The sequence below is a fragment of the Homo sapiens genome, chromosome 14, assembly GCF_000001405.40.
Source record: "Homo sapiens chromosome 14, GRCh38.p14 Primary Assembly".
In the NCBI taxonomy this organism is placed as follows: domain Eukaryota; kingdom Metazoa; phylum Chordata; class Mammalia; order Primates; family Hominidae; genus Homo; species Homo sapiens.
The window spans coordinates 40150809-40396380 of NC_000014.9; the positions used below are offsets into that span (position 1 = coordinate 40150809).

The 245572-nt window shown below is 35.5% G+C and overlaps 3 long non-coding RNA genes across 6 annotated transcripts, besides 3 other annotated features; 2 read left to right on the top strand and 1 right to left on the bottom strand.

The window, feature by feature from the left end:
• The first annotated feature begins 67020 nt into the window (after positions 1-67020).
• LOC105370464 (uncharacterized) lies at positions 67021-114509 on the top strand. Of its 2 annotated transcripts, none has more exons than XR_001750738.2 (3): positions 67021-67158; positions 68255-68483; positions 114007-114509. It is a non-coding gene; the product is annotated as an uncharacterized LOC105370464 (long non-coding RNA). The 2 variants fall into 2 exon arrangements; XR_943788.2 differs by lacking the exon at positions 114007-114509 and adding an exon at positions 98880-99081 and having other exon boundaries at positions 67118-67158.
• Positions 80199-197769, bottom strand: LOC105370463 (uncharacterized). The gene is made up of 6 exons (XR_943786.3): positions 197072-197769; positions 167538-167652; positions 159207-159291; positions 136008-136142; positions 90696-90862; positions 80199-80278 (listed from the first exon to the last, which is right to left on the bottom strand). It is a non-coding gene; the product is annotated as an uncharacterized LOC105370463 (long non-coding RNA).
• Positions 167554-239706, top strand: LOC105370462 (uncharacterized). Of its 3 annotated transcripts, XR_943784.3 has the most exons (5): positions 167558-167748; positions 220713-220770; positions 235444-235635; positions 235726-236141; positions 239445-239706. It is a non-coding gene; the product is annotated as an uncharacterized LOC105370462 (long non-coding RNA). The 3 variants fall into 3 exon arrangements; XR_007064129.1 differs by lacking the exon at positions 239445-239706 and having other exon boundaries at positions 167554-167748; positions 235444-237123; XR_943785.3 differs by lacking the exons at positions 167558-167748; positions 239445-239706 and adding an exon at positions 204448-205176 and having other exon boundaries at positions 235444-237123.
• Positions 175659-176251: an enhancer, noted in NCBI's record as "NANOG-H3K4me1 hESC enhancer chr14:40795671-40796263 (GRCh37/hg19 assembly coordinates)". NCBI's record gives its function as "activates a minimal SCP1, AML or CMV promoter by ChIP-STARR-seq in primed H9 embryonic stem cells {active_cell/tissue: H9 hESC(primed)}" and the evidence as "EXISTENCE:reporter gene assay evidence [ECO:0000049][PMID:30033119]".
• Positions 196841-197452: an enhancer, noted in NCBI's record as "OCT4-NANOG-H3K27ac-H3K4me1 hESC enhancer chr14:40816853-40817464 (GRCh37/hg19 assembly coordinates)". NCBI's record gives its function as "activates a minimal SCP1, AML or CMV promoter by ChIP-STARR-seq in naive H9 embryonic stem cells {active_cell/tissue: H9 hESC(naive)}" and the evidence as "EXISTENCE:reporter gene assay evidence [ECO:0000049][PMID:30033119]".
• Positions 197453-198063: an enhancer, noted in NCBI's record as "OCT4-NANOG-H3K27ac-H3K4me1 hESC enhancer chr14:40817465-40818075 (GRCh37/hg19 assembly coordinates)". NCBI's record gives its function as "activates a minimal SCP1, AML or CMV promoter by ChIP-STARR-seq in naive H9 embryonic stem cells {active_cell/tissue: H9 hESC(naive)}" and the evidence as "EXISTENCE:reporter gene assay evidence [ECO:0000049][PMID:30033119]".
• Positions 239707-245572: the final 5866 nt, after the last annotated feature.

Sequence of the window (245572 nt, forward strand, 5' to 3'; positions counted from 1 at the left end):
GTATTTTTTCATCCCTCACCCCCTCCCACTCTTTCCCCTTTGGACTCTGCAGCATATATTATATTCATCTTTATGTCCATGTGTACCCATTGTCTAGCTCCCCCTTATGAGTAAGAACATTTGGTATTTGGTTTTCTGTTTCTGAGTTAGTTCACATTGGATGCGTTAGCTCCATCCATCCATGTTGCTGCAAAGGACATGATTTCATTCTTTTTTATAGCTGTATAGTATTTCATGGTGTATATATACCATCTTCTTTGCTTTCCAGGCAACTGTTGATGGACACTTAGGTTGGTTTCATGGATTTGGTGCTGTGAATAGTGCTTCAATGAATATATGAGTATAGCTGTCTAAATTTTACAAATTATTTTTGTGGAAAATGCTTGTCATGTGATCACCATCACTATTTTTTGTTCCCAGTTTTCATTGCAAATGTAGGGGAAAAATAACTGCTTTTGGCAAAAGAATGGTGGCAGAAGTGATGCACACCACTTCTAGTCCTAGATCTCCCAGGAGATCTACCACATTCTTTCTGTCCCTTTGATCTCCCAATTGAATGCTGATTATTCAGCATAAAATTGCATAGCCCTAGAGTGAAGGACCCCTGATTATTGAACTACTGTTAGTAGAAGAGCCAGTCAAACAGCAATATCTACATTGTACTTTGCATGAGTGGCACATATACATTTATTTAGTTTAGTTTATCAAAAAGAAATGAGCATATCCTGACTAATACAGCTTCTTTATATTTTTAAAATGTATATCATACCTAAATTGTCACTTAATCATGTGAATTTTGCCATGTCATGACTTCATTGATTAAAATTTTCTAAACTGTCTTGTCGTAAAACACTGGTATACTGACAGCAAAGTAAAAAAGTAAGTTATATTTTGATAAAATAAAAACTTCAGCCGAATTAAATTTAAAGGAGTTTAATTGAGCAATGAATGATTCGTGAATTGGACAGCCTCCTAAATCAGAATAGGCTCTGAAACCAGTGCAGCCACATGGTGGAAGAAGATTTATGGACAGAAAAAGGAAAGTGACATACAGAAAATGGAAGTGAGTAACCTTTAGGCTGAACTTAAAATATGTAAGGAGGCAGCGTTAGCCTAAACCTGATTTAACAATTCTGATAGTAATGCTTTTTTGGGGAGTAAGGAAAGGCAAGTTGGGGTCAAGATAATGAATTTGACTACCTTCTAGATTTAAGATGATAATTTTAATACAAAATATTATATAATTGTTAAAACAAATGAATCCTATTAAATGGCTATCAAGTTTTTATTATTATTGGCTGAAAATCCAGCCAAAAATCTCCTATTTAGATACATGTTCCTAGACTATTCTTTCTTTTACATCATACCTATGTTTTACTTTAATTTTATAAAACACTATAAAGTCCAGTACAATTTCATTCGACATTTAGTCAACACAAATTTATTGAAGACCTAATATCTTCCAGACAAGATGTTAAGTTCTGAGTTATACAACAGTGAAGAAATCAAACATGAATCGTGTCCTTATACACTTGGGTTCTAATAGGAAAACAGATTTCTAATACTTAATTATACAAATCATTTCATTACAATTATAGTAAACAAATAGATGTAGGGATCTGTGAGAGTATATTGTAAGGAACCTAATCTAATATGGGGAAAAGAGGAATATTTACTGAGAAAAGGACATTTGTATTGGGATATCACAAAAAGAAAGAAAGAAAAAGGGTAAAGGGAAGGAAAGAAAAGAGAAAGGAAAGAAAATAAAAGTCTCAGACCTGGCTAGTTTTGTGAGGAGATATTCCTGTCAGGAATAACATCAGCTGCACAGTTGGAAATAGGAGTATTTTAAAACCAATACAGAAAATTGTGGCAATTCTTTGATATTGCACCAACATTCAACAAATAATATTTTAATAGAGATTAGTTGCAGTGTGGAATCTAAATTCTTAGTGAACATTTCATAATTATGTTAAAACCCATTTGTCTTTCTTGCACTTTGAGTAATTATGTGACATCATGTATTAATCATTGGGAAAATGTTGATTCACCGAGTTATGCAGATCTTAAAAATGTTAGCATGCTTCATTATACAATAATTTAAAGATCAAATTTATTAATATAATGTATAAATATCACCATCAATGTCATCAGGAAAGTCTTTAAGTATGAAAAACTATAAGCTCATGTAGGTAAGATATAGGTTTTTAAAAATTCTAAATTTAACTTGAATGCTCAAATTTTATCATTAGCAACAAATGCTGTCAATTGTTTTCCTTGAAGTGACAGGCTCACTTTGAATATTTTTTGAAAATTTCCATCAAATATCCAAGTTTGAGTTCCTGTGTTTTTTTCCTGTCATTCTTTTAAGTAAATATTGAATTTCTTGGAAAATTGACTAGTTCAGCTTAAAATGCAATCAAGTGCTTTTCCTTGAGACAGTCATTGTGCTTCATTATGTAGCAGAAGTATTTTAAGCCTACTTTCCATTTTCTTATGCAGAAATTAAAAAATTCATGTAACTGAAGAGTTAAAGTTTGATGAAATAGGAGCGTGAGTGAAGCAAGATGACTACCAATCATCCCCTGTAAAGGAACACCAAATTTAACAACTATCTACACAAAAAACACCTACATAAGAGCCAAAAACCAGGTGAGCACTCACAGTACCCAGTTTTAATTTATATCACTGAAAGAGGCACTGAAGAAGGCAGGAAAGAGAGTCTTGAATTGCTGATGCCATGCCTACTGCACACCCAGCAGCAGCTGAGTGGTGTAGAGAGATAATATTTGTGCTTGGGAGAGAGAGAGTACAGTGATAGTGAGACTTTGAATTGAACTCAGTGCTGCCCTGTCACGGGGGAAGACAAAACTGGGCTGAATTTAGCTGATACCCACCCATGGAGGGAGCATAGACTAGCTCTTGATACAGAGTAATCTCCAATCCCAGTGGTCAGAACTTGAGTTCCAGCAAGCCTTCCCACCATGGGCTAAAGTGCACTGAGGTTCTAAATAAAGTTGATAGGCAGTCTAGTCCACAAGAACTGCAACTGCTAGGTAAGTCCTAGTGCTGAGCTGGGCCCAGAGCCAGTGGACATAAAGGGTAGAAGACCTACTGAGATATTAACCAGAGCAGGCAGACTCCAGGCAGCATGGCTTGTGGCTCCAAAAGAGACCCCTTCCCTTTGCTTGAGGAGAGGAGAGGGAACTATAAAGAGGTTGCTGTCTTGCATTTTGGATATCAGCTCAGCCACAGTAAGAAAAGGCAGTGGTCAGAGTCATGAGGCCCCTATTCCAATCACTCAGTCCCATATGACATTTTCAGACACACTGTTGGCCAGCAGGGAAGACACTGACTTTAAGAGAAGGACTGAGTCCTGGCAGGCCCCATAACCTGCTGACTAAAGAGCCCTTGTACCTGAATTACCAGCAGTGATACTCAGGTAGTGTGCTGTGGGCCTTGGGTTAGACTCTGAGATGTACCAGCTTCGGGTGAGATCCAGCACATGCCCAGTTGTGGTGCATAAGGGAGAGACTTCTTTTTCTTGAGAAAAGCAGGGAGAAAAGTAAAAGTGATTTTGTCTTATACCTTGGGTACCACCTCAGCCACAGGGGGATAGAGAATCATACTCTTGGGGTTTGTAATTCCAGGTAATGGCTCTTGGATGGCATTTCTTGACCTTCCCTGGGCCAGAGATAGCGCATTTCCCTGAAAGACAAGTCCCAAGCCTGGCAGCAGTCACCACAAGCTGACTGAAGAGCCCTTGGACCTTAGTGAACATTAGTAGTAGCCTGGCAGTACTCCCCATAGGCCTGTGGTTGTTACCATGGGGTAAGGCTCATTTGCTTGCAGAAAGGGAAGGGAAGAGTGAGAAAGACTGTGTCTCATGGTTTGAATGGCAACTTAGCTGCAATACAATAGAACATGAGGTTGATTTCTAAGATTTTTGATTTCAGTCCCTGGATCCTGGATGTTACCCCTGGCACTGCCCAGGGCCTGGGGGAACTTGCTGCCCTGAAGGGAAGGATGCAAGCTTGGCTGGCATAGCCACCTGTCATTGTAGAGCCCTAGGGCCTTGAGAAAACATAGGTGTTATCTAGGCAGTGGTTACGGTGGGCCTTGGGTGAGACTCAGTGTTGTGCTGGCTTCAGGTCTGTTCCAACACAGTCTCAGAGGTGGCACCTATAGGGTTGCTTATGTCACCCCAGCCCCAGCTACATGTGGCTCAGCACAAAGAGATACTCCATTTGTTTGGGAGAAAGTAAGGGAAGAGAACAAGAGTCTCTTCCTGGCACACCACATAATTCTTTTAAATCTTGTCCAAGACAATAATGGTGGTGCCTCTACAAGTCTTCAAGAACCATAGCATTACTGGGTTTGCGGTGCTACAGAAAGCAGATACAGCTTATATCACAACACACAAGTCCTTTCAAATATCTAGAAAGGCTTCTCCAGAGAGATGGTGTGTTACTCTATTGTCATGCTACTAATAAAGACATACCCGAGACTGGGCAATTTACAAAAGAAAGAACTTTAATGGACTCACTGTTCCATATGGCTGGGGAGGCCGCACAATCATGGTGAAAGGTGAAAAGACTGTCTCACATGGCAGCAGACAAGAGAAGAGAGCTTGTGCAGGGAAACTCCACCTTATAAGACCATCAGATCTCATGAAACTTATTCACTGTCATGAGAACCGCATGGGAAATACCTGCCCTCATGATTCATTTACCTCCCACCAGGTGTCTCCCACAACATGTGAGAATTCAAGATGATATTTGGGTGTGGACACAGCCAAACCATATCATTTCACCCCAGCCCCTCCCAAATTTCATGTCCTCGTATTTCAAAACCAATCATGCTTTCCCAACAGTCCTCCAAAGTCTTAACTTATTTCAGCATTAACCCAAAAAAGTCCACAATCAAATGTCTCATCCAAGGCAAGACAAGTCCTTTATGCCTATGAGCCTGTAAAATCAAAAGCAAGTTAGCTACTTCCTAGATACAATTGGGGTACAGGCGTTGGGTAAGTAGAGCCATTTCAAATGAAAGAAATTGACCAAAACAAAGGGGCTACAGGACCCATGAAAGTCTGAAATCCAGTGGGGTAGTTAAATCTTAAAGCTCCAACATGATCTCTTTTAACTCCATGTCTCACATCCAGGTCACACTGATGCAAGAGGTGGGCTACTTCAGCCTTGGGAAGCTCTCCACCTGTGGCTATGCAGGGTATACACCCCCTCCTAGCTGCGTTTATGGGCTGGCATTGAGTGTCTGTGGCTTTTCAAGGTGCATGGTGAAAGCTGTTGGTGGATCTACCATTCTGGGGTCTGGAGGATGGTGGCCCTCTTTTCACAGCTCCACTATGTCATGCCCCAGTAGGGACTCTGTGTGAGGGCTCTGACCCCACATTTCCCTTCCACACTACCCTAGCAGAGGTTCTCCATGAGGGCTCTGCCCCTGCAGCAAACTTCTGCCGAGACATCAAGATGTTTCCATACATCCTCTGAAATCTAGGCAGAGGTTCCCAAACCTCAATTCTTTTGAGATGGAATCTTACTCGGTCACCCAGTCTAGAGTACAGTGGCACAATCTTGGCTCACTGCAACCTCTGCTGCCCAGGTTCAAGTGATTCCCCTGCCTCAGCCTTCTGAGTAGCTGGGATTACAGGCGCCTGCCACCACACCTGGTGAATTTTTGTAGTTTTAGTAGAGACAGGGTTTCACCATCTTGGCCAGGCTGGTCTTGAACTCCTGACCTTGTGATCCATCCACCTCAGCCTCCCAAAGTGCTGGGATTACAGGTGTGAGCCACTGCGCCCAGCCAAATTTCCATTCTTGACTTCTGTGCACCCACAGGCTCAACACCTTGTGGAAGCTGCCAAGGCTTGGGGCTTGCACCCTCTGAAGCAACAGCCTGAGCTGTGCCTTTTAGTCATGGGTGCAGTGGCTGAGATGCAGGGCACCAATTCTCTAGATTGCACACAGCAGAGGGACCCTGGGCTCAACCCATGGAACCATTTTTTTCTCCTAAACCTCTGGGCCTATGATGGGAGGGGCTGCCACAAATATCTCTGACATGCCCTGGAGACATTTTCCCCATTGTCTTGGTGATGAACATTTGTCTCCTCATTACTCATGCAAATTTCTGCAGCCAGCTTGAATTTCTTCTCAGAAAATGGGATTTTCTTTTCAATCACATTGTCAGGCTGCAACTTTTCCAAACTTTTATGCTCAGCTACCCTTATAAAATTGAATGCCTTTAACAGCAGCCAAGTCACCTCTTGAATGCTTTGCTGTTTAGAAATTTCTTCCACCAGATACCCCAAATCATCTCTCTCAAGTTCAATGTTCCCCAAATCTTCAGGGCAGGGGCAAAATGCATCCAGTCTCTTTGCTAAAACATAACAATAGTCACCTTTGCTCCAGTTCCCAACAAATTCCTCATCTCCATCTGGGACCACCTCAGCCTGGATTTTATTGTCCATATCATTATCAGCATTTTGGTCAAAGCCATTCAACAAGTCTCTAAGAAGTTCCAAACTTTCCCACATTTCCCTGTTCTTCTGAGCCCTCCAAACTGTTCCAACCTCTGCCTGCTACCCAGTTCCCAAGTCACTTCCACATTTTCAGGTATCTTTATAGCAGTGCACCACTACCTTGGTCCCAATGTACTATATTAGTCTATTTTCATGCTGCTGATAAAGACATACTCGAGACTGGGCAATTTACAAAAGAAAAAGGTTTAATGGACTCATAGTTCCACATGGCTGAGGCAGCCTCACAATCATGGTGGAAGGTGAAAGAAATCACTCACATGGAGGCAGACAAGAGAAGAGAGCTTGTGCAGGGAAACTTTCCCTTTTAAAATCATCAGATATCCTGAGACTTATTCACTACCCTGAGAACAGCACAGGAATGACCTGCCCCTGTGATTCAATTACTTCCCACTGGGTCTCTCCCCAACACGTGAGAATTCACAATGAGATTTGGGTGGGGACACAGCCAAACCATATCAGACGGGTACAAACAAGCCCAGACTGTAAATATTATAATAAATACCTAAATTTTCAATGTCCAGACACTGCAAAACATCCAGAAGCATAAAGACCATCCAGGAAATCATTACCTCCCAAACAAACTAGATAAGGCACCACAGACCAATCCTGGAGAAACAGAGGTATGTGACCTCACAGCAAACTCAAATGGAAATTTTGAATTTGAATTCTCTGTCTGTGAATTCAAATTTCTATTTGAATTATCTGTGAGGTTACATACCTCTGTTTTTCCAGAATTGATAGCTCAAATATATTCAAGATAACATAGAGGAAGGAATTTAGATTTCTTTCAGATAAATTTAACAAAGAGATTGAAATAATTAATAATCGAACAGAAATTATGGAGTTGAAAAATGTAATTGACTTACTGAAGAATGCACAGACTGTTTTAATAGCAGAATTTATTAAGAAGAAGAAATAAATAGTGAAATTGAAGATAGATTATTTGAAAATAGAGTCAGAGGAAACAAAAGAAAAAAGAATGAAAAACAAAGAATCACACCTACAAGATCTAAAAAAGAGCCTGAAAAGTTCAAATCTAAGAATGATTGGTCATAGAGGCAAAATAGAGAAAGAGATAGAGGTAGAAGTTTTGTTTAAATTGATGATATAATAACAGAGAACCCCCAAAACATAAAGAGATTAATATCCAAGTCCATGAATATTATAGAACAGCAAGCAGATTTATCCCAAAAAAGACTACCTCTGGGTATTTAATAATCAAATCCCCAAAGATTAAGGATAAGGAAAGGATTCTAAAAGCAGCCAGAGATAAGAAACAAATGACATAAAACGGAGCTCCAATACATCTGGCAGCAGACTTTCAGTGGAAGCCTGACAGGCCAGGAAAGAGTGGCCTAGCATGTCAAAAGTGCTTAAGGAAGACCGGACACAGTGGCTTATGCCTGTAATCCCAGCAGTTTGGGAGGCTGAGGCAGGCAGATTATCTGAGGTCAGGAGTTCAAGACCAGCCTGGCCAACAAGGTGAAACCTGATCTCTACTAAAAATATGAAAATTAGCTGGCTGTGATGGCAGGCATCTGTCATCTCATCTACTTGGAAGGCTGAGGCAGGAGAATTGCTTAAACCCGGGAAGTGGAGGGTGCAGTTAGCCAAGATTGCACCACTGCACTCCAGCCTGGGTAACACAGTGAGACTCTGTCACAAATAAATAAATAAAAGTGTTGAAGGAAAAAAAAAAATACCCTGGAACATTATATCTGGTAAAAATGTCCTTCAAACATGAAGGAGAAATAAAGACTTTTCTAGACAAACAAAAGCTGAGGGATTTCATCAATACCAGACCAGTCCTACAAGAAATGCTGAAGGGAATACTTAAATCAGAAGGAAAAGGACATTAATGAGCAATAAATAATCCTCTGAAGGTACAAAACTTACTGGTAATAGTAAGTACACTAAAAAACACAGATATTATAACACTGTAACTGTGGTATGTAACACACTCTCATCTTAAGTAGACAGACTAAGAGATCTACCAAACAAAGATAGTAACTGAAACTTTTTAAGACATAGACAGTACAATAAGTTATACATGAAAACAATAAAAAGTTAAAAGTTGGGGGGATGAAGTTAAGGTATAGAGTTTATATTGGTTTTCTTTTTGTTTGTTCATGCAAACAGTGTTATCAGCTTAAAATAATTGGTTTTAAGGTAGTATTTACAAGCTTCATAGTAACCTCAAGTCAAAACACAGAATGGAAACACAAAAATGGGAAACAAGAAATTAAATCATACCAACGGATACAATCACCTTTAGTAAAAGAAGACAGGAACAAAGGAAATAAAAAATAGAAGATAATGAAACAACCAGAAAACAAACAGCAAAATGGTAGTAATTAATCCATACTTATGAATGACAACATTGAATGTATATGGACTAAACTCTTCAATCAATAGACATAGAGTGATTGAATAGATAAAAAGCAACCAATGTTCTGTTGCTTATAAGAAACACACTTTTTTTCTATAAAGACACACATAGACTGAAAATAACAAGATGGAAAAAGATATTCTATGCCAATAAAAAACAGAAAATAGCATGAGCAGCTAAAATAATAGATTTCAAGAAAAAACTGTAAGAGACAAAAAGGTCACTATATAATGATAAAGTGGTCAATTCAGCATGAAGATAAAATAATTTTAAATATATATGAACTCAACACTGGAGCACTCAGATAAATAAAACAAATATTATTGGTATTAAAGGGAGAAATGGACCCCAATACAATAATAGCTGGAGAATTTAATACCACAATTTCAGCATTGTACAGATCTTCCAGGCAAAGAATCAACAAAAAACCTCAGACATATGCAGCACTATAAACCAAATTGACCTAGCAGATATTTACAAAACATTCCATGCCAATGCTGCAGAATACACATTGTTATATTAGCACATTGATAATTCTCAAGGAGAGACAATATGTCAGGTCACAAAACAAATTGTAAAACATTCAAAATAATTGAAATAATATCATGCATCTTCTCTGAACACAGTGGAATAAAACTAGAAATCAATAATAAAAGGAGTTATGGAAACTACACAAACACATGGAAATGAAACAATATCCTGAATGAACAGTGGGTCAGTAAAGAAATTTAGAAGAAAATTGTAAACTTCTTAAAACAAGTGAAAATGGAAACACAACATAACAAAGCCTATGGGATATAGCAAAGCAGTACTAATTTGAAAGTTTGTATCTGTAAGTGCCTATATAAAAAAAAGAGAGAGAGAGAAACACTTCAAATAAACTACTTAAAAATACATATGAATGAAATAGAAAAGCAAAAGCAAACCAAACCCAAATTTAGTAGAAGAAAAGGAATAAGGATCAGAGCAGAAATAAATGAATTTGAAATAAAGAAATACCAATGATTAATGAAACAAAAGTTGATTGCTGAAAAGATAAACAAAATGGACAAATCTTTAGCCAGACTAAAAAATGAAAAAAGAAGACCAAAATAAAATCAGAGATGAAAAAGGAGACATTATCACTAATACTGCAGAAATTTAAGGGGACATTAGAGGCTACTACAAGCAACTATTTTCCAATAAATTGGAAAATCTAGAAGTGAATAAATTCTTAGACACATAAAATCTACCAAGATTGAACCATAGAGAAATCCAATAACAAATAACAAGATAACAAGATTCAAGTTGTAATAAAAATCTCCCAGCAAAGAAAAGCCTGGGAACCAATGGGGTCACTTCTGAATTTTACCAGATTTGTAAAGAAGAAATAAAATCAATCCTATTCAAACTCTTCTAAAAAGTAGAAGAGAAGTAATCAGTTCCAACCTCATTATATGAGGCCAGTTACCCTGATACCAACACCAGACAAAGGCACATCAAAAAAGAAAAAAAAACTATAGACCAATATAACTGAAGAATATTGATGCAACAATTGTCAGCAAAATACTAACAAGCTGAATTCTACAACATATTATAAAGATCATTCATCATGACCAAACAGGATTTATCCCAGTGATATGGTCAGGTTGTGTCCCCACTTGAATCTCATCATGAACTGTAGTTCCCATAATCCCATGTGTCATGAAAAAGACTCAGTGGGAGGTAATTAAATCATGGGGGTGGTTACCTGAATGCTGTTCTCATGATAGTGAGTGAGTTCTCATGAGATATGATGGTTTTATAAGGGGCTTTTCCCCTTTTGTTTGGCCCTTCTTCTTGCTGCTGCCAGGTAAAGAAGGACATGTTTGCTTCTCCTACCACCATGATTGTAAGTTTTCTGAGGCCTCCCCAGCCCTGTACAACTGTGAGTCAAACCTTGTTCCTTTATAAATTACCCAGTCTCAGGTATTTCTTCATAGCAGTGTGAGAACGAACTAATACAATAAATTAATACTGCAGAGAGTGGGGTGCTGCTCTAAAGATACCCGAAAATGTGGAAGCAACTTTGGGACAGGGTAACAGGGAGAGGTTGGAACAGTTTGGAGGGCTCATAAGAAGACAGGAAGATCTGGGGAAGTTTGAGCCTTCCTGGAGACTTGCTGAATGGCTTTGACCAAAATGCTGATAGTGATATGGACAATGAAATCTAGGCTGAGATGGTCTCAGATGGAGATGAGGAACTTGGTAGCAATTGGAGTAAAAGTGATTTTTGCTGTGCTTTACCCCTGCCCTAGAGATCTGTGGAACTTTTAACTTAAGAGAGATGATTTAGGGTATCTGGCAGAATAAATTTCTAAGTGGCAAAGGGTTTAAGAGGAACCAGAGCACAAAAGTTTGGGAAAGTGGCAGCCCGACAATGCGATAAAAAAGAAAAACCCATTTTCTGAGGAGAAATTCAAGCCTGCTACAGAAATTTGCATAAGTAACGAGGAGCTTTCCAAGACAATGTGTCTCCAGGGCATGTTGAAGACTTTCACAGCAGCCCCTCACATCACAGGCCCAGAGACCCAAGAGGAAAAAATGGTTTTGTGGGTCAGGCCCAATGGCCCCCCTGCTATGTGCAGCCTAGTGACTTGGTGCCCTGTGTCCCAGCTACTCCAGCCATGGCTAAAGGGGCCAAGTTTCAGCTCGGGTCGTGGCTTCAGAGGGTGCAAGCCCCAAGCCTTGGCAGCTTCCAAGTGTTGTTTAGCCTGCAGTTGCACATAAGTCAAGAATTGAGGTTTTGGAACTTCTGCCTAGATTTCAGAGGTTGTATGGAATTGCCTGGATATCAAGGCAGAAGTTTGCTGCAGGGTTGCAGCCCTCATGGAGAACCTCTGCTGGGGCAGTGTGAAAGGGAACTGTGAGGTTGGAGCCCCCACACAGATTCCCCACTGGGGCACTGCCTAATGGAGGTATGAGAAGAGGGCCACCGTCCTCCAGACCCCAGAATGGTAGAAACACTGATAGCTTGCACTATGTACCTGGAAAAGCCGCAAACACCCAACACCAGCTCATGAAAGAAGCCAGGGGGGTGGGTGTACTCTGCAAACCCACTGGGGCGGAGCTGCCCAAGACCATGGGAACCCATGTCTTGCATCAGCATGACCTGGATGTGAGACATGGAGTCAAAGGAGATTGTTTTTGAACTTTAAGGTTTAATGACTGCTCTGTTGAATTTCGGACTTGCATTGGGCCTATTGCCCTTTTGTTTTGGCCAATTTCTCCCATTTGGAACAGATGTATTGACCCAATGCCTGTACCTCCATTGTTTCTAGGAAGTAACTAATTTGCTTTATATTCTACAGGCTCGTAGGTGGAAGGGACTTATATTGTCTCAGATAAGACTTTGTACTTAGACTTTTGGGTTAATGTTGGAATGAATTAAGACTTTGAGGGACTATTGGGAAGGCATGATTTTGTTTTGAAATGTGAGGACATGAGATTTGGAAGAGGCCAGTGGCAGAATAATATGGTTTGGCTGTGTCTCCACTCAAATCTCATCTTGAATTGTAGTTCCTATAATCCCCATGTGTTGTGGGAGGGACCCAGTGGGAGGTAATTGAGCCATGGGGGTGGTTACTCCCATGCTGCTGTTCCTGAGATAATGAGTGAGTTCTCATGATATCTGATGGTTTTATAAGGAACTTTTCATCTTTTGCTTGGCACGTCTCCTTGTTGCCAATGTTTGGTTCCCCTTCTGCCATGATTGTAAGTTTCCTGAGGCCTCCTCAGCCCTGCAGAACCATGAATCAATAAAACCTCTTTCCTTTATAAATTCCCCAGTCTCAGGTATTTCATCATAGCAGTGTAAGAACAGACTAATATTCCCAGTGTTGCCAGATGGTTTAATATACACAAATCAATCAATGTGGTACATTATATCAACAGAATTAAGGGCAAAAACCATATAATAATTTCAACTGCTGCTGAAAAAGCATTTTATAAGCTTCAACATCCCTTCATAATAAAAACTCAAAATATTGCATATAGAAGAAGCATATCTCAACATGGTAAAAGCCATATATGGCAGACCCATAGCTATTATCATACTGAATGGGGAAAAAATGAAAACTCTTTCCTCTAGGACCTGGAAGAAGATAAGGGTACCCACTTTCACTACTGTTATTCAACATAGTACTGAAAGTCCTAGTTAGAGCAATCAGACAAGAAAATAAAATAAAGGCATCTAAATTGGAAAGAAAGAATGTAGGGGATCAGTCAAAGTGGTGGGAAAAATTATAAAGATAAAGTTATAGGAAATAGACACAAACTTTCTTGGAAGGCTGGGAGGTTTGTGTAGCTTTAGTGAAAGATTTGGCTGAAGGCAGCCTAATCCTCTTACCTTAAGTTAGTAGCTTAGAGTAGGTACAAAGGAATGCAAGGGAGTTATCTAAAGAGCTTGTTTACTCATCTGGTCCCAAGACTGACCTTTGATCATTCGAAGGCAGGACTGATCTCTCGGGGGGGGTGCGGGGGGGTGGCGGGGGGGTGGGTGGGCGACCAGATTGATTAATTACCCTCAGGTGGTTGACTCAAAGCCTTTGGCATTAAATCTGTGCTGAGTAAGTGACCATAGAGCCAACTAGTCAGGGTGTGTGGCTGCCAAAACTCTTTCTGTGAGTGGCCTGGCTCCCTGGCTTGCTCTTTTACTGAATATTGGTGTCTGAGTATGTTATTCATCCATTGTGCATCCTGGGTCTGTAGGTCAGACCCTGGCAGAGGAAGTCAAATTATTCTTGTCTGTAAATGATATGATTTTATATTTGGAAATTCCAAATGCTCCACTAAAAAGCTATTTGATAAATTCAGTAAAGTTGTAAGATACAAAATCAACATACAAAAATTAGTTGAATTTTTATATGCCAACAGCAAACAATCAGAAGAAGAAATCAGGAAAGTAATACCATTTACAATAGCCACAAATGAAATTAAGTACCTAGGAATTAAGTAAACCAAACAAGTGAAAGATCTCTACAATGAAAACTATAAAACATTCATTCAACAATGAAGAGAACTCCAAAAAAGAAAGATATTCTTTTGTCACAGACTAGAAGAATCAATATTGTTAAAATGTCAATACTATTCAAAGAAATATAAAGATTTAATACAATTCCTATCAAAATAAGAATGACATCCTTCACAGAAATAGAAAAAGAAACCCAAAATTTATATGGAACTACAAAAGACCCCACATAGCCAAAGTTATCCTAAGCAAAAAGAACAAAAGTGAAGGAATCACATAATCTTACTTCAAATTATACAACAAAGCTGGAGAAACCACAATGGCATCATACTGGTATAAAAACAGACCCAGACCCATGGAACAGAGTAGAGAGCCCCAATACAAATCCGTATATCTACAGTGAACTAATTTTCAACAAAGATGCCAAGAACATAACATTGGGAAAAGGACAGTCTCTTCAATAAATAGTACTGAAAAAACTGCAACTCTATATGCAGAAGCACAAAACTAGACCTCTATCTATCTCTTGCCATGTACAAAAATCAAATCAAAATAAATTGAAAACTTAAATCTAAGACCTCAAACTATGAAACTACTGAAAGAAAAATTTGGGAAAACTCTCTGGGACATTGGACTGGGCAAAGATTTATTGAGTATACCCCACAAGTTCAGGCAAAAAAAGCAAATATGACTGAATGGGATCACATCTAAAGTTTCTGCACAGCAGAGGAAACAATCAACAAAGTGAAGAGAAAATCCACAGAATAGAATATTTGCACACTACCCATCTAACAAGGGATTAATAAATAGAATATATAAGCAGCTCAAATGACTTGTGAAGATACAATCTAATACTCTGATTTTTAAAATTGGCGAAACATCTGAATAGACATTTCTCAAAAGAAAACATACAAATGGCAAACAAGTATATGCAGAGCTGCTCACTATTACTTATTATCAAAGACATGCAAATTAAAACTACAATGAGATATCATTGCACTGTAGTTATAATGGCTTTTTTCAAATACAAGCAACAATACATGCTGACAAGGATGTGGAGAAAGGGGAATACTGGTACACTGTTAGTGGGAATGTAAATCAGTACAAGCATTATAGAGAACAGTTTGGAAGCTCCTCAAAAAACTAAAAATAGAGCTACTATATAATCTACCAATCTCACTGCTTGGTATATAACCAAAAGAAATCAGTATATCAAAGGCATATCTGCACTCGCATGTTTGTTGCAGCTCTGCTCCCAATAGCCAGGATTTGGAAGCAACCTGTGTCCATCAACAGATGAATGCATAAAGAAAATGTACATATACGCAATGGAGTACTATTCAGCCTTAAAAAAATAACAAGATCTTGTCCTTTGCAAGAACATGGATGGAACTGGAAGTCATTATGTTAAGTGAAATAAGCCAGGTACAGAAAGACAAACTAATCTTACTTATTTGTGGTAGCTAAAATTTAAAACGAGTGAACTAATGGAGAAATAGTTCACTTGTATGCCTGTATCAAAATATCTCCTATAACCCATAAATACATACATACATCTGCTCTGTATCCACAAAATGTAGAAATTAAAAATTAAAAAAATATAGTCTGATAAAATAAATTTCTTCTGCAAATCAAGGACATTCTCAGATAAAATGCATAAAATTGGCTTTTTTTTTTTAAAAAGGCAATTGCATAGCAGTCAATAATACAACAGTATGATAACTGCTAATGCAGTTCAGCACCAATGCCTTGATTTTTGCTAAGGTATTAGCAGTTTTACACACCATTACCTTTGTCCCATCAGTCAACATACTGAAGAAGGCAAATGGTATCTTAGTATCATAATGAAAATAGTTTTGACTTTGTAACACCCCTGAAAGATTATCAGGAGTCATATTGATCCATGTATTATTTCTTTTGGTTTAGGGGTAAGCATGTTACCCAGTTATAACCAATGAGATACAAAGGGTAGTTTACGGAAAGGCCTCTGCAAGAGTTACCTACCTCTTAGGTAGACAGAACAGAAACACATTTCTTTTCTCCCAGAAGATATTTTTTGGACTTTATGCTCAGAATAGCCTCAACCAACCTGAAACTTTGATGTTACTAAGGCCAAAGGAAAAGCTGGCACCAAGGAAATGGCAAAGTTAAAAAAAAAAAAAAAGAATAACAAGAAAAAAAGAAACTGGATTATTAATGATGTTATTGAAATATGTCTGAATGAACTAACCATAAGGCCTGCGAACCACCACCTATTATTATATGAAATAACAAGTAGCCTTATTATTTAAATACATTAGAGTTGGGGTTTCTGTTATATTTAGTAAAAGACATTGTGATGGATAAGCTTCATCTTCAGTTTACCAAAAAATGAGAAAACAATAATTACGTGGCTATGAGAGCAATTCTCCCTGGGTTATTCATTATACAAAGAACTTACTCTCTCAGGAAAATCTCCATGATTAAAAGTGGGAAATTATATCAGATTGCTACTGAAGCAAGGTATACTTGATACTGGAAGACTGCTCAGACTCCTCAACTTACTTAAAACTAGAGCAAGGATTATTTCCATATTACTGGGTGGAACTGAATAGGAACAAGCTAAGACATTTCAACTTGCAAAATTATTAGGTATAAAGGTAGAGAAACACAAAATTTTCACAGAATTACTGGATCAACAAATGTAACCAATGTATTAGATGTTTAGAAACTGGGAGCATTCATTTACCAACTTCTATCTATATCTAAGAGACTGAGATTATGCTAGAACATGCATGTTGTGAACAAAATAAAATGTCTTCTGAACAAATTAGGTAACATCTGTTATGAAATTTCTCTGTGGAACAACATCAATTTTAATTTGAGTAATACACATTTCACTCACTCTAGCCTGGAGGTAAAGTACTTTAATGAAACTTGTCAAATGAATTGATGACCAACATAAGACAAGGAACAAAGCCTAAACCGTGATAAGCCTTTGGTCTGCACAGGGGAAAGTTACTCAAATGCCAGCATTTATAGTAAGTGCTGAAATTATTTTAAAGAAGCACATTATGTACCACTTAAAATGGAAAAAATACGTATGTTTTCTTCCTTAAACCATGTTTTCATTGTAAAAATAACATGCACACATGCACATAATAAAGATAATTATGTAAAAAAAATGTAAAATATCCATAATCAAACTACCAAAACATAATTCTGAAACTTTTCCTATATTCTCATTTGGTATTTTCTTTAGCAGTTTTTTTATATAAAGTCATACCATTGTGTGTAAAATGTATATTTTATCTCTTCCACATTATAGTATTTAACTCAATAAAATAAAGTTCAATTAATGAACTAAAATTCATTCAATGAATGTTGTTTAGGTTATTTAGTCACTCACATCTTGCTAAATATAAAAATTGTTTTCAATTATTTACTGCTGATAATGTCAGGAGGCAGCCAAATGCCTAGGCAGATAGGGGTGGGTCCCTGCTGAAACCCCACCTCCAAGCCTAAGACAGTTTAAAGCCTGAAAGCCAAGCTACAAGTTAAATCCTCAGACTGGATTGAGAACTTTTCTGGTTTGGGCTTTTCTTTGATTGGACCCCACTTATGACCTATTTTACATATGCCTACCGTTTACTAAGTGGTTTTTCAACACTGTCAGGCCCAGCCTTGTGTGGTATATTCGCTTTAAGCTTTTTTGCACACTCACAAACCAATCAGCCTGCATTCCCTACTCTGAGTTCATGAAAGGCCCTGGACCCAGCCACATGGGGGAACTTTCCTGCCTTCTGATAGGGAGACCAATCCAGCATCCCCTATTTGCTGAAAGCTGTTTTCATCACTCAATAAAATTCTTCTCTGCCCTCCTCATCCTTCAATGTTTAGCATATCCTCATTCTTCTTGGTTGTGGTACAAGAGCTCAGGAACTGCTGAACATGGGTACAAGCTATAACAAAGGCGAGCTGGGGCAAGCTGGTGCATGCCAGCACGCCCAAGCGAGGCCCAGGTGGGGCGTTGCTGGCCGAAGGTCCCCAGCTTGCAAAGTGAGAAGAAAAATCCTACATCACGATGACACACAATACTGAGATGAAATTCTTTGTCATAGGTTTTATATTTAATAAACATGTAATGTGGCCATTTTATTACATTTTTTCAAAATATGATTAACAGATAAAATACTATGAAAAATATTATAGTTATTTGTATATAAATTAAATGTATTTCAAATATTCTGTACCTATTTACACAGTAAATTTACAGTATGAGTGACCATGTTATTAGTTCCTCCTCACAGTAGCATGATTTTAATATTTCATAATATAAATTAAATAGTTAATAACATAACTTTACCATCTTCTGTAATTTTCATAATAATCTAGACATCCATGTCTAATACAAGAGAATCCTTGGGCTATTCAAGGACCTAACAAATTACAGGATGTCATCTTATTTTATTTTCATGTTATCTAAATTTTAAATAAAGGGTGCAACCTGGTGAGGTAAATGAATTGAGGTATACAAATGTAAGTTTGGATCATTTTTTTAAAAATCTAAAATTTTGGCTTTTTGTTCATGAGACGTCTTTGTATTAATTTTTGTATTTTTAAAGTATCACATTAAATATTATTTAATATTATTACTGAGTTTTTTGGCACTTCCTTAAGTTTTGTATCTAAAGAGAATGCCATGTTTGCCTCATTCTAATTATTATTGCCTAAATACTGGACTGAAAGTATTTTGTATAAATGTTCTCAATTTAAAGAATTTAAACATTTTCTCTCAAATACATTAAACTTAATTTTTAAGCTACTTTATTCCTAAGTGTAATCTTTATTTCATTGTACTTTTTGGCAGGATTGAATAATGCAATACAGCCTCAGTCATTTAGAGAGGCTATAGTCATGTTGGTATAAAGCACTTTATAATTTATGATGTGTAATGGAACACAAAGAGTAGATGCTATTTATAACAATGTGACAAGGCAGACTATCTTAATTTTGAGAAAATTTTTAAAAATAAGCATCAACTAGATCACAAAACTACAAAGAACGTATGTGTAAACTGTGCAGTCTAATAGATCTTTCTGCAATGGCCAAAATGTTCTATATGTATGCTGTTTGATATGGAAACCACTAGCCAATGTGGCTATTGAACACTTGTAATGGGGAACTCAGTTTTACATTTCTTTGTGTTTTTATTAAATTTAAGCTTAAATAGCTCCATATGTCTAGTGACTACTGTAATAGATAGTAGATATAGATCCTGTGCCATGTCTTAAAGGTCCTACTATAATATAAACTGCTTATATACTTTCATTTGATCTCAAATGTTACTTGATCCTACAGATTATTGTCTAAACACATGTCTGCATCTCAGAAATAGAATCATAGATTTTATGTGATAGAATCATATATTTTACTCTTAAAAAGTAGGAAATTGAGAGCATGATGTGCAGTATTTGACAAACAAGTCCCAACAACCTTCTTTTCAACAAATGCTTTATGGCTTCTGAACATATTGCAAGTTGTTTCCGGTCTTGTGCATTTTGGGGCATATTTGCCTCTGTAGGATCCTCCTTAGAAGTGACAGAAAAAGAATTTTCTCTGTGTCAAAATGATAACCCTGAAACAGGCTAGCTGCAAACAAACAAAACAACGCCAGCTCCACACACCACTCCCCGCCCACCCCCACAAAAAAAACCTAGCAGTGTGTAATTTGCATAGAATAAACAGTTCCCTAAAAGCCTGCCTTTGATATTCTGTCTGATAATTTTGTATTATCAGCTCAGTGTAAACTTCATAAGCACCTGAGCTCTCTGTAATCACGGAGTGAAAACTGCTGTGATCACACTAAACACCTTGTTAGTTTTCATCCCAGAATATAATAGAAGAGCCCACAGGTACAAAAATGGAAGAACAGGCCTTAGGGGGAAATGTGGGGATTCTGTTGTCAGGCATATAATTGTATTTAACAGTGTTAACTAATGATATCAGACACTGACAGTTAATTATGTGAAGTGATTTTAAGTAGCTTGGATTGAATAATTAGTTTCCTTAAATGATAAGCAACAACATTCAAAGCTATCTCTTTTGAATGTAATTCAGAAAATTTAACATTCTAGTAACAAGTGCTATATTTACCTTATATAGATTTTTTTCACCTTAAATTGCTGTCATGCTTTTCTATCTAGATTAAAGTTTATGTGGTAAGAAAAATGACATGCTCTAGCCTCAACCCATTATCAATATTACCAAGTCTTCCAACATTTCTCTGAATCTTAAATCATGTATTTTCCTTCTATATTGTTGTATAGCCCACACAATATGGATAGAGAAAAATATTTCTTTAATTTTCTCTTATAAGCCCACATACAACATTATAAAACTTGATATATTCTCACAGGTCAGTAACAAGTGCAAGGATGAAAGAAGAAAATGGATATTTGATTCTCTAAAAGTGCATTTCTATGACCTGTGAAGTTAGAAGATTAAGTTGACATTAACTACCTTTCTAGGTTAGTGTAAAATTATATATAATTTAGTAACAAGAATATTTCAAAAGCTCAGAACACAGTGTAGGCCATGGAGCCCACCTACCAATAATAGGCATTTACAAACTGCTCAAGTTTTTGTTTTATGCCATTTATTTCAGACAAAAGAAACTACCTTAGCTGGTTTAAGAAAAAAATTGATTAAAGGGTATGAATAGTTCAAAGTCATTGGGATGGCTGAAGACTCTAAACTGATCTTCCAGGAACAACTCCATTAATCAGGCCACAGAACTAAAATGTTTCTGCTACTCAGAAAACTCTGAATCAAATAGGTATCAATTGGTGTTGCAGGCTCCAGTAACATCTACCTCTACTTTAATCCAGAATCTACCATAACAGGAAACCACTATTAGAGTGAAAAACCTAACACTACGTTGCCTTTGACACGATTCATATAGGCAAATGGATATCTTGTGTCCTGTCTCCTTCCTCACTCAGATCAGAATATGAGTGTTAACATGGTATATCTAGATAGTAAAAGCTAAGTTATAAGTCTCTGTGTTAAGAGGGAATTTAGACAATGTGATTACATAAGTTCTATGAGATCTTAGGTTCTTCATTAAAGTGGGACCCTTCGATTGGGGTAATGTGAGTTTTCCAAATTTGTTCTTTTTAAATATTCTGACTATACTTGATCTTTTGCCTTTCTATACAAACTAAAGAACCAGTTTTCAAAATATGCAAAATTAGCTGAGACCTTGATAGAAATTGCCCTGACTCTATAGAAAAATTGGGAAGAATTTACAACAATATTGAATCTTCTAATCCATGAACATGGAATATCTCTTCATTCTTTTAAGTTATATTTAATGTTTTTACCAATGTTTTATAGTTTCTTTGAGATACAGCCCGTGCATATTTAGCTATATTTATACCTAAGTATTTTACTTTTATGCTATTGTTCATTCTTGATATGTAAGAAAACAAGTAACTTTTTTTCCAATCCAAAGAATTTATTCATACTCCACTAGTTTTATAGGCACTCACTGTGTGTATATAAAGTTCCAAGCAATTTTATCACATGTGCAGATTTGTGTAAATACTACTGCAATCAAGGTACAGATAGTTCCATCATAATGAAGCTCTCTCTACCCCTTTATTGAAACATCTACCTTTCTCATTCCTATTCCTCAACCTTTAGCCATTCCTTTTTGGGAATGTGCCTATTTTTTGCTATTCAGAGCTCACACTCTTCCTATGCTGGCTAAAGTGAAATTTAGAGCTATGGGAGTGTGTAAAACCATATTCCTAATGGCCATTAGATGAGCAGCTTTTACTGCTATTTAAGGTAAGGTAAAAACTCTAGTTTTTACAAGATGGATCTTTGTTTATGTAGCACAATAAAGTGGTGGTGATTCCTAAATGTAGGCCATGCATTTCCCTATTTTGCCACTAATAGGGAAAGAGGTAATTTCAGTTTTGAAAGGTCTGGCCAATGCTTTAGCTGTAATTTCTAGAAAGGTTTTACCTTCAACTTTTCTACACTCATCCAAAACTTTCCAGATACTTTAGTGTATTGACCTTTTGTATTGTGACTCTGCTATACACACTTATTTTTTAGATTATTTCCAAAAGGTTTTTTTCTGTTGATCCTTAAGGGTTTGCTACATAGGCAACCATGCCATCTGAAAATAAGTATATTTCATTTATTCCTTTTGACCTTATATCGTCTTCTTGTCTTATTGAACTAGGTAGGACTTCCAATAAGATGTTGAATAGAAGTGAGAAAAGGTGTCCTTGCCTTTTTATTGAACTTAGGAAGAAAGCATCTGATCTCTTGCATTAGATATAACTTAGCTCTGGATGTTTTGTAGCTGTTATCAATAAAGTTAACAATGTTTTTGTCATGAATAGATATTGGATTTTTCTAAATAATTTTTCTGTATTAACTCACATGATCATATGATTTTTCTCTCAGTGTATTTAAGTAGTGGATTACATTGAATAATTTTTTTAAAAATGTTGAACCAGCCTTACATATGTAGAATAAGTTTTAGTTTTTTATGGTGTACATTTTTATGCAATTATATACTCAATTTGCTAATATTTTGTTGAGGGTTTTTGTGTTTATGTTACTGAGAAAAATCAATCTGCAGTTTTGTTTTGCTTTTTTCTTGTAGTGTGTATCTGGTTTTGATCTTAGGTTAATGCTGGCCTCATAGAATGAGCTGAGAAGTGTTCACTCTGCTTCTATTTTCTGGAAGAGATTGCAAAGAAGTGGTAAAACTTCTGTAAAATTTCTTGCAGACTTCTTTAATGCAGAGTTGGAGCCTGGTGTTTTCATTTTTGCAAAATTATTAATTGATTCAATTTCTTTAAACTATAAATGACTATTCAGATTTTCTGTTTCTTTTTTTGTGAGTTTGATAGTTTGTGTGTTTTTTTTATTATACTTTAAGTTTTAGGGTACATGTGCACAAAGTACAGGTTTGTTACATATGTATGCATGTGCCATGTTGGTGGGCTGCACCCATTAACTCATCATTTAACATTAGGTATATCTCCTAATGCTATCCCTCTCCCCTCCCCCCACCCCACAACAGGCCCCGGTGTGTGATATTCCTCTTCCTGTGTCCATGTGTTCTCATTGTTCAATTCCCACCTATGAGTGAGAACATGCGGTGTTCGGTTTTTTGTCCTTGCAATAGTTTGCTGAGAATGATGGTTTCCAGCTTCATCCATGTCCCTACAAAGGACATGAACTCATCATTTTATGGCTGCATAGTATTCCATAGTGTATATGTGCCACATTTTCTTAATCCAGTCTATCATTGGACATTTGGGTTGGTTTCAAGTCTTTGCTATTGTGAATAGTGCCACAAAAAACATACGTGTGCATGTGTCTTTATAGCAGCATGATTTCTAATCCTTTGGGTATATACCCAGTAATGGGATGGCTGGGTCAAATGGTATTTCTAGTTCTAGATCCCTGAGGAATCGCCACACTGACTTCCACAATGGTTGAACTAGTTTACAGTCCCACCAACAGTGTAAAAGTGTTCCTATTTCTCCATATCCTCTCCAGCACCTGTTGTTTCCTGACTTTTTAATGATCGCCATTCTAACTGGTGTGAGATGGTGTCTCACTGTGGTTTTGATTTGCATTTCTCTGATGGCCAGTGATGATGAGCATTTTTTCATGTGTCTTTTGGCTGCATAAGTGTCTTCTTTCAAGAAGTATCTGTTCATATCCTTCACCCACTTTTTGATGGGGTTGTTTGTTTTTTTCTTGTAAATTTGTTTGAGTTCATTGTAGATTCTGGATATTAGCCCTTTGTCAGATGAGTAGATTGCAAAAATTTTCTCCCATTCTGTAGGTTTCCTGTTCACTCTGATGGTAGTTTCTTTTGCTGTGCAGAAGCTCTTTAGTTTAATTAGATCCCATTTGTCAATTTTGGCTTTTGTTGCCATTGCTTTTGGTGTTTTAGACATGAAGTCCTTTCCCATGCCTATGTCCTGAATGGTAATGCCTAGGTTTTCTTCTAGGGTTTTTATGGTTTTAGGTCTAACATTTAAGTCTTTAATCCATCTTGAATTAATTTTTGTATAAGGTGTAAGGAAGGGATCCAGTTTCAGCTTTCTACATATGGCTAGCCAGTTTTCCCAGCACCATTTATTAAATAGGGAATCCTTTCCCCATTGCTTGTTTTTGTCAGCTTTCTCAAAGATCAGATAGTTGTAGATATGCAGCATTATTTCTGAGGGCTCTGTTCTGTTCCATTGGTGTATATCTCTGTTTTGGTACCAGTACCATGCTGTTTTGGTTACTGTAGCCTTGTAGTATAGTTTGAAGTCAGGTAGTGTGATGCCTCCAGCTTTGTTCTTTTGGCTTAGGAGTGACTTGGCAATGAGGGCTCTTTTTTGGTTCCATATGAACTTTAAAGTAGTTTTTTCCAATTCTGTGAAGAAAGTCATTGGTAGCTTGATGGGGATGGAAATTGGCCTATTGCATCTAGGCTGTCAATTTTGTGAGCATTGAGTATAGTGTTCTTTTGTTATCCTTTTAAGGTCTACATGATTAGTAGTGCTAACTTCTTTTTTATTTTATTTCTGATGTTGATTATCTTTCTCTCTGTCTGTCTCTCTTTCTTTCTTTTTGTCTTATTAGCTAGGCTATAATTTCATCAATCTTATTCATGTTTTCAAAAGACTACTTATCATTTCATTTGATTTCATTGGTTTTCTCTGTTATTTACTGGTTTTCAATTTCTTTGAGTTCTGTTTTAATTTTTTTCTTTTTCTACTCCTTACTTCTTCTTGCTTTAGGCTTCAACTGCTTTTCTTTCTCTTGTTTCCTAAGGTGGAAACTTAGGTTGTTGATTTTAGAACTTTTTTTCAAATAAAATAATTAAATGCTATAAATCCCCCTTCTAAACACTGCTTAGCTGCATCACACAAATTTTAATATATATATTTTTAGACAGATCCTCACTCTGTCACCCAGACTGGAGTGCAGTGGCATGATCTTGGCTCAGTGCAACCTCCACCTCCTGGATTCAAGCAATCCTCCCACCTCAGCCTGAGTAGCTGGGACTACAGATTTATATGTATATTTGCATATAAATTAAGATGTCCTTATTTTTAAGTTATGTACATGTAAGATTTCCTTCTTTGAAAGTTATTTTGTTAATATATATCTAATATATATAGTGTAATATATATTAGAGATGAGGTTTTGGGAATATATATTATATAATATATATCATATTTAATATATATAGTATTTTATATATCTATTATATATCTATTTTATATATATGTGTATATATATATGTGTGTGTATGTGTATATATATATATATACACATATATATAAAATAACTTCTTTTGTGGTTGGCCTAAATTTACAGAATAAATTTTAAACTTATGTAAGTCTACCTTCAAGTAACATTACAAAACTTCAATTGTAGTGCAACACAACTTATAACCGAGTATTCTTGCTTTCTCCTCTCATCCCTTGTATTACTTCTGGCATTCATTCCCCTTACCTGTATGCTATAATCACACAACATATTGTACTATTGCTGCATTAAACAATTATCTTTTAGATCAATAATATTAAAGATAATAATAAAAGACATTTTAACGTTAATTTATTCCTTATCTTATACTCTTTTTTTTACATAGGTCTAATTTTCTTATCTCTATTATTTTCTTTCTTCCTAACCAACTTCTTTTAACATTTCTTGTCGAGAATCTGTTGGTCATGAATTTCCTCAATTGTTTTTTGTCTGAGAGAGTCTTTACTTCTACATTTTTGAGGAATAATTTTACTGGATATAAAATTTTTAGTATTTTTTCTTCAACACCTCAAATGTTTTGCTCACCTCTCCCATTGCTTGCATGCTTTCTGGTGAGAATACTTCTGTAATTCTTATTCTTGTTCCGTAATAGATAAGGTATTATTTGCCTCGTGTTTTTTCTTATTATTTAAAGATATTCTCCTTGTATTTGATTTTCTGCAGTTTGAACATGGTATGCCTAGGTGTAGTATTTTGGTACATATTGTGATTATTGTTCTCTAAGTTTCCTAGATCTGTGGTTAATTATATTTGACAGTAATCACTTCAAAATTTTATGATAGTTTTAAAATTTCTTTTCCTTATTGTATTTAAGTTATACATGTGCTATACCTTTGATGTTTTTCTATAGTTCTTTACTATTGTTGTTTTTCCTTCTTTTCTCTGCATTTTAATTTAGGAAGGTTATATTGACTTATTTTGAAGCACAGTGATTTTTCCTTAGCTGTATTGAGTCTACTGATGAGCTCATCAAAGGCTTTCATTATTGCTATTAATGTAGGTGTGCATACTTTAAATTTCCACTGTTTCTTTGTATTCTTTCTTAGAATTTCCACAGACTGGCCAAAGTTTACAGATTTCTGCCGCTGAACAAGCAGCAGGTCTGTGGATCACTTTTGCATAGCAGTGATCTAGGATAGGCAATGATCAGTGTCAACAGGAAGAGATAAAACAAATTTGGAAAGTAAATAAAGATCAACAACCCCCAAAGAAAAAAGAACAGATACTGCACAAGGTTATACAGGGAATCAAAATGAGAAAAGTAAATAGAGATAAGAAGAAATTTACAGCTAGAAAACATATAGACAAGTATGCATGTGTCTTTAATTGAACATAATAATTCCTCCATGTAATATATTTATAGGTGCTAGAGTCATGTGTTCTGATGTTAAAGTATTCATGTTTTAATAATTAATAATTAATGCTTAAATAATTAATGATGTGGTCTCTCAACAAATACCACATGATGACTCTTTTGGGTCACAGTTCTATTTTTTTGTGAGGGGTGTGAGGATATCCATTTATTCATTTTTTACTGTGGTAAGAAGACTTAACATAAGATCTACCCACTTAATTTTTCAGTGTACAATTCAGTATTTTTAAACTATAGGTGCAATGTTGTAAAGCAGATCTCTACAAATCAGTCATCTTGCATAACTGAAATTTTATACATGTTGATAAGCAACTCCCCATTTTTCCCTTCCCCCACCTCCTGGCAAGTACCATTGTACTCTCTGCTTCTATGCATTTATGTGTTTTAAACACCTCATATAAATGGAATCATGCAGGATATATGTAACTGGTGCATTTCATTTAGCATAATGTCCTCAAAGTTTCATGTTGTTGTAGATGGTAAGATTTCCTTCTTTTTAAGTTATTGTTTATATATACCAGATTTTCTTTATCCATTTATCTGTCATTGGACACTTAGGATGTTTCCACACTTGCCTATTTTGAAAAATGCTTCAATGAATATTGAAATGCAAATATCTCTTTGAAATCCTGATTTCAATTCTTTTGGATAAATGCACCAAGGTAGGATTGCTGGATCATATGGGATTTCTATTTTAAATTTTGAGGAATCTCCATACTGTTTTCCATAGCAACTACTTCATTTTACATTTCCACCAACAGGGTTTTGCTTTCTCCACATCCTCACCAGTACTTGTTATCTTTTGTTGTTTTGTTTTATTGATCATAGCCAACTTAACAGGTGTGGGATTATAGCTCAGTATGGTTTGATTTTTAGTTTTCTGATGATTAATGATGTTGGGCATCAAATATATATATGGTATATATATAGATATAGATATATAAATGGTATATATAATATATACCATTTTTATGTGTTCTTTCGAGAAATGTCTACTGAAATCCTTTGCCCATTTAAAAAATTAGGTTAGTTGATTTTTTGCTATTAAGTTGAAGAAATTCCTTATATATTTTGGATATTAACTATCAGATACCTGGTTTGCACATGTTTTATTCTATGTTGTAGGTTGCCTTTTTGCTCTGTTCTTGTAGGTTTTAGTTGTTGTCCTTGTTGTTTGCTGTGCAGACACATGTTAGTACCAGTTATCTATTTTTGCTTTTGTTGTCTATGCTTTTGGTGTCATATCCAATAAATTATTGCCAAGACCAATTCCCAAAAGGTTTTCCACCTATGTTTTATTCTAGGATTTTAACTGTTTCAGGTGTTACATTTAATTATTTAATCTATTTTCGGTTAATTTTTGTGTATAGTGTAAGGTAAGGGTCCAATCTCATTTTTTTTTGCATGCAGGTATCTGGTTTTCCCAGAGCCATTTTTTAAAAGACTACCCTTTCTCTATTGTGTATTTTTGGTACCCTTGCTGAAGAACAATTGCCTATATATGCATGGGTTAATTTCCTGGCTCTTAATTCTGTTCCACTGGTCTATGTGTCTGTATCTCTACAAGTAATATACTGTTTTAATTACTGTAGTTTTATAATACATTTTAAAATCAGGACATGTGATGTCTCCAGCTTTGTTCTTTCTTAGGATTGTTTTGGCTATTTGGGCTCCTTTGTGGTTCAATATCAATTTTAGGGTTATTTCTTCTATTTCTGTAAAAAATACCATTGTGATTTTGACTAGAATTAAATTGGAATCTGTAGATCACTTTGAGTGGTATGGACATTTGCACAATATTGATTCTTTCTATCCAAGCACAGAATGCCTTTCTTCTTACTTGTGTGTGCTTTAACTTTTTTCATCTATTTTGTAGTTTTTATTGTACAAGGCTTTCACCTCCTTAGTTAAGTTTATATGAAAGTATTTTTTTTTTCTGATGCTATTGTGAATGGAATTATTTTCTTAATTTTCTTTTTGAATAATGTGTTGTTAATGTGTAGAAATGCTACTGATTTTTGTATGTTAATTTGTGTCCTACAGATTTACATAATTTGTTTATTAGTTCCAACAGTTTTTTGGTTGAGTCTTTAGGATTTTCTATGTATGACATTATGTCATCTGCAAAGAGATAATTTTACTTCTTCCTTTCTGATTTAGACCTCTTATTTTTCATTTCCTTCCCTAATTACTATGGCTGCTACTTCCAGTACAATATTACGTAGAAGTGGCCTGAGTGAGTACCCTTGCCTTGTTCTAAATCGTAGAAGAAAAGCTTGCACTTTGTAGTCATTCCACATGACAATAGCTGTGGGCCTTTCTTATATGGCCTTCATTATGGTGAGGTAAACTCTATAGCCAATTTGTTGAGAGTTTTTATCATGAAAGGGGATTGACTTTCGTCAAATACTATTTTTGCGTCTATTGAAATGATTGTGTGATTTTTATCCATTATCGTCTCAATGTGGTGTATAATATTGATTTATGCATGTAGAACCATCTTTGCATCCTAAGGATAAATCTCACTTGGTCATAGTGTATGATCCTTATAATGTGTTCTTGAATTTGGTTTGCTAGTATTTTGTTGAACGTTTTTGCATTTATGTTCATCAGGGTTATTGGCCTGTAATTCTCTTCTTATTATAGGGTCTTTACCTCTCTTTGGAATCAGGGTAATGCTAGCCTCACATCAGGAGTTTGGAAATGTGTTCCCTCTTTTTCATTTTCCTTGGAAGGGATTGAGAAGAATTGACACTACTTCTTTAAATGTTTAATAGAACTCGCCTGTGAGGCCATAAGCCTTCTTGGGTCCTGTCTCCTCTCATGTCCTTCATGTTCCTGACACAACCCTTTCCCAGAAACATTTACTGATCCTGATGATGTAATATTCTGTGATGTAAAGTTTTTGTGTAAATTTTATTGACATGGTGAAATGCTCACAATATAATTTATTTTTAAAAGTATACAAAACCATATATCCAAAGTATTAACAAATGTAATAGGGGTTGGAATGTTATTATTTTAACTACTGACAGTGATATTCCTCTTGGGAAGAAACTATCCTTGCTTTAGAAAATAACTTGAAATAAGCACTTTAGTTAGAAAGGAAGGCCTGTAGGTGGGAGAGTTGGTAGGAGCCTGAGCAACAGCAGGAAGTGGCTTAACTGCTCCACATGAAGCCCAGAAGCAGGGAAACAGAGTCAGAATGTATTCCCAGGCTGAGGGCAGAAGGGCATATAGTGGCTGGTGGGAATCCACTGGCAGGAGGAATGGCCAAAGATCTATCCATTTTAAAGGCATGGTTCTCTAGAAAATAATATATAAACCATGCAACTAACTGGGTATAAAAGGGAGATGTTTTATAACCTTAATGCTCCCTGCTGTATGTGATAACCTTGTGCATCTAATTTAGAGACCAAAGACTGTGTCTCATGTGCAGAGGAATTAACTATACTCAATGTTCTAGACCTTCCCCTGAGGTATCTGAGCATCTTCAGTGTGTGTATCCTCAAAATTTTAAGTAAAATGCAAGGTATCTTATTTGTGTGAGTCTGTCTTTATCGTTCAATCTCATGTTTAACATAGTTACATTTTAGAAAGTAAAGATAAAAAGCAAATATTCTGGCAGATGAGCATAGGGTGATTATTTTTCTATTTAAAGTTTCTGAGAAGAGGAGTACGTAGGAACTAACAGGTGATACCTTCAATGTGCAGTAAAGAGTCCTGCCATTATATAGCTATGGAAATGATGCTAGTATACTTGAACTTTCAGTACCTTAGAATGTATATCTGATGTCCAAATAAAATAAAATGTGCTATAAATATTAGACCAAGCTTATTAACAAGAGCTATGGAGTTTTCACCTTTTTGTTTAATTTGCTTGATTTTGTATTATAGTTTTTCATTCCCTTTGATAACTTTCATAATTGAATAAAAATCAATAAGCCAAATTAAAAAAAAATGGAAAATATTATATCCGTTGAAATTCTTTCAAACAATTACAAAAGCATGAATATGTTTATTCTTTTCTATTTCTAACTTTGCTAGAAATTATGTTTCTAAACGTCAGATATTGATTTGTTTAGTTTTTCCCACCCCAAAAATAGTGTGTTTGTTTGTTTTGATTTTAGAGACAAGGTCTCACCCTGTTCCCCAGACTGGGGTACAGTGGTACAATCATGGCCCTCTGTAACCTCAAACTTCTGGGTTCAAGGGACCGTTTCACCTCAGCCTCTCCATTAGGTGGACTACAGCCATGTGCTGCCATAACTAGCTAATTTTTTTATTTTTATTTTTTCAGAGATGGGGTCTTGCTTTGTTGCACAGGCTGGTCTAAAACTGTTGGCTTCAAGTGATCTTTCTGCCTCACCCTCCCAAATTACTGGGACTATGGGTGTGAGCCACTGTGCCCGGCCCCTAAAAATAGTTTTAATTTATCAACCCCTTATTTTAATACATTAATTATATTTTATCTTCTTAATACATTCATTATTATTTCCTCAAGTATGCTTTGCTGTTAATTTTCTGAATTCTTGACTGGCAAGTTCTGTTTCTTTTCTTTTGTGTTTTCTTATTTACTTCTGAGTGAGGATTTTGGTGTAATGTTCTAAAAGTTTTGTGTGTAATGTTCTAAAAGTTATTTTCTCTTTAATTATAGTGTTGATTTTCTACGATATTCAAGAGTCTGAGTGTTTTATTAATTACCAAGTGGTTTTCTGTGTTGTACTTGCCTTATACTTTGTCATTATTTTTTTCTATTCTTTAAAATTTTGGTCATTATTTGTAACAAGACAATTTTGTGTCTTGTAATTACTTTGGTTTTTTTTTTTTGGTCCCCAAAATTACCAATAGATTTTGCTAATGATATCTGGAAACATTAAAAGAAAGCACAGTCTCTGTTAATAGACAATAGATCTCTATATGTGAATCTGTGGACTACTGTTAAATGTGTTTCTGTTAGTTTCCTCTTGTATTTCAAACAGATGTCAAACTCATTATTTGCGTGCTACAACATGAGCACTATGGATTAAATCTTAGATCAAGAAAAAAGGCCCCAATTAAAAAGAAGGAGGAACAGGAGGAGGCAGTGGCAGTTGTATGCAAAATGCAAATGGAACAATTTTAGAAGGAAATATAGAATTTTTAAAAATGAATTCAAGATGGGGAAGGATTTCTTAAATAAGCCATAAAAGTGACAAACTTTAAAGAGAACATGATGGATAAATTCTATTGCATTTTGTTAAAAATATTGCATATCAAAAGACACACCACAAACTGAGTAGAAGAATACTTTTCATATGAACATGTAACCCTCAGAGAATTGTTATTTACAATATAGAGAAAACTACAAGTCAATTGAAAGTAAACAAGTCAATAGAAAAATTGGCAAACACAATAATAAGCATTTTACAGAAATAGGAATGGTCAATAAATGAAAGAAATAGTTTTCAACTTAATTAGTAATCAGGCCAATGCTAATCAAAGTCACAGTGATATAACATTTTACATAAATCTAGGATGGCAAAAATTAAATAATGAGTGCTTCTGAACATGTGGATTAAAGAAAACTCATATACAAATGTTAGCATGTAATTGGTACAGCTACTTTGGAAAATGATTTGGAATTATCTTGTGAAGCTGAGCATGGTAATCTGTATGCTTCAGCAATTTAACTATTAAGATTATAATACAGACATATTATTCCAGTCATACCAGGAGATACATGCAAAAATGTTTACAGTTAGTAGTAACTGCATTAGCAAAAGACATGAAAAAGACTCAAATTATTTCAATAGCAGAATGCACATAATGGAATATTGTTATACAAAGTAAAAATTCAATGAACAATTACTTGTAACAATTTGGATATACTTAAAAAATTATGTGGAGTGAATTTTTTTTCTGAAGATGTCACAACATTCATTTTTTATAAACATCATAAAATTTCTAAACAATTTTTTTTGTAATTAATGTATACTCTTAAAAACCATGTAGGAAAATTGTTTTTAAAACTACAAAAATGGTTGTATTTGAGATGTATGCAAAGGTAGAGCCATTGTTGGTAATCTAATATTTTGGTTGGGATTTCAGGTTGTTTATTTATATTTGAAAAATGTCAATACATATTAGTTATATTTTTATATTTTGCAAGCATCATATTAAAAAATTAATAAATTTTTTAAAATTCCATAATTGGATCTAGGGCTATTCAATCTATTGTTTTATCAATAGACTTGTTAAAGGATTTACAGAATAAATAATGCTGTCTGAAAAAAGATTATCTTCCCTTTGTCTTGATTATTTCTGGAGAGAAACTGAATTTCATTTTTAAATTATTAGTGAAAATATGAAGAATTCAAATATGTAAATATGTCAATTTTAAATATTTGTGGATACGTTCATAGATTCATTTTATTTAACCACTTATATTTTGCCCTTTTCAGTGTGTAATTTCAATATTTCTAGAGAAACAGCGGTTTAAACTTCATTATAACTCTATTCATTTTAAAGAAATGGTAAAAAAAAAATCATCTCTGCTACTTTTCTAAGTAAATGATGCAATCTGTGATAACTAAGTTATAAATGTGTGACCCTAATACAGAAATGCAGACAGATGCATTATTTTGTGATAAAATGAGGTAAGTGTTGCATTTTATTTGTTCCTTTTCTTTCATGATTTTGGATGGTTTACATGCTCGGCCAGGTCTGTATTTTTGCCTGCCATCAAGTTGATATTTGCAGAATAGTGATGAGCAAGTAAAATGAAGGATTATCCATGTAAATGAAATATTTTGGTTTAATTATGGTTTAATATTTAAAAATATTTAAAAATTGTAGCCTATTAGTTTATTATGTAAAGATCATTATGAGGTTTTTTTGTTTTGTTTTGTTTTTTGAGACGGAGTCTCGCTTTGTCACCCAGGCTGGAGTGCAGTGGCACAATCTCGGCTCACTGCAACCTCTGCCTCCCAGGTTCACGTGATCCTCCCACTTCAGCCTCCCAAATAGCTGGGACTACAGGTGTGCCACCACACCCAGCTTTTTTGTATTTTTAGTAGGACGGACTTTCACCATGTTCAGAATTCCTGACCTCGTGATCCACCTACCTCAGCCTTCCAAAGTGCTGGGATTACAGGCATGAGTCACCACACCCAGACATACAACTTGATGTTTTGATATATGTATACATTGTGAAATGATTACCTTAATCAAGTAATGAACATATCAATTACTTCAAATAATTACCTTCTTTGTGTTGCAAACACTCAAGATCTACCCTTTTAGCAAATGTCAAATATTCAATACATTATTATTAACAATAGTCACCAAGTTTTACATTAGGTCTCTAGAACTTTTTCATCCTGTAATGGATGTACCCTGTAATGGATGTACAAACCCTGTAAAGTTTGTACCCTTTAATCAACATTTCCCCATTTCCTTACCCCTCATCCCCTGGTTAACCACCCCTCTACTCTCTGCTTCTATGAGTTTGACTTTTTCAGATTCCACATGTAAGTAAGACCGTGCAGTTTCTGTCTTTCTGTGTCTGGCTTACTTCAGTTAGCCTAATGTCTCCCAGGTTCATCCATGATGTCACAAATGACAGGATTTTCTTCCTTTTCTAAAGCTGTATTGTACTTCATTGTTTATATGCACCACATATTCGTTATTCTTTCATCTGTTGATAGACACTAAGCTTGCTTCCATATGTGGGCTATTGTGAATAATGCTACAGTGAACAGGGGAGTGCAGATATCTCTTCAATGCACTGATTTTAAGTCCTTTGAATATATACTTAGAAGTAGGATTGCTGAATCATATAGTAGCTCCAGTTTTAATTTTTTCAGGAACCTCCATACTATTCTCCATAATGGTTGCACAATTTACATCCTCACCGACTGTGTACAAAGATTATTTCTTCTCCACATGCTTGTTAACATTGGTTATCTATTTTTTTTAAATAACAACCATGCTAAAAGGTGTAAGGTGATATATCATTGTGGTTTTGATTTGTGTTTTCATAATTACTGATTTTGACCACCTTTTTATATGCTATGCTTATTGACTATTGTGTGTATTTTTTTGACATATGAAGGAATTTTATTGTATCTTCCATCACCACCACCATCATCATCCTCCCCATTCCCCCCATCATCATCAACATCATCACCACCATCATGATCTTGTAAGAAGGAGAGCATGTCACAAGTTACCAAGCTATAGACCAACACTTAGAATATCTGGGGAGCTTATTTAAAATGTCACATCCTGGCCATAGCCTCAGAGATCCTGATTCAGAAGGTCTCAGTAGCACCCATAAATACTCCGTTCTAACAAGAACCCAGGGTGATTTTTGTTGCAGGAAGTCTGTGCATCACACATTGAGAAACATTGCCTTATAGTTGTAGAACAAACAAAAGGAGATTATACCACACACAGGGTTTATTGATGCTTGTGAAACCCGTAAGCCCATGACAATATGTGTAAGCAGTCCAAGACCTTTCCATATGAGGTCACTGGCTACCCCTCAGCATTCAGGGGGCAGGAGCAGCCTCCCTGAGTTTTCTGGTCATGTTTTATCTAGTTGAAGCCACCTGGGGTGAGCTGGGGTAAAGCATATCTATCTAATACACTCATGTAAACTTGGGTCTTGGGATTGAAACAGCAGCGTACAGACAAATGAAAGTATTTATACTATCACAGTAAAAAGCAATTAATCCTCGCTATTAGCCATAATTAAATTCCTCAAAATGAAGACTTTCAACTTGTGAGCTGGGGCAAATCTCCCTCTGTGGCTTCCTGGGGAGGGCAGGCATCTTCTCCTGCTCCCCTCTGCCCTGCTATCCTGGGCTGGTGCTACTCTATTCCTATTGATTCCAAAGAGTTCCTCAACCTGAGATTGGTGAATTTTCTGTTCTTTTCTTTTCTTTTCTCTTTTCTTTTCGCTTTTCTTTTCTTTCCAGAGGAAGTCTTGCTCTGTAACCACCCAGGCTGGAATGCAGTGGCATGATATTGGCTCACTACCACCTCTGCCTCCCAGGTTCAAACGATTCTCCTGCCTCAGCCTCCCGAGTAGCTGGGACTACAGATGCCCACCACTATACCCAGCTAATATTTTGTATTTTTAGTAGAGATGGGGTTTCGCCATGTTGGCCAGGCTGGTCTAGAACTCGTGACCTCAGGTAATCCACCTGCCTTGGCCTCCCAAAGGGCTGGAATTACATGGACCACACCGGCCATGTCTTCTTTAGATAAATGTCTATTCAGGCTAACTGTCCATATTCTTATTCTGGTCATCTGTGTTTTTACTACTAAGTTGTGGGAGTAGTAGTATCAAAATATCATATATTTTGATATTAACTCCTTATTGGCTATATGGTTTGCAAATATTTCGTCCTATTCTATAGGTTGCCTTTAACCCATTACTTTAAATCTGCATGACTAAATGGGTAAGTTAACCACTTCTCAGAAATGAGTTTTATGAACTGTGTTATAGTTTAGCATGCTTAATAGGTGTTCACAATTTTACTTTTTGGATGATACTAAAATGGCATCAATTAATTAAAAGCTGACTCATGGCCAGGCACAGTGGCCCACGCCTGTAATCCTAGCACTTTGGGAGGCCAAGGCGGATGGTTTGCCTAAGTTCAGGAGTTCGAAACCAGCCTGGGCAACACAGTGAAACCCCATCTCTACTAAAAATACAAAAAAAAAAAAAAAATAGCCCAGCATGGTGGTGTGCACCTGTAGTCCCAGCTACTTGGGAGGCCGAGGCAGGAGAATTGCTTGAACCCAAGAGGCAGAGGTTGCAGTGAGCCGAGATTGCACCACTGCACTCTAGCCTGAACAACAGAGCGAGACTCCGTCTCCAAAACAAAACAAAACAAAAAACTGACTCGTTCTAGAAAGTATTTGAGGGAACTGAAATGAAACACTAACAATGTAAAATCATGACAGAGAATAAAGTGAACAACAACAAAAAAAAGGTAAAACGAAGTCATCAGTGGAACCAATACACAAAAATGTACCATCAGGTTCTGCACAGCTAGTAAAGGTGACTCAAAGCTCAGAACTCGTTTTTTTTGCTGCAAAGCAGAGAGAATATGGCCAATTATAAGAGGTATGATGTTCGCAAGTTAAAACATGGCAGTTAAAAATGGAATTAATCAGTAATATTAGAAGCCCTTATGTCATATCTTCAAGAGGGTATGAAAATTAATCTTTGTTCAATTAATAAAAGAACAGTTTTCACGAACCTAATCACAAGATAAATCGAATCAATTTTTAACTTACATTTTGCTTTTGTAATTGTAGGATCGAGGAAATGGCCGGCTTGTAAATATCTTTCAAAACTGGAATGTCAATTGCTAAACATCTCTGAAACACCATTCAGGTTAACCCCTTGAGAATCCAATTGATGAGTGAACGTCTAAGATTGACCGACCTACATCTATTTTTACACCTTGGGCAAACATGCTAAAAAAAGAAAAGTTTTTATTTCTAAACATTTAGCAGCCAAAATTCCAAAAAAAGGGCATAGGAAAATACTAGCCAGCCTTTCCCCCAGTGACTTCCAGTACCTAAGCTATGGGCTATAAATCTGTTAACTATCCAAGACCGATTGTGAGACACTGGGAAACTGTTATCATGTAGGTTGTTGTTCTGGAGTCCCAGACATCAGCTCTCTGAGCTGGATGTATGATGTGTATATGCCAGGGAGGCCCTAGAGCTGTGCTGTCCAACATGGCAGTTGCTGTCCACGTGTGACTACTGAGCCCTGGAATGTGGCTAGTGTGAACTGAGAAGTTCTGTAAATAGAAAGTAAAAGACTCACTATGAAAATAAGAGAGAGTGAAAATAACTCTTTAAAACTTAAATTACATTATGAGTTTTCTCCTATACGTTAGTATATGTTGAAAAGCAACATTTATGGCAATATAGTATTCCAACCATGAACCATAATTTATTTAAGTATATTTCTATTGTTTGACATTTAAATCATTTGTGTTGATCACTATTATAAATAATTCTGTAATAAATATCTTCTACACATGCATTTGCATAGCTTATGTTTTTCCCTTTGTGTAAATTCCTAACTACTGGATCAAAGAGTAAAACACTGTCAAGACTCTTGACACTTATTGCCAAATTGTTTACCTATCAGCAATATATAAGCATTAGTTTAATTTTACTTATGCTGGTACTGAATAGGATTATTTTAGAATAGCTTCCATTGGATTAGAAAAATTTTAAAGAAAACAATTTAAACAAGTTCTCCTAACTACATATTTTTTCTAGTTGCATTGCTAAAAACATTATTACGATGGGTTTAAATAATTTGACATTTCCGTCCTATACAAAATAGATTTAAAAATTAGGTCATATCCATGTGATAGGAAATTGCGCATCTTCATAGTCTTTGTCCTTCTGTGTTATTTTAGTTTGAGCTAGTTAAATATTTTTTGAGAAAAATATTTGAGAAAAATATTGCATACAATATAATGATCCTTCTAGGCTAAACCAACCAGATTAGTTACAGCTCAGGGGAGAGTTTGCAAAACAATATTGCTATTGTTGCCTTATAGTTTCCTATTTGTTGTTTTTATTTTTATATCAGTGAAAGTACATTGCATGCTAGAGCTTTATAAAAAATAAAAAACATGCCTCCAGCAAAGGCAAATTTTATATACTTTAGCATTAAGAAAATATTCTACCAATAAAATCTGATTTTTTTCAATTGTTAAAAGGTCTTAAAATTCAGAGTATGCATTTAAAAAAATATGACTTCATCCAAATTAAATTGTTCTTTTTCATCTTCACATATTAATATTTACCAAATTAGTGTTTCAAGCTTAAATTAACTTAGTCTGCAAGGCTGGTATGCTGTTCCAGCATTTCCTGTATTTTAAATGCTTACACATTGCATTATTAGATAATCTTAGTCTTGTCTGTTTTATTAATTAAAAATGCAATTAAACCACTGTTATTTAAAATCTATAGTCATATGGCTTAAAAATAACTCAAACTCAAATAATCATAAAAGACTAGTCCAAATATTTTGTCTTTTGACCCAGTAATTTTACTTGATTACTAGCCCAGGAGAGTTTCTTCTTTAAAGCCCCATTTGCAATTTCCAGTTATTACCTGTATGTTATTAAATACTCTATGTTGTTAATATTGATCTCACACAAACCTCATCAGGTAGGCATAATTATCTGCATTTTAGCCCTGAAAATGTTAGGCCAAAGAGATTGAGGAATTTAGCTATGGATTTAAGGCAAGTAAATGGTGAAAGTAATATTTAAAGTCAAAAAAGTCATCATTGGGAAAGAAGAAAGGAAAGTTCACAGTAAAAGGATTTGCCTATTTACTAGTTTTGTGGCCTATTTAATACAAGATATTTACTTACACATTTCACAAGCATTTTACAATAGAAGAAGAAATTAACTTGTAATGTTTTCTTGAAAGTTTAATGTTTGCTACATTTTTTAGAGTTAAATAACATGCCACTTACCTGGCAAATACAGCAGTGGAGGGTTGCCATCTGTAATAGTTTGCTAGGGCTGCCACAACAAAGTACCCCAAGACTAAGTGGCTTAAACAACGAAAATGTGTTTCCTTACAATTCTGGAGGCCAGAAATTTAAGATGAAGGTGTCAGCAGGGTTGGTTTCTTCTATGGACCTCTGTCCTTAGTTTGTAGATTACCATTTTCTCCCTGTGTCTTCACATAGTCGTTCCTGTGAAAGCATCTGAGTCCTAATTTCCCTTTCTTATAAGAACAATAGTCATATTGGATTAAGGCCCATCCTAATACCTCATTTGACTCTAGTTGCCTTTGAATAGCTCTATTTCTAAATATAGTCACAATCTGAGGCACTAGGGGTGAAAACTTCAGTGTATGAATTTGGGTAGTACATAGTACAATTCATTACATCATTGTAGGCTGAATTTCACTTTCTACATTGTATTTGCTCTAGTGTTTGGATTAAGTATTCCAAAAATACATTATATTGCAATGTGAAAAATATTTTAAAATATTAAGTAAAGATATATTTGCATAGCCATATAATATGTCATTAAGTTTATGTTAATACATGTAAACTATGTTCAAAAGAAACCACCTTAATTCTTCACTCATAAGCAATTTACTAACTTTATAAACATATGTAAACATGTTTGGTTACCAGGGCTTCTAGTTTATAGTAAATTACAATCAGAAAAGTATATAAAGAAAGAGGTCTGCCATTCCCATTGGAGAAAGGGAGATGCAGCTGCCTACCTCTCTCCCCTCAAGGATCAGCCACTACTGAGCTGCTTTAGAAAAGAAGTCATCACATCTCCCAACCCCTCACATGCCTCAATCCCTGAGCCACAGCCATCCTTCAAGTGCCTGTACTCCAAACCTGGGCTCTGTGGCCACTCTGCAAGTACCCACATTTCAATCCTGGGCTCTGTGGTTTCATGGTAGTCACCCACATCTCAAGTACTGGAACCATCTCCCTGGTGAGCTAATTTACACTCTGGATCCTGATACCAAGGTCTCTCTGAGTGTGCCATGCTCCAGGCACCAACTAAGCCTCCATAGAGAGCTAGGCCCTGCCCTGACTTCAGAGCCGCTGTAACTCTGTGCATGCCTGTGATCCCATTTAGGGCTCCTTGACTGCTTCATGAACATCTGCACCAGTGCAGCAGCAGAAATATAAGAAAATATGCAACATTACGTATAAGGAAGTTTCAATAAAGCTAGCCCAGATTTCTCAGCAGAAACCTGATAGACTAAGGTAAACTGGGATGATAGATACAAAGTGTTGAAGGTGAAAAACTACCAAAAAAGCACAGTTTACTTGGCAAAGCTGTCCTTGAAAAATGAAAGAAAGAGAAAGACCTTCCCAGATAAACAAAAGCTAAGAGAGCTTATATCGCCAGCAGAATTGTTATACAAAAAATGCTAAAGGATATTCTTCAAGCTGAAAGAAAAAGATGCTAACAAGTAACATGAAAACATATGAAAATATTAAACTCACTGGTAACATTTAGTACACAATCAAATTTAGAATATTCTAACACTGCAATAGTGGTATGTAAACAACTTATATTTTTAGTATAGGGGCTAAAGGGCAAAACTATAAAAATAGTAGTCACAATAATTTTTAAGGGATATACAATATAAAAAATGTAAATTGTGACATGAAAAACATGAATTGTGGGGCAGGGAGTGGAGTAAATGTGTAGAATTATTTTATGTGATCAAGGTTAAGTTGCCATCTTAGAATAGCCTATTATTACTATAAGATATTTTATTTAAGCCTCATGTAACCACAAAACAAATACCTGTAGTAGATACCCAAAAGATAACATGTAAGAAATCAAAGCATGCCACTAAACAAAAATCATGTAATCAAAAACAAAGACAGCAGTAGAGGAGGAAACGGGAAAAGGAACTACAAAAACCCTGGAAACAGTTAACAAAATGACAATAGTAAGTCCTTACCTATCAATAGTTACCTTGAATTTAAGCAGATAAAATTCTTTAATCAAGAGACATAGTGGCTGAATGGATAAAATAATAAGTTCAAACTATATGCTGCCTGTAAGAGATTCACTTCACCTTTAAGGATGCACATAGATTGAAAGTAAAAGAATGGATAAAGACATTCCATTCAAATGGAAAACCAAAGAGAGCAGAAGAAACTATACTTATGTCAGATAAAATAGATTTTTAAGTCAGAAACTATAAAATGAGACAAAGAAGGTCATCATATAATAATAAAAACATCAACTCATCAAGAATTGATTGTTAATATTTGTACTCAACATAAGAATATCTAAATATATATATAAAACAAATATTAATAGATCTGAAAAGAGAGATACACTATAGTACTATAATAGTAGAGGATTTGATATCCCAGTTTCAACAATGGAAAGATCATCCAGACAGAAAATCAATAAAAGACAGTAGACTTAAACTACAAGTTAGACCAAATAGACCTAACAGATATATACAGAAAATTCTATGCAATAGAAGCAGAATGCACATTCTGCTCAAACACACATGGAACATTCTCCAGGGTATATCATATGTTAGGCCACAAAACAAGCTTAAACAATTTAAAAAGCCAGAAATCATATCAAATATCTTTTCTGACCACAATTATATGAAACTAAAAGTCTATAATGGGGAAATTTTAGGAAATTTACATATATGTAGAAATTAAATAACAGGCTTCTTAAAAACTAATGGGTCAAAGAAGAAATTAAAAGAGAAATAAAGGCCAGGTGCGGTGGCTCACGCCTGTGGTCCCAGCACTTTGGGAGGCTGAGGCGGGTGGATCACAAGGTCAGATGTTTGAGATCAGCCTGGCCAACATGGTGAAACCCAGTCTGTACTAGAAATACAGAAATTGGATAGGCATGGAGGCTGAGGCGGGAGTATCACTTGAACCCGGAGGCAGAGGTTGCAGTGAGCCAAGACCATGCCATTGCACTCCAGCCTGGGCAACAGGGTGAGACTCCATCTCAAAAAAAAAAAAAAAAAAGAAAAAATAGATTGAGATAAATGAAAATGAAAACACAACATACCAAAATTTATGGGATATAGCAAAAGCAATTCTAAGAGGGACGTGTATAGCAATAAACACCCAAATAAAAATCCTAAATAAAAAAAACTAATGTTTCATCACAAGGAACTAGGAAAGGAATAGTAAACTATGTCCACTGTTAGTAGAAAAAAAAGGTAATGATAATGATCAGAGAATTAACAAATGAAATAGAAACTACAAAATCAATAAAAAGATAAACAAGACTAAAAGTTGGTTCTTTGAAAAGACAAACAAAATTGACAAAACTTTAGCTAGACTAAGAGAAAAAGAATCAAATAAATAAAACCAGAAATAAAAAGGATACATTGCAACTGATGCCACAGAAATAGAAGGGTTAATAATGAAACCACTATGAAGAACTATATGTCAACAAATTTGGCAAACTGGAAGAAATAGATAAATTCCTAAACGTATACCACATATCAAGACTGAATCATTAGAAAATAGAAGATCTGAATATGCCAATAACTAGCCAAGAGATTGAACCATAGTAAAAAGTTTGCCATGAAAAAAAAGCCTAGGACCTAATACCTTCATGGATGAGTTCTCCCAAACATTTAAATAACTAATACCAATATTTCTGAAACTCTTCCAAAAATTAAAGCAGAGAGAATATGTCCAAACTTATCCTGTGAGACAAATGTTATGCTGAAACCAAGACTATACAGGGGAACTGCAAGAAAAGAAAATTCTGAGCCAATCTCCCTGATGAACATGGATGCAAAAATCCTTAACAAAATACTAGCAAACTGAATTCAACAGCACATCAAAAGGATCATTCACCATGACCAAGTTGATTTATCCCAGGGATGCAAGGATGATTCAACATACACAAATCTACCAATGCAATATACTACATTAACAGAATGAAGGACAAAAACTTTGTGATGATCTCAAATGCAAACAACAACAACAACAAAAGGCTTTCAACAATTCAACATACTTTACTGATAAAAATCTCAAAAAATAGGTATAGAAGGGATCTATCTCAACACAATAAAGGCCATATATTACAAGCTTATAGCTAACATCTTACTCAATAGTGAAAAGTTTAATGCTTTTTCCTAAGATCAGGAATAAGACAAGGATGCCCATTCTCACCACTTTCTATTCAACAGTACTGGAAATTTAATCCACAGAAATTAGAAAAAGAGAAAAACATAAAAGATACCTAATTAGAAAGGAAAAAGTGAAATTGCTACTATTTGCTGATGACATGATATTATATATGAAAAATTCTAAGGACTCTACCAAAATAATATTAGAACTAATAAACAAATTCAGTAAAGTTGCAAGATGCAAAACCAACATGCAAAGCTCAGTACCATTTATATAAACTAATAACTAAAATATTTTAAAAATCATGTTTGCAATAGCTACAAAAAACTTAGGAATAAATTTCACTAAAGAGGTGACAGATTTGTACACTGAAAACTATAAAGCATTGATCAAAGCAATTAAATGAATAAATGGAAAGATAACCTATGTTCATAAATTGAGAGAATTAGTATTGTTAAAATGTCCATATTACTGAGTGATCCACAGATTCAGTGCAATAGTTCTCAAAATACCATTGACATTTTTCACAGAAATAGAAAAAACAATCCTAAAATTTGTATGTAACTACAAAAGAATAACCAAAGCAATCTTTAGAGAAAAAATCCAGATGTATCACACAAGCTGAATTCCAAATCTACTGTAAAGCCAAGCAAAAGCATGGTATTGGCATAAAAACAGATCAGATATATAGGATGATAAAACAAAATAGAGACTCCAGAAATTTATCTATCTACACATGAACAATTGATTTTCAACAACGATACCAACAACATACAATGGATAAAGGTGCCTCTTCAATAAATTGTGTTCGGAAAACTGATATTTTTATAAAGAATGAAATTAGGCCCTTATGTTATACCACATACAAAAATCAACTTAAAATGGATTGAAGACTTCAACATAAGACCCAAAACTATAAAACTACTGAAACAAAACATAGAGGAAAATCTCCACATTGTTCTGGGCAATGAGGTTTTTGATATGACCCCAAAAGCACAGGAAGCATAATCATAGCTACACAGGTGGGACTACAGCAAACTAAAAAGCTCCTGCACAGGAAAGGAAACAACAGAGTGAAAGACCATCTAGAGACGGGGAGAATATATTTTCAAGCCACACACTGATAAGTGGTTAATATCTAAAATATATAAGGAACTCCTTTACTCAATAGCAAGAAAACAAATAACCCGATTGAAAAATGAGCCAAGAACCTAAATAGACATTTCTCAAAAGAAGACATATAAATGGTCAAGTATATGAAAATAGGCTCAAAATCACTAATCATCAGGAAAATGCAAATTAAAATTATAATGAGATATCACTTCATACCTGTTAAAATGGCTACTACCAAAAAGATGAAAGAAAACAAGTGTTGATGAGGATGTAGAATAAAGAAAACCCTTGTACCTGGTTGGTAAGAAGGTAAATTAGCATAGCCATTATGGAAAACACTATGGAGGTTCCTCAAACAATTAAAAAGAGAATTACCATACGATCCAACAATCCCACTATGGACTATATATTTAACGATATAAAATTTTAAAAAGATATGAAATTAGTATGCTGAAAAGATGTCTGCACTCCTGTGTTTGTTGCAACATTATTTACAATAGCCAAGATATGAGGTCAACCTAAGTTTCAGCAATGGATGAATGGATGAAGAAAATTTGGTATATATACACCATGAAATACTGTTCAGCCTTCAAAAAGAATGAAATCTTGACATTTGTGACAACATTGATGAACCTGACAGACATTATGTTAAAGAAAATAAGCCAGGCACAGAAAGAAAAGCACCACATGATCTAACTTATATATGGCATCTATAAAAGTCATAGAAACAGAGAGTAAAATGGTGGTTATGAGAGGCTGAGAAGGTTGGAGCAATGGTCAAATAATATAAAATTTCAGCTAGGAGGAATAAGTTGAAGAGACCTCTTGTGCATTATGATGACTGTAGTTAATAACAATATTTTGTATACTTGAAAGTTGCTTAAAGTAAATTTGAAGTGTCTCACCACATAAAAATGATAAATACATGAGGTAATGCATACTTAAATAGCTTGATTTAGGAATCCCACAGTGCATAGATGTATCAAATCATCGTGCTGTATCCCATAAATATGTACAATTTTTACTTGATGAAGAGAAGTTGGCTAATGGGTACAAAAATACAATTAGAAGGAATAAGTTCTACTGTTGTATAGATAGTAGGGTGACTATAGTTAACAATAATTTATTGTATGTTTCAATGTCACTAGAAGAAAAGATTTAAAATATTCCCAACACAAATAATAGATGTTTGAGGTGATGGATATCCCAAGTACCCTGATTTGATCATTATACATTGTATGTATGTATCAAAATATCATATGTACCCCAGAAATATATGCAATCATTATATAGCAATAAAAAGCAGGAAGATATTTGCATACTCACATACGCATATATGTACACACAATATAAACTCAAACAAGCATGCATGCACACAAGTTATAGGTCATTTAATATAAAGGTAAACATTGAGACACTTCAAAAGCTTCATCTTATCACTGTATTTTTATAGAGGGTAATATAATTATAATGACAGATAATGACAAATCTGGGACAATAAGTAAAATGTAAAAAAGATTCATTGTTAAATAATGCAATTATTTAATATAAAATAAGACAATTTATTGAGAGAATGTTAATGTGTTTATTAGATCTATAGGTCCTTTTAATGTTAAAACATTTTGTCTTCAAGAGATCTACGTAACTTGATCGTAATACATGCTTTTTTCAAATTGCTATATTCACCTGGTAATATTTTGGGGAATTTTAGCATCTGTGTGCAGAAGTGAACTTGATGTGTATGTTTGCCTTTTGATGCAGTCCTTTTACGACTACATAATCCCATATCTACTCCTCATACAATGATTTGAGGAATGTATCATTTTCTATATGATAGAAAATGATTTGTTCCTTGAATGATTAATAGAACCTGCCTTTAAGATTTCTGAGCTTGAGATTTTCTTTTTCTGAATACTTTAATGTTAATGTTTCTTTCATAAAGGGTAATTTATTCTTCTTGTATCAACTCTTTGTAAGTAATATTATTCCAGACATTTCACCATTCATCTAAACTTTGAAATTTCATGGCATAATTTAAAACATAATTACCTTAGTTAACTGAATTTTTTATCTCTGTAATATAAAAGAAGCACAGAGTACTTTAATGTGCAGGATCCCTTCTTGTCTTTCATGCTATTGCTGCCTAGTATTTTACTTCTGTCATATTTTTAATCAAAATCTACTTTTTTGATATTACTGAGTGACAAACCACACTAAAATGCGCTGGCTTAAAACCAACATTTATTCAGCTTACAATTTGTGGTTATAAAATTAACACTGGACTCATTTGGTAGTTCTGGTCTCAGCCCAAGTTCTCCAGTAGCCTGCCATCAGTTGTGAGTCAGCTAGGTGTGTCTACATCTGGATTTGTCAGGCTATTGGCAGAGGTGCATTGATTCTTCTTTCGGTGGTCTTCCATCTTCCAGCAGGCCAGACTAAGATATGTTCACCTGGAGGTGAGTTCCAACAAAAGAACAAGAGCACACAGGCCTTTTGATGCCTAGGTTTGGAACTGGCACATCACTTATATTTATATATATTTTTACCAATTCTTTTTATTACTATTCTTTCTTTCATCTCATACTATCATCTAGGATAATTGCCTTTAGTTCTCTAAAACATCTGTTACAATTTCATTTAATGAAATTTTTGTTGTTGCTTTTGATGAATTTTGGAAGACTTTTTTAATCTGAAAATTTCTTCATTTTGAAAACATTCTTGAAAGGGAAATTTTCTGGAAATCCCATTCAATATTTTCATCCCATTTCACTTATATCATCTCAGCATTTCTAAGAAAATTTTCAATATTATTTGGATTCCATTATCAAGAAGTCTAATTGTCATTCTTTTGAAAGTCTTTTTTCTAGGGCTGCTTTTAAGTTTCTTCATTGCCTTTGTGTTGGGCACTATCAGTAGAATTATTGTAGAAAAAGTATAAAATTACACAAAATGAATTCAAGAAAACTTAGTAAATACTGAAGTTTTAAAATTTAAAAAGGCACCCTTAGCAAACTGATGCAGGAACAGAAAACCAAATACCACATGTTCTCACTTATACATGAGAAGAAGTGATAAGAACGCATAGACACCTAGAGGGGAACAACACACACTGGGGGCTTTTAGGGAGTAGAGGGTGGGAGGAGGGAGAAGATCAGGAAAAATGGGTTCTAGGCTTAATACCTGGATGACAAAATAATCTGTACAACAAACCCCCATGACACAAGTTTACCTATGTAAGAAATCTGCACATGTACCCCAGATCTTAAAGCAAAAATTATATGTTTTAAAAAGTATGCTACTGATGAGTAGATGACTTATTCTAATATAAATGACATGATGAAAACACCAAAATAAAGCATGAGAATTTCATGTGATAATTGAGAAGGCATTTATAAATATAAAATAAAACCAAAGAGTAATTTATCATTCTCAGTAAACTATCGCAAGAACAAAAAACCAAACACTGCATATTCTCACTCATAGGTGGGAATTGAACAATGAGATCACATGGACACATGAAGGGGAACATCACACTCTGGGGACTGTGGTGGGGTGGGGGGAGGGGGGAGGGATAGCATTGGGAGATATACCTAATGCTCGATGACGAGTTAGTGGGTGCAGCGCACCAGCGTGGCACATGTATACGTATGTAACTAACCTGCACAATGTGCACATGTACCCTAAAACTTAAAGTATAATAATAAAAGAAAAAAAAGTAATTTAGAATAAAAAAATGCACCAAAGATGAGGTATCTTGATAACGTAGAGGAAGGAGAATAAGAAAAGGAAGATTCAAGAAGATCTTCTGTTGGATAAGTAAGAAATAAAGACAGCTTTCAGATTCCAATTAAAATAGGCAACAAGATGTTAGTATTTCCTTTTATTGCCCTAGACCTCCAGCAATGCAGGACATTTCCCAGGGTGGCCTTGGAATGACCCAGTTCTCCCCACTTTCTTGTTTGTAGTTCTTAAGAATAACTGTACAATGTGCTAGGAGTGCAACATCCCTGAGATAAGGAGAGACTGACTGGAACAGCATGGGCTCAGTGCCAGTTCCACCCTAAAAGGAGGATGTTCTTCAATGCTTTAAATCAGCAACTCACATGACCTCAAGATATCAAACATGGGAATGGCGGGCTGCTTTCCATGCTCCCCTCTCTGTGGTTCTGGTGGGAAATACCCAGAGGAGACTTCACCTGCCCTGGGCAGCTTTCCTGAGCCTTGGGCCAGCTCACAGTGAGTCCTAGGCTTCTGTTGTTCCTTGCTGCCTAACTGTAAGTATTAATAATAAAACTCAAATAAGTTGGTAATCAGTGCACAGTGAACCTGCTTCACAGCAATATTTTTTATAATTCCCTCTATATAGAGGAATTGAAAGATTATGAAATCTGATCTAAATAACTTTGTGCTGTTTAAGAAGATAGTTGCTAGTAAAAGGATTATAAACTTGTATTAATCTTAGAAATTTTATAAATTACATTCTGCATGAAAGAGAATAAAAGCAATTATAATTTATCAAATATTCTGTTTCTTCAATATACCTGTAGATGAAATATGTCAGTTTAGTAAATTATAATTGTCATAATAATTTTCTAAATCTGCAATTCCTACAAAGTTGTCTGTTTTAATTTTATTAAAAAATAATATAAGCTAGTAAGCTCTGTCCAACTTTGTTTGTCAAAATTGCTCAGGGCAAAAATTTCCAGTGGAAAGCAAGAAATAAGATGGAAAACATTAATGAGTTAAAACAAAACTTTTTTTTTTTTAAAGAGAACCTATGGAATTTCTTTCATTTCTATTTTAACATGTAAATATATTCCATCAGATGAACTATAGCAGAATTGTAAGGCAGAAAAATGAGATGTTAACTGGAGACTTGGGTGGGAGGCATTAATTTGGGTTTTAACTGGAGTAAAATTTAAATTTTACTGTACTGGAGTAGAATTTAGATTATCATATTGCACGCATTACCCCTGTCTTTCAGTTTGAGGGCATTGCATTCTCTCAGAAGAGGAGTACAACTTGATTTCATGTGCTCTCCCAAGAAGTGAAATTGATTAGTTTCTTACAGCTTTATATTTTTGTCTGTATTTTTTAAGGTTTCCTACAAACCATTTTAAATGTGTCTAATAAATGATGGACATTCTTTCTTGGAGATCATCTGTAAATGCATGCATGCTGGTGGTGGTGGTATGGGTAGTACAGAGGAGTAGAACAAACAAAAATCTTTCAGAAAGAAGGGGATTATCTTATGTTTTATGTAGTTATCATTGTATAATCTCTTATACTTTTTATTTATTTATTTGAAATAGGGTCTTGCTTTGTCACCCAGGCTGGGGTATAGGAGCACAGTCATGGCTCACTGCAGCCTCAACCTCCTGAGCTCAAGTGATCCTCCCACCTTGGTCTCCCAAAATGCTAGCATTACAGGCATGGGCCACTGTGCTCAGCCCCTTTATGTTTTTTAATTGTGATGATATTTCCCTGCGTGGTATTTTTTTTCGTGTACAAATGCCAAAAGTCTAATAAAAGAAGTTGATATTTCTATCTGTACTGAGTCATTTGGTGGGAACAAAGATATGCTAAGAAAAGCAAGGGATCAGGAACAAATGTATAAAGAGGGAGAGAAAGGAATTTTACATCGTATCAAAATAGGGATAACAATATTTTATTTTTAAGAAACATTCTTCGGTTACAACATATATACCAAAAATTCATCTATTTTAAGTGTACAATTTAATATTTATTAGCATTTTTAAGAGTTGTGCAACCACCATCATACTAAAATTTTAAACATTTGTTATCATCCTCAAAGGAATCCTCATATCATTAGCATTCAAGCCTTGTTCCTCTTTCCCCTCAGCTCTAAGTAGCTACTCATCTACTCTCTGTCTCTGAGATTTGTCTATTCTGGAGCTTTTATATAAATTTATTAATGCAATAATATATTATCTTTTGTGACTGGCTTCTTTGACCTAGCATGTTTTTAAGGGCAATCCTTGTTACAGCATTTATCAGCACTTCATTTGTTTCACTGCTGAGTACTATTCCACTGTATGGATATACCACATTTTGATTATTCATTCATCAGTTGATGAATATTTGGAATATTTCCACTTTGTGGCTGTTATTTATAATGCTGCTGTGAACATTAGTGTGCAAGTCTGTATGTGGGCATACGTTTTTATTTCTCTTGGGTAGATACCAAGGAATGGAATTTCTAAGTCTATGCTTAACATTTTCGAGAAATTGTACAACTGTTTTCGAAAATGGTTTTATCAATGTACATTCACACCAGCAAATATTTTAGATTTCCACATTCTTGTCAATATGCATTGTATGTTTCTCTCTTAAGATAACCCTTTAGTGAGTATGAAATGCTACTTCCTTGTGGTTTTGATTTGCATTTTTCTATTGTATATGCTTTTGAGCATAGTTTCATGTGCTTATTGGTCATTTGTATGTCTTTTTTGGAGAAATAGTCATTCAAATCCTTTGACAACAATCCATTTGGAAATTGAATTGTTATCTTTACATCATTGAGTTTATGAATTATTTATATATTCTTTATATATTATGGGTATAAATCCTTTATCAGACTTATGATTAGCAAATATTTTTATCACTCTGTAGATAATATTTTTATTATCTTGATAGTGTTGAAAAGTTAAAAGATTTTAATTTTGATAAAGTTCAATTTATAATTTTATTGCCATGATTTTGATGACTTACCTAATAAATCATTGTCTATCCCAAGGTCATGAATATTTATTGCTATATTTTTTCCAAGGGTTTTATGGTTTTAAACCTTATATTTAGGCCTATAACCCATTTGAGTTAAATTTTGTGTATGGTGTGAGGTAGGGGCCTGATTTTATTCTTTAAGATATGGATATCCAGTTGTTGCAAAAACATGTGTTGCAAAGAGTACTTCATTGCAGCTCAATTACAACTTTCTACCAAAATACCAGTTTACTTTTAGAGGCCCCCATGATTCTTACTGCCATTATAACAAAACAAACACATACATCTTATAAACTTCTATATTTGGGGGGTATATGGAATATCTGGGATATTTACTACTTGAAAATGGGCTTTACTCTTATTCTTTCCACAGAAATATGATACTTTATGTATTCTAGAATAGCTTATGTTATTGTTTGCAAGTAATTGAAATATCTTATAAAATATTAGTAATTGATAGAAGAAGAATGAAACTTGATGCTCAGTTTAGATTTGGGCTACCAGCAGGAGGGAGCATAATGTTTAAAATGTATTTTCCTTCTGCTAACAGAGAACAACAGAGGAGAGAATACTAACATAAATTATTTTAAAAGAAAATTTCAAGGCTTCCACATGTATTTTGTGAAGAATGGAGACTACAAGTAAATTTTTTTTCATTTAAGAACAAAGTTTAATGACTTTTCCTCCTTATAATGTCACAGGGTGTTACTTCACTAGCCAGAAACCTTTGTGGCTGGTGGCATCTTTGCCTGAGTTTTGCTCAGGCCTGCTGGGCTCATTCCATCCACTTAGCCTGGAAAGCTGCACTTGCTGGTGCTACCAGCCTCGCTCTCATGCTTGCCAAGGGCGAGCCAGGTGCAGGGTGCTGAGGGGTGCATGAGTGAGCAAACATGGGGTCCAGCTGTGTTCAGAATTGGTGGGTTCTTGGTCTTGCTGACTTCAAGAATGAAGCCGCAGACCCTCAGGGTGAGTGTTACAGTTCTTAAAGATGGTGTGTCCGCAGTTTGTTCCTTCAGATGTTCGTGGTCTCGCTGACTTCATGAGTGAAGCTGCAGACCTTCGCAGAGTGTTACAGCTCTTAAAGATGGCGCATCTGGAGTTGTTTGTTCCTCCTGGTGGGTTTGTGGTCTTGCTGACTTCAGGAGTGAAGCTGCAGACCTTTGCACTGAGTGTCACAGCTCTTAAAGGTGGTGCGTCTAGAGTTGTTCATTTCTCCTGGTGGGTTCGTGGTCTCGCTGGCTTCAGGAGTGAAGCTGCAGACCTTCATGGTGAGTGTTACAGCTCATAAAGGTAGTGAGCACCAAAAGAGTGAGCAGCAGCAGCAATAATTATTGCAAAGAGCAAAAGAACAAACCTTCCACATCTGGAAGGGGACCCAGTGGGTTGCCACCGCTGGCTCTGGTGACCTGCTTTTATTCCCTTATTTGGCCCCACCCACATCCTGATGATTGGTCCATTTTACAGAGAGCTGATTTGTCCATTTTACAGAGTGCTGATTGGTTCGTTTTGACAGAGTGCTGATTGGTGCGTTTACAAATCTTTAGCTAGACACAGAGCGCTGATCGGTGCTTTTACAATCCTTTAGCTAGACATAAAAGTTCTCCAAGTTCCCTACCCGATTAGCTAGACAGAGAGTGCTGATTGGTGTGTTTACAAACCTTTAGCTACACACAGAGCACTGATTGGTGCGTTTACAATCCTTTAGCTAGACACAGAGTTCTCCAAGTCCCCACCCGACCCAGAAGCCCAGCTGGCTTCACCTCTAACAGCCACTGCAGCCAAGCATGCCAGCTGTAGCAGGGTGGGCAGCTCCAGGTACCGGCACTGGTGCTGGCTCCCTGTGAAGCTGCAGCTGGACCAAGTGTACTGCAAGCAGCTTCCACTGCTGACACCAGGGAATGTGGTGGTGCTTGGAAGCTTGGAGATGCCAGGAAACAGAGAGCCCCAAAGAGGGTGTCACAGTCCTGGCTCGGGGAGCTCCTAGATCTGGGCTCCCCGAAGTGCCACAGCTCTTCTCTCCTTCTCTCTTCGCTTCTTCTTGTTGCCAGCAACATGGTGAGTGAGGGGTATATTTCAGCCCTATTGTGTTACAGCTCTTTTAGTCCTGCCATTTGGTGGGTATCGAGTTCTTGTCCTGCATCCAGGAAGAATGAGTTATGCAGACAACTGGAGGGTAAGGCGATGAGGTGCTTTATTGAGTGAAAGTACAGCTCTCAGGAGACCCAAAGTGAGTAGCTCTTTTCCACAGGCAGGTCATACTGAGTGCAGCTCTCAGCAGAAAGGAGACCCACAGTGGGTAGCTTCTCTCTACAGGCAGGTCATCCTGTGGAGTCTGCAGCCCTCAGCTGACAGGAGACCTGCAGTGGGTAGCACCTATTCACAGGCAGGTCAGCCAGACATCTGCCTGAGTCTAGCTCAGTCCAGGGGGTTTTATGGGCTTCAGAGGGGAGAAAGAACGTGCTGATTTGTCCATAGGCAGTCATGGGTGGGGCTGGAAAAGCACTGTAAGTTCTCACTCTGGTCTGCAGAACTGGCAGCCTAGACCCCAGGCTTCAGGCCATCCCAGGCCCAAACGTGGGGCTCCACTGGGGATCCGCTCCTTCCTACCCAGGAGCCTGTCTGCTTCTCACGGCCATCAGCCTGCTGTCCCCAGCACTCAGTCTGTTTGTGCCGAGCAGTGCCTGCAGGCCCATGCTGAGCCCCACTCAGCCTCCTCGGCCTCCCTCACGTTCTTCTTGATACCCAAAGTCTGGAGGGGGCTGAGGCAGCAGGGGACTGGCTTGTCAGTGCTGCCTTGAGTGCTTGCACACCTGGCTGGGTGGTAACAGGGCCCTGGCTTGGCCTTAACTCTGCTCCAAAATCAGACTGGGTGCTGGGATCAGGGAAAGGCCGGGCAGAGAGAGTAGGCATTTCTGAGCCTGCAGGGGAAGCGGTGCTTCCCAGGCCACGAGAGCATAGGAATGCCTAGATCTGCAGCCATGGCCTAGGAGGGCAGAGGTCCAGCTCCTCCAACTCAGAAGGGGGCGGGGCTTCCACCTGTCCCAGTCTCCTGCAGGCTCTGTGGCATGAAAAGCCCCACTGTGTCTCCCCCACTGCAGCTGGTGTCTTCACAGCAGTGGCTCTAGACAGGTCGCTGCCATCAATAAATAAGTAGGCCCTAAGGCCTAGTTTGGGAACCTAAGCTGCTAAGCAAAAATGTTATAAAATGCTAATTACTCTGTGAGCAGGGGAAATCTTTCGAGATTATGTTGCCTGTAAAAATAAATTTATTTTTTCTTATGAATTTAGACTTTATTCCAGAAACTCTGTGTGTATACGTGTGTGTTTGAATGTGTATGAATGTGTCTTTTTTTCAAGGTTTACACAGTGAAGGCCTGAAAAGGACAGGAGTAGGGAGAAATCTTACTTACTACTCATATTTTTGTGGAGATTTGGAAAGGTACCCAAGGTCCATACTGATCTGATTTGCTGAAGAGCCTTCATAGTGATATTCTAGAGAGAATAATTAGAACTCAAATAAATGTATGGTACATTCAGGGTGGGAGAAAACTGCTTCAAGAAAACTTGTTGATTAGTGGAATTGAAGTTTTACTCAAGAGGGCAGTGGAGGATTGAAAAGGGGGTACAGATTCCAAGGAGGAAAAAAAAGGAACACAGTCCTCAGCATAGAGAAGTTGGACTAGGAAATGGAGAGAACCTTTGAAAACACCTTTGCAAAGGATTTAACATTATTCTGAATTTTTCCCTGGCCTTTGGTAATAGCATATTTACCCTGTAGTTGCAAGAAGACTTTTCTCACTACGTTGTTTTGCTAGCTAGATATCAAACTTCCAGTTTAAAAAAGTGTATGATGTTAAGGAAAATTTAGAAACTATGTAAGTAAGGGGTTAAACTCCTCTCAGACTACTCTGGGCTGTAGGGAATTGGCAATATATTTTCAGTAGGAGCCATACTTTATTCATCTGGAAGCAGTCAACTGTGTGGTCTAAGTATAATTGAAATAATTGAGACTCTTCCCAACCCCAAGTCACCTTCCCTAAACTTTACTTGAAGCAGATCCTCCTGGAAAGGGAGGAATGTACACATTGGTTGCTCATATAATGAAACATTAAGGCTTCTTGACATCAAGTAATTCCCAGCTGATCTGTTTTTAAATATCAGACAATTTATCTGAAATTTCCCTGTTTCCAATGTCACACCCTCTAAATTGTTCTCCTCAGAGATGGGAGAGTATCAACATGATATATTTGAAAATGCATAATTAATAATCTAATGTCCTAGCTTTAAATTTTCTTCATGGCTTATAGTGACCTGCAGGGCAAAATTCAAATTATTTTGTTGAATATCCAAGGCTTTCGAGAATCTTAACTCTTCCCTTTCTCTCATTATTTCTTTATCTTCTCCTTCAGGAAAAATCTCCTTTGGTCCATCACCTCTCCATCTTCTTAGGATACTGTAATTACTAATAGCAGCATCTATATTTTGTTGCCTTTATTTGTTTTTCTCCTCTGCTAGCCTGTGACCTTCAGGAGAGCAAAAATTATATATTCTACCTCTATATTCTCAGTATGTGGCTTGCAAACTAACAGAGTAATTAACAAACAATATTTTATTGAATTAATTGACATGTGATCCTTCCTATGCCCCTCTTTTGTTAGTTATAAAACACCTTCCCCTGTATGATAGCTGTTCAGGTCCAGGTGATTTCATCATTCTCCCTTTTTAGTTAGTTGGGGTGAAGGCACTCTGATCAGTTGGTAGTGAATGGAAGTGTTAGGTTCAATTGTAGTTAGAAATCACATTCCTAAAAGCGGAAACCCTACACTTTCTGTTTCTACTTGCTGCAGATTAGAAAGCAGATAAGGTGCTGGTGACCTGGATTTGACTTTAATGAGGAGTCATCACTCTGGAAAAGGTAAAACAGATAGAAGGAACCTAGGTCCTTGGAAAACTTCATGGACTAATTTCCACTGCTCTTCTTGGATTGCTCACATGCCTCTGGACATAAGGGAGAAATATTTTTTAGTAAAGGTTAGCCTGTCCTCTAACTAGTATATCTGGGAGTGCATTGGATAAAATGCCTGTGTTGCTTCTTTTGTGTGATTGCACAGGAGTTCATTCTATTTGCTGATTTTAATTGTCTACAAGAACCACTCTGCATCTTTCTCATCAAGACAACTTCCCTAGGATTGATCTTCAAAACATACAAGTATTTAATTTTGGAGATAAGGAGAAACATATTTTCTCTGTTTGGAGTTTTTGTCATAGTTGTGTCAGGATTTACAAGTCCAACATAGTGAGTGTGAAAGTGGTGGCCAGAAGGATTTTTCTTTATGTTTGTTACTGAGCCTCTACAGGCTTTATTACCACTACCTGAAATCATCTATTTTCTGGTAATAAAAGTAGGTTTTTTAAATTTACTTTTTTTTTTCAAAATAGTAGTAAGCAAGAGCAATTCTCAGTCTATTGATAATTTTAATACTAAGTAGTTGAATATGGTCTCAGAGATTCTAAACATATAATATACTCAAATATAAAAGTTATTTTTCTGATTCATATAATAAATGTATGATAAATGTCCCATCTGCTTTGTTAACTGAGTTGTATCAAGACAACCTCAATGAGATTATTCATCAGCACTAGTTATTTGTCCATAGAAAATACTTTTGGGTCAATTATAATAATATATAAGAATGTAGTTGTTACTTTGTTTTGGATAATCTTCAAGTAGACACCTTGTCCAAATGAGAATTCTCATAATTGGCCTTGATTCATCCTCCCTCATTAGCTACAACTAAATATTGATTTTACTTCATATTTTTCTGTGCTTAAACTCCATTTTTAAATTTCTGGTGTCTTTACTTCTACCTAATTCAATCCTCTCTCACAATCTTGCAAAGATTATTTTTCCAATAGCTTCCTATTGCTTCCCTTTTCCAGGTATGTCAGCCCATTCCCTGCTTTGTCATCAGGGTAATAAAAATTAATTTATCAGGCTACTGTTACACTAAAAATGTGGGCAGTTCTATAATAATGTTTCAGGCCATGGTTTTAGAGGAAAAAATAATAAACTTAATGGCAATTTTGTAGATATTTAAATTCCCTAAGCTGGTTTTAACACTAATATGTAAAAAGCTTATTACCATGAGAAAAAAAGCTAAACTAACCAAAAATGAACTATTTTTTTTTTTGGGACTCATCAGGGAACTAAGGTCACAAGGCAAACAGTCACCTTGAAATCTGGAAAGACAAGGAAATCCATGGAGTTACAACTGAGGTCTGGTTTTCTGGTTAAAGCAGAAGCCACTGAAGCAATACACAGAAAATGACATTTGAATGTAATTTTGATGAATTGCTGCAGCCTGGGTGTGGACTAGCATGACAAAACTCCTGGGAACCACAGGCTTAGGGAGTCCTAACACTTTTATGGGTTTTAACTCTAGGAACCCCATCAGAGCTTCACTGTGGAGATTTGAGAAAGATCCCCTAGTGGCTCTGGCAAAGGTTGGAGGAAAAGTTACCACGTAAAATATGCCTAGAACATTTCCCATAACAAAGGCTGACTGTCCCTGGGGAAGAAAAAGTAAACCAAAAACCCTTATCAAAGCCTTGTTCCACCTGAGGTAAAGATATTTTCCTGATTTCACCCACCTATCACTTCCCACCTCACCTAAGAGAAGTTAAGAAACATTAGTGAAGGTCACAACCCTGGAACACAGGTCCATTAAAAGACTGATTTTAATTATAAGGCTATAAAGAGCTTCCTCTCTCTCATATCTTACCACTCCACCAACAGGGTTCGAGTATAACATTGGATTGCAGCTGGCAGAGCTGCAGGACATGGACTATATCTAAAAAGGGGCACCCAAAGGCAACGGGGGAGACAAGAAAACTAAATAAATTTAAAGTCTATAACACCTACAACTACAGCAAACATTAAATGTAGCCCAAGTCCCACCCAGATTAAAATAAATCCTCACACTAAAGGCATATTTATGTCAGTTCCTATCGCCAGATAAATCATGTTTATTGTTCAACAGAAAAGTTACAAGCCTTGTTTAAAGAAAAATAAATAAATAAATAAATAAACAAAATCACCTAAAGAGGTGAAGCAAAAATCAGAACCAAAATTAGATATGACACCAGTATTGGAATTATTAGAGAATTTAAGATGACCATAATTAATATGTTTAAGGTTTTGATAAAAAAGTAAACAACATGCAAAAAACAATGGGTAATGTAAGCAGAGAAATAAAATCCTAAGAATGAATAAAAAGAAAATTCTAGAAATAAAAAATATGAAGAGAAATGAATAATGCCTTTGAAGAGCTCATCAGTAAACTGGACATAAATGAAGAAATAATCAATGGGCTTGAAGATAGCCCCATAGAGAGATTCCATGTTAAAAGAGAAATAAGAATTGGAAAAAGTGATCCAGAACATTCAATAGTTGTGGGACAATTTATAAATGTATAACATGTGTATAATTGGATAACCAAAAGTGGAAGAAAAAGAGATCAGAACAGAGTAAATATCTGAAGTAATAATGGCTAAGTTTTCAAAATTAATGACAGACATCTAGCCACAGATCCTAGAGGCTCAGAGAACACCAGGAAGTATAAATACCAAAAATTTACATCTAAACATGTCATATGCAAGCCACAGAAAGCTAACTGTAAAGAGAAAATCTTGAAAAAAAAAAACAGACCTTCTTAGACAAACAAAAACAGGTAATTTATTGCCAATGAACCAGCCCAAAGAAATGTTAAAGAAGTTCTTCAGGGAGAAGAACAATGATACAGGTTAGAAACATTATATGTATAAAGAACAGGGAGAGCATCAGAGAAGAAATAAATGAAGCTAAAACAAAATCTTTTATTTTATTACTCTTAATTGATATAAAAGAGAACTTCATTTACCATAATATTAAAGAAAATATATTTGATGACCATAGCATATAAATAAGTGAAATAAATGAATGAGATCAATGTCACAAATGATAGGAGAGGATTAAGAATACTCTGTTATAAAGTATTACATGTGAAGCAGCATAGTCTTATTTGAGGGTGGACTTAGATTGGTTAAGGTACATTGTAGCCTCTAGGGAAGTCAATAAATTTTTTTTTAAAATATAATTAATATTCTAAAAGAAGATGTAAAATAAAATTATATAAAATACTCATTAAAACCTGAGAAGACGGAAAAAGAGAAAAAAAGAAACAAAGAACAAGTGCAATGAATAACAGTTAAAAACATGGTTGATAATCATGACTTTAAATGCAAATGGTCTAAATACAGAAATTTATAAAAACAGATTGTCAGAATGGATAAATACTACAAGCAAATATTCTGTCTATAGGAAATGACTTCAAATATAAGGCTCAGAAAGGTTAAAAGTAAAGGGATAGGGAAAGATATATCACACTAACAGTAATCATTAGAAAGCTGTAGTAGTTATGTATAAATTTCAGACAAAGCAGGCTAGAGAACAGAACATTCATCAGAAAATTAATCAGATAATGAAGGTCATTATATAATTAGGTCTATTCTCTAAGAAGACATAACAGTACTTAATATGTATGCATCAAAACTTTCTTAGCTTGATTTCTCATGTGTAAAATAGGAAACATAAAACATCCCTCAGAGGATTTTTAATATTAAAAATATGTAAATTGACCATTCATTTAATATATCTTAATTTTTTTGGCATGGTGTACTTGACATTCACAAATGTGTTGTCACTTTCCTTTCTACTCTCAATTAATGCTACTCTTTCCCAAACACGCTTCCTGCAGCCATGTCAAATGCTAATGGTTTTGTGAATAGCCCCACACGTTCATATATGAATTTTTTCACATGTAATTTATTCTGCCACCAGACTCAACCTGTTTATCCTATGAAATCTTTACAATCTTGCAAGAAATTGATATAGAATTAATTCCTAGGCTCTCACTGTTTTCATAGAGATTATAGTTAACTTTAATATAACTTAATTTCATTGCATTGTGTGCCATTCCCTATATCCTTTTTTCCCATTGTAATGAAAGTTCCTGATGTAGAGGTACTGTATGGTATTTTACCTTTTGTCCTTTGCACTTAGCAAAACAACTTGCACAAGACAGTACTTACTAATGAAATAACGCTATATTCTCATGATTTCCTATTGACACAGTGGATTTACATTTGAGGCCTTTAGCATGGATTATTTTTCTTTAAATTTGATCTCTGTTTTCTCTCAAAGGCTTATAAACTCTTACTTACCATTCATGATCTTGCTCACTATAACACTGGTATGCTTTCTTCTAAATGTTTTATAATTTTAGCATCTATATTTAGGTTTATGAGTCATTTCAAATTAACTTTTATGTTGAATGCATCAAGAAGAGATTTATTTTTTCATCTATTCTTTATTCAGTTGTTCCAATACACCAATTGCTGAAAAGATTTTTTTTCTCCATTGAATTACATTGTTGCCTGTCGCATATAATTCAGTTGTATCTATGTAGAGCTATTTATGGGCTCTCCTTTGTTTCATGCATCTATTTGTTTATCTTATGCCCATATCACAGACTTGGTTGGTGTAGCTTTATAATAAGTCTTGAAGTCAGATTTTATAAATCCTCAAATTTTCTTTATTTTTCAATAATGTTTAACTGTTCTATCTAGGTTCGTTATACTTCCATACAAATTTTAGCATTTGTTTTTCAGTAATGGCAGAAAAGCCTCCTCAGATATTGAAATTGCATGCCATCTTTGATTAAGTTGGGGATAATTGATATCTGTACAATATTTATTTAGGTCATCGCTAACTTTTCTCAAGAAAGTCTTCCTGTTTGCAGAGTAGAGGTCTTGCTCAGGTTTTATTATATATGGCTCTAAATGTTATTTTTTTGTGATATAATGAATGATACTGATTTTTAAATTTTATTTTGCAACTGTTTTTGCTAATTTGTAGAAATACAACAGATTTTGTATTGATCCTAAATCCTGAGACCTCACTGAATTCACCTATTACATCTAGAATTTTTAATATATTAATATTTCCTAGATGTAAATAATTTGGTCTGCAGAAAAAAATACTTACTTTTTTCCTCCCTTGTTACTTTTCCCTCTCTTTCTTCTTTGCTCCTTTGCTCACTCCCTTTCTTCCTTATTTTTACTTTAATGCAGTATCTAGGACCTTTGAAAAGTACAATGTTGAATACAAATGGTGAAAAAGTATACTACCTTTCCTTGTCTCCAATCTTAGTGGTGGTGAATGTCTAATATTTCATCCATAAGTGTGATGTCAGTGGAAAGGTATTCACAGATTACTCAAATTTTCAAATAGAGGTAGTTTTATTTCTAGATCCTGAGACTTTTTATCATTAATGAGTGGTAGATTTTGTCTAATGCTTTTTTGCATCTGATAAACAACGTGATTTATCTTTTTTATTCTTGTTAATGTGATACATTACGTTCATTGATTTCTGAATGTTAATATAACCTTGAATTCTCGGCATAAACTTCAGTTAACAATGATATATTTTCTAATTACACATATGCTAAATTGCCTTGTATTTTCCCACTGGTAATTGGCTTTCTGATCAGTTGCTTTTTTTTTCCCCCTCTGTACTTCCTTTAAGATAACACCTATTGACCTGTCTTTAAATTCACAGATTGTTTCTTTTTCAGTTTAATTCTCATGTTAATCCCATTTTGTATTGCAGATGACAGAATTTCTTTATTCTAATAGTTTTATTTTCTCTGTTGAGATTCACCATCTGTTTATCGATACTTTCTGTTTGTCAATTCTTGTACTTATTTAGTTAGTTATTTTAAAGTTCATGTTTGCAAGTTCCAATATGTAGTTTATCGGTGAGTTAGATGCTTTTGATTTTTTTTCCTTCATTGTGAAGTCCAGTTTTTGCTGGTTCACATAGCTTATAATTCTTATACTGCATACCATACATTGTGTGTAGAAGAACTAGGAAGGTCAGAGTACACCGTTGTTTAGTTGTGTTTCCCCAGAGTGTACGAACATTATTTGTGTCTGTTGGTTACAGTGAGAAAGTAATCATTTAATTTTTACCAGTTGTTGAATGACTGAAATCATCTGAGTTAAAAAGCTTTAAGATTAAGCTCATTTCGGCCTGACGCAGTGGCTCATGCCTGTGATCTAGCACTTTGGGAGGCCATGGCGGGTGGATCACCTGAGGTCGGGAGTTTGAGACCAGCCTGACCAACATGGAGAAACCCCGTCTCTACTAAAAATACAAATAAAACTAGCTGGGCATGGTGGTGCATGCCTGTAATCCCAGCTACTCAGGAGGCCGAGGCAGGAGAAGCGCTTGAACCCGGGAGGCAGAGGTTGCAATGAGTCGAGATCGCGCCACTGCATGCCAGCCTGGGCGACAGAGCGAGACTCCGTCTCAAAACAACAACAACAACAACAACAACAACAAAAACCAAAAAAAAAAACAACATCCAAATCACTGAAAAGAAAAAAAAAAGGTTAAGCTCATTTCTGGCTAGGCCAGTCCAAGACATCCGGTTTGGTGGCTGCAGGTTGCTGCTGGGAGCTGCCACTGCTATGGAGCAATTACTCTGTTTTATTGAATGTGGGGTCTAGAGAGGTATTGTCATCACATTTACAGTTCCTGAAACTATTAGAATAAGTGTTAGAGTTTTTCAAATATGTAAGTTATATGTGTTTCAAACTCAACATCATTGCCTTTATTACTTCAGTGAAACTGAAGAGGAGTGAGATCAGGAGAAGTGTTACACCAAAAAAAATTTTGTATTCCTGCCTACTTAACAGTTGTCAATATCTTGTCAGATCTCTTCTGAACTGGGTATAGTTTCTGGATTTTTTGAATGTTTGTCTAGACCTAGACCTAGATCTAGTGTTTGCCCAGAGCTGTTGAAGGAAGCTGATTGCCTGTGAATGCTTCAGTGGAAACCTGTTCATCAAGTCTTTCTTGTATCTGCCACTAATAAATAACCCTATAGACTGATATAATTTTCAAATATTTTCCAGTTTTTTTCTTGGTATTACCATAGAGGTAAAGTTCTTCTTTATTCTTTTACACCAAAACAGGAAGTAGGTCTATGGAATATATACATTTGGTTTGAGTGTTAATTTCTCAAATGTGGCCTCTGAAGAGTCTATAGAGCCTTATTATGCAGGAGTAAATATTCCTTTAGACCCAGTCATATTTTCAAGGTAGATATGTTCAGCATATTTACATTCCATAATTTATGAAGCTTTTCCGCTAAAAGATAATCCAGATAGTCTATTGTGGAAGAGCAAGCTTGGATACACTAACAAATTAAGATGAAGCAAATATAAATTAAAATCGGTTTTCAGCATGGTGTGCAGTTATGTGGAAAGCAGGGGAAGAGAAGAAAAACTAGCTGTGAACTAAGGGAGATAAAAAAAATTGACACTAATATTTCAGTGGCATAACACTACTGTTCAATCCAAGAACCAAGGAAGATTTCTTAAAGATTGGTAGATATATGGAAGTATGCCAGTGTTTTAGTGAGGAAATATATAACTACATGAGTGAGGGCATCTGCACTGTGGTGTAGAGGTCACTGATGTAGATTCCAGATAACCTAAAGGTGTGCAATATTGCTAGGATGTACTTTCAGAATTTAACGTAGAGTAAATATTTTTAAATGTTTTTCAAATTTAAAAAAGTAATACATATTTGTAGTAACAGTTAGTATAAAATAGCACAAAAATAGCACAAGTTTTATTAAGTCAAAAATATTTACCTCTCAGCCTTTGAGCTATTTAGTGTTAACAATTTTGTGGATATCTTTGAACACCTTTCTTCTACCTGCTTACATGTACATAAACAAGTATTTTATATATAAAGAGAGTGTTTAGAGAGAAAAGTTTGAGCTATTTCTTTCAACAAAAGTCTGAACATACTGCATACATTTCCTTGCAACATTAAATCATGGAAGTCTGTAAATTCAGAGATAGCTATAAGTTCTTCATGACTTTTATTATGAACTACTATGCTACTTATTTCCTCATTCTGACCCCCCCACACTGTCTCGAATTCTATTCACATAAACCTCCACTTCAGTACCCTCGTAATTCATATTAACAACTTGGTGGGTATCTGTCTGTACTCTGCCTCATGAAGCTGAACCTTATATGAGCACATACCCTCACAGTATTTTAGATAGTTAGATAGATGTAAGTGTGCCAAGTTTTTTGTTTTTTTATTTTATGTTTCTTTATAGTGTCATAATAACAATTACTCAGACCCTAGAACTTTCTTTGAACTGCACAATGGCCATCTCATTCAACAATACCTCATGGAAAACAACCCAGAACAAATTTTATATTGTAATTTATGTTTTTGATAGTCTCATATTACATAGTGTGACTCTATCATAATTTATTTAGCCATTATCTTACTTAGTATGTGACCATTTTGTTTTTATTTATTTATAACTACAAATAATTCTGTGATAAAAATTTTGGGGTACATGTGTTTAGGTACTAGCACTTTTATTTCTATAGGATAGAAATCTAAAAGTGGGATTGCTAATTATGTATAAATTTATTATAGTGGATGTTGCTAGATTTAGTTTCCAAAGAGCCATAACAATTTATATTTTTCACCCACAATGTGAATTGTCTTAAATCCCAACCAGCAGTAGGTACTATAATTCTTTTTTTAATTTTTGTCATTTTGGTACATATAAAATAAAAGTTCACAGCTAGTTTTTAGTGTGCTTTGCTGACAACTAGGAAGTTTGAGCATTTCTTAACATATGTGTTATTACGTGATGTTTTTTCCTTCTGTAACTTACCATTTCAAAGCATTTTATTCTTTTTCAGCTGTCATATTTTTCTTGTCAATTTTTAGGAGTTCTTTGTATAGCTAGCTAAGAGCTCTTAATTGTAGATAAGATATTGTACATTTTTGTATACCTGAGTTTGTGGCCTATAAAACAACAACAAAAAGAAGCACTACATATATGAATAGGTAGGACATATGAGCATGTCTGGGACTGTCTCAGTTTGCTCCTGTCTACCCAGTTGTATGTCCTGGCTAATGCCCCTTTTTATTCTCAAAAGTTTTCTCGTGTAAGCCATGTGGTTACCTTAGATATAAGTAACATTTTAAGGAGCTAGAGATGTTCAAACAGAAAATAACATTCTTGCTTACATGTATAACATATGTATGTGTTGACATAATAAACATAGACACACATACATATCTTTATATACACACAGGCATATGGACACACACACATATATCTATATACCTATTTTTCTTTTACCATTATAGACACAATTGTGTCCAGAATTGGTGGGTTCTTGGTCTCGCTGACTTCAAGAATGAAGCTGTGGACCCTCACGGTGAGTGTTAGTTCTTAAAGATGGTGCATCCGGAGTTTGTTCCTTCTGATGTTCAGACATGTCTGGAGTTTCTTCCTTCTGGAGGGTTCGTGGTCTCGCTGACTTCAGGAGTGAAGCTGCAGACCTTCGCGGTGAGTGTTATAGCTCATAAAGGCGGCGCGTCCAGAGTTGTTTGTTCTTCCAGGTGAGTTCGTGGTCTCCAGGGCTTCAGGAGCGAAGCTGCAGACCTTCACGGTGAGTGTTACAGCTCATAAAGGCGGTGCGGACCCAAAGAGTGAGCAGCAGCAAGATTTATTGCAAAGAGCGAAAAAAGAAAGCTTCCACAGTGTGGAAGGGGACCCGAGTGGGTTGCGGGTGCTGGCTGGGGCAGCCTGCTTTTATTCGCTTATCTGACCCCACCCACATCCTGCTGATTGGTCCATTTTACAGAGGGCCGATTGGTCCGTTTTGACAGGGTGCTGAGTGGTGCCTTTACAAACCTTTAGCTAGGCACTGAGGGCTGATTGGTGCGTTTACAATCCTTTAGCTAGTCAGAAAAGTTCTCCAAGTCCCCACCCAACCAGAAGCCCAGCCTGCTTCACCTCTCACTAGCACTCTCCAGGGGACTTTGTGGCACCTAGTCTGGGCAGTCCGGCAGCCCAGAGGGAGTCATCCCAGACAACCAAGAGGAAAAGAGGGAAAGGGAGAAAGAGACAAGAGACCCGCCATCGTGGACAATCAGGACCTAGCCACCGATCAAGCCCAGCAGGCTCCACGCGGCACCCACCCGGAAGCCCCACCTGTCCGCCAGGGCCGCTCACAGCCCCGGTTCCCACCCGCGCCTGTCCCTCCACACCTCCTCCGGAGCAGAAGGAGCCGGCTCTGTCCTCGGCCAGCCCCAGAGAGGGCCCCCCACAGCGCAGCGGCGGGCTGAAGGGCTCCTCAAGCGCGGCCAGAGCAGATGCCGAGGCAGAGGAGGCGCCAAGAGTGAGCTAGGGCTGCTGGCAGGTTGTCACCTCTCACAATGAATAGAACTAAGCCACTGTGTAGGAAACAAAGGATGATTCCTTACTCTAAGGAGAAAATACATACAATTCTTTCTTTGGGCCACTTTTTTGGGAGATGACTTCACTGTTTTAGGCCATCAATTTTACATTTATATTTGGCGGGGCTAATGTAATGGAATAAAGTCCCCCAGAAATCTAGGATGACTTTTAAAGTCTACCTTTTATGATTCCACGTGACTGGAATAATAGAAGCAATTTTGAAAATAATTAAAAGACATTTGGATATTCTGTAGAGTAAGTGATGGGCATTACAGGTCTTGGAGTATAACAGGATTCTAATTCTGGCTAGGCTATTTACTTCCTGTGTGGCCTTGAGAACATTACTAGACTTCTCTAAGCCTTGAATTTCTTCTTTTGTAAAATGATAATATAGTGGTTACTCCATATAGTAATTGTAAGCTTTTTGTTGTTGTTGTTGTTTTTGAGACAGGGTCTCACTCTGTTGCCCAGGCTGGAATGCAGTGGCGCAATCTTGGCTGACTGCAGCCTCTGTCTCCCTGGTTCAAGTGATTCTCATGCCTCAGCCTCCCGAGTAGCTGGGACTACAAGCGTGTGCCACCACGCCTGGGTAAGTTTTTTTGTATTTTTAGTAGAGACGGAGTTTTGCCATGTTGGCCAGGCTGGTCTTGAACTCCTATCCTCAGGTTATCCACCTGCCTCGGCCTCCCAAAGTGCTGAGATTACAGGTGTGAGCCACTACACCTGGCTAGTAATTGTAAATTTTAAACAAGATTGTGAACACGAAGTATGTAGTATGCATCTTAATATTTTGTAAACAATATCCATCAGTTTGTTACCAAAACACCAGGGGTTTGGTCTAAGTTCTCCTGCTTTCCACACAGAAAGCCAATTAGGAGACAACGAGAATTCTCGGGGAACAAAGGCTTTATTTAATTGGGTGCCGCGCAGCTGAGGAGATGCAAGATCAGTCTCAAATCCATTTCCCTGATCTACTAAAACTGGGAGTTTATGTAGTGGGGGAGGAATAAAACTATATGTGGGTAAACAGGAATTAGAGAGGGCTAAGGAAGAGGAGTTGGTCAACAGGAAGCAGGTGGTTGGATAGGCAATCACGATGAGTGGGGGGTATGGTGTCTCATTGTCCGGATGCTGTGATCTGGTAAGTTTCACTTCCTTGATACTATGTAGGGGGCATGAGGGTTGGTTTCCTGAGAAAGGAACTCAGACAAGACAAATGTAATATTTTTAATTTTAAGACTGGGAGGGTAAATTTGTATGTTTATTCAAAAGAAACCATAAACTTCAGTTCAATGGGATCATTGAGCCAGTTTCAAATTTACAAGGACTGCTCATATTAATACCCGTAGCTGTGATGTATTAAGAGTACTTAGTAATGTTCTGCACTGGGCAACAGAGCTCTCTGTGGGTCACTGTTGACATTTTGAACTTTGATCTCTTATAGCAGGCTGCTTCTCGTGGGGTCACACAGTAAGGTTAGTTAAAAGAAAGTCAAAAGACTATATTACTTAAAGTTTTCTTAGATATGGAAGCAAATAATTAAATGAAACACCAACAAACTCTCTTGTATAAAAACAACTTGGCTTCAGTGCTTTCATATCCCATGCTAAACTGCGTCTGAGGTCATTCCTGAATAACATGAGCTTAGAGATACCTGTTTTATCAGGTGCTCTTCTCTATTTTAGAAAACAACAACAGTAACAACAACAAAAACTCAAGAAACAGGAATGCAAGCTCTACATTTTGTTAAACTAAGGACATTTCTTACTCGTAACAATCAGATATAAAAAAGTGCTGCCACAGGGGCAAGAATGATGCTCAGAAGGTCTTTAATGGCTACAAATCTTGGATTAAGCTGACTGAGCAGTTCTTACACCGAGAAGCAAAACAACAACCTTTTGTTTCAAGAAACAGGTATGTGTTTCAGGCTGAAAGCTTCATATGATTTTTTTTTCCCATGGGTACCAGGGAAGGAAGAGTAAATGCAGTGGAAATGTGGCGTGGAAGGAGATCCTATATTATATGTAGGACTACAGCTCTAAATCTCTTTTTAATGGGAAGAAATAAAGTTAAGGCATCCTGGACATTCAGACAATCCTATATTATAACCCAGGGAGAATTCTTGCTAGTTTGTAATATTACTTTAGTTCCTGTCTAATAAGAATGTGAAAAATGCTGATACAGAAAGATTTCTTTGCATTCAAAGACAAGTTATTATCAAAAAAGGAGCCAATGCAAATATACTACACGGAGAAAGGAAGGAAAAGGCAAGACTGAAACATATGCAAAAATAAATGGACAAAGAAAACTCATGGAAAAATTTGTCAGTGATCCAGTAAACTGTGATTAAATATACCAGTGTGAATGAGTACAACTCAATGAAACCATCAAAAATTCATGGCAGAGAAACAAAAGCCTAGGGAGATATGGTGCCACCACAGGCATAGAAATAGCATGAGAAACAGGAGCCAGGAAATACTTAGAGGATAAAAATAAAATAATCATAGGAAGTTAACATTGACAGTAACGCAGTGACATATATGAAAAGAAATATTATGGAAATATAATGACAGTCATGAAGGGCAAGATTGAAAAACATGAGTGGAAAGGAATGGAAATGAGCAAATTTTAAAGGGTTTGAAATAAACAAGTATGTATGGAAGACAAATTATCCTATATTAAATATAATTAATGTCCCTGAAGAAATAAACCTAACAATTGGAAGGGAAAATAAACATCTAACAACGTATTTCAAGGAGAAATTTCACAAATAAAAGACTTGAATTCATAGGTTCAAATGATATATTATGTCCTAGGGAAAAAATTCATGCAGAATGATTAACAGACAAGTCTGGTGATGATTTTGTCAAATATTAAGAAAATTATTTTTAGTACCCAGGCAAAGTGAGTGTAACACCAGGGGGGAAATAACAGTGCCAGCTATCGTTTTTAAAATACACATCCCATGTAGGATGTGGAGTAATGTCCCTAAATTTCTCAGCAAAAATGCCTAAAAATGTTATGCACACCTAAATCGCCATTCAAATATGAATGATATATGTATAAAGTTTTTACATGTGCAAGAAATTAAAGGAATGGAATATCCATAGACTCTTTTTGAAGAAAACTGTTCCTTGGCCAAAGAGGAGAAAACTGAATAAACAATGACGAAAGGACTGGTAGCCAGCCTTGAATTCATGTCCTGAAAGGGAGAGATGGAAACAAATATGTGAATTATTCGTATTGTACAGAAGAATTTAAATGTCTTCTATGATGACAATGTAAAAATAATATAACTAATAAAGAAAGTGAGAGAAGGAGGAATTAGAAGAGGTATGATATATGAGTAGATTTTCTCCATTCTTCATAGCCAGGGATTAAAATATATGACTTACAATTGATTCATCAAGTAGCCAAGCTATAAATATGCTTGAAGATACAAAGTAAATACTGGAACAACTAAGAAAGAATAATACAAAATTAAGTAGTGAAAAAGGGAGAAAAGAGGTGGGAAAAAGTGGAAATATGCAAATTTTATTATTGTTCACAATAAAAAGCCAATAAATATGCCAAACCATTCCTGGGCACTCACCCTCATTCTGCCCCTACTTCCTACCTATAATAAAACCCACACCCAGCTTTGCTCCTGCCAGTCAGTCAGACCAGCTTGAACTTGCCTTACTCTTCCCAGAAAGTCCAGTTGTATAAGTAAAAAAATCTTTTCATATTATTTTGGTGTATGCAGCATCATGGGTCCCAATATACTTTGAATATTTTTAAATATTTCTGAACATTGAACATTGCTAACTATAATGATTATACAATTATGCTTTATTTTCCATATTAACTACTTCTTCAAGGGTTCATTCTTCTGTTCTTTTAACTGGATATTTACATTGCATCCATTGGTTTCCTTATATATTGTAGAATCTTCATTGTCTGTCTTTATTAATGAGGACTTAGAATGAATACTATTGACAGCTGAAGTATCATCAGCATAAGTATAATTTCTTCCTACAGTAATGAATTCAGATTATAATCGTAGAAATCTTCATTCTGATTATTGGGAAGGAGAGGGTTGCATGAGATTTTCTAATTGTCAATTTTCTATAGGATGTTGAGGCAGTTTACTTTATTGGTGCAGGCTGTGCATATACCATTGTGTCCAGAATTAATCTGGGCCTCTGCTTGATTTTATCTCCAGCCCAAACAACCTGTTTGGCAAACTTCATGTCCATTTGCCACCTTACTGCCCAAGGGCAAAAGCTATTGGCAGCTATGATGAAATCTGATACAACTGGTTTGCAGTTTTTTCACAGCCACCCTACTGACAAAATCAAATTCTGCTTGTACTTTTGTATCCTGATTACTCTGTTCCTAAAAAGATTATAAGATTTTTGTTTAATAACTCACTATTTAGAAAGTCCTTTTGATCACTGAGTGGATTTAAGTTCCTACGTTTTCATGGGTTTCTTTTAATTCTCTTCTATCTACCTTATATTTCCAGAAATTCTTCTGTGTTATACTTGCTAATGACTTATGTCTCAGCTCTTTTTTAGGGCTATGGATGTGTTTGTACTTTTATTTTCCTTCTGACAGTCCAATGATATTTTTAGGAAAAAGAAGAGATAACTGCCTATCAGATTCCTTGAATTGTAAATTCTGACCTTTGCTCTTGTCTTATTGTTTTATCCCTTAAGTTTGCCTAGGTCTGATCTGTTCCTAGGCTCAACTTTTCTTAACTAGGCTCTATTTTTCCAAGACATATTTCTATTTATTAGCTTTTATGCAACTATGCTTTGGACACTTTTTCCTTTTGCATAATTTTCATAATCTATAAGGATACGATCTATCTGAGTCATGCCATAACATTTGTGTCCAAGTTCTGAATAACTATCTTTCTCCCAGTTGACAAGATGCTTATCATTGAAATAAATTTGATCATAATCTTATGATGTCTAAATATACTCAGTTTTTTGATAATTGACTTGACTTTCAAATTGAAGCAGTGTAGCAGAAGAACAAAGTCATAGCACTGACCATAGTGGATTATGTAACTATAACTTTTCTTCTAAAACTAATTATCAAACACAAAATCTTATTTACTTAACTCTTACACAATAAATATGTCTATTTTAATTCAACATATTTTTCTCCATTTTCACACATCCAAGATCCAGCCTAAAGGATGAAATATGATCTAGGTTCTTATTAGGAAAGGAAGCAGAAGTGAAGGTATAAGTCAAGGTCAATCTCACAAGAAGCTTCTGAGTTAGGGATACTTGAGACAAAACAGGACACAAATTAAGAGAGTAGCTAAAATCAAGAAGCAAAGGGACTGCGGTATCTCAAATATGGACCTCAGAAAGCTCAACACAGATATGAATAGACAGCATGTGGACAGTTGGCAGTGGGATAGCCCTTTTCGTTAGGCATCAAAGACATACTGTTACTTTTATCAGAATAAAGGGACATTATTAAAACAAATAAAAATATATTATCTCTAAATCCCATAGGCTAATTGCATAAATGACACCTGAAAAAATTTCTTAGATCCCTAGAACTTTATTGTGTTTTTATTTTAGGGGACAAGAAAGGAGATGGCAATATAGTGGTCTTGAATCTCCATAGACTAATGGGAGGAAGAAATTAATAGGACTTGTGACTGTTATGATACGCATTTTTTTTCCTGATGCATCTTTGCTCTTTTTAATTCTTCTCACAGATTTGTGCTCTGGAAAATATAAAATGCAAATGTAACATGCTTGTCTCATGGTAAACATGCCCACTAAATGGTGTCCTGACTATGACCTCATTTTGGTGGTGTCGTCACTACTGTTATCCCTCACTTTTTGGCCCTGGTCATTTTGGGAGGATCCTAGGAGATCTTCAAAGGGATGTCCATGGTTTTTAGAAGCACTCATCTAGACACTGACAGTTTTTAAGTTTTTAGGTAACACTTCAGAATAACACGTTTCTTTCTGAATCTGAAAACCTTCACTTCGTTATGAAAGTACAAAATGCAGTATTGCCACTAGAGAAACAGCTTAAAATGACTTTGGTCATAATCATTTCATTTTACTACTAGTTAATGAGATGTAGTGTTGATTGTGTAGAACACTATGCCAGTAGTCAGAAAACCTGCACTCCAAAATATGCCTTACTCATTGCCTTCAAAACATTATCCCCACTTAAATTTCCTCTTCTTTCTCCCTAAAATTATGATTCTGATTTTGCTAAGAGATTATATAGAATTATAATTATTCATTATTTACAAAATAGAAGATGGAGAATGACGGGAAAACAGCAATTATAAAATAAGTAGATATGGGTCCAGTGGAGTTTATCAAGGTTGAAGTAGAAAAATGTAATTTGAAAATGTGATGTTTTAAAAAGGTGTTTTAGTGAAATGTTCATCTCTTAAGCGATTAAATGAAAAAAATCCATTATATTAAACCTTCAAATTATTTTTAATACATTTGGCTTTAGCTACATTTTGGATACAACCGTCACTTTTTATAAGCTGTTTTCCGCTCCTGAAGGCCTCTACTTTGTTGCTTTATTGTAAACTATGATTCTTGGTCAATAAATGAGTGATATGACTGAGTTTATAAATTAACATATTTATTTTGTTGGAAAGCAGGTTTTGATTTTTAAATTTCATAGGTAAAAGTGACAGTGGTGTTTCCACAGAATGATTTCTATTGTCTAAGAACTGTAGTTTCTTTGCTTGGTAATCCTTCATATATAGGTGATTTGAGTATAGAAGAAAATTAAATGAGAAGTTGAGATGAGTAGAAATTAATGACTCTGGTACATATACACCATGGAATACTTTGTAGTCATAAAACAAAAAACAAAACAAAAAAAACATGCTCCTTGCAACAACATGGATGCTTCTGGGGTCCATTATCCTAAGTGAATTAATGCAGAAACAGAAAACCAAATACTGCATGCTCTCACTCATAAATGGGACCTAAATATTGGGTACACATGGACACAAAGGTGGCAACAACCAACACTGGATACTACAAAAAGGGGTGAAGGAGGAAGGAAGATGCGGCCTAAAAAGAACTACCTATTAAGTACTAAAGTCACTTCCTGAGTAACTAGATCAATTGTACCCAAACCTCAGTGTCACACAATATACCAATGTAAAAAACATGCACATGTACTCCCTGAATCTAAAATCAAATTTGAAATTAAAAAAGAAACCACTCTTTGCTTAGATTTAGCTATTTTTGCAAAGATTTTATATAATATTATATATGAGTGATAAAGCTTATTCTTATTTACTTTATTTAATACATACTTATTGCATATTTGAAAAATGTAGATATTATTAAGGAAAAAAAATTATACTTTTATTTAACCAGAAATCACTTTTATTACTATTTTGTGACTCTCCTCCCTTTGTTTTGTTAACTTCGTCTCATTCTGCCTCTGCCTCTTTCTTGTTCTCAGTGTACATTTACATTTATAGCACTGACTTGACACTGAATTAAGATGGCAATTTTAAATAAATATAATTTTAATAATGTGATATCTATTCGTTATATGAATGTACTACAGTTTACCTAGATGCTTTTATTGTTGGACTTTCAGAATGTTTCGTATTTAATCATGAGTTTTTACATCATTGGTACATGTTGCTCTATGTTGAAAGCCTAAGGATCCCACTATGGCGACATGCAAGATTGAACTTTTTTAGGGCTCTTGATGCATGCTGTGAAATTTTACTGTAAACCTTGCACATTAGTTTCTGCTTTCATCAAAAAATTAAGACAGCACACATTTCCCAGAAATTATATCAAGGCAGCATATTTTCTTTTTTTTCTCTCTTTGTAATATGGCTAGGAAAAAAGAACACCCAATGATTTATTTTTTTCAATTTTTTGAATATTAGTGAAAATGACTATTTCCTCATATAGTCAACATTTATTTTTATCATATGTTAAATAATATCAAATATTTCCATTAAAGTAAAAAGTAAAGTTTTGATTATCGTTTTATAGATGCTTGATTTGCATATTGTGACATTTGCCTATTTGTTACTGCACTACTTTAAAAAATCTCTTAAGTTTAACAGTGCAACTGGTAATCCTGTCACTGTATGTGTGCATATATACATATATATATTACATATATGTGTATATGCGTGTATATATACATTATATATTACATATATGTGTATATATACATTATATATACATTATATATACATATATGTAGTATGTAATATATGTATATGTACATTATATGTTATATATTATATATAACATATGTATATACACATATATACATATGTATATATAACATATATGTAATATGCATATGTATATATAACATATGTAATATGCATATATACATATATAACATGCAATATGCATATATACATATATCTATATAATGTATATATTACATATATATGTAATATGTATAGATATACCTATATATGTATATACACATAAACATACATATGTATATATGTGTACATATATTACATATATAATGTATATATACATACATTACATACTACATATGTGTATGTAGTGTATATGTAGTATATATAATTATTAATTATATATGTATATACACTACATACATATGTATATATGTATACATATATTACATATATAATGTATATACATATATATGTAATATGTAATATGCAATATATAACATATGTAATATGTATATTACATATATAATGTATGTATACACACATATGTATATACACATACATATATACACATATGTATGTATGTGTAGATATATAATGTTTGTGTGTTTCTGTTTCCTTCACATTATTGTTTGTACTTAAATTTCTAGATTATTTTAATGGATAGAAATGAGAATTTTTTGGTAGTAAAATTTACATACTTTCTTGAAGATTTTTTGCCTACCTCTAGTTGAGAAAATCTTTCCTCACTGCAAGATTATGTGCATCTACTTTTAATTTGTACATTTGTTTTAATTTTCACATTTCCATTTTTAATCCACCTGAACTTAAATGTTTTAAAAATGCTTTTTCCTATGTGAGTAATGAATTGTCCTTAAATCTTTATATGGATCATTTCTAATGAGTTACAATTTCACTTTTACCAAATACAGTATCTAGAACTTTGTAGATGCTCTAAACCTTAGAACATCTTTTGAATCTAACCCATTTTATTGATATCTCTGTCTAGTACTAAGCCCTATGGAGGAAAGTTCTAGAAAATCACAGCCTTCTAGTGTCTTGGCTTCTCATCTACCTGATGACAACCAAGCTGACCACATCACTGTTCTGCTACAAGAATGCAAAACCGCACTGTGATACTTATTCTGAACATGATCTTCCCTTCTTCCACATTCCCTGGCAGCCTTGGTACCAGTAGCCTTGTATCTATTTTTAACCTCTCTTTCCAGCCAAATAATCACATACATTTTCAGGAGTTCTGGTATTTCCCCATCTACCAAATATTTGAACCCATAACACAGATTTGAACGGATAACCAATAAGTTGTTCTAAGAATACCACTCATTCTAGCATGGGCTTCCAAAATTACTTCATTTGCAACCATTTTGCTCCTGTAGTTATTCTCTTTTTTCTGCTGTTATCTTTCTCTCTTTCCTACTTCATTCTCATAATAGTAGTAACATAACCAGTTGTTTCATAGTTATAAAAGTAACAAGCAAACAACAAAATAACCTATTCAACTCATATTTTATTGAAGCTATTGCTACATATTGGTACTCCATTTTTCTCAAAAAACCAACAAAAAGTCTAAAAGTATGGATTATATTCACTGTTCTTTATAAGTCATCACTTAAAGTCTCTCCTCAGCTAACTCCATCTGGGACTCTGTCCAGCAACTCTCCTGAACTGCTAATCAAGACATATCAGATTGTCATGGTTCTCTTACTATCTTACTTGACTTCCGAGCAACGTTAATTATCATTGACAATTCCTCTTTAAGACACTTTATTTTATTTTTTACTTTTTAAACTTTTTTAATGTTTATGGATACACAGTAGGTGAATATATTTGGGGTAAATGAGATATTTTGATACAGGCATAACGTGTAGTAATCAGATTAGGGTAAATGCGGTATCCATCGTCTCAAGCATTCATCATTTCTTGGTGTTATGAAGATTCCAATTGTACTCCTTCAGTTATTCTAAAAATGTACAACAAATTATTGCTGACTATAGTCAACCTGTTGTACTATCAAATACTGAAACTTATTCATTGTACCTAACTATATTTTTGTACCCATTAATCTTTCTCATTTCCTCCCCGTTCCCACTGCCCCACTGAGGCTCTGGTAACCATCATTCTACTATCTCCATGAGTTTAGTCGTTTGAATGTTTAGCTCCTACAAATGAGTGAGAACATGCAAAGTTTGTCGTTTTGTGCATGGCTTATTTCACTTAACAAAATGTCCTCCAGTTCCACCCATGTTGCAAATGACATGATCTCATTTTTTTTTCTTTTGGCTGAATAGTACTCCATTGTGTTTATATAGATTTAGGGCTACAAGTACAGTTTTGTTACATGGAAATACTGTGTAGTAGTGAAGTCTGAGCTTTTGGTGTAGCCATCACCTGAATAGTGTACATTGTATCCACTAAATAACTTCTTATCCCTCAACCACCTCCCACCCTGCCACTCTCCAGTTTTTTATCCCACATTTTATACACCAGTGTGAATTTCTTCTTGATTTCCTCCTACTCAATGTTCTCTCTCAGTTTCTTCTAATGTCTCCTTTCTATTACTTGATCTCTAAATATGGAAATTCTCCAGCCTCTCTCCTTGGCCTCTTTTCTTCTACTACTCTGGTTATGATTATTTAGTTATATGGTTTTAAGCATGCTCCCAGCTATCCTTCTCTGTATCATGGTTCTGAAATATTTATATCCTGCCATAAATTCCTTGCAGAAATCTGAACACATTTATTCAATAATTGCCTTCCTTGGTTCTCCCTGGAGCTGATTAATAGTTACCTTAAATTTTGCATATTCTAAACAATATTCTGGTCTCTTCCTAACCAAGTTCTCTCTCTCTCTCTTTTTATTTTATTTATTTACTTATTTATTTATTTTTTTGGAGACGGATTCTTACTCTGTCACCCATGCTGGAGTGCAATGGCGCGATCTTGGCTCACTGCAACCTCTGCCTCCCGGGTTCAAGCAATTCTCCTGCCTCAGCCTCCTGAGTAGCTGGGATTACAGGTGCACACCACCACACCTGGCTAAGTTTTGTATTTTTAGTAGAGACGGATTTCACCATGTTGGTCAGTCTGGTCTCAAGCTCCTGACCTTGTGATCAACCCACTTCAGCCTCCCAAAGTGCTGGGATTACAGGCATGAGCCACCACACCTGACCAAGTTCTCTCATTTCTTAATCTGCACTATCTCAGTAAGTGACACTACCCTCCACTTAGTTGCACCAACTGATTCCTTTCTTCTTCTTACAACTTATGAAGAGCCAACCCAGTAGAATTCTTGTTGACCTTACTGAACCATTTTCTACACACGTTCTCTTTTTAAATGTAAATTAGATCTTTTTATTACCCTGGTACAACATTGCAGCTAATACTGAAAAAACTAACTAGGCAAATCTCAATTGTGGAACATTTTACAAATAAAAACAAATTTCTCTTGGAGTAAAGAAGAAAATGAATGGGATAGAATGATTCACTGAACTTGCAAAAACTGTTCACATAGTAATATAGCTTCATTTTACTTTTTGTATCTACCTTTTACTTTTCTATCATCTTGCTTTAGACTTATTTTTATTGCTTTTTTCAGGATATTGATATCAATCTTTCAGTACATTGTGACTAAGAATATTTTTTGAAACAATTGCTAATCATACATTAAGGTTATTTCCTCTTAGTAATCAGGAAACAAACTTTTGATTTATTACAATGTCTGTTTCTGAATTTATTAGTTATAAGTAATATAGAGTCACATAAACCTGCTTAATAATTTATAAGCCAGCTTAATAATTTTCTTATTAGAGAATTATTATAAGAACATGGGAGTAGCTCAGAAAACAGGGTATTTTTGCAGCTTTGCATCAAAGGTAGTTAAGCCTAGACATTAGATTGTACCAAAACCAAATAATTTTTCTTGCTTTCTTGCTATGCTAGGTCTAGGTCTCTCTCTTTCTCTCTCTCTCTCTCTCTCTCTCTCTCTCTCTCTCTCTCTCTCTCCCTCCCTCTCTCCCTCCCTCCCTCTCTCCTCCCTCCCTCTCACACCTCTTGTTTTTGTTCTGAAGATATGTGGATTTGCACCTCTGCTTTGTAATGCACAGTTGCTTTATTTTCCCTCCATCTCTACAGACTGACTTTTCTTGCCTCCTGATGCAAAAGGCAGAAATCAGTGTATAGACAATCTTGACAGCAGTTTCAAGCTATAAAGACCAAACAGACAGTAGCTAGCGTCTTTCAGTTCTGATTTCAATCTGAAGCAGAGGAGAATCTGTTTGGTCCAGTGTGAATCAGCTGTCCAACTCTTGAGTAATCAACCATGTCAAACAAAGTGGGATAACTGGCCTGTTGCCCACTTAGTAAGATCAGGATCTCTGAGATAGAGTTTGGGGCTGGCTAAGAGATAGTAGGCACCTCTAATTTCTCCTAAACAAAATGCAACTGAAATAAAAGTACCTTGCATTTATCTAATAATAAATGGTAATCAAACACACAAATACATTCAACAACATGAGACAATAAACCAATTCAAATAAAAATAATAACAAAAGCAACAATTCCTAATTTCCATTGAGGAAAATTTAGCAATATCTATCAAAATGTAAAACTGCCATCCTTTGATAAATATTTAATTTGTAGGAAATTATCCTACAGATATATTTTTATTTGGACAAGTGCCCATTTTGTACATATTAATTAAAATATTGATGCAAGATAATTGGTGGGAAACAACCTAAATGTCATCAGTAAGCATCTGGTTAAATAACTTACAGTACAACCATAAAATTGTTTATTAAACAATCAGGAAAAATGATGAGGTAGAAGTACATGAATTGATGTGAAAATTTCTCCAAAGTATATATTATTAAGAGAAAAATGGGAAGAAAGCTGTATAAATATTATGGCTCCATTTCTGTAGAAAAAAATTCACTCATGAGAAATGAGTTCCTTGAAAGAGCTAAACAGTAGTGACATAATGACAAAATAGCACCCACCACATTAATGCCTTCAAAAAAGGTATATCAGATCTTTACTTTCCGTCACCTGGGTGAAAATATTTCATGGATGTAAGAGCTTCTGTCATTTTCTGATTGTTGTAAGTACAGTACAAAATAATATTAATACTTCAAACTTAATTTTGATACAAAAACATAAAACTCATGCCCACAGTGCACAAGTGGTCATGGCCAGTGTTTCTCTGTTCATTTTCCCTCCAGGAAGACAACTACAAACATGTTCTTGATTTTCAACCCAAATTGCTTTTCCTTCCGAACCCCAACTTCACAATGTTCATGTTAGCCAAGTTCTTTAAGAACTTTTCTTGGACTCTCTTGACTTGTCCAGGTAAATAAAGGGTAAAGTGATGATGGTGGTACTGTGGCTTTTTTACTCCTGTAGTTCTGTGAGCAGGAGTGTCGCAGCTCTGTTACTCCAGCCACCCACAGCTTGGAGAGCAGGAGCATTATAACTCCTTCACTCTTGCAGTCCAGTGAGTTCCAGTTCTTGTCCTGCAACCAAGAGGAATAACGTACATGAACATCAGAGAGGGGTAAGGCAGAGTAGGATTCATTGAGTGAAAGAGAAGCTCTCAACAGCAAGAAGGGACCTGAAAGTGGGTAGGAGTAGCCATGTGTGAGGCTGAGTCCAGGGTTTTTATGGGCTTAGAATGGAGGAGTGTGTGCTGACTGGTTTATGGGTGAGCTTGGAAAAGGCACTATTCAGTTGGTTGAAAGGTATCATTCAGAAAGAACCAATTGAGAGAGAGTGGATAAGACGGGAATGGAAATTCTCACTGCAGTCTGTGGATTCTATCTGGAACTGGTGGAAAACTGATAGCTTGGTTTTCAGGCTTTAGACTGTAGTTGGATTGAAGGTCGAGTTTTACCAGGGACCCATCCCTGTCTGCCTAGGAATTTGTCGTCTCTTGTTGCTATCAGTGGGGTGGTATGGAGAGATATTCTAATGCCTCTATTTAAATTAATTCTTTCTATTATACTGCCTTTTGACTTCTCCCTAGAACTCATGATATGGCTACTGATTTTTTTTAAATCACAAAATATTTCTTAGCCTCTTAGCATGATCAGCATATAGGGCCTGCTCTATTTTTCTCAGTCTTTAATGCCTGTCTTATATAATAGTTTTAAAAATTACAACAGTAAACATACACCACACAAGCACAAACATTTATATGCTTATATATAGATGAGATATTTCTGGGGGGATGATAAGGAAATTAGAATTCGTGTTTATCATAGAAAGGTGTGTGAAACTGGAGTATTCTTTATGTATTATTTTGATCTTTAAAAGCTTTCCCAAGCATGATGGTGCACACCTATAATTTCAGCCCCTCGGAAGCCTGAGGTAAATCACTTTACTCCAGTTGTTCAAGACCAGCCTGGGCAACGTAGCAAGATACCATTTCAAGAAAAAAAGAAAATAAAGCTAATATTAACATACCCTTCTCAATTACAAATTAAATTAAATTGTACTAAATTATAGTTCAGTGTCCCAAACACTACAGTTGAATTAGTTTTCATACTCATCAATATAACCAGTTTGTGATTAAAAAAATACCTTTAAAAGTACAATGTAAATCTATAATTGCCAAAACATAAGCTATATGGTCCTTTACACACACACACACAAACACACGCACACACACACATGCACGGAATTCTGTTTGAGTTCTTTTACTTAACAAAAGTTAAATAGGGGTCTTTTACTTAAATAAGGGTCTGATTGTTCTAGCTAGCTAGGACTTCCAGTACTATGATGAATAACAGTGCTGAAAGTGGGCATCCTTGTCACGTTCCAGATCTTAAGACAAAAGGCTTTCCATTTTTCCCCATTCAGTGTGATGAGATCAGTCATATATAGTTAGCTATGGGTCAGTCACATATAGTTTTTTTATTATGCTGACGTATGTTCCTTCTGTACCCAGTTTTCTGAGGGTTTTTATCATGAAGTGATATTGAAGGTAATCAAATGCTGTTTCAGCATCCATTAATATGGTCATATGGTTTTGTCCTTTGTTATGTAGATATGACATATCACATTGATTGATTTGCAAAGGCTGAACCATGGTTGCATCCAAGGGATAAATTCCACTTGGTAATAATGAGTGATCTTTTTAACGTATTGTCAAATTTGGTTTGCTGGTATTTTGTTGGGAATTTTTACATCAATATTCATCAGAAATATTTGCCTGTAGTTTTCTTTTTTAAATGTGTCTCTATCTTGTTTTGGTATCAGGGTAATACTGGCATCATAGAATGAGTTTGGAAGTATTTCCTCCTGTATTTCTCTGAACAGGCTGAGTAGGATTGTTATTAGTTCTTAATGTTTAGTAAAATTTAGCAGTGAAGCCATATGGTTGGGGCTTTTCTTTGCTGGTAGACTGTTTACTATGGCTTGGATCTTATTACTTGTTACTGGTCTGTGCAGGTTTTGGATTTCAACATGGTTCAAACTTGGTAGGTTGTATGTGTCTAGGAACTAATCCATTTATGCTAGATTTTCCAATATATTGGCAGATGATTGTTCATAGTACCCACTAATGATCCTTTTAATTTCTGTCATATCAGTTGTAATGTCTCCTTTTTCATTTCTCAGTTTGTTTTTTGGGTCTTCTTTCTCTTCTTATTTTAGCTAATCTGGCTAAAGTTTTGCTCATTTTGTTTCTATTCAAAAACTCAACCTTTTGTTTCATAGTTGTTTTCTACTGTTTTCTTCATTTCAAATTCATTTGTTTCTGCTCTGATCCTTTTCATTTCTTTTCTTCTAACTTTGGGTTTGGTTTGCTCTTGCTTTTTCTCATTCTTTAAGATACCTCATTCGTTTATGTGTTTCAAATTTTGCTTCTTTTTTTCTTTATTATTATTATTATTATTATACTTTAAGTTTTAGGGTACATGTGCACAACGTGCATGTTTGTTACATATGTATACTTTTTTGATGTAGGCCCTGATAGCTATAACTTTCTGTCTTAGTACTTCTTTCCCTGTATCCCATAGATTTTGATATGTTGTGTTTCCATTATCATTTGTTTCAAGAAGTTTTTAAATTTCCTTCTGACTTTCTTCATTGACCCACTGATCATTCAGGAGCATATTGTTTAGTATCCATGTGTTTGTATAGTTTCCAAAATTCCTCTTGTTATGAATTTCTAGTTTTATTTATGATCAAAGAAGATGTTTGATATTATTTCAATTGTTTTGAATGTTGTAAGACTTGTTTTTTGACCTAACATATGTTCTATCCTTGAGAATAATTTATGTGTTGAGGGGAAGAATGTGTATTCTGCAGCCATTGGATAAAATGTTCTGAATGTATCTATTAGGTCCATTTGTTACATAGTGCAGATTAAGTTGTATGTTTCTTTGCTGATTTTCTGTTGGGGAGATGTGTCCAGTGCTGCAAGTGGGATGTTGAACTGTGTAACTTTTATTGTATTTGAGTCTATCTCTCTCTTAGCTTTGATAATATTTGCTTTATATATCTAAGTGTTCTAGTGTTAGGTGCATATACATTTGCAGTCAATATATCCTCCTGCTGAATTGACCCCTTTATCATTATATAATGATATTCTTTGTCCTCTTTTACAATTTTTTCTCTTGAAATCTATTTTGTCTGTTAAAAATATAGCTACTCTGGCTCTTTTTTTGGTTTCCATTGGCATGGAATATCTGTTTCCATGCCTTTATTTTCACTTTATTTTCAGTCAATGTGTTTCTTTACAGGTAAAATGTGTGTCTTGTAGGCAACAGATTATTGTATCTTGTCTTTTCATCCATTCAGCTACTCTATGTCTTTTGATGGAAAAGTCTAGTCCATTTACATTCAATGTTATTATTGCTTGGTTGGGACTTACTCCCTCCATTTTGTTATTTATTTTCTGGCTGTTTTGTGGTCTTATCTTTCTTTTTTCTTTCCTTTGTGTCTTCCTTTTAGTAAAGGTGATTTTCTATGGTGGCATGCTTTAATTTCTTGCTTTCTATTTTATGTGTATACTTTGTATGTTTTTTTGATTTGAGCTTACCATAAGACTTATGAATACTATCTTATAGCCCATTATTTTAAACTGATGACAACTTAACATTGATGGAATAAACAAGCAAACAAACACACAAAAATAAAACTAATAAAAACTCTAACTTCATTCTCCCACGGTTTCACATTTTGTTGTTTCGCTTTATATCTTGTTGTACTGTCTATGTCTTGAAAAGTTGCTGTAGCTATTATTTTTGATTCCTTCATCATTTATTCTTTCTACTTAAGACAAGAGTAGTTTACGCACCACCATTATATGTGCTAGTATCCTGTATTTTCTGTATGCTTCCTCTTCCCAGTGTGTTTTGTACCTTCAGATGATTTCTTATTGCGCACTTACATTCTTTACTTTCATTTGCAATAATTCCCTAGCGTTTCTTGTAGGACAGGGCTGGTTTTGATGAAATTTCTCAGCTTTTGTTTTTCTGGGAAGATCATTATTTCTTTTTCATAATTTAAGGATATTTTTACCAGATATACTACTATAGGGTAAAAGGTTTTTTCTTTCTTCACTTTAAATATGTCATGACATATGTCATGAAATATGTCATGACACTATCTCCTGGCCTTTTCCACTGAAAAGTCTGTGGTCAATTTTATGGAGCTCCATTGTATGTTATTTGTTTCTTTTCAGTTGCTGCTTTTAGGATCCTTACTAGATCTGTGACCTTTGAGAATTTGATTATTAAATGACATGAGGTAGTCTTTGAGTTTAATCTGCTTGGTGTTCTACAACCTTGTACTTGAATTCTGATATCTTTCTCTAGGTTTGGGGAGTTCTCAGATATTATCCATTTGTTAAACTTTCTACCCTTATCTCTTTCTCTGCCTCCTCTTTAAGGCTAATAACTCTTAGATTTGCCCTTTTGAGGCTATTTTCTATATCTTGTAGTTGTGCCTCATTGTTTTTTATTCATTTTCTTTTGGTCTTCTCTGACCATGTATTGTCATATAGCCTGTCTTCAAGCTGACTAATTTTTTCTTTTGCTTGATCAATTCTGCTATTAAGGGACTCGTATTCTTAAGCATCTCAGTTGCATTTTTCAACTCTAGATTTTATGCTTGATTCTATTTAATTATTTAAATCTCTTCGTTAAATTTATCTGATAGAATTCTGTGTTATCTTGAATTTCTTTGAATTTTCTCAATACAGCTATTTTGAATTCTCACATATCTCTGTTTCTCCAGGACTGGTCCCTGGTGCTTTATTTAGCTTATTTGCTGAGGGCATGTTTTCCTAGATGGGGTTGATGCTTGTAGATGTTTGTTGGTGCTAGGGCATTGAACAGTTAGGTATTTATTGTAGTATTTACAGTCTGGGCTTCTTTGTGCCTATCCTTGTTGAGAAGGCTTTCCATGTATTTGAATGGACTTGTGCCCCAAGCTCAACAACACTGGATTTGCAGACTCTTAGAGGTACTGACTTGGTGGGAAGAAATCTATGGGTTATCTGGAATAAACTCTTGCTTTCATCTTACTGTCTCTCAAACAAATGGAGTGTTTCTTTCTATGCTGAGCCACCTGGAACTAGGAGGGTGCCCTATTTTACTGTGGCTGGGCTGATATCCAATATGTAAGACAAAGTCCTCTTCACTCTTCACTCTAGTCTCCTTAAGCAGAAGGAAGTGGATGCATTTGTTGTGGAGGGAATCACTGCCTGGGGTTGGGGGAAAGATGGTGCAAGCACTCTGTTAGCCATGCCCGCTGGTGTCTCCCTAGGTCACATGCCACCCTAGTCTACTGGCTCTAAGTGCACCCTAGCACTGAGAGTTGCAGTTCTTGTGTCCAAGGCATGCCTTTACAGTTTATCTAGGACCCTGAAGCACTTTGGACCATGGTGGCAAGGCCTACTGAGAAACTCAAATTCTGACTGCTGGGTAGCTGATTCTCTTCTGGCTATGACTGGTCCAACTGCTCCCTCCATGCACAGGCACTGGCTGAGCCTAGCATGGCTTTATTCTCCTCTATGACAGGGCAGCACTAAGTCCAATGTAAAGCCCCCCAGTCACTACATGATATGGTTCCCTTATATGGTTTGGCTGTGTCATCTTGAATTCCTGCATGTTGTGGGAGGAACCCACTGGGAAGTAATTTAATCATGGGGTCAAGTCTTTCCTGTGCTGTTTTCATGATAGTGAATAAGTCTCATGAGCTCTGATGGTTTTAAAAAGAGGAATTCCCCTGCATAAGCTCTCTCTTTGTCTGCTGCCATCCATGTAAGACATGACTTGCTCTTCCTTACCTTCCGCGATGATTGTGAGGCTTCCCCAGCCACATGGAACTGTTAAGTCCAATTAAACCTCTTTGTTTTTTAAATTGCCCAGTCTCAGGTATGTGTTCATCAGCAGCGTGAAGACAGGCTAATACACTTTCCCTTCCCAAAGTGCACAGACTCAGACTCTCTGTGCTGTCCTGCTGCTTCTGGGGAATGGTGAAGAGGTGGTGTCAGTGATTCAAGACAATCTCTCCTACCCTCTTCAATACCTCTTTCAATGATATGAAGTTAAAACCATGTACTGTGATGCTTACCTGATTTTTGGTTATTGTGACAGTGTTTTTCTGTGTGCATATAGTTGTTAAAATGTGGTGTCCCAGCAAGGGAAATGAAGGTGTAGGCTTCTATTCTGCCATCTTGCTCCACCCCCTCAGCATTCCTGTTTCTTGCTCTTTCTATTTTATTTTTAATTGGACTAATTACAAAAGCTTGTTTTCATGTGTTACTCATGTACTTTAAAAAAAATGTTCCAGAGTTTTCCTGTCCATAATCCTACTGTGAGTCAACCTTGGGCACAGCTACCAAAATTGAAAAGTCTTTGAGTTGGAATGCATAGAAATAGATTTTAGGGTTCTGAGGAGTTTGCCTAAGGGCTGCCTAGGAGAGGTGGAGACTGAGGGAGAGGCTAAGAAAATGAGATTCTTGGCCCCCGCTCCATTTCAGCCAGAACGCCCAGTTTTTATGTTTATTAAAGTGCCACATGAGATGTTACTTAAAAATAAACCATGGAGGTGGAGCTGCTGTTGGAAACAATGCTTTGAAATTCACTAACCCAGAATAAGGACGGTGTTGGTCTCCACTTTGCTTTTCTCTGACCACTCCTGGGGGCCAGGTTTATTTCTTGGCTTTCACCTGAAGGTGGAAATCAATGCAGTGAATGCACTCCAAGGAAAGCACCTAGGATGGTGAAGGTACTGAAAACTAGAGAGATTGGTTAGTAAAGCCAGGCTTGGAGAGCCTTAATTATTTGAAGGGCTCTCAGGTGAGTAGATTAGTTCTTCATAGCACTGGGGTCAGGACTAAAACCTGGGGTAAATGGAGATTTCAGAGTTGTCCAAAGATAAAATGGGTTGCCTCAGGAAGTAATAGGATCCCCATAACTGGAGATATGTAGGCAGAAACTCTTTGTCTATGATGTTTGTGGCAGATATTTCAACAACAGATGAGGGTTTGACTAGAGAACCTCCAAGGATCTCTAAACACAAATATTGTTTAGTTCCTATGATTCAGAATATATGTTGGACACTGGAAATATATAAATGATTGAGAGAGACATTTTTTCCACTCTCAATGAAAAAGCAAATAAGATACACAAACAAGTAAACTTTTAAATTTTAAATATTGCTCTGAGGACAAGAGAATATGGTGATGTGATAAAGAGTAACTGGAAGTGGGGACACTTTTAGATAGGAATTTAAAGAAGCACCCTCTGAAGAGATATCTGAGGCCTGAGGGTGAGAAGGAGCCATTTATGCAAAAATATTCTGGGCAGAGGGAACAGAACATAGTAATAGCACTAGAAAGCTGTTGCAGAATTTAAAACAGGATAATTCTGTGATCTGATTTAGGATTTACAATGATTTTTTTTAAAAAAGAATTGCACACCAAAACCAAATGATATTTATTCCAGGTATGCAAGATTGGTTCAACATTTGAAAGTCAGTTCGTGTAATAAACCACATCAAGAGGCTATAAAGGGGAAATTATATGATTATATCAATTGATGCAGAAAAGGGAATTACAAAATTCAACAACCATTCTCAATAAAACTCTAAGCACACTAGGAATAGAGGGAGCGTCTTCATCTTTATAAAGAATATCTACAAAAAAATCCTACAGTGAACATCATACTTACTGCTGAGAAACTGAATATTTGGCCATATCTTAATACGAGCCAAGTTAAGTCCTGTTTTACTACTGGTATTTAATAGCATACTGGAAGTCCTAGCAAGTTCAATAAGACAAGAAAGGGAAATAAATACAAAGAATACAGATTTCAAAGAAGGACTAAATCTGTCTTTGCTTACAAATGACATGATTGTCTATGTGGAAAATTCCAAAGAATGAAACAAAAAAGCAAAACAAACCCCTCCTGAAACAAATCTGTGAGTATAGCGAGGTCACAGGATACAAAGTTATTATATGAAAGGCGATTGTTTTACTTTATAGCAATAAACAGTGGTAATTTGAGATACAAAATTTATAATAGCCATTCATAATTGCACATAAAAATGAAATAATTAGGTACAAATCCAACAAAGTATGTGTAGAACCTATATGTGGAAAACTATAAAACTCTAAAGAAATTGAAGGAAATATAAATAAATGGAGATATTTTGTGTTCATGGATTGGAAAACTCAATATTTTAATATAATTTTTTTCAACTTGATTTATAGATGCAAGACACCCTCAATCAAAATTCTGTAAGCTATTTCATCATATTGAAAAAAGGAATCTAAGTTTATATGGAAAGATAAAAGATCTAAAATAGCTGTACTATAATGTATGAAAGCAATAAAGTTTGAAAACCCAATTTCAAGATTTGCTATACAGCTAAAATAATCAAGGCTGTATGGGATTGGAAAAATAATAGGCACATAGACATGGAACAGAATAAAGAGCCTAGAAATAGACTACAAATATAGTCAATAAATCTTCAACAAGGAAGCAAAGGCAATTACATTTAGAAAGAATAGTTTTTTCAACAAATGATACTAAAACTATTGGATATCCATATGAAAATGTATCTAGGCACAAATTTAATATATTGCACATAAATTAACTCAAAATGGATCATTGATTAGTGTACAACTCAAAGTTCTAATACTTCTAGAAGAAAACATAGGAGACAATATAGGTGACAGGGTTTGGCAATGAGTTTTTATTTTTATTTTCGGTTAATTAATTAATTATTTGTTTTAGAGACAAGGTCTCTCTCTGTCACCCTGGCTGGAGTGCAGTTCTCACAATTACAACTCATTGTACCTCAAATTCCTGGGTTCAAGTGATCCTCTTGTCTCAACCTCCCTGGCATTTAGGACTACAGTTGCACCACCATGCCTGGATTGGCAATGAGTTTTCAAATACAAAACCAAAAGCATGATCCATAAAAGAAAAAATTGAAAAGTACAAATTATGAAAATGTTGACCATTTTGACATACCTTGCTAAAATATCTTTATATTGTATATAATGTGTTAAGTTATTTTCCAATATCTTTCTTTGGATACACATCTAAAAATTTCCTTCAATTTTCAATCTGGAAAGCGGCAGTGGCACTTGTATACATTTCTGTATTAGCTCAGGCTGGCATAACAAAACCCAATAGTCTGGGTGGTTTAAAAACAGAAAATAATTTTCTCACAGTCTGGAGGCTGGGAAGTGCATAATCAAGGTACTAGCTTTTTGGGCTCTGGTGAAGGCTCTCTTCTTGGCTTATAGAGGGCTGCCTTCTCTATGTGTTCTCATAGGGTAGAGAGCTCTGGTATCTCTCTCCTTATAAGGGCACTAATGCTATCAAATTAGGGCTCCTCCCTGATGACTTCATTTAAACATAATTACTTCCTGAAAACACTATCTCCAAATACAGTACAGTCACATTGAAGGTTAAAGCTTTAACATATGAATTTTGGTGGTCACGATTCAGCCCATAGCAATTTCCATTTGATCTTTTATAATAATACTTATTTGCATTTTTTAGACAACAAGCTTTGAGCTTTGCAAAAAAGCACACTAAAACCACACACTTAGAATTTTTGGCTGTGGCTCAAAGGACATTAGTATTCTGACTCAGCATAGGAGCGCGGGTGTCTTTGGGAACATATTTGTTGTGAGCCATATTTTTTTGTACATCATGTTACATATTCTTGGGGATAATTCTCCTTCATGAAACCCAAACCAGTTTGTAATAGGAACTTACTAGATTGATAGTCAATGCAGTTTGAACCAACAGAAGGAACAAAGAAAAATTACACTCTAAATTCAGAAAAAAAATTATAACACATAATAAAAAAATTTATAACACAAAAAAATTATAACAACTATTCTTCTTTCCTGAGAATTTTATACCATGGTGTTAAATTTATTTAGATTCTCACAGTTAAATAAGAGTCATGTGCTTTTTTTTTATCAGCACAAAATATTGGCTGTTGTAACACAAAAAATACGGGATATTTAGGAAACTATTTATATGATTCAGGGTCACACATATTTTTTTCTAATGACTTTGGTTAATACTTCCTGTTACTTTAGAAATATATAAGTAATAGACTTCTAGCTAAATGGCCATTTTAATGCAAGGACATGGCTATCTAATTTTCAAAATTTAAATAATTAAATAGGCATAAATATATCTGAATTAATTCTGGGACCCCTTGTATTTCAATCCTACTGCAACATTGAATTCAGAGAAATACTATATATAACCTAGAAGTAAAATATATACTTTCATCTCCCCAAGTCCATGTAAGGAAAACTTATAGCCTATAGCGTGCATTTATTGAATCCTCTTGCATTCTCTCTGCAAGTGTCCTGCAGCCTTAAATTCTTTCAAATTATCTCACTCTCTAATTCTTACTCTGACCTCCCTACCAAACACTCACCTGTATTTAGCTCCCTTGTCTGTTCAGTCGGTCTTTTCCAATTCTCATTCTCTCTTAGGTATCTGTTATCCACACTCCTTCTGTTATATGCATTCATCTCTCTCATATCTTTGATGAGCATTGGAGAGGAGCTGGAATCTCTCTGACAGCAGTGATGCATGGAGGACCTGAGGAGGTGGGATGAATGGCTCTCAGTCCCTGCATTTGGATAAGAGACGCTGCATGCTATTGGGAGACTTGGCATAGGTAGTCTTTTTTTTTCACTCCTAGCAGTGTCTGAGTTCATTGGTTTATTTACTACCCCCCACAGTATTAAACATGCTCTCCACCACTGTACGATTTTTCAGTACTCAGGAAACACTACAACATGTGTGACAGCTAAGAATTCACCAAATATTAGCACTTTTTGAATAGTCTATTAAATCACCAGGTAAAATGCACATACATTTTAATTAAGAATATTTTCACCATAATAGTCTACATTAAATAAAAATTCTTTGTTCCATTCCAACATGACAACTTGTTGAAATCTTCAGGTTCTGACTGACCTCACACTTAAAAGTATAAATAGTTCTTGAAAATATCTGGGTCACCTGATGACAACAACACAAACATAAAGAAAATACAAAATAATAAAGAAGCTCTGTGAGACTACTATATAGAGATTCTGCTGCTTTTTGTTCCCTAATTGAAATGAGACTCTTGCATTGGCTCTTGCTTGATCCAGACTGTGTTCAGCAACTACTCTCCTGTGATTAATGTTCTTAATCACATTTTTGAAATCGATGCAGCAAATGCTTCTTATTGTTTTAAAACCATATATTTTAAATTGAAATTTATTTTAATCAATCAAGTATGAATAACACTAAATATTTTTGTCCTAGCATTATGTATAATAAATTAAAAAACAAATGGCTTATACGGTATTGATTGACACCTGTATAATTAATTGAAACAGGTTGATAAGAAGGAGCTGTTTCCTTTCTGAAAACCTCCTACTACAAAGTCATGAATTGGCAAAATATTACTTAGCAATGTTTCAAATGCCTCATACAACATAATCTTTATGTTTTCCCAGATGATGTACTGTGAAAGGAAAATAAACCTCAAGACCCCCAAATCACTGAACCAAAAGGAAAAGTCAACCTGGGAACTGTGTCAGACAAACCTGCTTCCCATTTTATTCCTAAGTAAAATAGCTTAGCTATAAAGAAAAAAAAGCTACATACCTCTCTCACAATTTGCCCACAAAGAAATTCCTTGTGGGCATCAAAGTTTTTACCTAAAACACTTCTGTTGAATTTCAGTCTGGCAATGTAAATTGATAGCTTATCATCACGAGTTCAGGACAAAGGGCAGAACTCATAGTCATCCCTCTGCTGACCTGAGAGGAATGGATATCTGATCGTTTCCACTGCCGTATTGTTTATGTAAAACTGCAGATTCACTGAGCCAGACTAAGGCATAAATGATGTTTCCTCTACCCTGCTCTCACATGTAAATTGTGTATTTAGTAAAAGGCTAATCAGAGACTCAAAAGAATGCAACCATTTGTCTCTTATCTACCTATGACCAAGATGACACCTCCCCACCCTCCCCCCAAACCTTCGAGTTGTCCCGGCTCTCCACACCAAACCAATGTGTATATCTTACATATATGGATTGGTGTATTATGTCTCCCTACAATGTATAACGCCATGCTGTGCCTCAACCACCTTAGGCACCCCCTGAGGCTGTGTCACAGGCACGTCCTTAACTTTTGCAAAATAAACTTTCTAAATTGATTGAGACTTATCTGATGTATTTCACTCACAATGCTTAATAGCACTTCCAGTTTCTCTGGCATGAGGAGGTAATCTTTGTAAAGAAGATATAGGTAATTTTTCTGGATACTCCTTGATTCTTAGTAAATAATTAAGAAGACTAATAGCAATCAGATAGCTGTAGTAGAAGTCAATGAAATGGTAGTAGAAGAATGAAACCAGCCAACTCTAAAATCAATCCTTTTAGACCCTATGATTCTTGGTATTATTGATAGAAATTAATCATCATGTAGAAGACAAAATGACAATAACTTTTGCCATTATTTTAAATCTTTCACTGAATATTTATCTGATATAGATAAGTGATAGATTTCAGTCAGATAGTCCAAAGCCTAAATTCTATGTCCCAGAATTTTCCATGTCATTAACTTTAGAAGGTTAACTGTCCTTTAACTCTCCCTGAGGAGTACAGATTTCTCATCCTCACTTCTTGTATATTTATGTCTAAGTAGCTGTGGATTTTATATGCATTTAAAAATCTTTGCCTCTTTTAGGCTTTTCTTAGGGTCCAATTTCTCTTAAGAGCAAAAGTATCTCTTCACTATAAAATCATAGTTGTATATTGACTCACACACATATGCACACACATGCACACACATACACACATGAATTTATTGAGAAAAGAGTATTTTAAAAGGTATTCTAAAAGATTAGAAGCACAAAATTATATGTCTAAAGTATCAGTGCTATATAGGACCTGTACCCATTTTTGTAACTCATTGTTTCTGTAGAAGGAATTCTGCAATTTCCTTGTTTTATGTTTTTATAACAATGTCAATCTTTCTAATTCTTATAACTTAAAAACTCTGGATTGTGCTATGATCACATTCAATTTAAAATAATTTAAGTGCATTATTTTTATTGAAACATGGTTTCTGAACCTTGGCACTATTAACATTTTGGGCTGGAAGATTCTTATTGTAGGAAGATGTCCTGTGCTTTGTAGGATGTTTTGCAGCATCCCTGGCTTTTACCCCGTAGATCCCAGTAGAATCCCTCAGTGGTGACAACCAAAAATGTTGGCTTGGCAATTGTCCCTGGGGGGCAAAGTCACTCCTAGTTGGAAATCACTGCCTTATTTAAAAGAAAGGTGTTAAAAATATTTGATTGTCATAATTAATATGTGACATTATTAATAATAATAATGTCCACATTTGGGTGGCCCACTCTGGATGTGTTCCAATAGAAATCAATACAACTTGTTTCCATTTAATAGATATTTCTCAATTTTAGTGAATTTTGTAGAAATAAATGCAAAATCTAAAGCTCAATCAAATAATCTTCACTTTTGGATTAATATTTTGAGGGCATTTAAACCTCCTTCTGTTTATGTATGCCGTTTCCCCTCTTTGTTTTATATATTAAGGTAAGAGGACATGATTTCATTGTCTCTGCATAGCTTATTGATGACATCTGCTGCTTTGCCCTCAGCACCTCACAGAAAATTCAAGGCAAATTAATGTCCAGATGGTTTTATCTGTACAAAAAACTTTTCTAGATATACAGCCTATTTTAGCATAGTATCTTATGTCCTAGAGGGAAAGCCAAGAGTAATTTAATGCCATTAGGCAGAGTAAAACTTAGAAAATATGATCTATTTATTCTTTAAAATTCTCTTCAAGTTTTGCATCTTCTTTCACTTCTATATAATGCATCATCTCTTTGCAATGCTCTTCTCTAGTTAATATTGACTGCTATGAATATTATATTCTTTCTCATTATATTTTTGTGAAACATTATTCAAGCAACTTTCCAAGCCAATTTGGTTTTATATAAAGAAGAAAGATATATCCATATGTAAGAAGCAGATACATACAAATATATATTTACTAAATCTAAATTTAAAACTCTAAAATTATTGTTGTGCAAATAAATATTTTTATTAAAAATATTAAGTTATGATAAAATAAACATAAAATTGCCATCCTAGCCATTTTAAGTGTGTACTTCAGTAGTGGTTATGTTCACACTGTTGTGCAACCAATCTCCAGAACTTTTTCATTTTGCAAAACTGAAAGTCTGTACCTATAAAACAACAACTCTCCATTTCCTCCTCCTCTCAGCTCCTAGCCAGGACCATTCTATCTTCTGTCTCTATGATTTTGATTACTCTAAGTACCTCATATATGTGGAAACATACTGTATTTGTCTTTTTGTGACTTGTTTATCTTATTTAGCATAGCGTCCTCAATGTTCGTCTACGCTGTAGCATGTGTCAGAATTTCCTCCTTTTTAAAGGCTGAATAATATCCCATTTTAATGGTATACCACTTTTTTTGTTCCTTCATCTGTGAATGGATATTTGGGGTGCTTTCACCTTTGGATTTATTGTAAATGAAGTTATGATCATGGTGTACAAATACTTCTTCAAGACCCTGCTTTTGATTCTTTTGGCTGTATACCCAGATGTTAAATTGCTGGATCATACTATATTAATTCATTTTAATATGAATTTTTCACGTGTACATACTAAAATTCATTTTAATATGCATTTTTCTCTAGCCGGCTTTCTAAAATAGTATTACCTGGATGCTTTCCATGTAAGCACTTACATATCCACATTATTCTTTAAATTGCTGCATAATATTCCACTACATCTATTTACTGTGATTTATTTCCCTGATAACTCTTTGAGAGACATTTAGCTGTTTTTAATGTAAAATCGACAATGCTTCACTGAACGTTCTTATACATGTCTCTTTGCACACTTGTGAGAATACACAGATTTCTAAAAGTAGAATAGCTTTTGACCCAGCTATTCTATTTTTCCTTGTAATAGACATTGACAAAAGACCCCTTAAAGAGGCACACTGATTTTACATTTTCACCCAGAGGATATGAGTGGGAAATTTTAAAGCTTGTCTTTCCATTTCATTTTTGAATTTTGAGGAAGGTTTTTAAATTAACTTGCTAGGCAAAATAATTTTTTAATTTACAAATAATAATTGCATATATTTATGGGGTACATAGTGATATTTTGATACATATAATGAATAGTAATGTGACCAGGGTAATTGCATATCCACCAACTCTAGCATTTATCATTTCTTTGGGAATATTCAATGTCCTGTTTGAAACTATATAATATATTTGATAGCTATTTGAAACTATATAACATATTATTGTTAACTATAGTCATTCTACAATGGTATAGACCAGTAGAACTTATTCCTCTATTGACCCAAATTTTGTATCCTTTAACAAATCCCTCCCTATAACCCCATTTCCCTGCATTTTCCAGCTCTGCCCAAAGCAGTCTACAGATTCAATGCAATCTCTTTAAAAATAACAATGACATTCTTCACACACACACACCTAAAAATTTGTTGAAACCACAAAAGACCCCAAAGATCCAGAACAATCTTGAACAGAAAAGAACAAAGCTGAAGGCATCAATCGTACTACCAGACTTCAAAATATACCACAAAGCTGTAGTAACCAAAACAGTGTGATACTGGCATAAAAAGCAGACACATGGACCAATGAAAGAGACTAGAGAAGCCAGAAATTAATCCACATATCTGCAGCCAACTGATATTTGAAAAGGTACCAAGAATACTAATTGGAGAAAGGAAATCTCTCCAGGCAATGATGGTGGGAAAACTGGGTATCCAGAAGAATGAAAGTAGACGTCTACCTCCCATGCTATGCAAAAATCAACTCAGAATGGATCAAAGACCTAAATGTAAGATTTGAAACTATAAAACTACTGTAATAAAACATAGGGGATTTCTGGACATTGGTCTGGGAAAATTTTTATGAATAACACCTCAAAAGCACAAACAATGAAAGCAAAAATAAACAATTGGGACCCTATCAAACTACAAACCTTCTGCACAGCAAAGGAAACAACAGAGTAATAGGCAACTGACAGAATGGGAGAAAATATTTGCAAACTATTTATCCAATAGGGGGTTACTATCCAGAATATACAAGAAACTCAAACACCTCAACAGCAAAAATCCAAACATTCCCCTGATTAAAAAATGGTCAAATAATGTGAATAAACATTTCTCAGAAAAAGATACACAAATAGCCAAGAAATATATAAACGGCACAACATCCTAATCATCAAGGAAATGCAAGTCAAAACCACCATGAGTTAACATTTCACCCCAGTTAGGGTGGCCACTATGAAAAAGATAAAAAACAGCAAATGCTGGTGAGAATGCAGAGTAAGGGGAACTCATAGACTTCTGATGATAATGTAAGCTAGTACAACTATGGAGAACAGAATGGAGGTTCTTCAAAAAAGTAAAAATATTAATAGAACTACTGTATGATTCAACAATCTTACTTCTGGGTATTTATCCAAAGGAGAATAAATCAGTATATTGAAGAGATACCTGCAACCTCGTGTTTATTGCAGCACTATTCACAGTAGCCAAGATATGGGATCAACATAGCTGTCCAAAAACAGATAAATGAATAAAGAAAATACGACTTATATACACCATAAAATATTATTCAGTCTTATTAAAGAATAAAATTCTGTCATTTGTGGCAACGTAGATGGAACTGGAGGATGGTATGTTAAGTGAATTAAGCCAGGAATGGAAAGTTAAAATACCACATGTTCTCACTCATATATATAAGCTAAAATCAGTTGATCTCACTGCAGTAAAAAGTGTAACAAATAAGTATTTTTGTTTGAGTAATATTTCAAATATTTTTCTAATTACATGTGTTCATTTTATAAAGATGAATAATGGTAGTAAATTTAATAAAGAAAATAAAAATTATCCATAAATCAACACAGAAATAACTACTAACTGTAATCATGACTGTTGAGCTCACTGTAAAAATAAAATTTCTATACACACACACAGACACACACACACACACACACATATATATATACACACACACAATACTTTGAGGCCATGTGTATAGAAGGTACTCATAAACCAGTGAAATAATGTATGTTTTACTTCACCTCTGTAATCTTGGTTTTTCTTTGTGAGAGAGATATTTATTGAAAGTGTGTCATATTCTTCTTGGAAATAATATAGCAAATCTCTAATTTTACTGTAGAATTTTCTGATTATTCTAAAAATACAATATTCTCATATGTTTGGGAAGGTGATACAAAACTATACCTAAACATCATGTAAAAATGCTTTAAAAAGGGAATAAGCATTGTGTTTCTGAAGAAATGAGTAGTGAATCTTGCTCAGTGTCCAGCTACCACCTCTGAATCACTATCCCTTATCCTGTAATTAGATCTGTGAAAACAGGGAAAAGTACACTAAAAATAAGTAAATAAATAAGTTGTGTCAGTTGTATGTTTCACACAGCAATTTATTTGGTTACTTATTATTTTTGCTTGTTTGGTTGGCTTGGTAATTAAAAATGGCAACCTATATGCAGATTTTCTGAATAAGTATTTGTAATACTTATGAAAAATCTACCTGGAAAAGCAGTGGCTGCATGAATTGTTAATCATGAGTTCTTTGGACAGAGGCATTTCTTTTTCTGTCATGATCAGAATGACTTATGAGTTTCTGCATAGTGTAGGCTCAAGGAGAAGGTATGTGCCTCATCAGTGTGACTGAGTTATGGCAGGAACCATTTAGAAAGCAATGCTACTGCAGATGTAGGAAGTGCTTAAGTGATGTATGGTGATGTATGTGTATAATCGTTGTATCTCTAATGACTTCTCTCTTCTGGCAAAAGTTAGTGTTTATATCATTTTTTGATTTTATGCTCAGACATTCATGTCTTTTCTTACTATGCAAACTGATAGATTTTGCTTTTTAAAAGAATAAAGTGCATTCAAAAAAATCTACTTTCAATTTTGCTGTGTGTGGTTTAAGTTACCAAGTATTGTTTGTATTACTGAATGTTCAGCACTATTGCAGTTATATATTAAAATGATTTACCTAAGTGTGTTGCAGTTAAACCCTGTTAAAATGGCATTTTGTGGAGAGTACTGTACGCCTCTGATACTTAATTCAGTTTTAACAGTGTAATGGGAGAACATTGTTTATGCTATAGAATGATTCACTCAGGACATTAAAGTGCAATGAGAAAATTGTTACCTCTAGTAAAATTTATGACAATGTGGTATCTAGAAATGCTTGATAAACCCCAAAGAGAATTATTTCTTAGTTGGTAGATAACTATAGTATATACTTGTAAATTTTTCAAAAGTAAATTCACAAGTAACTAAAATCACAGGATCTTTATGAAATTACATTTGCATATAATGAAATGAACAACAATAGAGATACTTGTTTGGTCCTAAATTAATCATCGTCATTTATAGATAATATAACTAGAAATAGTTATTGATAGTTTTTGATAGTAGGTTAGAATAATTTTATATCACTCCTAATTTTTACTTTCTTTTTCTTGTAAGGATATTCCACTATAAAGGTAAAACTTATAAAAACAGAAAACCTAAAAAGGAGAAATCAGAAAGAAGGTAAAGCATGCTATTTTTTAAATTTGTAATGTTTAATATTTGTGAGTACATAGAAGGTATATATATTTATGGATTACATGAGCTATTTTGATACAGGCATGCAATGCATAAAAATGACAATAGAGTAAATGAGATATTTATCACCCTGAACATTTATATTTTGTGTTACAAACAATTGAATTATACTCTTACATTATTTAAAAATGTACAGTTAAATTATTGTTGACTACAGTCACGGTCTTATTCATCCCATTGTAATCCCATTTACAATAGTTACAAATAAAACTAAAAATCTAGGAATTAACATATTCAAAGAAGTAAGATATCTCTAAAATGGTTGTGAGGCTTGCTGGAACTCAAGTTCCAACCACTGGGATGGGCCATTTCTCTCTGGATAGGGCCCATTTAAATGCTCCTTCCATGGGTAAACATGCCCTTTATTTCTTTCTCTTGTCTGATTGCTCTAGCTGGGACTTCCAGTACTGTGTTCAATAACAGTGGTGAAAGTGAGTATCCCTGCCTTGTTCCAGGTCTTAGAGGAAAAGCTTTCCATTTTTTCCCCATTCAGTATGATACTAGCCATGGGTCTGTTGTATACAGCTTTTTGTGTGTTGAGGTATGTTCCATGTATACCCAGTTTTTGAGGGTTTTTATCATGAAGACATGTTGAATTTTATAAAGTTCTTTTTCACCATCAATGGAAATGACCATATCGATTTTATCCTTTATTCTATTGATATGATGTATCACATTGATTGATTTGCATATGTTGAGCCATCCTTGAATCCCTGTAATAAATTTCAATTGATCATGATGATGATCTTTTTAAATGTATTGCTGAATTAGGTTTGCTAGTATTTTGTTGAGGACTTTTGAATTAATATTCATTAGAAATATTGGCCTGTAGTTTTCTTTTTCTAATGTATCTTTTTCTGGCATTGGTATCAGGCTAAGACTGGCCTTGTAGAAGTTTTTTCTCTTCCTCTATATTTTTGCAATAGTTAGAGTAGCACTGGTATTAATTCTTCCTTAGATGTTTGGTAGAATTCAACAGTGAAGCCATCAGGACCAGGGCTTTTCTTTGCTTGGATACTCTTTATTACAGTTTTAGTCTTATCACTTGTTATTAATCTGTTCAGATTTTGGATTTGTTCACGGTTCAGTCTTGGTAGGTTGTATGTGTCTAGGAATTTATTCATTACTTCTTGATCTTCCAATTTATTGGCATGTATTTGCCCATTGTAGCATGTAATGATCCTTTGAATTTCAGTGATATCAGTTGTGATATCTGCTTTTTCATCTCTGATTTTATTTATTTGGGTCTTCTCCCCTTTTTTCTGTTAGTCTGGCTAAAAGTTTGTCAATTTTTTTATCTTTTCAAAAAATCTACATTTTGTTTTAATGATCTTTTGTATTATTTTATTCATTTCAATTTTATTTATTTCTGCTCTGATGTCTGTTATTTATTTTCTTCTCCAAATTTTGGGCTTGGTCTGCTCTTGTTTTTCTAGTTCTTTTAGATGCATCATTATATTATTTCATTTATGTTTTTCTTCTTTTTTGGTTTAGGCATTTAAAGCTATACATTTCCCTCTTAGTACTGCTTTCACTCTATCCTAGAGATTTTAGTATGTTGTGTTTCCATTATCATTTATTTCAAGAAAGTTTTTAATTTTCTTTTTAATTTCTTTATTGACTCACTGATCATTCAGGAGCACATTATTTAATTTTCATGTGTTTTTATAGTTTCTAACATTTCTTTTATTATTGATTTCTAGTTTTATTCCACTGTGGTCAGAGAAGATTCTTGATATTATTTCAATTGTTTTGAATGTTTTAAGACTCATCTTGTGACCTAGCACATGGTTTATTTTTTAGAATAATACATTTGCTTAAGAGAAGAATGTGTACTCTACAGTCATTGGATAAAAAAAAAATTCTGTATATAGCGATTAGGTTCATTTGTTCCATAGTGCAGATTAAGTCAGATGTTTCTTTTTTGATTTTCTGTCTGGAAGATCTGAAAAATCCTGAAGGTGGGATGTTGAAATTTACAGCTATTACTCTATTGTTGTCTACCTCTTTCTTTAGTTATAGTAATATTTGCTTTATATACCTGGAGACTCCATTATTGGGTGTGTGTATATTTACAATTGTAGTATTCCCTTGATGAATTCACCTTTTTATCATTATATAGTGCCCTTCTTTGTCTCTTCTTGTAGTTTTTGTCTTGAAATCTATTTTGTTTGATATAAATATAGCTACTCCCCATCTTTTTTGGTTTTCATTGGCATAGAATTTTTTTTATCTTTTTATTTTCAGTCGCATGTATCTTTATAGGTGAAGTATATTTCTTGCACCTTCACAATGCAATGTTGCACATTGATGCAACAGATCATTGCGTCTTTGTTTTTTTCCATTTATTCAGCTACACTATGTCTTTTGATTGGAGCGTTTATTCTATTTACCTTCAATGTTGTTATTGATTGGTAGGGACTTACTCCTTCCATTTTGTTATTTGTTTTCTGGTTGTTATGTGGTTGTCTTCTTTCCTCCTTTCCTATCTCCCTTTTAGTGAAGGTGATTTTCTCTGGTGATATGCTTTAATTTATTACTTTTTATTCTTTGTGTATTCATTGTATGTTTTTTGATTTGATGTTACCAAGAAGCTTGCAAATACTGTCTCATAATCCATTATTTTAAACTGATAACAACTTAACACTGATTGCACACAGAAACAAGCAGCAAAAAGAAAACTATATAAAAACTCTAACCCTTAACCTCATCACCCCACTTTCAAACTTTTTATTGTTTTTATTATATCTTGTTATACTGTCTGTGTCTTGAAAAGTTGTAGTTACTGTTTTTGATTGGCTTATCATTTACTCTTTCTACTTAAAGTAAGAGTAGTTTACACAACACAGTTACAGTGTTATAATATTCTGTGTTTTTCTGGGTACTTACTATTACCAGTGAGTTTTGTACCTTCAGATGATTTCTTATTGCTCATTAATGTCCTTTTCTTTCTAATTAAAGTATGCTCTTTAGCATATCTTGTAGGACAGACCTGATGTTTGATAAGGTCATGTTTTCCTGGTTAGTGGTGGTACTTGTAGATGTTCTTCAGTGTCTGGGCAATGAAGAATTAGGTATTTATTTTAGTCTTCACAGTCTGGGCTTGTTGGACATCTTTGGGAAGGTTTCCCAGGTATTCAAAAGGACTGGAGTATTGTAATCTAAGCCATGTCTACACTAGGGGGCACCTGAATCCCAGTAACAGTGAGTTTCTTGCAGATTTGTAGAGTTACCACTTTAGTGGTCTTACATGAGATCTGAAAAAATTATCCAGATTACCAGGCAGAGACTTTTTTTTTCCCTTACTTGCTTCCAAACTCATGGACTGTCTGTCTTTGCTGAGCTGTCTGGAGTTGGGAGGGCATGACAGCAAACACCCCGGTGGCCACCACCATTACGACTGTTCTTTGTCAGACCTGAAGCCAGCACAGCATTGGGTCTCTCTTGCCAAGGCCCACTGTAACTACTACCCAGCTACCACCTATGTTCTCTTGAGGCCCTGAGGCTCTACAGTCAGCTTATGGTGAAGCCAGTCAGGCTTGTGTTCTTTTCTTCAAGAGAGCAAGTTCCCTGAGGCTCTGGGCTGGTTTAGAGATTTCATATAGAAGCCACAGGCTGGAGTCAAATTCTTAGAAGTCTACCTGGGGTTCTATTGTACTGTGATTGAGTTGGCACTCAAACTATGAGACTTAGTCCTTCCCACTGTTTCCTCTCCTTTCCACAGGCAGAGGATATCACTCTGTGGCCACCACCACCAAAGGCCCATGGGGCGTACTGCCAGGCTACCACTGACATTCATTTCAGGCCCAGTGGCTCTTTAGTCAGATTGTGGTGAATGCTATTAGGCCTGGGACTCACCCTTCAGGGCAGTGAACTCCCCTTTGGCCCAGGCCTGGTCCAGAAATGCTATCCAAGAACCAAGGCCTAGAATTGAGGAACCCAAGAGTCCACTTGGTACTCTACCCACCTGTTGCTGAGCTGGATTCTAAGGTACAATACAAAGTCCCTTTTATTTTTACCTCTGCTTTTCTCGAACCAAAGGAGTCTCTCACCATAGCAACAAAATCTGGGAATGTGTTGGGTCTCACTCGACGTCAGCATGACTCAGAATCTCACCAAAGGACCATGGCATACTACCTAGGTATCATTGCTGATTATTCAGGGCCAAAGGGCTCTTTATTAAGCAAGTGATGGATCCTGCCCAGACTGGGTCCTTCCTTTCAAGGCAGCAGATTTCCTTTTAGTCTAAGGTGTGTCTAGAAATGTCATCCCAGAGCTAGGGCCTGGAACACAGGACACATGACTTTGATCAGTGCTCTATCCTACTGTGGCTAAGCTGGTTTCCAAGATGAAAGACAAAGTCCTCTTTTCTTTCCCCCTTCCTCTTCTCAAGCAGAGGGAAGGTGCCTCTTTTGGAGCCATGATCTGTGCTGCCTGAGGCTTGGGGAGGGGTGGGACAAGCACTCTCTTACCCTGGCTGGTGTCTCAGTAAGTTGCATGCCCCCCGGTTTCACTGGTTCTGAGCCCAGCTCAGCACTCAGACTTGCATAGGAGTTGCAGTCCTTGTGGCCTAGACTGCCTTTCAAATATATATAGGGTCCCAGAGCACGTTAGCCCATGGTTGTGAGGCCTGCTAGAACTCAAGTTCCAACTGCTGGGATGGGCCATTTCTCTCTGGATAGGGCCCATTTAAATGCTCCTTCCATGGGTAAACATTGGCTGAGTTTACCCCAGTTTTGTCTTCTGCTGTGACAGGGAAGAACTGAGTTCAATGCAAAGTCTCACAATCGCTGCACTCACCCTCTCCAAATCACATAAATTTTCTCTCCACACCCAGAGACTGCTGCCAGAGAATTAGGGAGGGTGGCTTCAACGATTTAAGACTGTCTTTCTTACACTCTTAAGAGAAGATTGAACAGCAGGGAAAAACAAATTTAAAAATCTAGAAAGTTTATGTGATACATATAGATATGATGAAAAAAATGACTACTAAGTATGAAATTTGAAACAAAATGCTATATTGGTTAGGACATTTATAAAACCAATAAAACATAAGGAAAAGATGCATGAACCTCATGTGAATCTTTTAACTGCAAAACCCAATAATTTAAAATAAAGTTGTAATGCATGGGCTAATATCAGATTCATACAAGTTCATGGAGCCTCTTGGAACCATTTTTTATTAGCATGCCTAGCATTTTTTATAGAATTCCTGACATTGTATATTGAAATTGTAGAGGCCCTGAATGATGTTATATTCTTCATTCATTTAAAATGATTTGATTTTCTCCTGGCAGAGGGAAAGGTTACATGCAGATTACTCTGATCCAGTTGAGAGTTAGCTTTGGGCTTCCTTAGAGTTAGACTGTTTCTTGTTTGTTCTTCCTCCTGGGAATAATTTACACCTAGGGCATGGCTATTCCAAGGTTGCAGTTGAAATTCCAGGGTTTTAAACAAAATCTCTCTGCTTCTTGAGTCATAGACTGACTTTTGTCACCCTACTTCCATGAAACTGTCAAATCTCTGCTTAGGCCTTCAGCTTCCTGCATTTTGCTTTTTTTATTTATTTCTCTTTTTTTAGTATTTTGTTTATTGCATTGGAAGCTTAGGGTTTGACAAATACTTAGAGGAGGAGAAATTGAATAATTTCAGGTTCACATCTATGATTCTCTCTTCTTCAGGATTTGGCATTTCTGTTCCGGTTTTTGCTTCCAAAACCCAGTGAAACTCCCACAAGCACCTGGATGTCTAGACACTGGTATTCTCTTTACAGCACAAGAAATTTGCTGATATCCTGGAGGAAATGTGGCCAAACCTCAGTGTGCTTCTCTTTCCTGTTAGATGTTGGTCCCTCAAATTCTAAAGTTTATTGTTTCTTTTTTAATCCATGTTTTAGATTTATACTAGTTGGGGCTGTTAATCTGATACAAACTCTTCTGTTGAGACCAAAGAACCAGTGATTTTAACAAGGGGAATATATTCCATGTCCCTATACTGGCACCAGCAGGGGATAGACTTCTAAAACTGCTCAATCTCTGTGAAGGCCATTCTTCCCAAAACCCTGTTTAATTATAGTCTTTGAGTACAATATTTAAGGCAGATATTCTTAGTATGTAGAATAAGGGGTTGTCAGATTGTCAAACCTAGAAAATTTCTGCACTGAAAAGGAAGGAGATCCTTTGTACTTCTTTCAAGCAGAATTTATAATGGCTAGAGACCAAGAAGTGCTGTGCATTTGCCATTATCCTCCATTATTAATGGTAGTTTAGTTTTATTTTTCTTGTGCTCCGGCATCATTTTTCAAATATGTACAGAGGAGGTAACTTGTAATTTAGTTTGATATAATCAAACCACAAAGAATCATATCTAGACTTGATCAGAAAAATTAAACATCACCTAGATACCCTATACTTTGACCTGGGTATGAATTGGATAAAGCTTTTTAGTTATTTCCTTTGAGGAGGTGGGAAGTATGCCTCATGCATGGGAAGGTATCATGTATGTACAAATGTAGTGTATGGATATTGGAGAGCCAAAATGTGAACTGCATGAGATACTTGCTTTTGGCCTACATTGTAAATAGTCTTACTTTGTTCCTTACTAATTAAACTCCAGCTTTGTTGTAAGCACCAAAACCTCTAAAAATGTATATTTTCCAACCATCCTTATAGACAGAAATAACCATGTGACTGAGTTCTACCAAATGACATATGAGAAAAAGTCATTGGACAGAGTTTCTAGGAAAGAATCTTAAAACCGAAGAAGAGTCAGCTAGTATAAGTTTGCTTCTTCCTTTTTTTCTTTTGCTCCTTTCCTTTCTTCCTGCTTTAAATACTAAGATGAGGGCCAGAGCTATAGCCTCTCTCTTTACTTTCTTCACATTTTGAAGGTAAAGCTAAGATCTTAGTCTTGGGCTCTGATAGCCACGATCAGTCGATATAAATGTCAGCACATGCCTACCTTCTGACATTTTGTAATATGGGAAAATAAAACCCTGAGTTATTTAAAGTTCTATACAATTAACTCTTTTCTTTATAGATAGCCTTTACAGTATCATATCTACAGTCTCATTTCTACATAAAGTAGAAAGCACGACATAATAGTCTCTTTTACTCATAGCACCATCAAATATGCACTTAATGAAATTGAATATTAATAAAATATATGCTTATTTCATTCATACACCAAAATTAGGGAAAAGACAAAGTAGACTAGCTGTAATTTACACTTGTGGGATTGGGAACATGGTCCAGCATTTTTTCAAAACCATCTCTCTAATTGCTTAAATAATAGAGCCATTAGAATAAGAGTGGGCAATAGATCAAGACCAAGGGTTATTTAAAGTTGTGATTTCTTTGCAAGCTGTGTTCTAAATAGAAGGATGTATAACTGAAATTCCAAGCAATGCTAAGCCATTTACACTAAGTTGCTCTACAACTTCAATTGTTTGCTGAAGTTCCAATGCTACTTATAGGCCTGCAAAAAACCCAGACCGTTTTATAGATATTAAGACTTGTTCAGGCTTATATGTAAATCCCTAGGTTTGTGTGTCCAACTTTCAGATGAGTATTGTCTTTACTACTTTTCCTCTAGGGTTTAATTTTGTGTGCTAATCACATAATTACTTTTTTCCTCAAGAACTTTTTACTAAATTGCACAGGAATATTTATATATTTTTTATGACAACGGCATGTAACAAATAGTATTTTTTTCTATGATTAAGCAATTTTGAAAATTCTGTCGTCACATAATTATTTTATCTAACGTCTATGAAAGCAAACAAATTTCTGAGAATGCAAGAAGTGTAGCAGAAATACAGAAAAAGAAGAGGAATGGAGTGGATAAAGGTAAAAAAAGAAAACAATGAAGAAGAGGAAAGACAAGGAGAAGAGGAAGAATGGTACTATTTTTTCTGTATTTAGTTTTTATCAGGTACTGGAATAATGTCACTGTGTTTATAAAAACATTTAATCTCCTCAACAACTCTATGTAATAGGTCCTAATTATGATAACCATTTTAACATGAGAAGAATCCATATTTAGTGAGTTAAAGAGATTTCCTCATGATCATACAGGTAGTATAGAATAGAAGAGGGGCTTAATTCAAGATGCCTGTCTTAGGAACCAATGCACTTAGTAAAATATAAATCGTGTTGTCTCAGGCCTTTTCTTGCTACCTAAGGCCAAGAGGTAGAAGAGTACTGTGAGAGATACATAGAAATGATTTCCCTCTTCCACAGTTCTTCAATTCATTCTCTTACTGACTTTCTAGGAATTAATCCACTATTGCCTGTAAACCTTACTGTCTGAAGTTTTACTGGGATTTTCCACCCAAAAGATATGGAAATTAAGAGAATAATTTCAAGACCCTTCTTATTTGAAATGTGCCTATAAGCCCCCAGATTAAATTCCTCGATGACTAGAGGATACCTTTCCTCCAACTAATTTGTGAGCACTTTGTGTTTCTGAAATAAGTATAACAGGTCACAAATTCGATGTACAGCATGCTCCTTTAGTGAATCTGATGCTTCTTCAAAATGTCTACTTCTAAGGTAAAATGAATTCTTAGATTTGGAAAGGAAGATAATTTAGTATCACTCTTGGCCATCTGTAAATCACATCCTTAGTTATAACTACCTGCTTCACACCCTGTCCAATTCTACAACTCACTGCTTCCACTTATGTTAGCAACCTACACAGATATATGTCCAAAGATCTAACAGGGAATTCTGGCGCTCTGTGTTACCCTATTGCCATTCACTGCTACTTTCCCTTCTCCACTGGTAAATGGCCAGGTGCCTCCAGACTGTGTGGAGGCTGAGGTTACTGCTGTCTGGCAATGACTCCTATAGTTGCACCCACACAATGAGTTACACCTGCAAGAGCAGATGTGGTAGAGAGAAAGTGGGAGGTCTCTGTATTTGGTTTCTTCCTGACAACCAAGAAGCTAAATAGATGATTGTTGGATAAATGGTGATTTACAACTTTGACAGCTCTCTGCCAGATTAAGGGAGGAAAATCTATTATATTCTCTAATTCTAGGCCTTAACATTAGGAAACTCAACATATTTCTTTTTGATCAAGAATATTATGATACATAAGAATGCCATTAGCAGATCCATTCCACTTTTTGCCTTTAACACTAACCTATAAAGGAATTTTATATAAGCAATATGCTGGCCAGACTACCTTTTGCAATGCACTTTACACAAAATTCAAGAATTTTCGGTCAAAAAAAGTTCTTATGTTCGTCTACCACCTAGCAGAAGAACCGAACAACATTTGAAAATATACACACACATTCCAGAGTATGCTATCAGTTAAGAGATGTTATTCTCTTTTCACACTCAGAAGAGTTGGTCGTGAAAATCTAGTTAGTAGCATAGATTTTATTATTTACACAAATATTTACTGCTTGAGAGTTATGATCACCTCACACACGTAGTCTAAAAACTCCTATGATCAAAGGCACACATGACTGATCAAATAATCTACATAATCCCCAATTACAGGTAAAATCAAGCCTTTACCAATGTGATGAAGTTGTGTTTGAAATGGTACATGCTTTGTTGCTGGTAGAGAGGCATCTGCTTTTGGTGATTGTTTTCACATAATGCCAGGAAGGCCATATGTCCATCGAGGCAACTTGCTTGACATCATGACCTGAATATCCTAGAATTTTCACAATACCTTTTAGAAGGGAGTGGAAAGGTTTAAAAGCCTATACTAAGATTTTTCTATACACAGTTTCCTAAACAGACTTATCAACAACCAATATATGCTAATCAAGATTTTACCATAAGTGTCATTACAGATAAACACTGTAGACTATCTGACAAAAAAAAAAAAGAAATACAAACCTGACTTTACTAGGAATATTACGATAAAAAAAAAAAAAAGACTGTGCAGACCCACTAGGGTAGATCAAATTTTAGGACCCAATTCTTTGTCTGTACTTGTATCTGCATCTTTGCCATGTGGCTTTCTAAATCCTAACCCTAGATGTACTTCTCCACCTCTTGATTTTGAGCTTGGCCATGTAATTTGGTTTGATAACGAAGTGTTAGCAAAATATGACTGAAGCAGAATAGGGAAATGTGCTCACGTGTTTGAACTTGCCATTTTGTGCTCTGTCCACCATGAGAACAACTGAACCCAGGAAGCTTACTAGTCTCAGAAGAATGAGGCATGCAGAATAGACTAAACTATATATGTAGCTGGGAATTACATCTAGTTAAACCTTGCTGGTATCAGAAGACCTACGCTAGCTGACTTGCAGACACATAAATAGGAATAAATGATTATTTCAACTCATTGAGTTTTGGGGTGTTATGGCATACAACTTTACTATAGCCATAACTGACAATTGCAGAAGTTGCTCCCAGGAAATTAGGCGTTACTCTTAAGAAAAACCTAAAATATGATTTTGACCAAGGCTACAAGTGACAAGAAAACTACAATAATTGGCCAGAAGAACAGTGAGAAAACTATTATAGGACACTAGAAAAATTGTGACTTACAATATGTAGTACTGAAACATTTAATACAACTAATGCCTGCAACTGGAAAAAGGATTATATATGTGATAAACATCTAGAGGTACTACAAGGAAACGATGGAATCAGAAAAGAAAGAGCCAATTTGCAAACAGTATTTAGGAGTAGCAGAGACAGTTCAGAATTGCAGAGTTGCTAAATGAAACTGTTTTTCACCAAATTAAAGATGTAGCCATTAAAATACAGCCTCAAGGAAAAGGCCTAATTCAGAGCATTACCATTAAAAGTCATCTCAGGAAAAATATTCAGTGAAGGATGTTGTCATTAAACCTTTCATTAAAACGTCTAAAATAATTAACATACCTTGTAGATCATGTCTCTAAAAACTAACTAGCTTGCTCTTCAACAGGAGATAAGTGGTGCTAGAATGATTAAAGTAGTATTTTTATCAAAATATAATATATCTAAAGTACCTATAGTTGAGTCTAGAGAGAGAGGCATTTGGAAAGAATTATGGACGTTGATTTTGGCAAAGAGAGTTGACCTCAAAATACATAGAAAACTCATAACCTTGTAAAACTAAAATTCTATTAGCAAAAAAGCACTGCCATCTAGACTAGAAGAGATTGAGAGTTCCACTAAAGACTTCTTAGTCTCCAAATTTCTACAAGTGGTTAGCAGGTTGCCAAAAAAAGATGTATGTACCAATTCCCTCTTTATAACTGTCCAAGGAATATGATGAAAAAGAAATGAACTTCCAGAAGGCAGAGGATGAGAACAATGATCTATGGTCATACCCCCAAATTTTAAGTCAAGGAATATTTCCTAGCCCCAGGTAATGCCAAGTGGGATTTCAGAATTGCTATGGACAAGAGACTGCTAAATACCTCCTATTCTTCCCTTTTTAAATGAAATAATTTATTGTTGTTATGTTGTCTCTCTTTAACATTATGTGACAGATTATTTGACTTTTTAGTTCATAGGTCTGTAGATTCAGAGGCACTGCATGTAGAGTTCATCTAGATCATGAGATCCTGGACTTGGAGCCTGAAATCATGATGTGGTTGAAACTTTTGCAGGTTTCATGATGAGGAAAGGATAAAAAATTAGATGCTTGTAGGAAGACATGATTTTAACTTCTAAATATATAGCTAAGAATGAAATCGTAGCATAGTGGTTAAGAGTGTACCAAAAACCTAAACAAGGATTTTAACCACTTACTAACTCCTGGTTGTACTTTATATTTAAAATGGTAGTAATAACATGTAATGATTAGTTATATGTTATAATAAGTATATAGTGTAAGTATATAGTGTACTATATGCAAAGCCCCAGTACAGGGTTGGCCCACCAGTGATTCAGTATATTGTGATCCATATTATTCTCAACTGAATTACTGGTTTTAATTCATTTTATGCCTACCTTTGGCATAGTAAAAGAACTGCATTTTCATTGATGTGATAGTCATGAGATACACATGATTTTAAAAGCTGATAAAAATGTCCAACTGTAATTATTTTCTTAGGTATAATTCTATTATTAATGCAGAAATTCAAGCTGTTAGAATGTCCTATTTTTAATGACAATAATGATCTACTTGTATAGCTATGCTAGCAATATCTGCTAATTCCAACTGTAAATTCTGGATATTAAGCTTTTGTATTACTAACTACAAGAAAAGCATATTATTAATGGTTAAGAGAAGGCATATTTAATAAAATGATTTCAGGCCCAAATTTCTCTTTGAAATATTTCTTGGAAATACACATTCTTTAAGAGTTTCCATTTGTAAAGCAGGTACAGTAGTTAGTTTTGCAATAATCATATTGGTTTTCTATTTTTAATTTTTGAAAATAACCATTCAACGATTCTTTTGTACAACAAATGCTGTAACAGCACTTACAATGTCCTATTAATCACTCTATTATAATTATTAAAATGACAGTCCAATTTAGCCAACTTTGGAGCATTTCTTTCAGAAGCATATCACAAATTTTAAAGGGTGCCTGCTCCTTACTTTTACTACACACACACACACACACACGCACACACACACGCACAGCCACACACCCACTCAAGTTTGGGGAGAAGAGCAAGTCCATGTAAGAAACCCTGATTATACATAATGTGGAACTGTTGTTATTAACTTTTGTAGGTAAATAAGAAATTTGTGTTACATCTGTTACTAAAAGAAGCAAAAATACATATACGTAGGCTAATATTACTGAGCAAATACGACAAACACAAGAACCTTGTAATGGACTATCTCTTTCTAACACCCATGTTTACAGGTTTGGAAGTGCTATGGTTTTAGAAGCCTTATGATCAGCTATTCCTATCCAGACTGTGGCAAAAGAGTCCTTGAATTCCTGTCTATTGATAATTGATGGGCAATTAGGCTTGTTCCAAATTCACTCTTGCAACTTCGTGTGTAAGGAGACTTGCATCAAATGGTAAAGGCTAATAATAGTCCACAAAAATGTTTATTTGGCAGTAACTACAGGAATGCACAAAGGCTAGCCTCTTGGAGAGTGGTCATATGTTTCATCTTACCTGTTTTACTCAGAACATCTCATCTATAATACTTTCCTCGGGAGCAAGAAATATTAACTATTAGGACAACTGTAGCCCTTGGCCCAATTGCTATTTCTCAGCCTGTGGTAACTATGGAAATTATCTCCCATCCGAAACTCCTACTTGATGCTGAGCAGTAAAGAATATTCTGACTTGTGTCATGTAAATGGTAGTGGTGTGTTACTTCAGTTCATTACGAATTATGTCCCATATATCAGCAGTCTCCAATCATTTTGGCAGCAGGGACCGATTTTGTGGAAGACAATTTTTTCACAGATGGCAGAGAGGATGGTTTCTGGATGAAACTCTTTTACCTCGGATCACCAGACATTAGATTCTCATAAGGAGTGCAACCTAGATTATTCACATATTAGTTCACAATAGGGTTAGCTCTCCTGTGAGAATTGAATGCCACCGCTGATCTGACAGGAGGTCGGGCTCAGGTGGTAATGCTTGGGCACTGCTCACTTCCTGCTGTGCGACACAGTTTCTAACAGGCCATGGACCGGTACTGGTCCTTGGCCCAGGGGTTGGGGACCCCGCTATATATAATAGACAGGACAAATCACAGACACATACACTTTTTAAATATATCCTAGGCTGGGCGCGGTGGCTCACGCCTGTAATCCCAGCACTTTGGGAGGCCGAGGCAGGTGGATCACCTGAGGTCAGGAATTCAAGACCAGCCTGGCCAACATGGTGAAACCCCGTCTCTACTAAAAATACAAAAATCATCTGGGCATGGTGGCAGGCACCTGTAATCCCAGCTACTCAGGAGGCTGAGGCATGAGAATCTCTTGAACCCTGGAGGTGGAGGTTGCAGTGAGCCGGTATCACACCATTGCACTCCAGCCTGGGCGACAAGTGCAAGACTCTGTCAAAAAAACCAAAATATATATATATATATTCTATGCAGTTTATAGTAAGTACTTCTGTATTTTTGGCATGTTTTATTTTCTTTCATATAAGGCCTCTGGTATCTTATTTGTATTTTTATTCATGGAAAGGAACTGCTGCTATTCATATTTTGATATATAATTATAATTAATTATCAGTTATTTCCCTTCCCCGTTTCTTAGGCCCATCACTACTCAAAGAATTTCTGTCACCATTAGTACAATTGTAGCACATGGTACATATAAATTATCTGACACTCTTCTTTAAACTTGCCTTGTGACAAAGCTTTACTCAAGGGTGGGAAAATAAGGTGAAAAACTCTTAGCTCAAAAACTGTCAAATCTTAAGCAATTATTCAACCAGTAAATTCTAGAATGCATGGAGTCTTGTGCTAGTGGATAAATGAGCTTCTTTGGAGATCTGACTTCACATCAATTGCTCTGTCTCAGCACTCTGGTTTTTTAAGGGAACTAGTTGGTCCATTTGACCCCCAGAGACAACCTAGTAGGCAGCCAGCATGAGGTTTTAATAACATATGAATTAATTAATAAGGCCTCTCTAGTTAGCAGAAGTGTTGGATTTAGAGGCATTTAATAAGATTAGACTTTCAAACATTATTTGGTGCATTAATTCAAATATGCAAATTAGCATAGCCTAGAGACAAAGGAAGGGAAAAAAGTGAGGGCAGATAGGAATAAAATTAAATTTTGGAAAGATATTTTAGAAAATACACTCACAACCTGAAATTGAGAGGTAGAATTAGAATTGTTCAGCTTATTAAAACTTCCTTCTATTAGTATGTAAGACTACAGTAGATTGGTAAATTTGCAGGCAGATATATATTTAAAATTAGAAATTATCATCTTTTTGCAGGCATTAAAATTGAGTCTACCACATAGTCCTCTCTTGTAATTGCTTCCAATAATGCAGCATCTTTATTCTTAAAAGATTAAAAATAGTACTGCTTTCTATGAATTATAATTAAAGATTTTTACTGTATAACTTGTTTGGTATTTCAGGTGCATCATGCTAATGCCTATATGTTTATTCCTGCTACCTCCAATAGTTCACTGATAATTCAGATTCAGACCAATGGAGAAACCATGGGAGGAAAAAAACAAACTTTTACTCTGAGTAAGTAACACCATTAAAATCAAGTTTGCAAATAAAAATTAAATATAATTTAAAGTATTTCCTGCCAAGCACTTCAAAAATGTAATCTTTAGTACATTTTGAGGTAGCAAGCATTTTTTAAAACTGTAGTTAGTAAATTAAAGCTAAAATAAAATTTTAAAAGAGCCTGTTTCCACCATGTTGTAAATGGAAGTTATTATAATTCAATATTAGATATGAATCAGTTAATTCTACCTCAGCCAAAGCTCTGATATTTTAGAGAACAGCAGATGTTACCCTTTCTAGTACCCCATTAATATACCTAGTCAGTTTTTCCACTATTATCCCTCGGGCAGAGAATAAAGGCATATTTTCTTTTCTGTTTCTTAAGCAAACCCACTTGCTCCCTGAAGCAGAAGATTTAATTATCCTTATTGCATTATATTTGCTTGAATAGCTACAGAAATTATTAATGGGCATAACATTTTCTGATCTTTTTCATGAAATTCAACTATGATATTTATGCTGATTTAATTACCTCTAGCACATTAATTAGTCTAGCAGTAAGAACTAAGGACTTAGGATTTATAACAAGTGTGATTTGTTTCTGTTGATCATTATGATGTGTTACAGCTTAGATACAGAATTCATGTATGTATATATGTGTCTGGAAAGAAGGGAGAGGTGACATACTACATTAACTAGCTGCTCATGGAAATATTTATCAAGAAAACACCCTGAATCTCGCAGTGGGTGCTAGATCAAATACTAAATGACTATATGGCCTTAGGGAAATAATTTAAATTCTGTATCTCAAATTCCATCATTTGCAAAGAGGAAATAATTATAATATTTATGCTATTGGGTTTTTTAAAGTATTAAATAGATTAATGCACATAAAGCACCAAAAGCAATATCCAGTACATCATATGTCGCACATAAGTGTCATTTGCTGTTATTGTTTTTATTATTATTATTAAAGATAAGGAGACTAGATAGGCTTTGAAAAATATATGATGAATTTGTTTTCAGTCACTTTGAGTGCTAAATAGAAATTCACTTCCTGAGTTTCTAATGATCGCCATTCTAACTTGTGTGAGGTGGTATCTCATTGTGGTTTTGATTTGCATTTCTCTGATGGCCAGTGATGCTGAGCATTTTTTATGTGTCTTTTGGCTGCATAAATGTCTTCTTTTGAGAAGTGTCTGCTCATATCCTTTGCCCACTTTTTGATGGGGTTGTTTGTTTTTTTCTTGTAAATTTGTTTGAGTTCATTGTAGATTCTGGATATTAGCCCTTTGTCAGATGAGTATATTGCAAAAATTTTCTCCCATTCTGTAGATTGCCTGTTCACTCTGATGGTAGTTTCTTTTGCTGTGCAGAAGCTGAGGGGATGTGGAGAAATAGGAACACTTTTACACTGTTGGTGGGACTGTAAACTAGTTCAACCATTGTAGAAGTCAGTGTGGCGATTCCTCAGGGATCTAGAACTAGAAATACCATTTGACCCAGCCATCCCATTACTGGGTATATACCCAAAGGATTATAAATCATGCTACTATAAAGACACATGCACACGTATGTTTACTGTGGCACTATTCACAATAGCAAAGACTTGGAACCAACCCAAATGTCCAACAATGATAGACTGGATTAAGAAAATGTGGCACATATACACCATGGAATACTATGCAGCCATGAAAAAAGATGAGTTCATGTCCTTTTTAGGGACATGGATGAAGCTGGAAACCATCATTCTCAGCAAACTATCGCAAGGACAAAAAACCAAACGCCCCATATTCTCACTCATAGGTGGGAATTGAACAATGAAAACACATAGACACAGGAAGGGGAACATTGCACACTGGGGCCTGTTGTGGGGTGGGCGGAGAGGGGAGGGATAGCATTAGGAGATATACCTAACATAAATGACGATTAATGTGTGCAGCACACCAACATGGCACATGTATACATATGTAACAAACCTGCATGTTGTGCACATGTACTCTAAAACTTAAACTATAATTAAAAAAAAAAAAAAGAAACTCACTTCCACACAGACCTCAAATAATTCATATGCTTAAAAACTCCAGAAAATGTGAGCATTCACAGGAGGAAATCAGAAAACTGATAAAATACAAAATATCACAAACAAGATCCATCAAAAACAATACTAAGCAAACTCAGAAATATAATAACGTGAAATATTGAATTTAATAGACACAGTTTAAAACAAGTACCTCTTAAATAAATAAATGGAGGGATTAAAAATATGAGCACACACAATAGGTGATAAAAGTGACCAAACATATTCAAAACAGAATAAAACATAAATTCCAGAAATGAAAACTCTATTTATTAAAATAAAAAATACTTATGTTATTTTGCAGATATTTATTCTGTCAAAACATGAATATATTATTTTTTATCAAATATATTTCATAGTTTAAATGAAAGTTAAGCACGTATTAATTTTCAGAGTTGCATACAAATATAGCAGTATAAAACACCACACATTTATTATCTCACAGTGTCTATGGGTGAGGAGTCTAGTTATGGTTTATCTCGGTCCTCTGCAAAGCTGCAATCAAAATGTTGGTCAGGACAGGGTTCTCATCTGGAGGCTTGATGGGGAACGTATTAGTCCTCTTTCACACTGTTGATAAAGACATACAAGAGACTGGGTAATTTATAAAGAAAAGAGGTTTAATGGACTCACACTTCCACATGGTTGGGGAGGCCTCACAATGATGGTGGATGGCAAAAGGCACGTCTTACGTGGTGGCAGGCAAGGGAGAATGAAAGCCAAGCAAAAGAGGAAACCCCTTGTAAAGCCATCAGATCTCATGAGACTTATTCACTACCATGGAGAAACACAGTATGGGGGAAACTGCCCCCATGATTCAATTGTCTCCCACCAGGTCCCTCCACAACACGTGGGAATTATGGGAGCTGCAATTCAAGATGAGATTTGAGTGGAGACACAGCCAAACCATATCAGGGAATAAATTTGCTTTCAAGTTCATTAAGGTCATTGCAGAAATTATTCCCTTGCAGTGGTAAGAGTCCCTGGCTTCTTGCTAGCTGGTGTCACAGGCCATCCTCAACTTCTTGCCTCATGGACCTCCCAACATCATCATTTATTTTATCAAGCCAGTAAGGGGAGAGAGAGACTCCAGAGTGAGCCTGCAAACAAGATGAAATCTCATATTGTATAAAATAATGTAGTCATGGAAGTGATATTTTAACACTTGGGCCATATTCTATTGGTTACAGGCAAGTCACAGGCCTCACCCACACTCAAGGGGAGGGAATTATACAAGGACAAAGTACCAGAATGCAGGCATTATGAGGAAAAGGACCATTGGTGCTGCCATGAACATCATAGTGAAATATTTGATATAGTAAAACCTAGTCTTCAATTATTAGATTGATGGACTCTGAGTAAAACAAGTAGAACTATATGTCTCTAAAGCAAAGGCCTACAAATACCTTTGCTGAAAGTGCTTTGTCAAAATTGCTGATATAACAATAGTTGAGAGAAGGCATTTTTCTCTAAATTAGTTTTTGCTTTATCGATTATAAGGTTAGACTTTGGAAAATGACCATCAAAATCATTATATTTTATACTTTCATGTGTCAGTACATATCCACCTCACTCTTTGTTTCATATTGGGCAAGCTGACTGATCATTCTCGTGGATTGGCTTCTCAGTCAAATTATATATTTTTTCAGATATGATTTCCAGTATATTCATTTACGTATTTACTTGAAGCCCCTAGTTTTCTTGAGTTAATCAATTATTTCAGTGTCTTGCAGACTCAACTTCGAAAGGATGGAAATGTTTAAATTTTTCTTGTTGCATAAATGTGTAGAAATTTTGAAAAGAGTTTAAAAGCATAATCTTTCAGTGAAAACCTATTCTTAAAATTGTATAAATTAATTAAGAGATATAAGAAACAAAGTTTTTTATTTAAAACATTTTGGCTTCCTTTACCCTAACAGTGAATGCTAGTAATTCACATCTGCAAAGAAAATAGCAAAATATAAAATGAGTATTAATATAGAAAAGATTTACGTGAATTCTAATGATTCAGGTATCATAAACAAATATACTTTTAAGAATATTTTTTAAAGTGGTGAATAAATCAAACATTCACAATTTCAATTGCTGCGCATAAAAATATTTTTAAAGGAATATGTAGTGTGGCCTCTAATTTAATCCATTTCAAACATTTCTTATGACAGCCTGTAATTATATCCTTCACATGTTAGAAATTAGAGACAATGTATGCACTATAAATTTAAAAAGCACTTTTTAAAATGAAAAAGTACAAATATAGAAAATGGCTTAAATTTCAAAATGTAATAGGTTTACCTCTTTGTCTGATTAAATGCGTTCCTTTCAGTACTTGGCATTATCCATAATGATACTCGTCCCCAGAGGCTAAACACCTTAGCCTTATATGGGCACAGTTGTAAAGATTTAAGAAGTAAACTTGGAAAAGATCTGTTTATTGACAGGAAGTATCTGCCCTTTATTTTCTGATACACAAGGGCATCAGAATATTATGATAATTATAGAATAGAGATTGCTGCACAGGTTTGATTTATTGGGCTGCAAAAAAAAAAATCAGTGGTGATGCCTCACGTATTGTATAATTTCACGTAGCTACATCTGTCTGACCCATCTCTTAGCTAATCATATGTTGAATGGAAAGGAGACTGAAGCACTGACAAGGTATCAAGTGGTATCTTCTGGTGACAGGAGAAAATGAATAGGCACACCAGTATTTAATGATATGCCTGGAAGCAATTTTCTGCCACTGAAAAAGTTAAAACTAAGGGACAAAATATATTCCTTCTGTCCTGATAGGAGGCTCACTGAAATTAATAAAAGTTTCAGAAACAAAGAAAAAAACTCTGTTCAGTGTTTCCATTCTAGAATTGTTACGCTGTGAGAAGTTTTAGAGGAGTTTTAACATGATTGGAGAAAAATGTTCGGTCCAAGTGATTTCCAAAGGGAAATCACTTGATATTTCGAAGAGATTTTCAAAGTTCAAAGAAGTCATATTAAGGGATGCTTTAAAGTTTTATTTGAACAAATTTCAAGGCTAAACATTTTGAAAACAATTGGCTAAAGGGCACCTATTTCAAAGACTTGAAACAACTCTCTGGTAATAATGAATTATGACATTTCCCTTCATTATTAATATACACCCCTTGGAAAAACAATGTTGCCTAGTTGTGTCTTTACATTTTTATATTGTGTAGGAATTCATGAGACTCAAGATTTTAAAGTAAAGGAAAAAAATAGTATGAGGTTGCACAACAGAGTGAACTGAAAGGAGTATTTGTGTAGGATAAAGAAGATATGGAATTTTATTTACATAAATGTGAACTGTGTCACCGTCATTCAGAAAAATCAGTTATTCCATTTGTGCATAAGTCCCTTAATCTGTAAAACACATACACTAAAATAAATAATCTCGTCTAGGATAAAAATAAAATTCGATTTGAGTCGGTGAATTCCAAAATATTTGTTTCCTGTTGTCAAAGATTTTTGGTAAATTTTTACAAAATCACATACGTTCAAAGACTTAGGATATTTAAGTTATATACTTGGTACACTTATTCGATATAGCTTCAAAGTTTATATTGTAACTCCTAACAGTTTGTGTTAACAAATTAAACACTTTTTATGAGCTTTGTATATGTTTTAAAAAATGACTAACTCAGTAGTAGAAAGCACCACTTGTACACAGATTGTGATCCCTAAATGGTATTTTCAAAAAGAGAGGGAAAAAAAAGGAGTTAGATCTCAGAAAAAAGACTGACTTCGGGTCTGGAACAGAAAATGTACAAGATGATCCTTGAAACATATTGTCATATAAGAAATATAGAAAAATATAAAAATACATGATTGCCAAAAAAAAAAAGAAAATTAGGAGCCTATGTGAATAGGCTCCCATTGCTCAGATATGGGACAATTTGACCAACATAACAAAAATAACATATTTTAAAATTTTAATGTTTATCATATATTTTTAAGTCATAATGATACTTTAAAAGACGCTGGGCTAGTGCAATGGCTCACTCTTGTAATCCCCACAGTTTGGGAAGGGGAGGTGGGTAAATCAGTTGAGCCCAGGAATTTGAGACTAGCTGGGCAACATGGCAAAGTCCTGGCTCTCAAAAAAAAAAAAAGTATATATACAAAAATTAGCTGGGTGTGGTGGCACATGCTTATATTCCCTGCTACTGGGGCTGAAGAGGTAGGGGGGCAGAGGTGGAGGATTGCTTGAGCCCAGGAGGCCAAGGCTGCAGTAAGCCATAATTGTGCCATTGCATTCCAGCCTGGGTGACAGAGTGAGATCCTGTCTCAAACAAACAAACTAAACAAATAACAAAATAAAATAAAATTAAATTAAAATTAAATATGCTAATTATTCAGTGTTGAAGAATATTAGTAAATCAGTTCATTATTTCGAAACCTGATAACGTGAAAAATAAGCAAGAATAATCAATAAGAGTGAGTTTTTTTAATGCAAAAGTTCCAGGTAATTGAAGAAAGAATGGTAGAATTAGAATATAAATAGTCTGCAATGCCTACTTAGTTCATTGGATCTAAGCAGTGATCATGAATCATCACCTGTAAAGCACCTGCCTCCCCAAAATCTTAGTGGAATTTAATCTAAACTTAATGTTTATTTTATAGGAAATGTAGAGGGTAGAGGTGTGTGTGTAAGTATACCACAGGAATGCAATGAGCAAAATCCAGATGGAGAAATATTCTGTAGGACTAAATACCTGTTTCCCTCAACAAATATGTAGTTAGAAGGAAAATATAGATATTGAAGAAATATGAGACATGTCAACTGATCATAAAATGTGGACCTTATTTGACTTCTGTCTCAAACAAACTAAAATAGAAACATGACATTTATGACAAACGATTGGAAATTTGACCACTGATAAGGTATTTAAAGATAATAAGAAATCAACTTTTTTTATAAAAGTAATATGTTTTTAAAGCTCTATCATTGAGAGATTTAGTAAAATATTTATGGATGGAATAACATGATATCTGAGATTTACTTCATAATGATATGGATTTGGAAAATGGGTGAGTTCACAAGTCTCATGAATTGATAATTGTTGAAACTCTATGAAGGGTACATGGAGGTTCATTTCATATGATGTCTACTTCAATGTGTCAAATTGATCCTTAGTAGAAGTTTTAACTACATACATGTTTTTACTCAATAGCCCATTATGTCAAAGTGCAGCTCCTGACATAAATAAATAAATATATATATATATACACACACACACGTATATATACACATATATAGTGTATATACAAATATATGTACTATATATACACACACACACACACACACACACACACACACACACACACTTCATCTGTATTTTTTATTGCAACTTGGATCCTAGAAAACAGCTTAATTTAGTCAAGGTTTATTTTATGAAAAAATGCCTCTTTAAAATACATAAAAACAAGTTAGTAAACTCCTCCTGTAGAGATTGTTTTAAATTGTTAGTTCAGATGAACAGAAATGTACTATATTCCCCTAGACTTCTAAATTTATAAGAAGATATTAAAGAGTCCACATGTGACACATTTAAATTCTATACTTAATTTGTCACAGTTATAAATTTATACTCCTTTTTATTATTTACATTTTTATTTTAAGCTTTTATCTATATTTATTTACATTACCCCCTTTTATTCTTTCATTGTAAAATTAATATAAGGAAAATTATGAAAATATTAGGATCTTGGTGTATCACTTCCAAAGGCAAACTTGTTTATTATTTTAAGTTTGTAATACTCACTCAAATTCTGATACCCTGAACTTCATAGTAATCTAAAGCAATGTTTGTAGTAAATGAGATCTAGATCTTACAGTATTTCTGTGATATTTAAGACAATCATTGTTGGTTATAAAATGTCAAGAACCACATCATTGTGTATTTAAGAAAAACAAATATAAACATAGCCATAATTCATATATCTCTATATTCATGGATTATACATAGTCTGGAGTTGCTTTTTGTGCTTCTTTATCTAATTTTCTGAACTAGAATCTTAGGTTATTAATTTTAGATCTTTCTACTTTTTAAATATATGCTGAATGCTATACTTTTCCCTCCCAGGACTGCTTTAGTTGAGTTTTGCAAATTTTAATTAGTTGTACTTTTATTTTTTACTTAAAATATTTATAAACTCATATGGGGACTTCTTTGACTCATGGGTTATTTAGAAGTGCATTGTTTAATTTCCAAATTGTTGGGAATTTTTATCTATCTTTCTATTATTGATGTCTAAATTAATTCCACTGTAGACAGACAATATAATTTCTATTGTTTTAAAATTGTTAAGGTATATTTTATGGCCTGGAATGCAGTCTATCTTGGTGATCATTCAATGTAAGCTTGAGAGTATTTATTCTGCTGTTGACCAGAGAAATCTACAGGTGTAATTTAGATCAAGTTTATTGCTGTTCAGGTCATACATATTCATCTTTATTTTTTGACTAATTGATCTATAACTACTGACAGGACTGTTGATGTCTCTGACTATAATAGTGGATTTGGTTATTTTTCTTTTCAGTTCTATCAGTTTTTTTCCTCATATATTTTGATGCTCAGTTGTTAGGTTCGTACTCATTTAACTTGTTTTTTAGTGACGTCATTAGATTTTATAAAATACATTTTAACTAATCTAAACCTTTCATATTTTTTTGTGATCTCACACTGTTTTTTTTTTCCGTAAGTTATTGGGGTACAGGTGGTATTTGGTTACATGAGTAAGTTCTTTAGTGATGATTTGTGAGGTTTTGGTGCACTCATCACCCGGGCAGTATACACTGCAGCATATTTGTAGTCTTTTATCCTTCGCCCCCTCCCACTTTTCCCCCAAGTCCCCACGTTCCATTGTATCGTTATTATGCCTTAGCATCCTCATAGCTTAGCTCCCACACATCAGTGACAACATAAAATGTTTGCTTTTCCATTCCTGGGTTACTTCACTTAGAATAATAGTCTCCAATTTCTTCCAGGTCCCTGCAAATGCTGTTAATTCGTTCCTTTTTATGGCTGAGTAGTATTCCATTGTATATCTAGACCACAGTTTCTTTATCCACTCACTGATGGACATTTGTGTTGGTTCCATGATTTTGCAATTGTGAATTGTACTGCTATAAATATGAGTTTGCAAGTATATTTTTCGTATAGTCACTTCTTTACCTCTGGATAGATACTTAGTGGGATTGCTGGATCAAATGGTAGTTCTACTTTTAGTTCTTTAAGGAATCTCCACACTGTTTTCCATAGTGGCTGTACTAGTTTATATTCCCACCAGCAGTGTAGAAGTGTTCCCTGATCACTGCATCCATGCCAACATCTACTGTTTTTTTATTATTATTTTGTTATTATGGCCATTCTTGCAGGAGTAAGGTGGTATCAAAGGTGAATAAGGTACTCCAAAGTAAGGTATCACCTTACTTTGACTTCCTCTTTATCGATTTGGGTGCCCTTTATTTCCTTCTCTTGTCTGATTGCTCTGGCTAGGACTTCAGTACTATGCTGCAGAGGAGTGGTGAGAGTGGGCATCCTGTCTTGTTCCAGTTCTCAGAGGGAATGCTTTCAACTTTTCCCCATTCAGTATTATGTTGGCTGTGGGTTTTGATTTGCATCTCCCTGATCACTAGTGATGTTGAACATTTTTTCTTATGTTTGTTGGCCATTTGTATATCTTCTTTTGAGAATTCTCTATTCGTGTCCTTAGCCCACTTTTTGATAGGATTATTTGGTTTTTTTTCTTATTGATTTGTTTGAGTTCATTGTAGATTCTGGATATTAGTCCTTTGTCAAATGTATAGATTATGAAGATTTTCTCCCACTCTGTGGGCCATCTGTTTACTCTGCTGGCTGTTCCTTTTGCCATGCAAAAGCTCTTTGGTTTAATTAAGTCCCAACTATTTATCTTTGTTTTTATTGCATTTGCTTTTGTGTTCTTGATCATGGAATCTTTGCCTAAGCCAATTTCTAGAAGGGTTTTTCCAATGTTATCTCCTAGAATTGTCATAGCTTTAGGCCTTAGATTTAAGTCTTTAATCTATCTTGAGTTGATTTTTGTATATGATGAGAGATAAAGATCCAGTTTCAATCTCCTGCATGTGGCTAGCCAATTATCCTAGCACCATTTGTTTAATAGGGTGTCCTTTCCCCACATTTATGTTTTTGTTTGCTTTGTTGAAGATTAGTTGGCTTTAAATATTTGGGTTTACTTCTGGGTTATCTATTCTGTTCCATTGGTCTATGTGCCTATTTTTACACCAGTACCATGCTGTCAGGGTGACTATGGCCTTACAGTATAGTTTGAAATCAAGTAGTGTGATACTTCCAGATTTGTTATTTTTGTTTAGTCTTGCTTTGGCCATGCAGGCTCTTTTCTGATTCCATCTAAAGTTTAGAATTTTTTTCTAATTCTGTTTAGGATGATGGTGGTATATTGCTGGGGATTGCATTGAATTTGTAGATTGCTTTTGGCAGTATGATCATTTTCACAATTTTTGATTCTACTCATCCATGGGCATGGGATGTCTTTCCATTTGTTTGTGTTATCTATGATTTCTTTCAGCAGTGTTTTGTAGTTTTCCTTGTAGAGGTCTTTGGACTCCTTCGTTATATATATTCCTAAGTATTTTTTTTTTTTGCAGCTATTGTAAAAGGGTTGAGTTCTTGATTTGATTCTCAGTTTGGTCGCTGTTGGTGTATAGAAGAGCTACTAATTGTTTTACATGAATCTTGCATTCCAGAAACTTTGCTGAATTCTTTTATCAGTTCTAGGAGCTTTCTGGAGGAGTCTATAGGGTTTTCAAGGTAAACAGTCATATCATAAGCAAACAGTGACAGTTTGACTTCCTCTTTATCAATTTGGGTGCCCTTTATTTCTTTCTCTTGTCTGATTGCTCTGGCTAGGACTTCAGTACTATGTTGTAGAGGAGTGGTGAGAGTGGGCATCCTATCTTGTTCCAGTTCTCAGAGGGAATGCTTTCAACTTTTCCCCATGCAGTATTATGTTGGCTGTGGGTTTTTCATAGGTAGCTTTGGTTACATTGAGGTATGTCCCTTGTATGCCAATTTTGCTGAGAGTTTTAATCATAAAGGGATGCTGGATTTTGTTGAATGCTTTTTCTGCGTCTATTGAGATGATCATGTGATTTTTGTTTTTAATTCTGTTTATGTGGTGTGTCACATATGTTGACTTGTGTATGTTGAATCATCCCTGCATCCCTGGTATGACAACTTGATCATAGTGGATAATCCTTTTGATATGTTGTTGGATTCAGTTAGCTAGTATTTTGTTAAGGATTTTAGCGTCTATATTCATCAAGGATATCAGTCTGTAGTTTTCTTTTTTGGTTATGTCCTTTCCTGGTTTTGGTATTAGGGTGATGCTGGCTTCATAGAATGAATTAAAGAGAGTTCCTTCTTTCTCTATCTTGTGGAACAGTGTCAAAAAGATTGGTACCAATTTTTCTTTGAATGTCTGGTAGAATTCTGCTGTAAATTCGTCTGGTCAGTGGTGTCAGTTGTCTCCTGTTTCATTTCTTAATGAGGCTATTTGCATCTTTTCTTTTCTTGGTTAATCTTGCTAGTGGTCTATCAATTTTATTTATCTTTTCAAAGAAACAGATTTTGTTTCATTTATCTTTTGTATTTTTGTTTCTTTGTTTGTTTCAATTTTATTTAGTTCTGCTCTGATATTGGTTATTTCCTTTCTTCTGCTAGGTTTGGGTTTGCTTTGTTCTTGCTTCTCTAGTTCCTTGAGGTATGACCTTAGAATTTCAGTTTGTGCTCTATCAGTCTTTTTGATGTAGGCATTTAGGATTATGAACTTTCCTTTTAGCACTGCCTTTGCTATAACCCAGAGGTTTTGATAGGTTCTGTCTTTATTGTTGTTCAGTTTGAAGAATTTTTAAATTTCCATCTTTATTTTACTTTTGACTCATTGCTCATTCAGGAGCAGGTTATATAATTTCCATGTGTTTGCATGGTTTGAAGTTTCCTTTTGGAGTTGATTTCCAGTTTTATTTCACTGTGATCTGAGAGAGTGCTTTGTATAATTTCAATTTTCTTAAATTTACTGAGGCTTGTTTTATCTCCTATCATATTGTCTATCTTGGAGAAAGTTCCATGCTCTGTTGAATAGAATGTATATTCTGTGGTTGTTGGATGAAATGTTCTGTGTATATTTGTTAAGTCCATTTGTTCCAAGGTATAGTTTAAATCTATGGTGTCTTTGTTGACTTTCTGTCTTGATGACCTGTCTAGTACTGCCAGTGGAGTACTGAAGTCCCTCACTATTATTGTGTTTCTGTCTATCTCATTTCTTAGGTCTATTAGTAATTGCTTTAAAAATGTGGGAGCTCCATTGTTAGGTGCATTTATATTTAGGATTGTGATATTTTCCTGTTGGACAGGGCTTTTTAACATTATGTAATAATGTCCCTCTGTGTCTCGTTTAACCACTGTTGCTTTAAAGTTTGTTTTCTCTGATATAAGAATAGCTACCCCTGCTCACTTTCTGTGTCCATTTGCATGAAACGCCTTTTTCCACCCCCTAACTTTAGGTTTCTGTGAGTCTTTACGTGTTAGGTGAGTCTCCTGAATGCAGAAGATAGTTGGTTGGTGAGTCCTTATTCATTTTGTGGTTCTGTAACATGTAAGTGGATCATTTAGGCCATTTACACTCAATGTTAGTATTGAGATGTGAGGTGCCATTGCATTCATCGTGCTATCTGTTACCTGTGTACTTTGGCTTATTTGTTTTTCATTATTGCTTTTTAACTCGTATTTTTGTTTTATAGGTCCTGTGTTATTTATGCTTTGAAGATGTTCTGTTTTGATGTGTTTCTAGGATTTGTTTCAATATTTAGAGCTCTTTTTAGCAGTTCTTGTAATGGTGGCTTGGTAGTGGCAAATTCTCTCAGCGTTTGTTTGTCTGAAAAAGACTGTATCTTATATGATGCTTAGTTTCACTAGATACAAAATTCTTGGCTGATATTTGCTTTGTTTGAGGAGGCTGAAGATAGAGCCCCAATCCCCTCTAGCTCATAGGGTTTCTACTGAGAAATCTGTTGTTAATCTGATAGATTTTTCCTTTATAGGTTACCTTGCGCTTCTGTCTCACAACTCTTAAGATTCTTTCCTTTGTCTTAACTTTGGATAACCTGATGACAATGTGTCTAGGGGATGATCTTTTTGTGATGAATTTCCCAGGTGTTCTTTGTGCTTCTTGTATTTGGCTGTCTAAGTCTCTAGCAAGGCTGGGGAAGTTTTCCTCCATTATACTCCCAAATATATTTTCCAAGCTTTTAGAATGCTCTTCTTCCTTAGGAACAGTGAATATTCTTAGGTTTGGCCATTTAACATAATCCCAGACTTCTTGGAGGCTTTGGTCATATTTTCTTAGTAAATTTTTTTAATTTTTCTTGGATTGGGTTAATTTGAAGACATTGTCTTCGAGCTCTTAATTTTTTTCTTCTACTTGTTCAATTCTATTGCTGAGACTTTCCTGAGCATTTTGCATTTTTGTAAGTGTGTCCATTGTTTCCTGAAGTTTTGGTTGTTTCTTATTTATGGTATCTATTTCGTCGATAATTTCTCCTTGCACTTTTTGTATCAGTTTTTGGACTTCCTTGCATTGGGCTTTGCCTTCCTCTGGTGCCTCCCTGATTAGCTTAATAACTAACCTCCTGAATTCTTTTTTCAGGTAATCAAGAATTTCTTCTTGGTTTGGATCCATTGTTGGTGAACTCGTGTGATTTTTGGGGGATGTTGACAAGCCTTGTTTTGTCATATTACCAGGGTTGGTTTTCTGGTTCCTTCCCATTTGGGTAGCCTCTGTCAGAGGGAAGGTCTAGGGCTGAAGGCTGTTGTTTAGATTCTTTTGTCACACATCGTGTTTCCTTGATGTAGTACTCTTCCCCTTTTCCTATGGATGTGGCTTCCTATGAGCTAAACTGCAGTGATTGTTTTCTTTCTTCTGGGTCTAGCAACCCAGAAAGTCTACCCAGCTTGGGGCTGCCACTGGGGGTTGTCTGCACAGAGTCCTATGATGTGAAATATCTGTGGGTCTTTCAACCATGGATACCAGCACCTGTTCTGGTGGATGTGGCAGGGGGGTGTAGTGGACTCCTTGAAGGTTCTTAGCCTTAGAGAGACTGAGCTCTCTGTTGTCTCTCCTTATAAGTACTCTAATCCTATAATGAGGACCTCATCCTTATGAACTTATTTAAACTTAATTTCGTCCTTACATATTCTATCTCCAAATATAGTCACATTGCAGGCTGAGGCTTTAGCATATGAATTTTGGGAGGACACAATTCAGTCCATATCAATTACTGTCATTCATTTCACTAACCTGTATACTATAACTACCCAATACACTTTTTCTAGTATTAATGTATTTTTATTACTTTAAACAAGCTTTTTAAAAATTTCAGTTAAGAATATGGAAAGTAAAATATTTTACCTTCATTTATTCCTTCTATAATGGTCTTCTTTTCTTTATGTAGATTGAAGTTTTAACCTATATTATTTTTCTTCTGCCTGAAGATCTAAATTTCATGCAGAGCAGGTAAGCTGACAATGAATGTCCTGAGTTTTTTTGTTAGTTTGAGCAAGTCTTTATTTCTTTTATTTTTTTTACTTATGAAAGGTGATTTCATTTAATATAGAATTCCAGGATAGCAAAGTTTTTTGTTTTGTTTTGTTTTGTTTTGTGTTTTTGTTTTTGTTTTCATTCCAGTCCTTTTGCCCAAGTCTCTTTTTTCTTGCAGGTTTCTGATGAGAAGACTACCGTAATCCTTGCTCCTTGTTTATCTCTTGCTTCCTTCATAATTTTCTCTTTGTTTTTGGTGTTCTGAAGTTTAAATATGATATGCTGAGGTGATTTTTCTGTTTGTTTGTTTTTTTTGTGTATCATGCTAAGTGTTCTCTGAGCTTCCATGATCTATGTTTCGGTTACTGCCATTAATTTTAACAGATGCTTACCCATTATTTTTTAAAATATTTTTTCTACCTCATTCTTTCTTTTTTTTCCTTGTATTATCCCAATTATTGATGCATTACAACTTTTTAAATTGTCCCACATTTTTTTTATTTCATTCTCTTTGCACTTGAGTTTGGGAAGTTTTTGATTTTTTTTTAAATTGACTTCATTTTTGGAGCTTATTTAGAGTTACAGCAAAATTTGGAAGAAATCACAGGGTCCCCATATGTCCCTTGCCCCCACATGAGTACAACCTTCACTTCTATGAACATTCCATCAGAGTGGAACATTTGTTATGACCGATGAACCTACATTGACACGTCATTATCATCCAAAATTCATAGTTCATATTAGGGTTCACTCTTGCTGATTTGGGAAGTTTTTATTGACCTATCTTCAAGCTCATTGATTCCTCATCTGTGTCATCTACTGATGAGCCATCAAAAGGCATTCTTCATCTCTGTGACAGTGTTACTTTTCTCATTTATAACATTTACTCTTGATTCCTCTTAAATTTCTCACCTCTCTACTGATATGACCCATCTTTTTATTATATGTTTTCTACTTTTTCATTACAGCTTTTAGCATATTATTATTTAAAATCATCTATCTGATAATTCACGTATTTGTGTCATATATGATTCTGGTTGTCATGTCTGTTTGCTTTTTTCAGACTTTTTTTTTTTTTGCCTTTTGTTATATATTTTAATTTTTGGTTGTAAGCCAGACAGGCTATGATGAATAATAGCAACTGAAGTAAATGGGCCTTTGGTGGGAAGATTTATGTTAATCTGGCTAGGAGTTGGGTTGTGTTCAATGCTTGTTGTAGCTGTAGGTGCCCAAGGCTTCAGCGTCCTCTAGTGTCCTTGTTTTTATCTCCCCTTGACTTTAGGACTTCTTTGTATACTGCTACCGAACGAACATTTACATCTTGCAGCTCTTTCAGCTATAATCTACTGAAACAATCTTAATGCAGTGAGAGAGTAACAGTGAGAGGGGGTGACATTCCAAAATCCAATTAAGTTTTAGTCGTTTGGTAGGCCCAGGTGTCTGGGCTGTAGCCTTCACAAGTGTTCCTGTCCTTCACCTTTACTCATATCCTAGATGCAATCAATGTTCCCAGTGTGTTTCTTTGAAATGCTCAACCATGTTGACTAATTTTTCCCCTTAGGTAAGATAATAGGCTAGAGGGCACCATAATTGGTAGGAATCCTTTTCCTGGTTGAGGCAAGATTTTAAAATTGTGCTCTGACAATTACTTCAAGGACAGCAGACCTTAGTTATGGAGAACATTCTAAACATGTTTTACAAAGTTACGCTCCTCTCCTGCTTCCAAGGGTACTGAGGATTTTTCTTGGATCCTCTGTAAGAACTTGATGGTTCTTGGAGTGCAAACTATGAAAATGTTGCCCTCCTAATCTTGAGGCCCCCAGAAAGTCTTTATCTCATGCTAGTGCACACTCAGTATCCAGAAATTAATCAAAATTATCATTTAAGTGTTCTTAACAGCTTGTAGCTCCAGCAGTTTCTGCTCCAGATAAACAGATTTCATCTGTGATTCCCTTTATTCACCTTTCCAGATTTCAGGGTGATGATTTGCTCTGAGACCTCAGTTCTTTAATGGGTCCAAGAAATGTCACTGAATTTCAATTTGTCCAGGTTTTCTGTTGTTTTTGTAAGGATGAGAATGACTACTTCCAAGTTCTTTATATTTTGAAACTGAAAGTCTACCATGCTTCATTTTAATGATTTTTATTGTAGTTTAAATGTGTAAGCATTTCTATCTCAATCAGTTTTAGTTCTAGAATATCTAAGCAGTACTGAATATGCTGTAGCAATTTAATTTTTGCAGCAGATAATTTGGGGCATGCATCTGCTAACATTTGAATGGAATCTTAAATTGAACTTTAGGTGAAAATGTTCAAGGGTATCTACTGAATGTTTTAAAGTCTTCCACAAATATTATAAATATGTATGCAAAAACATGTTTGGTTTTGTGCTTTAAACACACTTTTTTGGTATGTGCTATAACAATTAACTGTCATTTATGAACACAAATTTATTAAATATTTGAAGACTTCCCTATTGCTGATTTTGCTGAAGTGTTATTATCGCTATTGCATGTAAAATCTAAGTGACTTTGGTTTGAAATGCTAGTAATCTAAATCATCAGAGGTGTTTTGAAGTTTACTGGCTCTGCTACTTTGAAGACAGCATCTAGATGTTCAGCTAATATTCTGGCATTGACCACAAAGAAAAGACAGCTTATTTTCTTCTCATTTTAAAGGTTTTGCTTACATTAAAAAATAAATTTTATGTTAAAAAGGAAAATAAATCATTGTGACACCATAACTGAATCTGTAGCAAATTCTATTCATGCTGCTACTGTGAAAGCTGGAAACTGACCAGAATGAATTAGCGGTGCTGATTCTAAAGATTTCACAAGTAAATGGAAGCCAAAAATAGTGCTAGAATCAAACACAAACCAATAGAATTATAGTAGCATCCCAAAATGTTGATGTTTAATATTGTAACAAATGTCTTAAGCTTTATTCATGATTTGAAAATTTATCCATATAGATAGTATACATAATCCAATGCACACAATATATTTCTAAAAATGAAATAATCATAAAGATGTGGAATAATTGTATTATAAGGCAGTATTTTTCCTGCTGTTATATATTACCTTATCTACATTTCAGTTTCATTTTCCTATGAATTTAGTTTAGAGATATGGTAATTCAAATATAATTTTTAAAATGATCCTAGTTTAAAATTCAATTCACTTATGTCAGTGTATTACATACTATGAATGATGTTTCCAGTATAATTCAGAACCCAAAACAGCTAGGTTTCTTTAGCCTAAATTACTAATTTGTTCATAAAATGACATCAAATGCAATAACCTTAAGAAAAAAATCCTAGTGAAAATTTAATTACCATTTTAAAATAACAATTAATTATTAAATAGTGAAATACTAAATCAACCAAAGGTGAAACCTCTAGCTATTTTTTACTTTGACAGAAAGTTTACAATTTTTGGATTGTCTCAGTTTTAATGCCACAGAATTTTTATAGAGAAGCACATGTGCCTTAATTTATGGCCTGAGTTGTATATATGCTTCAGAAAAGACTGTTCACATGGAAGAAAAAAAAAAAAACACCAAAGGGAAAAGGCACAATAAGTTTTATGTGTGGTGGTAAACTAGAATATTATGACTAAGTTGATGCATACATATTGCTTGTTTCCATCTAAGAACTCAGATGCATAAGCTTCTTTTCACCAAGACCAACCCTTCATTATTTTCAAGCTTGACAATGAGAGTCTCCCTGAAGAAACAAGAAGAGTCTTGTTTGCCCAGCCCTAGAATTATGTTTGACTGGTGTTATTTCTCAAAGCCACATCTTAATTTGTTTCCCGAGCTTCACTGGAAATTCCTCGATGAATCCCAATATTCATATTTGCAGTCTTGAAAGTGAATCTTTGCAGAATAAGAAGACTGTAGAGGACTTTCAAAAATAGTTTCAAAATAAAAATATATGAGAGATTAAAAATGATAAAGACATATCCACAAATTTGACTCCACACAATATGTAAGGACTTTGAGAAATAATAATTCCATGTTATATATGGGTTCATACTCATTCAAAGCTTACATTCAAATCATTTTAATTTAAGACAGAGTTTAGTAGCACTTTCATGAGGTACAGAGATATGGAAGAGGGGTTATTGCTTTCTGAACTTATTGTTAATACCTTATATGAAGAAGTGGCATTTGAGTCCTGACTTCAAAGTTTCATGTAATTGGGGATAAAGGAAAGCATTTAGAGTCTGTGAGCAATAGCATAGAGAATGAAAATGTAAAAAAAAAAAACCAAAAAAACTGTTCTCCATAATAAAGAATAGCTCACTTTTGTTTCAATGGAGGAGGCATGGTCACTAGAATTTGGAAATGAAACTTGGATATGGCCAGTTTATTGAGGCATGGCTTCAGATTTTAAAACATTATTTTGAAAGCAATTCTGGCATGAGAGCAATAAAGAGGAAATTACAGTTGTCTATGCACCAGAAAAATACTTATTGGAAATGTAAATTTTAAAACTGGAATACTGTAACAGACAGGTTAGAGAATTAATAATATTTGGTACCTGGTTAAAAATAAAAATGAAACTGAGAAGAAAAAAAGAGTCAAAGATTGACTTCCAACTTGGATACCAGGGATTATCCTTGTACAAAAATGGGAGGAAAAACAGATTTACATAGGAAATTATTGTTTTTTTTGGATATCCTGACCTTCAGATATTGTTGTCTATCAAAGTCTTGCATTCATCATGATAATTTGCTGGTATTACAGATGTTAAATTGAGTCTCAAACACACTCAGGTCCAAAAATCTGTGGGTCACCAGCAGATTTTTAAACTCAATACCTTTGTCTACAATAACAGCTGTTTTTCTATAACGAACACTCTTCTTTTTCCAAACACAAGTGTGATAGGTAGGTAGTATCTTAGATAGCAGTAGTCCCCAACATTTTTGGCATCAGGGACTAGTTTTGTGGAAAACATTTTTCCACAGACTGGGAGTCAGGGGAATGGTTTTGGGATGAAATTGTTCCACCTCAGATAATCAGGCATTAGAATCTCACAAGGAGCATGCAACCTAGATCCCTCACATGCACAGTTCACAATAGGGTTTGCATTCCTATGAGAATCTAATGACACTGCTTATCTGACAGGAGGTGGAGTTCAGGAGGTAATGCTAGCTCACCTTCCACTCACCTCCTGCTGTGTGGTATGGTTCCTAATAGGCCATGGATCGGTACCGGTCCTTGACCCAGGGGTTTGGGACCCCTGTTATATCGGACTAGAACATGTGCCAAGGAGCCAAACATGCAGGGTACACACTCTCACTTTGCCACTTCTCAACCATTTAACCTGGAACATCTTACTCAACCAGAGTGAATTTCAGTGTATTCAGTTAAAAGCTGGATATTAATACCAACTCATAAGCTTGTTCAAAGTGTTATATGTAACAATGTTTTAATAGGCAAAGTAGTATAAAATTAGGAGAAATTTGTATAAGACTGGAAGATAATTGAATCCTACCCATAAGCCACAGATATCAAAGACTTTTGCTAAATTAACTACATAAATATAACTCACAACTCACCTTACTAACACTGTGAAAACAAAATAAGATGCTGTTACACCTATTTGGAGGCCACAGATATGGAGATAATGTGATATGATAGCATAGATTGGGAAGCCCAATATTGACCTATTTGCACTCTACTGAGCTTGATTGCCCTTTACTTCTATGACAGTTGAATTCCTGAGAAGCTATAGATAATCACACTGCAGATATTTAGTGTGTGGGCCAAAGGTACATGTGAGAATAAAGACAGAAAGTTTAACCTCCACCATGTGATTCTTTCTTGATACAGCAGGGCTGATGCATATTTTAGTAGCTTCAGGAAAGAGGTTTGAACATAGTCTCATTATATTTGTGTCACAGAAGCTGGCCCTCGTAAATGGGACTCACTAGAAACAGAGGAGACCCTAAAGAAAGGATACCTGCTGGGACTACCTGTCACCCACCTAGCTTCTTTTTTGTTTCAAAAAGCTGGGTTTCTTAACCGGAAGTTTGGCATCACTTCCAATATGGCAAACACAAATCTTTGACTTTAGGAACATGAAAGGAAGAAAACTCACCAGACTTAGTGTTTGTTTCTAGGGGTTACTTAATAATCTGTTTTGCCTTATTTTCCCAAGTATAAAAAAGATTACTGCTTAGAGGAGAATCATGATGATCTTTCTAGTCATAGATCACGTTATATAGTAGTAAAAAGCATACGCTTTGGTATCAGACAAACCTGAATATGTATCCTTGATCTGATGCTAGTTAAGAGGTGTTCAACTTTGGGTATGATATTTAAATTTACTAGGCCTCAGTTTACTTGTCTGTGAGAGAGGAATAACAAAAACAACATAATGATAATACTTTATGGGTTGCTCTGTAGAATAAATAGGATAATTCATGCAAGCAATTGGAACATAGACTGACACATAGTAAAGAATTATTGAATATCAATATTATAACTGATGGGACACTGAATTTTATTCCCAATTGGAAGAGCTATCAAAGGGCTTAAAAATTCAATACCATTCTCAATCTCTCTCTTCTTATTGTAATTCAGTCTTCTATTTATTTTGTGTGACAAACTACCTCATAATTTACTAACTTAAAACACATTAATAGTTATCATCTTTCACAGTTTTGTTGGTTGACTGCACTCAGCTAGGTGGTTCTCTTTTGGAGTATCTCATATGGTGGCAGTCAGAAATTAGCTGGGGCTGAGTCTACCGCTTGACCAGGCTAAATGTCCAAGATGGCTCACTCAGATGGTTTACATTTGATGCTGGCTATTGGCTGGAAGTCAGATGCTCCATGTGGCCAACACATGGCCTCTTTGTGTAGCTAGGACTTCTCAGCAGGCAGCTGAGTTCCAAAGGAGAATGTCTGAAGAATATTTTAACAAAAAGAAGTAGGAGACAGCAGATAAATTGAGATTTGTTAGAACTGACACAGTATCTCTTTGGCCATATTCTATTAGCCAAGGCAGTTATGAGTCTTGGCCACATTCAAAGGTGTGGAGAAATAGACTCTGCCTTTTTGGTAGGGTGGGAAGACCACATTGTAGAAAAGCATGTGGGATGGGAAATATTATTGTGGTTATTTTTGGAAAATGCAATAAGGTATAGCATACTCCCTTACCAGGGCAATTTACATCCCTCTCTTAAATAAAATATACTCACCTTCTCCCTTGACCTTGTGAAAGTCTCATCATTATGGCATCGAATCTACAAGGGCAGGATCTTAGCATTTAAACCAGGTCGATGTGCAGATTTGTTGAGTGCTGCTCTTCAAGTAGTTCCTCTTGATCTAAAGAACTATGTAAAACAAGATATGCTATTTAACCCTTATAGACTCAACACATAATGTTTTTTAAACACATAAGATATCTACAGTATACCCTCCTGTTCAAAAAGGAGCATGGAAGAGGAGGCTGATAGTCACTAATCCACAGCAATTCTGGAATCCAGCATGCACATGTCACCACTTACTTGATTGGAACCTCTTGCTTCCTAGCAGCAGTGCCCAAGCTATCTTGACTTTGTCCGTTGAGTTACTCTTTTTCCATATGAAATAGCCCATGTTGGCAGTGAAAACATGAGGGCCTAGAGACCTCTTTTTATAATGAACATCTCTGTCCTATTCAGCCTAAGTTGATATAATTCCTTTTAAAACTCTGTGGGTTTCTTATATACCAAAGTAGAAGTAATTCCATTAGGCAGAATACACATCTACATTTTTCTCAAACCAACCTCCTGTCTACTTGACCTGGCTATAATCCTGTGTGGGACAATATCCTTAAGGTTCTTAGAAACATTTTTTCTAGTTCAGTGTTAGGCACCACCTTAAATATTTGAAGTCTCTACAAATAATCTAAAATCCATATCCTTGATGGTAATTTTAACCTGGAGCCACATAGTACTGCCATCCCCCAACATTTGATGAATCTGAGTTCATCTGTTATTTTGAGAACTTTTTGCTGTTTGGAATCACTGGGGATGAGAAACTTCTATTTCATATTTTCTCTAAATTCTGCTCAAAATCAGAATAGTCCCTTCTTTAACTCTCTTTATAAATTATCATATGAAGCTAAAACAAATCAAGTACCTGAAAATGTATTTCATTAGAACTTTCAATTTATTAAGTACATATTATTTTTTCAATGTTACTACAAATAACAATTTTACTAACCTTCCCACCAGTATATAACATTAGTCATCTTTTTCTTATTATCCTATAGCGATTTCCCCACTGTCATTTTCACCCCCTGAACAGTTTTCTTGTGGTCCTTCAAGGCTCTGCTTTTATATGGCTGCATAGTATTCCATGGTGTATACATACATTTTCTTTATTCAGTCCAACACTGATTGGCATCTGGGTTGATTCTATGTCTTTGCTGTTGTATATATTGCTGTGGTGAACATACAAGTGCCTGTATCTTTTTGATAAATCAATTTATACTCCTTTGAGTATATACCCAGTAATGGGATTACTAGGTTGAAGGGTAGTCCTGTTTTAAGTTCTCTGAGAAATCTCCAACCTGCTTTCCACAGTGGCCAAACTAATTTAAATTCCCACCAGCAGGGTATAAGAGTTCCCTTTTATCTGCAATCTTGCCAACATCTGCCATTTTCTGACTTTTTCATAATAACCATTCTGAATGGTGTGAGATAGTTTCTCATTATGGTTTTGAATTGCTATTCTGTAATAATTAGTTATGTTGAGCATTTTTTTCATATGCTTGTTGGCTGAATGTATATCTTTTTTTGAAAAGTGTCTGTTCGTGTCCTTTACCCACTTTTTATTGTTTATTTTTTGCTTATTGATTTGCATAAGTTCCTTATAGATTCTGGATATTAGACCTTTGTTGGATGCATAGTTTGCAAATACTTTTTCCCATTCTGTGCATTGTCTGTTTACTCTGTTAATGGTTTCTTTTGCTGTGCAGAAGATCTTTAGTTTAAGTAGGTCTACTTGTCTATTTTTATTTTTGTTGCAATTGCTTTTAGAGACTTCATCATGAAATCTTTGCCAAGGCCTATGTCTAGAATGGTTTTCCCTAGGTTTTCTTCTAGGATTTTTATAGTTAGAGGTCTTAAATTTAAGTTTTTAGTCCTTCCTGAGTTTATTTTTGTATACAATAACATGAAGGGGTCTAGTTTTAATCTTCTGCACAGGGTCAGCCCATTATTCCAGCACCATTTATTGAATAGGGAGTCATTTCCCCATTGCATGTTTTTGTCAGTCTTGTTTAAAATCAGACAGTTGTAGGTGTGCTGCTTTATTTCTAGGATCTCCATTCCATTTCACTGGTCTATGTTTCTGTTTTTGTACCAGTACTATGCTGTTTTGGCCACTGGAGCCCTGTAGCATAGTTTGAAGTCAGGTAGAATGATGCCTCCAGGTTTGTTCTTTTTACTTAGGATTGCATTGACTATTTAGGCTCTTTTTTTTAGTTCCATGTGAATTTTAACTCTTTTCCCATTTGCCCCAAGAATACTTGCTGCCAGTGCTGGCAGCTGAAACATTTACCCTCAGATAACTTTGCCACAAAATATCTCATTTTTAAAATTATTTTTGCATTACACTAGTATATAGACTTTGGAAACAAAAGACATCATTCTACTTACAGCATTCAGTTTTTAGTAGTGGTATTTTCATTTACAAAATATAGTAATTCTTGATCACTGAAAATGTCAAACCCTAGAAAATGTAGCATTCCTATGCTTGATGTTAACATCATTCTCAAACAGTTGTTGGCCGAAGAGTCACTTGATGCATCCAATTTTTCCAAAGTAGACGATTCTGATGATTCAGATTCTGCTGTTAGTTCTGTTTAGAAATAACTCTAAGAACAGTTTTCATATTTTATTTTTACCTTGAAAATTAGATTTGCTTCAGCCTCAAAGAGCTTGTTTATGTAAAATTAAATGAGCAATGGCAACGAGCTGCACTTTTTTTTTCTAAATGAGAAAAGGGTTAAAAAGTTTTTCCAAGTTCTGTAAAGAATGTCTTTGTCAGTTTGATAGAAATAGAATTGAATCTATAAATTGCTTTGGGCAATATGTCTATTTTAACAATATTGTTTCTTCCTATCCATGAGCATGGAATACTTTTCCATTTGTTTGTGTCATCTCTGATTTCTTTCAGCAGTGTTTTGTAATTCTCATTGTAGAAAATTTTCATCTTCCTGGTTGGGTGTATTCCTAGATATTTATTCTTTTTGTGGCGACTGTGAATGGAATTGAGTGCCTAATTTTGCTCTCAGCTTGGATGTTATTGGTGTATATAAATGCTACTGATTTAGGGGGCATTGATTTTGAATTCTGAAACTTTACTAAAGTTGTTTATCAATTCTAGGAGCCTTTGGTTACAGACAATGGGGTTTTCTAGGTATAGAATCATATTGTCTGTGAAGAGAGTGAGTTTGACTTCCTCTCTTCCTATTAGAATGCCTTTTATTTCTTTCTCTTGCCTGATTGCTCTGGTTAGGACTTCTTGCCTGATTGCTCTGGCTAGGACTTCCAGGACTTCTGCATAGGATTAGTGAGAGTGGGCATTCTTGTCTTGTTCTGGTTGTCAAGGGGAATGCTTCCAGTTATTGCCCATTCATTTGGCTGTGTTTAGGGTACATGTGCACAACGTGAAGGTTAGTTACATATGTATACATGTGCCATGTTGGTGTACTGCACCATTAACTCGTCATTTAATATTAGGTATATCTCCTAATGCTATCTCTCCCCCTTCCCCCACCCCACAACAGGCCCCAGTGTGTGATGTTCCCCTTCCTGTGTCCATGTGTTCTCATTGTTCAATTCCCACCTATGAGTGAGAACATGCAGTGTTTGGTTTTTTGTCCTTGCGATAGTTTGCTGAGAATAATGGTTTCCAGCTTCATCCATGTCCCTAAAAAGGACATGAACTCATCATTTTTTATGGCTGCATAGTATTCCATGGTGTATATGTGCCACATTTTCTTAATCCAGTCTATCACTCTTGGACATTTGGCTTGGGTCCAAGTCTTTGCTATTGTAAATAGTGCCGAAATAAACATACGTGTGCATGTGTCTTTATAGCAGCATGATTTATAATCCTTTGGGTATATACCCAGTAATGGGATTGCTGGGTCAAATGGTATTTCTAGTTCTAGATCCCTGAGGAATTGCCACACTGACTTCCACAATGGTTGAACTAGTTTACAGTCCCACCAACAGTGTAAAAGTGTTCCTATTTCTCCACATCCTCTCCAGCACCTGTTGTTTCCTGACTTTTTAATGATCGCCATTCTAACTGGTGTGAGATGGTATCTCATTGTGGTTTTGATTTGCGTTTCTCTGATGGCCAGTGATGATGAGCATTTTTTCACGTGTCTTTTGGCTGCATAAATTTTTTCATGTGTCTTCTTTTGAGAAGTGTGTGTTCATGTCCTTCACCCACTTTTTGATGGGGTTGTTTGTTTTTTTCTTGTAAATTTGTTTGTGTTCTTTGTAAATTCTGGATATTAGCCCTTTGTCAAATGAGTAGATTGCAAAAATTTTCTCCCATTCTGTAGGTTGCCTGTTCACTCTGATTGTAGTTTCTTTTGCTGTGCAGAAGCTCTTTAGTTTAATTAGATCCCATTTGTCAATTTTGGCTTTTGTTGCCATTGCTTTCGGTGTTTTAGACATGAAGTCCTTGCCCATGCCTATGTCCTGAATGGTATTGCCTAGGATTTCTTCTAGGGTTTTTATGGTTTTAGGTCTAACATTTAAGTCTTTAATCCATCTTAAGTTAATTTTTATATAAGGTGTAAGGAAGGGATCCAGTTTCAGCTTTCTACATGTGGCTGGCCAGTTTTCCCAGCACCATTTATTAAACAGGGAATCCTTTCCCCATTTCTTGTTTTTGTCAGGTTTGTCAAAGATCAGATGGTTGTAGATATGTGGCATTATTTCTGAGGGCTCTGTTCCGTTCCATTGGTCTATATCTCTGTTTTGGTACCGGTACCATGCTGTTTTGGTTACTGTAGCCTTGTAGTGTAGTTTGAAGTCAGGTAGTGTGATGCCTCCAGCTTTGTTCTTTTGGCTTAGGATTGAGTTGGCAATGAGGGCTCTTTTTTGGTTCTATATGAACTTTAAAGTAGTTTTTTTCCAATTCTGTGAAGAAAGTCATTGGTAGCTTGATGGGGATGGCATTGAATCTATAAGTTATCATGGGCAGTATGGCCATTTTCACGATATTGATTCTTCCTACCCATGAGCTGTGGTTTTGTCATAGATGGCTCTTATTATTTTGAGGTATGTTCCTTTGACACCTAGTTTGTGCAGGGTTTTTAATATGAAGGAATGCTGAATTTTATCAAAACCCTTTTCTGTGTCTATTGAGATGATCACATGGCATTTGTTTTTAGTTTTGTTTATGTGATGAATCACATTTATTAATTTCCATATGTTGAATTAACTTTGCATGTCAGTAATAAAGACTACTTGATCATGGTGGATTAGCTTTTTAATGTGTTACTAGATTAGATTTGCTAGTATTTTGTTGAGGATTTTTGCATATATCATTAGTGATCTTGGCCTAAACTTTTCTTTTTCTTTTTTTCTTTTCTTGTGTCTCTGCCAGGTTTTGACGTCAGAATAATGCTGGCCTTATGGAATGAGTTAGGAGTCCCTCCTCCTCAAGTCTTTGGAATAATTTTAGCATGATTGGTAGCAGTTCTTTATTGTGTGGTTGAATTCAGCTGTGAATCCATCTGGACCAGGGCTTTTTCTGGTTGGTAGGCTTTTAATTACTGATTTAGTTTTGGAACTTATTATTGGTCTGTTCATGAATTCAATTTCTTCCTGGTTCAATCATCAGGGGTTTTATGTTTCCAGAAATTTATCCATTTTTTTCTATATTTTCCAGTTTGTATGCATAGAGGTGTATGTAATAGACTCTGAGGCTTTTTTGTATTCCTGTGAGGTCAGTGGCAATGTCCCCTTTGTCATTTCTGATTGTGTTTATTTGAATCTTCTCTCTCTTTTTCTTTATTAATTAGGTAGTAGCCTACCAATCTTATTTATTCTTTCAAAAAACAAACTTTGAGTTTTGTGGATCATTTGTATGAATTTTTCCATCTCAATTTTGTTCAGTTCAGCTCTGATTTTGGTTATTTCACTTCTAGTAGCTTTGGGGTTGACTTGCTCTTGTTTTTCTAGTTCCTTTACATGTGATGTTAGGTTGTTTGAGATCTTTCTAACTTCCTCATGTAGGGTTTTAGCCCAATAAACTTCCTCTTTTCAGTGCTTAAGCTGTGTGTCAGAGGTTCTCTTATATTCTACCTTTATTTTTCATTAATTTCAATGATTTTGTTTGCCTTAATTTCCTTCTTTATCCAAAAGTCACTGAGGAGAAAGTTGTTTAATTTTCATGTAATTGTATGGTTTTGAGAGATATTCCTGGTATTGATTTGTTTTTATTGTGTTGTGGTCTGAAAATGTGGTTGATATGATTTGGATTTTTTTTTCAGTTCATTAAGAATTGCCTTATGGTCAAATGTGTCATTTATTAGAGTATATGCAGTGTGCAGATGTGAAGAACGTATATTCTGTTGTTGTTGGGGGGAGTATTCTGTATATGTCAGGTTCATTTGGTCAAGTATCAAGTTTAGGTCCTGAATATTTTTGTTAGTTTTCTGCATCAGTGATCTTATGCTGGCAGTTGGGTGTTGAAGACCCCACTATTATTGAAACAGGAGAATTTTCCTTATCACCCTCGCAGGGTGTGTGACAGGAGTGTGGGCTCGCTTCTTCTGTGCCTCACTACTTAAACTTCTAGGCAGTGCAGTGGTCGTGGGGAGCATTTTTGGGCTCTGACCACACGATAGCATCTGGGGTGAGTGTTTACAGCTCCTGAAGCCTAAGTGGGCATGTGTTAGTATGCTCTTTCAGCTTTGCAGTCTGCAGGCTGCTTGCATTAATCAGCTCAATTAGACCCTCTGCCTTAATGCAAAGACAGAGAGCTTTCTGTATCCCGGCTTCTTGCCCTAGTGTACTCAAAAAATCGGATCATATGTGGGCTTGGAGGAAGAGTGCAAGGTTTTATTGAGTAGTTGAGGTAGCTCTCAGTGAGATGGATTGGGAATCAGAAGGGGGATGGAGTGGGAGGGTGGTCTTCCCCTAAAGTCGGGCCACCTGGCGGTCGGACTCTCCTCTGACTGCCCACGGCTAAATTCCCCTTGGTGTCTGCATTGTTCCACCATTGCAGGTCTCCTGGTGTCTGCTGGTGTGTTCTTCTGCTCCTCTCAACTTCCGGCCACTTGTGTGTGTGCCTGCTACAGTCCTGGGTTTTATGAACACAGGATGCAGGGTGTGGTGGACCAAAGGCAACTTTTTGGGTATGAAAAAAGAAATGCTTGTCTTCATTTAGGTCCGTGGGCACAGGCCTGAGGGTTGAGCCCTTGCCAGGGACCCCGCCCTTCTCTACTTAGCACTTCCTGCCCCGTTCTCATATCATTGTGTGGTTATCTAAATCTCTTTGTAGGTCTCCAACAATGTGTTTTATGAATCTGGGTACTCCAATGTCGGGTGCATATATATTTAGGATAATTAAGTCTTCATGTTGAATTTAACCCTTATTCATTATGTAATGCCCTTCTTTATCCTTTTTGATCATTGTTGGTTTAAAGTCTGTTTTGTGTGAAATAAGAATGACAACCCTTGCTCTCTTTTGTTTTCCATTTTCTTAATAAATCTCCATTACTTTACTTAGAGCCTATGAATATTTTTACATGTGAGTTGGGTCTCTTGAAGATAGCATTCAGCTGAGTTTTGCTTCTTTATCCAACTTACCACTCTGGGTCTTTTAAATAGGGCATTTCGCCCATTTACATTCAAGGTTAATATTGATATGTGAGGATTTGATCCTGTTATGTTGTGAGCTGGTTGTTGTGTAAACTTGGTTGTATATTTGCTTGATGTGTCTGTGGGCTATATACTTAAATGTGTTTTTGTGGTGGTTGGTAACGATCTTTCGTTTCCATATTTAGCACTCCCTTAAGGACCTCTAGTAAGGCAGGTCTAGAGTTAACAAATTTCCTTAGCATTTGCTTGTCTAAAAAAGAAATTTATTTCTTCTTTGCTTATGAAGCTTAGGTTGGTGAGATATGAAATTTTTGGTTGGAATTTCTTTTCTTTAAGGATCCCAAATACAGGCTCTGATCTGTTCTGGGTTTTAGGGCTTTTGCTGAAAGACCTGCTGTTAGCTTGATGGGGTTCGCTTTGTACATGACCTTACCTTTCTCTCTAGTTGCCATTAAGATTTTTTCTTTTATGTTGACTTTGGAGAATCTGATGACTATGTGTCTTAGGAATATAGTATCTTTCAGGGATATTCTGAATTTCTTGAAATTGCATATTGACCTTTCTAGCCATGTTCAGGAATTTTTCATGGGGAATATCCTCAAATATGTTTTCCAAGTTGCTTGCTCTCTCTCTGTTTCAGGAATGCCAATAAGTCCTAAGTGTGGCCTCTTTACATAATCTCATATTTCTCAGAGGTTTTGTTTATTTTTAAAAATTCTCTTATATTTTTGTCTGCCTGCATTGATTCAAAGGAGCAGTATTCAAGCTCTGAGATACTTTCTTCAGCTTGGTCTACTCTGTTATTAATGCTTCCAGTTGCATTCTGAAATTCCTGTAGCAAATTTTTATATTTCCAGAAGTTCAGTTTGGTTCTTTTTAAAAATGGCTATGTCATCTTTCAACTCTTGGGCTGTTTTACTGTGTTCCTTGGATTGAGTTTGAACCTTCTCCTGTATCTCTATGAGCTTCCTTGCTGTCTAGATTCTGAATTCTATATCTATCATTTCAGCCATTTCAGTCTAGTTAAGAACCTTTGCTGGGTAGCTAGTATGATCGTTTTGAGGTAAGAAGACATTCTGGCTTTTAGAGTTGCCAAAGTTCTTGCACTGGGTCTTTCTCATCTCTGTGTGCTGATGATGTTCTTTTAATCTCTGAAGTTGCTGTCTTTTGGCTGTGGCTTTTTGCTTTCATATTTTTTGATGCCCTTGAGGATTTGACTGTGGTATAAAATGGGTTTAGTCAATTGGCTTTGTTTCTGGATGGTTTCAGGAGACCAAGGCTCCACTTAGTACTCCTGGGCTGTGTGCCTTAACCCTATGTAGGTGAGACCAGGCCTGTGGCTTTGTTCTCTTCCTCCTCCTGGTTAAGCACTTGCTGCACTGGAGAGTCTGAGGCATTCCCAGTATTCTGGCAACCACACTTTGATGGTGGCTGCCCTTAAAAGGGCTCTGGTGGGGTAGTGGTGGGCCTGCACACATGTGTACTCCAGTGGGGCAGTGGAGAAAGGCTGTAGGTGGGTGTCCACTTGTGGGGTCCATCTGCAAATGTGCGCTGACAGGTAGGCAGGGTCTGCTAGTGAAAGAGCTATGGTAGTGTCTGCTGGCAAGCTGAGGCTAAACTGCAAGTGGGTGTGGCCAAGCAGGGACCCTGAGAAAAGCTGGCAGACAGAGTGGTGCTCAGATCAGACTGTTCCTGTCCCATGGGCAAGACAGCCTTGCTCTGTCCATGTCCACTAGCTAACTAATGTGAAAGCTGCCTGGAGGAGTATACCAATCCTTGGGAGGTGGATGTCCATGGCCATGCTCCAGTGCAGCTGTTCCTACACAAAACTTTCTGGGCTTCATGCAGGCTAGATTTTGGTCTCTGCTAAGTCTCTGAGTAGTTTTTCTTGCCAACTCAAATGTCCATGGGGGTCACAGGGTCTCCTCCAGCTAAGATCCCAGAGGTCCATGGTGAAAGTGGGCCACCCCATGCCTATTTCACTCACCCTTTCCCTAGGAGACACTTGGAGCCAGAAAAAGTCCTCATGCTCAGCAACCCTTTGCAGGTTTCTTAGCTTCCTCCCCTTTTAGCCTGGTGTCTGTTGCCTTCCTCTGTCCCCTGTAAATGTTTTCTTTCTGAAGAACTATTTGGAGTTTGCTTGTTTACTTGTTTGTCTGTTCTCTCTTCATGGGAGAAGGTCTTCCAGGCTGCATCTAGTCAGCCATCTTAGCTATCTCCAAGAACTTTATTCTTTGCTCTTTTTCTTCTTCTTATCCTCCTCCTCTCTGTGTACCTTTGCTGCCTCCTCCTTTCCCATCTTGTTCTCACATAACAGCTTTGCCAAAAGCTTCAATTTAGGAATGTCTGGGTAGGAGGTTCTAGACATCAGGGATAAATACTATTTTCTACTCTGCCTCTCCAGATATATTTTCTTATGTGCAGCATATCTCAACATAATTTTAAATTTTGATATTTGCATGATGTAGGAGAAATAGGTCATTTCTTTTCTTTGTCTTTGAGTACTATTCTATAGCAAATGAGGCAAAAGAGTATTCCATATGTTCCCTGTCAGATTGTTCACATCATTAGTGTATTGCATAATGGTTTGGGACCAAAAGTCAAGTTATAATTAACATGCTATTTTGATTCCTTTACTTCTTTCTGTGTTTCCTCTGTTTGAGTCCTCTTGGGATATAGTGTGACAGTCAAGTCAGGACTCAGGTTAATGTGGATTTCTGGTGAAAGGCCATGTAAGATCTTATGAATACCATATGAATAAAATTCACATAACTTATAAAAAATTAGCATGAGACACAAAGGGAACAATTTCTGTATTAGACAAAATCACGGCCATTTGAAACAATGTTCCTGTAAGAAACATGAAAACTTAAAAATTTCAACTTATATCTTTAATAAAATTGGAAAGGATATTTAATGGGATTGAATAGGTTAAAAGCAGTCATAAAAATGTATACAAATTATTGTAAAAGGAAAACATGATTGACTATTTTTTGTTTAAAAAGCACAATGGAAGGAGTAAATATAAGATAGGATATTAAAAAGACAAATTTTTTGAAATAGAGGACATGGTTAAGAAATCAATGACTCATAAAAGCAAAACATATAAGACAGTGGATCTTAGTATATATTTAATATTATTACATATTAAGTGAGCATCTATTATAATTTTATGTAAAACAGTATCTTAATTATTTGGGACATAACACTAAGCATAGTAGACACTGTTCTTTTTTTGCAAGAGACAAGAGTCAAGCAAATGAGACAGAAAATTAAGTAATTACAGCAAAGCATGATAAATTGTCTGATCAAGGAAGTACAGATTGCTAAGAGAGTGAATAATGATTATTTGAAAGTACTCTTAATAAGGTCAGAAAGTCTTATCAGAGGAAGTGATATTTAAAATGAGATCTGAAATATGAATAATAGGTAAAAATGATAGTAATGTGCAAAGAGTTCAAATCAGAGGAAATACCATATATAACACCCAATTAAAACCATATAGACAAATAACACACGATATTCAAAGAAATCGGAGAACTATGTTGATGACAATTGGTTCATTTCTTTCATCTCTGTGATTCATTGAGTTAAGCTAGGTTAAGGCAGATACTTGCAAACTCTGGGTGAAGCCTCAAGCTAAGAACCAGCCTATAGCATGGCCCAGCATGCCTTGAGACTTACATTTTTTAGTATGACTGTGCAAGAGTTGAATACATTCAGCAGAGTGTTCTTAGATTTCATAGGACTTGCCCATGGCAATTTTTATAGTTTATTGCCACTCCTTACTTTTGACTATCAGTCTCATATTCCTGGATCTATGGACACCCTCTATTTATCTGATTAAAATCAAAACAATTGCTTCCCAAAACATGCTTTAAATTTTCTGTTAGATATATTTACATCAAATCTGTAATTTTTGTTCTTGAACACTATATTTTCCATTTTTTCTCTGCCAAATATAATAATAGTAATAATATTTATTGAATATATCAGACACCATTTCTGCCATCTTATATTTAATAAATTAGTCTTCATAATAACCCTGTAAGTAGGTGCTGTTTTTAAGTTATTAACACTTTACAAATAAGAAAAGTAATACAGGGAGCTTGAGGAACTTGCCTAAAGTCACCATTGCTAGAATATGGTGGGGCTAGTTTCAAGTATTTTAGTCTGACTGCAGAGCCACATTCTTAATCATTGTATTAAAATACCTACCTTATTATAGATCACTGTTTTTTACAGTAGTCTCATATTTGTTGCTTTAAGAAATGCAGTGGAAGAAGAAAAATAAGATAAATGGAAATTAGTGATAAAAGAAAAAAGCAGAAAAAAAATTCCCTGAGCTTAAGAGAGAAGTGCAACATCAGCTTGAAGTTTCTCAACAAATGTCACACAAAACTTATTATACTATGTGGCTCATAAGAATATTAATGTGTGTATAAGTGTGTGTGTGTGTGTGTGTGTGTGTGTGTATGTGTCCTTTAAGAATCTAGACCAAAACATACAAATTTTATTTTGAAAAGTAGATTGACAATAGACTTTTCTATAACTTTTAAATTTGCTAAATAAATGTAGTGAGGCAATGACTGGAGATCTTAATGTCATTATAAGGATTGAGAATTTTAGAAACAGAAAAGGCTTTAATCTTTAGTGAGATACATATGTCATCCAAGAGTTTAGACAAGGTACCGCCAAGATACTCTTCATCAAAATGTTTCAGGAAAAAGAGCTTAAAAAGTGGGAGCTAACTAGTGGAAGTTCAGTGCCTTTGTGGTGGTAGAAGTATGGTGAATGAGAGTAATTGAAAGGCAAAAACATTCAACAAATATTATTAGAGCACCAGGCAGGATCTTGGGACTCATCAGTGATAAAAGCATAAAATATTGTTTCATGTAGAGTTCTCATTTTGGGGGGAACATAGATAATGATAAGCATTGAAAATAAGAACCATATGTCGTGTGTTGAGTGATGATAAATGCTATGGAAAGAATCAAACAAGGAAAGAAGAATTCAGTGCTAGGCATGGAGGAGGACAGATCTCAATTGCAACTTGTATGTTCAGGTCAGATCTCATTAAGAAAGACGTATTTGAGCAAATACTTGAAGGGGTGAGGGAATTCACCATGTGGAACAAAGAGGGGATATAGCCATCGCAAAGATCCTTATGAGGGATTGTGGCTGGTGGGTATGAGAAAGGGATGGACTATGTGGTCAGAGTAAAGTGAGAGAGAAGTCTAGGGTAATAGTAGTGGGGTGGAGTGGGGGCACAAATCAAAAAAGATCTTTAAGGCTTCATAAAGGTTGGCATTTTGTTTCAAAAGAATTGGGGAGCTATGCCACGGTTTAAGAGGACACAGAATATAATATGAAATACTTTTTAGAACTATTATAGCTTTCATGAAGAAAATACACACTATAGTGGGGCAAATGTTGAGCTGTGATATCCAGAAACCAGCAACAGTAGTAGGAAGTCAAGGAAACTCCTAGTCCTGAGGAAAAGATATTATAGGAGTCTTGGGAGCTGGATCCATGAAAGAGGGGCAGTCCCAATGAGGCTGTGGTCATAGAGGGACTCAGAACAAGGAGGCATGGGAAAAAATATACTTAAACATTTTTCTCCTCCTTTCCACTGATCTCCTCCCAGGACCTCAGTAGCCAATACATCAAGAGGCCATCTTCAGGGGAATTCTTACTTGGCCTTTTTTCTGTTGATTTTAACATCTGAGTTATCCTAAGATTGATTTTCTTTATTGCCTTTCTCATTATGCAAGGATTTTTTTCCTATGAAAGTGCAAATTAACAAATAAAAACCACAGAGAAAATAAGAAAGTTGTATATTCTAATAATTAACCCAAAGCTGTCATCCCAGAAAGTTTTGGAGGTAATAAGGTAATAATGCTCATTATCTTTAGACACAGAGTGGAAAAAACAAGGTTTGAAAATGAATCTGATGTGGGGGAACAGACTGACAATAACCAGCCATATCTACCAAATAGCTATACATGTACTTTATAAATTACAATGAGAAATCTGAAACAATTACTACAAGTATCATGACTGTACTTCAACTTAGTGAGAGACTGGAACATCATTGAGTAACACTGCCTTCATAAAAAATAATTCCTAAAATATAGAACATGAAAATATTCATTAAAAATAATATTTACATGCTGATACTGCAATTTGATTAAAAGCTATCCATGACTACTTTGTTTATTAAAATAATAGAAACTAGAAGTTGCTTTTCTATAAATGTTTAATTACATTTACAACTGTTCTGTTGTAAATAATTGTTGTAAATAACAATTGGATCTAGTTGGTTAATAATGTTGCTAACATTTTCTATGTCGTTACTTAATTTGTTTCCCAAATCATCTATGAATTATCAAGAGAGACAAATTAAAATATTCAAACATCACTTTGGATTTCCCATTTTGCTTAATTTTATTCCATATGTTCCAAAGCTCAGTACATAGGCACATACACATTTAAGACTGTTATGTCTTCCTGGTAAATTGACCCTTTTTTCAGTTGTGGAAAGTCTCACTTTAAATTTGGTAATATCCCTTTTCTGGAAGTCTATATTAGTTAATATTAATAAAGCCATGGCAGGTTTTGATGCTTCCTCCTTGTATGTATTTTTTTAATCTTTTTACTTTCAAGCAATAGACATCTTTAATGTCCATCTCTTACAGACAGTGTGTAGTTAGATCTTGCTAAGAATCAAGGTCTTTGAGTTGAAGATTTTAGTAGGTTCGCAGTCATGTTTGCATTCATGTATATTGTGTTACTACAATAATTACTTTCTATTTGTCACATCCTTTTTGTTGTTGTTATTAATTTTCCTGTGTGTTTTTTCTTTCTTAATTTGTTTGAACTGATTATTTTATTTTAATTCCTTTACAGGCTTTTAAACTACATGTATTTGCATTCATTTTTGAGTAGTTGATCTAGGCAGAATTAGAATATGCATCATTAATTTATCACTATCTTCTTAGAGTCCTCGAGCATATCTTTAATTGGAAATTTGAAGGCTTTTTGTTATAATTCCAATATTATGGTTATCCTAAGATTTGTTTATGTTGATACTACATTTTATTAAAATGCAAAGTTTCCTCTCTCTCATCTTGAAGAAAATGCTATTTAACAAAAAAATTAAATAAGAAGCTGAAAATAAAATAAAATAAATCACATACATTTTAAAAAAATTGTCCTAACTTGCCAGTCCAGATAGCTTTAAAGGCAATTCTCATCATTATTTTAAAAAATCACTAAAATAATCTAGGCTTTTCAAAGTATAGGGAATTGTGGAAACTATAATTCTAGCAGGCCATATATTTATGATTCAAAACAATGAAGTCACCAAATAAAGCTTTTAGTATTCTTAAATTAGAAAAATTAGCCTTATTTCCATATCATAACAAATAATAATTAGCAGTTACCATCACAATTCATGGTAAAACCTGACAGTCAAGTTGTTCTAGAATAACCTGAGGTGCTTGATATCATCATTTTTACTTACTAATGTTGATATCATCCTATCTAATGCAAAATAAAATAAAAATTTTTTAAATTAAAATGATATTTGAAAAGTTACAATAAAATCCTCCTTATTTGTATAAAGCTCTAATAATATGATTATCTTCTGGATAAATCCAGCAAATGAACTGTAATGTTATTATCCCAGGTTAACGTTCAGTAAGATTATTACTTAGAAATAGAGATATTTCATTGAAGAGCTAACTAACCAAAACATTTTTTTTGTTTGTTTCGAGAAATGGGTGTCTCACTGTATCTCAAACTCTTGGGCTCAAGTGATCCTCCCACCTCAGTCTCCCAAAGTGCAGACATGAGCCACTATGCCCAGTCCCAAATTGTGTCAGCTTATGCAAATTCCAAATAAAGTTCTAGTGGAAACTATGGTTTTCTATTGTACTCTTGGGAACATGATTCTATTTATTACTATCTGCCCTTTCACATCACACTCGGCAGTTTATAAATATATAGAAGATACTGCTATCATTTTAATTTAGAAGGTTTTAAAATCTCATCCTGAATATTGTCATTTTTATGACACATATTTTTCTATGTCATAAAAATATATTTGAGATACAACATATGTTAAAAGAAACAAAAAAGTCGTAGAAGAATGCACCTGTCACCATTTACTAAACCTTCCATTTAAAATAGCTTTTTGTGATATAAAACTAAAGATAGAAACCATAGAGGAAAGTAATCATTGAAAACAAAACAATGAAGTATTTTTAAAAAGTAAAATAGAGAAACCACCATTGTTAGAGAAAAGTTTGGAGTCATCTTCATGAAGGTGCTAGAGTATTCTGTGAGAATTTATAAAGCTGGGATAAAGGGGAAAATGTTCATTGAATCAATTTTTTAAATTATAGAGTGGGAGAGCAGAAAAAACAAAAACACCTGGCTATGGAGACAAAAAGAGGCAGTTCAAGAAAAGACAAGGGAAACAGCATCACAGAGCACAAGAGATTAGATTTTTTAGTAGAAAAATGTGTTCAAATGATTTGAAAGCTAAGAGAATTTCAAAATTCTGGAAGTTTCCAGAATTAGTGATTGAAAAGTCATTGATAACATGTGATTATATGATATGTCTGAAGATGTTTACATACAGTAAGTAAAATTAATTATGAATTACATAAATCAACCCAATTAAACATATTATTAAATGTTATTTTTAATTCAACAATGTTTTCACTGGCTCTTGATAAGACAAATTAAATGACAAGTAAAACCATGTATTACATGTGTCATTTTAGAAACGGAAAAAGCAAGATCAACACCAAGATATAAATTTTCATTACATTGTTAACTTACAGTAATAACTATCTTTACTTTCTTTTATAAAATGAAGTTCTATATGCTTTCTCATCCTCCAAGAATCATTTAAAGAAATATAGAATGGTTGCAAAAACGTATTAAACATTTTGAAGAACTCTATAAGTACAAAGTACACTCTGTGTTTATAATTGTTGTCATGTAGGAGTGAAATAGATAATTCCCAATTCTCTCAAATCTGTCAGTGGGAGATTTTTCTAGTTCTCATACTAAAATGCTATATAAAACTTAAAGCATTATGTAAATTTAAAATAAATTAAATGAAACTGGTAAATTCAGAGTTTGAAAAAATAACCACAGAAGAAAACAAAATTGGCCATTGTACTATCCTCCATTTTCATACTATGGCTCATAAATTTTCTGGCTGTATAAAAGACATGATAAATAATATGTCAGTTGTACTTTTTTCTCTAAATTACTTAACAATAACTGTCTTGGAAACAGCTAAGGTCATTGACTGGGTTGGAGGTATAGATAGCTAGTTAAAATTGGACAAGAACTAGTTGATATTTCTGTTATCAAAGAAATAAAAGAGTCATTTATTTACTGTACTTATCTATGCTAATTAGTCTTTAGGACAATGTAGGTTACTGCAGTGGAAAAATTATGTTAGTTTCGCTAAGCTTCAAGGTCCTATCAGTAATATGAGAATTTCTAAGTTACAGTCTTATAATACTGTATTCATGTAACTAGTGACTAACACAATTCTTGGCAAAGAATTGATATTCAATAGATGAGAGCTTCTGACATTATTTTTATTATTATATTTTATTGATCATAAATTAAAAATTGCTACTAGGTTATAACATTTAGTTTAATAAAAGCATCTAGGTCCAAAAACTTACAAACGTTGCTGCTAAGGTACAGACTGATGACGTTTTTACTCCCTGGAAATCAGGTTCTCCATTCTTTCAGAATAAAGTACATTTGCAAATTGTACCAGCTTATGCAAATTCCAGATAAAGTTCTAATTTAAAATATGGTTTTCTTTTGTACTCCTTGGGAATGTGATTCTATTCATTACTATCTACCCTTTCACATCACACTCAGAGATATATAAATATATTGTAGGATACTGCCATTATTTTAATTTAGAAGATTTTAAAATCTTGTCCTGAATATTGTCATTTTGAAATATGATTGTGTTTAAAGCTATGATTCCTTTTTACTGGATGAGCCTGCTGTCTTGCAGGGCCAATCAACATACATTACATTTTTAGAAAATATTTAAATAGCCAACAATATGTTTCATCCTTCCAAATTGAAATGAAGTTGTATCAGTCTCATATTTATTTTAGAAAAAATAAAAATAAGATTTGTTGTTAGATTTATGGTTTTTATATGACACATAAATGTAACCAATAGATTCATTAAAAATCATTTTTAAAATAGTAAATTAATGGAAAAAGAAACTCAGTTTGTTTAATTTTGGCCAGACAAAGAATTTATTTAATTACTTGTTTGTTCGAGTAATTTTTCACATATGACCTAATCACAATCATTGTTTCATGCATTAATTTGCATTTTTCTCATATAGGAATGTATACATGTATATATTTTATATTTTTCATTTTTTCTATAATATGTTCTTCATACTCTAGATTATTTTCCATAAATTTTAGCCCAGGCAGTTGTTTCTAAAGCAAGATATTTTCAAACTACTTATCTTGGTGTTTTAGTAATTCTAGTGTCTTAATATCGATTGCTTATACACAAGATGAAAGAGGTTATTTTCAGGGTGTCATTGTTTTAGTGGCCTTGTTTAAACTGCTCAGCAAAAAAAGCCAACCTGAGTGTCTGTTTACTGCATTATAAATTGCCTGTGTGTTGTATATTGGCATTAGGAACAGACTGAAAAATGGATACTATAAGGTGGAACTTCTTGAAAGTGTAAATTTCTGAGATCCTAGAACATCACATACCCCAGAGAGATCTATTTTGCCTTGGAATGTAGTTTAAGAACTCTGTTCATAATATTGTAGGAATTTCTTCTGCCAAACACTTGTATGAGGAAGAAGAAATATCCGTTTGGATTGTTTAGGAAATTCAGATGGGAAATTGAATTTTGAGATACAAGTGATATAGTTAACCTTTAAAGAAGTTTTAAAGTATATAATATAAAACAAATTTTTACAAAAATTAGAGATAAAATGTTAGAGCTTACTCTGTTCTACATTATAAAACGTGACTAAAGCTTGCTGCAAAACAAGGGTAAGATTATTTTCCTCTTGTTAGTATACTGATACATATCTTTAATATGTCTTATATTTTTGTGTCTCTGGCTTTCAATTTTCTTCCTTTCAGAATATGTTTTGCTCAAATTTATTAAATGTTACTCGCTTTTGGAAAGAAGTTGAGTTTAGTGATTCAACTGACTATGTTGAAGTTAAACTGGAGTTATGAATAAAATATTGATCCAAAAATTGTTTTACTGTGAAAAGCAACATTTTATAAAGTATTTTACATAAGCCGTACTCAGTGTATATTTCTTGAGTAAAGCTTTAATATAACTAGCATTGATTAAATACAACCTTTTAGTATTGATAGCAAGGAACATAGTTTGTACACTAAAGCATTTTATTTCTATTACCTTGCTTGTTCTTTCCTGGTTCAAACAAGATTGTCTAGAGAAACACTATTATTGCCTAATTTTACATATTGGGAGGCTGAGCCAAAAACTACAAGTAACTGATCCAAGCTCATTCAAGTCTATTGTTGTAATTCTTTATTAGTTCTGTAGCTTAGACAGGAAGCTCCTGTTTCTTTACGCACAAGGAACATAAGTAATATGCATTTAGTTTAAAATGATGATGGTGAGATGCTCCCAAAGCTGAATCTACATCCTTTATATGTTTGTTAGTTGTGCTGTTTTGTCGGACCCCAGTGTTTCTGGGATCCCTTAGCATCAACTAAAATGATTAAGAAAATAAAATATTTTACTGATAAAGAATCCTTATTTCTATGTATTCATTGAGATGAAACTGTAACTTCTGCCTGAGAGGTAATGACAGCAACATTATGTTAAGGATTATTAAGGATGAAAAATGTCTGAAGGAAGGAAGAAACTGAGAAGTCTGTCTCATCCGAATCTCTCCTAGTAAAATAGTCATCTGTTGCTTTGCTGCCTGGTATCTGTTTAGCTTTCTGAAAACAGCACTCTGAATCTTTGTGTGGGAATTACCCTTTATCCCATTAAATCCAGTGAGAGAGTCCATGCTCTTACAGCTAAGGAATAGGCATGAGACCCGAGCTGCAACAAACAGACTTAATTTGCTGGGAATTTGAACTTTGAGCAAAGCTAGAGTGAAAAGACTGAGGAAGGCTGAAACTTATTCATCTACATTACTTGATGGTACCCTGAAGAGACTTACCTTGCTTTCCACTACCTAGTCCACCGAATAATTCTCAGTTTGGTTTTTGACAAATTATAAAGCATTCTGATATGGGTTGGATTTGTGTCCCTGCCCAAATCTCATGTCAAATTGGAAGAGAGGCCTGGTGGGAGGTAATTGGATCATAGGGGTGGATTTTTCCCTTGTTGGTATTATGATAGTGAGTGAATTCTCATGAGATCTGATGGTTTAAAAGTGTGTGGCACTTCCATGTTCACTCTTTCTCTCTCCTGCTCCACTATGGTAGATGTGTTTGCTTTCTCTTCCCCTTCTGCCATAATCATAAGTTTCCTGAGGCCTCCCAGCCATGCTTCCTGTACAGCCTGCAGAACTGTGAGTCAATTAAACCTCTTTTCTTTATAAATTACCCAGTCTCATGTAGTACTTTATAGCAGGGTGAGAACAAACTAATACAGAAATGGTACTTTGAGTTGGGCTCTGCAATAAAGATCCTTGAAAACGTGGAAGAAACTTTGGAACTGGGTAATGGGCAGAGGTTAGAATAGTTTAGAGGGCTCAGAAGAAGGCAGGAAGATGTGAGAAAGTTTAGAATTTCCTAGAGACTTGTTGAATGGTTTTGACCAAAATGCTGATGGTGATATGGACAATGAAGTCCAGGTTGAGGTCGTCTCAGATGGAGATGAGGAACTTATTGGGAACTGGAGTAAAGGTCACTCTTGCTATGCTTTAGCAAAAAGACTGGTGGCATTTTGCCCATGCCCTAGGGATCTGTGGAAATTTGAACTTGAGAGAAATGATTTAAGGTATCTGGCAGAAGAAATTTCTAAGCAAATAAGCACTCAGGATGTGACCTAGCTTATTCTGAAAGTGTTCAGTCATATGTATTCACAAAGAGGTGGTCTGAAATTGGAACTTATATTTAAAAGGGAATCAGAACATAAAAGTTTGGAAAATTTGCAGCCTGACCATGCAGTACAAAAGAAAATCCCATTTTCTGGAGGGGCATTCAAGGCTGGAGAAATTTGCATAAATAAAGAGGAGCTGAATGTTAATAGCAAAGACAATGGGCAAAATGTCTCCTGGGCATTTCAGGCACTCCCTAGTGGAGCTGTGAGAAGACAGCCATTATCCTCCAGATCCCAAAATGGCAGATCCACCAACAGCTTAAACCATGTGCCTAGAAAAGCAGCAGGCACTCAATGCCAGCCCATGTAAAGCTGCAGGTGCTGTACCCTGCAGAGCCACAGTGGTGCAGCTGCCAAGGCCTTTGGAGCCCACCCCTTGCATGAGTGTTCTCTGGATGTGAGACATGGAGTCAAAGGAGGTTTTTTTGTTGTTGTTGTTGTTTTTTGTTTTTTTAGCTTTAAGATTTAATGACTGCCCTGCTGGGGTTTGGACTTGTATGAGGCTTGTAGCCCCTTTGTTTTGGCCCATTTCTCCCATTTCAAATGGGAGCATTTACACAAAGCCTGTACTCCCATTGTATCTCAGAAGTAACTAACTTGTTTTTTATTTTACAGGCTCATAGGCAGAAGGGACTAATCTTGTCTCAGATGAGACATTGAACTGTAGAGTTTTGAGTTAATGCTGGAAACAGTTAGGATTGGGGGAGTGTTGAGAAGAGGTAATTGTGTTTTGCAATGTAAGAGAACATGAAATTTGGGAGGGGCCAGGGGCAGAATAATATGGTTTGAATTTGTGTCCCTGTACAAATCTCATATGGAATTGAAGGAGGGGCCTGGTGGGAGGTGATTGCATCATACTGGTGGATTTCTCCCTTGCAGTTCTTGTGATAGTGAGTTATCGTGAGATCTGATGGTTTAAAAGTGTGGCACGCCCCCCTTCACTCTGTCTCTCTCTTGCTCTGCCATGGTAAGACATGTTTACTTACCCTTCACCTTCTGCCATGATTTTAATTTTCCTGAGGCCTCCCAGCCTTGCTTCCGGTACAGCCTGTGGAACTGTGAGTCAACTAAACCTCTTTTCTTTATTAATTACCCAGTCTTGGGTAGTTCTTTATAGCAGTGTGGGAACAAACTAATATACATTCCATTTAGATTTTTGAGCTATCCACTATCTTTTCAATACATCATCTTTCTGATATTAGCTTAGCTTTTATCAATTTCAATTGGTTGAGTAACGAAAATAATGCCTTAAAATGTTAAATTGCTAAACTTTTTACTACTCCCACCCCATAAATTACTCCTCAGTTCCATTCTTTCATCACAACACCAGAGAGGGAGTAGAAGTATGAAAGATATGTGTTAAGGAAGTCTAGGTGAAAAAAGATTAAGCAGAAAATCTGCGCCTTAGTCCCGCATAAATTTTTAAATGAACAGATGTGAAGGGAGGGTGACAAGTTTTGCAGTAATCTCCTCTACTGTGTAAGACTGATCTTACTGAAGAAAGGAGTATACAACACAGTTAGAGGGAAAGGTCAAAGAAAGAAGGCACTTTTAATTCTCCAACTATCTGTTTTGGAGTTTGGCAACTTTGACAAGCTAGGACTATGACAAACTAAGACAAGTACAGTTGAATATAATCTGTGCTGTGGTGTGTTTATCCAGGCTGAATGCTTTCATTTAACTTCTCTGAGACTACCCTGAATGTCAGTGGCTCCAGTGAGACACATAAAATATCATAGTTCCTTTGTGTGCTGTGTTGCAAGATGTGATTCTGTGATCAACAGTACAGAGGACTCATTCAGGATAGAGTATGAATAGAAGTCACAGCCAAATCTCAGGGGATCTGAAGCACTACCAATAGGTGAAATGAGATTAAGCCAATATATAGGGACTCCTGGAGCTGATCTAGTGAAGAGTAAACCATTCGCAAATATCAAAGAGGTGAACAGTTAATAGGAAGAATTGATGTCAATGTCACCAAGGTCAGAAGGAGCAGTTGTTCTCTCAGCAGAAACTAATCCTAGCTAGCCACTTGGAAGCAGAGACCAAAAAGAAGCCAGAAGGCTGTGACTAATGGGACTGTATCCTTTTCTGAGACCTTAAGAGCACACAAATCTTTTCCATAGCTCTGTATGTCATCTTGGGGAGGATAACAGAGAGGGATCAGGAAAAAGAGAGATTAATTATTTAATAATTTGAAATGAAAGAGGCTGTAATATCATAAATTGGCTAATTTAACACTTGTTCTCTTTCTCCTTTTTAATCTATCAGATCATTTGTAGCTACAAAGCAAGAGAGGAAGTGACCAGTACTGACTTAGACAACACAGGTTTATTTTTATCTATATAACAAGAATTAAAGAGGTGGGTCATTCCAGACATAGCGCAGAGATCAAGATGATAATTTGGAGCGCATATGCCTCTTACCTTTTTTTAGTTTCCATCCTTAGTACGTCAGCAAAGTCTTTCCTCCTGGTTGTAATACAGCTACAACAGCTCCAACCATCACATTCTAAACACATTCAGAAACGGGAAGAAGAAAGCAGGTGACAAACACATTGAGAGGTGGGTGACAAGGACAAAGGGTGTGAGAAAGACAGCCTTTCTTATATACCTTTCTCTTTTTATTAAGATAAATAGTTTCACTTCAAAAATTTCAAGTAGATTTTCCCTCGTGTTATATTGTCTACTCCAAGTTGGAAATGCAGTAGGAAAGGGAACATATGGTATTTTCATCCTTCATGGTCAGTGAAGGCTCTGCTAGCACGGAATAAGTGTACCTGCTGCATTCATGTCATCATAAAATCCTTACTAGTCTACTCTTTCCATTAAATCAGGTAATCAAGACTTGATAGTAAGGCTGTGGGGGTAATGTTTTACTGTGGAAAAAAACTAAAGTTTTACTCAGAAGTTGCTGGATCAAGTCCTATCTGTGCAATGTACAAGGCATGTGACATTGCATGTCATGTAAGCTTTCTAAATAGCCTCATGTTAATTTGCAAAATGAGGTAATCAACATCATATTCATCACTTGAAAGAGATAATGCATTTAATTGTTTTTATATTGAAAATTTTGTATAGGATGACTTTCATTTTTATTTGTATTCATTCATTTATTCAATAAATGTTTGTTTAAGAACTACAGTTTGCCAGGCACTGATATAGGTTCTGGGGATACCACAGTGACAAAATAAAGTCACTGCTGGCATGGAACTTAGTTTCCAAGTGGGGGTTATGGCAGGAGATGGGCAATAAAGAGTAAACATATTATCTGATATTAAATTAAAATGTAAGTTTCATGAGAGCAGGGACTTTTGTCTGCTTTTCTCAGTGATTAGAACAGCATCTCGTACATAGTAAGCACTTAGTAAATAAACCAATGGTGATAAACGTTATGAAAAAATATAACAGTGTAAGGTGATACAGAGTGACAAGTGGATACTACTTAAGTTGGAGTGATTGATTTCATCCTCTTAGATGATATTTCAATGAAGACTTGATTGCATTAAGGATATCTGGGAAAAAAACATTCTGGGAGAGGGAACAGCATGCACAGATTTTCAAGGAAGGGAGAATGCTTGGCACATTCGAGGAACAATAAGAAACCCAAGGGGAGGGGGATGGTAGGAGATGAAACCAAAGTGGTAGATAGGGGCCAGATAAGTTAGGGCTTTGTGAATGGTAGGCAGGGCTTGAATTTGACTACTGGCAATGAAGAAGATGGGATGCCACAAGAGATGTGTCATGATATGACCTGTAAAAATATCATTCTGGGTGATTTCTTTAGCAAAGACTGTGGAAGGGCAAGCAACGCTATAATTATAATTGTTATCACACTATTACTATTATTTTATGATTGACTTTTTTGCTTTCCTTATTGAGAAATATTATTCTTTGAAAAGTAAGTCACTCTTTCTGCTCTGAACCTATTAATTCAAAGGAAGAAAACATAAATTTTTAACCATACCAAAAGCTTTTTCTTTCAATAACCTCAGTTAATAGGAAGTGAAGAAGTCACTTTGCCTTAAATGAATTTTATTCCCAGAACCCTTGTTAAATGAAGTATTACTGAATATTGCTTTTGAAATAAAATTATGCTATAAACCTGGGGTGAGGGCAAAATTTTATTACCAACAGAACAAATGTTTTATAACAGTGGTTGCATGAGCATATGAAAACATTTGCAGACAAAAAACTCTATTTACTAAATCATGTAAAAGTCTTTAAACTGCTTTTCAGAAAGGCTATTTAGAAAAGACTTTATGCAGTATAAAAGCTATCTAGTTTTTTAATTTTATGATCGTCTAAAGTCAAAGATAAAAAATTAATTTTGGTTACACTTTTAGTTCTCTACTAGGTTAATAAGATGTCATGAACCCTTCATTCTATAAAACACTAGAAAATAAAACAATATTCTAAGTATTTACTAAAGAAGAGACAGAGACACATGTGACTACTTCTTGACAACTGTTACATAAATTTTAATGTAAAAACTGTAGGACTAACAAAAATCACACCAAAATTAAAATGGCTTTATTTGTATATTTTATTATAATATATAGTTACAGGATTTGTTTTGTTATTTAAAATGGTATGGGAACTAAAGCGGGAACATGCTGTATGAGTGAACAATTTTTTGTTTTTAATTTGAGATTTTTAACTGATAGCTATTCATGAAGATTATGGTAATAAAATATATGTTTCTTCTGACTCACCCATGAACTTTTGATAACATTTGTCCCCCCTTACCTGTTAGGGACCCATTCCAAGACCCTCAGTGGATTCCTGAAACCATGTATAGTACTGAAGCCAAAGCCTATATATACTATTTTTTTTAATCTGATAACCCAGGTGGCAAATAAGTGACTAACATGCAGGTGGCATATATGGCATGGATACTTTGGACAAAGGGACGACTCATATCCTGTGCAGGGGAAGCAGGCTGGCATGAGATTTCATCACATTACTAAGAACGGTGCACAATTAAAAAATTATAAGTTATTTACTTCTGCAACTTTTCATGTATGAATAATATTTCTGGACTGCCATTGACTGCCTGTTACTAAAACTACAGAAATGGAAATTTTAGATAAGGAAGTACTACTGTACTTATTGTAGGAGTGTGGTGCTGATAATAAAAGTTATGCTTTTGTAAAATGATTAAATAGAATTTGTTACAAGGCTAGGTGTATTTCACCAATACTTTCCAGGTGCTGGTTTTTAACTGGAGATGATATCAAATAAATGAACTGTTTTTATGCTTATAAGCATCTTCTGTTAAAATGCAAGTAATCCTATAACTTCTTATGAATGTGTTTAATCAGATTTCCTTATAACAATGTTTTCAGGAACTCTCTGAAGATGGTGATTTGCAGTTGGAAATAGGGAAGCAGGGAAGAAATAAATTGAAAGCTTGCTATAGTCTGAATGTTTGTATCTCTCCAAAATTAATATGTTGAGATCTAATCCCCAATACATTGGTATGAAGAGGTGGGGTCTTGGGGAAGTGACTGGGTAATGAGTGATCCACCCCCATGAATAAGATAAATGCCCTTATAACAGAGCACCCAGAGAGCTGCCTTGCTCTTCTGCCATGTAAGGTCACATAGACGGTGTCATTTATAAGAAACGGGCCCCCACCAGACACTGTGAATCTGCTAGTGCCTTGATCTTGGAATTCCCAGCTTCTAGAACTGTGAGCATAAATTATATAGTTTATAAATTATCAATTTTGTTACAGCAGTCGAAATGGATTAAGACAGGGTTGGTTTTTTTGTTTTGGGTGAAAATATTTGAAAACCTGTTTGTTACATGCAGATTCAAAGGATAGAAAAAATAAGTTGTCTTTTAAATGACTATTTGTGCTCTTGAGAGCAAATAAAAAATTATCAAAAACAGATATAGAAAATGTAAAAATCGTGATGCTCTGGCTTCCTCGGGGGGTTGGATTCCATCTCATTGACCTGGGAATTGGGTTGTTAAAGCATCTATATGAAACAGGAGAGGGATCTCAGGCCATGGGGGAGGTAAGTATTTGAGGGGCTGAAAATGACATTCCTTCTTAAAGCCACGAAAAGATTAAGTTCTACACGAATAAAGAAGTATATTCACCAGCCACCACCCCCACAAAAAAAAATTTTCATCTTCAGAAGATTTTGAATAGAGAATACTTATTTTCTATGAGGATTCTTACCCATAGCCTACATTTCAAATATGTTAAGATTGAGATTTTTCATTATATACATTGTCTTATATCACCAGAAGAATAATTCCAAAAATTATCAGCTATTATGTTAGTATTTATTTTTACTAGTTCTCTCTAGAGCTTTTTTTCTGTAAGTTCGTTTATATGTTACCCTTATAGTATCCATTTATCTTAATTTTTTACCCAGTTGTCATCTCTGCTACACAGGACCCCTATATATCATGTTTTATTAAAGATTTTCATCCACTTATTTAGACACATATTAGAAAATTATCTGCCATGAGTAAAAGTAAGCATGATTACAACAAGAGAAATACAGAAGAAATGATTATTTTTCAAGCAATTTGTATATTAAAACCGTGAAGAAAAAAATGTAAAAATTCAAATCTGGACAAAAGTAAAATGGAATGTCTAAAATGTATTTATAAAAAATATTATTGTTACAAACTCAGTGGGTCATTAAGCAACATATCAAATACAGCTAATAAAATGACCTGATATTATTTACTAGGATGCAGTTTAGAGAAATACCGAGGTGAAAAGTAAGTGAGAAATTAAGAGTTGTGGAAGATAGGTTGGCAAGGTCGAAACAACATCTCAGAGGAAGGTAATAGAATGGATGAAGGCTATGTATGTTGACAAAGAGGCTGATAATTTTCTGGATTTAATAAAAAGCAAGTGTTTTTGCAGTCAACAAACAGAGGAAATATATAGAGAAAAAGTAAAAAATAAAACCATCTTATAAAATTTTACTGAAATGTAGAGTACAAAAATGAAAAACAGCCCTAATAAAGGACATACTAGTTACAAATTAACTGGTTGCAAATAACCAACAGCAAAAATAATAATACAGTCCAGAAGATAAAAGAATAACAAATTCAAAATGTTAAAGCTGCAAAGATAAATTAGCTGTCAACCTAGACCCCTGCACTCAGTTAAATTGTTAATTAAGATTAAGAGTAAACCAAACATATTCTATTCAATAAAGACTTAGTGAGGCTACTGCTCACACAGCATCCCTGAAAACTATGATTCAGGGAGAAAGAAATTGAATTCAAAAGGAAGAAATGAGATGCAAGCAGGAAAGTTGAGCAAATAAATTAGTAAACCTAAAACTACGATAAGAAAAAGTGAAAATAGTGACTCACATTAATATGTGAAAACAAGGTTATATAAAAGTAATTTTTGAAAAGTCACAAGATGATAATTTTACTTGAAGTTCTATAAATTGTTTATAGTACTTAACTTAAAAATTTTAATGTCAAAGGTACAAATTCAAAATTTAATTATATTCATAAAGACAAATTAATGGAGTGTATAATATTCAAAACAGTGAAAGAGGAGGAAATAAAACATATGAGCAACCAAAATTAAAAGGAAGAAATAAATTTTAAAAAATTGAAAGTATAATAAATTTCAAAAAACTAGCTAAGAATAAATGCACATGCATACTTGCTTTATTACACTTCACAGATACTGCAATTTTACAAATTAAAGGTTTGTGGTAAACTTGAGTTGAACAAGTCTATTGGTGCCATTTTTCAACAGCATGTGCTCACTACAAAAATGCCTCTCTGGGTCACATTTTTGTAATTGTTCCAATATTTCAAACTTTTTTATTAGTATCATACCTGTTGTGGTGTTTTGTAATCAGTAGTCTTTGATGTTACTATTGTATTTGTTTCGAGGCTCCGTGAACAAGCGCTCATATAAGACAGCAAACTTAATCCATAAATGTGTGTGTTCTGACTGCTCCTTCTATGATCTGTTCCCTGGTCTCTCTCCCTCTCCTTGGATCCCCTCATTCCCTGAGACACAACATTACTGAAATTAGGCCAATTAATAACCCCACAATGGCCTTTAAGTGTTCAAGTAAAAGGCAGAATCGCAAGTTTCTCACTTTAAATCAAAAGCTAGAAATGATTAAGCTTAGTGAGGAAGGCATGTTGAAAGCTGAGACAGGCTGAAAGCTAGGCCTCTTTCCCCAAACAACCACATTGTGTATGCAAAGGAAAAGGTCTTGAAGGAAATTAAAAGTGCTACTCCAGTGAAGACATGAATGATAAGAAAGCTCAACAGCCTTATTGCTGATATGGAGAAAGTTTTAGTGGTCTGGATAGATCATACCAGCCACAACATTCCCTTAAAACAAAGCCTAATCCAGAGGAAGGCTGTAACTCTTCAGTTCTGTGAAGGCTAAGAGAGGTGAGGGAACTGCAGAAGGAAAGTTTGAAGCTAGCAGAGTTTGGTTCATGAGGTTTAAGGAAAGAAGTCATCTGCATATCACAAAAATGCAAGGTGAAGCAGCAAGTTGTAATGGAGAACCTTCAGTAAGTTATACAGAGACCTCTCTAAGATCATTGATGAAGATGGCTACACTAAATAGCAGATTACCAAGGTAGACAAAACAGCCTTGGAAGAAGATGCCATCTAGAATTTTCATAACTAGAGAGAGAAACCAATCCTCTTCAAATCTTTTGAATCCTTGCTTCAAAACTTCAAAGGATAGGCTATCTCTCTTTTTAGGAGCTATTTGAACTAGTGATTTTAAGTTGAAGCCAATGCTCATTAACCATTCTGAAAATTCTAAGGTCCTTAAGAATTGTAGAACATCTACTCTGTCTGTGTTCTATAAGCGAAACAACAAAGCCCGAAGGACAGCACATCTCTTTAAAGTATGGTTTACTGAATAGTTGAATCTCACTGTTGAGACCTACTGCTGAGAAAACAGATTATTTTCAAAATAATGTGGTTCATTGACAATGTACCTCACCATGCAAGAGCTTGGATGAAGATATCCAAGAAGATAAATGTTTTTATTCCTGCTAATGCAACATCCATTCTGCAGCCCATGGATCAAGAAGCAATTTTGACTTTCGAGGCTTATTATTTTAGAAATACATTTCATAAGGCTATAGCTGCCATAGATAGTAATTCCTCTGATGAATATGGGCAAAGTCATATTCAAATGAAAATTTTCTAGAAAAGATTCACCTTTCTATATGCCATTAAGAACATTTTTGATTCAAGGGGAAAAGTTAAAATATCAATATTAACAGGAGTTCGAAAGGAGTTGAGTCCAACTCTCATAAGCAACTTTGAGGGGTTCAGAACTTCTCACTATAGATTTGGTAGAAATAGCAAGAGAACAAGAATTAGAAGTAAAACCTGAAGATGTCATTGAATTGCTGAAATCTCATGATATAACTTGAATGGATGAGGATTTGCCTCTTTTGGATGAGAAAAGAACGTGGTTTCTTGAGAAGGAATCTATTCCAGATTTGCATGCTGTAAACATTGTTGAAATAACAACAAAGGATTTATCAACTAAATTCCATCAATTTGATAAAGCAGCAACAAGGTTTGAGAAGATGGACTCCAATTTTGAAAGAAGTTTTACTATGGGGAAAATGCTGTCAAGCAGCTTGGCATGCTACAGAAAAATCTTTTGTGAAAGGAATAATCAATTAATGTGTCAAACTTCATCATTGTCTTATTTGAAACAATTGCAAAACCTGCTTAACCTTCAGCAACCACTAGCCTCTTAAGTCAACAGCCATCAATATCAAGACAAGACCCTTCATCAGCAAAAATACGATGACTTGGTGAAGGCTTAGATAATTGTGAGCACTTATATTTAGCAATAAAGTATTTTTTGATCAAGGTATATATACATGGTGATATGAATTAGCTATGTCCCCACCCAAATCTCATCTTGAACTGTAGCTCCCACAATTCCTGTGTTTTGTGGGAGGGACCTGGTGGGAGGTAATTGAATCATGGGGGCAAGTCTTTCCCATGCTGTTCTCATGATAGTGAATAAGTCTCATGAGATCTGATGGTTTTACAAGGGGGAGATTCTCTGCACAAATTCTCTCTTGTCTGCCGCAATGTAAGATGTGCTTTTTGCCTTCCACCATGATTGTGAGGCCTCCCCAGCTATGTGGAACTGTGAGTCAATTTTTCTTTATAAATTGCCCAGTCTCAGGTATGTCTTTATCAGCAGCATGAAAACATACTAACACATATAGTTTTGAAAACATATTATTGCACAAGATAGACTACACTATAGTGTAAACATAACTTTTTTATGTACTGAGAAGCCAAAAAATTTGTGTGACTCATTTTATTATGATATTTGCTTTATTGCAGTGGGCTAGAACTACACTTAAAATTTCCTATGTTGCTTATATACGGGAAATTATTGGAAACTGTAATTGGATTACACTTGTATGTGATAGATATCTCAGATTTGATTTTTCAAAATAGTTGGCAGTTAAGGGGCTTAAAAATGATATGTTAGGCAAACCAGAACATGATGAATACTTATATGGGTAAATTAATATGAATATCAATCTAGATATAAGGGCAAAATAAAACAAAAACTAAGCTTACATTACTATGAAGAATGTGTAGTGGATTGTATTTTCCAAAAATGGCTGCAAGAATGTCTGTCTTCTTAAATGTTCTTTTAGAACTTTGCTAAGGCCCTAGGCAATGACAGTGAGGGTTATTTTCCTGCCCACTGAATCTCAGCAGAGCTTTGTGCCTACCTTGATGAATGGAATGTGGTAGAATGGAAGCTGCATCACTGGTCAGGAAAGGTGACATGACTTTTTTTGGTGCTGTTTTTCTTGATACAGTTTCCCTTGGAATCCAGTCACCATGCTGTGAGGAAATCAAAGCCAAAGGGAAGTTTCACATGAAGAGCAATCAAGTCGTTTAGCCCTCAGCCTGATGACCACCCTACTGACTGCTGCCCGTGTGAGTGAGCCATCATAAAAGCAAATCCATCAGTTTTCAACTGAGCCTCAGTTGAGGATGCCTGGGATAGAAACAAGTCTCTCCCATATAGATCTTTCAAAACTGCATGTTGGCAAGCCAAATAATTATTGTTGTTTTATGCTGCTAAGTTTTACAGATGATATGTTTTCTATTTAGCACTATATAATAAAAGCAGAAAGTGACTTCATAATAATAAAATAGCAAATTCAATAGGAATATGCAATAAATTGAATATTTGATAATAATATATCTTCAAAATATATGGAAAAAATTGGAGAATCAAAAGAAAACATTTGTAAAAAATTTTAATATGTATATGTGTTTATATATTTGTTATAGATCATTTAAACAGATATAATATTAGAAAAAGTGTAGAATATTTGACAAATATGTTTAACAAATTGTACATAGTACACATATACAGTATCCTGTTTCCATGTATTAAAAATACATGTTCAAGCATTTAAGAATCATAAATATATTGTAATCGAGGAATCTCAATGGATACTAAAAATATAATGAAATACCATTAATTCCATTCATAATAAGCAAAGTTTACAATGTAACAAAATATTAAATCAATAACATAAATGAAACCTAAATGCATTTATATCATAAATTTAGAAAAAGAAAGTAGGCTGCAAAATAATGATATGTTAAAGAAATAATTAAGTCAGAATCTAGCAATATATTTAATGTTAAAAAATAAAGGAAACATTACATATTAAATAGTATGTGATGAATAAAGCAATATTTAATGCTAAAGCTTATAGCTTTCAGTATATATTAAAAGGAATAAAAATCGCAATTCAATAATCTAAACATCCCCATATAAATACTTCCTAAATGAACAAAGAACATAAACAAGCAGAAGAAAGGGAATAATTGATATGAGTATATTACATGAAATAAAAAACAAAGATATTTTATTACTTTCTGCAGCTGTTTAAAAATCTTTGTTAAGGAATAAATTTTTTCAAATAAAATCAAGGAAAACATAATATTAGAAATAAAAGGTAACTACAAAAGGGATTAAAATATGAAAATGTTTATGAAAATATAATTAGAAAAATTTGACTAGATAATTTTAGGGAAAAATATGATTTTTTAGAGTAATAAACACTTACAGTAGACCTACAGCCAGTAAAGTATTTAAAATCTGTACTAAAGTTACTTCAGGCACAACTGTTTTGTCTCTTATTCCATGAAAATAATCTAATCTATACAGTGTCTCCTCATTTGATATGCCTAGAATAGACTTAATAGAGAAATTAAGTAAGAAAAAGTGGAGAAAAGAATAATGAATCTCAATCCCACTTGTGAATATAAATACAAAAGCCATCTAAAAACACTATCTAAATAAGGAAAATAGCCTTGATTTAATGCAGGGTTGCTACAAAAGGCCTATAGTTTTACTGTTATTTGTGAAATTCCACAAACTAAACAAGTAGCTGAGAAGCGGTAATAAAAAGAGAACTAAAATCACCTAGAGCTTAAGGATGAGCTTGCTGTCAAATAACAAAACAAACAAACAAACAACCAGCTAGAGCAAAAAAGACATATAAGAAGGGAACATAAACAAGAATGACAGCAAATTTATCATCACAATCAATTCAAGGCATAAGATATTAGGGTAACATATTCAAAGTAAGCAAAGGGTTAATATTCAGAATACAGTGAAGACCTCACAAAGAAGTAAAAGACAACCAACACAAAATTAGCAAATAATATAAAATGATTTACAGAGAAATAAATCCAAAAGGCAAATAACTGTGAGAATATTTAACTTTAGTACTAATGAGAGAACAAATTAAACAACAGTATATCAAGCTGAGTCACACCTATTAAAGCAATGTCACCAAGTGTTCATGAGGATATGAGGGAACAGGTAATTTTATGAGTGGTTGGAGTGTAAATTGAGGCAACGACTTGAGGGGGCAATTGACAAAATACCTAATAATGTTGTAAATGTGCGTACACAAAGCCCAGAAAGTGTACTCCTAGATATACATTCTAGAAAACCCTTCATATATAAAGCTATATTTATCTTAGAGAAAACTTCACACTTAAAAGAATGTACACTAAATATTATTGGAAGTTCTGGCCAGGGCAGTCAGGCAAGAGAAAGAAATAAAGGGTATTCAAACAGGAAAAGAGGAAGTAAAATTGTCTCTGTTTGCAGTTGACATGATTGATTGTATATTCAGAAGGCCTCATTGTCTCAGCCCCAAATCTCCTTAAGCTGATAAGCAACTTCAGCAAAGTCTCAAGATAAAAAAATCAATCTGCAAAAATCACAAGCATTATATACACCAATAACAGACAGAGAGCCAAATCATGAGTGAACTCCCATCCACAATTACTGCAAAGAGAATAAGATACCTAAGAATACAACTTACAAGGAATGTGAAGGACCTCTTCAAGGAGAACTACAAACCACTGCTCAAGGAAATAAGAGAGGACACAAACACATGGAAAAATATTCCATGCTCATGGATAGGAATAATCAATATCGTGAAAATGGCCATACTGCCCAAAGTAATTTATAGATTCAATGCTGTCCCCATCAACCTACCATTGACTTTCTTCACAGAATTAGAGTAAAGCTAATTTAAATTTCATATGGAAGCAAAAAAGAGCCCATATAGCTGAGACAATCTTAAGCAAAAAGAACAAAGCTGGAGGCATCACGCTACCTGACTTCAAACTATACTACAAGGCTACAGTGACCAAAACAGCATGACACTGATACCAAAACATATATATAGACGAATGGAACAGAACAGAGGCCTCAGAAATAACACCACATATTGACAACCAGCTGATCTTCGACAAACCTGACAAAAACAAGCAATGGAGAAAGGATCCCCTATTCCATAAATGGTGTTGGGAAAACTGGCTAGCCATATGCAGAAAACTGAAACTGGACCCCTTCCTTACACCTTATACAAAAATTAACTCAAGATGGATTAAAGACTTAAACATAAGATCTAAAACCATAAAAATCCTAGAAGAAAACCTAGGCAATATCATTCAGGACATAGGCATGGGCAAAGACTTCATGACTAAAACACCAAAAGTAATGGCAACAAAGGCCAAAATAGACAAATGGGATCTAAATAAACTAAAGAGCTTCTGCACAGCAAAAGAAACTATCATCAGAGTTAACAGGTAACCTACAGAATGGGAGAAAATTTTTGCAATCTATCCATCTGACAAAGGGCAAATATCCAGAATCTACAAGTAACTTATACAATTTACAAGAAGAAAACTAAGGGTCCACCAAAAAGTGGGCAAAGGATATGAACAGACACTTCTCAAAAGAAGACATTTATACAGTCAACAAATACATGACAAAAAGCTCATCATCACTGGTCATTAGAGAAATGCAAATCAAAACCACAATGAGATACCATCTCACACCAGTTAGAATGGTGATCATTCAAAAAGTCAGGAAACAACAGATACTGGAGACGATTTGGAGAAATAGGAATGCTTTTACACTGTTGGTGGGAGTGTAAATTAGCTCAACTATTGTGGAAGACAGTGTGGCAGTTCCTCAAGGATCTAGAACCAGAAATACCATTTGACCCAGCAATCCCATTACTGGGTACATACCCAAAGGATTATAAATCATGCTGCTATAAAGACACATGCACATGTATATTTATTGCAGCACTGTTCACAATAGCAAAGACTTGGAACCAACCCAAATGCCCATCGATGATAGACTGGATAAAGAAAATGTGGCACATATACACCATGGAATACTATGCAGCCATAAAAAAGGATGAGTTCATGTCCTTTGCAGGGACATGGATGAAGCTGGAAACCATCATTCTCATCAAAGTAACACAGGAACAGAAAACCAAACACTGCATGTTCTCACTCATAAGTGGGAGTTGAACAAGGAGAACACATGCACACAGGGAGGGGAACATTACACACCAGAGCTTGTCCAGGGTGGGGGACATGGGGAGGGATAGCATTAGGAGATATACTTACTGTAGATGACGGGTTGATGGATGCAGCAAACCACCATGGCACATGTATACCTATGTAACAAACCTGCATGTTCTGCACATGTATCCCAGAACTTAAAGTATAAAAAAATGTACACTGAAATAGTTTTTCATAGCAATGTCAAGAAAATTTAAAATGAGGGGAAAAACCTATATTTCAGTATGATAAATGTATTTAGAACAAAGGAAAACAAATGCTCCGTTTTCTTTATGTATTGGGACATTATGTGTTGTAGCAGTTAAGATGGGTAAGATGTATCTTTAAGTATCATTGTGGGAAAAAAATCTCAAAAACACTATTGATTGATTGATTGATTTTTTTTGAGAGGGAGTCTCACTCTGTCACCAAGCTGAAGTGCAGTGGTGTGATCTTGACTCACTGCAACCTCTATCTCCCTGGTTCAAGCTATTCTCTTGCCTCAGCCTCCTGAGTAGCTGGGACTACAGGCACATGCCACCATGCCTAGCTAATTTTTGTATTTTTAGTAGAGACAAGGTTGCACCATGTTGGCCAAGATGGTCTGGATCTCTTGACCTTGTGATCCACCTGCCTCAGCATCCCAAAGTGCTGGGATTACAGGCATGAGCCACCACGCCTGGCAAAAAAAAAAAATTAAATGAATAAACGAAATTGCCAGTTGCTGTAGTATTACATAATTTTTGTAATGTTTAGCAACATGCACATCAGTAGAATATATTCATTCTTCCAAATCCAGTATAAGTACAGAAACATGAGAGAGTAATGACATATTTCGGAGTCATGTGTAGGTTTTTGTGTAGCATAGCAAAGTGTCCTCAGTCAGTTAGTAGTGTGACCAAGCATCAAATCATAGATAGATTCTACCTTGAAATCAAATCTAATTAACAAAGAGTTGTTAATTTTTCCACCAGCTGATCAACCAGAGTTGTTAATAAATACAGCAGAATTTTATTCTGTTATATTGGTAGAAGAAACTAAATTTATGTGATACAATATGTCACTGAAATACATGTAATTTTTAAGTTTATAATAACATTCATAAATTATAATAAGATTAATATCTAGAGACAAACTAATATTAGAGAAGACAATTTGAATTATGTATGAACATACAGAGACTACAATTTTCTTACAAGTAAATTAATTATATTAAAGCTGTAGATATTAATCAATTTTTTAAATTTTCTGGGATCAAGTATTCATAACTTAAACTATGACCAAAACAACTAACATTCCTTTAATAAATATTAATAGTGCCCATTTTACATAGCACTATTTTTGGAACAAAATGATTTTGTACAGTTCTGAAATAAAGATCTGGAAATTTGGGGGATAACTGACATCCTCACATCCCATGTCCAGAGCTCTGCACTTTCGCTATGCATGAGCGAAAGCTTATACATTTCTTAGATGGCATTTAAGAGTTGTAAAATACAGAACCTTTATACTGGGTGCCGTGTCTTTACTGCTTTCCTTAGCTAGACATGTGGCTAATTCCCTCACTATCTTCTAGTCTTTGCTTTTCAAGAAGGCTTACTCAAACTACTTTATTGTATTTTCAGTTACAACTCTTTCCTACCACATTCTGATCTCCCTTATCTTTCTCTGTTTGTTTTTTCCCTCAAAGCATGTAAGATTTTCTAATATGATTTATAATTTACTTATTATGTACTTTTTGCTTACTATTTATTATACTCTACCATAAAGTAAGTTTCAAAATGGCTTTGACTATTTCATTCACTGCTGGGTATACCTAGTACTAACCAATAAATATTTGCCACATTAATGAATGATAAACTACACTATAAATGTTGTAATAAATTACAAGGAGAAATTTATTATTTTAAAGAGTCCTTATCACTTTTTAATTTTCCATTAGAGAGATAATTTAATAAGTATTTGCTTAGCATAGTCTGAGCTAGAAAGATTGCCTGATTTTTCTTAGAAAGTTATTTATGATATTTTTCTGTCTCTAAAGGATCACTTCCATGACACCTCTCAGTTACATACATTTAAGATGTGCAAGCAGCCACTGAACTGGGAGAGAGATAGGACAAAATATTTTCTGTTAATAAAAATGTTACCACTCTAGGTCAAAAAAGAAACCTGGAGAGAAATTTAAATTTTTTTTAATTAAAAAAAAGAAAAAAATTCTTATCAAGGTTTGTGGAATGCAGTAAAATCAGTGTCAAGAGAAAAAAATATGGTGTTCATGCATATAATAGAAAAGACGAAAGATCCATAATTAATCATCTAAGATACTACCTTAGGAAAATAGAAAATAAGAGTAAATTAAATCCAAAGTAAACACAAGAAAGGAAAAGATAAAAATTAGAGTAGAAATAAATAAATTTAAAAACATAAATTCAGTAGGAAAAAATCAGTAAAACCACAAACTGCTTCTTTGAAAAGATCAATAAAATTGATATACCTCTAGCCAGGTTAACTATGAATAAAAGAGATAGGACAGACATTAATATCAGAAATAAAATAGGAAACATTATTATAGATCCCATAGACATTAAAAGGATAATCAAGGAACACTATTAACATCTCTATCTGCACAAATTCAATAATTAGGTCAATGAGACAAATGCTTTGAAAGACACAAAATCTGCCAAAATTCACACAAGAAGAAATAAACTATTTGAAGGTCCATGTCTTTTTAAAAATTGAATCTATAACTAATACTTTTCCAAAACAGAATGCATCAGGCCTAGATGGGTTCACTGGTGAATTCTACCAAATATTTATTGAAGAAATTATACCAATTTCTATAATGTCCTTTAGAAGATAGAAATAGAGAAAACACTTCCAAACTCATTTTATGAGGCCAAAATTACTCTAATATCAAAACCAGACAAAGGCATTATAAGAAAAACACAGATCAATATCTCTTATGAACACAGATCAAAAATCTTAAACAAAATATTAGCAACTCAAATTCAACAATATGTGAAAAGAATTATACAGCTCTACTGTGTGGTATTTATACCAGGTATGCAAGGCTCGGTCAACATTCAGAAACCAACTAATGTAAGCCCTAACATCAGAAGGCTAAGGAAGAAAAACCACAGGCTCATATAAATAAATGAAGAAAAGCATTTGACAAAATAACAACATTTATGATAAAAACTCTCAGTTAACTTAGAATAAAGGTGACCATCCTCAACTTGATAAAAATTATCTGCAAAAAAACCTACAGCTAACATGGTACTGAATGTGAGAAACTCAACGTTTTTCACCTAAGATGGCAAGGATATCTCCACTCACCACTGCTTTTTCACATCTTACTTTAATTCTTAGCTAGCTAATGCAATAAGATGAGAAAAAGAGGTATACATATCTGAAAGGAAGAAATTAAACTGTCTTTGTTCTCAGATAACATGATCATCTATGTAGAAAATCTAAAAGGATGGACAAAGAAACTCCTAGAACTAATGAGCAACTATAGGAATGTTGCAGGACACAAGGTTCATGTATATAATTCAATGGCTTTTCTATATACAAGCAATGCACAAGTGGAATTTTAAATTAAAAAAGCAATGCTGTTTAAATTAGCACCACAAAAATGAAACACTTAGGTATAAACTTAACAAAATATGTACAAGATATATACTACAGGCGTGGGAGGAGCCAAGATGGCCAAATAGGAACAGCTCCGGTCTACAGCTCCCAGCGTGAGCGACGCAGAAGACGGGTGATTTCTGCATTTCCATCTGAGGTACCGCGTTCATCTCACTAGGGAGTGACAGACAGTGGGCGCAGGCCAGTGGGTGCGTGCACCGTGCGCGAGCCGAAGCAGGGCGAGGCATTGCCTCACCTGGGAAATGCAAGGGGTCAGGGAGTTCCCTTTCCAAGTCAAAGAAAGGGGTGACGGAGGCACCTGGAAAATCAGGTCACTCCCACCCGAATACTGCGTTTTTCAGACCAGCTTAAAAAATGGCGCACCACAAGACTATATCCCACACCTGGCTCGGAGGGTCCTACACCCACGGAATCTCGCTGATTCTAGCACAGCAGTCTGAGATCAAACTGCAAGGCGGCAGCGAGGCTGGGGGAGGGGCGCCCGCCATTGCCCAGGCTTGCTTAGGTAAACAAAGCAGCCAGGAAGCTCGAACTGGGTGGAGCCCATGACAGTTCAAGGAGGCCTGCCTGCCACTGTAGGCTGCACCTCTGGGGGCAGGGCACAGGCAAACAAAAAGACAGCAGTAACCTTTGCAGACTTAAATGTCCCTGTCTGACAGCTTTGAAGAGAGCAGTGGTTCTCCCAGCATGCAGCTGGAGATCTGAGAACCAGCAGACTGCCTCCTCAAGTGGGTCCCTGACCCCTGACCCCCGAGCAGCCTAACTGGGAGGCACCCCCCAGTAGGGGCACACTGACACTTCACAAGGCAGGGTATTCCAAAAGACCTGCAGCTGAGGGTCCTGTCTGTTAGAAGGAAAACTAACAAACAGAAAGGACATCCACACCGAAAACCCATCTGTACATCACCATCATCAAAGACCAAAAGTAGATAAAACCACAAAGATGGGGAAAAAACAGAACAGAAAAACTGGAAACTCTAAAACACAGAGTGCCTCTCCTCCTCCAAAGGAACGCAGTTCCTCACCAGCAACGGAACAAAGCTGGATGGAGAATGACTTTGACGAGCAGAGAGAAGAAGGCTTCAGACGATCAAATTACTCTGAGCTACGGGAGGACATTCAAACCAAAGGCAAAGAAGTTGAAAACTTTGAAAAAAATTTAAAAGAATGTATAACTAGAATAACCAATACAGAGAAGTGCTTAAAGGAGCTGATGGAGCTGAAAACCAAGGCTCGAGAACTATGTGAAGAATGCAGAAGCCTCAGGAGCCAATGCGATCAACTGGAAGAAAGGGTATCAGCAATGGAAGATGAAATGAATGAAATGAAGGGAGAAGGGAAGTTTAGAGAAAAAAGAATAAAAAGAAATGAGCAAAGCCTCCAAGAAATATGGGACTATGTGAAAAGACCAAATCTACGTCTGACTGGTGTACCTGAAAGTGATGGGGAGAATGGAACCAAGTTGGAAAACACTCTGCAGGATATTATCCAGGAGAACTTCCCCAATCTAGCAAGGCAGGCCAATGTTCAGATTCAGGAAATACAGAGAACGCCACAAAGATACTCCTCGAGAAGAGCAACTCCAAGACACATAATTGTCAGATTCACCAAAGTTGAAATGAAGGAAAAAATGTTAAGGGCAGCCAGAGAGAAAGGTTGGGTTACCCTCAAAGGGAAGCCCATCAGACTAACAGCAGATCTCTCGGCAGAAACCCTACAAGCCAGAAGAGAGTGGGGGCCAATATTCAACATTCTTAAAGAAAAGAATTTTCAACCCAGAATTTCATATCCAGCCAAACTAAGCTTCATAAGTGAAGGAGAAATAAAATACTTTACAGACAAGCAAATGCTGAGAGATTTTGTCACCACCAGGCCTGCCCTAAAAGAGCTCCTGAAGGAAGCGCTAAACATGGAAAGGAACAACCGGTACCAGCTGCTGCAAAATCATGCCAAAATGTAAAGACCATCGAGACTAGGAAGAAACTGCATCAACTAACGAGCAAAATCACCAGCTAACATCATAATGACAGGATCAAATTCACATATAACAATATTAACTTTAAATGTAAATGGACTAAATTCTCCAATTAAAAGACACAGACTGGCAAATTGGATAAAGAGTCAAGACCCATCAGTGTGCTGTATTCAGGAAACCCATCTCACGTGCAGAGACACACATAGGCTCAAAATAAAGGGATGGAGGAAGATCTACCAAGCAAATGGAAAACAAAAAAAGGCAGGGGTTGCAATCCTAGTCTCTGATAAAACAGACTTTAAACCAACAAAGATCAAAAGAGACAAAGAAGGCCATTACATAATGGTAAAGGGATCAATTCAACAAGAAGAGCTAACTATCCTAAATATATATGCACCCAATACAGGAGCACCCAGATTCATAAAGCAAGTCCTGAGTGACCTACAAAGAGACTTAGACTCCCACACAATAATAATGGGAGACTTTAACACCCCACTGTCAACATTAGACAGATCAACGAGACAGAAAGTCAACAAGGATACCCAGGAATTGAACTCAGCTCTGCACCAAGTGGACCTAATAGACATCTACAGAACTCTCCACCCCAAATCAACAGAATATACATTTTTTTCAGCACCACACCACACCTATTCCAAAATTGACCACATACTGGGAAGTAAAGCTCTCCTCAGCAAATGTAAAAGAACAGAAATTATAACAAACTCTCTCTCAGACCACAGTGCAATCAAACTAGAACTCAGGATTAAGAATCTCACTCAAAGCCGCTCAACTACATGGAAACTGAACAACCTGCTCCTGAATGACTACTGGGTAGATAACGAAATGAAGGCAGAAATAAAGATGTTCTTTGAAACCAATGAGAACAAAGACACGACATACCAGAATCTCTGGGACGCATTCAAAGCAGTGTGTAGAGGGAAATTTATAGCACTAAATGCCCACAAGAGAAAGCAGGAAAGATCCAAAATTGACACCCTAACACAATTAAAAGAACTAGAAAAGCAAGAGCAAATACATTCAAAAGCTAGCAGAAGGCAAGAAATAACTAAAATCAGAGCAGAACTGAAGGAAATAGAGACACAAAAAACCATTCAAAAAATCAATGAATCCAGGAGCTGGTTTTTTGAAAGGCTCAACAAAATTGATAGACCGCTAGCAAGACTAAGAAAGAAAAAAAGAGAGAAGAATCAAATAGACACAATAAAAAATGATGAAGGGGATATCACCACCGATCCCACAGAAATACAAACTACCATCAGAGAATATTACAAACACCTCTATGCAAATAAACTAGAAAATCTAGAAGAAATGGATAAATTCCTGGACACATACACTCTCCCAAGACTAAACCAGGAAGAAGTTGAATCTCTGAATAGACCAATAACAGGAGCTGAAATTCTGGCAATAATCAATAGTTTACCAACCAAAAAGAGTCCAGGACCAGATGGATTCACAGCCAAATTCTACCAGAGGTACAAGGAGGAACTGGTACCATTCCTTCTGAAACTATTCCAATCAATAGAAAAAGAGGGAATCCTCCCTAACTCATTTTATAAGGCCAGCATCATTCTGATACCAAAGCCAGGCAGAGACACAACCAAAAAAGAGAATTTTAGACCAATATCCTTGATGAACATTGATGCAAAAATCCTCAATAAAATACTGGCAAACCAAATCCAGCAGCACATCAAAAAGCTTATCCACCATGAACAAGTGGGCTTCATCCCTGGGATGCAAGGCTGGTTCAATATACACAAATCAATAAATGTAATCCAGCATATAAACAGAGCCAAAGACAAAAACCACATGATTATCTCAATAGATGCAGAAAAAGCCTTTGACAAAATTCAGCAACCCTTCATGCTAAAAACTCTCAATAAATTAGGTATTGATGGGACGTATTTCAAAATGATAAGAGCTATCTATGACAAACCCATAGCCAATATCATACTGAATGGGCAAAAACTGGAAGCATTCCCTTTGAAAACTGGCACAAGACAGGGATGCCCTCTCTCACCACTCCTATTCAACATAGTGTTGGAAGTTCTGGCCAGGGCAATTAGGCAGGAGAAGGAAATAAAGGGTATTCAATTAGGAAAAGAGGAAGTCAAATTGTCCCTGTTTGCAGACGACATGATTTTATATCTAGAAAACCCCTTTGTCTCAGCCTGAAATCTCCTTAAGCTGATAAGCAACTTCAGCAAAGTCTCAGGATACAAAATCAATGTACAAAAATCACAAGCATTCTTATACACCAACAACAGACAAACAGAGAGCCAAATCATGAGTGAACTCCCATTCACAATTGCTTCAAAGAGAATAAAATACCTAGGAATCCAACTTACAAGGGATGTGAAGGACCTCTTCAAGGAGAACTACAAACCGCTGCTCAAAGAAATAAAAGAGGATACAAACAAATGGAAGAACATTCCATGCTCATGGGTAGGAAAAATCAATATCGTGAAAATGGCCATACTGCCCAAGGTAATTTACAGATTCAATGCCATCCCCATCAAGCTACCAATGACTTTCTTCACAGAATTGGAAAAAAGTTCATATGGAACCAAAAAAGAGCCTGCATCGCCAAGTCAATCCTAAGCCAAAAGAACAAAGCTGGAGGCATCACACTACCTGACTTCAAACTATACTACAAGGCTACAGTAACCAAAACAGCATGGACTGGTACCAAAACAGAGATATAGATCAATGGAACAGAACAGAGCCCTCAGAAATAACGCCGCATACCTACAACTATCTGATCTCTGACAAACCTGAGAAAAACAAGCAATGGGGAAAGGATTCCCTATTTAATAAATGGTGCTGGGAAAACTGGCTAGCCATATGTAGAAAGCTGAAACTGGATCCCTTCCTTACACCTTATACAAAAATCAATTCAAGATGGATTAAAGATTTAAACGTTAGACCTAAAACCATAAAAACCCTAGAAGAAAACCTAGGCATTACCATTCAGGACATAGGCATGGGCAAGGACTTCATGTCTAAAACACCAAAAGCAATGGCAACAAAAGACAAAATTGACAAATGGGATCTAATTAAAATAAAGAGCTTCTGCACAGCAAAAGAAACTACCATCAGAGTGAACAGGCAACCTACAAAATGGGAGAAAATTTTCACAACCTACTCATCTGACAAAGGGCTAATATCCAGAATCTACAATGAACTCAAACAAATTTACAAGAAAAAAACAAACAACCCCATCAAAAAGTGGGCGAAGGACATGAACAGACACTTCTCAAAAGAAGACATTTATGCAGCCAAAAAACACATGAAAAAATGCTCATCATCACTGGCCATCAGAGAAATGCAAATCAAAACCAGTATGAGATACCATCTCACACCAGTTAGAATGGCAATCATTAAAAAGTCAGGAAACAACAGGTGCTGGAGAGGATGTGGAGAAACAGGAACACTTTTACACTGTTGGTGGGACTGTAAACTAGTTCAACCATTGTGGAAGTCAGTGTGGCGATTCCTCAGGGATCTAGAACTAGAAATACCATTTGACCCAGCCATCCCATTACTGGGTATATACCCAAATGACTATAAATCATGCTGCTATAAAGACACATGCACACGTATGTTTATTGCGGCATTATTCACAATAGCAAAGACTTGGAACCAACCCAAATGTCCAACAATGATAGACTGGATTAAGAAAATGGGGCACATATACACCATGGAATACTATGCAGCCATAAAAAATGATGAGTTCACGTCCTTTGTAGGGACATGGATGAAATTGGAAATCATCATTCTCAGTAAAGTATCGCAAGAACAAAAAACCAAACACCGCATATTCTCACTCATTGGTGGGAATTGAACAATGAGGTAACATGGACACAGGAAGGGGAATATCACACTCTGGGGACTGTGGTGGGGTGGGGGGAGGGGGGAGGGATAGCATTGGGAGATATACCTAATGCTAGATGACGAGTTAGTGGGTGCAGCACACCAGCACGGCACATGTATACATATGTAACTAACCTGCACAATGTGCACATGTACCCTAAAACTTAAAGTATAATAATAAATAAATAAATAAATAAATAAACTACAGGCTCTGATGAAATAAAGAAGAACTGAATAAATGGATATTCCTTATTCATAGACAGGAAGACTCAATATTGACAAGATGTTAGTTATCAGTTTGATCTGTAGATTCAATGCAATCTTAATCAAAATGCTAGTGAGTTATTTGTGAATTAGGAAAACTAATTCTAAAATTTATATGTGAAGGCAAAAGACACAGAATGGCTAACACAACATTGAAGAAGAATACCAAGGGAAGAGGACTGATGCTATCCACCTTGAAGACTCACTATAAAGCTACACTAATCAGTGGGCTATTGGAGAAAGGATAGACCAAAAGATTAATGAAACAGAATAGAAACACCAGAAATAGATCCACATGAATATAGTTAACCAATCTTTGACAAAAAAGCAAAGGCAATACAATAAAGACAAGGAAGACTTTTCAACAACTGGTGCTGGAACATCTGGACATCCATATGCAAGGAAAATAAATCTCAATGCAGACCTTAGACCCTTCACAAAAATTAACCCAAGCTGGATCACAAATCTAAATGTAATATGCAAAGCCATAAAATTCCTGGAAGAAAAATCTAGAACTCGTGTTTGTATTTGGTGATGACTTTTCAAAACATACCGAAGTACAATATATATAAAAAAAATTAAAACTGGACTTCATTAAAATTACAAAATTCTGCTCTGTGAAAGACTCTGTCAAGAGAATGTAAAGACAAGCCACAGAGTAGGAGAAAATATTCGCAAGATATTTGATAAAAGATTGTTATTCAAAATATACAAATAATTATTAAAATTCAACAATAAAACAACCTGATTACAAAATGAGCCAAAGACTTTAACAGACATTTCACCAAGAAGATATACAGATGACAAATAAGCATCTTAAAAGATGTTCCACATCTCATGTTATCAAAGAAATGCAAATTAAAATAAAACAACGAGATGTGACTATTGGGACGCAATAAAAATATATACTTTTTCTCTGCTTCAGGCTTCTAAAACTCTCATAATTTCCTGAGTGACAGCATAAGAGAGGCATCATTTCTTATTTATAATAAGCCCCTTTTAGTCATACCTAAGTTTATTCTAGTAAGTCTACTCTTGGAGCATAGGAGCTGGTTGTGGGAAGAACCAACCACAAGACAAGAGGGTTGAAAGTTTCAGCACCATCCACCTCTGGAAAGGGGTAAGCAGTTGGACATTGAGTTAAACTGACAATGGCCAAGAATTGAATCAATTATGCCTATATAATGAAGCATCCATTAAAATCCCAAACAAATGAGTTAAAATAGTTTCCGCATTGGTGACTGCACGGAAGTACTGGGACAGTGCCACGCCTGGACACAGCATGAGAGCTCCATGCCCCTTCATCATACCTTGTCCTATGGACCTCTTCATCTGACTGTACGTATGTACCCTTTATGATATTCTTTATAATAAACCAGTTAATGCAAGTAAAGTGTTTCCTTGGATTTTATGAGCTGTTATAGAAAATCATCAAATTTGAGGAGAAAGTTTTAGGGAACCCAACAGTAACCAAGTCAGACAGAAATGTGGGTAACCCAGGACTAACTACTTGCAATTGGAATCTGAAGTTGGAGGTGGTTCTGTGGGACTGAGCCCTTATCCTATTGTTAGTGCTAGAATTGAATTAAACTGTAGGATACTGAGTTGGTGTTCACAGATAATATGTAAATTGCAATGTGTGTAAAATCTACATATTTGATTACGGAAGTGTTGTAAGTACAGAACACCACTACAACAAATGTTGGCAAGGATGTGAAGCAACAGGAACTCTCATTCACTGCTGATGAGAATGCAAAGTGGTACAGCTACTTTGAAGGACAGTTTATGGTTCTTACAAGACTAAACATTCTCATGCCATACTATCCAACAATCATTTTCCTTGGTATCTACGTAAAGGAGTGGACAACTTATGTCTACACAGAAACCTGTAGAGGTATGTTTATAGAAGCTTTATTCATAGTTGCCCAAACTTGGAAGCAACCAAGATGCCCCTCCATAGGTTAGTGGGTAAATAAACTTTGGTACATCCAGGAAATTAAATATTATTCAGTGCAAAAAGAAATGAGCTATCAAACTATGCACAGAAAATGGAGAAACTTAACTGCATTTTACTAAGTGAAAGAAGCCAATGTGAAAAGGCTGCATACTGTGTGATTGCAATTATATGACATTTGGGAAAAGGCAAAACTATGGAGACAGTAAAAAGATCAGTTCTTTTCAGAGTTGGGCTGGGAGGGAGGGATGATGCATGGAATACAGAGAATTTCAGGTCAGTGAAACTACTAATATACTAAGGTGTAGTATTAATGTATAGTATCATATACTAATATGGTAGACATGCATCAATATATAATACATTTGTCCAAACCCATAGAATGTACAACACCAAGAGTAAACCCTAATATAAACTATGCACTCTGGGTGATAATGATGTATTAATGTGGGTTCATCATTTGTAACAAATGTACCACTCTAACTGGGGATGCTGATAATTGATGAGGCTATGCATGAGCCAGGGGGCAGGTGGTATACAGGGATTCTCTGTACCTTCTGCTCAATTTTGCTGTGAACCTAATACTTATCTTTTAAAAAGTCTATTTTAAAAAAGTTACTGCTCTTGCACATCCTGCACATGTACCCTGGAATTTAAAATTAAAAATAATGAACATAATAATAAAAAGAAGTTACTGCTCTTCATACTACCTCATCTTCCAAAAAGAGTTAAAAATATCTGCCTAGGAGCTGTGAACCCAAAAGTATCTGAGATATCTCAATCAATTTAGAAAGTTTATTTTGCCAATGTTACAGACACAAACAATTTTCCAATGTTACGGACACAAATGTCCAATGTTACCTGTGACACAAACTCAGGAGGTCCTGATGACATGTGCCCAAGGTTCTTTGGGGACAGCTTGGTTTTATACATTTTATGGAGACATGAAACATCAATCAATATATGTAAGATGTACATTGGTTTGGTCAGGAAAGGTGGGACAACTTGAAGTGGGGAGGGGGCTTCCAGGTCATAGGTAGATAAGAGACAAAAGGTCGCATTCTTTTAAGTTTCTAGTTAGCCTTTCACTGAATACACAATTTACATGTGAGAGGAGAATAAAGGAATAGTCACTTATGCTTTAGTCTGGCTTAGTGAAATAATAGGGCAGAGGAAGCAATCAGATATGCAGTTGTCTCAGGTGAACAGAGGAATGACTTGGAATTCTGTCTGTCCTTTGCCCATAAGGAATTTCCTTGTGGGCAAATTGTGAGGGAGGTATGTAGTATATATATATATATGTATATAAATCTTTGTAACCATCTCTTTTTTTTTTTTTTTGAGGTGGAGTCTCGCTTAGTCGCCCAGGCTAGAGTGCAGTGGCATGATCTTGGCTTACTGCATCCTCCACCTCCCGGGTTCACGTGATTCTCCTGCCTCAGCCTCCTGAGTAGCTGGGACTACAGGCACATGCCACCACGCCTGGCTAATTTTTCTATTTTTAGTAGAGATAGGTTTTCACCATATTGGCCAGGATATCTCGATCTCCTGACCTGATCCACCTGCCTTGGCCTCCTAAAGTGCTGGGACTACAGGCATGAGCCACCACACCTGGCAGCTGTCTTATTTAAAAATAAAATGGGAGGCAGGTTTACCTGACGCAGTTCCTAGCTTGAATTTTCCCTTTGGCTTTGTGATTTTGGGGTCCTTTATTTTCTTTTCACAGAGCTTACTGGGAGAAATGAGTTGGAGTTAAACAACTTCCTTAATTAGATTTGACATTATTAGAAACTCTCTGATGGGTGGGCTGATCAGGAATAAAGTCCTGGAGCTTTGAAATGAAAATTTATCTTGGATATAATTGGAATCAAGTAGGACCAAACTTCACACCAAAGCAGTTGTATGTGAGTAGGTTAAGTGGATGAAAAGAAGGGAAGTAGGACTGAGTCTTGTATTGCTTGTGACTGAATTTTTGACCTCCTTTTGGCCTCGTTCCAGTCAAATAGTGAGTGATATTTCAATTTCAAAGTAAACTAAAGACCTTTTAACTTAGGGGAACATTTAGATAGCCATTCTTGGTTAAATTAAAGACAGAAATTTTACAACCTGCATACAGCCTCAGGCCAACAATTCCAAAAACTTAGTAGTGGGGAGGGATGCACTGAATTGTTTGAAATAATTTTTCACAGCAAAGCTCCTGTGAGAAAAGAAATAGCAACTAAAAATGCTTTGTTCTCCAGTTCTGTCTTTGCCATGAATTTGTAAAGAGGATTAGATGCTTTGGATTTTTATAATAATAAAAATGGGATGAGGAGTTCACAGAGAAAGCAACTGGATGTTCTGTTCATATGAGCAGGGGAAGGCCCACAATTTCATGTAAGTATTAAAAAGAGAGGTGACTTAATTATTCCCAAGGCTAGTGAGTGGAAGCCTACCAGTAATACTGGAGTAGTCTACATTTGTGTGTATGCTTCTGTTACCAGAAACAGGTCATGATCCAGACCCCAGGAGAGGGTTCTTGGTTCTTGCCCAAGAAATAATTCGGGGTGAGTTCATAAAGTGAAAGCAAGTTTATTAAGAAAGTAAAGGAAGAAAAGAATGGCTACTCTATAGGCAGAGCAGCCCTAAGACTGTTGGTTGCCCATTTTTATGGTTATTTCTTGATTATAGGCTAAACAAGAGATGGATTATTCATGAGTTTTCCAGGAATGGAATGGGCTATTTCCAGAACTGAGGGTTCTTCTCCTTTTCAGACCACATAGGGTAACTTCCTGATGTTGCCATGGCATTTGTAAACTCTCATAGCGCTGGTGGAAGTGTCTTTTAACATGCTAATGCAGTATCATTAGTGTATTAAGAGCAGTGAGGGTGATCAGAGGTCCCTCTCACCATCTTGGTTTTGGTGGATTTTGGCTGGCTTCTTTACTGCAACCTGCTTTATCAGCAAGATCTTGATGACCTGTATATTTTGCCGACCTCCTATCTCATCCTGTGACTTAGAATGTCTAACCTCCTGGGAATGCAGCCCAGTAGGTCTCCAATTTATTTTACCCAGCCTCTATACAAGATGGAGTTGCTCTGGTTTAAATGCCTCTGATGCTTCCTCTTTATTTAAAGACATAAATCTAAATAATTATTAAATTTCTCAATATAAAGTGGAAAAATGGAAGTTATTTCAGAGATTTATTTGTATAACACATTAGCAGACTACTTGGAAACATATATCAGCATTTAGCCTTTGATGGCTAAAATTTTACCCCACCTTTGATTTTATTTTGGAGATTTTTACTTGGAAACATGGTTTAGAAGCCATGAAAACTGTGGATTTTTCTTTGTTACTCTCTCTGAACTTTAGTTACTATCCCAGAACTGCCAAGAGATTGTATAACCTTATGTTTATGAAAGTGTTCAAAAGCAATGTTTCATTTTGAGCAGAGTATTTTCCATAACACTTTGTGTAAGAAAAGTGATGGCTAGGGTATTGAAATGAAAACAAGGGCCGGGTGCGGTGGCTCACGCCTGTAATTCCAAAACTTTGGGAGGCTGAGGCGGGCGAATTACTTGAGGTCAGGAGTTTGAGACCAGCCTGGCCAACATGGTGCAACCCTGTCTCTACTAAAAATACAAAAATTAGCCGGCCATGGTGGCACATGCCTGTAATCCCAGCTACTGGGGAGGCTGAGGCAGGAGAATCACTTGAATTTGGGAGGTGGAGTTTGCAGTGAGCCAAAATCATGCCATTACACTCCAGCCTGGGCAAAGAAGCAAGACTCCTTCTCAAAAAAAACAGAAAAACAAAATAAAACAAAAAAAACCCAAGAAAGTTCAAAACTAAAATGTTATTTTTTTAATCTTCTCTATCTTTTTCTCTCTTTCTTTCTTTTTTTTTTTTCACCTGAATGACAATCTTGGGTGGTGGAGTCGGGGGGGTTTGTCAGTGGAATGTCATCCATAGGGTGATGGGTTGTCAATATCTTAACTCGTATTTTCTTAAATATTTTTATTCATTTTATTTTCTTATTTGTCTACTCTTATCAGAATTTTCTAATTGTAGATATTTGAGGAACAAGTATCAAATGTATATGAAAAATGGAAAGTCAAAAAAATACTAGACACACTTTCAACCAGTTATCCACCCACCTTATATTACTTACAGTGCAGAACGCTCAATTATAAATGCAACTCTTCAATTCCACAGCACAGAAAATGAGACTATGTATATCATTACCAGCCCCAGTAGAGATAATAAGGGCATATGCACAGCTACAACTATCCATTGAGATAATGAGATTATAAATACTATACTCCTACTGCTTCTAGGTATAATGAGAAGCTACAGTTTTATGGTCATATTTCTGCAATCATCCTTGAAACCAGGAGACAGTGAATTTAGAGATAACCTAATGAGGAAAAGAAACAGATAACCATTTATCATAGTCTTTCCGAAATCAGCTCATGAAGTAAGGCACAAATGGAAACAAAGGAACTGAATACATTCATTTGTTAATTAATATCTGCTGTTCTTAGAGAATCATGAACAATGAGCAATTTATTAAAGAGGCAATAATCTGAAATACTCTATTACAGGGTTAATGATCATAAAAACAGGTCTCATAAAAGTAAGGGACAATCAAGAGCTTTCGGGAATTGCTCATTTAATATATTTCTATTCTCTTAAACAAAAAATAGTCTCTGACACATTATCAGTAAATCATGTTTTAGGCAATACTATTGATTTTCTGTAGCAAGAGGATATTTACATTCCTTATTTATGTCTACTTTCCTGGAAATATTTATTTGTGTTCACAAAAGTTATGTACAAAGAAAGAGCTCCAGGCTCAGTTTGAGGATACTGTAGAGGATTAATTGCCATGAAATACAAATTGAAAAAAATTTTAAATATACTTCTGCTCAGATTTGATACTTGAAATTAAATTCCCCAAAGTAAAATATCCTTGCATGTGAGAGAAGGTGATTCTCGTTTTAGGAAAATAGGAATACAATTTTCAACCCTAACTACATGTACTAAATTGCACATTTCTAACCTCTGATTATTTTGAGTTGTTGCTAGAATTTTTAAAGTAAAATCCATATTCTGAATGTTCCACAAAATTGTTTCTGCCTAATTTTGAATTTCATAATCCACCTCTCACCACCCTGTGTTTAAGATCCAGGCATACTGTTTCTTTACTATTTGTCCAACATGCCTATCTCTTTTTTGTACCTTTGCAATGGTTCATAAGCTCACAGCCTGAGAATACTCATTTACCTTCTTTAGGTAGCCAACCAAGAGAGCTTTGTTATTCTTAATCATCTTATTTATAACAGGGAGAACACCCTTTCTCCCTATCAAGTTAATCCAGGTTACTATCTCATGACATATTGTCCACTTTGTTCTCAGAAATTATAAACATCTGAAAATATGTTTTTTTCTCATTTAATATTTATCTCACTCACAGGAGCCTAAGAGACAGGAGGAAAGAAAACTTTTAAAAATTATGTATGGCTTTAAAATAGGAATAAAGACATCCCTGAGACATTATACGTATAGATAGATATCTATATCTAGGAATGGATAGAGAGATTAGTTACGAGCACTGATCTCTGAACTTTTATTCTCTTGCCCAAATTCCTAAGAGGTATGGGGACTCATTCCTTATAAACCATAAAATCTCATTATGTGTTTTTTTTAATTAATCCATATAAGGTGGCTTACTTTTGTTGACGACAAGAGTCAAACTCTGTAAAATATGTGAAGAGATTTATTCTGAGCCAAACGTAAGTGACCAGTGGATTGTGACGTTGCCCCAGGAGATCCTGAGAATATGTGCTCAAGGTGGTTGAGCTGTGGCTTAGATTTATACATTTTAGGGAGATATAAGACGTCGATCAATAAATGTACATTGGTTCAATCCAGAAATATGGGGAAACTGGGGCATGGGGTGGGGATGGTACTTCCAGGTCACAGGAAGATTCAAAGATTTTCTGAAGACCTAGAATCAATAGAAGGGAGTGTTTGGGTTAAGATAAGGGGTTATTAATACCAAGGTTCTTATTATGCAGATGAAGCCCCCAAGATGCATGCTTCAGAGAGAGTAGATTATAAATTTTTTTATCAGACTTAGTCTTAAGGTCTCTGTTTTGATGTTAATGGTGGTCAGCTGTGCCTGATTTCCAACAGGGAGAGTATAATAAGGCACTATAATAAGACACTCATTATAAAAGAGTCTAACTCTCATTTCCCATCATGGCCTGAACTAATCTTTTAGATTAACTTTGGAATGCCCTTTGTCCAAGTGGAAGGTCCAGCAGTTGGTTGCAGGGCTTAGAATTTTATTTTTGGTTTACACATTGCAACCTGTGTGTGGTAAAGCATCACATGACAAATAGCAGAATTGAAGGGAAATCAAAATATTTTAACTCAAAATATATTTTGAGATGGCTGCTACAGGGCCAGCAGACTGAAATAGCCATGCAAAGCCATCTTTTTGGGGGAAAATTTACATCTGTAGATAATCTCCATTAATGCATCCATGACTTCCCTTTCTAGACCTTTCCTGCATCCAGACGAGATTAACTGAGAGTAAGACACCTTTAAAGGTCTGAAAAGAGATACCTTTGATCTATTTTCTCTGAGGGCTGCTACCTGTGAGTCTTCATATACATAACAAGGCTACCTTTGCTAGCCAATCCTCTTTCTTTCTCCCTCCCTTAACCTGTCTTGCTACGAAAACCTATTTTTGCCCATACTCTAAGCCAGCATTCTTTCTATAACCTTAAGATGGTAAGCTTCTGAACTTCACTGGGAGGTGGGGTCTTCATTTCGAAGACTCTCATGTATATACTTTACACAAATTTGTATGCCTTTTCTCTTATTAATCAATCTGCCTCATATCAGTGATTTTTCAGGGAACCTCCAGAGGCTAAGGGCCTTGGCCCCCAAAGCCCCCTTATCTTAACTCAAGCATTTCTTTCTACTGACTTTAAGTCTTTAAATAATAGTTTCACTCTCAACCGTCAACTAAAGAATCCCTAAAACCCACCTATGACTTGTAAGCTCTCTTTTTCAAGATTCCCTGCCTTTTCAGGCCAAACCAATGTATATCATCCATGTATTAATTTATGATTTTATCTGCAATTCCTGTCTCCCTAAAATGTATAAAACCAAACTGTTACCCAATTGCCTCTGGCACACTTTCTCAGGACCTCTTGAGATTATATAACCCTGGGCTGTAGTCACTCATATTGGTTCAGAATAAACCTTTTAAAATATATTTTGGCAAAATTTGTGGTTTTTTCATCTTTAGATAGAAAGAAAAAATGACTATGTATAGGCGACCATAAAGACTTTAAAACAAAAAGATTAAGCATATGATTACCTTGTGTTGGGTATATATTTCTGAATATATACACACACATGCTTACTTACATATGTCTTAGCATTTGGTGTGTTCATTGCTATTAGGGTATCATTGCGTCTAGACTCATCAGAAAGAACTAGGAAATATATGTATGTATTCTAATTCATGAATACACAGACACCAATACTTATTTCTATGTTTATCTGTATATATAATTTAACAAAAACCTAAGTTTTTATTAATACTTCTAATTTCAATCTAACTCTACTGGATTCATCTTAGCCTTCCACATTTCCTTATTTGTAACGTTCTTCTCTGACAGTGAGGAACCTGGCTTTCTTTTTCCATAATATATTCACTTATTTGGCCAATCCCACTATATGTACAAATTTGCTCTCATAATTTTGTGCTCCCATAACAAGGATTATGGATTAGCTTTCACATTGCTAAATCATAACCATTGAAAACATAGTAGCTTTAATTAGAGAAACATTCATAATTCCAAAACCAAGTTATGAAAGAAGAGATTTGGTTTCCTTCAAACTCAGAATTTAGTGTTTAAAAGGCCTGGAGGAAGCCCATTGCTTATAGCTTTCCCATAGCTTGCTGCTAACTTCATGTTGAGGTTTCTTGATTCCTTGATAAACGTTTCTAATCTAAATCGTCACTTCATCTCTCTATCAAGCTTTGTGGGATAACACCTTGTTTTGTAATTTCATTGTACTTGGACATTTCTATAGCACTCAATTTCTTAACTTTGGTATCTGGTTCATTTCAAAGCAACTATTACTAAGAATTATTCCTGCTCCTTACTTAACATTTAAGCAATCAGTCCCAAACCAAATGAAATAAGTATCATAAGCCTTTTTAATATTTAGCTCTTTAATCTCCTTACTTCCACCATCCTTAGACTCATTCAAATAAATTTAGTTAAAATTCCTCTTTCCCTTGATGGCACAACTATCCCATGCCACCATCATTACTCAGGCTGAGACTTTAGAGACATTGTTGATTCTGCCTTTTACTTTGCTTTTAAATCCAGTTAATGGCTTCACATTTTAAATTTTAAGTTTTCTTCTCACCTATAACCTCTTTCACATTTTTATGCCCAGGAGAGGCTTTTGTAGTAATAAAACCCAGCAGCACATCCTGCATGGGAAATTTCAAATAGTTGCCCCTATAACCCTGATGTATTCTGCATACTGCTAAAAATAAACCTTACTAAAATATCTGATGATATATTTTCTAGGGCCAATTTGGTTACATTAGAAAGCCCTAAGTATAATGCATTAATCAAATATTCAAGTCTTATTATGCTGTGATTTCAGCCAGTATTTCTGGAGGTGATCCTTGCTCTTCTCTTTGACATGCAACACCCTCAAGTAGAAATAGGAAACTCTAAATTCCCTGAACCTTCCTTCTTGTTAATTTTCTTTATATTACTCCTTTTTATTTCAGAGGAAAAGTTATGGCTCTAAAATTATATATTACAAATTTAAAAAATTCCGAGTTTTAGTAATATTAAAAAACCAGAAAAAAGCAAATTAATCTCAAAGAAAGTCGAAGAAATTATAAAGATATAAAAAGAAACCAGTGAAGTAGGAAACTAATATATAATAGAAAAAGTCAACAAAGCTAAAAGTTGATCTATTAAAATGTTTCATAAAACTGACAGCACTCTGATAAAACTAATAAAATATATAATTTATATATCAATTAATTTATATATCATATATACAATTTCAGTAGACAAAAAGGCAATGACTCAATAGATCCTACAGATATTAAAAAGATAAATGGGTAATAAGCTATATTACAGATAATAAAATATATATACTCATTAATATCTGTATACACTCAGAGTAACACAAATTGACATAAAAATTTTGAGTAGGTTCATAGTTACTGAGGATGTTGAAACTCCCAAAAATTATCTCCTCAAAACAAGTAAAGCTCATATGATTTTACTAATGAATTTTGTTAAATAGTTTTAGGCAAAGCAAAAAACTATTTTAACACCAATTCTTCTTAAGAATAGAAAATGCAAAATGTATTGAGAATAACTAAAGAATAACTAAATAGTATCCTCTATTTACAAATTCAGTACTTTTACATTCAAATTTTCAGTAGGTTTTAGAATTGCAAATTGGTAAGTTGATTTTAGAATATATGGGGAAATAAAATGAACCAAAAAAAGCAAAATTTTTCATATTAGTTTTCAACTGCTGCACAAGTTACCACAGACTTGGTGTCTTAAAATAACATGTATTTATTATTTCACAGTTTCTTTAGATCAGAAGTCCAGTTTGGCTGAGATGCCTGCTTACAGGATCATGAGTCTGAAACCAGGGTGCCAGCCAGGCTGCATACTTATCTGCAGGACTGTCCAGAGAATAATCCATTTCCAAACTCAATCAGGTTATTAACAGAATTCAGTTCATTGTAGGTCCCTGTTTTCTTGCTGGCTCTTAGCTAGGGTGGCTCCTACATCCTAGAGGCTACTCTCATGTCCTAGCCATGCGGCCATATCACAACATGGCTTCTTACTTCCTAAGGCCAGCAAGTGAATCTTTCTCCAGTTTGCTATAGGATAGCCTTACACAATTTAATTTAATCAAAGGAGAAACAATCCCATCATTTACTCTATATAACATAAACTGATAAAAAGAGTAATTACCTCATCATATTCATAGGTCCTGCTTCCACTCAATGAGAGGGCACTATGGAGAATGTACATAACAGGGATTGGGAAACCAACCATCTTAGCATTCTGTCTGCTACAGTATTTCTTGAGAATAAGAATTAGGCTTCAGGGACCTACACTGCCAATCATAAAAGGTTATTATAGAGCTAATTAACAAAATGTATTAGTTGTTGAAGAATTGACAATTATAGTAACAAAAGAAAATTGAAGCATAGGAAAAAGACACAGACATCAAGAACTGCTATTTGGTTTAAAGATGACAATGTGGTGCAGTAAAGAGAAGATGACATTTTCAATATAGAATGCTGTTTCAATTGGATAATCACCTTGGAAAAATAATAAAAGCATAAACAAATCTTTACCTCCTACCTTACATCATATACAAAAATTAATTCCAATTGACTACATGTCTAAGTGTGAAAATTAAAACAATAATGTTTATGGAAGACAACATATGCAAATATTTTTAGAACCTTAGGTTAAGGAAAGATATTTTGTAGAGAAACGAAAGGCATTATTCATCAAGAAATTGATAAATTTGTCTACCTTAATCTTATAATTTATATTTCTCAAGAATACCATTAGAAAGTGAAAATACAATTCACAAATTAGGAGAAGATACACTTATCCACGCTATATCAAGGACTTCTAGAAATCATTAAGAAAACAGTTATCTCTATTTTAAAAATTGGGTAGTAGACTTTTGGGGTAAAAAAAAGAATATCTAAGCAGCTAATAAATGAAAATCTGTTTAAACGAATTATTAGTAACATGCTTAACCTAATTATTAGTACTCCATGATGTTATACTGGCATTCATCCAACAAAATAGCTAAAATTGAAAACAAAACAAATGAACAAAAAAACCCTGACAATTCCAAGTTTGGGGCAGTATATAGAGTAATTGGAAGTCTCATACATTGTCATTAGCAATGTAATTTGGTAAAATCACTTTGGAGAAGAGCACAATTGTGTCTAAAAAAGTCAGACAAATTTATAGCCTATGAATTTCCAGGAAATGTTAAGTCATTCAACTTCCTGGAAATTTCTTTTATATATGTATCAAAAGATACACAGAGAAAGATTTATAGCAGCCTATTTGCACTAGCCCCAATTTGGAAGCAACCCAATTGTATATCAACAGTAGAATGGATAAGTAAATTATGGTATATTTTGACCTGTAATGGAATGCTAAAGGGCAATAAGAATGCATGAACTGCTTTATTCAGGAAGTATGAATCTTGCAGATATTGAGCTGGACAAACTGTATGCAGGAAAGTGCATCACTCTATGATTCAATTTATATCAATTATAGAAAAGGCATATGTAAGTGATAGAATTCAGGATAGAGGTTACTCTTGACAACGAAGGAAAAGAAACTAGAGGGCCATTTGAGGGCCTCTTTGTGCTGAGAGTTCTGGGTCATATTTCTATGAGTATGTGCAGTTTGTGAACATTTACTGAACTGTACTTTTGTGATTTTTTTGTACTTCTCTCTATATATGATATATTTCAATTTGCATTATGTTTAAAAAAGTAATCTTTAACTTTGTAGGGTAGGGTTTAAATAATTTGACTTAATTTTTTTTTTTTTTTTTTTTTTCCTGAGACAGAGTCTCGCTCTGTCGCCCAGGCTGGAGTGCAGTGGCACCATCTCCACTCACTGCAAGCTCCGCCTCCTGGGTTCATGCCATTCTTCTGCCTCAGCCTCCCGAGTAGCTGGGACTACAGGCACCCGCCATCGCGCCCGGCTAATTTTTTGTATTATTAGTAGAAACGGGGTTTCACCGTGCTAGCCAGGATGGTCTCGATCTCCTGACCTCGTGATCCACCCGCCTCGGCCTCCCAAAGTGCTGGGATTACAGGCGTGAGCCACCGCGCCCGGCCTTGACTTAACTTTTGATTGGCATTAAATCTGAGCATGCTTTGAGAAAGTCTTTGTTTAAGGGTAATACTTCAAATAATCTATCTGTTAATAAATTTAATTTGTATCTTAAATGCTGAAATCAAGCTTTACACTGGTAGAGATAGAACGAAAGTAGAGACTAGCAATAGAATAGAGAGTACATGATGTGACTACAGATTATTCAGTTTAAATTGTGATACTGAGAGGCTTCTTGTCAGCCTGAACTTTGATGCTGACAGTAATTTCAAGCAATTTACTCTAAGTTTTTCCAAAGTGCACTGTACTTGCGGTCTCATGGGTATTATAACACATTAATTTTATTCATTTTCCCCACAAGATGAAGGCAATATATGTTTGAAAAATCTACTATGTTAATTTGTGTAGTGCTTTAAAACTTTCACCTTGAATACATGCAAATTTAATTTAAATTAAAATGTACAGTTAAAGTTGGATTTCGGATTTTTGTAATTTTGATTTAGTTTGTCCCTCCAGAAAACACATTTCTAATTAAGGAAGATATTGCTTGGTGGTGGTTTTGCATCGAATGCTCATAAGACAACTCTAATCTGGGTTATAACTTTTGACAAGCATTAGTTTCTATTCTATAGTAGTCTGACAGCTATGAGATTAGGAAAAAGTATTTCATCTTGAGAATACATTCTTAGTTCATTGATGCTTATTTCTGATACTTGTAAGCCAAATGACAAGTAAGCATTGTACTTCAATGGCCTCATTTTAAGAAATTTTTCTCTGCTTCTAAGAATATTAGTTATTGAATGCATAGAATTCATGAGTCATCCATCCATAATAATCCAGAGTAGTGTGAAAAAACAGGGAATTATCTACTAAATTGAAAAGAAAAGACGATCCTACTATTTTTTTCTATACTAGGTTAAAGTCATGACACTAAGATTTTATACAATCAGTCTAGTAAATTATGATCAGTATATTTAAAAATTAAACAGATGAATAAAAATTATGAGATGCATCACATGTATTAAGATTAAAGATTTTTATGTGAAAAAAATGTTTCCTTACACACATACACACAGACATAAACGCACATATTTATTACTTGGCTGCTCTTTAAAATATAAATCTTAGTGTTATCATCTAAAATGTTTTAAAAGCACTGCATTACTGGCGTAAAAAATAGCATATGGAAAATACAGAGACAAGACAAAACACTATATTCAAGTAACTATAATTAGTTTGGTGTGTCTAGATTGTAGAATACATTGTGGTAGGGAAATAAATTGAGAGAATATGTAGAAAGAAGCACCCATGATATATTTTTAATGCTCTATGAGGAATTTGTGCTTTAAAAATTTGTTTTATCAGTAGGTCATGATGCTTCTCTGAAAATACAGACTGCTCTTTTCTTCAATCACACATAAAGGTTATATTTTTAACAGTGTGGTGAAGTTAAGAGGCAGTGATGTTCTTAATATTTTATGTCTCATTCTAGGAATTCAGGGATTTCAACACAAGATGATGTGAGTAATTTTTTTTTTAGCCTGTATACCTAGTGGAAAGGGACATTGTATGCCAGGGACAGCTGACACCTATCAAATAAAATGAGACAGACGTGAGCAGGTGAGGGGAGAGATACAATCCTTAAGCTCCAAAGTAGTTTACCTGAAGAGGAAGAGACTCACCTAGAGGAAGAAGGAGAGTGCTTCAAGTTGGTTTCGGAGCACATGAGACCTGCTGGTGAGAATGAATGATTTGAGATGCTCCCTGTATGCCACATCCATTTGTTTTTAATCCAATCTCTGGAATAATTTGGATCAAAAGTTATAGAATGAGGACTATAGAAAGTAAGAAAAATCATCCGGGTGGAGGAGCCAAGATGGCCGAATAGGAACAGCTCCGGTCTACGGCTCCCAGCGTGAGCGACGCAGAAGACAGGTGATTTCTGCATTTCCATCTGAGGTACCAGGTTCATCTCACTAGGGAGTGCCAGACAGTTGGCGCAGGTCAGTGGGTGCCTGCACCGTGCGCGAGCCTAAGCAGGGCGAGGCATTGCCTCACTTGGGAAGCGCAAGGGGTCAGCCAGTTCCCTTTTTGAGTCAAAGAAAGGGGTGACGGACGGCACCTGGAAAATCGGGTCACTCCCACCCGAATACTGCGCTTTTACGACGGGCTTAAAAAACGGCGCACGACGAGATTATATCCGGCACCTGGCTTGGAGGGTCCTACGCCCACAGAGTCGCGCTGATTGCTAGCACAGCAGTCTGAGATCAAACTGCAAGGCGGCAGCGAGGCTGGGGGAGGGGCGCCTGCCATTGCCCAGGCTTGATTAGGTAAACAAAGCAGCCTGGAAGCTCGAACTGGGTGGAGCCCACCACAGCTCAAGGAGTCCTGCCTGCCTCTGTAGGCTCCACCTCTGGGGGCGGGGCACAGACAAAAAGACAGCAGTAACCTCTGCAGACTTAAATGTCCCTGTCTGACAGCTTTGAAGAGAGCACTGGTTCTCCCAGCATGCAGCTGGAGATCTGAGAACCAGCAGACTGCCTCCTCAAGTGGGTCCCTGACCCCTGACCCCCAGGCAGCCTAACTGGGAGGCACCCCCCAGCAGGGGCACACTGACACCTCACAAGGCAGGGTATTCCAACAGACCTGCAGCTGAGGGTCCTCTCTGTTAGAAGGAAAACTAACAAACAGAAAGGACATCCACACCAAAAACCCATCTATACATCACCATCATCATCAAAGACCAAAAGTAGATAAAACCACAAAGATGGGGAAAAAAACAGAACAGAAAGCTGGAAACTCTAAAAAGCAGAGCACCTCTCCTCCTCCAAAGGAACGCAGTTCCTCACCAGCAATGGAACACAGCTGGATGGAGAATGACTTTGACGAGCTGAGAGAAGAAGGCTTCAGACGATCAAATTACTCTGAGCTACGGGAGGACATTCAAACCAAAGGCAAAGAAGTTGAAAACTTTGAAAAAAATTTAGAAGAATGTATAACTAGAATAACCAATACAGGGAAGTGCTTAAAGGAGCTGATGGAGCTGAAAACCAAGGCTCGAGAACTACGTGAAGAATGCAGAAGCCTCAGGAGCCAATGCGATCAACTGGAAGAAAGGGTATCAGCAATGGAAGATGAAATGAATGAAATGAAGGGAGAAGGGAAGTATAGAGAAAAAAGAATAAAAAGAAATGAGCAAAGCCTCCAAGAAATATGGGACTATGTGAAAAGACCAAATCTACGTCTGATTGGTGTACCTGAAAGTGACGGGGAGAATGGAACCAAGTTGGAAAACACTCTGCAGGATATTATCCAGGAGAACTTCCCCAATCTAGCAAGGCAGGCCAACGTTCAGATTCAGGAAATACAGAGAACGCCACAAAGATACTCCTCGAGAAGAGCAACTCCAAGACACATAATTGTCAGATTCACCAAAGTTGAAATGAAGGAAAAAATGTTAAGGGCAGCCAAAGAGAAAGGTCGGGTTACCCTCAAAGGGAAGCCCATCAGACTAACAGCAGATCTCTCGGCAGAAACCCTACAAGCCAGAAGAGAGTGGGGGCCAATATTCAACATTCTTAAAGAAAAGAATTTTCAACCCAGAATTTCATATCCAGCCACACTAAGCTTCATAAGTGAAGGAGAAATAAAATCCTTTACAGACAAGCAAATGCTGAGAGATTTTGTCACCACCAGGCCTGCCTTACAAGAGCTCCTGAAGGAAGCACTAAACATGGAAAGGAACAACCGGTACCAGCCACTGCAAAATCATGCCAAAATGTAAAGACCATCGAGACTAGGAATAAACTGCATCAACTAACGAGCAAAATCACCAGCTAACATCATAATGACAGGATCAAATTCACACATAACAATATTAACTTTAAATGTAAATGGACTAAATTCTCCAATTAAAAGACACAGACTGGCAAATTGGATAAAGAGTCAAGACCCATCAGTGTGCTGTATTCAGGAAACCCATCTCACTTGCAGAGACACACATAGGCTCAAAATAAAAGGATGGAGGAAGATCTACCAAGCCAATAGAAAACAAAAAAAGGCAGGGGTTGCAATCCTAGTCTCTGATAAAACAGACTTTAAACCAACAAAGATCAAAAGAGACAAAGAAGGCCATTACATAATGGTAAAGGGATCAATTCAACAAGAAGAGCTAACTATCCTAAATATATATGCACCCAATACAGGGGCACCCAGATTCATAAAGCAAGTCCTGAGTGACCTACAAGAGACTTAGACTCCCACACATTAATAATGGGAGACTTTAACACCCCACTGTCAACATTAGACAGATCAACGAGACAGAAAGTCAACAAGGATACCCAGGAATTGAACTCAGCTCTGCACCAAGCAGACCTAATAGACATCTACAGAACTCTCCACCCCAAATCAACAGAATATACATTTTTTTCAGCACCACACCACACCTATTCCAAAATTGACCACATACTGGGAAGTAAAGCTCTCCTCAGCAAATGTAAAAGAACAGAAATTATAACAAACTCTCTCTCAGACCACAGTGCAATCAAACTAGAACTCAGGATTAAGAATCTCACTCAAAACCGCTCTACTACATGGAAAGTGAACAACCTGCTCCTGAATGACTACTGGGTACATAATGAAATGAAGGCAGAAATAAAGATGTTCTTTGAAACCAACGAGAACAAAGACACAACATACCAGAATCTCTGGGACGCATTCAAAGCAGTGTGTAGAGGGAAATTTATAGCACTAAATGCCCACAAGAGAAAGCAGGAAAGATCCAAAATTGACACCCTAACATCACAATTAAAAGAACTAGAAAAGCAAGAGCAAACACATTCAAAAGCTAGCAGAAGGCAAGAAATAACTAAAATCAGAGCAGAACTGAAGGAAATAGAGACACAAAAAACCCTTCAAAAAATTAATGAATCCAGGAGCTGGTTTTTTGAAAGGCTCAACAAAATTGATAGACCGCTAGCAAGACTAAGAAAGAAAAAAAGAGAGAAGAATCAAATAGATGCAATAAAAAATGATAAAGGGGATATCACCACTGATCCCACAGAAATACAAACTACCATCAGAGAATACTACAAACACCTCTACGCAAATAAACTAGAAAATCTAGAAGAAATGGATAAATTCCTGGACACATACACTCTCCCAAGACTAAACCAGGAAGAAGTTGAATCTCTGAATAGACCAATAACAGGAGCTGAAATTCTGGCAATAATCAATAGTTTACCAACCAAAAAGAGTCCAGGACCAGATGGATTCACAGCCGAATTCTACCAGAGGTACAAGGAGGAACTGGTACCATTCCTTCTGAAACTATTCCAATCAATAGAAAAAGAGGGAATCCTCCCTAACTCATTTTATGAGGCCAGCATCATTCTGATACCAAAGCCAGGCAGAGACACAACAAAAAAAAGAGAATTTTAGACCAATATCCTTGATGAACATTGATGCAAAAATCCTCAATAAAATACTGGCAAACCGAATCCAGCAGCACATCAAAAAGCTTATCCACCATGATCAAGTGGGCTTCATCCCTGGGATGCAAGGCTGGTTGAATATATGCAAATCAATAAATGTAATCCAGCATATAAACAGAGCCAAAGACAAAAACCACATGATTATCTCAATAGATGCAGAAAAAGCCTTTGACAAAATTCAACAACCCTTCATGCTAAAAACTCTCAATAAATTAGGTATTGATGGGATGTATTTCAAAATAATAAGAGCTATCTATGACAAACCCACAGCCAATATCATACTGAATGGGCAAAAACTGGAAGCATTCCCTTTGGAAACTGGCACAAGACAGGGATGCCCTCTCTCACCACTCCTATTCAACATAGTGTTGGAAGTTCTGGCCAGGGCAATTAGGCAGGAGAAGGAAATAAAGGGTATTCAATTAGGAAAAGAGGAAGTCAAATTGTCCCTGTTTGCAGATGACATGATTGTATATCTAGAAAACCCCATTGTCTCAGCCCAAAATCTCCTTAAGCTGATAAGCAACTTCAGCAAAGTCTCAGGATACAAAATCAATGTGCAAAAATCACAAGCATTCTTATACACCAACAACAGACAAACAGAGAGACAAATCATGAGTGAACTCCCATTCACAATTGCTTCAAAGAGAAAATACCTAGGAATCCAACTTACAAGGGATGTGAAGGACCTCTTCAAGGAGAACTACAAACCACTGCTCAAGGAAATAAAAGAGGATACAAACAAATGGAAGAACATTCCATGCTCATGGGTAGGAAGAATCAATATCGTGAAAATGGCCATACTGCCCAAGGTAATTTACAGATTCAATGCCATCCCCATCAAGCTACCAATGACTTTCTTCACAGAATTGGAAAAACCTACTTTAAAGTTCATATGGAACCAAAAAAGAGCCCGCATCGCCAAGTCAATCCTAAGCCAAAAGAACAAAGCTGGAGGCATCACACTACCTGACTTCAAACTATACTACAAGGCTACAGTAACCAAAACAGCATGGTACTGGTACCAAAACAGAGATATAGATCAACGGAACAGAACAGAGACCTCAGAAATAACGCCGTATATCTACAACTATCTGATCTTTGATAAACCTGAGAAAAATAAGCAATGGGGAAAGGATTCCCTATTTAATAAATAGTGCTGGGAAAACTGGCTAGCCATATGTAGAAAGCTGAAACTGGATCCCTTCCTTACACCTTATACAAAAATCAATTCAAATGGATTAAAGACTTAAACGTTAGACCTAAAACCATAAAAACCCTAGAAGAAAACCTAGGCATTACCATTCAGGACATAGGCATGGGCAAGGACTTCATGTCTAAAACACCAACAGCAATGGCAACAAAAGCCAAAATTGACAAATGGGATCTAATTAAACTAAAGAGCTTCTGCATAGCAAAAGAAACTACCATCAGAGTGAACAGGCAACCTACAAAATGGGAGAAAATTTTCACAACCTACTCATCTGACAAAGGGCTAATATCCAGAATCTACAATGAACTCAAACAAACTTACAAGAAAAAAACAAACAACCCCATCAAAAAGTGGGCAAAGGACTTGAACAGACACTTCTCAAAAGAAGACATTTATGCAGCCAAAAAACACATGAAAAAATGCTCATCATCACTTGCCATCAGAGAAATGCAAATCAAAACCACAATGAGATACCATCTCACACCAGTTAGAATGGCAATCTTTAAAAAGTCAGGAAAAAACAGGTGCTGGAGAGGATGTGGAGAAATAGAAACACTTTTACACTCTTGGTGGGACTGTAAACTAGTTCAACCATTGTGGAAGTCAGTGTGGCGATTCCTCAGGGTTCTAGATCTGGAAATACCATTTGACCCAGCCATCCCATTACTGGGTATATACCCAAATGACTATAAATCATGCTGCTATAAAGACACATGCACACGTATGTTTATTGCGGCATTATTCACAATAGCAAAGATTTGGACCCAACCCAAATGTCCAACAATGATAGACTGGATTAAGAAAATGGGGCACATATACACCATGGAATACTATGCAGCCACAAAAAATGATGAGTTCATGTCCTTTGTAGGGACATGGATGAAATTGGAAATCATCATTCTCAGTAAAGTATCGCAAGAACAAAAAAACAAACACTGCATATTCTCACTCATAGGTGGGAATTGAACAATGAGAATACATGGACACAGGAAGGGGAATATTACACTCTGGTGACTGTTGTGGGGTGGGGGGAGGGGCTAGGGATAGCATCAGGTGATATACCTAATGCTAGATGACGAGTTAGTGGGTGCAGCGCACCAGCATGGCACATGTATACATATGTAACTAACCTGCACAATGTGCAGATGTACCCTAAAACTTAAAGTATAATAAAAAAATATATTAAATAAATAAATAAATAAATAAAAGTGCTTTAGCTAAAAACAAACAAAAAAAAAAGAAGTATTTGGTCTAAGAATAAGGACCTTCCCCCATCTTGACCACAAAAGCACTCTGCAGCTAGACAAATACATTAATGGGAATCAATATTGAATTAAAAATCATTTAACTTGTAAAAAAAAAAAAAGAAAAAAAGAAAAATCATCCAAGTACATGTACGTGGCTGTAAGAAACTAGTAGGCCCCTACTTTAACTCTATTAAATACCTTTAGTTGAATAATATTATAATTATAGAACCAAAACATAGGATTTTGACAAATATTTTTATTTTTGCGCTGAGAAGATATGCAAAGTTAAGGATAACTGGAAGAGTTGCCTTATAAGGCAGCAGCAGAAATAGCATCTAAGGCCAGGAGAAGAGAGGAAGTGATCCTGGGTGTACCTGACCATAGGCATAATAAATAACAGAGAGAAAGGGACAGGAGAAGTGCATGGAAATGGGACCAGTATTCATTCATTTATTTATCAGTCATTTGTGGCACAAAGGATAATTATGTGGTACGTTTAACTCAATATTATTAGTTAAACCTTAATCTACAAGGAGCTTCAAAGTCATCGTGTTTTTTAATTACTCCTGCTCAGCATCAATCTAAATATTATTAATAAAAAACATTGCTGTTGAGTATCTAATCAAATCCTCTGCACTGCAGTATATGATCCATTCCCTCATGGAAAATTTCTGTTTTGAAAACTGTTCCATTTGTTCATTTAGAGATGTTGCATTAAGCTTAAGCCTAAACCTAAGCCATTCTATTATATTTATTTGAATTGTTTCACTTTTGCATATCAATGTGTCCATTTAACTTTTATTGTGTTAATGGAGATTACTTACCTGAATATGTGAAACTTTTGCATCGTGATGTCTTAAGAGCAGCGGTCTCTTATGCACAATTACCAGCTGAGCCTTCAGCAAACCAGCTGGCATACTCTGTAGACAAAAGGAGATATCAACACCTCAATTTGGCTATATTTCTGTTTGATATGGGCTGGAAATATTGTAAAAAATCTATATATATCCATATATAAATATATAAAAATAAATTTAAACATATCTTAGCTCAATGAGTATAATATTGTAAGTATTAAATCAAAAGTCAAGATCTTGACAAAAATGTTCATGTCTCAATGGAGCAGACAAAATCAAGGATAACTGGAAGATTTGCCTTGTGAAGCAGCAACAGAAAAATGATCTAAAGCCAGGAATGGAGAAGTGAATATCTATCTATCTATCTAACTTACACATTCTTGTCAAAGTCATATTTACAGTCACTTCATAGATTGACACACACACAAAAAAAACCAGGACCTTTACTAAATGACAGGTGTATATACTTTTTTTGTCAAAACAAATTTCCTTGCCCTGTATTGCTAATTTTTAATTCATTTATGGTACTCATCAGATTGACATTGATTCACCCTATCATCCTCCTTAGTTGAGACCCCATTTTTTTCTATATTTTAGTCTACTATTTGAATATCTTTTCTTCTCACCATAAATACACATTAACACAAATTAACTGCTTAATCTGCCCATCCTTCATTTCTACCTTTATTTAGAGCTATATATGTCCGTAAGCATTAAAGTTGTGTTGTATGTGCTTTTAAATATATATGTACAATACATATTTAATACACACATTCTACTGCAACTTGCTTTTTCACTCAGCAATTTTTATTTACAATCTAGTGGAAAGAGAATGGTGAGAACAGCAGGAGGTATTTGAGTGTTACCTTAAGGTTCAAGCTTCTCTGAGATTGCAAACTACCTCTCCCTACAAAAAAGTCAAGATATTTATGCATCAATACCCCTTAGCAATGTGACTGTTGGTAATCACATCAAAAGGTGAGTTTTACCTCTCAATCCCTTAAATCAAACTTTGACCATGTAACTTGCTTTGACTAATGGGACCTTAGCAAATGTGACATAAGAAGGGGCATGAAAAGCGCTAGTGCACTAGACATTGGCTTCTCTTGCTACTTTTAGAACTCAGACACTAAGGGAAGAAGCCTGACTTTGTTAGGTACTGGACATGTGACCTATTTGCCTCTGTCACTCTAACCAAACATCATACATGTGAATGAAGCCATCCAGACTGATCATCTTCAGCCAGCCAGCCAGCTGAGATGAGCAGAAGAATCCACAGCTATGCGCATCCCACATTGCCAATATACAGTACCAAGGGACAAATTATTGTGATTTTATGCTATTAAAGTTCTAAGTGTATATCGCATATTGTAGCAAAAGTTAGACAGTACATGTCTACTACTTATCTCTACCATTTGTATTTCTCTCTGTGATATTGAGCTTTATTTTTAGCACATGGTAGAAATTTTCATTGTTTTATGTTTCTTTTTCTTTCTTTTCTTTTCTTTTCTTTTTTTTTTTTTTTGGAGACAACATGTTCCTGTATTGCCCAAGCTGTTCTTAAACTCCCAGATTCAAGCACTCCTCCTGCCTTGGTCTTCCAAAGTGCTGGGATTACTAGCATGAACCGTCTCACTTTGTCTTATTTTGCAATTTAATAACTGTTTTTAGATAACAGTCCATGGATTCATGGAAAAAAAGTACCTATTTAAAAAACTTAAATGTCTCATTCTGGTTTCAAATGAGTAAGCATGGACTGAAATTATGTCTTTCTTGCCAGAAGCACCCCACCTCCAAAAAAAAAAGCCAGCAAATCACACTGTCAAAATGTCTGGTCCATATCTTAATATAGGGTGAATATATGACCATTTATCTGGCTCTGGACTACTAAGTAGAGATTTAAGACCTTGTAGACATTTTCCAGGAATGTAGGAAAAGATAATATAAAGTATAAAAAGATAAAAATGAATAGAGGAAGAAATGGAGGGAAGAAAGTGGAGGGTGAAGAATGGGAGACAGAGATGAAAAAGAGAGAAAATCAAGAGAAACAAATTATTGAGCATCTAGATAAGGCTTCTAGGTTATATAAGCTGTCTAGGTTTGCTAGGGATGCTGTAACACAATACCACAGACTGGGTAATATATAAACAGTAAAAATGTATTTCTCATAGTAGTAGAAGCTTGGTAATTTAAGATTAAGGAACCAACAGATTTGGTGTTTCGTGAGGGCTGCTCTCTCCTTCCAAAATGGTGCCTCCCTTCTGTGTCCTCACATAATGGAAGGGCAAAAGGGAGGAATGGTGTATCCCCACATGGCAGAAGAGATGAAAGAATCAGGCAGCTCTCTGAAGCCACTTTTATAAGAGCATTAATCCCATTCATAAAAGCAGAGCCCTCATCCTCTAATAACCTCTCAAAATCTCTACCTCTTAATACCATCACCTTGGGGTTTAAGTTCTCGCATATGAATTTTGGAGGGACACATACACTCAAGCCACAGCATAAGTCAATGCATTCTCTTATTTTGCTTATGAGAGTGTAAAATGAACTTCTCTCACAGGACTCTAAAAACATAGAGTCAAGCAGAAAATTGGTACTTGGATGTAGGTGTTTAAAAGGACAGACAGTGGCTGAGTACAGTGGCTCATGCTTGTAATTCCAATGCTTTGGGAGGCCAGGATAGGAGGATTGCTTGAGGCAAGGAGTTGGAGGCTACAGTGAGCTTTGATAGTGTCACTGGAGTATAGCTTGGGTGACAGAGCAAGCCTATCTCTAAAATAGTAAAAAATAATATGAATAATAATAAATAAAAGAAAAAAGTGACACAATGGAGATAAGATTAATGAATTACTCCCTAACTGTATCTATCTATATCATTTAACATTGCTGTATTTGACTTTCATTACATTTGTTTAATTATAAATTTGAAAACCAAATTAATTTTAGTTATGATTATTGTTGTTTATTAATAAACACTATTGAAAAATATTTTTCTCTGAGTATAGTTTTGGGGAAAATCCTGTAAGCTTTGTCAGGTTTTTTTCATATTATATCCCTGAAAACTGCAATTTACAATTGGATTTATACTTTTAATTTAAAACTTAGTTAATGTATTGTCATAGTTTTTTATTTAATAAAAAATTAAATATTATATGTTTTTCTTTGAGAATGTTATGTTGGAAAAATTCTATGAAACTTGATGGTTTGTTCTCATTATTTTTTATTTTAAAAATTTCTGTAAAGTTTAGATTTACTCATTGATCCCATTAGATGGATTATTTTTCCCTAAACAATCTTTTGTTTATAGTTTTGTGATTAATTTTGTTGCTTGCATTACTTTATATTTTTAGAATTAGTCAATTTTATGTAAATATTCCACCTACACAAGAAAGCTAACTGTTTCTTAGAGGCAGAGTTTGATATATTTTTACTTAATACAAAATATATTGTTTTGCTCATATGACATAAATTCTCAGTATTTTTTTACACTTAATCTGTTGATATGGTTTGGCTGTGTTTCCACCTAATTCTCATCTTGAATTGTAGCTCCCACAATTCCCACATGTAGTAGGAGGGACTCTGTGGGAGGTAGTTGAATGATGGGGCAAATCTTTCTCATGCTGTTCCTGTGATAGTGAATGGGTCTCACATTATCTGATGGTTTTATAAAGAAGAGTTCCCCTGCACACACTCTCTTCCCTGCTGCCATGTAGTATGTGACTTACTCCTCCTTGCCTTCTGCCATGATTGTGAGGCTGCCCCAGCCACGTGGAACTGTGAGTCCATTAAACCTCTTTTTCTTTATAAATTACCCAGTCTCGGGTATGTCTTTATCAGCAGTGTGAAAATGGACTAATACAGTAAATTGGTACTGGTAGAGTGGGGTGCTACTGTAAAGATACCTGAAAATGTGGAAGCGACTTTGGAACTGGGTAACAGGCAGAGGTTGGAACAGTTTTGGAGGGCTCAGAGGGAGACAGGAAAATGTGGGAAAGGTTGGAACTTCCTAGAGACTTGTTGAGTGGCTTTGACCAAAATGCTGATAATGATATGGACAATGAAATCCAGACTGAGGTGGTCTCAGATGGAAATGAGGAACTTATTGGGAACTGGAGTAAAGGTGATTTTTGCTATGTGTTAGCAAAGACACTGGTGGCATTTTGCACCTGCCCTAGAGATCTGTGGAACTTTGAACTCAAAGGGGATGATTTAGGTTATATGGTGGAATAAATTTCTAAGCAGCAAAGCATTCAAGAGATAACTTGTGTGCTGTTAAAAGCATTCAATTTTAAAAGGGAAACAGAGCATAAAAGTTCAGAAAATATGTAACCTGACCATGCAATTGAAAAGAAAAACCCATTTTCTGAAGAGAAATTCAAGCTGGCTGCAGAAATTTGCATAAGTAACAAGGAGCCAAATGTTAATCACCAAGACAATGGGGAAAATGACTTCAGGGCATGTCACAGATCTTTGTGACAGCCCCTCCCATCACAGGCCTGGAAGCCTAGGAGGAAAAAGTGGTTACATGGGCCAGGCCCAGGACCCCCCTGCTATGTGCAGCCTAGGGACTTGATGCCCTGCATCCCAGCCTGGCAGCTCTAGTCATTGCTAAAATAGGCCAAGGTATAGGTCATGCCTTGGCTTCAGGAGGTGCAAGTCCCAAGCCTTGGCAGCTTCCAAGTGGTGTTGAGCCCGCAGGTGAACAGAAGTCAAGAACTGAGGTTTGGGAACCTCCGCCTAGATTTCACAAGATGCATGGAAATGCATGGATGTCCAAGTAGAAGTTTGTTGCAGGGGTGGGGTCCTCATGGAGAACCTCTGGTTGAAGCCTCCACACAGAGCCCAGACTGGGGCATTGCCTAGTGGAGCTGTGAGAAGAAGGTCACCATCCTTCAGACCTCAGAATGGTAGATTCACTGACAGCTTGCACCATGTGCCTGGGAAAGCTGCAGACACTCAATGCCAGCCTGTGAAAGCAGCCAGGAGGGAGGCTTTACCCTTCAAAGCCACATGGGTGGAGTGGCCCAAGACCATGGGAACCCATCTCTTGCATCAGTATGACCTGGATATGAGACATGAAGTCAAAGGCGATCATTCTGGAACTTTAAGATTTGACTGCCCCTCTGGATTTCGAACTTGCATGGGGCCGGTAGTCTCTTCATTTTGGCCAATTTCTCCCATTTGGAATGGCTTTATTCACCCAATACCTGTACCCCCATTGTATCTAGGAAGCACTAACTTGCTTTTGATTTTACAGGCTCAGTGGCAGAAGGGACTTGCCTTGTCTCAGATGAGACTTTGGACTTGGACTTTTGAGTTAATGCTGAAATGCATTAAGATTTTTGGGGACTGTTGGGAAGGCATGATTGGCTTTGAAATGTGAGGACATGAGATTTGGGAGGGGCCAGGGCAGAATTATATGGTTGGGCTGTGTCCCCATCCAAATCTCATCTTGAATTGTAGCTCCCACAATTCTCATGTGCTGTCTGAGGGACCTGGTGGGAGGTGGTTGAATTACGGGGACAGGTCTTTCCCGTGCTGTTCTTGTGATAGTGAATGAATCTCGTGAGATCTGATGGTTTTATAAAAAGGAGTTCCTCTGTACAAGTTCTCTCTTCACTGCCACCACGTGGGATGTGACTTGCTCCTTTTTGCCTTCTACCATGATTGTGAGGCCTCCCCAGCCAAGTGGAACTGTGAGTCCATTAAACCTATTTTTCTTTATAAATTACCCAGTCTTGGGTATGTCTTTACCAGCAGTGTGAAAACAGACTAATACATCTGTTAAGTACTAAAAATGTATGTTATTATCATCAATATGACTATACAAGTATACTTTTCTGTTTTTTTTGTTTGCTCTTTATATATGTCTATAGGAGAGTACATATGCATTGATGGATTGATAGATCAATTGAGTCATTATTTTGAAAGCCTAATGGTTTCCAGGAGTTATAACTTTACTGTAAACTAATTGCTTCATAGAATTTTTCAATTGAATTCAGGTATTCACATTGCAATTCTTGTTTTTCTGTTGTTTAGTGTCTAATGGAATTTGTTAGCTGTTCTCTAACTTTTAACATTACAGACAAAATTTATTTGTTTTAAAACTTTGTGTGTTCATGTGCACACATGTATTTGCAGGTTAGCTTGTGATTTTAGAAATCATATAGCATATGTGTGTGTATTTTTAAGAAAACACGTAGAGGTCACTTTTATTACTGCATCTAATAATTGATTTTTAAAGATTAATATCAGCCTTGTACATTTATTTTTCACAGCCATATCATTAGTCTTTTATTACATTTCCAACAAGAATCACTAGTGGAGCCTGCTTATTACTAGGTACTTGAGAAAGAGGTTTTTACTAAATGCTAGAAGAAAGCACTTTGAGTTATGGTAAAATGACACAGAAGAAACACTATAAGGATAAATAGACTTGAAGTAAAAAAGGGTCATTAATTCATCCATGTGTGTATTTATTCACCCAATCTTGGTCAAAGGCAAAGGCTACAGTCAGCTCTTCACAGAGCTTACTTTTTAGAGCAGTTGCTGTGAACATTTATAAAGTTCAACTAAAAGGGCTAAATATAAATGAATAACAGAAAAATATCATTTCTATGTAGGCACACTACTGTCCTTAAACTAGTGGTTAACTGAGATTTATATAAATATTCAAAATGGCACATTAGTAGCTTGTTGAAATTTTATTTACTAGGAAATTATGGAAGGAAAAGGTTCAGCGATCAAACGCTCTTACTAAATTTTCAAGATTTTAGGAAAATTTAAGGAGAACACATATATAGTTATTAATAAATAACGTGGAGCATAATTTCCATTTTGAGGGCCTGCCTGAATTCTCAATGTATATTAATTTATTAAAAAATGTGAAGAAAGTAGTCCCAAATCTAGAAACTCTAGTGAACAGGGCCTAGGGGAGATATAAGAGGCTAGACATTCATGGTGCTACATCATCTTCTTAAGATAAGACTCTGTAAGGGTAAATAGAAATCTAAAAAAAAAGGAAAGGAAAAGCAAAACAAAATGGGATTTTTTTCCTAGTGCAGAAAGGGAAAGAGACACCAGGAACTCCCTTTTCTTATAGCATTTACTTGAGAAAACTTGTACAGTAATAGTGAATTCTTCCTCTATCCCTTTGAGAAGTATATGAATCTTTTAAAAAGCTAAAGTCTTACAATCCAAGACTATTTTTTTAAGGTGCTTGGAGTCGTTTACTTGAAATGTAAACATCAAGGAAGATAGTATCATTCACTCTCCATTCTCATGGGAGTTTAACTTAGGCATCTGCTCCAAATTGTAACTAAAGTTGACTCTTGAACAACAAACTTCCAATATGGGTTTACTGATATGGGGATTTTCTTCTACTTCTGCCACCCCTGAGATAACAAGACCAACCCTCCTCTTCCTTCTCTTCCTCAGCATACTCAGCATGAAGTTGATGAGATGAATACCTTTATAATGAACTACTTCTATTTTATGAATAGTAAATATATTTGCTCTTCCTTGTGATTTTCTTAACATTTTCTTTTCTCTAGCTTATTTTACTGTGAGAATATGGTATATAATACATATAACATGCAAAATATGTGTTAATTGACTGTGTACATCATCAGTAAGGCTTCTGGTTAATAATAGGCTATCAGTAGTTAAATTATGGGGGGAGTCAAAAGTTATATACAGATATTTGACTGTGTAGGGATTCAGTGCCCCACAACCTCTGCATTGTTCAAGAGCTGACAATACCTACCTTCATAGAAATCTGAGAAGTTTTATGGATCTTTTGGATAAAGGAAATTTGCAAAGATAAGTGGCCACACCAATTGTAGGTGAGTATAAGATGAACTATTTGTAACAAATAGTGCTGTCAAGACCCTTACTTGAGGTCCAATTGTTGTTTATCTTGATGACATGTAAGCAATGCTTTTTACCTGCTTGCTTAAAACAGTGAGATTTCTCTTTAGTAGCAGGCAGTAAGTTGCCTAGGATGTGTAAGAAAAGAAAAATACTTCAGAGCAATCTGAGCTATGTGAGGTATGCAGGCCCAGAGAGACATGAGCATAGGACATCAGTCATGCCCCTCCGACCTGTGCTTGGAGGCAATTGTTTCAAGTCATTTTATTTCTGACTAGCTACCTCACCCATTATCTTCATGTTCCTGGAATTTGTCATACAAATAACAATGTAAGCCAATCAAAAGCTTATGTTATTTTAATGCAAATTCTTCATAAACAACTCAGGAACTGCCTTCTCTTTTCCTTTATAAATCCACTTTTAACCGCTGGTCACTGGAGTGTATGTTTAGGGCAACTTGAATTAGTCTATGCTCCTGGGTTGCAGTCCTCAAGCATGGTCCAAATAAACTCTCCATGTACATTAATTTTGCCTCAGCTTCTTCCTTTTAGGTCAATATATGCATTACATTCTGACTTCATGTTTATTCAATAATAAAACTGTTTTCTTTCTCTTCCATTATGAAGAGGTTTTCTGGGTTTACAGGAGATTTTCTATTAAACTGTTACACTAGATTTCCCCAACAATTCTCAGTCAGTGTTTAGCAGGTATTAAATGGCAGTTCAACAAATTCCAACCGTGTTCCTCAAGAGTTAGTTTAGCATCTGAAAAATGGGCTATAATACCTGATTTTCTTTCAGAGTGGCCAAGGATTGGTGGAGTTATTTGGCCATTTGACCATGATGTGTGGCCTCAATGTGTGTAGAAAGTAATGATTTGGGGGGTATGAGATAGTGCAGTGCTTGTTTCAGAGGTGAGCTTGCCTGTGGCTGTTGGCTATAAGCAACTTTTTTCTTCTCCAGTTAAAGATACATGTTTTAGTGTTAGAGAAGATTAAAGAATAATAGTCTGAGCTTGCTTCCTGAGAAGTCATTCATTCCCCAGTTTAAAGGATTTTATTGGAGTCAGCCAAACTCTGAGTTGTTGTACCAAAAAAATTTCCAAAATATTTTTTTAACCCTCCTAGTAAAAGAAGAGAAGACAAGAGCTGTTGTGCTGAAAATGGAAGGAATACTTGGTGGAAAGTACACACATAAATACTGAATATAATTTTAGGATCTGCCAGCCTTTATCTATACTTAGTCAAAAGTGAGAGAGATAAGTCTTGAACAGCTGCAAGACAGAAAACCATGTTTTACATGATAGTAGTATATGCAAGGTAGGGAGCTTTCAGAACTGGGAGAAAAGCATGCAACTAAGGAAGAAAAAACATTTTAGGATTCGGTGACTAGAGGAGTGACATTCCAGTATGGAGCCCAGGCTTAGGTGGAGATACGGGGATAAGCATAACGTGAAATAAGACCTGCAGTCATTCCCACTCTCATTCATCTTACAGTGATCTCAGCTTATTTTCTGTGAAGACTGAAAGTTCCAGCACCTGAAGACAAACCCTTTTTCTAAGCTTTAATAGGCAAGGCTACACAAAATTACAGCATAAAATTCTATGTATTGTAGGGAGAGTAAGGGAGTGATCCGTTTTTTACTAATCATAAGGGTCATGGCCAACACCCATATAACAAAAGACAGGTTAACAAGGGAAAGCATAACAAATGTATTTTTTTCTAGTTTTACTGGACACAGGAGCCTTCAAGACAAAGACCCAAACATAGAGGGAAAGCTGTCCATTTTTATGCTTAGGTTCAATGAAGAATGGATAAGTGTGTAGAACTGTGATAGGACAAAGAGGGTATGGTCTAATGCTGATAGACCAAGTGGGGAAACTCAGCAAGGCCTGTTCAGATTTTCCTTAGTTTGGGTGTGTAGCATTACTTCCTCATGGGTGTGGGGCAAGACCCCTTCTGAAGTGAGTCTTATGATGACTTACAATCAAACCAGGTAGATCAGAGAGAATTTCTTTATGGACACTTCTTGCACAGAAAGGTGGGGAAAGTTAGAATACAATTTTTAGGTTTTATGGCTGGATGCCGGGGAAAGGGGCGCTGGTTTCTATGACCCACTGTGGCGAAGATGGATTCTAGCTCCTTTGACTTGCTTTGGGGGAGGATGAGGAGTGAGAGACAGGATGGCAGGAAGAGGCAGAGAGAAACATTGTTAGGAGGCTGCTTCTGAGACCTTGACTATGGGGGTATCAGTTTCTGAGCCCCAATAGTACACATCCTTGTAAGTTCTAAGAACTAGAGAAAGAGCCTAATATTTACTATACTTTTCAGTAATGGTTTCTTCAAAGCTGAGAAAGTAACATCAATGGATTTCAAATGGCTTGTGTGTTAAAAAGAATTCTGGCATCAGCATAAATTACTGTTTAGAGAATTCTGCTCCATTGTGCGTGTCTCACGTTGTTGTCAGCTGTCTCCTTCTGAGCATATCCCAGCCTTTCCACAAATATCTTAACCTGGCTTTAAGAGAATAAACTGCAGCAATGCTCTAATACCAAAAAACCCTTAGGGCCAAACATGAAAATAAGTGAATGTGGAACTTCCTTATCTCTTCATCTTGTCAGTTTTATCAGGCTGACAGGCAATATTCACTATAGGCCCATTATATCTCATCTACATCTGAAAGTGTACCACAGTGTTCTGAATAGAAATTAAGGTCATTCTGTCAGAGAACCAATTGAATTGCAATGCACATCATTTTTATCTTAGTATAATAAGCTTTTTCCCCATAGTACTTCACAATGTGTTTAGCTTCATTCTTTACTTACAAGCAGCAGGAAATTAGAATTGAATATAAGTTTATTTTTCAGACAGAGAAAATGAAAGTGTGGATTGCATTTTCTCAGGGTTCAATGTGGGAGAACTTCCTGTTTCTATTCAGTGTAAATAATCTAGATTATTAAACCAGCTATAAATCTATTAAATTAACTGATGAGAGAGAGAGAGAAAAAAAAACTAGGAAAGCAGTTAAATGTCCAGCAAACAGCAGAAACATCTGTAAATGATTTAGACCTATGATAGAATTTTGTTAAAACATACTCAGGAATTTAACAGTGACATATATTATAATGGGGCAAAATTGTGCAAGTGAGTAACAAGGACGTAGACACCAAGAAAAGTAGACATGAACAGGTGTTGGCGAAGTAAGACCTGTGAGCCAAATCTATATTACTACTTGTTTTTGTGAATAAAAGTTTATTGGAACTTACTCACCATCATTCTTTACATGTTGTACATGGCTATGTTCATGCTACAACAGCAGACTTGAATACTTGCAGCAAAGATCTTACTTAGGACCCACAAAGACTGAAATACTTACTAGCTGAACCTTAATAAAAAAAGTTTGACAACTTCTGCTGCAGAGGATATTTTAATACATCTAGATCAAAAAATAAATAATAGCTAATTTTAAAATGAATTTTAGCTTAATTAAATATTCATGCCCACCTATTGAGAATATCTTGAGCAATGAACAAGACTTTCATAGGTACTAAACACATGTTCTGATATGATACTAAGTTATACTAAAATTTAATTATGTGGATAGGAAAATACAGCATGCTAAAGCCATTTTAAAATGGAAGTTGTATGATATTATTTAGAACAAGTCAATAAATAGTTGATATTATAATTATAAAAGTGACATATGAACATATTAAAATATCCAAACAACAAAGAAAGTAACAAAATTAAAAATAAACTCTGCCCTCTTTACACTGAGGTCCACTCCCTAAAATAGCTACTGTTAATTTCTGTTTGTATTTATGTTGCTAGACATTATTATAATACTAAATATATTTATTTCTAAATTTCTTTACTGTTAATGTAAGTAGTTTCTTTTTTTCCCTTAAAGGGTTCTTTGATTGACTTACTCTTTCTTTTATATCCTTCCCACTGTCTCTTCGACAGTATTTTAGTTGTATCACTTTTACATATTCTAGTTATGTGTAATATTTTAAAACAGATTTTAGGCCATGATTCAATGTAGTACTTTGGTATTTTCTAGCAAACATTATTTAGCCTGTATTTTGTTTTTAGTTGGTGTTGTAGCCCATTCGTGCTGCTGTGATAAGACATCTTAGACTGGATTACTTATAAACAGCAAAAATTTCTCACAGTTCTAGAGGTTGGGAAGTCTAAGCGCAAAGCCCTAGCAGGTTTGATGTCTGATGGGGCCTGGTCCTTGCTTCTAAGGTGGTGACTTGTTGCTGTGTCCTCACATGGTGAAAGAGATGGAAGGGCAAAAGGGCCTCGCTAGTTCTCTCAAGCCCCCTTTTTCAGGGCACTAATCCTATTTATGAAGGCTCTGCTCTCATGATCTAATCATGTCCTAAAGGCCCCATCTCTTAATGCTGTTACATTGGGGTTTAAGTTCCTGCATATGAATTTGGGAGGGACACATACATTCAAACCACGGCAGTTGATGATAAAATTGAGAATCAGTAAATAAAGTGAAAATTGTAAGTATGTAAATATTTTTAGTTAAGAAGGATCTTTCCAGTATCAGGATTTCGCTGTCAATACCAACTCAAATTTATACTTAATTGTTTTGATTCTAGGTTCTTAATCTTGGGCTCCTTTTCCATGAAAAAAAAAATGTCTTCTGAGTAATTTAGATGTTATACAAATCCAAATGTATTTTAACTTTTATTTTGCTTTCAAACGTTATAGAAAGATTTCTCAGGCAAAAAAAATCTTATTTCAGTATAATTTTCTTTCAGAACTTGCATTCAGTTCTGCCAAATAGAAGTCCAATGTTAATCTGAATTTTGTTCTCTTGTAGGAAATTTTGTTTTTCTCATTAAAAATGTTCAGTCTTCTCTTAATGATTGGAATTGAAATTTTATAACATTTAATTTGAGAGTGGCTTTCTGGTCATTTGTGCTGCTTGGTGTATATGTGCTCTTTCAATTCAATCTTTTTTCCAGCTTTGAGAACTTCTCTTAAATCCTCCCTCAGTTTGCTGGAACTACCCTTAGGCAGATGTTGGACTCAGTGAATCAGTGTTGGACTTTATGACTCAATGTTGAACTTCATAAATATTAGCTTTTCTCTTATATTTTTACATTTATGCTCTGTGTTCTGTTAGAAATCTTTGATATTCTTGTATTGCCAACAGTTTCTTATATGTAACCATTTAATTATTTTATTTCAGTTATTATATTAATTTCTTACATTGTTTTGTTTTCTGATTGCTATTTTTCTTAGTAATCTGCACTGATTTTGTGGATGCATTATCCACTTAAATATCTCTGACATGAGTATTGAATGAATTAAAGTTCATTTATCTTTCTTATCTCTGGGAGTTCTGATTGTTTATATTAGTCCTTTCCAGTTTTTCTTTCTTTTTTTTAAATAATCAGGTAACTATATTGATTAATTGAGGTAGTTGGTACTGTTACATCTATAAAAATTAGTATTGATTTCTCTTGAGTTAGATCTAATCCTTTACTTAAATGGCCTACTTCAGATTTGCATAAGTGAACAGAGAATGTTAACTGGTTGGATTCCCTTTCAGGCATTTGGATAGGATGCCTATAGGTAGATCTCCCTCCCGCAAACCCTGGCAAACACACACGTACACTGCTGCCAAAGTAAACACATTCTTTAATTTGCTTTTACTTTTGCTTGTTGTCTTAGTTCAAATCATGTTTCTACTATTCACTAGCTGTGTGACCAAAGCATTATTTACTTTGACCACAGAGATATTTAATTTTCTACTCTTGGGTAGAGCTATCTTTTCTTTTATTCCTTCATTCTATTCATTTCTGCCTTTTGCCCAAATAGGAACTCTTCAAAGTCAGATTTCTTACTCCCTAGAAAGCAATTATCTGTATCCTGGAGTGGGCAGTTGAAAGAGGAAATGGTCTGATGGACTCAATTTTTCTATGCTCAGTTCTTCAATTATTTATCTTCCTATTTGTTCAGTAATATGCAATTTCTCTTGAACATGTTGACTATGACCTTGAAACATCTTCTAGGGTTTACTGAAAAGAAATTATATCAGACTGTGGTTGCTTCTGTTATTACACTCCACTAATCCAAATCTTTATTTAAGTTTTGGATTTGCTATTGTCAGGCTTCCCTTTTTTCAATACTATTATGGTTTTGTTATATATGTATCAAAACATACATACTCTTATGTGTATGGGTGTGTATGTGTATGTGCATATCTATATATTTCTGCCATTCCCATGAGACCTCAGGAAAGAGGAGATACAGAATACTCTTGATTGTCATTTTAAAAATAAAGCTTTTCAAATTGATTTAAATTAATCTCAAAGAACCAGGCACAAGATACATCAAATAATTGTACATCTCTTTCTCCATATTTTATAAGTGAATATAGCCAGATCGAGAAGAAATATTTCTACCTCAAGACAACTTAAAAATTCTGGAGCTGTGTTGTCTTAGTTCAAATCATGTTTCTGCTATTCACTAGCTGTGTGACAAAACCCAGGTGCAAAGTGTATCAATATACCTTTAAAATAAGGAAAATTATAGTGCCAGTCTTAAAGAGTTGCTGTGAGGGTTAAAGGAGTTGGTATACTAGTGCATAGTATGAAGTAAGTGAATAAAATGGTTTGCTATTATTACTAGTGTTATTATTACTCTAAGACATATGTCATTCTTATAAGTTATACATTTTATAGTATCATAAATATGTAAGTTTATCAAGAAAGAAAGATTGTGTCAATAAATAGAGACCATTTCTTATGTCTGTAGCCTTTACTGTCTATGCTGCACTGTATAATGTGGCAACCAATAGCCACATATGCCTACTTAAATTTATGATTTCATTAATTAAGATGGAAAACTCAGCTTTCAGTCAGACTAGCCATATTTCAAGCAATCTATAGCAACACTAAATGAAAAAGCAGAGCTATAGAACATTTCCAACATTTCAGAAAGTTCTACTGGATAGCACTGGTCTACAATCTTCACTGATCTAGTCAAATAAATATATGATATTAGTGTATGAGAACAAGTGCAAACTGAATATAATTTTTTATTTTTTAAAATATTTGTTGTCACGTCATAATATAGCCTAAAACTGAAGTAGCATATACTTAAGTATTATCTAGGCCTACACATATTTTCTCTACTCATTAGTTCAATTTAAACTATGATTGTCAGAAAGAATTAGTTGTCATTTCATTTTCAAATAAGCCACATGATTATAAAGACAGTAAAAATTTAGTTGGATCTGTTACTTAAAAAATGTTATAAAATTAATATCACAATAATCATTTAATAAGTAAAGGAAAAAATTATCTATTGGTATAAAATGAAACCTTTTTGAAGGAAAATAATTTATTGAATGACTATTGGATATAGTAATTCTTAATAGATACTCTGAAAAGGGTTATTACCTGAAATCATATCGTATGGATTGTATAGGCTACACTCTGGTTAAAATAATAGACTTTGAATATGAAATTTGAATAATTTAGTAATCCTGAAGCAAAAGACTCACTTAAATAATTTGGGTGAAGAGTCAATACATTTGGGAGAGTTAGAACTTTCCAAAGGAAATGATAATTGATGATTTCAATTAAAGCAGAGTGGTTGTATCAGGAACCAGATTCAAGTAGAAAGGTGAAAAAGTTTAAGGTTTGCTTTGAAATCAAACAAAAATATTGCTTGGTATAAACACATAGTTGCAAAAAATAAGTCCCATAATTTTCATATTCTTCCAGTACTTTCTATTTTCCACATGTTAAATATTAACAATTATTTATTGTAACAGCTAAAAGGCAGTTACCTTGTTAATAAAATGATGATGTATACCAGAATTAGTCTCTTGTGACAGAAGTTTAAGAAAATTTTTTCTAGCTAATTATTTATAAATAAAAATTTATCTAATAATAGTTAATTGTTAATACCATTATTTATACCATTTTTTGCTTGTGTCAACAATTTTTATTTGGAAAGTTATTAAACAGGAAAATGGAAATAATAGTATAATGAAGTCTTATATGCACTACCTATGTTCAACAATTGCCATATTTTGTGATTTTTTAAAAGAAATTTACAGATATTTCTTTACTATCTTGCTTATATTGAAATTTCTATGATTGTCCATAAATATTGTTTTGGAGATTTTGTTTTTCTTACAAGATCACTGCAGTTGGTTATTATTTCTCTCTCTCTCTGTCTCTCTCTCTCTTTTAATCTAGAAGAGTCTTCATGCTCTTTTTATGTCATTGATATTTTTGGAGGCACCGGGCCAATGTCCTCATAAAGTATCTTACATGAGCATTTTCTCATGGTGCTGACTAACCTGTTGCTCCATTTCCTGCATTCTCAAGATACTATAATTTTTATTCCCAGGCAAGTGGAAATAGATCTGACAGAGTCAGCTTGCCTATCTTGGTTTTGCGTTACCTCTTTGTTTAGGTTTTTGAGAGTCTTTCATTCTTCAGCCCAGGTACCCATGATGTTTTTGAATATGTAAACCAGCATTTCTGGTTGGTAGCAAGGATATGAGGCAGAGGGCTGGATTGTCACTTCATTCTGACCCAAAATTTTTTTCATAAAATGTCTTCTTAATCTCTGTTCTCAATTAAAATTTGTATTTTCTTTAAGGATATAATTCTTCCTGGAACTTGAATGGGAACCTCGTTGTGAATAAAAAGAGTTAGAGGTCAGTATTCTCTTTCTTCTCCACTGCACATCTCTTTCATCATTCTTCCATTGTCATTAGATCCATACTCCCATTTAGACTCAAGTGTTCAGCTATAGTTTTCTTTCCTTCTCCTAGTCAGTAGGATACCCCTGACCTCTAAATCACTTCCTCACAATACACTTGACTTGAGCACCCTATCTCCATGGAAATGACCAGAATAACTCTACTGGGAAACTATGACAAATGCCACATTTCCACCTACAACCTCCATCATTTTCTTTACTCTTACTTCAAGTTGACTTAATCAAGATTTTAAATTACGTAATTCTTACCTATTCTCTCTCATCAAACTACCCCCATTTTTACTTCTTTCTCTTTAAGCTTTATTCACATGGACATCAAAATTTATTTCTTTTGTTGCCTTTTCATTTTATTTCATCAGTTCTCTAAATCTAGCATTAGAAAGCAATACTACAATCCACAACATCTATTCATATTTTAGGTTGCACAACACAATGTAGACAATTATAGACTCACAGATGGACACCACTATATATTTACCATAAAACTAGATTAAAATCACCAGGAAATTCAAATTGTCTTGGGTATAAATACAGAAAGAAACCACAAATAAACAAAACACAATCAACCAAAAAAAAAAAAAAACAATAAAAAAGAAAGAAAGGGGGACTTCTCCACCCATGGAGCATATAGTTGAATATGGTCTATTTGACCAGGTGCCTCAATTCTAAGACTATACCTATACTTGTTCAATTTTAGCAGATAACTGCTTTTGATTTCATGGAGATAAAAAGTTTTGTATGGACTTGAAATTTCCCTCTCCAGCTTGCAATTTTATCTGTTGCCTTCAGAGTGTTCTGTTCTCTCAGGGACTTCAATCTATTCTTTGTTCCTTATTTTTGATATCCTCAAAAAATTGCCTTCACTTACTCCTCTTACATAACCTATAAACTCATACTTTTAAAGTTTGTTTTCCTCTTAGTTACTTCAGGGATATTTATTAGACACCAATCCTAAGCCATTCACCATTACAAAGACCAGGCCCAGTAATGTACAAAGCTGAACTTTCTACTACTATAGGACATATTCAAGTAAAAACACATACAAACACACAAACGTGCACACACTACACCAAGAAAATATGACAGTCTTGTCATTTACCATTTCTTCCTCTATCCACAGTTCTCTCTGACAGGTTGCCAGAAAGTCTGAAATTGCATTACTAAATTGTTAAGTAATAATTATTATTCATTTCTGTAAACATAGAAATAGCTTTGGGAAGACAGTAAAACACCAATAAATGTATCGGCTATTAACAGTTTAGTGTAATGCATTTTTATCAAAACTTTTAATTAATAATACAATTTTGGAGAAATTTGTGCAGGTTGTTTCATTAGAGATACATTCTGATGGTCATTCTTGACTGGGAGATCACCCAGCTGCAACAGCTTGCTCAGCCTGGGGCTGGTTAGTCTGCAAGTGCTACAAATAAGTATTAGAAATGGTGAGCAAGAGAGATATGGGAACCACAAGGATGTTGGTGATAGAATTCTTTTATTTTACAGATTTACCCAGAACAAGCTTTACCCTGAGTGGCTTTTATACTGTCTGTATCAGTATTATCTTCTGAGGCCCCAGATAATATTCAGATTTCGAGATCCAGCATTAGGCCTCTGGAACTAGAATCATTAAGTGGGAACTTGGAAATCTGTATTTTTAACCAGCTCCCCAGGGCTTCTTACGTACTCTGAGTTCTGAGAGCCAATGCATGATTAACATGATGAATTAAGAAAACATTTGGATTTAGTAACTGTTCATAAGAATTTTGTCTGCCACTCACATTCCTAATATTTATTTCACCATTTTTCAGGTAATTAGTTTCAGTTCTGTCACAGTGATCAACATTACCTAGTAATTTATATCATTGCTTGGATGTTTAAAAAATAAATTACATATGTGTGGTTACAGTTCATTTCACCAATCATAAATTTGTTTTGCCATATTATTACCAACTAGAATTTTGTTTAAATGGTAATGCCTACCTATCATTTATAATGGCAATAATTCTAATTTTAAAAGACTGAGTGATAATGTCATAATGAAAATTAAGCAATTGTATCACGAAATAATATCCCGAAAAAGGCAAATAATTCCTAATGGTTGTGTTCTCAAATTAAAAAAATTAGAATGCTTGTATTATTTAAGCTATGTTTAAAAATTCAGATTTTAGAAATTCACATAGAGCCATCAAAATTCATTTAAAAGCAAAGTAATAAAATTTTATTTTCTACTGATAGCTTGAGAAAAAATAACTAAATTCAATAAAAATATCTGCTATACAATCAGTTTCTATGTGAAAGTTTATAGACATAAAATAATGGGAAAGATGGTAGTTTTGAAAATTATACTGAAAAGCACACAAAGGAAGAAAGAAAAAAAATTACCAAATAGTTTTCAATGTTGGCCATTTTTAATGATTTGCTTAAAAGCATATAGCTTATGGGAGAATGTTTTCATAAACATTGAATAAGAAAATATTCTTTTTTATTATATAAAATTTTATTTTAAATTTAAAATTTTTCCAACTTTATTGAGTTTAATTGACAAAATTATATTTAAGGTGTATATGATTTCTGATATACATACATATTGTTTAAATGATTACCACAGTCAAGTTAGTTAACACATCCATCTCCTCACATACTTTTTTTATGAGACCACCAACTCTGTTTTTAGTAAAGTTCAATTGTACAATACAGTATTATTATTATTATTATCATTATTATTTTGAGACAGAGTCTCGTTCTGTCGCCCAAGCTGGAGTGCGGTGGCGCGATCTCGGCTCATTGCAAGCTCCGCCTCCCGGGTTCACGTCATTCTCCTGCCTCAGCCTCCCAAGTAGTTGGACAACACAGTATTGTTAACTATGGTCACCATGTGTAAATTTCATTTCAAGAACCTATTATCTTGTAACTGAAAGTTTATACCGTTTGACTAGTATCTCCCCATTTCTCTCACTCTCCAACCTCTGGAAACTGCCCTTCTACTGTGCTTCTGAGTTTGACCTTTTTTGATTCCACATGTAAGTGAGATCATACTGTATTTGTTTTTTTCTGTCTGACTTATATCTCTTAGCATAATGCCCTCAAGCTTCACTCATGTCACAAATGGCAGGATTTTCTCCTTTTAATAGCTAAATAACATTCTATATAATCCATATAACAGGAAATATATTTCCAAGGCACATAACCAGTAAAGGGCTTAGAATACACAAAGTTATAAATCAAAGTAAAAACAAATAATCCAATAGAAGTGAGCAAAAGAATTCAAAAGATACTTTATGAATATTAGATATTAATAGTTAATAAATATATGAAGATGTATTCAACCTCCTTAGTCATCATGAAAATGCCACAGTGAAACATCATTACACACACAAATGAATGGCAAAAACCTGGACATAATGAATAGATATATTAAAAATTAAAACAGGGAATGGTGAATATTAACAAAATGTGAAGCAATGGGAAATCTCATACACTAGTGGTAATACTATAAATGAGCAAAATCCTACAAAGTTGCAATGATGTAAACTGATTCTACCTGTTTGGAAAATTGTATTTTCTAAAACTACGCATATCTTAGTACTAAAACATTTCATCCCTAAATATACATAGCTACAAAAGTGTATACACATATCACGTAACACATATACAAGAATGTTTGTGGCAGCTTGATTTGTAATAGCTGCACATTGGAACCCATTCACGTTTTCATCAATTGTAAAATAAATTGTGATATATTCATAGAATAAGTATACTGTAGCTATGAGGAAAATAACAATGAATGAATCTCAAAAATACCATGTTTGCAAAAGATGCAAACACAAGATACAAAAGCATGGTATATATACACAACACAGTATGCTTCTTTTTTTTTTTTTTAAGGAAATGCTGTTATTTAAAACAAACAACATGGATGAACCTGGAGGACATTATAATAAGGCAAATAAACCAAGCACAAAAAGACAAATACCACATGATCTCACCTATAAGTGGAACCTAAAATAGTTGAACTCATAGAAGCAGAGAGAAGAATGGTGGTTACTAGGGGCTTGCTGGGTGGGGGCGGTGGGTGTTGAGGGATTGTGGAGATGTTTGTTAAAAGAGATAACATTTCAATTAGATAGAAGGAATAAGCTAAATTAACTTATTCTACAAGGTAATTAATACAGTTAATAACAATGCGTTATATTCTAGAAAACCACCAGATTTTAAGTGTTTTCACTGTACAAAATAAGTAAATGAAGTAATAAATATTTAATTAGCTTGAGTTAGCCATTCCACAATGTGTACATATTTCAAAATAGCATGTGTATGTGATAAATATATATGATTTTGGTCAAATTTTTTAAAACATGAAAACATAAAATAGTATATATTGTGTGATTCCACTTGTATGAAGTTCAAAGCCAGACAAAATTAATATTTTTTATTTTAAAATGTTTAAATTTTATTTTTAATTGACAATAATTTTATATAATTATAGGGTATAATGTGATGTTTTGATCTATGTTCACAATGTGGAATGATTAAATCAGGTTATTTAACAAATCTATCACCTCACATACTTATCATATTTTTGTGTTGAAAACATTTAAAGTATATTCTTTTAGCAATTTTGAAATTATAATCCATTATTATTTATTATAGTCACCACTCTATTCAATAGATTACTAAAGCTTATTCCTCCTGTCTAACTCAAACCTCTTACCGTTTGATCAGCATCTCCTCTTTCTCCATCCAACTCCCTCACCTCTTGTAATCATCATTTTATTCTCTTCTATGGGTTCAATTTTTTTAGATTCCACCTATAAGTGAGACCAACAGTATTTCTCTTTCTGTGCCTGGTTTATTTCACTTAGCATAATGCTTAGGAGTCCTCCAGGTTTTTTCACATTGTCACAAAAGACAGTATATCATCCTTTTGTAAGGTTAAAAAGTATTCTATTGTGTATATATATATCACATTTATTATTAAACCATTCTTCCGATGAAGAACATCTAGGATGCTTTCATATCTTAGTGGTTGTGAATAATGTTGGAATGAATATGGGAATGCAGATATTTCTTTGGTATACTGATTTCAATTACTTTGGATATATACCCAGAAGTGGGATTACTGGATCATGTGGTTATTCCATTTTTAGTTTTCTGGTAACCTTCACATTATTTTCCATAATGGCTGTATTAATTTACATTCCCACCAATAGTGCACAAGGGTTCTCTTTCCTCCATATGCTCTCGAACTCTTATCTTTTGCCTTTTTGATAATAGCCATTGTAACATGTGTCAGGTTATATTTTAATGTGGTTTTAATTTGCATTTCCCTGATAATTTGTGATGTTGAGCATTTTTTAAAATATATTTGTTGGCCATTTGTATGTATTCTTTTGAAAAAAGTCTATTTTATAGTCCTTTGGGTATACACCCAGTAATGGGATGGCTGGGTCAAATGGTATTTCTAGTTCTAGATCCCTGAGGAATTGCCACACTGACTTCCACAATGGTTGAACTAGTTTACGGTCCCACCAACAGTGTAAAAGTGTTCCTATTTCTCCACATCCTCTCCAGCACCTGTTGTTTCCTGACTTTTTAATGATTGTCATTCTAACTGGTGTGAGATGGTATCTCATTGTGGTTTTGATTTGCATTTCTCTGATGGCCAGTGATGATGAACATTTTTTCATGTGTTTTTTCGCTGCATAAGTATCTTCTTTTGAGAAGTGTCTGTTCATATACTTTGCCCACTTTTTGATGGGGTTATTTGTTTTTTTCTTGTAAATTTGTTTGAGTTCATTGTAGATTCTGGATATTAGCCCTTTGTCAGATGAGTAGATTGCGAAAATTTTCTCCCATTTTTTGCGTTGCCTGTTCACTCTGATGGTAGTTTCTTTTGCTGTGCAGAAGCTCTTTAGTTTAATTAGATCCCATTTGTCCATTTCGGCTTTTGTTGCCATTGCTTTTGGTGTTTTAGACATGAAGTCCTTGCCCATGCCTATGTCCTGAATGGTAATGCCTAGGTTTTCTTCTAGGGTTTTTATGGTTTTAGGTCTAACATTTAAGTCTTTAATCCATCTTGAATTAATTTTTGTGTAAGGTGTAAGGAAGGGATCCAGTTTCAGCTTTCTACATATGGCTAGCCAGTTTTCCCAGCACCATTTATTAAACAGGGAATCCTTTCCCCATTGCTTGTTTTTCTCAGGTTTGTCAAAGATCAGATAGTTGTAGATATACAGCGTTATTTCGGAGGGCTCTGTTCTGTTCTGTTGATCTATATCTCTGTTTTCATACCAGTACCGTGCTGTTTTGTTTACTGTAGGCTTGTAGTATAGTTTGAAGGCAGGTAGCGTGATGCCTCCAGCTTTGTTCTTTTGGCTTAGGATTGACTTGGCGATGCGGGCTCTTTTTTGGTTCCATATGAACTTTAAAGTAGTTTTTTCCAATTCTGTGAAGAAAGTCATCGGCAGCTTGATGGGGATGGCATTGAATCTATAAATTACCTTGGGCAGTATGGCCATTTTCATGATATTGATTCTTCCTACCCATGAGCATGGAATGTTCTTCCATTTGTTTGTATCCTCTTTTATTTCATTGAGCAGTGGTTTGTAGTTCTCCTTGAAGAGTTCCTTCACGTCCCTTTTAAGTTGGATTCCTAAGTATTTTATTCTCTTTGAAGCAATTGTGAATGGGAGTTCACTCATGATTTGGCTCTCTGTCTGTTATTGGTGTATAAGAATGCTTGTGATTTTTGTACATTGATTTTGTATCCTGAGACTTTGCTGAAGTTGCTTATCAGCTTAAGGAGATTTTGGGCTGAGACAATGGGATTTTCTAGATATACAATCATGTCGTCTGCAAACAGGGACACTTTGACTTCCTCTTTTCCTAATTGAATACCCTTTATTTCCTTCTGCCTAATTGCCCTGGCCAGAACTTCCAACACTATGTTGAATAGGAGTGGTGAGAGAGGGCATCCCTGTCTTGTGCCAGTTTTCAAAGGGAATGCTTCCAGTTTTTGCCCATTCAGTATGATATTGGCTGTGGGTTTGTCATAGATAGCTCTTATTATTTTGAGATACATCCCATCAATACCTAATTTATTGAGAGTTTTTAGCATGAAGGGCTGTTGAATTTTGTCAAAGGCCTTTTCTGCTTCTATTGAGATAATCATGTGGTTTTTGTCTTTGGCTCTGTTTATATGCTGGATTACATTTATTGATTTGCATATATTGAACCAGCCTTGAATCCCAGAGTTGAAGCCCACTTGATCATGGTGGATAAGCTTTTTGTTGTGCTGCTGGATTCGGTTTGCCAGTATTTTATTGAGGATTTTTGCATCAATGTTCATCAAGGATATTGGTCTAAAATTCTCTTTTTTGGTTGTGTCTCTGCCCGGCTTTGGTATCAGGATGATGCTGGCCTCATAAAATGAGTGAGGGAGGATTCCCTCTTTTTCTATTGTTTGAAATAGTTTCAGAAGGAATGGTACCAGTTCCTCCTTGTACCTCTGGTAGAATTTGGCTGTGAATCCATCTGGTCCTGGACTCTTTTTGGTTGGTAAGCTATTGATTATTGCCACAATTTCAGATCCTGTTATTGGTCTATTCAGAGATTCAACTTCTTCCTGGTTTAGTCTTGGGAGGGTGTATGTGTCGAGGAATTTATCCATTTCTTCTAGATTTTCTAGTTTATTTGCGTAGAGGTGTTTGTAGAATTCTCTGATGGTAGTTTGTATTTCTGTGGGATCAGTGGTGATATCCCCTTTATCATTTTTTATTGTGTCTATTTGATTCTTCTCTCTTTTTTTCTTTCATAGTCTTGCTAGCAGTCTATCAATTTTGCTGAGCCTTTCAAAAAACCAGCTCCTGGATTCATTAATTTTTTGAAGGGTTTTTTGTGTCTCTATTTCCTTGAGTTCTGCTCTGATTTTAGTTATTTCTTGCCTTCTGCTAGCTTTTGAATGTGTTTGCTCTTGCTTTTCTAGTTCTTTTAATTGTGATGGTAGGGTGTCAATTTTGGATCTTTCCTGCTTTCTCTTGTGGGCATTTAGTGCTATAAATTTCCCTCTACACACTGCTTTGAGTGTGTCCCAGAGATTCTGGTATGTTGTGTTTTTGTTTTCGTTGGTTTCAAAGAACATGTTTATTTCTGCCTTCATTTTGTTATGTACCTAGTAGTCATTCAGGAGCAGGTTGTTCACTTTCCATGTAGTTGAGCGGTTTTGAGTGAGTTTCTTAATCCTGAGTTCTAGTTTGATTGCACTGTGGTCTGAAAGAGAGTTTGTTATAATTTCTGTTCTTTTACATTTGCTGAGGAGAGCTTTACTTCCCAGTATGTGGTCAATTTTGGAATAGGTGTGGTGTGGTGCTGAAAAAAATGTATATTCTGTTGATTTGGGGTGGAGAGTTCTGTAGATGTCTATTAGGTCTGCTTGGTGCAGAGCTGAGTTCAATTCTTGAGTATCCTTGTTAACTTTCTGTCTTGTTGATCTGTCTAATGTTGACAGTGGGGTGTTAAAGTCTCCCATTATTATTGTGTGGGAGTCTAAGTCTCTTTGTAGGTCACTCAGGACTTGCTTTATGAATCTCCAACAGACCTGCAGCTGAGGGTCTTGTCTGTTAGAAGGAAAACTAACAAACAGAAAGGACATCCACACCAAAAACCCATCTGTACATCACCATCATCAAAGACCAAAAGTAGATACAACCACAAAGATGGGGAAAAAACAGAGCAGATAAACTGGAAACTCTAAAAAGCAGAGCGCCTCTCCTCCTCCAAAGGAACGCAGTTCCTCACCAGCAACGGAACAAAGCTGGACGGAGAATGACTTTGACGAGCAGAGAGAAGAAGGCTTCAGACGATCAAACTACTCCGAGCTACCGGAGGAAATTCAAACCAAAGGCAAAGAAGTTGAAAACTTTGAAAAAAATTTAGAAGAATGTATAACTAGAATAACCAATACAGAGAAGTGCTTAAAGGAGCTGATGGAGCTGAAAACCAAGGCTCGAGAACTACGTGAAGAATGCAGAAGCCTCAGGAGCCAAAGCGATCAACTGGAGAAAGGGTATCAGTGATGGAAGATGAAATGAATGAAATGAAGGGAGAAGGGAAGTTTAGAGAAAAAAGAATAAAAAGAAATGAGCAAAGCCTCCAAGAAATATGGGACTATGCGAAAAGACGAAATCTACGTCTGATTGGTGTACCTGAAAGTGACGGGGAGAATGGAACCAAGTTGGAAAACACTCTGCAGGATATTATCCAGGAGAACTTCCCCAATCTAGCAAGGCAGGCCAACATTCAGATTCAGGAAATACAGAGAACGCCACAAAGATACTCCTCGAGAAGAGCAACTCCAAGACACATAATTGTCAGATTCACCAAAGTTGAAATGAAGGAAAAAATGTTAAGGGCAGCCAGAGAGAAAGGTCGGGTTACCCACAAAGGGAAGCCCATCAGACTAACAGGGGATCTCTCGGCAGAAACTCTACAAGCCAGAAGAGAGTGGGGGCCAATATTCAACATTCTTAAAGAAAAGAATTTTCAACCCAGAACTTCATATCCAGCCAAACTAAGCTTCATAAGTGAAGGAGAAATAAAATACTTTACAGACAAGCAAATGCTGAGAGATTTTGTCACCACCAGGCCTGTCCTAAAAGAGCTCCTGAAGGAAGCACTAAACATGGAAAGGAACAACCGGTACCAGCCACTGCAAAATCATGCCAAAATGTAAAGACCATCGAGACTAGGAAGAAATTGCATCAACTAATGAGCAAAATAACCAGCTATCATCATAATGACAGGATCAAATTCACACATAACAATATTAACTTTAAATGTAAATGGACTAAATGCTACAATTAAAAGACACAGACTGGCAAATTGGATAAAGAGTTAAGACCCATCAGTGTGCTGTATTCAGGAAACCCATCTCACATGCAGAGACACACATAGGCTCAAAATAAAAGGATGGAGGAAGATCTACCAAGCAAATGGAAAACAAAAAAAGGCAGGGGTTGCAATCCTAGTCTCTGATAAAACAGACTTTAAACCAGCAAAGATCAAGAGACAAAGAAGGCCATTACATAATGGTAAAGGGATCAATTCAACAAGAAGAGCTAACTATCCTAAATATATATGCACCGAATACAATACATACAAATTTGTTAGGTATATGAAAAAATACTCAATATCACTTATCATCAAAGAAATGCAAATTAAAACCACAATGAAATATCACCTCACACCTAGCAGACTGGCTTTTATCAAAAAGTTAAAAGTTTTTGTAAAGATGTGGAGAAAAGGGAACCCTTGCACATTGTTGGTGGCGATGTAAACTAGTACAGCCATTATGAAAATCTGGAGGCTTTTCAAAATATTAATAATGAAACTGCCATGTGATTCAGCGATTTCACTACTGTTTATCCAAAGGAAATAAAATCAGTATTTTGAAAGATATCTTCACTCCTATGCTTGTTGCAGCATTATTCACAATAGCCAATATATGGAATCAATCAGTCAAAGTGTCCATAAATTGATGAATAAATAAAGAAAATGTGGTACAGATACACAATGCAATATGAATTAGCCTTAAAAAGGAATGAAATTCTGTCATTTGAGATAACATGGATGAAGCTAGAGAACATTATGTTAAGTAAAGTAAGCCATGCACGGAAAGACAAACACTGCATGATCTCAATTATATGTGGAATCTAAATAAGTCAAACTTAGAGGAGTAGAGGATAGAATCGTCCTTAACCGGGGCTGGGAGATGGTTAAAGGATACAAAATTTCAGTTAGATAGGAGGAATATCTTTAAGAGATTTGTTGTAGAAAATAGTGACTATAGGGGCCGGGCGTGGTGGCTCATGCCTATAATCGCAGCACTTTGGGAGGCCGAGGCAGGTGGATCACGAGGTCAGGAGTTCGAGACCAGCCTGGCCAACATAGTGAAACCCCGTCTCTACTAAAAATACTGAAAATTAGCCAGGCGTGGTGGCAGGCGCCTGCAATCCCAGCTACTCAGGAGGTTGAGGCAGGAGAATCGGTTGAACTGGGAGGCAGAGGATGCACTGAGCCAAGATCACGCCACTGCACTCCAGCCAGGGCGACAGTGAGAGACTTGGTCTCAAAAAAAAAAAAAAAGAAAGAAAGAAAGAAAGATAAAAGTGAGTATGGTAAATTGTAAGTGATTTTGAAAAAAATTTTAAAAGACAACAATTAGAATGAATAAGTATCTGTCAAAAATGAACTAGTACTTAAACTGGATTAATGTTCATAGCTATAGTATCTTTAATTTGTATTTTTTAGCTTCCTTAATTTTTTTGGTCTTATAAGTATTCCTTACATTTCTTTGTAATCTTTACAATAAGATGTTAAAGGCGAGCTCAGTGTTTTCTGCATTCTTAGATCCTTTTGTCAATAACTTTTCATTTCCTTAAAGTCTGTGCTTTAAAAATCAGCCAACCAACCAACCAACAGGAAACAAACACATTGTGGCCTCTCGTTATAATTTCTATCCAGTGCAAAACTTAATTGATATTATGTGGTTATAATTCCAAGAGTACAAAAGGGCGTATGGTGAAACTAAGCCTTTTCTCCAAATTCCATCAACATAGAAAAATGTAGGCAGACTGCATGTTCTTTCAGGGATATTTTAGGCTCATTGGTTTATATACACAAATGCATCTCTGTGAAAAATAGCACATTTCATACATCTGGAATTGCTTTCATTCAATAATGTCTCTTGGTAGTCATGCCCTATTAATAAATTTTTGTAAGAGCTGCCATGGAATACTTAGCATAGTTGTGCCATAACTGATTTATTAATTTTCTATGTATTTGCTACTACAAGCAATGTTCAATAAACTACTCTCTCTATGTAAATATATATGGTAGATATAGATATATATAATTTGAGTGTTTATGATGGTGTATATTTAAGATGGATTATTAAAAGGAGAATTACTGTTAAAATATTTCCAAATATTATTTTAAAGTATATAATACATTACAATTTACAACCATGAAGAATATGATTTATAATATGTGAGGCATATGAAGGTACCTGTTTTCCTTCACATTTTATATTTTGATCTTTGCATGCCAATAATGGATATTTGGTATTTCAATGCACATTGCATTTTCCTTTCTCATATAATTTAGGCTTTATAACTTTGAATATGATTAAAAACCATTTGTATTTTCTTTTCCCAATAAACAATTTGCTTACATATTTTGTCCCTTTTTCTACTCTTTTTATCTGCAGGACTTTCTCATGTTTGACCTTCCATACCCATTTCTGTGTTGAGAGCTACTCATCATCCAGTTCATTTTGGAACATAGCCTAATGTTAGCTTTGTCTGTTGCTTGAATCTGTGATTTTTTTTCATTTATTTTAAATCTTTCTCCTTTGATGTATTATTAGTCCATTCTCATGTTGCTATAAAGAATTGTCTGAGACTGGGTAATTTATAAAAGAAAGAAGTTTAATGGCTTCACAGTTACACATAGCTGGGGAGGCCTTGGGAAACTTACAATTGTGGGGAAAGGAGAAGAAAACACATCCTTTTTCACATGATGGCAGGAAGGAGAAGTGCTGAGAAAAAGGGGGAAAAGCCCCTTATGAAACCATCAGATCTCATGAGAACTCATTCAATATCATGAGAATAGCATAAGAGTAATAGCTCCCATGATTCAATTACCTCCCACCAGGTCCCTCCCAAGACAGAGGGGATTATGGAAACTACAATTCAAGATGAGATTTGGGTGTGGACACAGTCAAACCATATCAGATGTCAAACAGGCTTGTTTTCTAGAGTCACAAAACTGCTGTCCCTTGATTTGCCATATTTCTATGCATTCAGTGATAAACTTTTAAAAGACCAGTATTTATATAGTTCTACTTTCTTATTTTTGTCTAACTCTGTAAAATTTTGTAATATAAGTAATTTTTCTATCACTTAAATTGTACTCTTGCATCATTAGAGTCATTTTAATCTTTAATTAGAAGATATTTGTAATCCTTCTGTATTTGATTTTATTTAACATTTGTACCTGTTGATTACTGTCTCCCTCTTGAAAACCAATGTAATGCAGTTCTAGATCTTCTCAATACTCTGAGGATTATTTGCCTTATTTCAGATTTTGGGGGCCTTCTCTCTATATAATCTTCTACTAATGATTAGATGCTGTGTTATCACATCACCTGTTTTTCAGTGATACTGTCACATATTTGTTTCTCTCTTAAATTCTAGTATGAATAGAAATCTGCATTTGCATTATCAGCTTTATTTGAATAAACTTCTCACATTTTAAACTTAGTAAGTCTATAAACAAACCCATTATTTTCTCTTCAATATTCCTCTAGCTTATTTCTATTCTCTAAATGACATCACCATTTTTCTTGCTTTTGCTTTTTTTATTCTTTCCAAAATATTTAAAAACTGTTATGTCTCAAACAATTAGTAGGAGAAATAAATACGTAAATTCTGAAATAGGATGAAAGCAGAAAGCAGATTAGAGTTGGAGATCATGACCACATGATTATAGGAGTTCTATAATCATGAGAAACTTTATAGCATGTAGCTAAAATCCATGAACTGGAAGAATGAATAGGATAAGCATTTAGTCATCATCTTTAGTGCTTAATTGAAGGATTGCTGTACTGGTTAACTCTTCTATACCTCTGTGTTGTAAGCATCTGTGTGCCAAGGGCTTCTGTGTATTTAGGGTTCCTGCAGTTATTCCATTCCCATATCTCTAAGAAGCCACAAACAGAAAGAAAGAGGCTCACAGTAGATACCTTGGCAGGCATATTTGATTTACACTTATAAGAGGCTGTCCTCTGATGGCTAAAAGTACATGGAGCTAGTTGCTGCAGTTGTTACCAAAGTAAGAGTTGATAGACTAGAAGTAAAGCATAAGAAATGTCTGGCTCATTGTAATTGTCCTGTATTTTAACAGACCAGATTACTATTCATTTACAAAACCTGATCTCTACTTTCTCACTTGGTGACTTTGATTGAGCTAATGTGTACCTTCAGGTGCCCTTCATTCTATATCTGCCAATCCTAATCCCACCCATTCTTTAGTTCCCAGCTTAAATTATCCCTCCTTGAGTTTGGCTCATTACTAAAAACCTATCTTTTTTTCCTAACTTGTATATACCAATAAGGGGTCTTTGGTAGCCTTAATTAAATGAATCTTTTTTAAAGACAAGAATAGGTTTCTTTTCTTTGTAGTGTTTGATTAATTCCATCCAAACTATTGAGATTGAAAATGTTTCTCATGGTGCTATTATATCTGTGACCAGTTATTAATTCTATTTTTTACCTCAGTTGTCTCATCTATATCATCTGGGTTAATAATATGTATTTTGCTAAGTTACTAAAAATTTTAATTAATGAACTGTAAGTAATGTGCTTGCACAGAGTAAATGTCCTCCAAAACTTATTTTCCCACCTGCAAGGCCATGGTAGGAACCTATTGTTTTCTATGTTCCTTTGAATTAACTAATTGCAAATGAAGTTGTCTACAGTTAAGCAATGCTTTGCTCTTCAGTGAGGATGACACATTTTTTTTGCTTTATTTTATTCGCTGATTGCCACAGAGATTATATTGCCACCATGGAAGAGGAGGAGCTGGAAGGAGATTCTGAAGCCTTGGGACAAAGCTGGTGCTGCGGCAGTCAGAGCAGAGAGACAGAATGATGCCACTGATTGCTGTGCTTTTGGAGACTGTTCTACTTCTGAATTTCCAATTCAGTGAAATAATGCCTGTCCTCATTTATTAGCCTTTTAGAGTTGGGTTTTCTGGTTTGCTTTGTTTAAAGTATTCAAAATGGCACATACTTCTACTTAGCTTTAATGTTTCTTCTTTTTATTTATCTTAGGCTCTGCTGCTGTCCTGTCCATAAGGTTATTTGTTGGTAAAATATTAAACTACAGGAAACATAACAGCCTCAGAAAAGCATGACTCAACATGAGCCTGGGACAACTCAGGGTCTCTCTACTGTGCACAGCATTTGTTCTGCTTTCAAGGCTCCCCACAGCATCTGAAGCTTTACATCCCTGGAGGCAACTGCCCATATGTTTACCTTTATTACCAACTGCAGTTTCCAGGCATCTGCTAAATTACAATTTTGAGTGCTTAATGGTGATTTCATTTGTGTAAAAAAAAAGCGGGGAGACTCTTTGCCCCTCATTAACTTAGAATGGCATTGCACCACACCGTAGAGCTGGCATATAGGTATATTGAAAGAAGTGGGTAGAGCTAAGAGGATTAGAAGCTTATGTGTGCCGTGAGGAGGTAAGAATCAGGTTGTGTTCATGTGTGTTTATGTCCTTTCTTGGAACAATAAAGTAAACAGATTTTCTCCTCTGAGAGAAAGAAAGTTTCAATAATATAGAAATAGCTTTGCCCCTATCTAGGGCCCTTATGTCTTTTTAACCCCAAGGGGCATATCACAGAGTGTATAGGAGAATATGGCAATATATCAAAGGCGATAAAGGCCACAGAGCTACAGATGTTCCCCCATCCTATGCAAGCTGCTTCTCTATAGAGCCTTCCATTCTGCAAAGCTTCCAGCTTGTTCTGTCATAGCACCTGATTAGACAGCCGTGCCTCCAACACTCTTGGCTGTCCTTTCTTTCCTTGGTTAACTTCTCTTGTCAGTGCAGTTGAGTTATCAACATGGTATAAGTGTTACATCAATACCATTTCAGAAATAAAACACTAGCCATGCAAAGGCTGAAGCAAATTGTTTTCCAACTAAATGCTGGCAGCCTGCTCTTATAGATTAAGACCAGGTTTCTCCACAAAGCACTGAAGCAGCAAATTTAAAAGGAGGCAAATAGAACATAGACTATATAGCAACAGAGATAAAACAGTTCATTACCTAGCTAATGTTTGCATTTTTCTGCTTTAGAGCATGTAAAAAATTAGAGATAACAAAATGACACTTAATAGACGCTGGACATGTAGAGGGAAATGTAGCTTTTAAAGACATTTTTCTTCTATTCCTGGCAAAAGTAAGCGAGGGAAAGGTGAATGTAGCAGGTACAAATCACACAGGCAGAAAATACAGAGGAAAGACCTAAAGCCTAACTCAATTCTATGGATTTTAATTATGGAAATCTGGCCAAGTCACTCCCCTCCTTGCAGGGATTGTTATTACTTTATTATGAAAAAATTGAAACAGTTGTCTTCTCTACTGCACAGGGTTGTGGCAAAAACAAAATGGCATTGTGAATGTAAAAGTTCATTAAAAACTCTAAAATGTGATAGCATAATGTAAACCACTTTTTTTTTTTTTTTTTTTCCAAAACGGAGTCTCGCTCTGTCGCCCAGGCTGGAGTGCAGTGGCGCGATTTCGGCTCACTGCAAGCTCCGCCTCCCAGGTTTACGCCATTCTCCTGCCTCAGCCTCCCGAGTAGCTGGGACTACAGGCGCCCGCCACCATGCCAGGCTAATTTTTTGTATTTTTTAGTAGAGACGGGGGTTTCACCATGTTAGCCAGGATGGTCTCGATCTCCTGACCTCGTGATCCGCCTGCCTCGGCTTCCCAAAGTGCTGGGATTACAGGCGTGAGCCACCGTGCCCGGCCAAACCACTTTTTTTTTTTTTTTTTTTTTTTTACATAAAGATGCATTACAATTGAGTTTTCAATCTCATGACACAAGAGTCACAAAGACACAGAACATTTAGCTGACACTGAGATAGTTATGATTCACAAAGACATTTTAGAAACTATTGAATTCATCTACAGCTACAGTCCATACAGCTCTCTGCCAGGGAGTTTTTCTGCCTGCATTTGGACATGTACTGTGACAGAGAGTTCAGCATTTATTTGTTTGAGTCCAACCTCTCCTCTCTGCAGTGAGCTGGATCATGCCATGCATAAAGCATGGGGTCTTCTAAGAAAAGGGCGCAAGTCCTTGCTTTGCCACTTAATATTTTTCTAATACCGAGCAAGTTACTCTCAGATACCACTGCCTCATTTATAAAAGTTTGATAATAATGCTACACATGTCAAAGGGTTATCATAGGGTTAGAAAAGTCCATTTCAGATGCTAGTTATTATTTTGAAGTGAGAATTCATTGTATCTTAAGAAATATGTTATATTTGTTGACTGAACACAGGCAGCAATAACAGAGTGCTATAGATAATATGTGTCATTCATATTCAAATACCTCTCATAAATGTTATCTTTTAGAAAATATGTTATTAGCCCTCAGAAATAATAAAGGATTACACATGAACTCTGGATCCCCTCAACACAGCTTAATAAAAAGCCACTGTGCTTTTTCTTTTAAAACAGAAAAAGAAACGTGTTTGGATATCAATGATCTTCAGTAACTCATAGAATAGAGCATAGGCTGGGCCTGTGTAATGGCTCAGGCCTGTAATCCCAGCTCTTTGGGAGGCTGAGGCAGGAGGATGGCTTGAGCCCAGGAGTTCAAGACCAGCTGGGTCAACAAAGTAAGACCTCGTCTCAACAAAAAAATTAAAAAGTTAGCCAGATGTAGTGGTGTGTGCCTGTGGTCCCATCTACTAGGGAGGTGAGGTAGGAGGATCGCTCAGGCCTGCAGTGAGCCGTGATTGCACTACTGCACTCCAGCTTAGGTGACAGAGACAGCCCCTGTCTCAAAAAAAAAAAAGAATAGAACATTGGCTAGTAATCTAATCGGTGCTAAAGGCATTTGGCATTACCAGGCACCAGGCACAGGCTGGAGTAAGACAAAATTGTCATGTTTTGACATGTCATGAGACAAAATTTATCCTTGCCATTTTCTAGGCTCTTGCCTTTCTCCTGATTTTCCCTGCATAGGTCAGACTCCTCACCTTCCCACTGCATTTTCTTCACTCTTCTTAGAAAAGGGGATTCTCTTGTTCTTCATTAGGTGCTTCAACTGATTTAATGAGCATCAACTAATTTCACTTGTTTGTGTTTGGGTCATTCACTTTTCAAAGTGTTCATTCAGTTACTTCATCCATAAAATGGTGACAATGACATCACAGCTTTGTTTAATAATTAAATAAGACAATCTGTGTAAAGCATTTATCATATTGTCCCACACATAGTAAAGTTCAATGATTTCATAGATATAATTACAATATCATAATTAAGATAAAGTTTTACATTATACTTTCAAAAGTTAGATTTCCAAATAGAAATAGCTTGAGAGCTGGAATGACTGTATTTGAAACTCAGATTTATCAGTTACTAGTTGTGTGGCATTAGGCACTGTTTCAACCTTGATTTTCAGTTTTTATATGATGGGAAATATAGTTAATCATTTAACTACTGCTATTGTGAGGATTAGGTGGGAAAGCCCTGGTCAAAGACTTGGCACTGAAAACATTCATAGTAAATAAATATTAGCTATTTGTTATTATTGTAGTAGTTTAGGAACAATTTCATATTATGCTTTTTAAAAAATGCATACAATGGGGAATGTTGGTTTTCTATTTTGCCTGTTACTAAAAGTTCATGCAAATAATAATGTCCAGAAGTTTAGGGGAAAGAATATTTCCACAAGAACGAAGAGAGAGATTTCACTAATTGTAACTAAGCTTTGTTCTTCCCGACCCTCTATTTCTGCTTCCAGAAGCTGAGACTCAGGTTAGCATCTCACTGTATTTCTGTGAGGAGGAGATATTGGTGCAAGATCTCAAGCAGACAAGCAAAATCCATCCCTATCCAACAACTCCTACCTATTGAGCAAATGATTTAAAAAGTGGTTACTGTGCCATCAGAAAAACTGTTGGGGATTGATGTGTCTCTTTTTGTTGAACTGGCTGAGTAGATAAGTACACAGAATAACTTATACCATCACTTTATATTTACGCTTACCTAATATGATATTGTTATAGCTGTCTTGTGAAATCAAGTTGTTTTCAGCTTGCTTCTGTCATTCTTCCTTCTTCTTTGTGATTAAATAGAAACAAATGATGTAAAATATGTGCTGTTTTCTTTACTCTTCCTAACTTATGTAGGTGGGATGGGTAGCCTTTATTATCTTGGCAAACATAGTGCAGGGATAACTTGCATTGTTGAATTGAGTAGTATAATAGTGACAATGCTAAAAACTCAGTGATAGTTCAGGACTAACCACTGAATATTTGTTATACAATATCTCAAAGTTCTCAGCTGGATTATGACATTATTTTATTTAAAATTTTCTAATATTTAATATGTCTTTTTTCTACATTATTTAAATTGTTTTTGTATTCTTTTTTGGTTTTAAAACATAATGAATAAGAACATAAAATAAAACATACAAAAAGATTTAACTGCTTAAACATAATGCAAATTTGAGACATATTCATGTAATTGATGGTCTCTAAGCAAGTAATAGTTGATTAAATTGTTTGTAATTTGTAGAAAAATAAATGCACCAAAATGTTTGTATGCTATATATTGAAATATTATTTTATTATTTCATTCATGCTTATTCATTGAAGACTAGGAGTGATATCTAGGAGGAACATTTTCTACTTAAAAATTATAAAATATCATTTATTTTTTATTTTAAAAAATCAGATAAGTAGATGCCTTATATACACTGTAATCTCTACAGCTGGGAGTCTTTATAAATTTATTATGCCAAAATATCCAGTCCATATTTTTTTGGCTGCTAAACTAAATCAAGGTGGGCAAGGAAAATGGTAATTGGGGTAGGAGTACAGATAAATTCAGAAGAATCAAGAAGACTGTTTAATGTAGAGAAAATAACAAAATTGAAAACAGTGTGTGACAGTTATCATTGTTATGCTTTCCTGCATCTGAAAATCCTTAATATATTTAGGCAGTTATTGTCATTCATTCACTTACAAATTAATCATGTATATGTGGAGTGCTAACTCTATGTGTGAATATTAGACTGTGTATGCAGCGGTGAAGTCACTGCCTTCATTGAACTTACATTCTAGAAGTTTGTTGTAGGAAAAAACAGGCTGCTACCCATTATAACAAAAAGAAAGATACTTTAATTCTCAAGTCCTCTCAGTACTTCCCCGCTATCCCCCTAACTCCTCCTGTGCCCTGCCCCCTCCAGATCCTTTGCAACATGGGCAAGAACTTTAACCTAGCTTTAATCACTTAGAAGGAATCATCCAGGATTTTAGATTAGCAGCTATTGATGCAAAGAATAAAGAACAATAGCAAATCCATTCTGGTCGTATTATTAATGAAGAGAGCAATACCCAATCTCATATCCACAAATTAGATCCCCCATTTATTGATGTTTAATGATTTATATATTTTTACTACATTCTAATATTCTTGTTATTCAAATATAATATTTTCTTTTTATTTTTTTGAGATGAATATTGCTTCAGTTTTATAAATATCTTTGCAAATTTTCCATCTTAAAATATAATTAAGCTCACTTCTGCATACTTCTAGAGCTTCCCTATCATTATTCACTCATAATTAACATAATGCTCAGCAGAACATGTATGATAATAAGGAGGCCCAAACTAATGTAATAATTGACCTTGACTATCTGGGACGCCTAGGATTACAGTATATATACAATATGTTAAGTTCTTATTTAATTCCCAACTGTGGGAAAAGACAAGTGTCTTAAGTCATCATGCTTATAATCCAAGGCTGTTTTCCTGATTTTAAGCCCTGAGTTTCTTTATAGATTCATAGTACTTGAAGAAAGGGGTGTGCAGGTATTTTTTAGAAAAGTTCTTACAATAACATTACAAATACATACTGTGAATCATTTCATTATTTTCTCAAATAATCCTATGATCATTCTCTCAGTATTTGAGTATATGATATAAATAAATACATAATAAATGTCATTCCAAAGTGACAAAATAAGTATCATCACATTGACTGCATAGGTAAATAAAATAAAGACTATTGGGTTAGAAGGTCTTGGAAGTCCCTAGATTTCCCCCTTTATCAAGGTAATAAATGAGAAAGCAATACTACATTCCTGAGGGAATGGCAAATCTTAGTGTAATTGTCAAAGGCTTGAAAGATTCAGATATGATTATATGTATCATATTACCATTTAATTCTCCAGTTTGCTGATTACAGAAGACAAATGAGACATGGAAAATGATGATGGATTATTTCAAACCTAATTTGGTGGTGACTTTAAGTGTAGATCCAGTTCCAAATGTGGTATTCTTGGTGAAACAAATCAGTACCATGTTAGACACCTTAAATGAAACAATTGATGTCACCTTTTTTTTCTCTATTACAGTAGGACTTGAACTTTGAAAATAATTTCTTTCACCCAATAAGAACAGCAACACACTTTCACTATTATGTCTTAAATCACAACTATCATCTTCTGTGCCACAATTTAGTCTGCAATGACATTGACAATTTCACTATCCCACAAGACACAATACTGGTTGATTATTTTAATAATATACTGATCATGGGAACTAGAGAGCAGGAAGTAGCGGGAATAAATTTGCCTTGGTAAGATATATTTCAGTAAAGTTTCTGCTGCTCAGTATAATGGGGCATATAGGGATATCACCACAAAAGTGAGTAATCAATTCTGCTTCTAAGAAGAGAAAAAAACATTAAGTAGATATCTTTGACTTTGGTTGCAGTGCCCATTTGCTTTGAGCATGACTTGTACTCATTTACCTGGTACCTGAAAATGCTGCTAGCTTTTTGGCCAGAAGGCTCTTTAATGGATCTAGGCTGTACTACAAGCTGTGACAACTTATTTGCTATGACTCACTGGATCTTATGATAGTTGAAAGCTCTGTGGATGATTGGTGATGTTGTATGGAGTCTGTGGAAAACACAATTAGAAAATCACAGAGAAAGCTCCAAGTTTTTTGAAATAATGCCAAACTTTTTTGGGTAAATAAATATTCTGCTTCACAGAGATATACCTTGGCTTGGGACTTCACATAAGGATCAACTATAAGACAGAAGATAAACTTGTGACTGACTCATCATGCTACATCCACTTAGCCATTAACTTGATTACATCTAGCATTTCTACTGTAGAGCACCAGTAAGTGTAAGCAGTTTACATCAGCAGGATCTTTCAAATATCTATCCTTCCACACTATTGACTCTCTCTCAGTGAACAGCTGTGGCTTCATAGGTCATTCCCTATGACCATTTTACTGAGGTGAGGAAGAAACTGAGTCGGAATCACAGATACCACCATGCGATACATTGGCACCAGCCATAGGTTACTGTAAAGAATGAAAAGAAAAAGATACACCTAGAGCAGGCCTCAGAGCAACCAGCTCACTATTCATCTCAGCTGGCTTTAATAGAATGACTTTAGGATTATATCCACATGTCAGATTAACCCATGTGAGCTACCCAAAATTCAGCTGGAATATCATAGTACTTATTCTTATCAACAACTGCTATATGAAAAATGTAACATTTCATAATATTCAAAAATCTTTGCCATTAGGTGGAAAATAAACCTTTGGATCCTCTCACACCTTCAAGGGTCATTAATGATAAATTGGTAAATATACGCCCCCATTTTAAGAACAACAGATTTTTAAAAATTGCATTTCGCTGATCAAACTAGGTGGGCGCTGCATACTTTGGTAATCAGATAAGGTGATGGAGTAGTCACCTTTGAGTGTAGTGGCTGAAAATAGAGTAATTATTTTAAAAATGGCTCATTGAAAATTCTAACTATGCATGTTGGTAGCTCTGGGTCTTACACTCAACTGAAGTCTGATTGTAAATAACTTCAATTAACTGATATGATGTCTGTGTTCTTCCTGGATGGCCAAATTCATTTAAATGTGATGTGCTGTGAAACACTTGAGGGTGTTTTTTTTTTTCTTTTAAGGTTATAAGATAGAACCAAACTCCCTTGAAAGTAATTTTTAAAATCACTTCACTTGTAAACAAAAGAAAAAATAATTTTCTGACTGACTTTAGTAGTTGAAATATCTCCTTTTTAAACTTATTACTCATAAATTAAACACTAATTGTTTAAAGAAAAAGAAAATTCCAAAATATTTAAAAATAAAGCTAACCTGAAGGAAGTATCTGTACACCTAATGGTTTTTGTGGATTGATCACAAACTTGGAAGGGGCAAGTTTGGACCATTATCTACACAGAATTTTGAGCCTGAGGTGTGTGGATATTTGTATTTTATGTAAATGCATTAGAAGGTCCGCACTATGATGAGTAATCTTAATGATCTAATGCAGTGGTTGGCAAACTACAGCCTGCAGGCTAAATCTGGCCCACTGCCTGTTTTTTTAACAGCTGGAAAAAAAATAGACTATTTTGTGGCATATAAAAGTTTTGTTACTTTTTCAGTGTTCAAATTTCAGTCTACAAAAATAAAGTTTTATTGGTACATACTACACCCATTCATTTATGTATTTTATGTGGCTATTTTCATACTCCAGAGGCAGAGTAGAATAGTTGTAACAAAGACTATATGGCCTGCAAAGCTTAAAATATTATCTTATCTTTACAAAAAAAGTTTGCTGACCGCTCCCTGGTGACTATGATGACATCATGACATGTTCTGTGGGTTTCATTGAATATTGTGCATTCCTCATAGGAACAGAGAATTATTCTGGGTTTGGCTATGTTCTCTCCAACTCCCCAATCTTTGCAATTGCTGTGATCATAGTCATTTTGCATCCTGGGGGCTGTCAATGTCCTGTGCTCTGTGGCAGCAGCAGCAGTGCCTTCGGCTCTGGGTCTAGTTGAATAGCCTCTTAATTTTTCTGAGTGGTCCCAGAGGTATACTGCTATCCCAGAGTTTCTAGAAACTACCCTATATTTTTTCAGTTACTTCCTTTTTAGATTAAATAAACCAAAGTGATTACTTTCAAGTAAGAATTCTGGTACAAAACCAAACTCACAAGTAAGTGACCAAAATAGGATTATGAAGATATAAAGTTGGTAAAGTATTTAAGTGGATTAAGTGGATATACAAAAATGCTGTGTCACATATGAAAAAGCCAACATCGAAGGATTTCATCCTAAGACATCAGAAATCCATAAAATAGAAAGATAGCCCACCAAGGTTGAAGAAATATGAGACATAAAATAATTGGTCAAAATTGAGGACTAAGTTTGAGCAACTTGTAAAATAAGATGAACATGGACAGTGACACAATGAAGACAGTTTTTAAAACTTTTGCTATATTTTTATTTTCTCCTGAAAAGATATTTCTAAACAGTCACTGAATGTGAAGGAGTCAGTGAGTGTCAGTGAGTAGTTCAATCAATGTCACAAAAAATGAGAGACCAAAAAAAGACTGGCAGGAAGTAAAGGAGGGGGAAAGTGCTGCTCTCTACATAACCTCTAAATTCTACTAACTCAGGCAAGTCACTTATCTTCCTGCAGTCTTAGTCCTCTCATCTTCAAATCTAGGATAAATTTGACCTCCTTTGAGGATGAATTATGAGGACTAAATGAGTACTCGTTAAGAGCATGAACTCAAATCAAGCAGTCTGGGGACTAAATTGTCCCCTCGAAATGTACTATCCAGGTAAATTTGGGTGAATTATGTAACCTTTCTAATTTGACTTTCTTTCTCTATGTGAGGATTACAATAGTATCTACCACATAAATTTTTGTGTGGCATTAAATAAGAAACTGTATTTTAGCTCATGGTGGAGTGCCTGTAAAAAAAAAAAAAAAAAAAAAAAAGCCCAAAAATGAGAGATGAAAGGAAAGAGGCATAATGATGTGACCAGGGTCTTCAGAAAAGGAAGTGAGCTAAACCCCCAATTTCCCCTAA